Raw genomic sequence first — 288,358 nt, 5'->3', positions numbered from 1 at the left:
CCAAAAAGATCACGGGAACACATACACATTCACAAAAAATAAATCTATCTGGCTGTATTGCATACCATTTTATACCACTCGCTAATATAAAAATGAACAGCTTTAAATGTAATTAAACGCTATTGTCTGGGCGAGCCCCGGAGGCTACCTGAAGCTTTCCAAACTGACCTGTGACTTATTAGTTCGGCATCATCAGTTCCTGGAGTTGTGTGTGTCTAGCGGAGACCACCGCCAGCAGCTGGGACACTCTGTGAGGCGCAGGGAGCAATGACCATATGAGCACTTTAAATATAGAGTTTGTCATGTCTGCCATCGACCGGGGGATACCACCAGAAAGGTAGGCGAAACAATACAAACCTCTAACTGGTTAAAATTGCAACCTACGTCCTAACAGAGCCAAAGAATTTCCCCCAAAAAGAAAATGAAACAAATCGTCATCCAACTAGCGCGCCCGCTCGTTAGCGACCCCTTCCTCCCTTTTCCCCAACTGGATAGAAGGGAAGCCTCTCAGGGAAGCCCTTCAGGGGAGACCCACAGGGGAGCCAGCCGGTCCACCCCTCAGTTTGTAGAATGATGGCAACCGCCGACCGGAGGGTGTCAGGGAGCCTCCGTGGCTCGCCCAGAGAATGGGTTACATTCAACGCTGATAATCTGTGGGGAGCCCCGTTGGCTCCCTGAAGCTAATTACCCACAGATAAATTTAAAAGGAGACTTACCCGGGAGGCGGGTAAGTCTCTGAGTATACACCCTTGATACCCCAAGGTATCCCATCCTTGGGTTTTTCAGGGCCCGTAGGGTACGTTAACCCTCCGGGAAGCCCAGGCACTGGAGCCAGGTAAGCTGGTAACCCCCTGTTTTTGCATGCAAACCGACAACCGGAGGTCGCTGTGAAACCTCGGGGCAACAGAGGAGGATCGCCAACACAACCTAGGCTAGCCTAATGGGAAGCTAGGCAGACTATCACTGTCAAATGTAAGTGTACACGCCTAAAGAAAAGAAAAGAAAAAAAATTCCCTGAAGCAGAACACAAATCTGAGTCTCCAGAAAGACTTGTCGGCTGCCACTGTATGCAGGCTGCGCCGACTGCATATGAGTGCTCATGTAGTCATTGCTCCCTGCGCCTCTTGAGTAGACCAGGCTCTGGCGCTAGTCTCCGGTAAGCACACAAATCCAGGGACTGATGACGCCTCACTAATAAGGCACATGTCAGTTTGGATAACTTCAGGGAGCCGAAGGAACTTCCACAGAAAAAGAAAATTAAAGACACACCATTAATATACCTTATTCAGGAACTTTTCTTTCGGTTGCCTAAACTATTTAGGTTACTTTTTGATATTCTCACTTTTGTTTTGCCCTTTAGACTTCCAATAATATAAAAGGGACACACACCAGCTGATGTGGGTAAAGATGGCATAAATTACAGAAAGAGATTGAAAAATAGCTTAGTCTTTGTATAATGCAGATACAGGACACCTTTTATTATGTAAAGTTCCTTGACATGACCACTTAATTTATTCTTGTGGGCTACATAGGATTCCTATTTTACAGAACCTTTTAGTTTATTCCGTTTGCTTTACTTATTTTTTTTTTAATTCCATATATCAGTTCACTTCCTTTCACTACTCATTTAATTTTTGAATATTTATTTGTTTACTCCTTTCAAGTTTGCTTAAGTTTGATTCTCTGTTGGGCAATTGCTTTTAGTTTTGATTTACAGATGTAAAGAAAAAGTTCTTACCATTCACAAAATAATTAGCTACCCCAAAAAATTAACTTCTTCTGAATGAAATTCTGGAAGATGTGAAAATTTGCAGAGTGAAAATTCCGGTAAACGAAAATTATCAAATCGTATTAGAGGTTCGTAACCTGTGTTGCAAAAAGTTTATGATCGAAAATAGATATTTGACCGCAATGTACCAAGCTTTAAGGGCTGTAAGCTTTGAATACTATTTGATATAATAAATTAAACTCCTTCCATGATTTCAGTTATATTTTGTATTTAGAGACAAATTGGAAGCAGTTGTGTGCTAGAATGTTATGTTGTATTGCCAACAGGAGGAAATGTTTGGTTCAAGTGTATGCAAATCCCAGGAAGTTGTATAATTGTCTTATCAACATTTAACACACACACAACATTAATAAATGTTATTGCGTGATGTCAGGAGCAGAAGGAGCCGCCCTCACCTGGGGACGAGTTGGAGACGGCCATCAACACTGTTTTGGGCGCCACGACAGACATGAAACACCAGCTTCAGACAACGGCTCTTGTGCAGGTAGGTGTTTCCTCCTAGCTGTACCCTACCTCGGTCATCCCACATGCAACACCCATGGCTTATTCCCTCCCCCATCCCCTCACAAGGCATGCCTTGCGTGAGGCATTATAATCAGTTGGTATTGGGAATACGTAGACAAAAAAGAACATATCCTTGAGTAGCAGAACTTAAAATATTTTGATGGTGCTGAATTTGTTGAATTCTCTATTGAAGTCTTGACTGAATCGGAACATCTGTAGTTGACCGCAATAGTGTGCTCCAGAAATAGAATATTGGTGATCTGCGAAGGTATAACCAGGTCACTTGATGATGCAAGCGCTCCTACCTCTCCCACGGAGGTTAAAAAGGACCCTTCCCCCCCCCCCCTAGTGATTGGGGCACCATTCCTTTCCCCCCGTCCCATCCCAAATCCTTATCCTGACCCCTTCCCAGTGCTATATAGTCGTAATGGCTTGGCGCTTTCCCTTGATAATTCCGGTTTATGTGAAGGGAATAATTCTACAATTTATATGAAGGGAATACGCAGTTTATGGATATAACTGTAAAAGCTAAACCCATTTAATAAGGTTCTGAGTGTGTGTGTTTATCGATTGAATACTAATTAGGGGACGCAGTTTGGGGGGAGGGGTTACGGGCTCTCATCATAGCCCGTGCTACTTGGGACTTTTGTTCCCAGTAGCTGATTCTAATGCAACAACAAGGGACGCATTTTTTGTTCTTCCATGACTGAGTCCGGAGAAGTCTGTAATAAGTAGGGGCCAGATTCAGGAAAGCACTTACGAACCTGTACATCTTATCTCAATCTTTGGCGGCTTTGTTTACAATTATTAAACAGTTAATGAGCTCCGAAGCACCAGGAGGCTGTTTATAACAATAACAACAGTTGAATGGGAAGTTTTCATGCTTGTAAACTGTTTAATAAATGTAACCAAAGCCGTCAAAAGATTGAGGAAAGATGCACACGTTCGTAAGAGCTTGCGTAAGTGCTTTCGTGAATCTGGTCCCTGGTCTGCAGCTCAAGGAAGGAACAAGAACCAGCCACAAGAATGCGAAAGTATGTACCAGATAAATACGAGGAACACTTGACAGCTTCACGGAACCCTTCATCCATGTGGCAGTCAGGAAACTACATATTGTTCATCGCTTATGGAACATGATACAAAATTTTAAACTGTTTCTGCCTCTCTCTCTCACAAAGCTAAGACGCCTCTCCTCCTTATCACAGGCAGAGGAGCTTGTGCGCGGGGCGTGCGCTGAGAGCGAGCTTATCAGCGCCCTTAAGAACGCTGGCCTGGCTACTGATCAGGAGAGACTAGACGAATACGCCGACCGCTTCTTGGAACACATAGAGCACATTCAGGAGGTAAGGTGGAGGTCTGGAGAGTGTTAGTGTGTGTGTGTGTGTGTGTTAGTGTGTGTGTGTGTGTTAGTGTGTGTGTGTGTGTGTGTGTGTGTGTTAGTGTGTGTGTTAGTGTGTGTGTGTGTGTGTGTGTTAGTGTGTGTGTGTGTGTTAGTGTGTGTGTGTGTGTGTGTGTGTTTACTAGTTGTGTTTTTACGGGGGTTGAGCTTTGCTCTTTCGGCCCGCCTCTCAACTGTCAATCAACTGTTTACTAACTACTTTTTTTTTCCACACCACACACACACACACACACACACACACACACACACCCCAGGAAGCAGCTCGTGACAGCTGACTAACTCCCAGGTACCTATTTACTGCTAGGTAACGGGCATTCAGGGTGAAAGAAACTTTGCCCATTTGTTTCTGCCTCGTGCGGGAATCGAACCCGCGCCACAGAATTACGAATCCTGCGCGCTATCCACCAGGCTACGAGGCCCCCTGTGTGTGTGTGTGTGTACTCACCTAGTTGTGTTTGCGGGGGTTGAGCTCTGGCTCTTTGGTCCCGCCTCTCAACCGTCAATCAACAGGTGTACAGATTCCTGAGCCTATCGGGCTCTGTCATATCTACACTTGAAACTGTGTATGGAGTGAGCCTCCACCACATCACCCCCTAATGCATTCCATTTGTCAACCACTCTGACACTAAAAAAGTTCTTTCTAATATCTCTGTGGCTCATTTGGGCACTCAGTTTCCACCTGTGTCCCCTTGTGCGTGTTCCCCTTGTGTTAAATAGACTGTCTTTATCTACCCTATCAATCCCCTTCAGAATCTTGAATGTGGTGATCATGTCCCCCTAACTCTTCTGTGTGTGTGTGTGTGTGTGTGTGTGTGTGTGTGTGTTTAATTTAGTTTAGTTTCTACCACAGACATGGTCATTCCTTTATACAATGTTAACAAACAAATATATATATTTCCGTCTGTCTTGCATGGACAGTTAAAGATGTGTAGGTGTGAGTGAGAGAGATGTATGCATATATACTTACAAGGAAGGAAGGAAGGGAGGGAAGGGGGGGACAATGTTGTTGCATCTCTGGGCTATAAGAATCGACCAGTTTCTTCCTTCTTATTGATAATGCTACTATCCCCTGAGGTCGAAGCAGCATTCCAGCACCAGCATTTATCCCTACGCCTCCAGTTTGAATAAAGTAATAGTAGACTAGTCCATTTGATATGATGGGTCTCACTACTCCAAAACTGAGCTTTCGCTATGCGAGGCACCAAACTTACCTAGTTTAAATTGAGAGCAGTTAGTTTGTATCTAACAGAAATTAGGTTTCGTACGTTCCTGTTAAAGGAGGATGGTCCTGAATGGTATGGGGAGTAGATGATGATTGCCCTGAATGATGAGTCTGCCAAAGGATGCTTTTTCTGAACAAGCTGGATGATGGTTGTGTTGAGAATAAGTTGTATAAAAAATGCAAATGTAATAAACAGGCAGCAAGGATTGAGGGAAAGTATTCTTTAAGAAATAGAGGAGGCAGTGTTTTCTTGAAATTCTAAGTCACATGTAAACCACAATTCATATTTAGCTCACATAACGCTACTATATTCCTCGAAGGTCCATTATTCATCTGCAGCATGAGAAACTTTAAAATAAATCTACCCAAACTTACACACACACAAACACACTCTATTTTATTTTGACATACAGCAGCCTGTGGGTTAAGGATAACTTGTCGAGTTCAACATTTTAATGAGAACCATTATATATGTTTGATATCGGTTCCCTCTGCTACAGAAATATAACCTGAGCTTGCTTATGTTTCCAGCTGATAATAAGTGTGTTTTTATTTACATTTCTATTTTTTACAGGTGTGTAAATTGTTACGACACATAGCTACGACAGATTCCCTTCAAGTGGCTGCAAAATATGGAGAGATCAATCTTCGGATCTATGGCCCTCAGGTTGTAACTGCAGCTCAGACCCTATGCTTATATCCTACTTCAAAGATAGCCAAAGAAAATGTTGAGGGTAAGTAAGGATATTGTAGGTAGGTGAATCTTCCTTCCTTCAAGCATGAGCATTGACCATTGACCATAACTCAAGTGCTTACTTCCAAAGGCCCAGAGTGTGGTAAAGTCTGTCACTTGTCCACTCTGGAGATACCACCACCACCACCACCATCTCGGTGATGAATTATTAATTTGATTGTAAATTTGTTTTCCTGATTCAGCCAAACCTGTCCTCTTAAGACATGACAGATGTTCATGAATATTTTAAATTGCTCATGTCAAGCCAGAAGGCTTTGCCCTCTTTGCCTCTTGCGTTCATCCTGCATCATGCTTGAAGTGAATACCCTTAAAAAAAATTAAAAAAAAGTTGGGGGTTTCTCAATTATCTGCTTATATAGTTAGCTTTTTTCTAAAGTTATTATACCTTATTTTTCTCTCTGCTCTTGCCATGATTCAGTATTTGCCGACATGTGGCTAAATTTGGTGGGCGACGTCAAGAGCCTGACCAAGGACATTGGGGACCAGATCACAGCGGAAAACAAGCCAGCAGAGAAACAGGTGTACATGTCCCTACCGCGCCCTGGGGTATGTCCAGCTGCATGGCTCAGTTTCCCTTCGCGCCTCTAGCCACAGTTACTGAATGTAGAAACAATGCTTGTGTATCTGCTCTTAAATTACTGACATTTATGCAATGGAATTTTAATTCAGAGTTTTTTTTAATTTCTTACTTTGGCTTTATAATTTTTTTCCGGTTTGTGTTCTATTTGTTTTACATTCTAAAGCCTGTCCCTGAAATCCAGCATAATTTCTTCCATGTTATATATATATATATATATATATATATATATATATATATATATGTTATTTCTTACTGTTTATTTGAGGAAAGTGTTGTCTTTCTTTCTGTGTATAAATCTTGATTATTTAAGTTAGTAAATAGTTTCAACTTACGAGGGTGTAAAGATCGCTAAAGACAGCAATGTTTTGAAAGATTTTGCACTTGCCCACTAGCCTTTATTGTGAAAATAGTTCACATACACTTGTTTATACAAAATCATGCACGAATTACTGTTTAAACACACACACACACACACACACACACACACACACACACACACACACACACACAGGTAGAGACAGATATGTAGTCAGTTTGAGGACATTACTGGGCATAATGGATTTTCTAGTACTGAAGTACATGGATGTCTAGCGTCGGTACATCTCAGCTATTGAGACACGAACAGGGACTACAACAATCCTCGGGTCAGCCGACAGTTCCATAAATCAAAAAGGAAAAGAAAGTGAGCTTGAGAGAAATACAAAACATGATAGAAAAACATTTTAAATAACTGCAGAGAAGTGAGAAAATGATATACAGTACTAGAGAAGAAAAACAAAAAATATGATGATATAGCGCCCAAAGATAACCTAAATTGCTTCACAACAGTTTTCCTTGCATGCTTGACTGTTAAGACTGAGAGAGAGGGGTAGAGTACTGATAGAAAGCGACTAAGAAATGTATGAAATCTTTAATGAAATCTCTAGGGAGCCGGTCGGTCGAGCGGACAGCACGCTGGACTTGTGATCCTGTGGTCCCGGGTTCGATCCCGGGCGCCGGAGAGAAACAATGGGCAGAGTTTCTTTCACCCTATGCCCCTGTTACCTAGCAGTAAAATAGGTACCTGGGTGTTAGTCAGCTGTCACGGGCTGCTTCCTGGGGGTGGAGGCCTGGCCGAGGACCGGGCCGCAGGGACACTAAAGCCCCGAAATCATCTCAAGATAACCTCAAGATAGAAGGGTTTAAAGTCATTAAACTCTTAAGTCTAAGCTCTTTTAGAATACCGAAGAATTAACACCAATTGAATGACTGTAACATACTAATGATTGTATAGGATGTAAAAAAAGAGCCTAATTAGTGGCTAAATATAAAAAATGGAGTAAAGCCCCCGACAGTTTCCATGGGCATTTTCAGCCACCCAGAAAACAAATTAAAACTGATATATTCCCATCATAAGCGAAGAGGTATGGACCACTAAATTTGTAGAAGCCATTAAAACTTTGTGATGCAACATGTATAAAAAAAAACTTGGTTCAAAGGTGCTGATGCTTCAAGGCCAGATTCTATCCCCTACCCAGAACGAGGCAGAAAAAGAATGAATTATCAAATGCCAGTAACCACTTCCTCTCAATGAATGTGCATACACTAGAGAGGAAATCTAAAAGAGGAAATTGGAACAGATTGCTGCATTATTAAAATGGAGCAAACAAGAGTGGGAGTACATAGACTTGTATGGTAACCAGAACTAAGGGTTAAATCAGCATAATCGATAATGGAATATTTGAAACGTAGATAGGGCAAGGAAAATGGAAGGATAAGAAGCCATGAAGGAAAAGGCTCCAAGGCAAGAAAACAGTCCATAGTTAAAGGGACAATGTTGGTTAATTAAAGCCATGAGAATGACAATATGGGGCAACAAATTACCTATAATTAAGACGCATGAAAACAGAAAGAGGAGAACAAGGAACAAAAAACATACCCACCATGAGAAGTGCATCAGACAATACATTGAAAACTGCATCAAACAATCGTGTAACGAAGCTTACCAAGAGAAATAAAAACTTAGTTCCTCCTCATTCAACATTATGTGGAGAGTTGAAGTAAACGTTCAAAAATGCCTTTAAGGAGAGTCGTTACGGCAACTTTACATGGGATGGAACACTACTCCAGAGATTGAACCGAGTACAGTCGCAATACCAGAGCTTCGTTCAACAAAAGCTGTGGGGCCTTACAGGATCCCGTGGAAAAGAAAGCAATGATCCTAAATAATAGGGCAAGGAATAACGGAACAGAGATATAACACACACCAATACGGTCTAAAAAAAGGTAAGTACTGCCTGCCAGTCTTATTAGTGCCACATACGAATGAGATCAGAAAAGAAACTGGAAAAGATAGGAGGCCTACATGCTACATTGTCAGGAAACCTTCGATACAGTCCTATATAATAGGTCCTATACACGGCCAAAGAACCTTAATGCATATATATACATCATCAGCAGAGGGGCAAACTTTAATTATAGAAGTGTGAAATACAGCCCGAGAGAAACCTTGTAAAATCTAATAATTGTAAATACAATGGCTGCAGACCATAAGGTGCTGTGCTACTTAATCCCAAGTTAATGGGACTATTACACGATTTGCTTTTGATTCCAATACATAACTCTTCTCCACTCCAGGAACCATTTTCATGTGATTTTAATAAAAGTAAAGTTCACTTAACCGTTTCTCTCAATATATAATACACCTGAAGATCCCTGAATACACATGGGGATGTACACGAAGATCCCTGAATACACATGGGGATGTACACGAAGATCCCTGAATACACATGGGGTGTGTACACGAAGATCTCTGAATACACATGGGGATGTACACGAAGATCCCTGAATACACACGGGGATGTACACGAAGATCCCTGAATACACATGGGGGGTGAGTTGGGGGTTTTAGCACAAGACTCCCCCAGAGATGAAGTCTCTGGGGGCAACGAATGAGTAAAACGACTCCGTCTCCCACCTTACACATCGCTGTCTTTGTACTTAAAGACAAAATAACTTTTTGTAAATATATTTTCACGGCAAAATTTTACAGAAAAAAGACCGTTCAAATTGTAAATTGAGTGACTGAAGAAGAGCAAATTCCTCTTCAAATTCAGAAATGCAAAATAAGGTCATAAGGCGTCTCTTAATGTTACTAATGGAAGTGATGCTAGCTTTGCCATAACATAAAAAAATGCAGCTGTTTGGCTAAACAGAAATGTCCGAAGCCAAGCAACCCGCCTAACCTATCAAGATTGATGCATGTAGAAAAACGTCAGTATTGCGACGCATTAATTTTTACTAATACGTCGCTTTTTTGTATTCGTAAAAAATACGATGTATAGGTCTGATAACTGAACCTTTCAAGTCATAATTGGTCAAACAATAAGATTGACGATAAGTTACATTTTTTTTTTAATTAAAGCAATTGTCTCAAATTACAAAAAAATTTGTAATTATCAATCATTTCAAAACTTGAAATGATTGATATAAATACAGTTCATTCAGTATGCAGTACAGTATGTGGTTCACTACAGTAGGCAGTACACTACAGTATGTGGTTCACTACAGTATGCAGTACAGTACAGTATGTGGTTCACTACAGTATGTGGTTCACTACAGTATGCAGTACACTACAGTATGTGGTTCACTACAGTATGTGGTTCACTACAGTATGTGGTTCACTACAGTATGCAGTACACTACAGTGTTGAATTAGATTATATTTCGGTAACCCAAACTTCAAGATAGGATCTTCAACATCTCAGACCCGTTTGGGGGTAACATCCTGTCCTCTAGCTTAATGCGTCGTATTTTTAACGAAATCGCTCAATCCGATAAAAATGCGATGGGATAGTGAAATATAAACCACTGTAATATTAACGTTTCCTAAGCATCGGCCTCGGCATGTTAGGTCCGTTGCTTAGTTATTTAAGATTCTGGTGAGGCAAAACAGCTGCATTGTTTACGAAGCAGCTGCATCATATACGAAAAATATACAAGTATGCTACGCGTACTAGTGGCTGTACAAGAATGTAACAACACTTGTATATATCTCAAAAAAAAAAAAAAAAAAAAAAAAAAAACTTGCACTTTTTTTTTTTTTTTGAATGAGCTCACCAGGACAGCTCTGTTAGCATTTAAAACTCTTGTATTTTGTTGACTTTTTTTTATGCAGCATGTTAAAAAAAAGAAGATATATTCACCGAATATTATGCACTTAAATTTTCCGTTCTCCCAAAATAATTGCCAATTACTATTTAATAGCTTGTCAAGATTTAAGGTACATTAAGTTTCAATGTGCAGAACTAAACAAAGACACAGGGCTTGGAACCCCCACCTCTTCGTGTACTGAAGGTGAGAGTTACAGCAATTTTTGTAGTGCAATCTTAATTGTTTCAGTTGATTTTGTAAGCTGATAAAATAGTAAACGGTGTAAATTAGGGATTTGTTTCACAAACGTGCTATTTTTATTTTTTATTTTTTTTCTCTGTCCCTTGTCTGTTTTTCAAACATGTGATGTAGTGAAGTGAACAAAGTTTTTTACACTTCAATTTCCACAGTCAAAGATATCTTTAATGAAAATCGGGATGTTTACAAATTTAGATATGAAAATGTTGATTTTCAATCAACATTTGCCCTTGAGGAGAAACTATTTCCGTCGTGCTATAAACTGCTTTTTGGTAGCGGGCAAAAAGTACATTTTACATGGACTGAGAAAAAAATTAACAGCGGTGTCCAAATTTAACAGCAACATCAAAATGGTCCTCTTCTGTCCATCAAAAATATCTGAAGACATTGTAGCCACAGAGAAGCTCTTAGTGTACCTAATACTCGCACTTCCTGCCTTTATCAGTGATAAAAGTGACAGAGAATACTAATAAACTAAGGTAAGGTAAATTGACCAATCCACACACTAGAAAATGAAGGGACGGCGACGTTTCGGTCCGTCCTGGACCATTCTCGTGTAGATTGTGATGAGTGAAGGAGATGAAGGCAATCAATAGGCAAGAGAGAGGTGAAGAGCAAGGCAAAAGGTATGCAAAGTAAGGTGTAGTAGAGAGGATAGTAACAGGAAAAAGAACAAAGGTAACTGCAGGTCTATTGTCCCATACAAGGCAGCTCTTATTTATAACCAACCAATAAGAAGGGGATAGTAATGGAATATGAAGAGGATAGCAAGGGATCGTAAGAGAAAATAATTTCGGTCCAGGACGGACCGAAACGTCGTCGTCCCTTCATTTTCTAGTGTGTGGATTGGTCAACATACTTCAGCCACGTTATTGTGACTCATCGCCTGCAAGGTAAGGTAAATGCATTAATTTAACCGATTTAGGTATTGGCTACGACATGCTGGTCTTAATATAACGTGACTCGGCCTGCTTTTGAATCGAATACATAACTATTCTCCACTCCAGCAACCATTTTCATGTTATTTTAGTAAAAATTAATCCGTTTCTCTCTATATAATCACGAAGATCCCCGAATGCACACGGGGGTGAGTTGGCGGCTTAAACACAAAACTCCCCCGAGATGAAGTCTCTGGGCAGCGAATGAGTTAAACGGCCTCATTTCTCGGGGAGAGGGGGTCGTTTCGAAAGTGACTAGGTTCATAAATTTAGGATTTGGTAATAAAACGAAAATATGACATACTAGTGCAAGATGTATTTTCTTCAGAGTTTAGAGATTTGTTAATGTTGGAATACTGACTGCTACAATGCAAATAAACTTGGCTGTACTCTACAACCGGAGTTTTTTCATAGTTTTTCATTAATAAGATTAATAATGTCTCAATAATAAGACAAAAGATTTTCATCATATTAAATTTTCATTTAAAGTACACCATATAAGATGTATATTGCAGAATTACTATTATAATTGGTTTTGTGTTTTAAAAGAATAACTTGATTTTTTTCTGGAAGGAGCCTTTTCAGCTCCCCGGAGTTATCCAGGCTATAGTCTTAGATTTAGATTAAGGAAAGACTTAGGTAAATACTGGTTCGGTAACAGGGTTGTTGATTTGTGGAACCAATTACCGCGTAACGTGGTGGAGGTGGGGTCCCTCGATTGTTTCAAGCGCGGGTTGGACAAGTATATGAGTGGGATTGGGAGGTTATAGATAGGAGCTGCCTCGTATGGGCCAATAGGCCTTCTGCAGTTATCTTTGTTCTTATGTTCTTATAGACGTTTTAACCAGAATGGGGGTTTGTTTTGAGGCGCTTACCTTTCTGGGTGCCCGGCCCTGTCGATGGGTTGCATAGAATGCTCCAAACACAGGTGCACTAATATAGGCCATTGCTCCTCGTGCCTGTCTGAGGGGGCCAGGTTCTGGCTCGTGGTCCCTGGTAGGCCTAGAACTCCATTCACACTGATGCCAAAGTCTAATAATATACATATCAGCCTGGATAGCTCCGGAAAGCCGAAGGGGCTCCTCCCAGAAAATGGCGTTTCATTACATTCAACGCTGTTTTTTTAATATAATTTTTTACATACACATTCAGTTTGGATATAGCTGTATTCAATCTATGCAATTTATATATATATAATTCATAAATACTGTTATTAAAATCTTCCTGGTTCCACAAACGATTGTCTTAATGTGAGAATATTTGTTTCGTGTAGTTTTACTGATTTGGTATCGTAGTTTTATTCTTTCCATTCCAAAGTGTGTGTGGATGTGGGTGCTGGTGTATGTGGATGTTGGTGTGTTGGTGTGTGTGTTGGTGTGTGTGTGTTGGTGTGTGTGTTGGTGTGTGTGTGTGTGTTGGTGTGTGTGTGTGTGTTGGTGTGTGTGTTGGTGTGTGTGTTGGTGTGTGTGTTGGTGTGTGTGTTGGTGTGTGTGTTGGTGTGTGTGTTGGTGTGTGTGTTGGTGTGTGTGTTGGTGTGTGTGTTGGTGTGTGTGTGTTGGTGTGTGTGTGTTGGTGTGTGTGTGTTGGTGTGTGTGTGTGTGTGTGTGTGTGTGTGTGTGTGTGTGTGTGTGTGTGTGTGTGTTGGTGTGTGTGTGTGTGTGTGGGGGGGGGGTGTGGGTGTTGGTGAGTGTGTTGGTGCTCACTAACATCTGCTACACGTTTTGTGCTCCAGAAGAACTATAGGCTCCAAGCATACATAAAAGTCTAAGTACTGCACTAACACTACCATTAACAACAGGTTCAACAGGCTGAAACAGGTTATCTGACTTCCCCTCAGAAACACGGAACTACAAGTAAGCCGCCGAAACCCACCAAATTGGACCAAGAGGAGCAGGCTAAACTAGCCAAGTCGGGCTTGGATATGAAACTTATATCATCAGAAGTAAGTTGATGCCTTTAACTTACTTTTATACATAGAACAATATATAACTTTTAAACTGGAAGATAAATTTAAAAGTAAATTCGGAATTATTTATTTGGAATTCAAGTGCAGAATAATTTTGAAACTTTTTCAGCATTTGCTTATCAATCTTGAGCTGTGTATTATCTCGTGTTAGGTGGACCAAGAAACCGAGAAGTGGGAGGAGCGCATCACTCAAGATGAAGACAATGATATTGTAAAGCGTGCCAAAAATATGTCTTCAATGGCCTTCTCAATGTATCAGTTCACGCGAGGCGAGGGAGCCCTCAAGACTACACAGGACCTGTTCACACAGGGGGAATATTTTGCAGAAGAAGCCAACAGATTATACAAAGTTGTCAGACAGTTTTCTTATCAGGTAAGCAATTTATCTTTCATTATAGATCACGAGTTGTCTCCTCTTAAGTTTTTATTTCTGGTAAAATGCCAAGCATCCACACCAGGGGCCAGATTCACGAAGCAGTTACGCAAGCACTTACGAACCTGTACATCTTTCCTAAATCTTTGACGCCTTTGGTTACATTTATTAAACAGTTTACAAGCATGACAACTTGCCAATCAACTGTTGTTACTGTTATAAACAGCCTCCTGGTGCTTCGGAGCTCATTAACTGTTTAATAATTGTAAACAAAGCCGCCAAAGATTGAGAAAAGATGTACAGGTTCGTAAGTGCTTGCGTAACTGCTTCGTGAATCTGGCTCCAGGGAAGGGAGGGAACTATCAGGGGGAAAGTGCCAAGCCGTTACAAGTGTATATAGCACTGGGAAAGGATTAGGATTAGGATTTGGGATGGGACGAGGGGAAGGAATGGTGCCCAAACACTTGGACGGTCAGGGATTGAACGCCGACCTGCATGAGGCGAGACCATCACTCTACCGTCCAGCCCGAGTGGTTCCACACCAGGGAGATATTTGTTACTTTGCTTTCTTGTGCGCCTACAGTCTTGGGTGTCATTTTTAAATCTATTTTTTAAACAATATTTCAGAGCGGAAACTGCGTTTTTGTCAAAGAAAGATCTGGGTTAAATCGACCAGATTTAAGGCAGAACAGATTCTGCCTTAAATCAGAACAGAACAAGTCCTGTCCCGTCAGGACAGGACTTGGACCAACAGGACTTGCCTCTTCACTGTCCTGGGTTGTGTTGTCCGTGGTCAACCTTGAGGAGGGTTCCCAGCTCGTCCTCCTAATAGAGCGTAGTTTTTTGACTCTTTACCTCAGGCCAAAAATCGTCGTACTAGAAAATGATAGCGGTTCGTGAAATTGAAATACTGTTCCGTTTTCTGTTTTGGGTCCTTTGGTAGGTTTTTTGTTTTTGAGATATATACAAGAGTTGTTACATTCTTGTACAGCCACTAGTACGCGTAGCGTTTCGGGCAGGTCCCTGGAATACGATCCCCGCCGCGAAGAATCTTTTTTTACAACCAAGTACAGATTTTACTGTTGAGTTAAACATAGGCTACAGTTAAGGATTTGCGCCCTTTTGAATGAACATGCTGTTCATTCAAAATAGGAATTTTCTCAAATATAAATTACTATTATAACATTATGCATATATAGGCATAGGTTAGGTGTTTAGGTTCTGTTGACGATTATTTGTATTTGTAGTACGTGGGTGAAGCATTTACAGCGTTATGATTTGAACAGAATTCGTCAGCGAAGCCCTTGTTCCAGAAGTGTTCAAACATCATCAATTATGAGTCCTGTGCAAGATGCTTTTCAGTCATAAACAGGTGGTTTGGCGGGTGCATGGAATCACTTTTGGGTCTTTGTTTTGGAGGACGGGCTGGTCTTCTAATGGGGGTGACTGAGGCACTTTGCCGCCTCAATCTTCATCCCTGGTGTTAGGATCGAATTTTGCTCCCAAGTGGGTCTCTCTGAAGAAACCCACCATTGGGTCTAGTTCCTAGACCTGATGGTGCATATTCTGTGTGCCTTCTGTTGACTTTCTTTGTCTTGGATAGTATCGTCTTGCGAAGTCTGTGTGTTTATATACAGAGGTGTTCTTCGGGCTCTGGGTCACAACCCACTACCGGGTCGTGGTTCGCTACTATAGGACTAAGCCAGGCAACACGATAAAATCTCGCACTAGTGTTAAAAACTCGCCATAAATATATTAAAAATAATCATAAAAATCAAAGGCCTCATTTAAAGATGATATATTTTTTCAAGTAAATAAGATTGAATATCATGACTTGTTATCTTATTGCTGTGGAAACCTGTTATAATTTACTTTGTTATATTCATTTATGCAATCAGGACAGATTTTATGTGCCAATTAAATTTCTATGCAATGCCTGTGTCATGTAACATATTCTTCAAATTGAATGGATCTTACATAATGTATAATATTTACAGGTTCCGGCAGGGCCCCATAAAAAGGAGCTAATGGAGCACTTGGACCAAATTCCAACTTACGTTCAACAGTTACAATTTACAGTTAAAAACCCGACAGTCGGCAAGGCAGCCACCTTTACTAAAGTGGACAATGTTATACAGGAAACCAAAAATTTAATGAATGTCATATCAAAGGTGGTCACAACTTGTTTCGTCTGCGCTACAAAGGTGAGTGTGGGAACCCAGAACTTTATAACTTGATGAGCAAACACACACACACACACACACACACACACACACACACACACACACACACACACACACACACACACACACACACACACACACACACACACACACACATGGGGAGGAAGAGACCTCCAGCCTAGAGTTTCTATTGACCTATTCCCTACTAATATGTCCTTTTACAGCACTGCTCAGAGAAGCCACTGCGATATACAAATTTGTTTGTCCTCGCAGTGCAATATATAAGGTAATTCATTTTCCTAAGTGCATGAAGGTATGACCTGAAAAGCAGGATACAGGAAAGTAATTTTTACCTTATGCTCAAAATTCTCATCAGTAAAAATTCCTAACCTGCATGATATATAAAAAAAAAATTATCTGCACCTTTATCATGATTAGAAAACCTTTATATATATATACAGTTATCCAAATGATATTTCAATTTAGGAACAGCATACACAAGTGATGCATGTGGTGGTCGTTAGATATGCTGTGACAACATGCGAAGAATTTTTTCTAATAGATAGATGTCACACGTTAATGTTGTCTTCCAAATGCTAAAACCTGTGCTAATCTGAGGTAATGGTGTATACAGCATATATATATATTTATTTATGTATTTTTTTTTTGTATGAATGTAAAACGCTCTACAATTTACAGTCAAATCCAAGACCTACATTACTGAGGACCACCAGTAGAAATGGAAAAAAAGTGTTCGCAATTTTTGTCGATTTTTGTATGCTACGTCCTTTATCATACTGTTCAAATATGTCTATGTATTTTAAAGTATAATTTTGATCAATAAGTGTATATAAGGTGGTTAACAGTACAACAATTTTTTTTTTCTATTTTTTCCCCATGTGCTGGTTATTTTACCTTTTGGTTAAAATTTTCAATAGACATAATACTTTCTTTTGGTGGTACCTAGATTGTAGAGGCCAAGAGTAAGTGCTGACTTTATAGAATATTTTGCTTGGTGCATGAGGCCATGGAGTGATTGATGAGTGTCTCAGTGATCCATTTCTTGAGATATATACAAGAGTTGTTACATTCTTGTACAGCCACTAGTACGCGTAGCGTTTCGGGCAGGTCCCTGCAATACGATCCCCGCCGCGAAGAATCGTTTTTACAACCAAGTACTCATTTTACTGTTGAGTTAAACAGAGGCTACAGTTAAGGATTTGCGCCCAGTAAATCCTCCCCGGCCAGGATACGAACCCATGACAAAGCGCTCGCGGAACGCCAGGCGAGTGTCTTAATTAACACTACACCACGGAGACTGTAAATTAGACTGAATTATATGGCACTGTTGGTAATGGCAAAGGGTTTGCATCCTGGGTCCACAAGCCTTCTTTTTTACGGAACTTTCAAGCATATACATTCCTCGGGATCTATAGACGAATTAAAAGAACCTCTGGGCTTCTTGAAACAGAAGAAGACTTGCCCTTCTGCTTGCCCTTCTGCTTCTTGAAACAGAAGATGATTTGCCTTATATATGCAGTAGAATATGTACTCTTACCATGCAATTGAAGATGTTCTTTAATATGCAATAGAACAAGACTTGCTCATATCAGTAGCACATGCTTCTTGGTGCTGACAAAGGGTTCAAATATATGCAGATTTTTTTGTGTGGTTTTAGCGTTGTAAATAACAGTAGCAGTTAGAAAGTTGAACATTTATTGTAATTCTATTAAATATTTGCCTAATCTAAGCAGATGGCGAATTCTTCTTTAATATATTATTTTTTGGTTTTCAGTCCATAATTTTATATTTAATTAGGTATTGGTTTCATCATTTAGCTCATTTCAGAAAGTATAATTTGTATTATAAAACTAGAACAGAGTTATATAAAAAGCAACCCGCTCTCGCACACGACAGCACATATATGACTTACTGCTTATAGTCAATTTTTGGCTTATGAATAAGTACACATGTGGTATATTCCAAGTTATATTTTTTTTTCAAGGCACTAACTCTTCCTCTCGCTTCTGTGGCTGGGTTGACCCCTAAGCCCCTAGTGGTGACTACCTCGTTCCCTGGCGTGGCTCAGTCTTCCATTTTGACAACTGCTTTGTTTACCATCCCTGCCCTCCTTCTTGGAGGTTCCCAGCGCCATCACCATGAGCATTTGGTTGAATCTGTCGATTCCCAGGTCACTTTTACCTCTCGCTACCCGGGCTTTTCACATGTGTGATAAGTCCCACAGTTTCTAACGTGCTGACCCATCTCATGAGGCGCCTGTCCACCTAGCTCCTTTGTCCTGCATTGGTGAGAGAACAACGTTGGCATTGTGGTTCTCCCACACTATGCTGCAACTGGAGATAGACCCCCCAAGACTACCATGAGGATATTAAATGATATCCTCAAGACCCAGGACATTTCTATCCCCTAGATTGACTCCTTCACTCGTCCCCCTTGTGATCGTTGCTATCAATCTTCTTGTATTGTTAAGATCTCTTTTTTAATGGCAGGACCCCTTGTGCCTTCTATTATTCTTGCTGGTGCCAGATGTTCTGTTCAGGAGTACATCCCTTCTTCCCACCTCTGCAATATGTGTTGGAAATTTGAACTCTTCTCCATTGTCTGCTGAATTCCGGCAAGCTGACTTAGGATCACTTGTGTACTCGCACCTTTTTCTTGTATTGATCTTTCTCTGCTTCTCCTTCCCTCAATGACCTCCATAACAGTGACCATCGAAGGTCCTCAATGACCTCCATAAGTGACCATCGAAGGTCCTCGATGACCTCCGTAACAGTGACCATCGAAGGTCCTCGATGACCTCCGTAACAGTGACCATCGAAGGTCCTCGATGACCTCCGTAACAGTGACCATCGAAGGTCCTCGATGACCTCCATAACAGTGACCATCGAAGGTCCTCGATGACCTCCATAACAGTGACCATCGAAGGTCCTCAATGACCTCCATAAGTGACCATCGAAGGTCCTCGATGACCTCCATAACAGTGACCATCGAAGGTCCTCAATGACCTCCATAAGTGACCATCGAAGGTCCTCGATGACCTCCATAAGTGACCATCGAAGGTCCTCGATGACCTCCATAACAGTGACCATCGAAGGTCCTCGATGACCTCCGTAACAGTGACCATCGAAGGTCCTCGATGACCTCCATAAGTGACCATCGAAGGTCCTCGATGACCTCCATAACAGTGACCATCGAAGGTCCTCGATGACCTCCGTAACAGTGACCATCGAAGGTCCTCGATGACCTCCGTAAGTGACCATTTTTTCCTCCTAGTAAACCTTTCTTCTTTCTGCCCTCTTCTTTCTTTCACTCAGAGGCAGTTTAATCTTGCGGGGCTGGAATCTTTTTCACCCTTCACGCAACTCTTTCCAACCTATCCATCTGCCTGCCCAACCACTTGGGCTGGGTGATCTCGCTTCATTCAGGTCGGCGTTCAATCCCCCGACTGTCAAAGTGGTTGGGCACCATTCCTTCCCCCCGTCCCATCCCTAATATTTATCCTGCTCCCCACCCAGTGCTATATAGTCTTAATGGTTTGGCGTTTTCCCCTGATAATTCCCTCCTTGTAGAATGTTCCGGTTTTCTCGATGACCATGTTGTTGTTGTTGTTGTTTTAGATTTAGCTACTCGGAACGAAATGTCCATGTAGCACGGGCTATGGTGAACCCATAATTGAATTTGGTTATACACGATAACTTTGTTACTCTGATATTTGGGTCAGAGTTTTAAATGGTTTCCTCCTTTTTTCCCTTTTTCCTTTTCGTTTCTGTTTTAGTGCACTAGTTTTAGTCTTGTTTTAATAACATTATCTTGGTGGTGGATGTAGGTGCAGAATGTTCACTAGTGAGTCCCATTCTTCAACGGCTTTTCTAATCATTGTAGTGGCTGTGGAATGTGGATCTAATGTTGCTGCTGTCGTTGGATTAATGTTGAGTTTGATGCGCTTCAGTAGCTTCAGATTCCAGTAAGTAGTGCAATAGTGGCGCCTCTGCTTCTGTGCCACAGATAAGACACTCTTTAACTATTGGGTTTATTACCTCCCAGCAGCACTTGATAACCATCTGTCTTGTTTTCCTAATGTCCCTCGATAGAAACTCTGGTGAATCAGATATCTTTGATATCACTCGCCTTGTGCGCTTTTGTTCTCGCTTTGGCATCCTTAGTGATCCTTGGTGATTTGTTTATCCTTAGTGATGTTTAGTACCTTTTGAATACCCTGCAACTTAAGAACATAAAAACAAAGGCAACTGCAGAAGGCATATTGGCCCATACGAGGCAGCTCCTGTCTATAACCACCTCAATCACTAGGTCCTCAACTTTGATGGTGCTACAAATTTCATCTGGCTTGGTGTCTTCTTTCGATAATTACTTGCTTTCCCAATGTTCCCTCGGGGGTAGTTTAACCTTCGGTAGAATCCTTGCTGAATCCAATACTTTCGATATTGTTCGCCTTGTGTGCTTTTTGGTCCTTGTATCGGCATTCTTTTGCATATCCAGCGACACTGAGGGTGCTAACAGTCTCTCCCGGGCTTGATGACTTCTTTTTATAATGATGCACTTATAAGCTAAGCCATGTGCACATAACATCCAAAACAATGATACAATGCCGATGATGAGTCACAATAACGTGGATGAAATATGTTGACCAGACCACACACTAGAAAATGAAGGGACGACAACGTTTCGGTCCGTCCTAGACCATTCTCTATCGACTTGAGAATGTCGTCGTCCCTTCATTTTCTAGTGTGTGGTCTGGTCAACAATGATACAATATCAAACGTGACTGAAAAATCAATCCCTGTCTGCTAAGTATTATTGCTCCCCTCCACTGATAACAGGAAGTATGGTAGAATTATCGAGGATCTATTAAACGTCTCCAGGATGCAAACCACAATAATTAACGAAGTCTCATGTATCTATTTGCTTCTAGGTGAATAGAGGCATAAAGTGAAATGAAGCGTGCCCAAACGTCTTTGCTATACAGCGGGAATCGAACCCGGGACATTTCGGTTGTAATCCGACTACATTGTCTATTACGCTGGTCAGAATGAATGCTAGGAGATTGTGTGGTGAGGACGGTCAGCTGTGTGCGAGAGGTATTTCCGCCTAGTGATGGTGAAAGTATTCAAGATGGTCAACTGTTTACATGTCAGGGGTCGGTCACCTGCAATGTCCAGGAAAGGATCAGTAGGACATGTACGATCAGTAGTTAAACGATTCTTCGCGGCAGGGGATCGTATTCCAGGGACCTGCCCGAAACGCTACGCGTACTAGTGGCTGTACAAGAATGTAACAACTCTTGTATATATCTCAAAAAAAAAAAAAAAAAAAAAATACTTTGGACACGCTGGATCGTACCAAACGTTAAGGTGCGGTTGAGCGAGACGGTTCGGGATGATAAGGATGCAATTTAATAATTTGCAACACACACACACACACACATTTGCACACGTCACTATAGAAGTCAATATACAGTATGATTGTAATTAATACATTTTGTATGTCCTTTCCATATGCTAGTTCATCTACACTGTTCAGTATGAGTGCAGTTGGTATGTCTTGGTAACCTCAATTCAGTAATGAGTTACTCACTGAGTACATGTCTCTGTGGCCTGCAGAATTCACTTTTTTTGTCCCATATTCTTATGATTGCTTGAAATTCTATGTCAGTCAGCATGGATATAGATATTTATGACTGCTCATATTACCACTGCTCATTTTATTACACAAAATGTGTATGATACAACCTTTTATAGTTGCAAGCATTTTATGTTTTTGTCGAGGCTTATTGAGATAAAATGTGCAGAAAATGTTATAATAACGTAACCCAACACGATAAGACTCGCAGACTGATAGATTCTTCTCGTTTTTCAAATTCAATAAGGTTTATTGAGGTATAAATACACACAAAGGGATGAGATAGCTGAAGTTATTCTCACTCAGTGCAATACAATGTGTTATAATATATATTATATCTAATGGTATCTAATATTATATTATATATATATATAATATATATATATATATATATATATATATATATATATATATATATATATATATATATATATATATATATATATTATATATTATATTATATAATAGACACATTACAAATTCTCATTTTCTGTTCAATGCAAATGTATAGGTTGGGCTAGTTATTTAATTATAAAACTTGAATGAAAGACTTTAAGTCATAATAAATGTACAATAAGCCTTGAAATAGTCTCGGATTCTATATGATTTAGCTCATTATAAGTTAGAAAAATGCCTGACTCCAAGGAAAGTTTACCTAACATCCTTAGTTGTTCCAGAGCCCTAGCTATGACTGCTCGGCCACGCCTGAATTGCCAAATTCTATTTTCATATTTCTAATTTAATTTTGTTTGGTTGTCATGTTTGGTTGCGCCCCCCAAGTATGAGCTGCGTCTCCCTGAGCGACTGGAACTCCCAACATTGGATGAAGTTCGAGCATCGAGTCAGGGCAACACTATTGGCCAGGTACCTTCAACGCCACATCCTCCGGTGTTACCAATTTCGCCAATACATCCTACTCTAATGTCGACCCTACCGCCATCACATTCTTCAGTGATGAATGCCACTGTTACACACATGCATCACCCACCCTCTCTTTCATCACCTGAACACTTGACGCAGCTCTCAACTGCTGCACCATCCTTTCATCCCCAGCTGTCACCAATAACAGCACTCCACCAACAGATTAGCCCCTCCACACCATACCCATTTGTGTCACCATTGTCACCTCTATCGTCTTCTCTTTCTCCATCAGTCAGCCCAAACACTACTGACTGGATAAAATATTTATCTCTACCCTCTTCTCCATATACGTCCCCAACACTTCAGTACCTGAATCTCCATCACTCTGCTCTGCAGTCTCGACAATCCCCAGTACTGCAATCAATTCCTGTCAGTTATGCAGAGTCAAATAATCCTGTTTATAACCAGTGGGACTCCTCATATCCTGTTCCCAATTTAAAAAGTGTTAGTAGTAATTGTCAAGATTATTATCAGAGCAGTAATGCTCTCGGCAGACTTCATCTTGGTAAACATCATAATTCTGTAAGATTTCATAATCAGTATCCTATTCTAAATCAAAATGTATATGAATAGACAACAAAAAATACAGGACTGCTTAATTTAATTTCTATTATTGGGACAATTAAATATGAATCTACAATTGTAACACAAATTGGCAACCTATTTTTTGTTTAACCCATTCAAACACCAAATTCATTATACAGTACTAACAAATCATTCTTTAAGCATCAAGTGCTACATTTACCACAGAGACAATATCATAATATATTTCTACCTCATCGCACATTCAAAGCCAGTAGTTGTGATTTTTCCAGGCTTATTAGGATTAGCAATTTCCAGCAAGTGGTATTTGGCATATAAGCAGTACCCTCATAGTCATGTTGATATTGTCTGGATAGGGTATTGGATTCTAGGGACGTAGGTAGAAATGTTACAAGGGGGAAACTAGTTTTCCCATAATCATATTACAGTATAACATTAAAATATTAGTTTTGGATGATAATCCCCGGATAGAATAATGCTCTCTTTGTAACAAATAATTCACGATGGAGTCTGATACTAGGTAGCTTGTTTGCATTTGTTATGTGAGTCAGATTTATTTTTATACCTGTCTTGTCTTTATCACTTGAAGCACAACAATAATAACTTGATCACTTATAATGATGACAATTGTCCTTACACTTGTCCCACTTTAAAAGAAATAAAATATCAGAGCAATCTTTTCTGTTAGTTTTACTTTTTTGTTTGTTTCAATAAATTCCAAGCCCTCGTCCTGAAGAGTATACAATATTCTGATATACTCGGTTTATTAAATACAATGTTCCCCCTTCACTGAGCATGAGCGCAGTCTTCAACAGTACCCTTCGTAAGTGTTGATATTTCTGTGTGTTAACCTGGACCTATGATGTTGGTTTGCATTATACAATCAAAATATTATTTTCATTTGCTGTTAAAACTTTCAATAATTTCATTAGCTGGAACTTTTTTATTTATTTAATACAGCTTCTGTTTAACCAACTTTAATAACTTCATTAACTTGGGATTAATCTTTATTAATTTCCCTTTTTATATCTTCTTTCCTGTTAGTACAAGCAGAAAGTGAATGCCCCTCTTTTGTGCAACAGACAGAGGCATGGAGGACTCGCTGGTAAATGATTATATAGTTGTTTCGTCATTTACAACATCCAACATGTCATAAATATTTTTTTTTTTTGTAAAGTGCTTCAAAAAGAATTAGTTTCTTGGATGTCACTAAATGAGTTATCATTAGAGTAAAATGATTGTCCCTTTGTTTTTTGTTTTCAACGAATATGTATACATAAATAGATAGAAAAATGAAAATAAAACATTAAATAAGCAAACTAGCTAACAAATTCCCTTTGTTATATTTTCTAATATTATGAACTAAAAATAAAAAAAACCAGCATAATACGTCTTGGAATTGTTATGCTATTTTCCTTATGTTTTTTGCATGCCGCCTGCATTAAATTTATAAAAAAAAAGTACTGTATATGTTGGCATGTTCCACGTTTTAGAAATGCATGCTCCAGTGTTTTGTTACAGTCTGTGTGTGGTGATAGTGATGCAGTGAGCGTGTCTCCACGCTGGGGAAGATTACCGCTGCAACTAAAAAGTCTGCAGATCAACTAGAGACTCCAAGGGTGCTTTATTTTCCCCCTCAATGAAGTAATACATTAATATGTGTTGGCGTATAAGTATGATATTGTGATGCATAAATCATTTACACTATAGGAAGCCTGCCTTAATATTAACCCTTACAGGTATGCATATTTCTCCACTAAGTGATAACATTTAATGCAATTTACTTCATTAACTATAGTTGGTAATATTTTAATATATATACATGTTTTAAACAATATAAAATTTTGCTCCATATTTAGTTGTATGAAGTTGTAGTTTTGTAAATTTATATAAAATATCTGACCAATTATTATTCGTATTATTTTATATATAAAATCTGAAAGTATAGTTTTATTTAATTATACAGAATATTATTATAACGTATCATATTTTCTATGAATTTAGTATATGTAATACAAACCAGTTTAATATCTTATTTGATGCCCTGTAATGTCAAATAGATAAATTTAAAGATAAGAAATTTTGAAGAAACTCAAATGTCATAAATCCTGTCATATGTCATTGACATTATTTACCCTCTCCACAGTACAACTTGGATTTCCGAGGCCTAAGCCCAAGAGGAAGAGGAAACTCACCGTACCGAACAGATGGCGAAGATGTGTCTGGTTCAGGTAACAACTCCGCTACGGGTGGAGGAACAGGCTCGGAGGGCAACATGTGACAATTTGGGATGGCCCGACGAGGCAAAGGAGATGCACGCCGCACACGCGTCTCCTTCCTTCTCTTCTAACTTGTGTGAAGAGAAGAGCCTTGCATGGGCCATTGGAGAAGGTGGGCAGAGAGACATTTGATTGGTCCTTAGTGTGGCTCTGTTGATTAACGTTCGGGATCTTCCTTGGCATCTATCTGTTGTTATACAGGCTGTACTCACCTAGTGCTTGCAGGGGTCGAGCTTGCGGCTCTTTGATCCCATCAAAGGCTGTATTATGCTTCCACTGCAGCATTTTATTGTTTTCCCTTTGGTGCTAAACCAGTACAGTACTTATGATAGTCACATTAAGGAGCTTTTATAGCCATTCACTTTTACATAACACTTCGTTAGCACTAAGAAAATGCTTCATGAACACGGAGTGTCAAACATGTTTGATAAATAAAGACTAATAATGGCATTGATATTTAAAATAAAATCAAAGCCTTATTCATTCCTCAAAGGAACTTCACATTTATTGAAAAACAACAGGATAATGTTTTCTCTGCCCTCCGGCTCCGTGTAGGTAATTAGGTTTTACTGATGGATAAACCAAAATTAATGTTAGAATGTCAGTAGACTCAGGTTAATGGTTTTTGACACCAACAAAAAATAGGTTTCTCAATAAAAAAAAACAAAGAGCAAATAAGTGTGATCCATGCTTTTACAGGATCAAATTTTATTTCTTGCATGTACCAAGTACATTATAATTAACAAAAGCTCATAAAGGCATAGGATTCGATTAAAAAGTCACAAAAATGGCATAAATATATATATATGAAGACTGGTTTAATGAAAGGAATAACAGCTGGGATAATTCTCTCTCCTGGAACAATGGCAATAAGAACAAATAATGAAAGTTAACATGGCTCTTTGTTGCTCTGTTAGTTCAGAGTTTGAGTAATCAAAGGCATTCAAGGCTGAACTTTTTTATGCTGCTCTGTCAGCATATGGTGATGGGTACAGCACTGTACCATCGTCACCAGTGAAGTCTGTCCCTCGTGAAAACTTTAAATCTTGATTTTTATTTTTTCAAATTATACATATATGGAAAAATTAGTAAAGTGGATCAGTTATTCACTGGTGACCGGTCAGTATTTTGGAGATGAGCTCAACTGTGTAAACTCACAACAAGCTTGCTTAAGGCAAATTTTGTACATCATACTGTGTATAGTATACTCGATTGCTTTCAATTGTGCTGCGGGGAATGAGCTCCAGCTCCTGTGTACCTGTTTGTGGTGGCAGGAGCAAAGCTATGCTTGTGGTGTCCCATCATATTTATATATATAAATGATTTTAAACACTTGTTAAATTCCCAGTGGTTTTGGTCCACACATTACTACCTCCTCTCGGAGCCCATTCCACCACTTTGCCAGTATTTGTAAATAAGTGTAGTGCTTGCTGTCGTCTTTTTTATTATTATTATTATTTTCAGTATTTTGAAATTGTGGCGCTCACTAAAGTATTACTGATTTGTTAGTACAAGCATAAGAACCGTGTTCCTGGTACTTCATCTTTACCATACATTGCCTCCTCTCGAGTCTTTTGCAGTAATGCTCTTTTGTTCTACTAGTTTCCAACTTCAAAAACTCATTCCAGTCTATTTTCTCACATACTTTTCAAAGTTATTTGCAGTTATCACATCTAATTTTTTCTTATCTTCTGATTTAGGCAATTCCTAAACCTTTTTAGTCTTTCCTCAAGGCCTATATTCTTTGGTCTAGACTATTTTGTTTGCATGTTTTTTTGGACTTTTCTAGTTGAACAACATGTTTGCTAAGGAACACATACAATGCTACAGCTGCATATTCCAGCTAAGGTTTGACATATGTTGAGAATAATCCGTGTTAGAACTACCTCAATGTCTCTTTCTTTTTCTAGTTTCATTAAGATCTTATGACAACTAGTAAATCTTCATGGGGACTTATTTCCATTTCCTCCTCCTCCCATTGTGAATGTGTATGCATGAAAAAAAAACAGGAAACTGAGAAGACAAACAAAAGGTAAAAATCAAATGAACAGACAAGAGGATAGACAAATGCAGCAGAGGCAATCAATCATTTTGACAAAAATAAATTACAAAATAACTAAATGGAATTAATTTTTTTCTAGAATGTTTGAAAATTATTCCAGATGTAAGTCCTTTATTCGTCATAAAAATATTAAAATATTAATATAATTTATAAATAATAAGGAATTACCATCTCCTCCCCCCAAGAAAACTTTTCAGCCATAATGGTTAATTCAAGCGAGCTGTTGTGGGTTTATTGTCTGCATGAGAACAAAAACTGTTTTACACATGTACCTTAGCTTTGTAGATCATGAATTTAATTTTTACATATCATAGTTTGTCTTTCCTAGTTTAAATGCCTTTGGAAGAGGCTGAATTGGTAACATAGATGGATCATATTGTGATGTGGCAGTGTTAAGAAGTACAGCCTGACATTGACTGCCCCCCCCCCAAAGATTATATTTTTAAGCTGCATTAGTGTGCTTTATATAGATAAATAATCCTAATTTTTGTATATGATACATAAAAACTGACATTTTTCAGTAATCTTCAGTTCTTTTGCTTGCTTCTAACCTGAAGGCTTATTATGCCATCTTGATAAAGAAGACTTATTTGCTCAAAATATTAAATAAATTCAAGCATTGTTGGAAGGGTCCACTGTAAGTATTGAAAACTAAGGAAATCATAATTTTTCATGAAAACGTCAAAATATAATTTTTGTATTGTTCCATGTATGTGTTTACCGGCATATTATTATTGTTATTATTGTTATAATTATTCATAAAGAAAAATATTTGCTTTCCTTAGATACACCCTTCCAAAACGTGTTAGTAAATCCATAGTTGGTATACTGTTGTAGTAGGTGAGATTTTTCAGGGTAATACATGACTAGCTAAGTCACTATTTGTTGATATTCCTTAGGACTCTTGTACAAAATATATGTACATTAATTTTACTGTTGCTGCTGACTTATCATTCCAATAAAACAGGGTTACACTGTAAGATCTTGTTAATTTGTGCCTCTCGGTGAAGCATAATGGGGGTGGGGGGAGGGGAAGATGTTGATATTTTGATCTTTGTGATCTGGGACTTACTAGCTACAATTGTTCAAGTATTCAAGACACGATAAACCTTCAAGTTCCCTATGAATTCACTCACGTGGTTAAGTTATTGAATAAAAGATGGTGTGGATATATATGTGTGTGAATGAACTGTGGTAACATTTGTGAAATGGAGGCCAAATTAACAAGGTTCATATGTATTGTGTTGCAGATTGTTAAGTTCTCACTCTCCCACACTGAAGCATCATTCTGTGATAAAGAGTGATGAAACAACCTAGCCTAGGTAGTAATCACTTTTAATTAAAAGAAAATTACACAGTATGTAAGCTATGTCTTGAATTGAAGACAGTTTATATTCTTGAAAATTAAATGTCTTTCTGAAGATCAAATTTTAAACAATGTGCAAAATGTCTCTTATTAAATTTACAAACAAAAATACATATTAAATATTTTGCTCTTTAATAACAATTTTTTTTAAGCAAATATGATAGGAAGAGGAAGACATTGAGGGTAATTCATGAAGTTGTTTCTCCATATTTCTCTTATCTTTAGCCATTTATACGTTTGCAGAAATTAAATAAGTACCGAAGGATATGTCATGCATAAAATGTCTTGTATATTTACTGTACTGTGTTTGTTTAAATGTATACATGTATATGCATGTGTGTATACTTAGGCAGAATATTTAATTTTTGCCATATTTTATTGAAGACATGAGTATAATGAATATTAATAATCTCTCTTATTGAAGATTACATAACTTTGTTTAAATACGGTACTGAATTTACATTCCGTAACGCTCAAAAGTTAGGAATGAGTGATCCTAATCCCTTAAAGAAGACAAATATAGTCAACCAATTAATGACCGGCAAAAGGTTGCAAATTTCTTGGAGATAAACGTTTGTATTGCGATGATTACCATAAGCAGTATCAGGTAGATGGAGACAACTGAATTAACCAGAGAGTTGATCTTTAAAAACGCCAAACGCCAAAAAACTAAAAAACCTTCACAGCAACCAAAGGAAACTGCAGGTTTTTAATGTTAATGATTTTTAGGAGAACAATTCCACACATGCATGGAAAGCAGGATCGGCAACCTTCTAAAATTTGTACTCGACTAACTGGAAAAGACCAGATTGAAGACATTGGAGCACAATGGACAAATCCTTGAGGGACCAGAGGGATTTTGTTTCATTCCTATCCTGGCCTGCATTTACCTATCGGCCAGTGCTACAAATAGCCTCATTAGAGACAGAAATCTGGCTTCTGGCGGGTCCCCCTCTTCCCTATTTCATATATAAAGTTTTTAGTTGTCTATTTATAAACTATCGAATATCCCGCTCCCTGAAAATATGAAACTGGTCAAAGGAAGGTGAGAAACATTATTCATATTCAGTCTACTACCTTCAATATAATGTACTATTCATGTATATACAGTAGGCTTTTCATTGGATGGAACTTTTCTTCAATGTCTCTAAACAATAGACATTTGAAATATGTTCAGTGACTCCTCCAATAGATGAAATAAACAACATACGTGCTTATGGAGGAAGACTTAATGTAGTTACCCACACGTTTGAAGAGTGCCAAAACTAATTCATAAGTTATTGATTCAAAATGCATTAGGTTAAGGATCAGATTGTTAGACCAAGTTGCCAATGAACACGGTTTGTATTTGTTTTGAAGTTAACTTGCACAATTTAACTCTTGCATAGGATGAGCTTGTGCAGTGAACATTTAGTGTGACCATGTATGTGCTTCACCATAAAAAAAAGTGTGGTTTTCGTTTTTTTGTTTTACACTTTCAATTGTATTCTTGCATCATGACACTTCCCAAATGGGTATTTATTGTGTGATTTGTTGTTTTAAATGCATCGTTGTCTTAAACAAGTCATTTCAAACATTCTGCAACAACATTTCCAACCCTTCTTTATTCAGTATATTTATTATTAGGAAATGCTGAACGTATATAATGTTTATATTAGACTTTAATTGATGTTCAAGATGGGTGACGTAGACACGTGTCCGGAATGCATCTCTATTTTCCCCATAAGACTTATTTCATGTAGTGTAATGCCATGCAGCCCAGGGTTATACTAGAGTGCATCTCTCGCACTCTTAAGAGTGCCAACTGTATTACAGTATTTTTTGTCTAATTATTTTTTTGAAACATTGTACTGTAATGTCAAGAAATAAGATAATGAGAACTGTCAGAGCTCGGCTAAAGTGAATTTATTTTGTTTAGTTTTCTGAACATAACCATTTGAATAATTTAATATTTTCTTCTACTAGATCATCAAAATACAAGCAATTTTTTTTTTTTTTTTTTTTAGTAATAACTCACTCGAGTAGAACAAAGTCCCTCAAAAATTTGGATGCACTAGAAATTAGTCTTTTGTTGCGTGACAACAGATACTTTTCTGATTTAATCAGGTAGACTGGAGCCTCCTGATCCCCCTCATGACCTTTGCCTTTCTGCTCTCGAACTAGCACCTTACATGGCATCTTTTTTTATACCACAGACGACGCTAAATAGCGTCCCATGTTTTGTTGCCTTTATGTAAATATTATTCGCCAACACCACTTCCAGGACCTCAGAGGCGGAATCTGTTAAGTTGGATGATTTTTCCTCGACTTCATCTTCATGCAGCGAGACCCATGGCCTTACTGTTTACTTCAAGCGATGTGCCCAGTTGTTGCCTTGTCTCTGACAATACTTTCTCATTTCAGTTTTTCTTTTTTCTTTTCTGGCAGTGACTAATAAAAGACTGAAGACTCTTTGAGTTAGCTTTGTTGTGGCCATTGGTATAGTGTCCAATGCTGGTCCTCTAGATTTGCGTCACCTTAGCGGTGGATATTACGACTTGGTCTCTGGCCTGGGTCATAATGGTGCTAAACTCTCTTAACATTGAATCTACAAATGGAAATTCTGACAAGCTCTTCGAGCTCCCGACTGATGCCACAGATGTTTCGGTCAAAGGTGTAAGAGTTTCATATTATTTTAAACTTGGTTTATCCTCGTCTTTCCTTGTTGTAGGTTGTGCGCGACTCTGGTAGTGCTCATAGAATTTACACGCCATCTGCATGCACATTTTTAGGTCCGTGGGAGTTGGTCCCTTATTGGTTTGAGAGTTCCTTGTGAAAGGGGGGTGGTCTTTCACGGGTTCTCCAGGGTGCACCAGTGTATCTTTGGGGGTGTTCTAGTCCTCTTAGATGGGGGGGGGGGAGTCTTTGGAGTTTTCTCTATTTTCTTTGGTTTATGCCCAGGGAACCAATTGTATTTCCAAGAAGCCCAGAACTAACAGTCAAGCAAGCGGAGAAAACAACAGCCAATGGGCTTCAAAGCTCCAGAATCGAGAAATCAGGAAATACAATTGGTTCCCTGGGCATATTTCTCGATTCTTGAGCTTTGAAGCCCATTGGCTGTTGTTTTCTCCCCTGTTTTCTTCTGAAGTTGGCTTCAATTACACTGACTTTCTTTGCACAACCTCTGTAATCCTGTTTGAGTAAGTCTCCCTTGTATACATAGATATTTTCTCTTAATTTTTCAGGTGGGAAGATTCTATGAGTAACCAGGGAGGCCTTATTTTTTTAGTAAGCTATTGAGAATTATGAAACGCCACTTTCTAACTACTCTTCAGCTTCTCCCTTACACGACATTGAATTCCAAGCCTCTGTGCATATTTAGAAAGGGGGTGGGGGCTGTTGAGTTGTCTATTCCACCTTTTGTGGAGGTGGTGTCGCCATCTAGTAGTTGTCGGTACAATGAGTAGTTAGTAAATTGACGGTTAGCACAAGGAATATTTGCCGGTTCTTGGGATTCGTATTAACATTCATCGTAGGGGGTGCAGATTGTTGTTTTGCTCTTTGGCGTCACACCGAGCGGTAGTGGCCTGAGCTTTCTCTGCCCCCCACCCCTGTCTTCCTTGACCATAGTGGTGACAAGTGTGTTACAGCACTTGTCATAGTGAGGCTCGGGTCAACTAGAGTTTGACGTGTGTTCCGTCTCTGTGTGGGGCCCTGGTTCAGGCAGCGACTGACAACAGGCGAGTCATAAGTTATTTGTTAAAGACCCTAATTCATTGCAAAATATTGTACATAACATTTTGCCTGAAAGGCTTTATGAAGGCTTACAGATACACAGGTATAGTACTCACAAAGTGAAGAAGCGTAGATGGATGAGATGATAGAGGTGAAAGTAAGATGGTGAGATGTGTTAGAGGGTTATGGAAAATTCTTCATTCTATAATAATAATAATTACAAAGGATGTAATTAGTGATTTTATTTGTATTTTTTTGTAAACCCACTAGTCACACTCAGCGTTTCGGTATATCTTAAGGTTACTGTTTTTAGTTTATTCATTTTGGGGTAATGCTTAATATTATAATATATTAATGTCAACAAAACTTAAGAATTCTAGCAAATAGTGTAGTTTTCAAGCCTGATAAGGCAAAAGGGAATACATTAATTTACTTCAGATACTGTCTTCAGTGGTAAGGAATATATTGGTGCATTTACAGTATTTAATCCAAGCATTAACAGCAAAAACTGGCTTAATTGGGATAAAGAACTTTGTATAACATTTATGCTACTAGGTGCAGTAGATGTATAAGAGACTCCTTAATGTTAACCCCCCCCCCTCAAGGGTTCCTCCTTGGCGTGGCGAAGGGGCACACGTACGATGCCCTAGGGCTGGTGTGGGTTGCCTCAGCCCCCTATCCTTCCTGCCCCCCCCCCCCCCCCCACTGTAATCCTCACCTGGAGATGTCGTACGTACTAAGGGACCCCCACTTTGAGCTCCTGTTTGGGTCATCAGGCCCCCCCCCCCCCCCCCACACACACACACACACACACACACACACACACACACACACACACACACACACACACACACACACACACACACACACACACACACCTAGCTCGCTCGCTTGCGCTCTTTCACGGATACCGACCTCTGTACTTGGTCTCAGAATTGTATCACCAAAACAATGATACAATGCCGATGATGTCACAATAACGTGGCTGAAATATGTTCACCAGACCACACACTAGAAAATGAAGGGACGACGAAGTTTCGGTCCGTCCTGGACGGACCGAAACGTCGTCGTCCCTTCACCCTCTAGTGTGTGGTCTGGTCAAATTAGTGATAATAATCTTTAATTATTTCTATCATAAATTAAGATAGACTTGGCACTTATCTCAAGACAGGCATGGTAAATGGTTTATATATATTGTAAGTTCCTGATTTATCAGGGCATTATGAATGGTAAATTAGAATTCATTATTATTTGATTTACAAGATTTGCTCTGTAAAATAATTGTAAAAATATTATGGGGAAAATAGAATGCATTCTTGAGTCTTCTTGAAACGAATATCTGGTTTACCGACTGAAATTATTGGCTCTGATGTACACTAGTCTACCCAAACTTAGTTAACTCGTCTCGGTGCATCTTCCCGATGTATTTGCCGACCATTATGAGATCATTAAATATATTGTACACGATAAATGTGTACTGAAGCAGCATGGTCATGCTAGGCAGTGTTAAATGTAAATAAAAATGACTATCTTATTAAAATAATGATATGAAATGTTTTAAAAGCCATATACAAAAAACTAATCTAATTACAGACAAAGCAATACCCAAACACAACTGCAGTAATCTCAAAGGGAATATTTCTTCATTTTTACTGTTGATATTGCACCTGCTTCTTCTCGGCTCTTGCTTGGTCGCCTGAGACTGGCCTCCTTCCTACCACCGTAATATTCGGTGGGAAACGGCTCTGACTAGGCTGCATATCGGCCACGCGCACTCCTGGGCGTGGATGAATAAGAGCTCGGCTCCTTGTCCGAATTGCACTGCTGCGCTCATTGTCGTCATCCGCCTCGTAGACTGTTCTGATTTCCAGGGAGCTTTTGCTTCCCCGGTATCGGTTAATTTGGTGTCCCTCGGTGGAATCCGTGTTGACATCTGATGCATCAGATGTCGTTCGTCAGACAACTCGTCGTTTTGATTTGCCGCAACGGACAAAATAATGGCTACTAAAACGCGCGAACCTATCCTCACCGACCTAACTTTACCGACTCGCGCATATAAAATATGGTAGTTTGTGAGCCACTACTTTTCACTGTACCCCTTATTTTGTCTGCTGGGGATTATGGCGTCGAAAATACGATGCATTATTTGAGAAGACAGGTTGAAATTCTCCCGTATTTGCATCCTAAATGATATCTAGGAATCTTTGATTGTTCTGTGTCACAGACAGTGTTGAATAGTCTTCCAGGCGTGGTGCCGCCTTTTGGTAATTGAATATATAGGGAAGTGAATCTTGCAGTCCACCACGGTATCATTTAAGGTACCAGCACCACAGTGGGCTTTCCAAACATCCAAGCGGAGTCATACTGAGGAGAGCTGGAGAAAATGGTCAAGCAACCTAAAGTGAGCTACAAGAATGATCAAAATTCTGTATAGTAGATTCACAACATGGTCAACCTCAGACCCTCATCAGCATGCTTTTCCTGGTCTTCGTGATGGAAGGCAGGATTACAGTTTCTTGTCGTTGTGGTATCATAAACTTTGCCCTGATTGACTGCATGATTTACTCCCTAAATGAAATCAAATCATGCTTTAGGAGGCAGTTGTGCTCGTCTCAGAGAAATAAACACTTGAAATATTGTCCTCTCAGAGCCCTTATTTATTTATTTATTTTATTTTTAATCATTACACATAGTTTAAAATATCAGGGAATTATTTGTAATTAAAACCAATTGAAGATCGTAATAATTATGACCGGGTATACTCGAATATTATAAAGTAATATTTATTATGGCCTTAATAAATTTTAATTGAATTGTGCACAAATAGAATCTGATTTCTGTTATTGATTTATGTGGATTTGGGGGTAAAACCCGGAATATTATGAAACAGAAAATTGTAGTGTTACTTTTGCACACAAATTCTGGAGTTGCATAAAATATAATTATAAGCGAAGAACGTGCAGATTATGACAAATTTACCATAACTGAAATAGAAATGTACCATTACTGAAGAGAATTGTGCCATAACTGGAATAGAAATGTACCATCTGCTTAATAATGGAGTATCTTTGAGCAAAGGTTTTTGTAAAACAATCGGATTTTAGTCCAAGTGTAGCCTAGTCATTTACAGTTTTGCACTAAATTTTGAACTTTGTGATTTTATTTCCTTGGTGCTTTTAAGATGCTTTGGTAGTTAAGTTTGATTTTTTTTTCTACCCAGGCTTCTCTATTGTCTCCAGGCTTCACCTCTAGGTGACCGTGGTTTGCAAGTTCTTAACTTTGTAAAATTTATACATATCTATAATTTATTTATTATTTTTGTTTCTCAAAATATAAGTATTATTCAATAATTTTGTTTATGCAGATATTAAATTCTGTCCACTTATTTCCAAAAAGTCTCCCCTGTATATAATAAGGAAAACCCACGTATGAAACAAATTTATTGGCTTTCGGTAATGCACATAATGTAATATTTTGAGAGGCATCACATTTACAGCATTTGCTTGCTACATAGGCTAGGTGGTGGACAGTGATTCCATACACTGCAGTGACCTATGAAACTTCTTGCTTATTATCGAAGCAGCTTGAATAATTCACCATTGTGTGTTCATTCGTACCTCACGCCGTAACGTGCATTAGATTGAGGCATGTCACTGCAGTCGAACAAGAACTGTACAGTATGTATCATGTTCGCTCGGCTCCCATTTTCATCATTGTATGTCATTTCGATTTAACTTAATTTGTAGCAGATTTTGAGACAATGATTTATTGCAAAAGTTTGAATATAAAGGAACACGCTTTCTGCAAAAGCCACACAAAAAAATTTTACTTACGTGCAGAAAATGGGATACAGGGTATTTGATCATATGCAAAATGCCTAATGTTATGATTTTTGTTGGAAATTAAAGTATAATTATACATCAGTGGTTATGGCATATGTAACACAAGGTTATGGAAAGGTAAAGTTTTAAGCTGACAAGCAAGAAAGAAAAATTGTTTCACTAAATGCTCGAATATGGAGAAACCGTGAATGGAAAAATTAATTCCAGTGCTAATACTGCTTATTAGATTTAATGTCATTAGAAATGTTAGTTGACAAGTCTTTCAGTGTTGTTGTATAGACTTGTAATAACATGCAGCACATCAGCGTATATTTCCTGGTTATCTAGATGTGTGTCTAATTAGAATCAAAGAGGTGTTGGGTATCATACGTTTATCTGCTCACATTTCCATTCCTTACAACATATCTATTTTCTCAGTTAAAGAGCTCTGTTAACAGTGATTGTTAAATGATTTTAAATAATTAATGATACCTGATTTTACCCTCTCATCTTGCTAATTAAATAAACGTTCTACCTGAAAGTTATTCAAACATGACTTCTTTCATGTACGCAAAACAGCAATATCTAATTTGTTCGTGTTATTGTTAAATCGTATAGTTATATTTTTCTTAGTGATAAGGCATAATCCATTTTTAAAAAGTCTTGGGACGGAATTTTTGTGAATTCCTTGAGTCTAACAAATTTATCACGAGCAAAAATCTCAGACCAAGAGGTTTCAGGATGCTTGAGTATAAGATATTAAAGAATAATCTATGGATTCTTTACCAAGTGCAGCATAGTATTACATGGAAAATTTGTACCTCAATAGCGCTACCCTTCACTCATAATTAAACCAAACAAATATGAGAAGCATTAGGCCTTTTTTTGTTATTTTGTAGGTCTCGTGTGGTAATAAGGAATTGTAATCTCCAATATCTGTACTGGTAGTGTGCTTATGAGAGGGAGTAAGGCAGATAAATATGTATGCTGAACCATATCTTTAGCAAGTGAGATCAAATGGGAATACAAGTTATGTATGGTTCTGTATTTCTGAGTTGAAGGTTTTGTTAGAATTGTTTAAAAGTGTTGAATTGCGATTTTTCACATGTGGGAAGTTTGAAATAAGTTGCTGTGAACCTTTGCATGCCTGTAGAGACTGACATGAGGGAACTTCTCTAGACGTGTTGTATATTCTCCTGTTAATAGCGCCCTCTCCCATCATATAAGTTTGAAGACGTTTTCTGGTAAATGCTAACAATCTTGCTGGAGCAAAACTGCATTGCAATTGGAAATGCCAAATATTCATTATGGACAAGTAGGAAATATGTGACAAAGGATATACACGAGCTGTAATTTGTTTTCTTTACTATATATTCGTATATGTATACAATTTTTGTATATTTGTATTATGAATGATTGGAGATAATTAAATTGCTGTTAGAATTGAGTGATACACATTATATTGGGTAAAAATTCAAAGTAAATACATAGCAGTTTTGCAAAAACAAGACTGATTACATTTCATGGATGTAAAAAAAAAAAAATTGGATATGATAAATTAAGTAACACTTGCTTCAATTCCTTCTAACTTGTAATGAGAAACTGCACTTTCCTGGAGAATTTAAATGCAATACTTTTTCTTTATAGTAAATTAAAAATTTTGTATTTAAAGTTATACAGAAAAATAAAATCTTAGGTTATATAGGTGGGTATTTTAAGGTTTTTCTCTTATGCCTTATTGAAATATTGTCCCCTGTAATGCCCCATTCCTAAGCTCACCTGGTCATTGTCTCCAGCACCAGAATCTTAATTTTGGCAGTTAGCTTCAGATTTCATATAAAAGTGAGCGCTTTTGTTGTTTTTTTATTGGTAAAATGAAGATAAGTCATCTTCTTAAAGCCAAGTGCAAAAAACTGTGTCAATCTGCATTTCATTCAGTAATTGAACAGTGTAATTACATTTATATATCAAGCCATAAAGCTGGTTTTGCTCATGTATTTCTGGCTTTAAGGTAATTTTGCAGTGGTCCGCCAACCAAAGGTGTGTGTAAAATTATCATTAGGCATATTGCACTCAAGTATCACAGTTTATCTGGAATTTGAGAGAGACAGGGTTAATAAAGTCATGTGTTCGAAGCATGCAAAATCGGCCCCTTTGCATGTCCTAAAAAAAAAAAAAATCCGGAATTTTTATCGAAGGTGAATCTTGCCTAATAAGGAAGCATGTATGTTCCTATCCTTTATTATTATTATTATTATGTAAAGACCCAGCTGTCCACTGTGAATATGACTTTTTTGTAAAGAGGTGACCTACTTGTTGAACACAAATCAAACTCATCAAATATAGTATACTGCTCATCAAATATAGTATTCAAACAACCTTTTCGGTACATAATGTATAGACGTGTGTTTGACTCTAGTTCAAGTGCATTTTTGTTGTACGTGTGGTACATAATATGCCATTTTTAAGCATATCAAATATGACACTCTTAAAACACACACAATTTTGTTGTACTGTAAATATTTGTGAACAATTGAACATGTGTAACTACATGTATAACACTAACTAATATGTATTTATACAGAGATTACCATTATAGTATACATCACATCATACTGACACACCTGGACCAACACGCCACTCTCTCTCTCTCTCTCTCTCTCTCACACACACACACACACACACACACACCTGTACAGTCTCACACTCGCACACACCTGCACAGTCTCACACTCACACACGTGCTAGACCACCACATCACACTCACACAGAATTTCATCAAATCCTCTGTCGTCTCCATCACTGAATAATCCACGAGCATTTGAAGGCAACTTTGTTCCCCCCAACCCTGCCCTCCCCCCCCCCCCCCAAGCAGAGGTTGTAATCACACTGAGGCGGGATAATAATCAGGGGCCAAATTCACGAAGCAGTTACGCAAGCACTCACGAACGTGTACATCTTTCCTCTATGGCGGCTTTGTTTACAATTATTAAACGGGTAATGAGCTCCGAAGCACCAGGAGGCTGTTTATAACAATAACAACAGTTAATTTGGGAAGTTTTTCATTTTATGTAAACTGTTTAATAAATGTAACCAAAGCCGTCAAAGATCGAGGAAAGATGTAGACGGCGGTAAGTGCTTGCGTAACTGCTTCGTGAATCCGGGTCCTATGTAGCAATTGGCTGTACAGTACACAGTTATAAATGATTGGCAGCAAATACGTAGAATTAATAATTAGATGCACGCAAGTCCCTTTAATATGCATTGTTATAGCAGTTTCTTCACTTGCCGTTTTCCTATGCATGTAAATATGGGACACTCATTGAAACTTTAAAGCACTGTCATGCAAGTCGTAAATTATATAAGTACTCATTAAATGCACTCTATGGAGTAATAGGACACGCAAACAAGTACTATTTAGGCTAAAATGCGAAATCACACAAAATATGTGAAGTATTCGTATAGAAACACCAAACTATCAAATTTATACACACGTTAATGGTTTTATAAATCACACATGATTATACTTGCAGACGTTTGGTGTCTTTGTTTTTACACACACACACACACACACACACACACACACACACACACACACACACACACACACACACACACACACACACACACACAGCCCCAGAGCCCAGTACGCTCAGGAATCTGTACACCAGTTGATTGACGGTTGAGAGGCGGGACCGAAGAGCCAAAGCTGAACCCCCGCAAGCACAAATAGGCGAGTACAAATAGATGAGTACACTCCCCCCCCCCCCCCCCCCCCCACACACACACACGAACCTCGAGGCTGAGTGGATAGCGCTCTGGGGTCGTAGTCCGAAGGACCCGGTTCGATCCCCGGCAGAGGCAGAAACAATTGGGCAGAGGTTTTCATCCTGATGCGTCTCTTCGCCTAGCAGTAAATAGGTACCTGGGAGTTACAGTTGCTACGGGCTGCTTCCTGGGGAATGAGTGTGTAAAGAGAAATACATGTGGTAAACATAAGAGGAAAAATAAATGGGTTAGAAAGGCGGGGTCCAAGAGCTAATAGCTCGATTCTGCAAATACAAATAGTAAATACATACACACGTACATTTCAAAATGACTGTAATGCATACATCTTCCAACCTTCAGTTAGCTTAGTGATTACAAGAGTGTATATAAATGTACCTTTGTTATTGTGTAATTAAATCAAACTACTTTTAAATTTCGAACCAACAAGGAGGTCACAACTTTGACAGAATAACCCCGGCTAATGGACAGCGTTGCTGATGTTGCGCTCAATGACAGGTGCAGGAGAGGTAATTCATGCGTCATTATTGTGTATAAATATATTTGTTTACCTGCCCCTTGGATGTACATAGAGCTTGTTCACATTATAAACAGTATTTCATATGTTCAATAAAACGTGAGATTATAATAAAAGATGAAAGAATTGGCTGGATTTTTATTTTATACATTCTCAATTAAAATGAGTATTTTGCTTAATATATGGACCATCAAGTGTCTAATATGCACGGTGTCTAGTGTATTTAGTGGCCTAAACATGTAGGACGAGAGCACCTTGTGATAGTTTTAGATGTACTGGAATAGTAAGACTTGTCTGTTCAATAGACACGTTCAAGTTATTGTATTTTTTGAATCTGGGAAGTATTGGTCAGAAACAGTATTTGAGAACTATTTGAGTTATACATTATTTTCCAAGGTACCGTTTTCTATGAATTTCTTTAACTGCATTACAGTAGAGACAGGGGAAAGGAGGCCACTTTCTTTGAAACTTCCGGTTTAATCCCAGAGAGACGCCAATATGTTTGACGCATCACAATATACAGGATAAAGCACCCATTCGGGCGAGCATTGAAGTGGGTAAAGCTGAAGAGAAGTCGACGAGAGAGCTGAAGTTGTAGAGAAAGAGCCAGGGCTAAACCCAGCTACATTCCAGGGGATTATGATGCTAAACAACTCCGGTGGTGGTGAGGCGGAAGGAGGGTCGTGAAGGTCGGTTTGTGACGATTCTTTTGTCGGTGAAGATGAAGTCTTTATTTTTGTTCGATGTTCCAAACGGGCGTATTTAGGTCCCTACCCCCGAAAGAGGGGAATGTAGGTTTTCACCTCTCGGGCAGAGGTGTTCATGTTCCTAGTTATTAGTCTTGTTCTTCGTGTGGCCTACCGTGTTGATATCCCATCCCAAGATAGTCCTCACCCCACCCCTAGATCAACAACCACAATGTGCTTATGTAAATGACTCATTAAACACCGACGTTCCCCCTGGCAATATTTTTGGCCCGTTCCTCCCTCATTTATATCAACGACTAACCAAATGGCGCCCAACAAAACATAAGTAAAATTAGCCTAAATGCCGGAACACTTTCAATGCCCGACCTATGAAAGTGCAGCAGTAAGTAATTATCAGAAGGCACCAAACCGGGAAGGCTAGTGTGTAACGGTAAGTAAGTGCTCAGGAGTTAGCTTTTTGTGGGGTTGCATCCTGGGCGGGGTCAGTAATCCGACCTTTGGGGGAGGAGGGGTAGGGCGATATAAGCCTAACGTGAATGAATACTCTGGCTGCCTGTCTCCGGACAATTTTTTTTTATGATGCGTAGTCCAGAAAAATACAAACTTTTGCCCCTGAATTGCTATCAGATATCTTTCACACCACAAAACTAATTTTAGTTACACTTAAATGCAAGATACAGTAAGAATTAACGCAACAGTAAAATGTGTACTTGGATGAAAAAACGATTCTTCGCGGCAGGGGATCGTATTCCAGGGACCATAGGATTAAGGACCTGCCCGAAACGCTGTGCGTACTAGTGGCTTTACAAGAATGTAAATACTGTACTATCCAATTTATTCTCACAAACCCAATGTACCTTCTTGTATATATATAAATAAATAAATAAATAAATAAATAAATAAATAAATAAATAAATCCTGTAACTACACTTAGGTAATTACAAGGAAAAGCGCGGGAATTGTTGTTGTGGAGCGCGCTAGCTGCCGTTCCTCACCGTAATCCGCAGCCGGATTGTGACGTCATTCTGAGGCACATTGACCATACGATACACGACTAGTTATTTATTTATTTTGTATATATTTATTCATATACAAGAAGGTACATTTGGTTTATAAGAGTACATGGCATTGATGTTTCTACATTCTTGTAAAGCCACTAGCACGCATAGCGTTTCGGGCAGGTCTTTAATCTAACAGATAAGTTTAATAATTTTCTGTTAGATTAAGGACCTGCCCAAAACGCTGCCTGTACTAGATAGTAGGCATCCATCAGTCTCAGGAGACTATGGAGTTGCGCTCTGGTTGTCGGTCTGGAGTGGCCTCACCAGGGCGCAAAGCCAGGGTAGGTTGATTCGGGGTTAGGTTAGGTTAGGCTAGGCTAGGCTAACCTAACCTAACCTAACCTAACTTAACCTGACCTGACCTAAATTAACCTAGTGATTACATTCTTGTAAAGCCACTAGTACGCGCAGCGTTTCGGGCAGGTCCTTAATCTAACAGAAAATTATTAAACTTATGTTAGATTAAGGACCAGCCCGAAACGCTATGCGTGCTAGTGGCTTTACAAAAATGTAGAAACATTAATGCTATGTACTCTCATAAACCAAATGTACCTTCTTGTATATGAATAAATAAATACAAAATAAATAAATAACTAGTCGTGTATCGTATGGTCAATGTGCCTCAGAAGACGTCACAATCCGGCTGCGGATTACGGTGAGAAACGGCAGCTAGCGCGCTCCACAACAACAATTCCCGCGCTTTTCCTTGTGGCTGACTGGTGGAGCTGCCCTGGAGCAGTGTTGTCTAGGTAACTCCTGTAGTATTGGCAAAATGGGTACTACGACGGATGTGGTTATCGACCAGCGTATAAGGGACATACAAAGAGAATACCTGGAATTTCTAGAAGATGATGTAAGTTACATTGTGTCTTGGTATTAAGTGAACTAATGCTGATAAGGGCTTCTAGAAATTTAGACAAATACTTTTTATCACACATAGATCCACTTTGCACCCGCAAGATTTAGGTCTTTAGTATTTTTGGGTTTGGTAAATGTTATTCTTGTTTGATAAACTGTTCACTTGAGGGAGTTCAGCAAGTCCCAGCTGCGTCTGAGTACTAGTGACAGGAACAACCCAGCGGGTTTCCTTCTTATTAGGGGTGTTGTACATACTGCTTTGACGGTATGTTCACTCACAGGATGAGTAACGCTGCCAAATAAACTCGTCCTTGGCAAAAAGCTTAATTTTTAAATTTCATCATGCATAGACCTAAAATTTTCATTGTTGGTGTACCAATCAATACATAAATCTACACTTATCAGGAACTTGTGTACAAGTTTATGTATTGAAAAGTGTGGGTGGCTGACAACAATATTGTCAAATTGTACACAGGCTTGTTTTAAAATTTTTGTCATTAGTTGTATTAGGTAAAGTAAGCTTAAAACTTTGTTGGCTAACTTTTATGCATGAGGATGTGTAACCAGCGGAGTTGTCACTGCTATTTTGTATCTATCATAAAAGAATTAGATCCTTATCCAAATAATAGTTGTTTGTAAAGGACCTGACAGCTGAGTAATTACCTAATTTTTTTTAATTACCTAAGCATAGTTACAGGATGAGAGCTACGCTCGTGTACTAGCCTATTTGTGCTTGCGGGGGCTGAGCTTTAGCTCTTTGGTCCCCCCCCTAAAGGTTAAGTGGACAGCACTTCGGATTCGTAGTCCTGAGGTTCCTGGTTCGATCCCTGGTGGAGGCGGAAACAAATGGGCAGAGTTTCTTTCACCCTGATGCCTCTGTTCACCTAGCAGTAAATAGGTACCTGGAAGTTAGACATCTGCTACGGGCTGCTTCTTGGGGGTGTGTAACAAAAAGGAGGCCTGGTCGAGGACCAGGTCGTGGGGACGCTAAGCCCTGAAATCATCTCAAGATAACCTCAAGATTACCTCACTTAGACATTAATTCATTGAACAACTGAATCTATATCCAGTTTCTGCGGTGGATGAGAATTTTTTTTATAATTCCTTATACCTGATGCTTTTTTCACCTAACAGTAAGTAGGTACCTGGCATTAAACTGTTTTAAGTACTGTTGTCGAGGACAGGAACCCATACTTGGGCTTATCTAGATCCCCTTAGACAAATACTGGCCTTCCTGAGGATGCAACCCACAACATTTGCCAATTTCTGGGGTATCTATTTACTACTAGGTAAACAAAGGCATTAGATGAAAGGAAATTTACCGAACTGTTTGTCTTGGCTGGGTAATGAACCTAGGTCCCATGTTTGAGGGCTGAGGATATAGATAACTGTTGGGACCTAGGTGGCATCAGCTTTCTCTCAAGCCTGTCCCATCTGAAGGTAGAAATAGCCCAAGCTACTCTATCCTTTTGAGATGTTTTTTATTATCTCAATGAACTTACTTGAACTCAAGCCTGTGCTAAGCTGAAAGGTGGTAGGTTTGTGCTGTTTTTGTATCTCATGAGGTTCCAATACTTAGTCCTACTTTCACAGGCTGAAAGATGGGAAAATCCTTTCTTCCCTGTCAATGAAAAGGTACCTCTGGAGCCACCTGAGCCTTCACTTGGCATAGACCTGTAGTTACTTGAGGTTTACCACCCCCCAAAGAGAGGTGTAGTTATTTTTACCTTATCTGGTCATGTATGATCTGCATGAAGAAATAGGGTAGATTCTGATCTTTGATCTCCTTTGAGCCTTCTTGGAATAAAGGTATTTTTTCTGCATATTCTGTTCCCCACTTTGCACTGTGAGATTAACTACTTATGCATTTGGCTAAGAGTTGATGAACAACCACTTCAAAACCATTTCACTTTTATAACCACTCAAAAAGTTTCAACCCTCCTGTCTTCCTTACATCTAAGGCAGAGAGCAATTTGATCGGGTCAGCAAGGATCTTATGCTGGAATCATAAATAGAATTAGTTCCATTCTATTTATGGAACAGAAGATGTGCTTCTGAGTTAGATTTCATGTATGAAACATTTGTCTGCTTGCTGTTATAATAGGCCTGCAGGGTTATTGGTTTCTTTTATTTCTTTTACCTAGATGACAGCCTCATTTTTTAGGGCATGGCATCTTTTTGGTCATAACACATTAGATTCCCAGTTCTCTTCTCTCCTGTGAGTAAATTTTATATTTGTATTAATAAAAAATTACATGATTTTGATTTGGGACCCCTGCATTGGCATCAGTGCTGCCACGTGTTGTGGCATTGCTGGTTTGACTAAGCTGTCGATGAACTCTCTTGAAGCCTCATTTGGCATTCGCTTGCAATACCAAGGAAACATACAGTGTATGGAAGTACTGTTCCCCCCTGGTAGACATTCAAGGCTGCACTGATCTTTTTAAAAACAATATATAATCTGCAGGGAAATTTGAAAAGAACCACATATCACTGGTACCTCAATGTCATCTTGCCTGTCTCAATGAATTCTGTTTATGTACAGCAGATTCTTGTCTAGGGAGCAACAGATTGTCTACTCGGAAAGGAGCATTGCAATGGACGTGATACCTTATTAGTTTGTATTAAGCTTGAGGGCAATACTAGTTAATGTAACAACACTCCTTTTGCAGGAGGATACTGGAGTGTATACTCAGCTTGTGCGTGATATGGTGGCTGATGGGGACTGCCGTCTCATTGTTAACATCAACGATCTTCGTAAAAAGAATAATCAGCGTGCCACTGGGTAAGCCATTTGTATGTACAGTACAGTGCCATACTGAACTTAATTCTTGATCACCTCCCTGCTGGTCTTGGATATTATTATATTTCAAGATGTTTGTCTTTTTGCTTAAAAAATGTGCATTAATATGATTTTATGTAAACTAATACATAAGTTCAGTCAAAAGTAGTGTACAAGCATGCTCTGAGTATTAGATGTTAGTGACATTAAATGGAATATTAACTCACATCTTGGGTCTAACCTGTTTATTGGCTGAAGAACTTAAGTACTATGTGTGTGATTAACCCTTGGAGGGTGCAAATCGTGTGTGTGTGTGTGTGTGTGTGTATATATATATATATATATATATATATGTCGTACCTAGTAGCCAGAACGCACTTCTCAGCCTACTATGCAAGGCCCGATTTGCCTAATAAGCCAAGTTTTCATGAATTAATTGTTTTTCGACGACCTAACCTACCTAACCTAACCTAACCTAACTTTTTTGGCTACCTAACCTAACCTATAAAGATAGGTTAGGTTAGGTTAGGTAGGGTTGGTTAGGTTCGGTCATATATCTACGTTAATTTTAACTACAATAAAAAAAATTGACCTCATACATAATGAAATGGGTAGCTTTATCTTTTCATAAGAAAAAAATTGAGAAAATATATTAATTCAGGAAAACTTGGCTTATTAGGCAAATTTGGCCTTGCATAGTAGGCTGACAAGTGCGTTCTGGCTACTAGGTACGACATATATATATATATATATATATATATATATATATATATATATATATATATATATATATATATATATATATATATATATATATATATATATATATATATATATATATATATATATATATATATATATATATATATATATATATATATATATATATATATATATATATACAGTGTGTGTGTGTGTGTGTGTGTGTGTGTGTGTGTGTGTGTGTGTGTGTGTGTGTGTGTGTGTGTGTGTGTGTGTGTATATATATATATATATATATATATATATATATATATATATATATATATATATATATATATATATATATATATATATATATATATATATATATATTATAATGTGTGTGTGTGTGAATTATATTTGGAAATACAGTATAAGCATTTTATTTTCTATAAACTTCCAAATTGTTAGTTTAAATAAGTTGGATCAGTGCTTTGCCAAAGAATTGCAGTAATTCTTAACATAGATTATTTTCAGGCTTTTGAATTCTGCTTACGAAGAACTGCCAGCATTTCATCGTGCCCTAAAGGAGTTTGTAGCATCGGTTGACATTAACTATGCCAAGACACAAGAAGAACTCTTTGTTGGATTTGAAGGGAGCTTTGGCAGTAAACATGTTTCTCCTAGAACACTGAATGCAAGAAATCTTGGAAATTTAGTGTGTGTGGAAGGCATTGTTACAAAATGTAAGTTTTTTTTTTATAGAATAGGTATTGTCACTTTAGATTTGCATCATACAAAGTGATTGTAGTCAATCTTCAGTCTCGCTGCTAATTTGTTATTTTTGTATATTTTTGTATGTTTTTGTTATTTTTGTTATTTGTAATAACATTAGTATGTTATTTTTGTATATTTTGCAGCTTTACAAAATAATTTGCTTTGAGAACACTTTTCAATACTAGATGCTCTGCTGGGGAAATTTAGATACAGTATGTTGTTTAGAATCGCATTTTTTTCTTTATGCATATATTTTAACAATTTCTTTAAATTTGAGGTAATATCTCCACGATGTATGATTTGCTGAACACTTGGTCTGAGTTATTCAATAACTTTATTAACTTGGATTTTTGTTACCATTGCCATGCATGCTAGAAACTAATTATCCAATTTTTTTTTTTTTTAATTTGTTTGATCTGCAAGTATGTGACATGTGCCTATTTATATATGCATTTGCTAACCTTGTCATATTTAATTTTCCAGGTTCGTTGGTACGGCCAAAAGTTGTACGGTCTGTTCACTACTGCCCTACTACAAAAAAGACTTTAGAAAGACGCTATACAGATATGACGTCTTATGATCCATATCCATCCTCGGCTTTATATCCAACACAAGATGAAGATGGTTTGTTCAACTTTTTTGTTATTTATATTATTGTATAATGTACACCCTTCATTTTCTGGGGGGCAGCCCCTTCGGCTCCCCAGAGCTATCCAGGCTGATATATATTAGACTTTGTCATCAGTCACTGTGAATGGAGTTCTAGGTCTACCAGGGACTATGAACCCCCATGTGGGTGGAAGCATTCTATGTCTGCCATCAACCGGGTCAGGTACCCAGAAAGATAAGCACCCTAAAACAGACCTCTATTCTGGTTAAGAAATTGCTACTGAAAGCCGAACTAGTGGACCTAACTCCCCAAACAAAAACGGGTAAACAAGCACGACGTCACCACGTTGCCGTGCCGTTTGTCTGCGCAGCTCTCCCCTCCCTTTCAGGCCTAGTAGGCTGAGAAGTGCATTCTGGCTACTAGGTACGACATATATATATATATATTTATTTATTTATATTTTATATATTTTACATATTGATATATAAATAAAAGTTTTTTTCAGGCAATCTATTGGAGACTGAATATGGACTTTGTTGTTACAAGGATCATCAAACTATAACAATCCAGGAAATGCCGGAGAAAGCCCCCGCTGGCCAGTTACCACGTTCTGTTGATATTGTGTTGGACAATGACCTGGTAGACAAGTGTAAACCTGGAGATAGAATTCAGGTAAATGCACAAAGGTTTGTCTTGCCCAGTATAATAATAAATATTTTCAGAATTTTTGAGGCTCTAATTATAATAATTACTATGGTATGTTTTATTTTCTATAAAGCCACTAAACATTCACAGTTATATATGTGCTAACTATTATTAAACCTACCCTCCCCTTTGTTATTTTTGCTTGTTCTTTAGTGTATGTTCTCAAATTTAAGGGTTGAAATTGAAATGCTGTATTTGTATTAAAATTTCAGGTATATTAGAAGGGGGACTCGGTAAATTTGTTAAAATATAAATTTAAAGTCCCATTCTCTTCATATAAAATTTATGCCTTACTCCCTACTGGGAGCTCTTCATCTAAGAGTAGTCACAGCAGAACTTTCTCCAGGAAGCATTATGGCATGAATCTTTCACTTTCAAACTTTCTATCTCTTGCCCTATCCTGTAATATATTGTTCCATTCTCCCTTTTAATGGTTGTCTACCTATACCAAGTGATCCTTTTATTTCACCTTTATACAACCTTCTTGCTAATGATTCTCAGGCATCCTTGTAACAAGTCTATACCTCAAAAGTGTGTTTTGTTTCACCTGCTCCACATGCACACACTCCAGATACACCCGCTCTGCATGCACCCACTCCGCGTTTCATTCCCTCATCTTTTTCTCTCGTGCCACATCTCGCATACTTCATTGCTATACTTGTCCTACATACTGCTTTTTTCAATGTAATTTCCATTTATTGTACATTTGGGCATCCTTTCCCTTTCCTTACCAAGGTTCCACTTTTGTATAGTAGTGTACTATTCTTTCTTAACCTCATAGTAGTGTACTATTCTTTCTTAACCTCATAGTAGTGTACTATTCTTTCTTAACCTCATAGTAGTGTACTATTCTTTCTTAACCTCATAGTAGTGTACTATTCTTTCTTAACCTCATCCTAGCATTCTTACTGTCATTATAATTATCAGCTCTCCTCTGGTTCATTACTCAGTTATCATATACAGTATACATTCACCCTTTTTTGTGAAACACAACTTTCAAGTATTTCAAATATTATACCTCTTCTAATATATCTTTATTTTATCTTCTAATAATATCTTGCTACTCAATAAGAATATTCAAAATTCACTTTTTTCTGACAAATTTTAGAAGAATATCTCTTACAGTGACCTTCAACTTTTTTCTTGTGCTCACACTATTAAATTTGCTCTCACTTCCAATTCTTCCTCGCTTAGCAAAGATCACATTTGCATACACATGTCAATAATTACAATTTATTACCAGTACAGTCTACTCCTACTCTAGGTGCTCTTGCATTTACCTCAACTAACCAGTCCATGTATATAAAAAACCCAGTGATAATTCTTTACTGTTTATCAATAAATTTTGTCACTAATCTCCTTAATATCACAGGCTCTATTCTTATAAAAGATTTCATATTTCATGAAAGATTTTCATTAACCAATCCTTTTATTCAATCTTCTACAATTGAATATCTTTAAAACCTCCCTCAATACTTGCTCTTATTATGCTATTAGTAATATTGTACGGGAAAAAAAACGTGCTAAAGGGGGGGGGGGTGAGAGGGAGGGAGGGAGTGGAAGACAAGAAAGGGGTGGAAGGGTTGGCCCTGGGCTGGGTGCCCTCTTAGTTCTGTATATGCAGTTATTTCATCAACATTAAAAGCCTTATTACCTTTAACCTATTCATAACTTCTTTAATTCTCCTTCTATCTATCTTTCCTGTTTCACAAGTTATTTTGAACTTGCTAAGCTAATGTCTAAACATGTTTTTTTTTGCCTTTCCATTACCATTTTCAATTGTTGCTCTAAGTATTCACTCCATCTGATGTTGACATGCATATCTGTCAACAATTCACTACATATGCACATCTGTCACTATTTTACCACACATCTTTTACACTATTTATCCCTCCTCACTTCTCCACTTGACTATTTAACACTATCGCGCGCACCACGTGAGCACCACAGACTTTGACGTCATGGGGCTAATGGTACGGGCGAGCGTGCGGCAACGCCTAAATGTGTATACTCGTTTCAGTTTTCTCGCCTTAATTCTCGTGCCACGTCGTTCGTTTTGGTATCATTGTGTTCGCAATAAAATTCCCTGCAGATTTATATGCATATAATGTCCAGAAGACTGGTGAGACTCCCTAAAATTACCCGTGACCGAGTACCAATTTGCACACCACAACCTAATGTGTACAGTATACTCGTTCAGTTTGATAACATCAATTTTCATGTTATATCGCTCGTTTTGGTATCAAATTGTTCGCAATATAAAAGTGCACATTTTAAAACTAGTCTCATAATAATAGGACAATAAATAGAATTTTAACAAATATTTTAAAATTTAAAATTTAGACCCAAAAATGCATTTATAATCTTTCTAGTGTTCTGACATCAAGTTTTGTGTTACATCTTTCATTTTGGTATCAAATTGTGCACATTCTTATGGTGCTTATTTTGAAACTATCCTGAGGTCGATCGGATAAAAAATGAATTTTATACAAATATTTTTGTAGTGGACTCGAGTCCTGTCCACTGCTAGGACTCCAGAAAAAAAAAATGGACGTGATCGGTGTCCAAAGCGAGCGATACTGTTAAAATTTCTATAAAATAATTTTGTATTTTTGTTCTTACTCTTTCTTATATTCCTCATTCTTTCCCTTTTCTTCATCCATCCCTAACCAATATCTTACAAGATTTTTTTTGCAGTAATCTTTTTTCCATACATACATTTTTAAGTAAGGTCTGATGCAGTTTAAACTTTTCATGGAGTGGTCTATCAATGCTTGGTGGTAATGTATGGAATATAATATTTTAAAATGGAATATAATAATGTAAAATGCACATATGCCAACTTGTATGTTTTAATATTTCAATTTTCAGGTTGTAGGTATCTACCGTTGTCTTCCTAACAAGCAAGGCACCTTTACTAGTGGAACATTCCGCACTATCATGTTGGCAAATAATGTTATTTCTATGAATAAAGAAGTTTCGCCACACATCTCGACAGATGATGTCCATAAATGCAAGAAATTTTCAAAACAAAAGGTTAGTGCTAACGGTTGCAGGTATATTGTAGTATTCAACAAAACTATTTAGTGACTAACATTTTCTCCTCAATGCTCTTTAAAAAAAAAATGCAACTTGAACTGCATCCCTTTCTCTCACTCCTTTTTGTTTGTTTCAGAAGCCATTTAGTACATGTCTTTGTTGCACCCTTTCCAGTTTATTGATGTCTCTTGAGATATGGGATCCTTGCAACTCTTGCATCATCCATATATTTAACAATTATGTATGTACTCACAACTTGGTGATGAGTACATACATACATACATACACTATAGCAGTAATGTAGTTCTGATAAAATAATAATCATTTGCAGGGAACTGATGTATTTGAGTTGCTATCCAAATCTCTGGCACCCAGTATCCATGGCCATGATTACATTAAAAAAGCTCTCCTGTGTATGTTGCTTGGTGGTGTTGAGAAGATACTTCCTAATGGTACCAGACTGAGAGGGTGAGTATTAATGCACTATCTTTTATTTTATTTTGTGTGTGTTTGTTTCATATTAGTGATCAACAAGAACTACCATACAATTTATACATAGATTTTTTTTTTTATGTTTTAAGTCTGAATGGGAGCATAATACAGTTGGGTAGGTCTAATCTTCAATGGTTCCTACAGGGTCATGATGTATTATTTTACTGTGCCAGAGATGTTAGAGAATATATTGCTCAGCTCTTCCTAGAATGGTCATGTCACTTTGTAGCCTGTAAACTCAGTCCTTCTGAGCCCCTCTTTAGCTTCACTGGTGACCACTAGTGAGGGACCTCATTAATTACCCGTTAGCTATCCTGTCCACCTGCACCGAATACAACCCAGTGGCAGCACCATGCTTGCCTCTAGGATCCCTCAACCCTGCCACCTCTCATTCTTGAATGTTGTCTCTCAGACACTTGCACGCTGCATTTTCTGATAAGTAGCAATTGCTTTTCTCTGTAAACTGTTTCTGCTTTCTGGTAAGCCATATGCTGTTTGATTAATTAATGATACAATATTAGTACAGTATAGTGAAAAAACAGTGTCAGGAAACTTTATTAAAGGGAAATTATGGAAAAATCTGCACATATTTTAGTAGAGTAAATTATTATAAATTCTCTCCACTTTATTGGAAAGTGTTCAGACCAAACATTGTTGTTGAAGCTGCAACTCTGATGACATAATCTTATCCAAGTGCTAATAAGTATGTAAAAGCTTTAAAACTAACTCACAAAATACAATATTATACAAAAATTATTTAAGATAGCATAAATACCTTAATTTGATTTTAATATAAACTATGTGGTGGAAATTTTAGTTTAACCTTGGTGTTAAAGCTGTTTTTCAACATAATGCATTCTGATATTTAAACCTTCTGCTATTACAGCGCTATATTTATCATCTTTCTTTATCCTATGATCAAATATTAACCCCTTAACTGCGTTGCCTCCAAATATAACCCCCCCCCCCAACAGTGGTCTCTGTTGTGAAGACAGGTTAAGAAAATACTGTAGTCATAACATCTCCAGAGGAGAGACTAGAGGATATGATTGTTTTAAATTTGAGGTGAATAGAAGAAACGGACAAGACCATCCTTTAAAATTTGGGGAAAATTAGACAAGACGTGGGGTGGAAGGTGAAAACAATTTGGGTATAGAAATTTAGGAAAAAACACATACTGTGAAGGTGGTCAACAAGTGGAAGCAACCATTGCAGCCACCACACTTATGACTTCATCCACTATTACAACTATCATCACATCTGTTGTTAAACCTCTAAGTGTCACCACTGTAACCAATACTACCACAGCAACCACCATAAACACATGTAATCACCACCACTAAAGATAACCACTAGCCTCCCATGATCATTACATTCACTCTGCTCATGTCATTCTGTACTCATTACCCCTCTTTGAATTCATTATGCTCCTATAATCAGTATAGTCCTCCTGTAATCATAGCATCTTCTATACTCATTGCACCAGTCTATATTAAGCCATGTTGTGCCTGGGAGGCTTTTATTGATTGCCTTGATGCAATCAAAACATATCTTAATTTTTACATCATATTTACTGAATCCTTTAATTTTTATTAGTGACATCAATATCCTGCTGATCGGTGATCCATCTGTGGCTAAATCTCAGTTGTTGCGGTATGTACTTCATACTGCTCCACGTGCCATCACTACCACTGGCCGAGGGTCCTCTGGTGTTGGTCTTACAGCTGCAGTTACTACTGACAATGAGACTGGTGAAAGAAGGTATTGGTTGTTAAAATCATTGTAATGAGACTGCATTATTAATTGTACAATATATGTAATAATATTTTGTGGGTTTATGAAACTGAGACACTAGCCATTTTCTGTGGGGGACCCCGTCGGCTCCCTGAAGCTATCCAAATTATATTAGCTATATTAGTTTGGGGTCATCAGTCACAGGAGTCATTATGCCTACCAGAAACCATGAGCCAGAACCTGGTCCCCTCAGAGAGATGCAGGGAGCAATGGCCTATGAACACTTTAAATTTAATCTCTGTGATGCGCCGTGTTTATTGGGACATTCCCCCTGTGCGCCAAAAATAAAGTTTTTAAAGCTCCCCATTAGAAGACTTCGTTGCTTGAGGTTGTCTTCACCCTTGGGGTACGTTGGGGGTCTTATGCTTTCCGTCTTGCCCCGGGTGGGGAAATGTTTTGGCTGGGTGGGGCACGCTGTGGCTGGCGCAGCCTGCTTTACTGCAACTCGGTGACCGATGCTTCTCTTTGGTGGCTAGTTTGTTTGTTGTTTCTTCGGGGGCTTTTCATTTTCTTTAAAGGTATTTTTGCCTTTTATGGACAGAGGTGGTCTGCCTAGCTTCTTGTTAGGCTAGCTTTGGTGTTGTTGGTCCTCCTCCTCTGTTGGCCCCAAGGTTTAACTGCTGCTACTAGACAGGGAGCCTCAGTGCCTTAGCTTCCCATAGGGCTAATTTATCCTACATGTCCTGGAAAACTCTTGTGGGCTCGGTTGTACAATGGCTCCTCTGCTATGTGCTGCTTCCTGGGGGAGTGTAACAAAAAGGAGGCCTGGTCGAAGACCGGGCCACGGGGACGCTAAGCCCCAAAAAACATCTTAAGATAATAATAAGAAAATTCCAAACTAATATAGCACACATCAACTTGGATATTCAGGGAGTCAACAGGGCTTGCCCAGAAATTGGCGTTTCATTATATTCAACGCTGGTTTTTTTTCGTAGGGCGAAAGTGTTGGAAAAGTAGATTCATTGAAAGTGATTATGAACACTGTCTTGATGCTTTTGTTTTCTCTACAGGCTGGAGGCTGGGGCAATGGTTCTTGGTGACCGTGGAATTGTGTGCATTGATGAATTTGATAAAATGAGTGATATGGACCGAACAGCTATTCATGAAGTGATGGAACAAGGCAGAGTCACTATTTCAAAAGCTGGTATCCATGCTAGTCTCAATGCACGGTGCTCAGTTTTGGCTGCTGCTAACCCAGTATATGGTCGATACGATCAATATAAAACTCCAATGGAAAATATTGGTTTGCAGGACTCACTACTGTCACGTTTTGATTGTCTTTTTATCATGCTAGATATTGCAGATCCTGAAAGTGACAGAAAAATCTCTGATCATGTAGTGCGAATGCATCGTTACAGGTTAGTTGTGAATGTTTATAAGTTTATTGTAAGTAATGTTTTTTTTTTTTAATCAAATGCAGTATACCACTAAAGCACACTCATTAAATACTGTATTTTAGTGAGGCTTGTTAAAAATTCAAGCAACAAGTGATGATGCTTGAACAAAGCAATTTGGTTTTGAGTTGCAATGGAAAATTTACATTCAGAGAACTATACTTACCTAAATTAATTTGTTCTAGTGTTTTTATGGGGATTCGGTAATTGTGTGTGTGGTATTCCTAAATTATCACTTTTTTTTATAAGGTGAGCCTGTTGACAGGGAAAGTAACTCAATCTTCCTTTTCTAATGTATAATGTGACAATAAAGCAATAGTATGCAATGACTGTGGTGCTAGAAATATGTCGGTTATTCTTTATTAAACATAAAATAAATGTTAACCTCATATCTGCAAGAACTAGGAGAGTAAAGGCCAGTTTCAAAGGTTAGCGACTTTATCAGCTAGGTACTCCCTACTAGACGGCTACAAATGAACAGTATTTTGCTTTCTAATGTGTGTGTGTAGGACAGGTAGGCAGGCAGATCGAGATTCATGCAAGATAGGTTAGATGCAAGTGGACTGATTAAGCTGCCCAAACTCAAAACTGCAATTTTCAGAAAACTCGTCCCCCTGGAGGTGGGTTGGTAGCTTTCACATTTCTATCTTCTATGATTCCTGTCAGCAGTCCTTCCTAACTCCTCTTGTTTAAGCACGGATGTGAAAATGTATCATTTATACGTAAATTTGTTTGCAAAATATATCGTTCTTTGTTTTAAATATTAATTTTAACAAATATACAATACTGCCATTTGTAATTAACACAATTAATCATCATCCATACCTGTACACACTGCATCACCTCTCCCTTGAAAGTTGAAAGGTTTCACGTTTCATTACAAATCCTCATAACATAACCTAAATAATATTTCTCTAATAAACAGGCAGTAATAATACAGGTAAATTAAGAGTAATAATGTTAGAGAATACTTACCTTGCATGGAAAAACTAGTGATACAGTAGCCTTGCATTAATGTTGCTTAGACATTGCATATATTGCATACAATAAGTGGCAGCCATGATTCTGATGTACCTCTTTGTTGGCTAAATTTCCTAGGTTGATCAAAGAATCACTTGTAGATGGAGAGATGAAGAAGTGACTTTGCAGAAGGTAAAATAGTTCTGGTGGCCTAATTTTGTCAATTTAGCATACCAATTTATTCCCAATAAGATAGTTCTTAGGGTACATTTTCCCAGTCGCAATCAGTACATACAAAATCCCCCTCCGCCTCCCCCGACTCCCCCCCCCCCCCAAAAAAAAAATGGCTTTGTAAATTTAATATATGGTATCTATCCAATTTAAGGAAATCAGATTTAGCATTCTGCTGGATTTTTATAGTCAGTTTCGAGACCAGTAAAGGCAGATCGTGGTTACTGAATTACTGGATTTACCAAGCTTGTCACTAGGTAAACAGGCAGCCATTGTTGGTTTTGTTGTGATGCAACTTGGCCTTTGTTAGGCCAGTGTTTTTCACAGTTTTTGTAGAGTGGATGTAGAGAATGTACCAGTGCCAAATTTGGCATACATCTCATTTACGTCCTTGCCTGACAATGCGTTTTCATCCAAATTCATTAATTAACTTGCCAAGTTCCTTATAGTGTGGGAAAGTTAGCAATGTGGCAATGTAGTAGTGTTTTCTCAGGAGTGGCTGTGGGGAATGTAGCAGGAGTTCTCTGCAGATGTGTGGGAAGGAAGAGTGTTGTATGTGGGAGGGAGGGACTAGGGTTGGTGGGTGGGTGGGTGGAAGTGATGAGTGTTAGTGAGTGATTTAACTTCCTTAACCACCGTGCTGTGCCGAGTTTATTGTGGAATTCTCCCGGTGAGCATGAAATGGTGTTCCCAAATCAATTTTTTATTTTTTTCGTATAATGATAAATTCCCTTCCCTGAACATATCTCTGTAAAAATAAATACCAAATTCCACTTACTTTGGCTGTGGGGACGTGGACAAGGTGCGTTGTGACGTCATCAGGGCCTGGTAGCCCGTGCGTGAATCGCCCAGACACGGTCGCGCGGGCCATTCAAGCACCAGGTGTTGCCACAAATATATTTTCAATTATTTGTTTTATGTATTTCCAATGCGGTTTTATTTGTTTTTTTATCGTATATGATGCATATTTGTGTCCTTTACAATGTGTATAAAGTAGAACGTTCATAATGTTCCATGGAACATACATGTGTCAGTAATGTATCCACAATAAATGTTTATTGTTGCAATATTACCTGTTAAAAATTCGCTAAAATTACAATATGTTCAGTTTCACACACTATTTACACAGTAACACTGTATTACATACTCAGTACTTCGGAAGTGAGTAATAATCAACGAAGTAGTCCATGGTACATAGCGCAACTTCGCTCCCAGTGCACCAGGTACAGATAAATTTTCGCTTCCTGTTTCTTCATTGTGTGTGCTTGCGAATAACGCACTCACGTACACCCTTTGCTTTAGTACTTGTAGGTTGTATGTAGCCAAGCTTGTAAAGCATAAGGTAGTATTGAAAAGATTATAGGAAAAGATAAATTTGTAGGGTAGTCTTGAAAAGATCGCTTTGTATGGTCCCACACAGGAAGAGATTCAGCTAGCCTCAAAGAGTGTCCGTCGGTTAAAAAGAGATTCAGGTATTCTTGAAAATATCTATGGAAAACACAACCATGTTAGCCGCTAACACTGTTCATCAATGCTACTTGTATCAGATGCATCATCACTGAATGCAGAAAATGATTAATCTATGTATCATCTAACTAAATTGGAGATAGCATAGGATTGCAAGGCTGATGCTCAGAGCTACAACTGGATACGCTCGCTGTATCGTCCTCATAGGTGCTGTATCGCTTGCATCCGACGTTTGTGTTAGGTCATTATTGCGCCTAGCTTCACCAATATTATGACCCTTATCATCTTCCAACAATAAGGTTTGAATTTCACTGACAGCGTTATCTTTCAACACCGCGTCGGACAGGTGTTTGGGAGCCAGAGGCGCGTGCGCCACCCATGGTTGCTCATTCAGTACTTACCCAGCCAGCAGGGTATTCCCAGGCCCTAGGGCATTCTGGGAATTTTTTCCAAGATGGCTGCCTCTCACTGGAGGTCCTAAGAGTCCATTTCGTACACAACCAACCTCATACACATTTTGAATTGGTACCGAAAAAAAAAAAAAAGTTTTCTCGGTTGGCGCAGTTTCCCACCGACCGAGAATACTCGGTTGGCGCAGTTAAGTGGATAAGGAAAAGATATTTAAGGGGCCCTGAAAATTGCTTAATGTACGCTAGTAACATTTAACAACCTCGGATTTAGCAACCATTCAGAGTTAGGGAGTAGGGTATTGTCCATATAGGTCAACTTGAGTGGATGCTGTACATGTGTATTGCCAACAGCTAAGTAAACAACACATAAGTAAAAGTATTGTGTGGTGTAGGTTGTTTCCACAAAGCCATTTTGTTTTTCTAATAGGCTTTACCTTTAATATAGTGGCCATTCTGATCAATGCATTGCTTTGTGATTTGTTTAGAGTAGTATTGGGTATCAGTTTTGAAGATACATGGTTATTCACTTACATCCCAAGTTTTAAAGTACAGGGTAGTGTTGATTGCTTTTGACAGTTTGAGTCCCTGAGCCATATTTCTTGTTTCACAATTGTTTTGGATTATATTCTGGCATTATTGTACCTGAAGCATTCTGCCCATTATTAGGTGTAATGTGAAGGGAAGCCTTACCATTTTCACTAAATTTTCTTCTTCTTTGTTCCAAAATCTGTGCAATGACTGGTAAGTGCCTTCATATTTTGCCCTCAAGCTTTCAGAATTATTTATAGTGGTGCAAGGATGATGTCTATTGTTGTTGGGCCATGTAGTCCCCTTGTGGCAGACTTTTGAAGTTTAAAATCATTAAGGAAGAAAGGAAGAGCTTAAGTAATATCTTAAAAATATCCATAGCTACTAATAATTTCCTGTTGCTGAGAGACTACCAGTAATCTCATACAAATGATACTCTAGAAAGTTCCGTAATATATATAATGTTGATTTTGATGCTAAAAGCATGTCTCGTGTTTAGTGAATTTATCAGAGTTCTCTCATTTAGGGTTTGTTGTAGGTAACTTTAGAAGATGCTGAAATATTTTAAATTAACACAGATCTCAACATGAACAAGATGGCGAAGCTCTTCCCATGGGCATTGGAGTGGACATATTGTCAACGCACAATCCTGATATTGTCGAAGATGAGGAAACAGAGACTCCGATTTATGAGAAATATGATGCTCTTCTTCACGGCAGTCTCCGGTCAAAGAAGTGAGGATTGAAATGTGATAAATTTGCTTTGATACTGTAGAAATAATAAAATATTTTAGCTTGAAGGTGAAGCAAAAGCTGTTGTTGAATGTAACATTGTATAGTTAATTTTATTTTTTATTCTTTACACTTGCAGAGATAAAATTGTAAGCATCAAGTTCATGAGGAAATACATCCATATTGCTAAGAGTATTAAACCTACTCTTACTCGAGAAGCTTGTGAAGTTATTGCTGAAGAATATTCTAGGCTTCGATCCCAGGACACACAACATTCAGATATGGCACGAGTAGGTGATATTTTGTGTTTTTCATTGATCTGGACACATGAAAATAATCTTCTAGTAGGAGTGCTGCTTTTTAGACATGGACCTTGGTCAACATCACTTAATCTTCAACCATTACAGGCAACTTTTTATAAAACCCACTCTTATCTCAAATTAAATTTCCTAAATTAATAAAATACAAAAATAGGGTTTTGTATTAATATTAAGAGGTGCATTTTTAGCAGAATCATTTGATTGCTTCCTATAGTAAGATCCCTTTATGTCCATGGACAGGATCATTTTCAATCAGGAAGAATGATATTCCTATTCAGGTGCTGCAGAGTAACATTCCAACAGTGTAAATAGATTTCAGAATGACCAACAGAAGCCAACTTATGCAAATCTACTCCCTTCAGAACTCATTCTTGGTATCACAGGTGACTGCTGGGTAGACTACCTGGTTTCTTATTGAAAATCACCAGATAGCAGCTCAATACCTAGCTAGGCAGAAATATCTCTTCCTCCAGAGGTATCTGAGGTATGATGTAGAGTGAAGAATATGGCACCTGGCACAAGTAAACGAAGGGCAAGTGGTTATCTTGAGTTATCTTGAGTTGATTTCGGGGCTTTAGTGTCCCCGCGGCCCGGTCCTTGACCAGGCGTCCACCCCCAGGAAGCAGCCAGTGACAGCTGACTAACACCCAGGTACCTATTTACTGCTAGGTAACAGGGGCATTCAGGGTGAAAGAAACTTTGCCCATTTGTTTCTGCCTCATGCGGGAATCGAACCCGCGCCACAGAATTACGAGTCCTGCGCGCTATCCACCAGGCTACGAGGCCCCCTGGTTGCCATCTGAAAAGCTCATTGGAAGTAAACCCTGTCCAAAGCTAAATATTGAAGGCCTAAGAAGCAGACTTGGGAAATAATGTTATACCATGCATTAACCAAACTGAAAGACACATTGTCAGAGAGCTCTGCACATGATGAAATATGAAGGCAATGGGGCAATTTCTCATAAGACACCCAAGCATTAATTTGGGTTTTAACTCTGTAGAGAAACTCCTAAATGGAAAAAAGCATGTCCCACAAGCTGCCAGACAGCATTACTAAGGAGGCAGGAAACAACAGACCATGGGAATGACGAGAGAAAAGGTCTAGTAAGATTAGGGAATGACATGACATTAAGAGGGTTCATCAGAGTGGGACATGTCAGTAATGTTATCTATTGTGCTGTATATTTAGATGATTATACTTTAATATCATACAGATCATTGCACAGTTTTAGCACAAAAGTTAGCTGATGGTAACACAAATTGTCCATTTGTGTGGCAGTATGCAGATCTCAAGTCTCTTCTCCAAAATTAGTCTTCACCCAATGCTTTCAATGATCCAGCTATTGAAGTTATCATTTTAAACTATAGCAAAATTTGGATTGTTAATGAGGAAATTAGCATTTTATATCTTATTTCTACTTTCATTTTTCTCTCATTCTCGAAGGAAAAAATAGCTGCTAGGCAAAAGACATTCAAAATGAAGGTAAATTGAGTGTACCATGCTATATTTTTATATTCTCTTACAGACGCAACCTGTAACTGCTCGTGCCTTGGAGACACTTATTCGTTTGTCTACTGCCCATGCCAAAGCCAGACTCTCTCGTGTTGTAGGTGTGGAAGATGCAGAAGCAGCCATTGAGATGGTATCCTATGCTTACTTTAAAAAAGTATGCTATCATTATTGCTGCTGTTATTTGTTCATTAGTTTACTGTATTCCTGAAAAGTATTTAATGTGATGGAAAAATTGTATTTTGAATATCAAATCAGTCATAATGATTAATATATATAATGTGACTTGCATATTGGTAAAAATCAGGACAATTTTAATATAATTCTAATATAATCTTGTATTATTTCTGAAATTGGTTATTAATTCCAGGTGATGGAAAGGAAAAAGAAGAGCAGAGGTGATGATGAAAGTGCAACAGAAACTGAAGATGAAGGGGAGGAGGAAGGTGGTAGAAAGAGGAAGAGAAGGCCTACGGGTGACTCCGAGAAAAAATCAAAGAAACCAAAGAAGAAGCCTGGCGATGAAGGTTAGTTATGATCTTATCTTGAGGTTATCTTGATGATTTCGGGGCTTTTTTAATGTCCCCGCGGCCCGGTCCTCGACCAGGCCTCCACCCCCAGGAAGCAGCCCGTGACAGATGACTAACACCCAGGTACCTATTTTACTGCTAGGTAACAGGGGCATAGGGTGAAAGAAACTTTGCCCATTGTTTCTCGCCGGCGCCCGGGATCGACCCTGGGACCACAGGATCACAAGTCCAGCGTGCTGTCCGCTCGGCCGACCGGCTCTCTTAATGCCTTAATGCTCTCTCTGATGCCTTAAGCTGTTGTACATGTTAAAATTAAATTTAAATACGTTTCTCTTGGTTATTGCATTAATCTCCTCGAGCTCTTCAGTTCAGTTTTGTGCTCCCCAAGTACCTGCCCAGTTGAATCAGGCAGGATGGAGTAGGCGGGGTACTAAATATCAAGGTTATAATCACACAACCCTTGTTCACTTACTTATTGATATATGCAAGTTATGAGTTGGTACATTCAATTGCTCCAAAGAAAAGCATCTACTTCCATAAAGTTGGATTCATGAACAGTGGGTAGGATGACACTGACATGGCTAGCGCATCACAGACTACCACTTACCTGTCACTAGACTGGGAAAAACACTAATTCATGTAACTTGTTTGCATCTCTTGAAATCAGGTCTCTTGTTTAATAACCTTTGTTCATGCTATTTTTCTCCAAATGCTGAGAGTATATCTAAAAAAAAATTGAGTTAGCTTCCATAAATAAACAAACAAAAACATAAATTGAACTTAAAAAAAAATAGAGCCTCATGGCAATGGGCTCATGGCATCACTCGTCCCACAGTGCTAATTATTACAATAATCCTGCTATTATCACAACCCTGGTTATTTATATCACAGTCAGGGGTCATCTGTAATATTGTCATCGCTAAATAATAGCAATTATATATTTATTTTGACATTTTTCGGCGATGCTGTGGTCACAAGCTGAACAGCAATGCTGTTCGCTCATGCTGCATGCGCCAGCCTTGGTTGCTCCAACAGTACTGTGCCTCTCACACCTGAGAATATTGCTCACGATTTTTTTTTTTAAATGGCGTCTGTTTACAAGAAAGAAATATCTGCAAAAGTAGCATCTGCCCATTTTCATATCCTAGGCTCATTGCACCAGCCTGTGCATTTTTACACCAATATTCAAATCTTACGATGTGCCGAACTAAGAATACCTTTCTTGATTTCCCTTTTACATTGAATATATTTTTTTAATGTACAGTGTTATCAATTTAGTAAAGAAAAACAATCTTTCAGGATATGACCCATATGACATAGAGAGTGCAGAGGAGGATACTGAGCCTATGTCTCCATCATCTGCCTCAGTACGAAGTGCTGTCAGCAAAGCCTCCAAGCCCAGTGCAGAATCTTCATCTTCCTCTACACCTAAAAGAATCAGTGCGGGTAGACTGGAAAGTTTCAAAGCATCTTTATTAAAACTAATGAAAGAGGTAAAGTTTATTTATTTAATACAGTGCCTGTCCAATATTTTATTGCTTATATATCACATTTTTTGTATTGCAGTCTCCAAAACCACTACTTAACCCTTAGTCTTCCCTGCTTCCTATCCTCTCTTCCTTCTCTTATTCTCTGCTCATTCTCTTTCCCTTCTCTCTCTTCTCCTTTAACCTCCTCCCCCCTCCCCCAAGTCTCTGCATCTAACTCACTTTTTTTATATTTATTGCAAGAGTTCATATTAGTTACCTACATGATTGAACTGATGTAATTTTTAGGCCAGTTTTTTATTTTTTAGTTATTTTCTGGGGGGAGCCCCCTATGGCTCCCCCTGAGCTATCCAGGCTCAAAAATTACAAAATCTCATATGTCAGGCTGCGAGCAGCCGCGTCTAACAGCCTGGTTGATCAGTCCAGCAACCAGGAGGCCTGGTCGACGACCGAGCCGCGGGGACACTAAGCCCCGGAAGCACCTCAAGGTAACCTCAAGGTAAGGTAGGCTAATATGGATACCTAATTATTTTGCATCAGTCAATGTGGGTGGAGTTCTAGGCCTACCAGGGACCTAGAGCCAAAATCTGGCCCCCCTCAGAGGTACGAGACGCAATGGCCCATAGAAGTGCACATGTGATTTGGAGCATTCTGTATCTGACATCGACCAGGACAGGCACCCAGAAAGGTAAGCGCCACAAAACAAACAACAAATTGCAGGTAAAGGATGATATACAGAGGTTGAAAATGGGAAATAGATTCACGGAAAATGAAAAGGAAATGTGTGAAACATTAAACGAAAAGTTCCAAAGTGTGTTTGTACAAAATGAAATCTTCAGGGAACCAGATACAATAAGAATTCTAGAGAACAACATAGAGCACATAGAGGTGTCTAGAGACGAAGTGGAAAAAATGCTCAAGGAGCTAAATAAGAACAAGGCAGTTGGTCCAGATGGAGTTTCACCATGAGTTCTGAGAGAAAGTGCACCTGAGCTCAGCATTCCTCTTCAACTGATTTTTCAGGCATCCCTGTTTACAGGAGTTGTAGCTGATGTGTGGAAAAAGGCTAACATAGTTCCAATCTACAAAAGTGGAAGCAGGGAAGACCCCCTTAATTATAGACCGGTATCATTGACAAGTGTAATAGTCAAAATATTGGAAAAAATAATTAAAACTAAATGGGTAGAACACCTGGAGAGAAATTATATAATTTCAGACAGACAGTATGGTTTTCGATCTGGAAGATCCTGTGTATCGAATTTACTCAGTTTCTATGATCAAGCAACAGAGATATTACAGGAAAGAGAGGGTTGGGTTGACTGCATCTATCTGGACCTAAAAAAGGCTTTTGACAGTTCCACATAAGAGGTTGTTCTGGAAACTGGAAAATATTGGAGGGGTGACAGGTACGCTTCTAACATGGATGAAAAATTTTCTGACTGATAGAAAAATGAGGGCAGTGATCAGAGGCAATGTATTGGACTGGTGAAATGTCACAAGTGGAGTACCACAGGGTTCAGTTCTTGCACCAGTGATGTTTATTGTCTACATAAATGATCTACCAGTTGGTATACAGAATTATATGAACATGTTTGCTGATGATGCTAAGATAATAGGAAGGATAAGAAACTTAGATGATTGTCATGCCCTTCAAGATGACCTGGGCAAAATAAGTATATGGAGCACCACTTGGCAAATGGAATTTAATGTTAATAAATGCCATGTTATGGAATGTGGAATAGGAGAACATAGACCCCACACAACCTATATATTATGTGAGAAATCTTTAAAGAATTCTGATAAAGATAGATATCTAGGGGTGGTTCTAAATAGAAAACTATCACCTGAGGATCACATAAAGAATATTGTGCGAGGAGCCTATGCCACACTTTCTAACTCTAGAATTGCTTTTAAATACATGGATGGCGATATACTAAAGAAATTGTTCACGACTTTTGTTAGGCCAAAGCTAGAATATGCAGCGGTTGTGTGGTGCCCATATCTTAAGAAGCACATCAACAAACTGGAAAAGGTGCAAAGACATGCTACTAAGTGGCTCCCAGAACTGAAGGGCAAGAACTACGAAGAGAAGTTAGAGGCATTAAATATGCCAAAACTGAAAGATAGAAGAAAAAGAGGTGATATGATCACTACATACAAAATAGTAACAGGAATTGATAAAATCGATAGGGAAGATTTCCTGAGACCTGGAACTTTAAGAACAAAAGGTCATAGATATATACTAGCTAAACACAGATGCCAAAGAAATATAAGAAAATTCACTTTCGCAAACAGAGTGGTAGACGGTTGGAACAAGTTAGGTGAGAAGGTGGTGGAGGCCAAGACCGTTAGTAGTTTCAAAGCGTTATATGACAAAGAGTGCTGGGAAGACGGGACACCATGAGCGTAGCTCTCATCCTGTAACTACACTTAGTAATTACCTAACACCTCTCCTCCTCTCCTTCCCCCTCCTCACCGTATTCCATATGCCAACAAGAGTCTTCAATAAAGGTAAGCTATAACTTGTACATACTATTGTGCTGTCTGTATTATGTATGAAATGTATTTTGAAGTTAATATTTTTGGGGGTGTGGCACAAATTAATTCAATTTACATTATTTCTTATGGGAAAATCCGTTTCAGGTTAGGAATTTTTGTGTTTTGACCCGTTTCTGGGAACGGATTCAATTGTGTAAATTAAATTCATAAAAAATCATAAGGAAGCATTGTATATCAGGTGTGGGGAAAACATAATGTATGCTAGGTAAGGGGGCGAGATGATGATGAGCTTCCCTCATAACTGCCGACGTATCATTAGCAATTTTTTGTATGTTTGTGATAACTGCTGGTTTTCAATATTTTATTATTAGTAACAATTTGCTGTAATAATTTGGCTTGTTCTCAATATTTTATTAGGAATGATTTTTGTGCCTAGCAAATTTGCCCAATATGTTCGTCCGGCTCCCTAGCCAACGGTGCTTGGTCTTCCGTCCGTAATGCGGCCGCATTAGACGCAGGGCAATTTTTTTATACATTTAATAAGGGAAAAAGTGAGTCTTATATGCTGGCAAATATAGTATATAACTCAGAACAGCTTCACAACTTCTATTTATTGATCACTTAATTCCAGCATTTACTTTTATCTTTCAGGAGCGAGCTCAAACATTAGCTATGACAAGAGTTGTAGAGTTCATTAATGCTGAACATGTGTCCGAACCCTTTACGCAAGAAGATGTTGATGCTGCTATTGAAATGATGACTGATGCTAACCAGATAATGGTTTCAGACGGTCTGCTTTTCTTAGTTTAGACATACCAAATGTAATAAATACCTTTTGCTATGTAAAGATTGAGTGTCACCAAGAAATGGGATCTTCTCAGTAGTTTATAAGACTTAAATATATTTTGTACATTCACATTTGTTATTTTAATGTCTACGTTTTTTTTCCATTTTATATCTGTTAACAAACTTAAAATTTTAGTGTACCATGTTAGTATGATAAAAATAAATTGTGAATAAATAATTGGTGTTTATTTGGAATATATTTTTTTTACTGTGCTAGAATTAGATGGCAATAAAAAATCCTGAAAATAGTTCTTTGGAGAGGCAAAAAAAGTTAACATAAGGTAATTATAAGTCTTAAAGAAGATGGTGTTATACAAGACAATGGCAAGAATGATTAGGAATTGTGTGCGCTGGAAACATTTTGTTGAATACTCTGTGGTTAACAAGGTTTGTGTAAATTCGATAAACAAAATGTTGAAGGGTACATTACTTACAAACTACCCGATATCCAAGCATAACTTTCTCTCTACATCTAAGAAAGAAAATGTACATGAAAAAGATGTAGCTTATATTAGGAAATAAATACTTGAATAGAAGTGCAGAGAATTTTATTATCATGTGTACCTTAAATTAGGTTGTTTATCATACTATTCTAGCAACATATATTTGTGTATGTCACGCTCACTGGCAAGAATACCAGGCTGGGTATTCTTGCTGAAGCTGGAATGTTTGCTAATATTTAATTTGAAACTATTTTCTGGCAGTGATGCATCACTCAAATGAATCTATCCATTTTTGGGGTCTTCCATTACTAATGAACTTTGCTACATAAATAAATTTTGTGTTTGGTGCCACAATGTGTGTGTTTCTGAGGGGAGCCCCATTGGCTCTGCGGAACTATCCAAGCTGATGTGTAACTATTAGCTTTATGGCATCAAATTGCATGGAGTTCTTGCCTACTGGGAACCATGAGCCAGAACCTGCCCCCTTCAGAGGCACAAGGAGCAATGGCCTATAGAAACCTCCGTGTGGTTGGGAGCATTCATGTCTGCCATCAACCGAGTCTGGCACCCAGAAAGATGGGCACCTCAAAACAAACCCCTATTTTGGTGAAAATATTGCTTCTGAAAGCTGAACGAATGGACAAAACTCCACAAACGTGCATGTCCTCATCACGTTGCTGTGCCGCTGTTTATGCAACCCCCCACCTCCCTCCCGGGGAGAGGGAAGGGGGAGACCCAGACCTTCGCACTGGCAATCAAACCAGCAGTTCTTGGCTGATGTGATACTAGCAGGTCATGTGCCTCTGGCTCCTGTTTTGATACCAGTTATTGTTCCTTATGGCATGGTCTGTCTCTACAGGTGGTGTGAGCCAGGAGTAATATTCTGCGGTACTCGGGCTGCATGCGCTTATGGTTTCCTTCCTTAAGTGCCCTGTCAGTAGTGCTCTTGGGGCCACCTTCTGCACGTCACCTTAGGGCCTACCTCCACCGTCTTTTACTACTCAGTACTTGGCCACCCTTGAAGTCAGCTGGGGTTTTTGTTGCTCCTTGTTTGCCTCTGGGTAGGAGGTAGTTTTTATCACTGATAGGGGCACGGGGTACTGCACAGCTAGTTAACGCCTATTATAGTGACCGGCTCTGTTCCGCCTGGGTACGTTGTCCTCTTGTGGTAATTTTATTTTTGTTTTTCTGCCTGGTGGGGGAGGTCTGCCTTTGGTTGGCTGTTCTCTATCTATACTTAGGTGTCTTTATATAGATATATCTGTGTTCTTGGTGTGACGATAATCTCCTTCAAGAGATTGAGCCTGCTCTTCCCTCCACAAATACGTCGCAACAAATATATATAACTACTATGGAAGAAATGTCCAACAACGACAACAACACCAGCAAGGTTTGCCAGAGAGCAAAACGTATGCAGCCAGGGACACCTGCTCAGACTCAAACCGCCAAACTACCTGTCTTACTACCGGCTCCGCTGATTGGTCGCCGGCCGGGCTGCAACTGCACTCCCCCCCCCCCATACTACTTGATGTCTGGGGTCGCCACGACCTCAGACCTCAGAATATTCAGTGCTTCCACAGTTAACACTTCTCCCGGCTAGACGTAAGCGTGTACTGAGAGAGGTGGTAGCTTAAAGCCAATATTCCAGCACCTTCCTTTATTTTTGTATTGCACTTCTTGTTATTTTGTCTTAACGTAACTTTTCATTGTCATTTAATTATTCTTATTATTTTTGATTGATTGATTTTATTATAAGAATTTGTTTGTCCCTTTTATTTATGTTTTGATTTATTTAACGTAATTAAAATTTCATTGTTAAAGTTTACTTGTGTTTTGTGTGTCTTCTCCTTACCTTACCACAGACGAAGTTCCAGTTTTTTCTATTTTTTTTTATAACTATGTGACGAAGCCATACCCCTAGCCTTAAACAGCCGAACACCAACGCGTTACCGTCACAAGTTATATGGGGGCCTGTCCGGGAGCTTCACTCAGGTACTGGTGCCAAGTGGTAATTTATGGTAAGCGTATTTAACTTTGCTTTACTATTTTTCATATTCAATTTCATTTTTTATAAGGTGCGGTGTATTGTGCATTACGAGAGTAACATATGGTGAAGGTTAGACAACTTTGGATTACGTGGTGACTGTAGGCCGCAGTCATACTCTTAATTGGTCATCTCTCCCTCCGTGTTATTACTCGTGTTTACCATCTTTGTCCCTTGAATATTTCTCATTTTGACAGATCATCATATTGGTACCCTGGTACTGTGGTCTGCCCCGGGTCAAGAGTACCCAATCTTCTGCAATCTGACTGTAGGAGGACAAAGAGGGCCATAGTTCCTCTAGCTCGAACTTTAGTTGCTGAATTGGGACCTCAGCAGCAGTTCTCGTCACCAGTTGACACCTCGCACCCCTACACGTCAGTCAGAGATGATGATACATACAACGGTAGGGAATTAGCTTACTTTTTCAGAGCACAAAAGTTCGCTAATTCTGTAAGTATCATATTAAATTCAGTAGGAAAAACTTGCTTTATGTCCTATAGAGACTCGGCAAGGTATGCCTACATCCTTGGACTACCAATTTTACTTTTGAAGCATTTAACTGTTTCATTTGTTTTCGAAACTCTGTTTCATTTGTTAGTAGGATTTTCTTGCCCTTATCCTCTTACATGAGTACCGGGTACAAGATTTCCTGCGCCCTTGATTTAATTTAATAATTTAATATCTTTTACTTAACTTTAATTGTTAAAGATCTCACAGGATAGGTACCAGTTGCCACGTTGTCCTGTTTCTGACATTTCACTATTGAATATTCGTGTACCTTTATTTGCTAATTTCACCATGTTTTGTCTCCAAGCTTTCCGTACAAATCCAGCAGGTGAAATAGGGACTTTAAGTCGTGCCAAGAAGACTGAATTACAAACTCTTGCACATGAGTATCAACTAGAAGTTCCCTACCAAGCCAACAAAAATGACCTACACAACCTGTTGCTGGATTACTATTTAGAGCAAGGTAAGATAGACTCTGAAACTCATGAAACTTACTATATTGCAGAAAAAACTGATTTGGCAACGCTGAAACTCAAACTAGAGCTGGCCAAGATTGAACGTGAGCAGCAAAGAGAAGCAGCTGCCATACGTAGGGAAGAACAAGAACGAGAAATCACCCTCAGAGAACGTGAAACTGCTTTGAGGAGAGACGAACAAGAACGCGAAACTGCTTTGAGGAGAGACGAACAAGAACGCGAGGCTACTTTGAGGAGAGGAGAACAAGAACGAGAAATCACCCTCAGAGAACGCGAGGCCGCTTTGAGGAGAGAAGAACACGAACGTGAGGTCACATTACTCCGTGAACGTGAACGAGTACAGCTTGAAACACTCCAGGAGCGGGAACGCGTACAGCTTGAAACCAAACAACGCGAGTTGGAGATGCAACGCGAGCATGACAAGCAACAAGCGACTCTGGCTCTAGAGTGTCGTCAACGCGAAATCGCCTTGGAAACTTCACACTTCACTCAACGCCAGCAAGCTACTGCCAATCTTCCCGTCAGTTTTAATATATCACATGCAAGTAAGTTAATGCCATCCTTTGTAGAAGCAGAAGTTGATGTGTTTTTCACCACCTTTGAAACTCTTGCTAATCAACTCAGTTGGCCTGTCGACCAATGGGCCACACTTCTCAGAGTCCATCTTACAGGTAGAGCTGCAGTCACACTCAGTACTCTGGCGTCTGAGAATGACTACCCGACTCTGAAACAAGCAGTGTTGGACGCCTACCTACTTTCCACCGAAAGTTATAGAAGGAAATTCCGTGACCACCTGAAGGCAAGTACCACTACCTTCCTCGAGTTTGCTAACACGAAACGGAGGTATTTCATGAAATGGCTGGAAGCAGCACATGTCTCTACTTTTACAGAACTCGTCAACCTGATGCTTGTTGAAGAATTCTTGAGGCGTGTGCCGCCTCCTGTCCGCCTCTACTTAGCAGATAAAGAAGAAACCGACTACCTGAAGTGTGCTAAGTCGGCTGACACTTACAGCCTCATCCACCGGCTGACACCCGAACCATCCTCCAGTAAGAAGTCGTGGTACAGTTACGAGAAGGTGAGCCCCGATCAAGCTGGTTCACAACTGTACTGCAAGTATTGTAGACTCTATGGACATACCATAGACAAGTGTGGTAAGTCTCAATACAAGGGAATCACTGACCAACAAAAACCCAAACCAACTCCTCCTAAGTCCGGTAAGCCTGTGATGAATGTTGGTGTTAAGGTTAATGATCTTTCTCTTTTCAGTAACCACCTGTATACTGGAACTGTCTCTGCCAACGGTTCAAATCCGGAGGGACGTTTCAAATTGAAGATCTTGAGGGACACAGCGGCTCTTCAATCGATCATCTTGAAGTCGGCTGTGCCCAACATCACCTACACCAGAGAAACTGTCTTCATCACTGACCTCACTGCTACCACTCCATACCCTCTCGCCAGAGTCCACCTGGATTGTCCCTACGTGAACGGGGAAGTCCAAGTCGCCGTCAGGGAAAAGCCTTTTCCCATGCCTGGAGTGCAACTTCTCCTAGGCAACGACTTGGCAGAAGACCTGCAACCGACCAACCTGATCGTCATGGACAAACCCCAGGTGTGTAACTCTGTGCCAATAAACCCTATTCTAGAGTATGTTCCAGCAGAGGTTCAAGAGAGTGATGAAGTTTCTCCTCCGGTTCTCGTGACCACCCGTGCACAAGCCGCACGTCCACAGCCAGCTGACTCTACTGCTACCGCTGTCCCTCAAAACCCTCAGAAACTCCCCCCGCATCTGACCAAGTTGGAGTTCCGTAAGTTACAGAGGGAAGATCTTACTTTAACACCATTGTTTTTCCAGGCTGAGACTCAACCCGACAGTATTCCTGGGTTCTTCCTAGAGAACGACTTGCTCTACCGCAGATATAGACCCAGTAAACTGAAGGAGGAGGACGATTGGGCCAACATCGAACAACTTGTGATTCCCACCAGCCTGCGGCCCACTATTCTACACCTGGCCCACGGAGCACTCTCCCACTACGGCTTCAACAAGACTTACCATGGGATTCGTCAAGACTACTACTGGCCAGGTATGGTAAATAACGTCAAACAGTACGTAAAACAGTGTCATACATGTCAGATGGCAGGCAAACCGAACATCTCCATTCCCAGAGCGCCACTGATTCCCATACAGGTGCCTGCGGAACCTTTCCACAGACTCATAATAGACTGTGTTGGTCCTTTACCTCGGACCAGTTCGGGTAACTGGTCCTACCACCAGATTTCCCATAGCAGTTCCAGTGAAAAACATCACGGCTGCTACGGTTATAAAACATCTATTGAAGATCTTCACTCAATACGGATTTCCCAGGGAGATTCAAAGCGACTGTGGTACCAACTTCACCAGTGATCTCTTCAAAAGGACACTGGAGGAGTTCAACATCAAACAGGTATTGTCCAGCCCCTATCATCCTGCTTCACAGGGTTCTCTTGAACGTAGTCATCAGACCATCAAAGCACTCTTGAAAAAGTTTTGTAGTGAAACCTCGAAGGATTGGGATAAGCAGATTGACCTTATAATGTGTATTTTCAGAAGTCTCCCCAATGAGTCCCTAGGAGTATCTCCTTATGAGATGCTCTACGGCCGTAAGTGCCGTACTCCCCTTAAGGCTTTCAAAGACTCTCTCAGAGATGCCACCTTCAGTGAGCATCAGAATGTGCCCCAGTTTCTTCAAAACCTTCAACACATTCTAGAGAGAGTCCACAGCTTTGCCCATGATAATCTATTGAAAGCCCAGGTGAGAATGAAGACTCATTACGACCAGACCAGCAAAGTAAGAAAATTCAAGCCGGGAGACTTCGTCCTTGCCTATTTCCCTATCCCAGGTTCACCTTTACAAAACAGGTTTTCAGGACCCTACTGCGTCAAAGAGTGCAGGAATAATAACAACTACGTAATAGAGACTCCAGATAGGCGGCGGAAGACCCAGCTGTGCCACGTCAACCTCCTGAAGCAATATAATGGTACTCCTCCCACTGTCCTGACTAATTGTTCTACCTTCACAGAACCCTACATCCACAGTGAGACCTTCCCAGCTTCTCCTCCCGAAAGCACTGACAAGGAGTCAGCGCTTTCTAATTCCGAAATCCTTAATGATCTTCCCAAATGCTTTCAGGATAATAATCGTGCTCCTTTGCCATATTCTAATTCCACTCTCACCTCGTCAGATAAGCCCTTCATCCTCCATGTCGACGCCAGGGGTACCGACGTTGGTGGTGTCGTGATGCAGCAACGAGGCGAGAAGAATACACCTGTCAGCGACTACTGCTACAAGGAACTACGGAACAATTGGCAAGGAGCTACTCTTCCTCATCCTGAAGCTTCAGCACTTCACTCCACACCTGAAAAGTGCTCGGTCCACCATCAACACGGACCACACCACCCTACATCTCCTGCAGCACGCCCACTTCTCATCTCAACGTCTTCTACTATGGGCTTGCTACCTGCAGAAATTCAACCTGGAGACACGCTATACCAAGAGTCTGACAACATCTTAGCCCATGATCTCTCCAGAGTTTATGAAGTAGAAGCAACTCCATCCATTACTCCACCACATAACGACGTACTTCTTCCAGAACCGCAGGCTTCGGGGGAGAGTTGTGACGATAATCTCCTTCAAGAGATTGAGCCTGCTCTTCCCTCCACAAATACGTCGCAACAAATATATATAACTACTATGGAAGAAATGTCCAACAACGACAACAACACCAGCAAGGTTTGCCAGAGCAAAACGTATGCAGCCAGGGACACCTGCTCAGACTCAAACCGCCAAACTACCTGTCTTACCACCTGCTCCGCTGATTGGTCGCCGGCCGGGCTGCAACTGCACTCCCCCCCCCCCCCCCATACTACTTGATGTCTGGGGTCGCCACGACCTCAGACCTCAGAATATTCAGTGCTTCCACAGTTAACACTTCTCCCGGCTAGACGTAAGCGTGTACTGAGAGAGGTGGTAGCTTAAAGCCAATATTCCAGCACCTTCCTTTATTTTTGTATTGCACTTCTTGTTATTTTGTCTTAACGTAACTTTTCATTGTGTCATTTAATTATTCTTATTATTTTTGATTGATTGATTTTATTATAAGAATTTGTTTGTCCCTTTTATTTATGTTTTGATTTATTTAACGTAATTAAAATTTCATTGTTAAAGTTTACTTGTGTTTTGTGTGTCTTCTCCTTACCTTACCACAGACGAAGTTCCAGTTTTTTCTATTTTTTTTTATAACTATGTGACGAAGCCATACCCCTAGCCTTAAACAGCCGAACACCAACGCGTTACCGTCACACCAACGGCTGTTCTCTATCTATACTTAGGTGTCTTTATATAGATATATCTGTGTTCTTGGTGATACACCCTGTTAGGCCCCCATGAGTAGATACGTCCTGGCATTTCAGCTTTTAGAAGTTTGCATTATTTCCTTGATTGATTATCTTGTTACTTAGCTCTAAGCATATTTTTAATAAGTGTTCCGTTGTTTATTCCCATTATAATTTGACTTTAACTGTGCTGACTGTTCTACTCAACTATGTTATACCACTTGGCCTATACTTTTACATATAGCCAATAAGCATAATTTGTGTTCTGCAGATTTTGCCTTATCCTTGTTACTTGGCTTTAAACATTAACAAATGTTACTCTGGTTATGCACATTATAAATTTGCTTTAACTTACTTTACTTTACTTTAACTTTAGGTACTTACTGTACCTAATCAACTATGTTATACAAATTGTCATAGTTTACTTATAGCCATCAAACTTATTTTGTGTTACTGAAGAACTTTACCTCTTTATAATCTACTATTTAATAAATCTACTATTTAATAAATGTCCCCCCCCCCCAGGGAGCCGAGCGGACAGCACGCTGGACTTGTGATCCTGTGGTCCCGGGTTCAGTCCCGGGCGCCGGCGAGAAATAATGGGCAGAGTTTCTTTCACCCTATGCCCCTGTTACCTAGCAGTAAAATAGGTACCTGGGTGTTAGTCAGCTGTCACGGGCTGCTTCCTGGGGGGGGGGAGGCCTGGTCGAGGACCGGGCCGCGGAGACACTAAAAGCCCCGAAATCATCTCAAGATAACCCCCCCCCCCCATATTGGCTTGCGTCTTTTCTCCCCCGAACAGAAAACTCAATATTCCGAGCGTTGTTGATCGTGTTACTGAAATTAACTGTCAAATTGGTTTAAAAATGCTTAGGCTAACTCATCCTAACCCTTGCACAGAAGCCCTCCAGAATTTCTTTATTGAAGGTCAACATAGTTCCAGATGCATAACTAAAACTGGGAATGATTTCAAAATGCGTCAGGTTTATAATTTGTACCAAGAGAGACAGCAACGGCACTTTCCTGCACCGTGGGAGATTACACCCTTTCCAGTTTTAATCCCTCCCTTTCGTTCTGACAATGGATGATGGCTTATATTTTGAGTGGGGAGTCCGTATAAACTATATATAGTTTATACGGTCCGTATAAACAGTTTACAGCATATGTTTATATTCAGCATATGTTTATAGTTTACCGTATAAACAGCATAAGTTTATAGTTTAGTCCGTATAAACTATATATAGTTTATACGGACTATTAGTGGGGAGTCCGTATATATAATATCTGGAAAGGTTTGGAGTTCAAGTGACTTGTTGAAGAGCAGTGCAATGGCAGGAGCTAATAATCTGGCGGCCCTCACGGGGGGGTGGGTTGGGGCTCTGCTAGCAATCGGCTGCTAGGGGCTCAGAAGGCAGAATATTCAGCCCCTCCGACTCCCGGGATTCACCGGAGTCTCCTTGGTCCCACAGGGGAGGACCAGCAATGCCCACCATCGCAGGTCTTTGCTCCCAACACTAAAGGGGGGGGGGTGCCACTGATTCACCCTGGGAGCCCTTCAGTCAACCACGGGGAAACTGCTGTTAACAGTTCGGGCCTAGACCCGTGGAGAAGTGAAGAAAGACTCAGGCTTACCTTATAACAATAACTTTCCTGAGTCTTGCCTGCCAGACAAAAAGGTTGCAGGAACTCCTTTCCCGCCAGCCTTCCCTATCTTCTCACTTTCACGATCACTGCCTTCTGAAAAAAACTTACTGCTTTCGGCGTTTCGCGCGCCTACGCGGTAAGACCGAAAAAGTGTACACTCTTTTGACTGTCCTGACAATAATTGAAGGCGCACGTATTTAAATTTGGTATCACTGTGTTCACAATAAAATTGTCTATAAGAACATACCTATAAAATGCCGCCAAAGCATAAGGACTATCAACACCAAATAAAAAACTATTCAGATCACTTGCCGAGAGCGCCAAACAGCAACAAAATGTTTCCACTCTCTTAATGGTTGCGAAGCCTACAGTTGTTCTACATCGCTAATTGTGATATCATTGGAATCGCAATAAAATTCTCTACACGGACATATGCATATAAATATAGATTCAATGTCGTAGCCCACCCAAAACAGTGTGGGAAGTGGCCGAAGTGTTACCCGCGGCGGCATATCGGCGAAACTCGCTTTGAAAAGTGTATATTCAATTCACTGTCCTGACATTATTTTTCGATGTATGTATTTCATTTTTGTTCCAATGTGTTCGCAATAGAATGTTCTATAAGAACATAAGTATTAAAGGTCACATAAGGATGCGTTCGACCGGCAACATATATATAAACTACGTCGATTATACTCGTCGTGTCAATAATACAATTGTTTTACCACGATGATTCACTGCCATGCCGTTTTCTTTAATAAGCTGTTCGGCTATTAGAAAAAACGTAAATTTCATGGCAAACATTTGTAAACTATTCCCAAGTTGACCGGATAATAAATGGAATTTATACAAATATTTTTTCGCCGGACTACACGCGTAGTCTGTTATGCAGAAACGTAAGAAAATTTGGTGACGACCCACGAAATCATCAAATGCGGGAAAGTGTTTTAACAAGGTCGCCAGCTGGGTTAGTATATCTGCACCCCAGCGATGCAATTCAGTGGGTGTATTCTATACTATTTGTTGCCAGAGCGTTGCTACTCCCTCGATCTGCCACTGGACTGTCAGCCCAGGGTACTTTCCCATAAAAGTCTGTATGGCTTTACCTATCTCCAGCCACCACGTTGCTTGTTGCCACCATTCAGACTCTAATACTGGTCGGATGGCTTAGGGTACACTTTTATATAAGTCTGTGCTGCTTTACCACTCTCCAGGCGATAAGAACTTCTATAGAGAACGTGACGTTCCCTAGGTGGTACTATGATAACCCTCGTGTATGCTCATAGATAAATATAATAATAATGGAGGCACACTTAAACACAACGATAAAATGTGTGAATTTACTGACACAAACTACATGATCACACATACACTTATAAGCAATACAGGAAAATGAACATTGTTTTTTTTGAGATATATACAAGAGTTGTTACATTCTTGTACAGCCACTAGTACGCGTAGCGTTTCGGGCAAGTCCTTAATCCTATGGTCCCTGGAATACGATCCCCTGCCGCGAAGAATCGTTTTTTCATCCAAGTACACATTTTACTGTTGCGTTAAACAGAGGCTACAGTTAAGGAATTGCGCCCAGTAAATCCTCCCCGGCCAGGATACGAACCCATGACATAGCGCTCGCGGAACGCCAGGCGAGTGTCTTACCACTACACCACGGAGACTAACATAAGGATAATAAATCTGGAGATCGTCAGCAACTCTTCTTCCACGACCTCCAAAACCCTCCTTCAACTGGGCAGATTAGACAGGAGTCACACACTCTCTCACAGAAGGGCCTCTTCGCCACGTCGGCACCTCTTCTTCAACTGTCCTGCCGTCCACACACACTGTCCTCTCCAACAGTTCTGGACACAAGCTGCCCTGCAGCCTATCCTACTACTAAAATATTAATGCTATCCTGCAACATACAAATGCAAATATCGTGGCCTATCTAGCCTACTCGAACAAAAGGTAATGCGAGGGAAATTTGATCTACCTTACATTCCTGGCTCACGACGCCTGTCCCTCGATGGTGTGAGGTTCCCACGCTTCCTGAGTCGATCCTTGACGATCCAGGAACGTTCCACAAGTCCTCAGGTGTCGTGCAGCCTTCGCGTCATCGCCGATCTAATCCCAGAGATTCAGCTATCCCAATCCTGGTTCACCAGTGGGCACTTAACTAATCACTATATTCACACACTCGTCCCTTCCTCAACGCGTTGCTCCTTGTCCTAGGAACGGTGTCGTCCCTCCAAAACCCTCAGTGAATGTGACCTGGTCACAGCTAAGCCTGCCCGCCACACCTTTCCAGGCCCTCAGCGTCGAGCGGCGCCGCCTAGCGTCGTCGCCGACCAATTTTCCAAGTTTGGCACTCCTCCGCTCAATGAACTTGGCTTCTTTCTTGCTTCCCAGAAGCGCAGGGTCTCCAATAACGATGGTGAGTTTAATCCACTGAACAAGGCTTGTAGAGCCTCAAATCCTCGAGAGCTGTCTCCGTGGTGTAGTGGTAAGACACTCGCCTGGCGTTCCGGCCGCGAGCGCTATGTCATGGGTTCGTATCCTGGCCGGGGAGGATTTACTGGGCGCAATTCCTTAACTGTAGCCTCTGTTTAACACAACAGTAAAATGTGTACTTGGATGAAAATACGATTCTTCGCGGCAGGGAATCGTATTCCAGGGACCATAGGATTAAGGACTTGCCCGAAACGCTACGCGTACTAGTGGCTGTACAAGAATGTAACAACTCTTGTATATATCTCAAAAAAAAAAAAAAAAAAAAAAAAAAAAGAGCTGACCGAGGCGCGTCCTCTCACCTCGCAGTCAGGTCAACTCTGACGTTGGCGCCGCCCGGGGTACTCGGTGACGTCACGGCGGGCTCTGATTGGTCGCCCGTGACCCACGCCACCCAATCCGCCCACGGCTAACGTTTTCTACAAAACGGCGGACCTACAGGTAGGGGGTACTCTTTCATTTATATCTGGGCGCCACTTTCCTCTTTACCTACAAACTTATTATGTAAATTTCTCCCTTATCTGGCGGCCGGTCTGGTCGCCACATATACCAACAGACTCCCTGTATCTCAGAGATTCAGCAGGGAGAGCTAATATGATTCTTAAAGCAGGCAAACGAAAGAAATAGGAGAGGGCACTGTAACAAGGCTTTTTTGTAAATAAGAGTTGGTATCTCCTCAAGGGCACTAGACTTGGTTTTAAGGGAAAGGATTATGTCAGTAACATCAGTGGCATTAGTAGACATTAGGTACAGAGACTGTGGATAGTTACCTGTAAGATAGTCCTGAATATTAGTATTGGAAGATGGAATATCATTAGCAAGGGATGACCCAATGGAAGAGAAGAACCTATTGAACTCAAAAGCAGTGTCAGAGGCTAAAAGCAGACCATCATTATTTGACAGGAGTATTGGTTTGTTATTTAAAATCTTCTTTGATCCCAATATTTGTGAAATTGTGCTCCATGTTTTCTTAATGTTGCCCTTTGTGTGGGTAAATTTATCTTCGTAGTATTTAATCTTGGCTCTCCTAATTATTTTAGATAGCAATGGACGCTACATTATGTATCCCCCATGTTTTCACCTTTATTGTCTTATCACCTGACCCAGTGCAGGTATAAAATCAACCAAACCTGAAAATTCTTTTCACTTGAGAATGAACCATGGAGGTTCGAAACGTTGTGCAAATTGTATAAATAAGTGTAATACATTCTATAGTAATTCACTTCTTTTCTTCACCTTAAAATTACGAAAATGAGTTTTGGAGAACTCCTATTTCAGCTAAGCCCTGATGCTAAGAAAATAGTTAGAGGGATAGAAGCCCTAAATCAGAAAATAGTAAATACAGAATATGCGGTCATATTCAATGAGATATGTTTGAAATAAATAAAGAAAGAAAGAAAAATAAATAAATATAAAAAATAAAACAAAACAAAACTGGTCTTGGATTCGATTCGACTCGAGCTGTTGTGGTTGATGCTTCAAGAAGTTGTGGTTCCGAGGCTTCGAACACTCGGGTAGTGGAATGTTTTGGTCAACAAATATTGACAGCTGAAGAAGATGCAGGTGGAAGACGCGAGGTACCTGAAAAAGTAAGCATATCATTGATTCATATTAAATTATATATCTGTTAAGAATGTATGATACATAGATACACATATGTTATATTCAGTTTGCTAACTGTAGGTAGTAACTAAATATTGAAAGCATAATTTTTAGTTACTGCCGACCGTAATTCACATTTCTCCTTCAGTTCAGAGGCCAATTATTTTATTTTATTTTTATTTACAAGCTTTATTACAGTTTATAGTGGTGCTGTCCAATTGTCTGAGGGACGACGCATTATAGGTCAAGATCTAATGATTAAGTTCACCTAATATCCCCATACCAAAGAATGGTTGGTCATACTTTTTTTTTTCTTTTTGAGATATATACAAGAGTTGTTACATTCTTGTACAGCCACTAGTACACGTAGCGTTTCGGGCAGGTCCCTGGAATACGATCCCCGCCGCGAAGAATCGTTTTTTCATCCAAGTACACATTTTACTGTTGCATTAAACAGAGGCTACAGTTAAGGATTTGCGCCCAGTAAATCCTCCCCGGCTAGGATACGAACCCATGACATAGCGCTCGCGGAACGCCAGGCGAGTGTCTTACCACTACACCACGGAGACTGTTAAATTGTCTGAACCACATACTGTATTATTCCATGGAAGCCCTACCCACCGAAGCCGTAAATGCCAAAACTCTGTTGAATTTTAAAATCGAGGTAGAAAAAATCACCAGTATAAATGAGGGGACTGTTGACAAGCCACAGGCTTCCTGTCCTCATCGAGGTCAGTGTTAGTGGCTTTCAAATAAATTCCAGATCATTTCTTTTAAAGATCCAATGTAATGCAGGTGCAAGAGCAACAGCTTTCAGCTCAACAAGCCACAATGCAGGATATAACACGAGATGCTTTTTCCTGTAATAAACCCATGAAACTGCCTACCAGCCAAAGCTGTAAAGGCCAAGACAATACTCTAGTTTAAAATTCAGATGGGGAAAACCTTAGGAATAATGTTACAAGCTGCTGGCTTGTCACATTATTGTCACTGAGAATCGACAAACTGCTGGCTTGTCGATCCTCTGATAAGCTGCTGGCTTGTCGATCCTCTGATAAGCTGCTGGCTTTCTGTCCCTGCTGAGGCCACTAGAGATGGTAGCCAACAATGATCAGATAAATTACATTTGATGTGAATCTAGTCAACTAGCCTGTACAAATGAGGTAAGCATAGTGTGAGAATTTACCTCTTGCCTGAATTTAACTGAAGCCACCATCTCTTGTATCTTTGACATAGACAGGAAGCCAGCAGCTTGTCAGAGGTTCCTCATTATACCTAAAGATTTTTTCCATCAGAAATTTAAACTTGAGTATTGTCTTGGCATTTACGGCTTCAGCAGGTAGGTGATTCCATGAGTTTATTCATTTATTGGTGAAAAAGCATATTGTGTTATGTCCAACATTTTTGCTCGTTGAGCTGGAAGTAGTTGCTTCTTGTTACACATATGGACATTATTGGACAGTAGACTGTATCAGGATGTGCCATCATTTCCCATGTACAGTACAGTATTTGGAAAATTGTTGGAATAATGAAACCTTGCCTAACCCAAGGATCGTGTAGACATTGAATACACGTCTGTGGAGTGCTGCACAATTTGCATGCAAGAATCTAGATGCATTCTTTAAAAAGAACGTCATAACTCTGGCTATGTGCAGCAGCATAAAGCTCAATCCATAATGTATGATAGGCAAGAGATGGTTTAGTAATTCCTTTCATCAGGGACACGAAGCCTGTGTATATATATATACAGTACTTTAGGTTTGTATTGAGGTCCCTGAAAGATCAAGCTGCTGATCTTCCCTAGGATGCATCCTCACAACAGTTGCCTAACTCCCAGGTACCTAATTACTGCTATGTTAACAGAAGTATTAGATGAAGGAAACGTGCCAAACTATTTCTATCCCACCCGGGAAGTGAACTGGAATTCCCGATTGTGAGTCGAGAACAAAACCAACTATTACTCCAAGGATATTAAATTCATGGCTTTGTTTACCTATGAAATTCAAAAATACAAAAATAGTACTAAAGTTTAAATTAAGTCTGAAAGTACTAAGAAATAATGGGACAACCTCCCACAAGCCACTGGCTTCCTGTCACCATAAAGGCCATAAGAGAGGGTGACCTTCAGGTAAATTCAGGTTCATGGGTCTTTGTATTGTTTGCATACATGTTTGAAAGGTGTTATGCTATTTACATAAGGTCTATGGGATACTGGATACAGTAATTTTAGGTTAATATAACTTGAATTGTATGATTTAGAATAGTGATATTTTTTATCCTGTATCCCTGTACTGTAATACTGTGACTAATGATCATGCATACAATTTACAGTATTCACAGTGCTTAGGCTAGATAATGGTTATTCATATAATTTTCCAGTTATTCTTTAGAAAGTGATGAGCTCTGATAGGGATCACTCTTCAGTGGCTGCAAAACAATTACATAGTCTGTATGGACTAGTAGTACAGTTGGCTTTGTTACCAACTCACAATTGGGGATCCTGGGTTTGATTTTCAGGCAAGACTGAAATGGTTGGGCATGTTTCCTTTCACCTAATACCTTTGTTCACTGAGAAGTAAACAGTGATAATGATAATGTTTATTCAGGTAAAAGTACATACATTGAAATTGAATTACAAACAGAATTTTAGATTTCTAGATAGAGCTAGTACATACTATGCCTAAAGCCACTAATATGCACAGCATTTTGCAGCATGTGGTAAAAACATTTAGATTAAAATGTAAAACTAATTGAGATCAATAGCACAAATTGAATTGGAAAAAAGGAAAAAAAAAGAAGAAAAATTATAATTATTACATGATGGATGGAACAGCAGAAATTGAAACAGACAGCAGAAGTAATTTTATCTAAATAAAATAAACAGGACTACAGTTCAAGTTATTTCATGTTGGATATCAACAGTTATACAAGTTGGTCAATAATCAATATTGTTTGAAAATAGCAAGACATAGGTTGATATTTAGGGGGTAAGGTAGGATACATGGAGTTTATTAGGTAGTTCTTAGTTTTCTTCTTAAGCTGGTTCAGAGAGGGACAGTCTTTGACGTGATTGGGACGGTCATTCCAGATTTTGGGGTCCCTTGATTTGCCGAGCATTTCTAGTTTGGTTAAGTCGCACTCTTGGAATATCAAATAGGTATTTGTTTCTAGTGTGGTGCCCATAGGTTCTATTATAACCTTCTAGGAAGCGTTTAAGGTCAGGATTGGCATTACAGTAAAGAGTTTTAAATATATAGAGTACACTTGAGAGAATGTGCAGTTATCTTGAGGTTATCTTGAGATGATTTCGGGTCTTAGCGTTCCCGCGGCCCGGTCCCTGACCAGGCCTCCTTTTTGTTACACATCCCTAGGAAGCAGCCCATAGCAGCTGTCAAACTCCCAGGTACCTATTTACTGCTAGGTGAACAGGCACATCAGGGTGAAAGAAACTTTTTGCCCATTTGTCTCTGCCTCCACCTTGCAGTGACTTAATATCTAACATATTCAAAGATATAAGGGGGCCGAGTACTGTCTGGGGCCAGAGTTTTTTTATTGTTCTAATAGCAGATTTGTGTTGAGTAATTAGAGGACGTAGATGATTTTGGGTTACCTTGTGGTTACCTTGTGTTGGTTTCGGGGCTTAGCATTTTGGCTCGGTCATCGCTCAGGCCTCCTCATTGCTAGACTGGTCAACCAGGCTGTTGGATGCAGCTGCTCACACCCTGATGTATGAGTCACAGCCTGGTTGAGCAGGTATCCTTTGTTGATGGTCCTTGGTTTGCTTGTGAGGCCTCACTGGTTGATAACACCAGCAGTCACATGATGCAAGACAATACCTCCAATATTCTACACATTGCACAATGACTAGCTACAAAACTGCTGTTACTATCACACTCCTGTCACAAAATCCTGAATATATGAATCCATTTCCATAAGGAAATGAACCTTAGTGAAGGAACATAAGGTTAGTTCATGATTCGTAGATGCAGGAGACGGAGGCTGGGTGCTGTGTCTGTACCTCATGCTGTGAATATCATAACATAACATTGTGTTCACTGATATCTTAATGTTATACACAGTCTTTATCAGAATCATCTATGACACTATCAATGCAAAATAATTTCAGTTACCTATTTTATTCATCATTACTAAGTGATGCTGTGGCCCCTAGCTGCACAACGGTGCTGTGTGCAGCTCCTGCATGTGCCAGCCTTGGTCGCGCTCTCAGTACTAAGGCTCTCACAGCCAGCACGGATGCTGACAATTTATTTTCAAGATGACGCCTGTTTACAGGAGTCTTGAGGCACAGTCTTGAGTCTTGAATCCTGTGTACCCGTGAGAGTTTTAAATTGCTCCCTATACCTAAAAATGCCACATGGTACTCTGCGTACCCTCTATCCAGCGCCTCAAGGTGCTCTTCGCAGTACAGTGGTTATAGGTAAAATACCTACTTTACCTTATATATGGCACTGGATTTTTCGGGGTTCAGTGCCTTGGCGCCTACCCGAGCCCTCACTCAATGTGTTTACGGACGCGTCGTCTCTTGGCTGGGGCTTTGTGACCAGTGCTCACCAGGTTGGTGTGGGAGATTGTGGCGGCGTGGATGTTTCTTTGGAGGGTTCGGGTTGCTCGCGGATCGACGATCCGGCTCCATATGGACTGGTTCCTGGGGGTTCATTGCTTGAGCCGAGGGGGTTCAATGTGGTCCTTGGCTCTTTGGGGCTGGTTGCTTCAGGTGACTAGTCTGCTGAGTTGTCGAGGTTTGGTTCTCCTGGCTGTTTATGTTCGGGGACATCCAACGTCCTGGCAGATGACCTGTCATGTTTCATTCCCCTGTCTATGGAATGGACGGTTGATGCCGACTCATTCAGTTGGCTCTGCCGGACGTATGGGCTTCTGGAGGTGGACTACTTCGTGTTGGCGTGGTTGAGGCGCCTCCCGTTATACATGGTGCCCTTCCATGACTGCAAGGTGCCATCAGGGTCGTTACCTTGTGGCAGGACTGGTCGAGTTTGGGTTACCTGTACCTCTTCTCCCCAGTTCAGCTGTTGCTCCAGGTCCTAGCTTGCTTGGAGACTCAACAAGGGAGAGCAGTCCTCTTGGTTCCTTGGTGGCCGGCCCAGTCTTGGTTTCAGGCGCTGTTTGCTCGGTGTCCGAACCTGGGGAAGTCTTCCTGTGACTCCGCCTCTTTCAGAATATCAGACCAATCAGTTACGTGGCTGGTTCGATTGTCTCCTTGAGTCTTCATGTCTGGTCTCTCTGACTCGGGTCTATCACCACTTGAATGTGAACAGGTGGCTTCTTTGGTGGTGTCCCATCTGCGTGCTCCATCTTAGCGGCAGTATGAAGTTTCCTGGTGGTCCTTTCGGTTTTTCTTGTCCCTTCGTCGGTTTACTTCGGTCTCTGTTCAGGTTGTTTTGTCCTTCCTTTTGTGGTTGTTCCAGGACTGTCATCTTAGGTCGAATACTGTCGCCTTGTATCTTGTGGAGTTGGCAGAGGCGCTGCAGCTTGTGTTCAGCATTGATGTTACTTCTGAACCATTCCGCAAGCTGTCTCGGGCTTTGTTTCACCTCAGGCCTGCTCATGCGCCGCCTGAGCTGTCCTGGTCTTTAGATCGGGAGCTCTCTTTTCTTTCTTCTCCTCGGTTTGTGATGGCCCTTTCGGTTCAGGATTGTTTCTCCAAGGCTCTTTTCTTGTTGGCAGTGGCCTCTGGGGGGTCGGGTAGGGAAGCTTCGTGTTATCATCCGGTGCAAGGGTTTCTGCTATTTCGTTCCTGGTGATAGGTTTGTTCGTTTGCAGCCGTCTCCTTCTTTTCTGGCAACAAATGAGACTGCTGCTTTCTGGAAGGGTGCCTGGGTTGTTGATGCTTGGCTGGTTAGTGTGGGGGGGGGGGGGAAGGGGGGGGGCATCATGCGTTGTGTCCGGTCACAGTTTTCCGCTGATACCTGCGCGCTACTGCCTCTGTGGCTGGGGATGCACTTTGGGTTCACCTGGTTTCCCCTTCTTCCCTGTTCCAGGGTACGGGTCTCCCAGGTCCTCTGCAGGGTTATTCTGTCCAGCCAGCCTGCGGTCTATTCCCGTGCCCGTGACATTCATAAGTTTGCTGCGCTGGCTGCTGTCTTTGGTAACATGTCCTGGGCTGACATTCAGGCACGGGGTTTTTGAAGGTCGTACAGGGTCTTAGCTGCTTGCTACCTTGTCAATGTTCCTGGGCCTAGTCGGGCCAGTGTCATATTGGGTCGGTGGTTGCAGCCAGTTGTCTCAACTTCGCATTGAGGAGTGAGTGCTGACTGCCTCCCATTTAAGTCCCTCTTGTTTTTGTATTTGGGTAAGTAACTCCGGGGAGTCAAAGGGGCTCTTCCCAGAAAACCAGCATTGAATGTAATAAAATGCCATTTTCTGGGTGAAACCTGGAGGCTCCCTGGCAACCCTCCCTCCCTCCGGTCAGCGGTTCTTGACGTCCAGCCGCAGAAATGGGGTGTGAATAGCTGGCATAAGGGTCTGGGGCTCCCCCTTCCCCCTCCTGGGGAGGGTGGGGGGAGACTGCGCAGATAGCGACGTGGTGACATCAGTCTCGTTTGCTCATTTTCATTTGGGGAGTTCTGTCCATTAATTCGGCTTTCAGTAGCAATTTCTTAACCAGAATAGAGATTTGTTTTGGGGCGCTTACCTTTCTGGGTGCCTGACCCGGTTGATGGCAGACAGAGAATGCTCCCAACCACACGGGGGTTTCTATAGGCCATTGCTCCGTGCGCCTCTCTGAGGAACCCAAGTTCTGGCTCGTGGTCCCCAGTAGGCCTAGAACTCCATTCACATTAACTGATGTTAAAGTCTAATATATCCATATCAGCCTGGATAGTTCCGGGAAGCCTCCGGGTCTCGTCCAGAAAATGGCGTTTCATTACATTCAATGCTAGTTTTATTTCACTTACTTGAGGAAATACGTTTTGCCCGAAACGCTTTGCATAATAGTGGCTTCATCAGCATGTGTAACTCCTGTCCATATAATTGTACATTACTCTTATGTTCTTTGTACACACATTCTTGTGAATAAAGATTATGATTATTATTATGATTATTGGTAGGGACATACATTTCCAGAATATATTTCCATTATAAACTTCAGTTGTGGTATGATGACCAAACTGCACCAAACCACCTCAGTTGTTTCATCCATCCTTGTGTGCAAGACTTAAAACAAAAAGAAAAGGAAACAAATTTGTCAAACATAGAGAAGACTCTTGTCTATATAATCTGTACATTTGTTTTGGTAGATTTGAAACATGCCACCTAACTTTTATATTTATTTGTTTGAGCAGGAAGGTGAAAGTTGGTTCACTGGATGTACATCCAACAGAAAAGGCACTAGTAGTCAATTATGAACTGGAGGCCACTATACTTGGTCAGCTTGGCGATGCCATGCTTGGAGACAAAAAGGTAATATTGAATTCAATACAAATGTTGTTAAAACACTTTAGCATTCCATTGACACAAAAAAACATTTTTTTGTACTCTTGACAGTAAATGTTCTGATAATGCTAAAATACATCATCCATCTTCAAATACCCCAAAATCATTTTTATTCATACATATTTTTAATTTGGGGCTTATCAGGGGACCAATCAGAGTATCAGGGACCATCATGATTCATGATGACCAACTATTTATCACTCAAGATGATAATTACTCTTCTTGAGAGTACTGTATTTTTTCAATTTCCTAGTAAATTACCTGCTGGAAGAGTACGAGTTATATTTTTTTCTTTTTACAGTGATATAGACTGGTCATATGCATACATTTCCACATTTTTCATTTATATTTATGTTGAAATATATATGAGTAATGTTGAAATATTTATGAACATTCATATATTTGGTACTGTATTGTGATGCATAATCTATTACATATACAAATTTTTTTTTTGCATCTATTCTCTTAGCAAATTTATTTGCAAACATTTTAACACCTAATTTGTAATAATAACCCCAAAAGAAAATGTGAAAATGTAAAATGAGAACACACAATTTAAGAGCTCCCGAGTGGGACTCTGAGATGCCCGAGAACGTTAACAGGTGAGTACGCATTGTGATTGATATATATATATATATATATATATATATATATATATATCAAACTGAAAACTCACACCCCAGAAGTGACTCGAACCCATACTCCCACAACTGGTATGTACAGGGACGCCTTAATCCGCTTGACCATCACGACCGGACATAAGGAAGTGATAGCCGAGGCTATATGAACCACTTCCCCGCCGGCACTCGGATGGTAATCTTGGGCATAGCATTTTATCAAATCACCTCATTCTTTGGGGCACACGTGAGGAACACAAATGCAAACAAGCCTGAATGGTCCCCAGGACTATATACAACTGAAAACTCACACCCCAGAAGTGACTCGAACCCATACTCCCACAACTGGTATGTACAGGGACGCCTTAATCCGCTTGACCATCACGACCGGACATAAGGAAGTGATAGCCGAGGCTATATGAACCACTTCCCCACCTGCACTCGGATGGTAATCTTGGGCATAGCATTTTATCAAATCACCTCATTCTTTGGGGCACACGTGAGGAACACAAATGCAAACAAGCCTGAATGGTCCCCAGGACTATATACAACTGAAAACTCACACCCCAGAAGTGACTCGAACCCATACTCCCACAACTGGTATGTACAGGGACGCCTTAATCCGCTTGACCATCACGACCGGACATAAGGAAGTGATAGCCGAGGCTATATGAACCACTTCCCCGCCGGCACTCGGATGGTAATCTTGGGCATAGCATTTTATCAAATCACCTCATTCTTTGGGGCACACGTGAGGAACACAAATGCAAACAAGCCTGAATGGTCCCCAGGACTATATACAACTGAAAACTCACACCCCAGAAGTGACTCGAACCCATACTCCCACAACTGGTATGTACAGGGACGCCTTAATCCGCTTGACCATCACGACCGGACATAAGGAAGTGATAGCCGAGGCTATATGAACCACTTCCCCGCCGGCACTCGGATGGTAATCTTGGGCATAGCATTTTATCAAATCACCTCATTCTTTGGGGCACACGTGAGGAACACAAATGCAAACAAGCCTGAATGGTCCCCAGGACTATATACAACTGAAAACTCACACCCCAGAAGTGACTCGAACCCATACTCCCACAACTGGTATGTACAGGGACGCCTTAATCCGCTTGACCATCACGACCGGACATAAGGAAGTGATAGCCGAGGCTATATGAACCACTTCCCCGCCGGCACTCGGATGGTAATCTTGGGCATAGCATTTTATCAAATCACCTCATTCTTTGGGGCACACGTGAGGAACACAAATGCAAACAAGCCTGAATGGTCCCCAGGACTATATACAACTGAAAACTCACACCCCAGAAGTGACTCGAACCCATACTCCCACAACTGGTATGTACAGGGACGCCTTAATCCGCTTGACCATCACGACCGGACATAAGGAAGTGATAGCCGAGGCTATATGAACCACTTCCCCGCCGGCACTCGGATGGTAATCTTGGGCATAGCATTTTATCAAATCACCTCATTCTTTGGGGCACACGTGAGGAACACAAATGCAAACAAGCCTGAATGGTCCCCAGGACTATATACAACTGAAAACTCACACCCCAGAAGTGACTCGAACCCATACTCCCACAACTGGTATGTACAGGGACGCCTTAATCCGCTTGACCATCACGACCGGACATAAGGAAGTGATAGCCGAGGCTATATGAACCACTTCCCCGCCGGCACTCGGATGGTAATCTTGGGCATAGCATTTTATCAAATCACCTCATTCTTTGGGGCACACGTGAGGAACACAAATGCAAACAAGCCTGAATGGTCCCCAGGACTATATACAACTGAAAACTCGCACCCCAGAAGTGACTCGAACCCATACTCCCACAACTGGTATGTACAGGGACGCCTTAATCCGCTTGACCATCACGACCGGACATAAGGAAGTGATAGCCGAGGCTATATGAACCACTTCCCCGCCGGCACTCGGATGGTAATCTTGGGCATAGCATTTTATCAAATCACCTCATTCTTTGGGGCACACGTGAGGAACACAAATGCAAACAAGCCTGAATGGTCCCCAGGACTATATACAACTGAAAACTCACACCCCAGAAGTGACTCGAACCCATACTCCCACAACTGGTATGTACAGGGACGCCTTAATCCGCTTGACCATCACGACCGGACATAAGGAAGTGATAGCCGAGGCTATATGAACCACTTCCCCGCCGGCACTCGGATGGTAATCTTGGGCATAGCATTTTATCAAATCACCTCATTCTTTGGGGCACACGTGAGGAACACAAATGCAAACAAGCCTGAATGGTCCCCAGGACTATATACAACTGAAAACTCACACCCCAGAAGTGACTCGAACCCATACTCCCACAACTGGTATGTACAGGGACGCCTTAATCCGCTTGACCATCACGACCGGACATAAGGAAGTGATAGCCGAGGCTATATGAACCACTTCCCCGCCGGCACTCGGATGGTAATCTTGGGCATAGCATTTTATCAAATCACCTCATTCTTTGGGGCACACGTGAGGAACACAAATGCAAACAAGCCTGAATGGTCCCCAGGACTATATACAACTGAAAACTCACACCCCAGAAGTGACTCGAACCCATACTCCCACAACTGGTATGTACAGGGACGCCTTAATCCGCTTGACCATCACGACCGGACATAAGGAAGTGATAGCCGAGGCTATATGAACCACTTCCCCGCCGGCACTCGGATGGTAATCTTGGGCATAGCATTTTATCAAATCACCTCATTCTTTGGGGCACACGTGAGGAACACAAATGCAAACAAGCCTGAATGGTCCCCAGGACTATATACAACTGAAAACTCACACCCCAGAAGTGACTCGAACCCATACTCCCACAACTGGTATGTACAGGGACGCCTTAATCCGCTTGACCATCACGACCGGACATAAGGAAGTGATAGCCGAGGCTATATGAACCACTTCCCCGCCGGCACTCGGATGGTAATCTTGGGCATAGCATTTTATCAAATCACCTCATTCTTTGGGGCACACGTGAGGAACACAAATGCAAACAAGCCTGAATGGTCCCCAGGACTATATACAACTGAAAACTCACACCCCAGAAGTGACTCGAACCCATACTCCCACAACTGGTATGTACAGGGACGCCTTAATCCGCTTGACCATCACGACCGGACATAAGGAAGTGATAGCCGAGGCTATATGAACCACTTCCCCGCCGGCACTCGGATGGTAATCTTGGGCATAGCATTTTATCAAATCACCTCATTCTTTGGGGCACACGTGAGGAACACAAATGCAAACAAGCCTGAATGGTCCCCAGGACTATATACAACTGAAAACTCACACCCCAGAAGTGACTCGAACCCATACTCCCACAACTGGTATGTACAGGGACGCCTTAATCCGCTTGACCATCACGACCGGACATAAGGAAGTGATAGCCGAGGCTATATGAACCAATAGGTTCAGGTTCATATAGCCTCGGCTATCACTTCCTTATGTCCGGTCGTGATGGTCAAGCGGATTAAGGCGTCCCTGTACATACCAGTTGTGGGAGTATGGGTTCGAGTCACTTCTGGGGTGTGAGTTTTCAGTTGTATATAGTCCTGGGGACCATTCAGGCTTGTTTGCATTTGTGTTCCTCACGTGTGCCCCAAAGAATGAGGTGATTTGATAAAATGCTATGCCCAAGATTACCATCCGAGTGCCGGCGGGGAAGTGGTTCATATAGCCTCGGCTATCACTTCCTTATGTCCGGTCGTGATGGTCAAGCGGATTAAGGCGTCCCTGTACATACCAGTTGTGGGAGTATGGGTTCGAGTCACTTCTGGGGTGTGAGTTTTCAGTTGTATATAGTCCTGGGGACCATTCAGGCTTGTTTGCATTTGTGTTCCTCACGTGTGCCCCAAAGAATGAGGTGATTTGATAAAATGCTATGCCCAAGATTACCATCCGAGTGCCGGCGGGGAAGTGGTTCATATAGCCTCGGCTATCACTTCCTTATGTCCGGTCGTGATGGTCAAGCGGATTAAGGCGTCCCTGTACATACCAGTTGTGGGAGTATGGGTTCGAGTCACTTCTGGGGTGTGAGTTTTCAGTTGTATATAGTCCTGGGGACCATTCAGGCTTGTTTGCATTTGTGTTCCTCACGTGTGCCCCAAAGAATGAGGTGATTTGATAAAATGCTATGCCCAAGATTACCATCCGAGTGCCGGCGGGGAAGTGGTTCATATAGCCTCGGCTATCACTTCCTTATGTCCGGTCGTGATGGTCAAGCGGATTAAGGCGTCCCTGTACATACCAGTTGTGGGAGTATGGGTTCGAGTCACTTCTGGGGTGTGAGTTTTCAGTTGTATATAGTCCTGGGGACCATTCAGGCTTGTTTGCATTTGTGTTCCTCACGTGTGCCCCAAAGAATGAGGTGATTTGATAAAATGCTATGCCCAAGATTACCATCCGAGTGCCGGCGGGGAAGTGGTTCATATAGCCTCGGCTATCACTTCCTTATGTCCGGTCGTGATGGTCAAGCGGATTAAGGCGTCCCTGTACATACCAGTTGTGGGAGTATGGGTTCGAGTCACTTCTGGGGTGTGAGTTTTCAGTTGTATATAGTCCTGGGGACCATTCAGGCTTGTTTGCATTTGTGTTCCTCACGTGTGCCCCAAAGAATGAGGTGATTTGATAAAATGCTATGCCCAAGATTACCATCCGAGTGCCGGCGGGGAAGTGGTTCATATAGCCTCGGCTATCACTTCCTTATGTCCGGTCGTGATGGTCAAGCGGATTAAGGCGTCCCTGTACATACCAGTTGTGGGAGTATGGGTTCGAGTCACTTCTGGGGTGTGAGTTTTCAGTTGTATATAGTCCTGGGGACCATTCAGGCTTGTTTGCATTTGTGTTCCTCACGTGTGCCCCAAAGAATGAGGTGATTTGATAAAATGCTATGCCCAAGATTACCATCCGAGTGCCGGCGGGGAAGTGGTTCATATAGCCTCGGCTATCACTTCCTTATGTCCGGTCGTGATGGTCAAGCGGATTAAGGCGTCCCTGTACATACCAGTTGTGGGAGTATGGGTTCGAGTCACTTCTGGGGTGTGAGTTTTCAGTTGTATATAGTCCTGGGGACCATTCAGGCTTGTTTGCATATATATATATATATATATATATATATATATATATATATATATATATATATATATATATATATATATATATATATATATATAATATATATATATATATATATATATATATATATATATATATATATATATATATATATATATATATGTCGTACCTAATAGCCAGAACGCACTTCTCAGCCTACTATTCAAGGCCCGATTTGCCTAATAAGCCAAGTTTTCATGAATTAATGTTTTTTCGTCTACCTAACCTACCTAACCTAACCTAACCTAGCTTTTTTTGGCTACCTAACCTAACCTTACCTATAAATATAGGTTAGGTTAGGTTAGGTAGGGTTGGTTAGGTTCGGTCATATATCTACGTTAATTTTAACTCCAATAAAAAAAAATTGACCTCATACATAGAGAAAAGGGTTGCTTTATCATTTCATAAGAAAAAAATTATGGTAAATATATTAATTCAGGAAAACTTGGCTTATTAGGCAAATCGGGCCTTGAATAGTAGGCTGAGAAGTGAGTTCTGGCTACTAGGTACGACATATATATATATATATATATATATATATATTTATATTTTTATATTTATGTATGTATGTATGTCGTACCTAGTAGCCAGAACGCTCTTCTCAGCCTACTATGCAAGGCCCGATTTGCCTAATAAGCCAAGTTTTCATGAAATAATTGTTTTTCGACTACCTAACCTACCTAACCTAACCTAACTTTTTCGGCTACCTAACCGAACCTAACCTATAGAGATAGGTTAGGTCAGGTAGGGTTGGTTAGGTTCGGTCATATATCTACGTTAATTTTAACTCCAATAAAATAAAATTGACCTCATACATAATGAAATGGGTAGCTTTATCATTTCATAAGAAAAAAATTAGAGAAAATATATTAATTCAGGAAAACTTGGCTTATTAGGCAAATCGGGCCTTGCATAGCAGGCCGAGTACGACGTTCTGGCTACTAGGTACAACATATATATATATATATATATATATATATATATATATATATATATATATATATATATATATATATATATATATGTCGTACCTAGTAGCCAGAACGCACTTCTGAGCCTACTATGCACGGCCCGATTTGCCTAATTAGCCAAGTTTTCATGAATTAATATATTTTCTCTAATTTTTTTCTTATGAAATGATAAAGCTACCCATTTCATTATGTATGAGGTCAATTTTTTGTTATTGGAATTAATATTAACGTAGATATATGACCGAACCTAACCAACCCCACCTAACCTAACCTATCTCTATAGGTTAGGTTCGGTTAGGTAGCCGAAAAAGTTAGGTTAGGTAAGGTAGGTTAGGTAGTCGAAAAACAATTATTTCATGAAAACTTGGCTTATTAGGCAAATCGGGCCTTGCATAGTAGGCTGAGAAGAGCGTTCTGGCTACTAGGTACGACATATATATATATATATATATATATATATATATGTCGTACCTAGTAGCCAGAACTCACTTTTTGGCCTACTATTCAAGGCCCGATTTGCCTAATAAGCCAAGTTTTCATGAATTAATTGTTTTTCGACTACCTAACCTACCTAACCTAACCTAACCTAACTTTTTCGGCTACCTAACCAAACCTAACCTATAAAGATAGGTTAGGTTAGGTTAGGTAGGGTTGGTTAGGTTCGGTCATATATCTATGTTAATTTTAACTCCAATAAAAAAAATTGACCTCATACATAATGAAATGGGTAGCTTTATCATTTCATAAGAAAAAAATTAGAAAAAATATATTAATTCAGGAAAACTTGGCTTATTAGGCAAATCGGGCCTTGAATAGTAGGCCAAAAAGTGAGTTCTGGCTACTAGGTACGACATATATATATATATATATATATATATATATATATATATATATATATATATATATATATATATATATATATATATATGCGAACAAGCCTGAATGGTCCCCAGGACAATATGCAACTGAAAACTCACACCCCAGAAGTGACTCGAACCCATACTCCCAGAAGCAGCGCAACTGGTATGTACAAGACGCCTTAATCCACTTGACCATCACGACCGGACATAATGAGGTGATAGCCGAGGCTATTTGAACCACCCCACCGCCGGCACTCGGATAGTAATCTTGGGCATAGCATTTTACCAAATCACCTCATTCTTTGGGGCACACGTGAGGAACACAAATGCGAACAAGCCTGAATGGTCCCCAGGACAATATGCAACTGAAAACTCACACACACACACACACATTCAGGCTTGTTCGCATTTGTGTTCCTCACGTGTGCCCCAAAGAATGAGGTGATTTGGTAAAATGCTATGCCCAAGATTACTATCCGAGTGCCGGCGGTGGGGTGGTTCAAATAGCCTCGGCTATCACCTCATTATGTCCGGTCGTGATGGTCAAGTGGTTTAAGGCGTCTTGTACATACCAGTTGCGCTGCTTCTGGGAGTATGGGTTCGAGTCACTTCTGGGGTGTGAGTTTTCAGTTGCATATTGTCCTGGGGACCATTCAGGCTTGTTCGCATATATATATATATATATATATATATATATATATATATATATATATATATATATATATATATATATATATATATATATATATATATATATATATATATATATGTCGTACCTAGTAGCCAGAACGCTCTTCTCAGCCTACTATGCAAGGCCCGATTTGCCTAATAAGCCAAGTTTTCATGAAATAATTGTTTTTCGACTACCTAACCTACCTAACCTAACCTAACTTTTTCGGCTACCTAACCGAACCTAACCTATAGAGATAGGTTAGGTTAGATGGGGTTGGTTAGGTTCGGTCATATATCTACGTTAATATTAATTCCAATAACAAAAAATTGACCTCATACATAATGAAATGGGTACCGTTATCATTTCATGAGAAAAAAAATAGAGAAAATATATTAATTCAGGAAAACTTTTTTTATTAGGCAAATCGGGCCTTGCATAGTAGGCTGAGAAGTGCGTTCTGGCTACTAGGTACGACATTATATATATATATATATATATATATATATATATATATATATATATATATATATATATATATATATATATATATATATATATATATATATATATATATATGTCGTACCTAGTAGCCAGAACGCACTTCTCAGCCTACTATGCAAGGCCCGATTTGCCTAATAAAAAAAGTTTTCCTGAATTAATATATTTTCTCTATTTTTTTTCTCATGAAATGATAACGCTACCCATTTCATTATGTATGAGGTAAATTTTTTTTTATTGGAGTTAAAATTAACGTAGATATATGACCGAACCTAACCAACCCTACCTAACCTAACCTATCTTTATAGGTCAGGTTAGGTTAGGTTAGGTAGCCGAAAAAGTTAGGTTAGGTTAGGTAGGTTAGGTAGTTGAAAAACAATTAATTCATGAAAACTTGGCTTATTAGGCAAATCGGGCCTTGCATAGTAGACTGAGAAGTGCGTTCTGGCTACTAGGTACGACATATATATATAGACACACACACACACACACACACACACACACACACACACACACACACACACACACACACACACACACACACACATACTAAGTGGCTCCCAGAACTGAAGGACAAGAGCTATGAGGAGAGGTTAGAAGCATTAAATATGCCAAAACTAGAAGACAGAAGAAAAAGAGGTGATATGATCACTACGTACAAAATAGTAACAGGAATTGATAAAATCGACAGGGAAGACTTCCTGAGACCTGGAACTTCAAGAACAAGAGGCCATAGATTTAAACTAGCTAAACACAGATGCCGAAGAAATATAAGAAAATTCACCTTCGCAAATAGAGTGGTAGACGGTTGGAACAAGTTAAGTGAGAAGGTGGTGGAGGCCAAGACCGTCAGTAGTTTCAAAGCGTTATATGACAAAGAGTGCTGGGAAGACGGGACACCACGAGCGTAGCTCTCATCCTGTAACTACACTTAGGTAATTACACACAGAAAAGCTGAAAATGAACCTAATTGAGGCAAAACGTCTAAATGGGGATAGAAATGAAGAAGACAGAAATTCTTTATTTTTACAAAGTGACAGGGACTGGAAAGCTTGTGAAATGGTACATAAAAACAAAGCAACAAGATCAGTAGTGGTAGGGGAAGTAAAGAGCAAAGGAAAAGGGAACATGTTCCTGAAAATTGTATATACCAACATAGATGGAGTGAGGTCAAAAACTTTGGAGTTGCAAGATATAATCCAGCTTAGGGTCCCAGATATTGTTGCATTATCAGAGACGAAACTTGAAGGAAATATAATAAATGAAGTCATATTCCCAAGAGGCTACTCAGTTTGGAGACGTGACAGGAAAACTAGGAAGGGAGGAGGAGTGGCTGTACTGGTGAAAAAACACCTGAAGGTAAAAGAGTTAATATTTGAAAACCCTCGAGATATTGACATAATGGCATTGCAGGTCTGGAATCAGGATGATAAGCTGATAATTGTAAATACCTACAGCCCACCAGCAAGCAACACTTGGACAAAGGAAGAACTGGATGACAAACGAGAGGGCCTCATAATGGTCATGAGAGATATTATTGTACAAGCTGATAAAGATAAATCACGACTGTTGATACTGAGGGACTTCAACTTTAGAGCAATAGACTGGGAGGCCTATGAAGCAAGAACGGAGGACTTTTGGACATGCAGATTTGTGAACCTCATTCTGGAGACATTCTTGTATCAACACATAAAGCAAGCCACAAGAATGAGGGAAGGAGATGTACCGTCAGTACTCGATCTAGTATTCACCAGGAAAGAAGAAGAGATTTTTGACATCCAGTACCTTCCTCCCTTGGGAAAGAGTGATCACGTCCTGTTAGACATTAAATATGCTTTAAGATATCATCTAGAAGAAAATGGGGACATTGAAACAGTTGATAAACTCGATTTAAGGAGAGGCAACTATGGGGAACTTCAAAATTTTTTTAATGAGTGTAATTGGACAGAATTGTTGCTAGGTAGGGAAGTAAATGAAATGTATGCCAAATTTTTAAAACTATACGAGGAAGGCACACAAACATTCATACCAAAACAGAGATGCAGGACCAGAAAACAGGATTGGTTCGACAGAAATTGTGAGAGGGCAAGAGACCAAAAGACACAAAAATGGAATCAGTATAGGAAGAGGCCAAACCCCCAAACATACAAGCGATACAAAGATGCGAGAAACAACTATACAGCAGTAAGGAGAGAGGCAGAAAGAAATTTTGAAAAAGGGATAGCCGATAAATGTAAAACAGAACCGGGCCTATTCTTCAAATTCATAAACAACAAATTGCAGGTAAAGGATAATATCCAGAGGTTGAAAATGGGAAACAGATTCACGGAAAATGAAAAGGAAATGTGTGAAACATTAAATGAAAAGTTCCAAAGTGTGTTTGTACAAAATGAAATCTTCAGAGAACCAGACACAATAAGAATTCAAGAGAACAACATAGAGCGGATAGAGGTGTCTAGAAATGAAGTGGAAAATATGCTAAAGGAGCTCGGGAAGAACAAAGCAGCTGGCCCAGATGGCGTTTCACCATGGGTTCTGAGAGAATGTGCATCTGAGCTCAGCATTCCACTTCACCTGATCTTTCAGGCATCCCTGTGTACAGGAATCGTTAGCAGACGTGTGGAAACAGGCTAACATAATTCCAATCTACAAAAGTGGCAGCAGGGAAGACCCCCTCAATTATAGACCTGTATCATTGACAAGTGTAATAGTGAAAGTATTGGAAAAGCTAATCAAAACTAAATGGGTAGAACACCTGGAGAGAAATGATATAATATCAGACAGACAGTATGGTTTTCGATCTGGAAGATCCTGTGTATCGAATTTACTCAGTTTCTATGATCGAGCCACAGAGATATTACAGGAAAGAGATGGTTGGGTTGACTGCATCTATCTGGACCTAAAAAAGGCTTTCGACAGAGTTCCACATAAGAGGTTGTTCTGGAAACTGGAAAATATTGGAGGGGTGACAGGTAAGCTTCTATCATGGATGAAAAATTTTCTGACATAGAAAAATGAGGGCAGTAATCAGAGGCAATGTATCGGAATGGAGAAATGTCACAAGTGGAGTACCACAGGGTTCAGTTCTTGCACCAGTGATGTTTATTGTGTACATAAATGATCTACCAGTTGGTATACAGAATTATATGAACATGTTTGCTGATGATGCTAAGATAATAGGAATGATAAGAAATTTAGATGATTGTCATGCCCTTCAAGAAGACCTGGACAAAATAAGTATATGGAGCACCACCTGGCAAATGGAATTTAATGTTAATAAATGTCATGTTATGGAATGTGGAATAGGAGAACATAGACCCCATACAACCTATATATTATGTGAGAAATCTTTAAAGAATTCTGATAAAGAAAGAGATCTAGGGGTGGTTCTAGATAGAAAACTATCACCTGAGGACCACATAAAGAATATTGTGCAAGGAGCCTATGCGATGCTTTCTAACTTCAGAATTGCATTTAAATACATGGATGGCGATATACTAAAGAAATTGTTCATGACTTTTGTTAGGCCAAAGCTAGAATATGCAGCGGTTGTGTGGTGCCCATATCTTAAGAAGCACATCAACAAACTGGAAAAGGTGCAAAGACATGCTACGAAGTGGCTCCCAGAACTGAAGGGCAAGAGCTACGAGGAGAGGTTGGAAGCATTAAACATGCCAAAACTAGAAGACAGAAGAAAAAGAGGTGATATGATCACTACATACAAAATAGTAACAGGAATTGATAAAATCGACAGGGAAGATTTCCTGACACCTGGCACTTCAAGAACAAGAGGTCATAGATTTAAACTAGCTAAACACAGATGCCGAAGAAATATAAGAAAATTCACCTTCGCAAATAGAGTGGTAGACGGTTGGAACAAGTTAAGTGAGAAGGTGGTGGAGGCCAAGACCGTCAGTAGTTTCAAAGCGTTATATGACAGAGTGCTGGGAAGACGGGACACCACGAGCGTAGCTCTCATCCTGTAACTACACTTAGGTAATTACACACACCCACACCCCCCCCCACCCCCACCTACCCACCCACCACCTGGGTAGGTGGGCTTGGGTGGGCTAGGGAGGGTAGGGGGGTTATATATATATATATATATATATATATATATATATATATATATATATATATATATATATATATATATATATATATATATATATATTTATTATAATAATAATTATTAATAATAATAATAAAATAGCTGTCTTAATAGATTTATTGTTTAGTTTGTGAATTCTATCTTGCATTTTTGATTAATATGTACATGCATATTTCCAGGAATGCCAAAAAATAATTCGGTTAAAGAGCTTGGATAATAACACAGACATTGCAGCACTGTCAAGAGAAGTGGTGGATAAATGCAAACTTATTCATCCATCCAAATTAAATGAAGTGCAACATCTCATCAGCTACCTTCTCTCAAGGAAAGACACTGGAAAAGGTTTGATCACTTTTCTTTTGTAAAAGAAGATTAATTCAACAATTGGTTGCTTCTCAGCCAAAATTAATTTGACTTTTGAGAAATTGAGATAGTTGATTGTTGAGAGTGGAAAAAAAAAGTTAATAATGACTTAAGTGTGCAGTAAGATAAGAAGAGGGAACAGATGATAAAGAACTTAATGATAAAGAATTGTTAGTTAAGGATGTTACACTTGTGTCTATTGTCAAACACTGTGGTACAGATACACTTGGTTTGCAAACTTAAGTTATCTGAAAGTTCCAGTTTCACGATCGGGGTTGGGGTTTCACACTTCATGAACTCGGTTCAGGAAACAAGGAAGCGGTCCGCCAGGCCTCGCACTGGCTCAGGGTGGTGGGTGGGATGGGTGGGAGGTAGCCTAGTTTGCCCACTGACCGTGTCAGGGTCTATCACTCTAGTGCCTTCTACCCTGTGACGTCAGAGTCACAGCCTATTATTCCCATTGTTTTGATTTGTCATGAGGCTGTCGTGTTCATTCCGTGACTTTGTTGGATATATCTGCCCCATCAAGGAACATCCGTACACCATGTTGGCTCCAAATGCATGCATTGTGTCAGTGATGGCTGACTGGTGGGTGGATGGGCAGGCGGGCAGGGAGGGTGGGTGAGGGGGGAAAATGGGATGGCTGGTAGGCTGGGTTAGCAGGTGAGTGGGCGGAATGGGGTGGGTGGGTGGATGGATGGATTGGTGGCTGACTGACTGGCAGGCGGGCTGGCTGGCTAGATGGGCAGTTTTAGGTGGGTAGGTAGGTGGCTGGATTGGTGGCCAGCTGGAAGGTGGGTGGGGTGAGAATGTGCTTGGGCAGGGAGGATGGCAGGGTTGGCAGACTGGGTGGGTAAATTAATGGGTGGGTGGGCTAGGTGGGTTGCTGGACAGGCTTGAGGGCAGGCTGGGTTGGTGCGTGGGCTGGCTGGCTGGGTGGGTTCGGGAGGCGGTCTTATGGTTTTGGGTGGGTTTGGGTGGGTGGTCTTGGGTGAGTAGGTGGGCTTGGGTGGGCTAGAGAGGGTAGGCGGGTTTGGGTGGGCTCAGGAGGGTAGGCGGGTTTGGGTGGGCTCAGGAGGGTAGGCGGGTTTGGGTGGGTTCAGGCGGGTAGATGGGCTTGGGCAGGTAGGTGGGCTTGGGTGTGCTCGGGTGGGTTTGGGCAGGTAGGCAGGCTTGGGGTGGGCTTGGGGGGGTAGGCGGGCTTGAGTGGGTTCGGGCGGGTAGGCGGGCTTGGGTGGGTTCGAGCGGGCAGGCGGGCTTGGGTGGGTAATTGGGCATGGGTGGGTTTGGGAGGGTAGGCGGGCTTGGGTGGGTTAGAGCGGGTATGTGGGCTTGGGTGGGTTCTGGCGGGTAGGTGGGCTTGGGTGGGTTCGGGCGGATAAACAGGCAGGCAGACTATCACATACTGGCAGTGGTCACACCACATCCCCTCAGCCCCCCCCCCCATACCTGCTACATCCTAACCCCTCCCCCCTCCCCATCCCCACACCGGACTCTCCTGGATATATCCCCCACCCTCTCCAGGTGTGTGTAGACGTGTATTAATACGGTTCAGATTCTCGGCTACATTTATACCATATGGTCACCTTGGAGGCTGACTGCCCTGACTGACTGCCCTGGAATTCTGACTGAACTGGAAGTCCAAATTGGTTCCCTCCCAGCTTTGGACTTGGCTGGGCCTAGTTTGGGACTCTTGGTTGCTGTCAGGTGTTGAGTTGGCCCTGAGTGACTCATCAGTTGGTCGAGTGGTTGTGCAGTAGCTTGAATTTTGCCTGTGTGGTTTTCCTGTTAGGCAGAGTTTGACTCCGACAATTATACCTGTTTCTCCAGTTCTGCCCATTCTGCTGCTCCTGGGTCTGGTGGATTTGGGCCCAGCCCACTCTTTGGTGGCTTCTGTTGTGCTAGCTTTCTCTTCACGTTTTTCGGGGTTTGGTTCTATAGCACCATCTTCATAACTCAATATGTTCATGGGCTCCTTGGCTGTGTTCGGGCTTCGTGATCAGCACTCATCAGGTCACCTAAGGTCAGTGATTGGGGTCCATTCCTTTGGGTACACAGCATGATACTGAAGACTGCAGTTGTGTGGCATGCCATGCAGAGGATTTTATTTCCTCCATGTTCAGTGCTCCAGTTTCACTCCAACTGCTCCCCAGTGCCTGAACAGAGAGAGGTTGCTTTAGCCCATCTCCCTGTTGAGCTGGACACACTGAGTGACTCAGCTTCTGGATTCTCGGCTAGGTTTTTGCATGGTTCATGCGCAGGGTGTTTGAACGTTTTCATGGATGGTTTATAGTATCTCGCTCTCATCCCTTTCCCATGGAGTGGGTCGACAAATGTGTCCTTACTTTGGCTTTGCTAGACATGGGTAGAAAAATTATTCTCCTTCTGCTTGTGATGTTAGATTAACCCAGTGTTTTGTCTTGTGGTAATGGGGGTTAAGTCCTCCATTATAAGGGCTTGGGTTTCTGCTATAGCATTGATCACATTATGCAGATCGCTAACTTCCACTGTTGTTGCAGTGTCTGCCATGTACCATTCTCCCACTGTCAGTTTGTTACCATTTTGGGCTAGTATGTTGCTCCATACAGATACTGGGGATCTCATTGTGTTGAATTCCTCATTTCTTAGTACAAAGGGTAATTGTAAATAGGTCTTTCTTTAACAGATGGACAAGTTTCCCTGGATCACCCAACTCCAGGTCTTCCAAATGACATGACTGAACAGGCTAATTTAAATGAGTTGGATTCTTACATGGAGATGCTTTATGAAGACATGCCTGAGAAAGTAAGAGGAGCATCTCTCATTCTTCAGCTTGCCAGGAATCCTGATTACCTTGAAGAACTCTGTCAAAATGGTAGGTTAAGGGATAAAATGTAAGTAGAGTAGCTTAATTTTCATGGGAAAAGTTTTATTTAGGGATATTTTGTATAATTTGACTTTATTTTCATGATTGTGATAGTGTAAAGTTTGAACCTTTAAAGTATGGTGTCCTTTAACATGATCCCCCTGGGTAATGTTATATGTTGATTTTAATTATTACTTTCCAGTTTGTATTCAGATGATGGAAATATGGTTATACTGTAATACATCTATTAATTCATCTTTGTGGATTTAATGGAATTTAGCTAGAGCCATGAACAAAATTTTGCCATCTTTTTAACTGTTTACTGTGCAATATTATGTACTAGTAGCATGTGGTTATCATCAAATATAGTGTTTTCTGTTGGTGTTTGAAAATTTTTCTGGATGACATTACCAGACAGGATAGCAGCAAAGAGGAATGGGTTGCAAGACCCTTCCTCTAAGCTGTGCAGAACAGATTTATGTGCAATATAGAGGTACATATTACATTCTAGGCCAATATACTGTACAGTACTCACTGCTATTGTCAATTATGTGCAAATAAATAAAGTTATTCCACACATTTTAAAAACTAAAGTGAAACGATGATCACAAACTATTTAATTCAAGCATCATAGCCCTCTTCCCTATATGATGATAGCAAAATTGCATCACTACGACTTCACAGTCGTAGTGATGCAATTTGTCCCGTCGACTAGGCGGGACCAAAGAGTCAGAGCTCAACCCCCGCAAGCACAATTAGGTGAGTACACACGGTTTTCTCTCTAAATGTATAAAACCAAAATCTTAGATTGTTGTGTTTTGTACATTTTCCTTATTTTCTGTGGGGAGCCCTGTCGGCTCCTTGAGGCTATCCAAACTGACGTGTCATATTAGTTTGGTGCCATCAGTCACAGGAATTTTGATGCCTACCGGGAACCACAGGCCAGAACCTGGTCCCCCTTAGAGGCACAGGGAGCAATGGCCATATGAGCACTCTACATTTACAGTATGTCATGTCTGCCATCGACCGGAGAAAGCACCCAGAAAGATAGGTGATCAATACAAATCCTCTACTGGTGAAAATTGCAACCTACATCCGAACAAAGCCAAAGAACTTTCCCCAAAAAGAAAACAAACAAACAAGCAAATTGTCATCCAACTAGCACGCCTGCTCATCAGGCCCCCCCCCCCTCCCCTTCCCCGTTATGGGGAAGTGGGAGCCCGCTTAGGTGAGCTGGCATCTCGCCCCATCAGTTCATGATTGATGTGCCTGGTATCTATACGTCTCTTCTGGCTTTGCTTTCCTGTCTGGATTTTGCCTTTGTAGCTGTGCCAGCTGTGTGTGGAGTGTTGGCCAGGTATTCTCAGTATGCTGGGCTGCATGTGCCTAGGTCTACCTTTCCTTGGAGCTTGGTAAGTACTTCCCTTGCATTTTAGGGTTATCTTCCCTGGGGACATACGGGTCTCACTTCCGTTTGAGGGTTTTGTCGCTTGGCGTTGTTCTCGCCATTGGGGTACATCGGAGGTCTTGGGCTTCCCGGGTAGGGAGTGGGTTTTTTCTGGGAAGGGTGCACTGCAGCAAACAGCTTGCATACATGCGGCAGCCAATGATTCTCTCTGGTGGTCAGTTTGTTTGTGTGTCAGTTGCTTTGGATACTTTTTTTTTTTTTTCATGTTCGCTTGTGTTTGGTGGAGGAGGTCTATCTAGCTTCCAATTAGGCTCGCCTAGGTTGTGTTGGTGGTCCTCCTCTGTCGCCTCGATGTTTCATGGTCACTACTGGTTTGTTAGTTTATCTGCTAACACACAGGGTTTACCAGCTTGGCTAGTAAACCTAGTGCCTGGGCTTCCTGTTGGGTTAACATACCCTACGGGCCCTGGGAAACTCCATTGGGCTCGAGGGTACCATGGGTGCATCTTCCGAGCACTGTCTCCCCTTGTGCAATGCTAAAGGTTGTTCGTTGCCCCTGCCTCGTGGTGACGATCACCCGTCCTGCCTGCATCATGCTGCCTGTTGGGTCGGAGACACTTACGACCCTGAGTCTTGCGAGATTTGTTCCCTTATTTGTCACTCAGTTCACCAATTCCTTGTCTGAAGATGTTAGGGGTCAGGCAGTGGCCTCCACCACCTTCTCACCTAACTTGTTTCAACCATCTACCACTCTGTTTACAAAAGTGAATTTTCTTGTATTTCTCCGGCAGTTTTGTTTCATTAGTTTAAATCTATGACCTCTTGTTCTTGAAGTTCCTGGTCTCAGGAATATTCCCTATCAATTGTATCGATTCCTGTTACTATTTTGTACATAGTGATCATATCGCCTCTTTCTCGTCTGTCTTCTAGGTTTTGCATATTTAGTGCCTCTAATCTCTCCTCGTAGCTCTTGTCCTTCAGTTCTGGGAGCCACTTAGTGGCATGTCTTTGCACCTTTTCCAGTTTGTTGATGTGCTTCTTATATATTTATTTATTTATTTATTTATATACAAGAAGGTACATTGGGATTGTGAGGATACATAGGATAGTAATTACAATCTTGTAAAGCCACTAGTACATGCAGCATTTCGGGCAGGTTTCTTAAGATATGGGCACCATACAACCGCTGCATATTCCAGCTTTGGTCTAACAAAAGTCGCGAATTTGCTTGTTTGTTTTCTTTGGGGGGGGGGGGGGGAAAGTTCTTTGGCTCTGTTTGGACATTGGTTGTAATTTTTACCAGTTGGAGGTTTGTATTACCTGGTTGATACCTGGTTGATGGGGTTCTGGGAGTTCTTCTACTCCCCAAGCCCGGCCCGAGGCCAGGCTCGACTTGTGAGAGTTTGGTCCACCAGGCTGTTGCTTGGAGCGGCCCGCAGGCCCACATACCCACCACAGCCCGGTTGGTCCGGCACTCCTTGGAGGAATAAATCTAGTTTCCTCTTGAAAATGTCCACGGTTGTTCCGGCAATATTTCTTATGCTTGCTGGGAGGACGTTGAACAACCGCGGACCTCTGATGTTTATAGTGTTCTCTGATTGTGCCTATGGCACCTCTGCTCTTCATTGGTTCTATTCTACATTTTTATTGTTTTGTATTGTTTTGCCTCTCTTTCTGGGTGCCTTCCCTGGTTGATGGCAGACATGACATACTCTAAATTTAAGAGTGCTCATACAGCCATTACTCCCTGCCCCTCTCTGAGAGGACCAGGTTCTGGCTCTGGTTTCCGGTTGGAACAGAACTCCAGGGACTGATGACACTAAATTAATGTGGGACATGTCAGTTTGGATAGCTTCAGGGAGCCTCCAGGGCTCGCCCAGAAAATGGTGTTTCATTACATTCAATGCTGTTTTTTTTTCTTCTATCTTCTAGTTTTGGCATGTTTAACGTCTCTAGTCTCTACTCGTAATTCTTGTTTTTCAGTTCTAGAAGCCATTTTGTAGCATGCTGTTGCACCTTTTCCAGTTTGTTAATGTGCTTCTTGAGATATGGGCACCATACAGCTGCTGCATACTCCAATTTTGGTCTCACAAAAGTTATGAACAGTTTTAGTTTTTCTCCATCCATATAATTAAAAGCAAGTCTGAAGTTGGTGTGACCCTACCAGCATGTGTACAATACATTAAATTAAAATGTGCATTACATTCTAAGAATTTTCAATTTTTTTTTGTTGGTTTTTAAGAATTTTTTTAAACACAACCATTACAACTGAATATTTATAGTACTAGAATATAGTATAGAATATTTATAGTATAGTATAGTAGTAGTATAGTATAGTATAGATACTCTGTAGTAGTATAGCAACATTTTGCAGTGTGCCTTGTTAAGTTGATAAAGTATAGCTCTATTTGACTTTTTATAAAATAAAGCCTTGTTCAACTGATAGGTAAATATATAAATAATAATTATTTGTAGTTATGAGAATTTCCTGAGAAAATTTAGTAATACATATTTATCTTTCACCAACAGAGACAGTTTTGGGAGCATTAGCAAGAGTATTGCGTGAAGACTGGAAGAAGAGTCTTGATCTTAGCTATAACATTGTCTACACTTTCTTTTGCTTCTCAGTTTTTTCAAATTTCCACACTGTCATATCTCATTTTAAGGTTAGTGTGTCATAGCAGTTATATACAATTTATCTTGTGAATATAAATGATTATAAAATAGTTAACCAAGTCTGTATTTGTGTTCTTTTTGATGCCTGTTTTATCTTCCATGCCTACTTGTACCTCCACCTGCTTGTTAAACCATTTGCTGTCAGTGCAGATACAAACCTAATAAGATTTCAACTAAGATTCAACAGAGCAGAAGTTGTTGTTAAACACATGGGGGAATAATCTTACTGAAGTGAACATAAGAGTCATAAATACTCATACTCCACCTAAGTAAAACAGAAACAAGTAACACTTAGTGGGCCAGCCAGAGACTTAGGACCTGTGCAGGAATATCCCTGCAAAAAAAAAGAAAAAAATATGCTTGCTGCAATGCAATTTTATTCCTAATTCACCCAAATCTTCAGTACCAAAGTATGTATTAGTTATTACTTACCTTTACTGATCTCGTTGGCGCATGGAAGACGGTGAGGAGGGGGGGAGGAGGAGAGGTTTGGAAGGGGACTCCCCTTCCATTATAACATCAGGCAGTGATGACTTCTCTGGGGTACACTCTCTGGCATGTTTTGCCTGCATACCACTAGGACCTGCTTGTGGCTCACTGCTTGTTTTTCTTACTAAAAACCTGTTTAGTGACACTTGTTGTTTCCTACATTGTTACACTTGTCTGAAGTGAGACATCACATTGTCATTAAAAATGTTAACACAATGACCTACTACAGCTATCTCTGGGTGAATTAATAACAACTTTTCAACATCCTCAAGTATTTGTGTTCTTTGTTTCGTGATTGTTGATATGCCTTTTGCCACCTTAGGATTCATAATGTCCCTTTTTCTTAGCAATTACAGTGCATATCGTTGACATAGATTTGATGTACTGTCTAGCTAGCTCAACAACCTGTGTACCATTTTCATGTTTATGAATGATCTCTTGTTTTTCCTCTATGGTCATTCTCACGTGTGTTTTCTTGGCTTGAACCTTACCACTGGCTTTCTTGGCACCCATGGCGAGATATATAATAATAACTTTTATGTTCAAGAACCCCCAAATCTCTGGATCTCCTCGGTTTGTTGTGGCCCCTTCGGTTCAAGATTGTTTTGCGAAGGCTCTTTTTCCAGTTGGCATTGGCCTCTAGGGATTGGGTTGGGGAGCTTCATGTTCTCCTCTGACGCAGTGGTTTCTGCTTATTTAGTCCTGATGGTAGGTTTGTTCATTTGCAGCAGTCTCCTCCTTTTCTGGCGAAGAATGACACTACTGCTTTCCGGAGGGGTCCTTGGGTTGTTGATGCTTGGTTGGTTCAGCCGGGGGTGCATCATGTGTTGTGTCTGGTTGCGGCTGACAGCCCCTTTCAAAGCTGGAGAAATTGGTGACCTAGAGAGTGTGCAGAGATCCTTTACTGCTAGAATCCACTCGGTAAAACATCTAAACTACTGGGACTGACTAAAGAGCCTAAATCTGTATTCCCTTGAGCGCAGGCGGGAGAGATACATAATAATTTACATGTGGAAAATAGTAGAGTGGCTGGTCCCAAACCTGCACACAGAAATAACATCACATGAGACCAGGAGGCATGGCAGGATGTGCAGAATACCCCTGTTGAAAAGCAACAGGTACTCTGAGAGAGAACTTTCTCAACATCAGAGGCCCAAGACTGTTCAACACGCTTCCACTACACATAAGGGGCATAACTGGCCGACCCCTCACAGTGTTGAAGAGAGAACTGGAGAAACACCTCCAAAGGATACCTGATCAACCAAGCTGTGATTCGTACGTCAGGCTACGAGTAGCCTCGTCCAACAGCCTGGTTGACCAGTCAAGCAAACAGGAGGCCTGGTCAGCGACCCGGCCACAGGTATGCTAAGACCTGGAAGCACCTCAAGGTAACCTCAAGGTAGGCTCTTCGGCGTTACCTGCACGCCATGGCCTCGGTGGCCGGGGATGCACTTTGGGTTGACCCAGTTTTCCTTCTTCCCTATTCCAGGGCTCAGGTTTCCGAGGTGTCCGCAGGGTTATTCAGTCCAGCCAGTCTGCGGTCTATCCTCGTGCCCGTAACGTTCGTAAGTCTGCTCCTTTGGCTGCCGTCTTTGGTAATATGTCTGGGGCTGACATTCAGGCACGGGGTTTTTGGTGGTCGAACAGGGTCCTGGCTGCACGCTACCTTGTGAATGCTGCTGGGCCCAGTCGGGCCTGTGTTGCTTTAGGTCGGCGGATGCAGCCCGTTGTCTCAACTTCGAGTTCAGGAGTGGAGCACCAACCACCTTCCAGGTAGGTCCCCTTGTTTTCTTAAGTAGTCTTTATTGAAGTAGCTCCAGGGAGCCGTAGGGGCTGCCCCCAGAAAACCAGTGTTGAATGTAACGAAATGCCATTTTCTGGGTGAGTCCCGGAGGCTTCCCGGCGACCCTCCCGCCCTCTGGTCGGCAGTTTTTCATGATTTTTTATATCCAGCAGGGGCGGGTAGATTTTTATATCCAAACTGGGGCAGGGATCACCAGCTCTAGGGTCTGGGGCTCCCCCTTTCCCTCTCCCGGGGAGGGGGGAGCTGCACAGACATGCGGCGTGGCTCGTGTGATGTGATGCTTGTTTGCTCGCTTTTCTTTTGGGGAGTTCTGTCCACTCGTTTGTCGATTTTCTTTGTTAACCAGAATAGGGGTTTGTTTTGTGACTCTTACCTTTCTTGGTGCCTGTCCCGGTTGATGGCAGATATAGAATGCTCCAAATCACATGTGCATTTCTATGGGTCATTGCTCCCCGTGCCTCTGTGAGGGGGCCAGGTTCTGGCTCATAGTCCCCAGTAGGCTAGAACTCCACCCACATCGACTGATGTAAAATTGTTAGGGTATCCATATCAGCCATGGATAGCTCCGGGGAGCCTCCGGGACTCGCCCAGAAAATGGTGTTTTATTACATTCAACGCTGGGTTTTTTCAAGCATTTGCTTGTTGTATTGTGCTTTTGCTTCATAATGAGTTTTTGTTGTAGAGATAGTAAGCCTTTGGTCCTAGCTTCCAGTAATCAAGGCTGGATCTCGGAAGCCTGGTCCATCTTCCTAAGCCGTAGCTGTACTAGTGCTTATTTCTGGGAGCTGTTTAGGGCCAACAAAAAATGATTTTTTCATTTTAATAAACACTTCATATTTTATTATTTATAAGTTATAAATATATTGTTTGATATTTGCATTTCATTAGATTGGGTCATTGTGCATGGACATTATTGATGGAGAACTGCAGCGAACAGATCAATATCGTGAACAACTTACCAAGAGGAAGAAAGGTGGAGATCTGGCTATTGATCCAATCAAGCTTCAGCAAGACTATGAACGTAATCTCAAAAAGTACCAGACTGTTGTGGAGAAGCAAGATCAGGTGATTATTTTGTCTTCTTATTACATAGTAGAATTCTCTTAATTTCATGTTTAATAATTTGTTATATTTATTTACTTTTCAAATTACTTTGTGAACAGAAATAATGTTAACCATGCTATGTTCATAATCATATACAGTAATTCAGTTAAATAATGTATATTTGAGGAGTTTTATTTAGATGCTTACATAAAACAAAAGGATTGCATGGGTGATGATGAATTGAGAACTTAGGATAAAATTATATAAACATTAGTGTCTAAGAAATGGCAGGTTGTCTATTAGCCCATGGAAGGCAGTTTCTATTTAACCACAAACACACATGCATTTGTCTGTGTCTGTCCTTGACTTGAAACAATCCAGTGACTCCCACATCTATTACATTAATCAGGCTTAATATTTTTCAAGTCAACAACCCTACTTCCAAACCAGTATTTACCCAGATCTTTTCTAAATCTAAAATTATCAGCTTTAATCACAAAAATATAAAAATTGAAAAAGAGTGCAGATGTCTTGTTGGCCCATAAGTACACAAGAATAAAGGAAGCTGCAGAAGGCCCATTGGTCCATGTGAGCAGCTTCTATTTATATTTGCCCAAAGTTATTCATATACAGAGGACCACTTGGTTTGCGAACTTAAGTTATCCAAAAGTTCCAGTTTTACGATCAGGGTTTGGGTTTCACGCTTCCCGAACTAAGTTCGGGAATTGAGGAAGCGGTCTGCCGGGCCTCGTACTGGCCCGGGAGGTGGTGGATGGGAGATGGCCTAGTTTGCCCACTGATCATGTTGGGTGCCACTCTAGTGCCTTCTACCCTGTGATGTCACAGATTCACGGCCCATTGTTCTCATTGTTTTGATTTGTCACGAGACTGGAGTGTTCATTTCGTGACTTTTGTTGGATATAAAATCTATATTTGTTGTGACCACCCACACTCCCTCGGTGTTTGTGCCTCAGGGAGAGGAAGTGTGTGGTACGAAATGGCGGCAAGACACAATAGAAGTCTGTCTCAATTAATGGACCAAATTTTCTCCAAATTTCTGATGGAAAACTCTCAAAACACTGGTGTCTTCTCTGATTTCTCTACTGCTTAGGTGATTAGGGCAGGAGTTCCGATGTTGCACGATGTGACCAATAAACATGGATGCACGACACCATCTGTTGCACTCGGCTCTGGCGATCCCACGCTTACTTTACTCTATCAAGTATTCTTGCACAAACACAATACCAACGCCACAGAATCTGGATTCTGTGATTTTATCGGTGGACCTGCGTTGAAGGTACTGTATAGTTGAGATACAGTTGAGATGCCACTGCAGACAGTAATTTTGACTAGTTTGGCCGAACCATTCATAATACAGTACAACCTCGCTTCAACGTACTATATGGGATCAACCCCAGTTCGTTGGAGCGTTGGATTCGTTGCAAGAGGTGACCTTCAAGAGGCGTTTGTGTCAGTGTCTTTTTTTTTTTTCTTGTACACAATAAAAATGCATTATCATATTACATACTGTACCTATATATTACTTCTCTACTAAAAAATACTGTAATTCATAAATTTACCTTATTGTTGAAGTTATGTCCATCTTGAAGTTTCGTGAAGTTGTGAATGCCCTATAGTAAATACATACTGCAGTGCATTATGCCGTTAGCACTGTGTTGTTTAAAAGTAGTTCTGCTGTATGTTGAGTACTACAATACAGTTTATGAAAACTATTGTACACTTAAATTATTGCAACTTTAATTTTAACACTGTGTACACACTTAAATTTAACACTTGTTCTAACTGTTCACGCCGCACACAATGTTTTTAGATGTTTGCATCAGCTTTGCTGGTGCTTGCTGCTGCTGTGGGTTCAGCTGCTTCTGAACTGGTACTGGCTGCTGTTGTACCAGTGCTGAGTACAACTGTGCTCGTGCTGGGTATGGCTGTTGTGCCAGTGCTGGGTATGGCTGTTGTGCCAGTGCTGGGTACGGCTGTTGTACCAGTGCTGGGTACGGCTGTTCTCGAGCTGGGTACGGCTGTTCTCTTGCTGGGTTCGGCTGTTCTCTTGCTGGGTTCGGCTGTTCTCTTGCTGGGTTCGGCTGTTCTCTTGCTGGGTTCGGCTGTTCTCTTGCTGGGTTCGGCTGTTCTCATGCTTGGTACGGCTGTTCTCGTACTTGGAACAGCTGTTCTCATACTTGGTACGGCTGTTCTCGTGCTTAGTATGGCTGTTCTTGTGTTGGGTACGGCTGTTCTCGTGCTGGTTGATTTTCTACTACTAGTTCTTGCAAAATATTGCTTCATTTTTGGCATTAATAAGGCACTATTAGTAAGCCCCTGAGACATTTTGTTTTATAACCAAAGAGCTGTAGTAAAAAAATGGTCAATTCCACTATTATTCTTCCACCGGCAGATAAATACTGTACGTCAATCCCAGACAAAGCTAAGGGCACTGGGTGCATACTGTACAAACGCAGAATAAGTCTATACGTACACCCTTCAATAGGCTGGTGTTTAAGCCAGATCCATTAACATAAATTTCTCTTAAATATTCGATTTACATTAAATTATATATTTTTGGGTTATATATTTAGTTTAGCAACATTATTACGATAATAAGAGCTATAAAAAATACTTATTTTGGAACTGATTTATTAATTTTATTATTTCGAAGCCGTAGGTCACTGAACTGTGGCGATGAAATCGAACAAAACACCGCCTGGTGTTGTGTTCGATTTCCAGTAACATAAATTTCTCTCAGATATTCGATTTACGTCAAATTATATATTTTTGGGTTACATATTTAGTTTAGCAACATTATTACTGTAATAAGAGCTATAAAAAATACTTACTTTGGAACTGATTTATTAATTTTATGTTTTCGAAGCCATAGATCGCTGAACTGTGGCGACGAAATCGAACAAAACAAGCATGGTGTTGTGTGGACAGGGATTAGACCGGTCCACTCGTGCTGGAGTTGTGCCGCCAATAATGTGAATAATTTCTCAAATAGCAGATATCTCTCATATTACAGTATATTTTTGGTTTTATTTAGTTTAGTTTAATTAGGATAATAAAGAGTTATTAAAATACCAGTTTTAGAAATGATTTATTAATATGAAACGTTCAAAGTCATGGGTCACTGAACTATGACAACACAGACAAAAGTGAGTGAAACCTCACTGTAAAGTGAGGTTTACTGTACAGTATTCCCTTATCTGTCCACCCTCACTCATCTTGTTTCATCACAGAAAATGTATATAAGAAGATTTCAACACATTAGCTAGCTATTCACGCTTCAGCCTTTAAATTAATTTACAGATACGTGTGCCACAAATCGGTGAACGAAAATTATTGAAACTCAGTTGTTCACTTGTGTGGACGACTCTGGCTGGTGTTTGGTTAATATGCGTCACTTCTTGTGGACCATTCTGGCTGGTGTTTGGTTCATATGATTCACTTGTTGTGTGGTCCACTTGCGTGATCCAACTTGTCTTATGAAGGAATTATTAATTGTAATCTGTGATAGAATGAGACAGTTTTCCACCATTCTGTGAACTCGGTCCCAACATCGTAAGCTTGTGGTCCACTTGTGTGGTTCACTTGTGTGATCCAACTTGTGTGATCCAACTTGTCATATGAAGGAATTATTAATTGTAATCTGTGATGGTATGGTAAAGTTTTCCACCACTCTGTGAACTCTGTCCCAACATCGTAAGCTTGTGGACCACTTGTGCGGTCCACTTGTGTGATCGAACTTGTCATATGAAGGAATTAATAATTGTAATCTGTGATAGAATGTGAAAGTTTTCCACCAGTCTGTGAACTCTGTCTCGACGTCGTAAGCAAATCCGAACATCCCCCACTTCGGAGAACCATTGTTCGTCTAACCGGGTGAGTAAATCCGGCCTGAAAAGTGTGCGAACTAGCCGGAGATTCGTTGAATCGGGGTACGTTGAATCGAAGTTGTACTATACGTCCAGATGGAGCAGCAGCACAGCACAGAATGGTTTTTGGGGAGATGAGCGGGAAGAAGCCCACCTTCCCCTCTGTCTTAAAATATTCCAATTAGAGCACTCTGCATCGAGGCCCTAAGGCCCTCCACCAATCAGAGCCTCAGGCTGGGTGGTGCGATGCCCATGACGTCACTGAGTGAGGCCTGTCGCTAAGTGTGGTGCGAGTGACCATTACTACCCCCACCTCACTCTCTCTTTCTCTCCACTTGACTTGACTTGTTCCTTACCATGGAACTGCCACAAGTTCCTAACTATTTCCCCAGTCGCATTACAGCGGTCCCTGCAACACATTTGGAATGCTGATGGCCTAGGCTCTTCAACAAGTTTAAGCACAGGATGTCTCAAGTAATGGTTACTGAATCTAGACTAGGTGCACGCCGGTGCACAGCTAACTGGTACACTGCACCGCTCATGCACTCTACACTCTAGTAGAAGCTTAGCTAGTGAAATTGATACCCTGACACTTACAGAAATAATATTTCAGCTGCTCTGTAATTAGGTGGTATTTCATCAGGCTAGTAGTCTTTTTCAAGGATACACATTTCACTTAGCAGTGATTTATGCATACTTTGATGTTCAGAAGTTTGAGCCTTTCATGGATGTTGTCGTGAACATACTGTTCTGCAAATTGTTCGCAGGACTAGTAAGAAACTGTTGATAATTAATGGAGACAATTTTCTTGCTACTTGTTATGGTAATTCCTCCAAACTTTCCCAGTCTATTGCCTTTTGAGCTTCTAAAGTTCAATTGCCAGGTTTCTCGTTTAGTTCATGCAACACCCTTATACTCCGTTGAATCAGTTTGTCTGTATACACAATCGAAGTACAGGCATACCTCAGAATAAGAGTTTAATCCGTTCCTGGAGACGCCTCGCCTTCCGAAAACTCGCATTCCGAAGTGAATTTCCCCATAAGAAATAAAGGGAAATGAATTAATCCGTTCCTGACTACCCCAAAAACCCCACATCAAACTAAATTTTTATACCTAATTTACCTAATTTATCTAAATAAACCTACAAAACTGTGTTCCAGTTATTACTTACCTTGCTGTCGAGTGCTGTAGGCGTATGGAAGATGGTGAGGAGGGGGGAGGAGGAGAGGAGTTACTGTTTGGAAGGGGAGTCCCCTTCCATAATCACATCACATAACCCCATGCCTTGTAACACTATGGATACCACTTCTCTTTCTAAATTTTTCAAACCAGCCCCTGCTTGCCTTAAACTCTTTCTTATCTGCATCACTCGTTGCAGGGGTATTCTTTAGAAGGTCTTCGTGCAACACCCTGGCTTTCTCACAAATAATGGCCTCCGAAACACTATCACCCCTCAACTCCTTGTCGTGTATCCAAATTAATAACAACTTTTCCACTTCTTCAAGTATTTGTGGTCTTTGTGCCGTTAATGTTCTTACTCCTTTTGCCACTTTAGCACCCATAATCTTATTTTTCTTCTTAAGTATAGTGCATATTGTTGATGTGGCTTTGTTGTACTGCCTACAAAGTTCAACAACACGTGTACCGTTCTCATGCTTCCGAATGATCTCTTGTTTCTCCTCTATTGTCATCCTCACATGAGCTTTCTGGCCTTTATCCTTACCACTGGATTTCTTGGGACCCATGGTGAGATATATAATAACAAATTGTATAGACAAATCACCAAAAATCCAACAAAACACTGAAAATCCGTGAGAAGAATTGATGTGGGGGTAGTCACTGAGCGCGAGACAATGGTAAACTGAGGGGCGGCGGGGCGGAGGGGCGACGATCGCCGAACCACCACGCGCTAGTTCGGCCTGTACGCGTATCAACAAACTCGCGTCCCGAAGTAACCCTCGCCTTCTGAGACAAATTTTTGGAGTAAATACTCCTCGCCTTCCGAAAACCTCGCATACAGGGACAATCGCATTCCGAGGTACCACTGTAGTGCGTTTCTGTAGACACACTAACAGTAAACCAAGTTCATGCAATGTGTCTTACGTTAGAGCTAAATCCAATAGAAACTTCTGAAGTTTCTAATAGGGGATCCTAACAAGTTCTAATAGGTGATTAAGTCAGTGCCAGATTATTATATCAGGGTAATGTTCCTTGAGAATTGTTGCAATGCCAGATTTGACACCAAGCATGACACTTGCCCCATTACTAGCAAATGCTGCAAGGTTCTGTTTCAAATATAAGTCATCAAACCCATGATAATTGAGACAGCTCAATAGATGTCTAGCAATAGTTGCTGCTTTCTGATCAGGTAGTTCAATTAGATCTAAGAACATGAAATGGGGATTGCCTTCTCTATTACTTTCAGATTTGTACCAGTACAATTCAGCCTGCTTACTTTTTAAATACTGTATATAAAAATGTAAATATTATTGAATTTAAAAAACCAAAGAAATAGCATAACATTATTAACTTATTAGTGATGTAATACTAATATTTTCCTGCCACGATCAACCATCACACATGCCATCATCTTCCTTTCCCCTCATCCTCTCTCCCTTTTTCCCATTCCATCATCCACTTGCAGGATGATGGAGCACTGCAGCACTGGCTGTACACAGTGAAGTACACTGTACACTGGCTGTACTGTAATGGGCGCCGGTGGCTGTGTGGACAGCACGCTGGATATGTAATCCTGTGGCCCGAGTTCGATTCCCGGCGCCGGCGAGAAACAATGGGCAGAGTTTCTCTTACCCTGATACACCTGTTACCAAGCAGTAAATAGGTACCTGGGAATTAGACAGCTGTTATGGGCTGTTTCCTGGGGGGGTGTGTGTGTGTGTGAAAAAAAAATAGTTAGTAATAACAGTTGATAGACAGTTGAGAGGTGGGCCGGATAGACAGTTGAGAGGTGGGCCGAAAGAGCAGAGCTCAACCCCCACAAATACAACTAGGTGAATACAGGTTCCTGCATTGCTTTTGGTTTTATGGTGGCTGTGGGCTTTACTCTTGTCATATTTTTTATATTGTCTTCATACTTGTTTGCTGGTGCCTAATCCTCTTGCTCTGGCCATAACCTTAGGGGGAGGCTAATGGCCACTGCCCTTGCATTGCTGGTCTTTCCTACTTTGTTTCACCTGCTGCTGGTAGTTCATTCCAGCTCTTCATTCCTGTGCCATCTCTTCATGATCCAATGATGGCTGCTTCCTTGGGTTGTGGTGTGGATTTCCTTAGTATGCCAGTATTTTCTTCTCACTGAGATTTTGTAAATTGTTTCTCTATCTCCTGTAACTGGTAGTTTGTCCAATTGTTTCTTTCAGGAGTTCCAATCCAGTCCTGTGCAGCAGGGGCATTCACATTAAGCTGGTTGCTTCTCAGGGTGTTGGTGTGTTGGGCTTGGTTTAGTCTGCAGTGCTCTTCCATATGTTGGGTGCAATTACCACCACCAGCTTTGAATTTTCTTAACACCTTATTGAAATTGCTGGCTTACAACTCCAAGAGTATCAATTAATATTTTTATGCATATCGACCTCTCCGTGAAGCCTTGTTCACGTGGATCATAAATATTGTCTACCATACATAATATTTCTATAAATGTTATCTTCTCTAAAGCTTATTACACACATTCCCTATATTAGTTAAACTAAATAGGACAATTCTAAATTTTGTATTATTGTACTCTTGAATCTTTGAATGCTGTAAAGACATACATTACAGTACTGTCTATGTAAATAGTTGTAGATTATTTAATTTAACTTGTTATAATTTATTTTATTGACCAGGTGTTACGAGTGTGCACATACCTGCTATTAAATATTGCTGAAGATGTCCGTGTTGAGGAAAAAATGAGGAGGAAAAATATTGTTGGCCTTCTTGTTCGTATGCTTGAGCGCGAGTCAACGGATTTGCTTCTTTTAGTTGTCTCATTTCTCAAAAAGCTCTCTGTATATATGGAAAATAAGGATGATATGGTAAGCTATACATTGCCTCTGCTTTCTCTGTTGATTTTTTTCTATGTTTTTAGAAAACTAAAAAAAAAATTTACTTGGTAGCCATTATACTAAACAGTAAATTATACTATTAGTTATGTAAATTGCTTAACATTATTAGATTATTTCACTACTGTATATATTTTCTCATTTACTATGGCTTTAAGAAATGTGTTATTCAGGGACATGAAGCCTGTTAGGCTTATTGTTATTCCTCTAATTTAGACAGTGCTGATAAATGATTACAAAATATTTTTCTAGACATAAAATCATACTTGATGGAAACTAAATTATTGATCATTTCAAAGCAATAGCCTGTCGGAAGATTACGTAGTTCTTCTAACCACTGCTAATTTGTTCTGATTTTTCATTTAGATCTATTAAATGCAGTTGAATGATATGTATAAAGGAATTATATTCATATTTCTTCTGCATAAAGTTTTATTTTAATTAAAATTTGTAGTTTTTTCAGTTCTTAATATACAGTACATTATTTAAGTTTGATATCTCCAGGCTGATTTAAACATTGTGGAGAAAGTGAGTCGTTTAGTGGCCACAGAGAACAGTGACCTCCTGAATGTTACGGTGCGACTTCTGTTGAACTTATCATTTGATGTTGGTATGCGAGCCAAGATGATCAAAGTCGGACTTCTTCCCAAACTGGTGGCTCTTATATGTAAGTACTATAATGGTTATGATTCTTGGGGAAATTAATATTGTTCACCCTTGAATTGCAGGAGGAATATATTCCTGGGAAGCCTTGTGCTGTGAGGACTGTCATAAATAAATCTTAAGGTTACATATTTGGGTACACTGAGATACATTGTACCCAAATGCATCCCATTGCTACATTGCTACCAAAATGCTCTCATTTCCTCTCTAGTTTTAATAAAACCTTAACCTAAATATTATTAACCACTGTGCTGTGCGGCCTTAAAATATGACATTCCCATAGTGCCCCGAAAATAAATTCTTTTACAAAAAATTTTCTCCTCTAATATTGTATCGGGGGTTGGGGATTTTATAAAACTGGTTATTGAACCAAACTGATACTTGCTTACAGACGAACTAAGACCCCAACTACTCCCTGATAAAAATATGACCAACCACACTTCCGCTACCGTCAGTCGACCAGCAATGGACACTGGAGTGCTTGCAATTAGTTAGGAGATGCCTCGCCAGGACAAAGGCAAAAACCAGCTGTTAACATACATTTATTACATAAAACATGTACAAGAAAATATAAGAATAATAATATTACAGTGCAATGTCCTGGGCTGCTAGCAACCAATAACTCCAACATTCCCTTAGGTCTCCTTCCAATAACTGTATTAGGCTGCTGCTCAATCTTCAGATCACAACCTACTACCCCCTGACTGCTTGGGGCTGAAATACATTTCACAAAAAAATATATATATATCTCTAACCAAAAAAAAATCAATCTCTCACCTTACACTGCGCCTTTCATGTCAATATGCAATCAAGCACTCCCTCAAACATCAATGTGCCCATATGATTCCCTGTTCTATTCCTCAAGATCCACTACCAAGAACATCAATCTGAGTCCTCAGAATCAGGGTGGTTACTCCTGCTGTCCCTCCAATCTGCTGCACATGACATCCCCCTCGAATGTTAATAAAGCTTTTCCAGACGGCTTGACAAAAGAAACATGTATCTCTCCTACACTGCTTAAAGTTCCACTATATATATCATTGGAGATCTGCCCCTCAACTTGAAGTCCTGCTCCATCTTGCAGTTCAGCTCCCACTTGGAGTTCAGCTTATAATCTTTTTCAGATGCAAAGTTACTTCATTAACTTCTTCCATACAAACCTGTAATTTCATTACCAATGCCGTAATAAAAATATTTTCCTAATAACACGGAAATAATAAATATATATGTACATTAATATCGCCATCCAACATCACACACCGTGCCGGTCTCACTGAGATGGGTCCTTCCCCATCCGGGCGGATCCACACTGAACTCAAGCAGTGACGGCTGCTCGGTGCTCTGCCCCCCTTCAGTTGTCCACTGACCACAGGATAGCAAGGATGTGCTGCTCCCGCCTCCAGCATGTTCACTCATCTCTTAACTCCTTATCTCTGCTCACTGCCTTAACCCTTAAACTGCACATGGCGTATATATACAACAGGACCCGATGGCACCATAAGTTAAATTTTTCAAACTTGTTCTAACGCTTTTAAATTTTCTGGGGGGAGCCCCTACGGCTCCCCGGAGCTATCCATGGCTGATATGGATACCCTAACTATTTTGCATCAGTCGATGTGGGTGGAGTTCTAGGCCTACCAGGGACCACGAGTCAGAACCTGGCCCCCTCACAGAGGCACGGGGAGCAATGGCCCATAGAAATGCACATGTGATTTGGAACATTCTATATCTGCCATCAACCGGGACAGGAACCCAGAAAGGTAAGCGTCACAAAACAAACCCCCTATTCTGGTTAACAACGAAAATCGACAAATGAGTGGACAGAACTCCCCAAAAAAACGAACAAACAAGCATGACGTCACACGAGCCACGCCGCATGTCTGCGCAGCTCCCCCCTCCCTGGGAGGGGGATGGGGGAGCCCCAGACCCCCAAGCCGGCGATCCCCGCCCCAGTTCCTCGGCTGATGGGATAGTGCATGGTCGTGTGGCTCCAGCTCCGGTCTTGTCTCAGTGCTGTGACTTGTTTTCAGTGCTGCTCTTATGGTGGTCGTGTGAACTGGGAGTAGTATTCTCAGGTACTCGGGCTGCATGTGCTTAGGGTCACCTTTGCTGAGTGCCCTGTAAGTACTGCCCTTGGGGGTTGGGGTTGCCTTCCACAAGTCACCTTGGGTCTACCTCTGTTGGCTTTTCGCTGCTTGACGTTTGGCCGCCCCGAGTGTTTGGGGGTTTTCCCTCCCTTGTTTACCTTGGCATAAGTGGTAGTTATAGCACTGGTGGAGTGCAGGGCGCTGCGTAGCTAGTTTTCACCTATAACAGCGGCGAGCTCTGTTCCCTCTGGTTACGTTGTCCACTTGTGTGGTTTTTCTTTTATTTTTGTTTTTGCCTGGTAGGGGGTCTGCCTTGTGTCCCATCCCCATATATTAGGGTCGTTTGTGTGGTGGCACCCCCTGCTTCGCCCTCACGGGTGGACACGTCCCGTGGGTTCAGCTTTAGCAGTTTGCTTGGTAGTTTGGGATGCCGGTTAGCAGTGCCATGCCTGGGATAACCCTTAGCAGACCCAGTCTAGGGGCCCTGGGAAACCCCACGGGGGCTCTCGGGTCCGATAGTGGAGACCCTTGCGTCCCCTGTCGCTTTGTGCGAGTTGAGGGTTTCTCTGTCCCTTTGTCTCAGGGTGACTCTCCTTGTTTTTGCCTCCGTCACGCTGCCTGTTGGGTCGGTGACACATTCGACCCTGAGTCCTGCAAGCTTTGTTGCTTGTTCGTGACTCAATTCACCCAGTCTGCTGATGAATTTCCTTGGGTGCAGGCAGCTCGCTCATTGCAGGGTAGGCTGTTGCAATGTGCCTGGGTTGTCGCTTCCCTGGATGCCCCGAGGCTGCCCCGCTTTGTATAAGGACCCAGACTTGGGGGTTTTGGTCACTTTGGCCTTGGTTCCGTCCACGCCCCCTTCTTTTACCCCTTCGGTGGTTCATTTTGTTCCCCCTCCTGCTTCCAGCCCCTAAGCGTCTGAAGGCTTCGGGGTCGGGGCGGGGTTTAGAGGTCTCTGAGATTTGGGCAGTTTCGGGGGTTGCCCCGTCCGGGGTAGCTGCGGAGGCATTCAAGTCTGTTCTTCCGGCCGATGCTCCGGGGTCTGACCAGTGGGCCCCTTCTCTTCCAGCTCTCTTGGCTGCCCCGGCTTTTTCTTGTGAGGCCGAGGCTTTGGAGGTCAATTCGGCCCCGGGGCCTGGTGTAGAGCCGCCTGGGGTTGGAGAGGAGCGGCCTTGGGGGCCTTGGGCTCCATTGGACCCCGCCTGGATTTCTGTCCTTCTGAGCGAGGCTTACTGTTGCAAGGAGTGGGGTTTTTCTTTTCCCCCCTCTGCGTATGATTTGGACTTGGGTTCTGCTCCTCCCCGGGTTCGGTTCCGTGTCCCTGTGGTTTCTTCGATTCCATCTTCCGGAGGTTTTCGGCTACCCGCATCTCTAAGCCTGTGGTGCGGTTGGCCTTTGCGGCTTACCTCCTGAGTGACCCGGAGTTTGCCTCCGTAATGGTTCCTTCTTCGTTCGGGTTTGGATCGTCGTGTCCTTACCGGGTGCGTTGTGAGGTTCCGGGTTTGTCCTGGCTTGCAGACTGCTGCTTGTTTTCGCTGGATGCTTGGGACTCGTTCTGTCGAGGTCGCACGTTTGAGTGGCGCGAGGCATTGACGGTGGTCCGGGTATTCCTGGGGGCGGTTTTGCACATCTTAATGAGCGTCTTTTCACTCCTGCCCTTCTGCGGGATGTTGGTGCGGGGTGGCTCTTTGTGCGGGCTCCTTCCCTGTCGGCTGCACTTGTGGCGGAGGAATTGTGCGCTAGTGGCTTTTTGGTTTCGGTCCTACGTTTCTTTTCCCTCCTGGAGCTGTCTTCGGATTGGCTTGCGGAGGATGTAGAGGCGCTTGGGGACGTTCCTGGGTCTGGCACCTTGATTTCTGCTGCTCGGGCGTCGTCTGCCATGTTGCTCTTTGCGCCGGTCCTGCGGGAGGCGTTGCTCCAGTTTTGTTGTGGGGCGTCAGTGCTACCCCTTTCATTGTCTCCCCTTCGGGTTGTATCTGGCACCTCATGTGCTCACGTGCCTTACCCTAGTCGTGGTGGCCCGTTTGCGGCTGTTACGTGTTCGGGTGTTGGCTTACCTTGACGACTGGCTGGTTTGGGCTCCAGGTCGGTCCGCATGTCTGCTCACCAGGGATTGGTGTTTTCCCAGCTCGCCGGGTTCGGGTTCCTGGTGAACTGGTGGAAGTCCTGTTGGTTCCCTCCCAGGTTCGGTCCTGGCTGGGTCTTGTGTGGGACTCTCGGACCGCTTCATTGTCTCTTCCTCCGGAGTCTCTCCTTCCACTGCGGTCTTGCCTGTGTCTGTTTCTGGGGGGCTCCTAGTTCACCCAGCGGTTGCTCGAGGGTTTGTGCGGGAGCCTGAGCTTCGCGATGTTGTTCTACCCACTGGGTTGGGTTTGGCTTCATCGGCTGTTCTGGTTCCTTCGGGGACGTCCCTTCCACCTTTCTCGCGATCGCTGGGTTCGACCCCGGGGGCTTTGCGTCGGCTGCTGTGTCGCCGGCTTCATCTACAGGTTTCGGGGTTCAGTGCCTTGGCGCCTGCCTGAGCCCTCGCTCGTTGTGTTCCCGGATGCTTCATCGCTAGCCTCCGGCTTTGTGACCAGCGCTCACCAGGTCGGCCAGGGGCGGTGGAGTCCGTCCTTCCGTCAGGTCCACAGCACGGAGCGGGTGTCTGCGGCGGTATGGTTTGCGCTTCAGAGGGTTCAGGTCACCTGCGGATCGTCATTCCGGCTCTATTCGGACTGCTCCCTGGTGGTTCCTTACCTGAACCGAGGGGGTTCGATGCGGTCCTTGGCTCTTTGGGGTTGGTCGCTTCGGGTGACTCGTCTGCTGAGTTCTCGGGGTTTGGCAAAGCCTGGCAAGAAGTGACTCAAAGAACCCTGATCTCTGGCTGGAGAAAATTGTGGCCTGAATGTGTGATAGAACTAGACTTTGAGGGGTTTGAGCCTGTAAATGATGCGCCTATTGTTGAGGAAATTGTTACTCTGGGCCGGCAAATGGGCTTGGAATTGGATGGTGATGGTGTGGAGGAGTTGGTGGAAGAACACAACGAAGAACTGATAACCGAAGAACTCCAAGACCTTCAAAACGAACAGCAAGACGACCCAGCTGATGATGTTTCTCCAGTGGAGGAGGATGAGGCAGTAGCGAATGTCCCTTCTGCACAAATTAAGAAGGTGTGTCAAATGTGGGAAGAGATGCAGACTTTTATTGAAAAGACTCACCCAGAGAAAGCTGTAGTAGGTCGTTGCCCTAATCTTTTCAATGATAATGTGATGCCTTACTACAGAGACAGGTTGCGAAGAAGGGAAAAACAAGCTTCCATGGACAGATTTGTTGTGAGAAAATCGAGCAGTGAGCCACAACCAGGACCTAGTGGTACTCAGGCAAAACGTGCCAGGTAGTGCACACCAGAAAGGTCCTCACTGCCTGATGTGATAATGGAAGGGGGACTCCCCTTCCAAACAGTAACACCTCTCCTCCTCCCCCCTCCTCACCATCTTCCATACACCTACAGCATTCAACAACAAGGGTAAGTAATAACTTGAACATAGTTTTGTAGGTTTATTTAGATGAATTGGGTATAAAATTTGGTTTGAAGTGGGGTTTTTGGGGTAGTCAGGAACGGATTAATTTATTTCCTATTATTTCTTATGGGGAAATTAGCTTCAGAATACAAGTTTTCGGAATACGAGCTGTTTCCAGGAACAGATTAAACTCTTAAACCGAGGTACCACTGTATTATTATTATTATTATTATTATTATTATTAAAATTATCAGTGGTTTACATTTGAATATCATTACTTTGTCAACACATTTACATGGATTTTAGTATGTAACTTATTGGAGTAATCTTCACTGATGGATTTGATAGGCTGCTCATTGATCACATTATTTTTCCTAAGCTACAAAAGGTGATTTTGGAAGCTGGCTTTCCTTTTTATTTATGTAAACTTCAATCATCTATGACATGTTTATATTTAAATTCTTTTCTCAGCAGAGGAACGCCACCAACAAGCAGTTTTAGCAGTCCTGTACCACTTGAGTGTTGATGACAAATGCAAATCTATGTTTACATACACTGATTGTATTCCGGTGGTGAGTAAATTACATTTGATGAAAGTAATTTATTGTTGTTACTTTTTTAATGAATTTTAGTTTATAAAATTTGACACCATTGCCTAATGTTTCTGTGGGGGAGCCCCTTCAGCTCCCTGGAGCTATCGGCTAATGTGTGATATATTAGACCGGGGCATTAGCTATGGAGTTCGACCTACCAGGGGACCATGAGCCAGAACTTCGCCCCTTCAGAGAGGTTGCAGGGAGCAATGTCCCTGAAACTTGCCATCAACCGGGGTTAAGCACCCAGAAAGGTAGGCATAACAAAACAAACCCCACATGGTAAGAAAATGACAACTAATAACCGAAAAGAGAGGTAGAACTCCCTCCAATCCCAAGAAAAAAAAGCAAACATCACACTCCACTGCTGCGTCGCTCATTTGCGCAGCTCTTCAATCCCATGGGAGAGCCCTGGACCTCCCCGTGCCAGCTACTTAGTCATCCAGTTCGTTTGCTAATGTGATCCTGAGTGGACGCTTCTCTGGCCTTGGTTTCCAAAGTAGTGTTTGCCTTTGTGGCAACCTCTGCAGTGTTGTTGTGTGTGGTGGCCAGGTGTTCCTCATCAGTGCCGGGGCTGTATGCACTTACAGTCTTCCTTCCCTAGACACCTGAGAGTACTGCCTTTGCGTGTTAGGGTTCTCTTTTTCCTGGTGCATTCGGAAAACCATTTATGTTAGGGGTTCTTGCTGCTCTGTATTTACCCAGCCCCTTGGGGCCAGCTGGGGTTTTGTGGCCCTTGTTTGGCCTTGGTTAAGGAGTGGTATGCTGATTAGGGTGTCAAGGTGTTGTGCTGCCTGCTTACCTATGTGGTCCTGTCCACTGCTAGGGCTCTAAGAGAAAAAAAAATGGATGTGATCGGTGTCCAAAGCGAGCAATACTGTTAACTGGTTAGCAACACCTTGTCTGGGCTTCCCGTAGCAGTCAGCCTTCAGGCCCTGGGAAACCCTTTTGGGGCTTGGTGAATCACTGGATGTGTCTTCCGGGTTCCAGCCCGCCTTGTGCGGGTTTGCAGGTTGCTGTGTGCCCTTACCTCAAGGTCACAGTCACCTCTTTTGCCTCTTATCATGCTGCCTGTTGGATCAACAACACCTTTGACCCAGAGTCTTGTGGGTCATGTTCTCAGCTTGTTCTCTTGTACTGTTCTGATGACATTAATGTTAGGATACATGTAGCATCCGAATGCATGCTAGGGTTAGTTTGCTGCAACTCGCAAGGTTGGTTTCCCACCCGGATGCCCGCGGCTGCCTTGCTTTGGTTTTAGGGACCCGGACCTGGGGGCATTAATCACTTCGACTTTGGTTCAATCCGCGCTCCCTGGTCTTTTCCCTGCTGTTCCTCTTGCTCCTTCCCCTCACCCACCACCTCATTTACCCTGTTTCCAGCTCCCAAACATCTGAGGGTTTCGGGGTTGGAGCAGGGTTTTAGTTGGTTTTGAGACTCGGGCAGCTAAGGGGGCTGCCCCATTTAGGCTGGGGACAGGCATTTGAGCCTGTTCCTTCTACCGAGGTTTCTGGGGTCCCACCAGCAGGCCCCCCTTTCTTTCAGTCTTTCCCCTTCACATTGTCTTCATTTTCAGGGGTAGAGAGTATGGAGGACTGCTGTGCCCTGGGACCCGATGGGGCCTCTGTGTCCTGGGACGCGCTTTGGGTTGATCCGGTTTCTCTTTCTTCCCTGTTCGCAGGTGCGGTTTCCCAGGTCGTCCACAGAGTTCGTATGGCTAGCCAGCCTGTGATCTATCCCCGTGCCCATGACGTCCGGGCGTTCACTGCGCTTGCTGACGTCTTTGGCACCATGTTCTGGACTGACATTCGGACCCGGGGCTTTTGGCGGTCGTACAGGGTCTTGGCTGCTCGTTACCTCATGCACAAGCCTAGTCCTAGTTGGTCCTGTGTCGTTTTGGGTTGGCGGTTGCAGCCAGTTGTCTTAACTTCGAGTTGTGGAGTGAGCAACGACCGTCTCCCGGGTACGTCCCTATGTTCTTCCTCTGTTGATGGCAGACATAGAATGCTTCCAACCACACGGGGGGTTCTATAGGCCATTGCTCCCCATGTCTCTCTGTGGGAGCCGGGTTCTGGTTCGTAGTCCCCGGTAGGCCCACAGAACTCCATACACATGACTGATGCCAAAGTCTGATATTAGCATATCAGCCTAGTAAGCTCCAGGGGAGCTTCGGGGTCTCACCCAGAAAATGGCATTTCATTACATTCAACGTTAGTTTTTTGATGTCCTGCCTCAGAACTGAGAGATGGATGGCAGGTGTGGGAGTCTAGGGCTCCCCCTTTCCCCTCCTGGAAAAGGGGGAGCTGCACAGATGGCGGCGCGGCAATGTGTGACGTCATACTCGTTTGCTCGTTTCTGTTTGGGGAGTTCTATCCACTTGTCCTGCTTTTTGTAGCAATTTTCACCAGAATCAAAGTTTGTTTTGGAACACTTACCTTTCTGGGTGCCTAACCTGGTCGATGGCAGACATAGAATACTTCCAACCACACGAGGGTTTCTATAAGTCATTGCTCCTCGTGCCTCTGTGAAGGGAGGGGGCCAGGTTCTGGCTCGTGGTCCCCGGTAGACCCACTGAACTCCATACATATGACTGATGCTAAAGTCTGACATTAGCATATCAGCCTGAATAGCTCTGGGGAGCTTCTGGGGCTCACCCAGAAAATGGCGTTTCATTACATTCAACGCTAGTTTTTTGTTTCCTTTATATAAAGACTTGACTCTTTAATATAAATGTCTAATGTATTCTTTTCTCTTGTTTTAGGTAATGAAATTAGTATTAAACTCTCCAGGGTCACAAGTTCCTTTGGAGTTGATGGCTTTGGCAGTAAATCTGGCAGCTAATAAGCGCAATGCACAACTTATCTGTGAGGGAGCAGGATTGAAGTTGCTGCTGAAAAGGGCGCTGAAGTACAGGGATCCCCTACTCACCAAGATGATCAGAAACATTGCTCAGCACGAGGGACCAACTAGAGCTCTCTTCACAGTATGTATTTGTATGTTTTTAAGGTAATATTTGCTGGTGTCTAGTCATTTAAGAAAACTGTTGAAATTCATAGTGGGCTAAAATAGTCTTATTTTAGTTTAACCACTGTGCTGCACCACCCGACAAAACTCACAGCAGGCGAAGAGCGAGCCAAGAAAAGATGATTTTAAGATATTGTAACATTCAAAGCACGCACTCCTGATGTTGGATACGAAATGAACTCCTGGGACCTCCAGTGAGAGGCAACCACCTTGAAAAAATTCTCAGATTTCCCTAGAGCTGCTGTCTGGAACAGTTCTGAAATGGGCAACCATGGGTGGTGCACGTGCCTCTGGCTTTCTGGTTCGTCCCTGTTGGACGCGGTGTTAAAAGATCGCTCTTCGTCAGTGAAATTCAGACCTTATTGTTTGAAAAACATAAGGGTCATAATATTAATTTAAGCTAGGCACAATAAGGACCAAACACAATGGTCGGATACAAGTTATACAGCACCGATGAAAACAATACAGCAAGTGTTTCCAGTAGTAGCTGAGCCACAAACCACAATTTGATGGTTTTGATGTTAGTGTTGCATCTACTTTCCCATATACAGATGAAGATATGAGTGATACCAGGACAGAATTTTGTCACCGAGTTTTCCCTAGATCTTTCCAAGAATACCTGGATTTTTTTCAATCGTACCTTACCAAGCGATCTTTTCACGAATACCTGAATCTTTTCCAGAATGCCTGAATCTTTTCCAGAATAGCTGAATCTTTTCAATCCTACCTTACAAAGCGATCTTTTCAAGACTACCTTACAAAATGTTCTTTTCTTATAATCTTTTCAAGACTACCTTACACTTCACATACTTGGCTATATACCACATACAAGTACTAAAACCAAGGGTGTACATGAGTGTGTTATTTGCACACAAAACAAAGGAACAGGAAGTGAAACTGTGAGTACCTGGTGCATCGAGTGCGAAGTCGCGTTGTGTACCATGGACTGTTTCTTTGATTATCACTCACTTCTGACATACTGAGTGTGTAATACAGTTTGTGACTGTATAAATAGTGTGTGAAAGTGAATGTATTGTAAATATATTGAATATTGAACAGGTAATATTGCACCATTGAACATTTGTTGTGGACACATTACTGACACATGTATCACAGTTCTTTGGAAGAATATGTATGTTCTACTGTATACATATTGTAAAGGACACAAATGTGCATCATATATGATTAAAAAAAAAACGATTAGAATGTATTGAACAAATAAATTAAAATATATGTGGCTACTCGCGGGCCTTCAATGGCCCGTGCGACTGCCTCTGTGAGCTTCACGTACGGGTGCACAGTCCGTGATGATGTCACACACCACCTTCTCCACGTCTCCATATCCAAAGTAAGTGGAATTTGTTATTTGCTTTTACATGTACATGTTCAGGGAAGGGAATTTATCATTTTACGAAGAACAAAAAAAAAATTGCGAACACTTTGTTTTCGGCACAATAATGGAAATGAACAATTCGAACAATCCGAACAATTTGACATGGGAATGTCTCAATAAATGTAGCTCATCACAGTGGTTAATAGAGAACTTAAGGAATGAAGCAAGAGATGTTCTATAAAGTGGCATCAGAATGGACAATATGTGTAATACACTTGAGTATATTAACCACAAATTGTAGATGGTCAGAATTAATGTGCTGGCTGGGTGTAATTACCTAAGCACTCCCCTAGTTGTATTCGCCTAGTTGTGCTTGCTGGGGTTGAGCTTCGGCTCTTTGGTCCCCGCCTCTCAACTGTTAATCTACTGGTGTACAGATTCCCGAGCTTCTCGAGCTCTATCATATCTAATTACCTAAGTGTAGTTACAGTATAAGAGATATGCTTGTGGCATCCTATATTCCCAGTATTCTTTGTCATGTGATACAGTGGAACCTTGACTTACAACTGCCCCTACTTATGAATTTTTTGAGTTACGACCCCAATTTCATCAAGAAAGTGCGACTCGACTTACGACCTTTGCCTCGACTAGCAACTAGTCGATACATGTTAATACACGTATGGGTCGACCGAGTGTGTGGTTCTTGGTGGTGTGAGTGTCTCTGCCTCAGTTTACCAGAGCCCCTGCTTAACCCTTAAATTGTGCATCGCATCATATGATGCTTTGACCGACTTGCAGTAAATTGCGCATCGCATCATGTGATGCTTTGGAGTACTACGCAAGATTTAAACGGCCCACGGATACACAGGGGTTCACCACACCTTCATCAGAGCTCTTGTAAACAGACGCCATTTAAAAAAAAATCGTGGGCCAAACTCCTGGGTGTTAGGGGCCTCAGTATTGAGTGAGCTACCAAGCCTGATGCACGCAGTATGAGCTCACAGCACTGCTGTTCAGCTTGTGACCACAGCATCTCCTAAAAATGCCATAATATATTTGTTGACCAGACCACACACTAGAAATTGAAGGGACGACGACGTTTCGGTCCGTCCTGGACCATTCTCAAGTCGATTGTGACTTGAGATTGTGACACAATCGACTTGAGAATGGTCCAGGACGGACCGAAACGTCATCGTCCCTTCAATTTCTAGTGTGTGGTCTGGTCAACATACTTCAGCCACGTTATTGTGACTCATCGCCTGCCATAATATACTTGTTCATGCTATTATGTAGCAATGATGTTATTACAGAAGACCCCTGACTGTGATAAAACTGACCAGGGTTCTGATAATAGCAGGATTGTGGTGATATTTAGCGCTGTGCTCCATGGAGGGAGGAGTAATGCTGTGGGAGGGGAGGGTGGTGGCATTGTCTTCTGACTGTGTGTGGCCACCTTTTATTGACTGCACTCACCATACCAGCTTAGTGGTTCGCTATGGTGAACACAAATGTAGATACTTATATATAACGTGTGTATAGAGGGTATAAACAGCAAGAGTAGGAGGTTGGGAGCTGCCATTTTGGTGAGGGCGGTGGCGTCGTCTGCACGATTTATCATGTTGTTTACTGGTTACCACAATGGTCTTTGGGCACCATACCAGTTTACTTGTACAAGTATGGTGAATAAAACGGGTAGATATTTATATATAATGTGTGTATATAGCGTAATAACACCACAAACAGTATTGTTGGAGGAGACGTGTGACGTGTGACATCATACTAGTTTGCTTGTTTTCTGTTTGGGAGTTCTATCCACTAGTTCGGCTTTTGGTAGCAATTTTAACCAGAATAGGGGTTTGTTTTGGGACACTTAATTTCTGGATGCTTGACCCGTTCGATGGCAGACATAGAATGCTTCCAACCACACGGAAGTTTCTATAGGCTATTGCTCCCCTTGCCTCTTTGAGGGGGCCAGGTTCTGGCCGTGGTCCCTGGTAGACCCATAGAACTCCATACACATGACTGATGCCAAAGTCTGACATTAACATATCAGCCTAGTAAGCTCCGAGGAGCCTCCGGGTCTCGCCCAGAAAAGGCGTTTCATTACATTCAACGCTAGTTTTTTTAAGGTCACATAAATGCAGTCAACCCAACCATTTCTTTCTTGTAAGTTCTCTGTGGCTCTATCATAAAAAGTAAGTAGATTTGTCACACAGGATCTTTGTGTTCTAAAGTCAAACTGTCTGTAATATAATTTCTTTTTAGATATTCTACCCATTTGGTTTTAATTATACAGTATGTTCTAGTGATTTGACTATCTCACTTGTCAATGGTATAGGTCTATGATTGTGTGTGTAATTTAATATTTATTAATTTATTTATTTATTTTGTTTCAGGAAACAGTTGGAGAGCTGTGTGAAGTAGTAAGCAGTGGCAAAAGTGATGAGTTTGTTTTGGAGTGCGTTGGAGTGTTGGGCAATCTTTCTTTGCCAGACTTGGACTATAGTCAGCTACTTTCTAAATATAATCTTATTGACTGGATCAAGGAGAGCCTACAACCAGGTAGTATTTGAATTATTTAAAACTTTGATGTTGATCAGTAATTATCAACAGCATAACAAAATGGAAATAATATCTGTACAGTACTGTTTATATTATATGTATGAGATTCATTATCTAGCTTTTTGCTATATATCTAATTCAAACATGACTAGAATGTAATAAACTGTTGATATAGTGATGAAGTGTATGTGGTAGTGATAGCTAGGAAGAGGAAGGTGTGTAGTTGGGTGTGAGGGTAAGGGGTGTAGGTGGGTGTGAGGGTAAGGGGTGTAGGTGGGTGTGAGGGTAAGGGGTGTAGGTGGGTGTGAGGGTAAGGGGTGTAGGTGGGTGTGAGGGTAAGGGGTGTAGGTGGGTGTGAGGGTAAGGGGTGTAGGTGGGTGTGAGGGTAAGGGGTGTAGGTGGGTGTGAGGGTAAGGGGTGTAGGTGGGTGTGAGGGTAAGGGGTGTAGGTGGGTGTGAAGGTAAGGGGTGTAGGTATGTGTGGGTGGAGGTGGGGGTGTAGATATATAGGTTGTAGTGTATATCTAGATGTAGATATATATACTGTATAGTTAGTGATTAAATGTAGTGGAGAGAAGGCATCATTATGCTTATGGAGGATTCACCATTAATCTTGGTTTGACTCAAAGATTGCAGTCTTTGTCAGTTATTTGTACTGAGGGAGTATCAGTATCAGTAGGAAACATTGACTGTATAAAATACCAGGAAAAAAGGCCTAAAATAATACATTGAAGAGAGAAAAAATAATCTATTATTTCAATAGTCATCGAAATTATAACTTTTGTTCACTTTTTTCAGTTGACAGCAAAAATAATTTAATAATAGGGATATTACTTTTTTTTTTAGATATGCTTTATTAATGTAATATGGCATATTTTTCAGATGCAGTTGAGGATGATCTAGCCCTGGAAGTGGTTGTATTATTAGGAACAGTTGCTGGAGATCAAGCTGCAGCAGAACTGATTGTTGAATCTGGCATACTTCATTCATTGGTTAATCTTCTTAATGGTATGCAAGTATAATATTCATGTTGTATTTTATTTGGTATACTCTCTCTTATGCCTAGTGTATAAAATAGGTGAAATACTTATGTGATGAGTCTCACCTAACTTGTTGGAACAAGTTAGGTGAGAAGGTGGTGGAGGCCAAGACGTCAGTAGTTTCAAAGCGTTATATGACAAAGAGTGCTGGGAACACGGGACACCACGAGCGTAGCTCTCATCCTGTAACTACACTTAGGTAATTACACATGACGGGAAGCCTCTGGGTCTCGCCCAGAAAATGGCATTTCATTACATTCAACGCTGGTTTAATAAGACTTTTTTTTTTTTTTTTGCTCTTGTGGGTGTTGAAGGCCAAATAGCCTAGAGCATCTTAGGGGTTAGACTCTTGTTTACTGACTGTGAAAGCCTGATTGACTGTAAATGGCTGAATGATTGTAAATACCTGAATGACTGTAAATGCCTTATCCATCCATCCGATAAGTATAAGCAGAGGGATGCTTATTCTGCATAATAAAACAACAACACTGTCATCGGAGGCGTCCGAGAATTTGCGAGAACCAGCGGGAATGCTAGGAAGCACCATGTGGTTTTCTCCTTAACCGAGCAGAAACTCGTCAGTTGAGACAAATTTTCTGCGAGTGGCTCACTCGTTACCTGAATTGCTGGTAGATGGGAATGCTCGTCACCCCGAGGTTCCTCTGTATTAGTCTGGGAGTTTAGGCATATGGAGTTGTCATGAATACCAGAAACCACCAGCTAGAACCTGGTTTCCTCAGAAAGGTGAAAGGAGCAATGGCCTATGGAAACCCCCACTGTGTTTGAAGGATTCAATATCTTCCATTGACCAGGGTTAGACACCCTAAAACAGACCCCAACTGTAGAAAATTGCAACTATAGATGTAAACAATAGCTAAAAACTCCCCCTAAGAAAAACAAGAAACAAGAAAATCGTCATCAATCTGGCACGGCATTGCTCCAGTTACGATCCCACCTTCGGCTGTTCTTGAAGGGGTCCCGGGTCGCTTGGTGGTTGCTCAAACCGGCTGTGCAGGAATTGAACTTTGCAGGGCTGGTTTACCCACTGGGTCAGGTTTGGCTTTGGCATCTGTTCCGGTTCATTTGGGGCTGTCTCTTCTGTTGCTCTCGTGATCGCTGGGTTCATCCGCCGGGTGCCTTGCATCAGTTGCTGTGTCTCCAGCTTCTTCGGGTTTTCGGAGTACAGTGCCTTGGCACCTTCCAGAATCCTTGCTCGGTGTGTTCGCGGTTGCCTCGTATCTCGGCTGGGGTTTGTGCCCAGTGTTCTCCAAGCTGCCCAGGGGTGGTGGGCTCCGTCGTTCCGTCTGCCTCACATCGGCTTCCATCATGGTTCGCATCTGGGGTATCCGCTGTTCTGGCGGTTGACTTGTTCATTCCTCTCTCTGGTCAGTCATTCGGTCTGGATGGTTGACACTGTCTCCTTTCGTTGGCTTTGCCAGGCTTTCGGACCCCCGGGGTGGGCCTTCGGGTTGGGGTGATCGTGACATCTCCCTGTGTAGGTGGCGCCCTTCCCCAACTGCGAGGCTTTCATAGTCAATGCTTTTTGGTGGGCCCGGTCATGGTGGGGCTATTTGTACCTCATTTCCCCCGGTCCAGCTGTTGCTCCAGGTTCTAGCTCGACTGGAGTCCTATCAGGAAAGAGTTCTCCTTCTAGCCCTTTGGTGGCTGGCCCAGTCTTCGTTTCAGGCACTACTTCCTCGGTGTCCAAACCCGGGGAGTCTTCTGTGGCTCCACCTCTTCCAGCGGATTGGACTGGTATAGTACGATACTTTGCTGGTTCAGTCTGCTCTTCACGTCTGGTATTTCTCATGCGTGTGTTTCACCGTTTGGTTGGTGATCCGGTGGATTCTTTTATGGTGTCCCACCTACAGTCTTCTTCGTGGCAACAGTATGAAGTCTCTTGGCATTCGTTTCCCCATTTCCTTTTTCTTCATAGGTTGTCTTCGGCTTCTGATCGTGTAGTTTTGTCCTTCTTTCTTGGCTTTTTCAGGACTTTTTTTTTCCTCTTATTTTGTGCCGCTGGCAGAGCTGCCCCAGCTTGCGCTTAGGGGGAGGGGGGGAATGTCACTTCTGCTCTGTTCAGTAAGCTTTTTCAAGCGTTTTTTTTCACCTACGGCTCGCTCATACACTGCCTCTGCCATCCTGGTCCTGGTATTTGGTCTGGGTGCTCTCATTTTCTCTCTTCCCCTCGGTTTGTGGTGGCCCCTTTGGGTCATGTTTGCTTTCCGTTGACTTTGTTTTTGTTGGGTTTGGCCTCTAGGGGTTAGGTTGGTGGTCTTCATGGTCTCCCCCGACACGGAGGTTTTTGCTCTTTCGATTCTATTGGACATTTTCTTAATTTGCAGCCGTCTTCTTTTCTGGGGAAGATTGAGAAAGCGGACTTTGGAGAGGTCCAAGGGGTTTTTGTTGTTTGGCTGGTCAGGCCGGGGGTGCATCATGTTTTTGTAACGGGGGGTGGGGGAAATAGCTCTATCTTGTCCATTATTCCACCCCCCAGTTAACTAACGAGGCCGGGGGAAACAGCTCTCTCTAGTCCGTTATCCCGTCCTCAGTTAGCTAACTATTCTAGAGCACCTCCAGAGTTCCTAAGGCAACCTCTCTCGTTCAACACCTTGTAACCTAGGTATTTGACTACTTAGGCGCTAAGACTACAAGGCGCCGTAACTTGGTCAGTTACCCGAAACTCTAGAGAGAACTCTAGAATACAGAATCATTGCCACAAACGTATAAGAGAAAACGAAAGGAAAGAAATGAATAGTGAAGTAATTAGTGAGGGTTTGGGGTGAGAGGTAGGGAGGTGGGAGGAGCGAGGAGGGTCATTAGTTGAAAGTGAGAGTTCAGAGAGGGGTGGAGGGAGAGGTGTAGATAGGTATAAGTAGAAGAGTAACTAGTAGAAGTAGAAAGTAGATAGTAGAAGACGAAATGCTGCCACCATCCATTCATGATCATTACATACAAGACAAGGAATGGAACTTGTCTGTATCACAATATTCACCAAAGATGTTATCAAGAGATCATTATTAGTATGGTCCCATCTTTATCATGTACTCATTCTAAACCATGAAACCAGTAACCTCAGAGGCTTTCTCACCTCAACTCAAAATCTCTAGGGAACCAAATAAAGTCCATTTAAATAATAAATTCAACAATTATATTTTTCATGATAAGTATCATAACTTAAGCAATCCAATTAAAATGTTAAAGATTAATATTCAAAGTGAGTCATCCTCCAAGAATCTGAGAACACTACAACTGACTGCCCCTGATCACACAACACTTGTAAAACACGACCAAGTCACCTAAATGTTCACTCACCGAGGACTGAGTCTAAGTTGAATAGAGAGGGGGGGGGGGGAGTCTGCAATTTTCAAGCAGCGTCACCCTCCCGTCTGGTGACGGCCTATCTCGACGGCTGGCCTCTGCTCTGCTCCGCTCGTCTGCTGTTCTTTAATGCTAATCCTCTCGAATCGATAGTTCTCCGAGTATATATTGGGGAGCCTAGTAACTAACTCCGCCCACAAGTAGATAGCCTGAGGCACTCTACCAAGCCACTCCTTAAACGTCAGCATGTTTGAAAGCTACCAGGCTCCAATTAAGAGATTAGTAGAAGCAAGGTGAAATTCGCATGATCTGACCTCAGGTCACTTGAGGTCATTAATGCTTTGAGGTGTGAGATCTCAGGCCGACAGCCTGGCGCCTTTCCCAATTCCTGTCTCTGACTCATATTCTATATATATTTTACATAAACTAAACCAAACACTTTTACAGTGTTACATTTTGTGTCTGGTTGTGGCTTTACACCATTACCTGCTCACGTTGGGTTCTGTGTCCGGGGCCGCGCTTTGGGTTGGTCCGATGTCCCTCATTCCGGGGCTTGGGTCTCTAAGGTCATCGGCAGCATTTTCGAGTCTAGCCAGCCTGCAGTCAATTCTCATACCTATGGTGTCCGGATGTTTCTTGCTGCTGTGTTCGGGAACTTGTCTTGGGCTGCCAATTAGGGCACAGGGTTTTGGAGATCGTACAGAGTCCTGGTTGCCCGTTTTCTCGTGACCGTTCCTGGCCCTCAGCGATCTTATGTGGCCTTGGGCCCTCAATTACGGCCAGTGGTCCCATCTTCCTCATGAAACTTGAGGTGCTGCCACCTCCCGGGTTAATCACTCTTTTACTTTGGGTATTTAGCTCCAGAGAGCCGACGGGGCTTCCCTCAGAAAACCAGCATTGAATGTAATGAAACACCATTTTCTGAGTGAACCCCGTAGGCTCCATGCTACCCTCCCTCCCTCAGATCAGCGTTTTATTTCTTCTGTTTACTCAGTCTCCAAACTGGTGGGCAGACGGCCGGCTCAGTGGGACATGGCTCCCCCCCACCCCCACCCACCAAAATGAGGTGGGAGGCGCAAACGAGCGGTGCGTCAGGTTGATGTCGCTTTGTTTGTTTCCTTGTTTGAAATTTGTAGAATTTATATAGTTAAACGTGTGGAACATCACTATTCTAAAAAATAGAGGGCTCATATATAGTGACACGAATAATATTTTCTTAGATCAATCAATGTTTTTGCTGTTATTGTGCTATATACACATGTTATATACACTATGTAAATTTTTTTTGTGCCATAGTGAACTATAAAACCAGTGTTGAATGTAGTGAAACGCCATTTTCTGGGTGAGCATAGGCTTCCCTGGAGCTATAGGACCACACATCACGTCATATGATGTGTTGCGCAGTTTAACCACTGTGATGCGCCGAGTTTATTGTAACATTCCCCCCTGTGCGCATTAAATCAAATGTTCCCCAAAATTATTTTTTGTTTGTAAAATGATAAATTGCCTTCCGTGAACATGTCTATGTAAAAATTAACCCCAAATTCCACTTACTTTGGCTGTGGGGATGTGGAGACGATGTGCTGTGATGTCATCAATACTGGTCGCCCATGTGTGAAGCTCCTTGAGGTGGTCGCACCGGCCATTCAAACACCACGAGTTGCCACAAATATATTTTCAATTATTTGTTCTATGTATTTCCAGTGCAGTTTTATTTGTTTTTTATCGTATATAATGCATATTTGTGTCATTTACAATGTGTATACAGTAGAATGTTCATAATGTTCCATGGAACTGCGATACATGTGTCAGTAATGTGTCCGCAATAAATGTTTATTGTTGCAATATTTCTTTTAAAAATTCACTAAAATTACAATATGTACAGTTTCACACACTGTTTACACAGTAACACACTATATTACACACTCAGTACTTCGAAAGTGAGTAATAATCAACGGAGTAGTCCATGGTACACAGCACGACTTCGCGCTCGTTGCACCTGGTACAGATAGATTTTCGCTTCCTGTTTCTTCGTTCTGTGTGCTTGTAAATAATGCACTCACGTACACCCTTGGCTTCAGTACTTATAGGTGGTATGTAGCCAAGCTTGTAAAGTGTAAGGTAGTCCTGAAAAGATTAGAAGAAAAGATAAGTTTGTAAGGTATACTTGAAAAGATCGCTTTGTAAGGTCCCTCACTGGAAGAGATTCAGTCACCCTCGAAGTGTCAGTCAATCTGGAAGAGATTGTCATTCTCGAAGAGTATCAGTCATTCTCGAAGAGTGTCAGTCAATTTGGAAGAGATTCATCCATTCTGGAAGAGATTCAGCTATTCTTGAAAATATCTATGAAAAGCACCACCATTGAAGCCACTAACACTGTTCATCTATGCTGCTTGTATCAGATGCATCATCACTGAATGCAGAAAATGATTCATCAATGTATCATCTATATAAATTGGAGATGGCATAGGTGGGCAAGGGTGGCACTCAGAGCTACAACTAGATACGCTCGCTATATCGTCCTCATAGGTGCTGTACCACTTGCATCCAACCTTTGTGCTAGGTCCTTATTGCGCCTAGCTTCACCAATATCATGACCCTTAAATTCTTCAAACAATAAGGTCTGAATTTCACCGAGAGAGTGCGATCTTTCAACACCGCGTCAGACAGGTGTTTGTGAGCCAGAGGCATGTGTGCCACCCATGGTTGCTCACTCAGTACTAACCCAGCCAGCAGCCCTAGGACATTCTGGGAATTTTTTCCAAGATGGCTGACTCTCCCTGGAGGTCCTAAGAGTCCATTTCATACTCAACCTGCCGCACACACATTTATGAATGGGTACAAAATATTCAAAAGGTGTTTTTTCGGTTGGCCCAGTTCCAACTGACTGAATTTTCTCGGTTGGCGCAGCACAGTAGTTAAGGATTAAACATCATGTTATTTTCCGTTGCCCATTGTAAGATTTGATTAATATCAGATTTGGAGGTTTGCTTTGTGTTGTCTATTCTCATGAAAATTCTAGTATCATCTGGAAAGTATGATTCAGTACTATAGTTTGTATCCTTGTCTATGTCTGATATCAAGATGTATGGCTTCAGGGAGCCACCAGGGGTGAACCAGAAAGAGGCATTTCATTACATTCAACATTGGTTTATTGTTGGCTCTTGCCTCTGGCTGCTATGTGGGCAAAGCTTCATGCTCTTCTTTGGTGACATAAGTTTTGCTTCTTTGGTCCTATTAGGCGTTTTGTTTGCAGCCTTCTCCTTCTTTTCAGGCAAAGAACAAGTCAGCTTCCTTCTGGAGTGATCCTTTGACTGGTGATGCTTGGTTGGTTCACCTGCCTGTTCATTATTTGCTGTGTCCAGTGGTGACTCTTCTCTGCTACCTTCTCATCTCTCTTTTCTGTAATGCATTGTTTTATTTGAATCTCTTGCAGAGTTGTTTGGCATTTTCAATGCTTCATTTTCTGTGAATCTTGCAGTTGTAAAGTTCAAACTCAGCTGAACTTGTAAAGTTCAGCTGAGTTTCTGGATTCTTTTCCCTGTTGGGTGGTGGATTGTCACTAACTCCCTGCACCTTTGTGAGGAGGCCAGGTTCTGGCTCTGGTTTGCGGTAGGCCAAACAGAACTCCTGCGACAGATGTAGGCCATTAGAATGGAGCAATCTTGGCAAGATTGCTTTGGAAAGCCACCGGGGCTCTATCAAAAAGTATTTAATTACATTTATTGGTGGCTTTTTATTTTGTTATGTGCACCAGAAAATTGACCTAATTTAGGGTGCACAGTGAGAAGATTAATAGGTAAAATAATTCTCTCTTCTTTTCAGCAAAACAAGAAGATGATGAAGTTGTGCTGCAGATAGTTTATGTCTTCTACCAGTTAACTCGACACGAGGTAACACGACCTCAGGTCATATCTACAACTGAAGTTCCAGCCTATCTCATTGATCTGATGCATGATAAGAACACTGAGATTCGCAGAGTCTGTGATACAACACTCGATATTATAGCGGTCAGTAATATCCATTTAGTCTTCAAGCATTAATATTTTTGTCTTACAAACTGGTGTTGACACTGATCAAATAAACTATATTGAAATAAAATGCAGATATTGATGAATCAGTTATATACTGTTGCACAAAACAACCAACCAAAGTGTATCTTGGGTTATTCTGCTGTATAGTAGTGGGGATTTTCTTCTGTTTGCTTCTCTTGGGAGGTGACAGCTGGAGTAAAGATGTGCTAAGTCCAGGAAGTCACCAACACTCCTCCCTCATTTCTCACACACATGTGTTACTTGACCATGTTATTTATAGTTTTGCACAAATAAACATTGCATAAAATTTTTTGCATTGATTTAATTTCTGGGGGAAGCCCCTTCGGCTCCTTGGAGCTATCTGGGCTGATATGAATGTATTAGACCCTGGCATCAGTCTATGTGCAAGGAGTTTGAGGCTTACCGGGGACCATGAGCCAGAACCTGGTCCCCTCAGAGAGGCACAAGGAGCAATGGCCTTTTAGAAACTTCTGTGTGGTTGGAAGCATTCTATATCCGCCATCAGCCAGGTCAGGCACCCAGAAAGTTAAGCACCCCAAAACAAACTCCTATTCTGGTGAAAATATTGCTACTGAAAGCAGAACTAGTGGGCAGAACTCTCCAAATAAAAACGAGCATGCTGTCACCATGTAACAGCGCCATTGTCTGCACACCACCACCCCCCACCTCTCCCTGGGTGGGGGAAGGGGGAGCCCCAGACTCCCGAGTCTGCAATCCATTCTGCAGTTCTGTGGCTGATGTGGACTTGGCAAGATCGTGTACCTCTGACTCCAGCATATTCCAGTACTGTGCCTTGTGGTGTGGTGCTGTCTCTTCGGTGGTGTGCAAGCCAGGAGTAATTTCTCCAGTACTTGGGCTGTATGCGCCTAGATTCAGATGAGGAGTCTTCGCCTCGAGGTGTTGAAGTAAATAAAGGCCGCCTCACACCAGATGGTCCTGGTGTTGACACATTGGCAGCAGCAGAAGTACTTGCATCAGCATTTATGTCATGAGTATGTGCCAGGGTTATATTTGTGAGAGGCCACTCGTCAGCATCCCACTTCAATAGGGACCACATTGTCACCTCTTGAAACTGTAGCAGGGTTAGTTTCTTGCAATCATTGGTGTATTGCTTGTACAAAACAAATGAATTATGCAGAGCCATTTGCAGAAAATAGAAGGTGATCTTCTTTGTCCACTTGTAAGATTTTCGTGTGAGCTGGTAATATTTGATCATTTGGTCGAAGTGATCAACACCTTTCATGAAGCAATTATGCTTACAAATTGCTTTTGGTTTGCTCACTGTTACCTATTCTACTGAAGTTGTTCCATCACATTTCCGAATTCGTTTCGTTCGTTGAACTTGCTGGGTGTCTGCATTGTGGCAGTTTGTAATGATTGAGACCACTCCCTTATCTTTACAAAGTATTACAACTGTTATCTTTGTGGCGGAACATGGTGGTATCCAATGCAAGTTTACTCTTTGCTTTCAATTGCAGTTCCTTTGGTGCGCCACGTTGCAATCTTAGGGTGCCACATGTGTAAACACCAACTTCTCGTAACTTCTCTGTCAGGTTGACTTGAGTTATAGTAGTTATCCATGTAAAGATGATAACCCTTGTTCATTAGGGGCTGCATCAAGCCCATGACTGTCTCAACTGTCGTTTTTCCAATTCCACAATATATCTCAGTCATATATGTAGCCAGATGTTGATTCAGCAAGCATGTACAGTTTGACTCCATATTTGTCTGGTTTGTTGGGATAAAAGACCTTGAAAGACAGTCGGCCACGTCATGCCATCGTGCCTTCATCCAAACTCAAATCTTAATTTGGAATGTAGACTTCTGCAAATTTTGTTGTAAGATATTCCATCACTGTTTGAACTTTTACCAACCTGTCTTTATTGTTCACGGGAATGTCATTGTTATAATAGGCATGGAAAACTGTGAAATATGTATAAACTGTTTCGACGTCATAAAAGTATTGAAGAAACGTGCATGCCAGAGCCTGCTTGTTTGCCAGTACATCCTCATGGTTGGGAACTTTGAAATGCCCATCAACATGCACAGGCCCAAATATCTGGCTATTTCCTTTACCTTGACTGGCACCCATGTCCTCATGATGCTCGCAGGAGCGTGCTGTAATATTTGTGAGGCATACAAGTTCGTTTCCATGGTAAAAAATTCAATCAAGGCTCAAGTAAGAAATAATTGAATAAATTGTATTGGAGTGGTAGGTGTGGGAATGGTCAGGCCTGATGTTCCAGTAAAATCATCAACAAGTGGTGGGGTGTTGTTAGTACACCAGATATTGCCAGAATCTGGCTGTGAAATACGTCCCGGACGTGTGCGCTTTCGAGTAGGAGGCGGCGGCGGCGCACGTGACTCCTCCTCACTATCATCACTCTCCTCACTTGTAGAAACATCATAAGCTCCTGTTTCTGAATCTGCATTATCACTATTGAAATCACTGTAGGGTTCCTCCTCTTCAATATCAGACTCAATATCAGAAACTGCTTCAACTAACTCCAGAATCTTTGTTGGTGTGAGTCTTACCCGACTGTACTTCTTATAAATGATACTTTTCTTGTCCTTTTTTGATGAATCCTTCGCTCCTTTAGGCATAGATCTGCTTGGGCCTTGACCAGGATACATCGTGCAATGTATATAATAGGTTGAAAACACACGTGAATGGGTATAAATGCCGAAAACTACAAAAGTCTTGCACGCGAGGGGAGAGCGGTGTGGTCACTCGTGGTGTCAACAAGAGAGTAGGTCGCCCACGTGAGTGCCTAGGCCGAGGTGCCATGTGGCCTATTGAGGAGAACGGGGATTTAATGGCGCGCATTTTGATACTATCCCAAAGTCGATTGGATAAAAATTTAATTTTATACAAATATTTTATTGTTGGACGCAAATGATGTCACGAGATAGGACTCGGCAGAAAAATTGGTGATGCATTAAGAGTCACGAGATAGCAAAAGTGTTAATGTTCTAGGTATTCATTCATTATATTTCTTAGAATTACAAAGAGAGCAGCCATTTTCCCCATTTTCTTCTTTAGTTACATCCACACTGAAGATCCTCTTGGTCTGTTCCATTTTATTCACTTCCACATTGCCCTTTCATCAAATGTTTTCCTTGTCCATGTCTTTTTGTATCCTTGATGAGTGCCATTATTTTTCATATTAATTCTCCTTCATTTTATGTAATTTCTGGGGGGAGCCCCGTCGGCTCCCCGGAGCTATTCAGGCTGAATGGATATATATAACTTTCTGGCATCAGTCAAAGTGCTAGGAGTTCTTGCCTACCGGGGACCACGAGCCAGAACCTGGCCCCCTCAGAGAGGCACGAGGAGCAATGGCCTATAGAAACCGCCTTGTGGTTGGACAGAGCAACCGTCAAACTCGAAGGATGCGAGAGGGACTCCAGGGACACACCTATAGGACCACGGAGCCCCCGTGGGGTTTCCCAGGGCCCTTAGCCATTGGTACACGCTAAGGGAAGCCCAGGCAGGGTACCGTGAACCGGCGCCCAAGTCTACCAACAAACTACTAAAAGCTGAACCCCTGGGACGTGTCCACTCACGGGGGCCAAGCGGGGAGTACCACCAACAGAAGAAATCGAAAGAAAAACACCTAGACCAGGAATGGGGGACCATAAAGGCAGACCCCCCACCAGGCAAAAACAAAAACAAAAGAAAAACCCCGCAAGAGGACAACGTACCCAGGCGGAACAGAGCCAGCCGCTGTCACTGGTGAAAACTAGCTGTGAGGTACCCTGCGCCCCTACCAGTGACGAAAACTACCACCTACCCAGAGATAAACCAGGGCAACAAAACCCCAGCCGACTCCAAGGGTGGCCCAGTACCAAGCAGTAAAGGACACAGCGGAGGTAGAACCCAAGGTGACTTGTGGAAGGTGGCCCCAAGCCCCAAGGGCAGTACTTACAGGGCACCTAGGGAAGATAGCCCTAGGCACATGCAGCCCGAGTACCGTGGAATCTTACTCCTGGCTCACACCCCACCGGTAGAGACAGTCCACACCACAAGGCACAGAACTGAAACAAAAACCGGAGCCAGAGGCACTTGACCAACCAGTAATTCCATCAGCCAAGAACTGCCAGTTGGATCGCCGGTGTGGAGGGTCTGGGGCTCCCCCTTCCCCATCCCAGGGAGGGGGGGGGTTGCTCAGACAGTGGCGCGGCAACGTGATGACGTCATGCTAGTTTTATAATTTTGTTTGGAGAGTTCTGTCCACTCGTTCGGCTTTCGGCAGCAATATTTTCACCAGAATAGGGGTTTGTTTTGGGGCGCCTACCTTTCTGGGTGCCTATCCCGGTCGATGGCAGACATAGAATGCTCCCAACCACAAGGGGGTTTCTATAGGCCATTGCTCCTCGTGCCTCTCTGAGGAGGCTAGGTTCTGGCTCGTGGTCCCCGGTAGGCAAGAAGTCCTAGCACTTTGACTGATGCCAGAAAGTTATATATATCCATTCAGCCTGGATAGCTCCGGGGAGCCTCCGGGACTCGCCCAGAAAATGGTGTTTCATTACATTCAACGCTGGGTTTTTTCTACAGTACTACTGTATTTATACATGCTGAAGGTAACCATCATTCCTAACTATGTTCGTGTTTGTCAGTGGAAGCTAATTGGTTTATTCTAATGCTAGGTTGATTGTATCATTCTAATTTTAGCTGCATCAGCTTGTTTAAATATTTGTTGCTCTTTCAAAAGCATTTTAAATTTTTCAGAAGATTGTTCATTCACACTTTCAAGGATGGGTAGTTGGCATTGGGAGCATGACAGAGAGTAATAGTTCAGTAATTAATTACAATATTATTTGAATATAGGAAAATGATGAAGACTGGGCCATAAGAATTCAATGCCACAAATTCCGATGGTATAACAGCCAGTGGTTGGATATGGTAGAAGAAGCAGAGAATATTGACACCATGGGAGGTGAAGAAATGGCTGGAGGAGAAGGTCTTGGTCACTCGTACCTTCATCATTCTGATGTTTTGGATCATCAGGGACTCTATTCAGGTAAGTATATTCATATTAAATTAAAGTGTTTACTGAATAAATATACGTTTCTGTGGGGAGCCCTGTCAGCTCCCTGGAGCTGATATTAGTTAATATTAGTATAGGGCTAAAGTCATGTGGAGTTGTCGTGCCTATCAGAGAACATCACTAGCCAGGACATGGTCCCCTCAGAGAGGTGCAGGGAACAATGGCCTATGAAACTCCCTTGTATGAAAGTTTCTGTCTTCCATCGACTGGGGTTAGACACCCAGAAAGGTAGGAGCTCCAAAAATGACCCCAACTGGTAGGAAAATTGCAACCAGAGACCAAACAAAGGGATACGAAACTCTAGTTTCGTATCCCCGAAACAAACAAGAAAATTAGCAACACGTCTTTACACTATGCACCGCTCATTTGTGCCCCCCCCCCCCCCCACCTCCCGGAGGGGGAAAAGGGAAGGTCCCGGCACATTGAGCCGGCCGCTGGACCATTAGTTTGTCGACTGAAGCTAAACGGGGTGGACGTCGTGTCATGCACTCGGTTGCCTGACAGGTTTTTCACCCAGTCGGTGTTCCTGTTGTGCATTGGGCGGTGGCCAGGAGTTGGTACCAACGGCTGCATGTGTTTAGGGCTCCCTTCCCTAAGTGCCCTGTGCATACACTCATTGAGGTCTCAGAGTTCTCTTCTCTGGGTCCTTGGGGTTCCCATTCCCATAGAGGTAGCAGTGTAATTACCTAAGTGTAGTTACAGGATGAGAGCTACGCTCGTGGTGTCCCATCTTCCCAGCACTCTTTGTCATATAACGATCTGAAACTACAGTACTGACGGTCTTGGCCTCCACCACCTTCTCGCCTAACTTGTTCCAACCGTCTACCACTGTTTGCGAAAGTGAATTTCCTTATATTCCTTTGGCATCTGTGTTTAGCTAGTTTAAATCTATGACCTCTTGTTCTTAGGTCAAACACGTCAAGTTTAGGTCAAGTTCTTAGATCATGCACGTTGCATGCTAGATTTAGGTTACTACAACGTACTAGGTTGGTTGCCCGCTCAAATGCCCCCGGGGCTGCCCAGTTTTGGTTTTAGGGACCCAGACTTGGAGGCGTTGGTTGCTTCGACCTTGGTACAGTCCACACCCCTTCGTCTTTCCCTTGTTAATATGGATCACCCTCCTCCTTTTCCCCCCTGCTGTTGGCTTCCAAACATCTAAGGGTTTCAAAGTTGGGGCAGGGTTTAGCTGAAGATGTGACTTGAGCGGTTCTGGGGTTTGCCCCATTCGATGCGGAAACGGAGGCATTTGGGCCTGTTCCTCCTGCCAAGGCTTCTGGGTCTTTCCAGCAGGATCCTTTCTTTCCTGCAAGGATGGAGGGCAAAGAGGACAGCTCTGCCCCAGTCCCTAGTTTGTAAGATTCCGGGGCTGGGGGAAAAAACAGCTTGGGGCACGTTGGCCCCCTTTGTCTCGCCTAGGCTTTGGTTCCTTCAGGGCGGGGTCGTCTGTTGCAAGGTTTGGGATTTTCGTATCCCCGTTCCTTGTTCGGGGAACCAAGGGTTTGGTTCTTTCACAGCTTGCTGGTTCAGGTTCCTGGTGAATTGGAGGAAGTCCAATCTGATTCTGTCTCAGGGTCAGACTTGGCTGGGCCATGTTTGGGATTTCTGGAGAGCGTTCTTGTATCTCTTTCAGGGAGTGTTGCACTGGCTGCAGTTCTGCCATCGTCTGTTTCTGAGGCGGCCCCGGGTCACACAGTGGCTGCTTGAGCAGATATGCGGAAGTTTGAACTTTGCCGTGATCGTTTACCCGCTGGGACGGATTTGGCTGTGGCGTCTGTTCTTGTTCCTTTGGAGCCACCCCTTCCGCTGCTCATGCAATCTCCGGGTTCCTTTCCCAAGGGTCTTGCATCGGTTGCTGCATCTCTGACTTCCTCTTCAGGCTTATTGTGGTTCAGTGCCTTGGCTCCTCTCCGAGCTCTCACTCGATGTGTTCACGGATACTTCCTCTGGGCTGGGGCTTTGTGACCAGTGCTCACCAGTCCAGCCATGGGCGGTGGGCTCCTTCCTTTCGTTGGGCTCGCAGCACAGTGCAGAAGTTCGTGGCAATGTGGCTTGCGCTGCATTGGATTCGGTTCTCTGTCGAGGTTCTGCAATCTGCCTCCATTCGGACTGCGCTCCAGTGGTTCATTGCTTGAACCACAGGGGGGTCCCTGCAGTCCTTGGCTCTTTGGGGCTGGTCATTCAGGTGGCTCTTCTGATGAGTTCTCGAGATTTACCTTTCCATGCAGTTCATATCAGGGAAGTGTCCAACATCCTGGCAGACAGCCTGTTGCAGTTCATTCACCTGTCCATGGAATTGATGGTTGACGCCAACTCCTTCAATTGGCTCTGTCAGACGGAGGTCCATGGAGGTGGACCTCTTCACGTCGGAAGTTTTTCGCGTGTTTTGATGTCCAGCCTCAGAACCGAGAGATTAATTGCCGGCACAGGGGACTGGGGCTCCCCATTCCCCTTCCTGGGGAGGGAAGAGCTGCGCAGACAGCTGCGCGGCGACGTGTGACATCATACTCATTTCCTCGTTTCTGTTTGGGGAGTTCTATCCACTTGTTCGACTTTTTGTAGCAATTTTTACCAGAATAGGGGTTTGTTTTGGGACGCTTACATTTCTGGGTGCCTGACCCGGTCGATGGCAGATTTAGAATGCTTCCAACCACACAGGGGTTTCTATAGGCCATTGCTACCCTCGTGCCTCTGTGAGGGGGGCCCAGGTTCTGGCTCATGGTCCCTGGTAGGCCCACAGAACTCCATACACATGACATGCCAAAGTCTGACATTAGCATATCAACCTGGATAGTTCCCGGGAGACTCTGGGACTCGTGCAGAAAATAGCTTTTCATTACATTCGTCACTGGTTTTTTCACTCTGCTAAAATGCCAAGGGTTTAAATGCATTTCAGTTCTTATTTTTATGAGTTCATTAGTTGTAATATTCTGATCTTTCAGATGGCTTATCTTCGCCTGAAAGTGAAGAATACCCTGGCATAAATGGTCACAGTGAGGGCTCACGTCCATCCTCTAACTACACAAATCGGTAAGGTTATATATAAATTGTCATTGCATAGTTAATGATGAGTGCTAATTGTATCTCTGCATTAGTAACATTATGAGTTGTTAATATGACAAATGTTCTCAGATATGTTGACCATCTTCCTAATTTAAAATTTACATTTTAATTCTTGTAAATATAATATTTTTAAATGAAAGGCATGTAGTGTTTCATAATTTTAATGAGTTCTCTATCTTCAAAGTAAGATTGTTTTCCTTATAAGGGAAAATGTTACAATGTTTTTATCTAGTCTTACAAGAGAAAGAGAGAATAGCTTTATTGATTAAAGTATTAAAGAAACATGTAACTTAAAATTTGTTACCAGAAGTTTAGCCCTTCTATTGATTGACCTTTAAGTTGGTATGCCATGCAAGACCATTCATAAAGAACCATATATTAAGGAAATACATGGCATGAAAGCATTCAGCACAGTTGGCTCACAACTAAATATTTCTGTGTAAGACAAAATGGTTGGAAATGTTTCCTTACACCTGGTGTGTGTGTGTTCATCCAGCAGTAAATAGCTACCTGGTAATTACAAGACTTGTGGGTTGCATTCTGTGGATGGTCAGTCCACAGAATGGACTGACCTAATCAATGGCTTCCTAGATTGGCCTAGTCATTAGCCCTAGTCATTGGCTTCCTGTCCATAACAATGGGAAAATGTCTTATTAAACCAAATACCATAAAAAAAAAATATGGCACATCTTGGAGCTGGGTGCTTTGGATGATTTCCCTGGACCTCAAGGACGCTTATTAACACCTATATATATGGGGTTCAGGGATTAATTAGGTTTTGTAGTGGGGCCACAGGCTTATCGCTTTTGGGTTCTTCTGTTCGGGCTGAATATGGCACCTCGCGTTTTTATGCGCTTGACTTGGGCCGTGATGGCTTGTCTTCATGGATTGGGCCTACCTCGATGAGTGGCTGGTTTGGGCTTCCAGCTTGTCTGCTAGACAGGGATCTGGTTCTTTCCCAGCTAGCCGGGTTCAGATTCCCAGGGAATTGGCAGAAGTCCCAGTTGGTTCTGTCACAGTGTCAGATCTGGCTGGGCCTTGGTATTTTTGGTTAGTGTCACTTTCCCTGCCTCCTGTGGCCTTGCTCTGGCTGCAGTCCCGCCATCTGTTGATGCTGAGGGGGGGGACCCGGATTAGTCTGGGGTTGCTTGAGCAGCTGTGTGGGAACCTGAACTTCACGCTCCTGGCTTACCTGTTGGGCACAGGTTAGCTCAAGAGGCTATTCTGGTATCTTCGGGTCAGTCCCTTTTTACCAGTCTCGTGATTGCTGGGCCCATCCTCCGGTGTCATTATGCTGGTTGCTGCATCACCAGCTTTTTATTTTTTCAGGGTTTATTTCCTTGGTGTATTTTCCCCTCCCTCGCTCGATGTCTTCACGAACACTTCTGCTATTGGTTGGGGCTTTGTGACCAGTGCTCATCAGTTTGGCCTAGGTCGTTGGTGCCTACACCTTTGTTGGGCTCCCAACACCATTTTTTAAATGGCGTCTGTTTACTACATCCCTGAGGAAGCTGATGTGAACCCTGTGTAGCCGCGGGACTTTTAAATCTTGCAGTGTACTTTACAATGTATATGTATGATCTGCGTCATTCTGCCACTTGTACCAAAAAACAGGTATATACAATTTGCACAGTTAAGGGGGTAATTGTGTCCCACCTGCAGTCTTCTTCTTAGCGATAGTATGAGGTTTCTTTGGGGTCTTTTTGCCATTTTCTTTCCTTTCATCATTTTCCTTCCCTTTCTGACTGGGTTGTTTTGTCCTTTCTTTCTTGGTTTTCCCTCAGTTGGCATCTCATGCCTAATACTATCAATTCTTATCGTGCAGCATTGGCGGTGCCGTTTCTGCTCACATTTGGGGTTGACTTTTCTTCGGCTCCATCCCACAAGCTTTCTCGGGCTTTGTTTCACCTCTGACCTGCTTATGCGCTGCCCGGCCCTGTCTGGTCTTTGGACTGGGTTCTTTCTCTTCTCTTTTCTGCTCAGTTTTTGTTTTGGCCCTGATCCGGAATTGTTTTGGAAGGCTTTATTGTTGGTTTCTTTGGCATCCGGTTGTCGGGTAGGTGATCTTCATGCTCTGCTCCGGTGCTGGGGGTTTTGTTCATCTGAAATGATCTGGTGGTCATTTCACTCGGTTGCAGCTGGCTCCTTTGTTTTTTTGAGAAGTATTAGATGACGGGCTTTTGGAGGGTTCCTTTTGTTGTGCATGCTTGGGTTGTTTGGTCAGGGATGCATAATGCACTATTTACAATTGGGTCTTTGCGTCGCAACCTGCCAGCCACTGGTTGTTTCGATGGATTCGTCATGGGTTGTTCCAGTTTCCCTGGTTCCCTGTTCCAGGGCTTGAGTCTCAGATTGTCTGCGGTGTCATCAAGGCTAGCGCAGCCTGCGGTCTACCCTCATGCTCATGATGTTTGGAAGTATGGTATGCCGCTTTATCGACAGTTTCCGTGGAGAGCTCTGTCGGCTCCCTGGAGCTATCGGACTGACATTAGCTATATTAGTCTGGGGCTTCAGTCATATGGAGTTCTAATGCCTATCTGGACCCACGAGCTAGAACCTGGTTCCCTCAGAGAGTCTAAGGGTGCAATTACCTATGAAAATTCCACTCTTTGAGAGTACTGTAGAAGCTCGCTAATCTGGACTATATGGGCCCCCCCCCCCACCCCCGTCTGGATGGGCCCATCATCCAGATCAAAGGAAGTTTTACTGTTGTAGTCCATAGTGAACATTTTCAAAATATTTTGTACCACAACCAACATAATTTGAATTTCCTCACACTAATTATAGTGTGTGGAGCTCGTAGGGTTGTTAGCTGCCTGGCTGGTAGGTGTTCAGGGCAAGTGGGCAGGTAGACAGGTGGGTGGGTGGCAGGCAGGCAGATGGGCTTGATAGTTGGCAGGTGAGTGGGCAGACAGACTCAGGCAGGTGGGTGAAAAGGTGGCCGGGCAGGCAGGCAGGTGGTTGGGTGGGCGACCATGCATGCATGTGGCCCTTGGGGCCAGCTGGGGCTTGGGGCCCTTGTTTGGCCTTGGGTAGGAAGTGGTGTTGTGCTGGTTAGGGCGTAAAAATGTTGCGCGTTCTGCCACCTAAGTGGCGACCGGTTCCTGTTGCCTCTGGGGACTGTACTTTTGCAGGTTTTTTTTTTTTTTTTTTTTTTTTTTTATTTGCCTGGTGGAGGTTTTGAATCGTGGGTCTATAGTTCCAATGATATTGTTTTGGTGGCCCTCTGTTAGGCCCCCGTGCTTGTACACGTCCCAGGGGTTTCAGTGTTATCATCTACCCCTTGTTTTGTTTGGGTTTCTTAACCTGTTAGCAACACCTTGCCCGGGCTTCCCGTAGCTGTTACCCCTACAGGCCCTGGAAACCCCTGTCGGGGCTTGGTGGACCCATGAATGGTGTCCCGAGTTCCAGCCTGCCTTGTGCAGGTTTGAAGGTTGCTGTGTGTCCTTGTCTCAGGGTGACAGTCACCTGTTTTGCCTCTGTCATGCTGCCTGTTGGGTCAACGACACCTTTGACCCAGAGTCTTGCGAGTCGTGTTCTCTGCTTGTGCTCCAGTTTTACTCTGAGGATGTTCCTGTTAGGGGTACAGCCAGCATCAGCGTTGGTTTAGGTTACTGCAACGCGCTAGGTTGGTTTCCCACCCAGATGCCTGAGGCTGCCCCATTTTGGTTTTGGGGCAGCCTCAGGCAGCCTCCCCGGACCTGGGGGCGTTAGTTCGGCTTTGGCTCCTTTCGCGCTCCCTGGTCCTTCCCCTGTGGTTCATCCTGCACCTCCCCCCCCCTCCCTGTGTCCGGCTCCAAAACGTCTGAGGGTTTCAGCTTCGGCACATGGTTTAGTTGGTAATGAGGCTCAGGTTGCCTCGGGGGCTACTCCATTCGGGTCAGGGATGGAGGCATTTGAGCCGGCTCCTCCTGCCAAGGCTTCTGGGTCCCACCAGCAGACCCCCTTCTTGTCTGCCTTTCCCCTGGACTCTGCCTTTTCTTCAGGGGTAGAGGGTTTGGAGGATGGCTCAGCCCCAGGTCCCAATGTGGGGGATCCTGGGGCTGGGAAGGAGTCAACCTGGGGGCCTTGGGCCCCCTTTGACCCCGCTTGGGTGTATTTGCCTTCCTCGCGGGGCTTATTGTTGCAGGGGGAGGGGTTTTCTTACCCCCCTTTCCTGTACGAGTATGATTTGGGTTCGGCTCCTCCCCAGGCTCGGTTCCGGGCTCCTTAGGTTAGCTCGGCCTCGTCTTTCCAGAGGTTTTCTACTTCCCGTATCTCCACGAAGGTGGCTCGGGAGGCTCTTGCTGATTTGCTGGTCCCATGATTTGTGGGCCTCTTTGGTCGAGTCATCTGACCTGTGGTGGCATTGGGCGACCCGTCCTCCTTTGGGGGGGGTTCGGGGCTAACAGGGCAGGTTTCTTCTCCTGCGCTTTGTCAAGTTGTCTTGAAGTGGGTGTGCTTGGGCGTGGTCGAAACGACTCCGTCCCTCAGGTGGGTTTCTCGTCTGTTTCCAGTGTCGAAACAGGACTGTGCAGATCTGAGGTTCATTCTGGACTTGTCCCATCTGAACCCCTGGATTCCTTGCCCCTCCTTTCGGATGACTACTCTGTCTCAGGTACAGCTTCTGTTGGAGCCGGGTGCCTGGATGGTGTCCCTGGACCTCAAGGACGCTTATTGGCACGTTCCTATTCATCCGGGGTTCAGGGACTGGTTAGGTTTTGTGATGGGGCATCACGCTAAACCCTTTCGCTGCCTACCTTTTGGCTTGAATCTGGCACCTCGCGTTTTCACGCGTCTGACCCGGGTTGTGGTGACCCGTCTGCATCTTCTAGGGATTCAGGTTTTGGCCTACCTCGATGACTGGCTGGTGTGGGTTCCCAGTCGGTCAGCTTGTCTGCTCGCCAGGGATATGGTTCTTTCCCAGCTCGCCAGGTTTGGGTTCCTGGAGAACTGGAGGAAGTCCCATCTGGTTCCGTCCCAGGTTCGGACCTGGCTGGGTCCTCCGGGGGCCTTGTATCGGTTGCTGCGTCACCAGCTTCCTCTTCGGGGTTTCTCGGGGTTCGGTGCCTTGGCACCTTCCCGAGCCTTCCCTCGATGTGTTCATGGATGCGTCGTCTCTCGGCTGGGGCTATGTGACCAGTGCTCACTAGGCCGGCCAGGGACGGTGGGGTCCGTCCTTCCATCAGGCTCACAGCATGGTTCGGGAGTTTGCTGCAGTCTGGTTCGCGCTACGAAGGGGTCAGGTCGCTCGGGAATTGACCATTTGCCTCCACTCGGACTGTTCTCCAGTGGTTCATTGCCTGAACTGCGGGGGTTCTCTTCAGTCCTTGGCTCTTTGGAGTTGGTCCCTTCGAGTGGTTCGTCTGCTGGATTCTCGGGGTTTGACTCTCCGTGCTGTTCATGTCCGGGGAGTGTCCAACGTCCAGGCGGACGACCTGTCTCGCTTCATTTCCCTGTCCACAGAATGGACGGTCGACAACGACTCATTTCATTGGATCTGCCAGACGTACGGTCTTCCAGACGTGGACCTCTTCACGTCGGCGTGGTCTCGGTGTGTCCCAATCTATGTGACGGCCTTCCCCGACTGCAAGGCGTTCGCGATGGATGCCTTTCGGCAGGACTGGTCGACGTGGGGTTACCTGTACCTCTTCCCCCCGGTTCAGCTGTTGCTTCAGGTTCTGGTTCGGTTGGAGACCTTTCCAGGGAAAGTAGTCCTTGTGGCCCCTTGGGGGTCGGCCCAGCCTTGGTTTCCGGTGCTATTGGCTCAGTGTCTCAACCCGGGACATTTCCCGTGGCTCCGCCTATTTCAGCAGGTCGGCCCTGTCTGGTACGGGGCTGGTTCGACCTTCTCCTCTGCTCTTCACGTCTGGTCTTTTTGACGCGGGTGTATCACCATTTCTATGGTGATCAAGTAACTTCATCGATGGTGTCCCGCCTGAGAGCTTCGTCTCGGCGACGGTATGAAGTTTCCTGGCGTTCTGTTCGCCATTTTCTTGCTCTTCGTAGGTTGTCTTATCTTTCGGATCGGGTTGTCTTGTCCTTTCTTTCTTGGCTTTTTCAGGATCGTCATTTGATGCCTAATACTGTCACCTCGTATCGTGCGGCACTGGCGGAGCCGCTCAAGCTAGCGTTTGGGGTGGACGTCACATCCGCCCCGTTCTGTAAGCTTTCTCGTGCTATGTTTCACCTCCGGCCTGGTCATGTGCCGCCTGAGCCGTCCTGGTCCTTGGACAGGGTGCTCTCTTATCTTTCCTATCCTCGGTTTGTGGTGGCCCCTTCGGTTCTAGATTGTTTTTCCAAGGCTTTGTTTTTGTTGGCATTGGCCTCTGGGGGCCGGGTAGGGGAGCTTCATGCTCTCCTCCGGCGCAGGGGTTTCTGCTCTTTTGGTCCTGGGGGTAGGTTTTTATGTTTGCAGCCTTCTCCTTCTTTTCTGGCGAAGAATGAGACAGCTGCTTTCCGGAGGGGTCCATGGGTCATTGATGCTTGGTTGGTTCGGCCATGGGTGCATCATGTGATGTGTCCGGTTGCGGCTCTTCGCTGTTACCTGCGCACTTCAACTGGAGTGGCTGGGGATGAGCTTTGGATTGTTTGGATTGATCTGGTTTCCCTCGTTCCCTGTTCCAGGGCTCGGGTCTCCCAGGTTGTCCGCAGGGTTATTAAGTCTAGCCAGCCTGCTGTCTATCCTTGCGCCCATGACGTTCTGAAATTTGCAGCTTTGGCTGCCGTGTATGGTAACATGTCTTGGGCTCATATTCGGGCGTGTGGATTTTGGAAGTCGAACAGGGTCCTGGCTGCCCGTTATTTGGTGAACGTACCTGCTCCTCGGCGTTCTTGTGTTGCTTTGGGTCGCAGGTTGCAGCCAGTTGTCTCGACTTCACATTAAGGAGTTTGTGGCCGCCGCCTCCCGGGGAAATCCCAATTTCCTTCTCTTTGGGTATGTAGCTCCAAAGAGCCGTAGGGGCTCCCCACAGAAAACCAGCGTTGAATGTAATGAAACGCCATTTTCTGGGTTAGCCCCGGAGGCTCCCTGGCTACCCTCCCTCCCATCCGGTCGGCGGGTTTTTTTCGCGTTGGTTGAAGCCTAGTTTCTGAACTGAAGGCAGCCGGCACGGTGAGGTCCGGGCCCCCCCCCCCTCCCCCTCTTGGGGAGGCCAGGGGTGGCCCCCCTCCCCCTCTTGGGGAGGGGAGGGCTGCCCGGACGACCGGCACGGCAGTAAATTGTGATAATTGCTTGTTTCCTTGGGATTGTAGGGAGTTTCTACCTCTCTGTTCGGTTGATTGTTTTAGTTTCTTACCATGTGGGGTTTGTTTTGTTACACCTACCTTTCTGGGTACCTAACCCCGGTCAATGGCAGATAAGGAAAACCCCCAACCACAGTGGGGTTTTCCAGGGCCATTGCTCCCTGAAACCTCTCTGCAGGGGCTGGTTCTGGCGCTGGTCCCTGGTAGGTCTGAACTCCATAGCTAATGTCCCGGTCTCATGTAACATACTTTAGCCCGATAAGCTCCAGGGAGCCTCCGGGGCTCACCCAGAAAATGGCGTTTCATTACATTCAATGCTGGTTTTTTTTTTAAGAAACATGGAGGAGCTTACCTGCCGAACACCGAACAGACCTTTTTGACAATTGTTCTGTTTTTCAAAATTCTTCTTTTTTCCTTCTTTAATTTCTTTTTTATAAGAAACGTGGAGCAGCCTACCTGACAAACACCGAAGGAACTTTTTGCTATACAAAAAATAAAAAAAAAAATTGAACAAATTTGAAGAAAGAAAAATGTCATAAAGGTTTGTTAAGTGTATGTAAGGTAGGCTGCTCCATTATTTAAAACATCAAATATCATATTGATGTTTTTCAGTGGATTATTTGTATTTACATTATTTTCAATGGGGAACTTTGTTTTGGATGACGTCGATTGCGCCGGAACGGATTAAATTTGTTATTCGAGGTACCACTGTATATTACTGACATAATATTCTTGCTGCACTTTTAATTACATAGATAGTGAAATACTGAAGAAGCTGTTCATGACTTTTGTGAGACAAAAATTGGAATATGTAGCAGTTGTATGCTGTCCATATCTCAAGAAACACATCATTAAACTGGAAAAGATGCAAAGATATGCTACAAAATGACTTGTGAAACTGAAGCCATTTCCAAAACAGAAAATAATTATACAAAGAGGCCTAACCCACAATACCAGCAATACAAACAAGCACAAAATCTCACATCATTGAGAAGGAAGGCAGAAAGAAACTTTGAAAAGGGATTGTGACAAATGTAAAACAGAACCCAGCCTATTCTATAAATTCATAAGAATCAAGTTGCATGTAAAGGATAAATCCAGAGATGAAAAATGGAAAACAGATTCACAGAGGCTGAAACATAAATATGTGATACACTAAATGAACAGTTCTAAAGTGTCATACAAAGTGAGGTTGTCTGAGAACCTTACACAATATGGACTTCAATGCAAAACCAAGAGTGCCTCAATGTGTGTAAAGATGTGGAAAACTGGTAGAAGAAAAGTAAAGTAGTCAGGGCTAGTTGGTTTCACTTTGGGTTTTGGAGGAATGTGCAATAGAGATAGCATTCCACTACAAATTTTTCAAGCATCCTTACAGACAGGAACTCTAGCGGACATTTGGAAAAGGCAATTAAAAAATGGCAAATGCAATTCAGTGTGGATAATTGCCATGTAATGGAATGCTGAAGAAGTTAAAATAAGCCACATTCAACAGACACATTATGTGTAAACACTCAAAGGAACTCTGATAAAGAATGGGATCGACAGGTGGAGGGATAGTAAACTGTCACCAGAAGACCACGTTTAAGAATGTACTGTAGCATGAAGGAGCTGTAAACTATGTTTAATAATATTTTCACAGGCAGACAAAAAAGGAGTGAGTATTTTATATATATTCCTTGTTTCCCATACAGTGTGTATTTTAAGCACATTTTACGGTATAGAACTATTTTCCATGTTCTTTTCTTGATTGTTGGATTTTTAGTAGCATGTGACAGGAATTTTGTATCACTGAATGTAATAAATGTAATAGATACAGGTTATAGATGATGATTTCTTTTGTGTATACTGTAGTGAGATGAGTTTTGGTGAGAGAGCGAGGCGATGCCGTAATAGCGCCATAAGTGTTGACTCCGTTTCTGTGAGTAGTTTGAGTAGACCAGCACAGCACAGTAATAATGTCTTGTGTGTTCAGCACAGAGCACATAAACACATCTATATTGTATTTTTAGTTGAACTTCATATGTTCTCATCAATTAAATAAATACTGTAGTAATTTATAAAAAAAAAATTATAGGCGAATAGGCTGTTTGAGGAAGTATTATAATTTAAATGTATATTAAGTTCAATGGAGTTCTCTTTCCAGCAAATTAAAATTAGCTCTAACAGAACTTAGGTTTCGTAAACAGGATTACAGATACATGAAGCATATTGTTTGAGATGTACCCGGATAAAGATATGCTTCTTTGAAATATAAAAGAAATAGATTTACAATGTACAGTATTAAATTATTTATATTTTTAATATAAGAATAATTGGTTTGCCCATGAAATTCAATAGAATTTATAAGATGTTAAGTAAGTAATTGATAGTTTTACTTTTATATAAAATACTGTATATTATTTAACATTCCCCTTTAGTAACTAATGCTTATGTGCTCCCACAACACACACAATGAAAAAAATTATCATTAACGTGGAATCTCTCCTTGGAAATAATACCATCCATGTCTCACACTGCTCGAATGTACAGTACTGTACTGGAGCTTATATTTTATGCACATAGGTTAATTCAATTAATCAGATTTGGAATACGATAGTTTGTAATTTGATATCTTCCATAATATATTGTAGACTGAACCTATTAGTGATCTGAAGATTCAATTTTTTTTCATTTGTATTTTGTCTCTAGAAATTATTTTTCTTATGAATTTTACTTTGTAGAGTTTTTCAATGCAACTCATCCACTTTTTCTATTTACTGTACTTGATACCTTGTTCCTTCTGGGAACTCATTGCTTATATTATTCATTTTATAATTTTCAATTTTGAAGGCTCAAAGAGGCTGTGGTAATATGTGTTCCTATACATTACACACGTTACTATGAGTATCACACATGGAATGCAGTTACCATTTGCTTGCACCAAAAAAAGGATGATTAAGCAGAAAGACACAAATAAGGACAAGAGCAGAAATGCTAAGGCAGCAGTTAATGGTAGAACATTGTAGCATCAGCAAACGGTGTCTTGGTTTGCGTGTTACCCGCGAGGAGTGCTGCTAATGATGACAGGGGAACTGCTCTAATATATACCGGTAATATATAAAATATGGTCTAGTATCCTGTGTTAACCCCTCAACTGCTTGGCTTCCAAATATGACACCCCGACAGGGCGCAGGAAATAAATTCTCTGGAAAAAATTCTTTTTTGTTTTGAAAGTGTCAAAAACCCTTCCCTGAGTATGGGTATAGTAACAGAAGGTCGAAATTGTATGTACTTTGCCTGCTATGGGGTCCGTAAGTTCGCACATGACGTCATCATTCCCAGGTCGCCCGGGGCAGGATGCGCGAATTGCCGTGAATATATTTTTGTTCATTTTTTGCGCACAGTTCCAAATACATTTTATTTGTTTTTTCATGCCAGTTTGGATAGCTTCAGGTAGCCTGTCGGCCGAGCGGACAGTACGCGGGAGTTGTGATCCTGTGGTCCTGGGTTCGATCCCAGGCGCTGGCGAGAAACAATGGGCAGAGTTTCTTTCACCCTATGCCCCTGTTACCTAGCAGTAAAATAGGTACATGGGTGTTAGTCAGCTGTCACGGGCTGCTTCCTAGGGGTGGCGGCCTGGTCGAGGACCGGGCCGCGGGGACACTAAAAGCCCTGAAATCATCTCAAGATAACCTCAAGATATAGCCTCCAGGGCTCGGTCAGAAAATGGCGTCTCATTACATTCAAAGCTGGTTTTTAGTTGGTTTCCTTTAGTATAGCTTTTGTTTTCTCTCTCTCTTCTCCAGTTACTGTATCATATGTGTTTGTTTCCTAGAGTAATTTTCATTATTTTGTTATATTCTTGCTTGTTGGTGCAAGCAAGTGATGACTGATTCATCTTTCAGTGGAATATTTTGACAAATTTCAGGTATTCAATAAAATGTCCCTCCCCCCAACATCTGAAATGTTTTTAAATGAGTTCATATAAGGCCACCTCGAGGAAGAGGAATTCCCAATAGCAACAAGGCCTCAACAGTATATTTAGACAGCAGGACATCATTCAGTAGCACTGCATCATGTACTGGCACCTTGCACATATCAAGTACAGTATTTTTGCTTTAACACTGTGCCAAAGTATGTCAACAAATATTTAAATTGCAGTACTATGAAACTTTCACAGATGGGACTTTTTTTTTTAATTATAGATCTTAGAGAAGGGCAAGTGTTATCTATTATGTTCTGTACTTTTTCATGTAACTAAATAAGAAATTATTTTTGATAAAAAAATTACCTTTTGTTCAGGTTGTCACTGCATGAAAACCTGAGTGAAAATACAAGTGACATTACATCCTCTTCGGTAGTTAGGTATGATCAAGGATTCTTACGAGCTCAATATTTTGAGCAAGAGATAGAAGACCTTGCAAGGTAACACATTGGTGTGCCCAAGCTTGATTACCAGCTTTATTACATTACTTTTTAAATCTGATTAACCAGTTTTTCCTTAGTTTTATTGTGTTCACAAAATGTTTCAGAAAAGACCATGAAGTGTTACTTATTTATAACTTCAGTAACACTGAAATATTTTACACATCAATGCAGACCTTACACATTTGTTACATAACAAGTTTTGTGCAAGGGAAGTTTTTTCTAATAATATATATTTTGTTATTTTTTACCTTAAAAATGCATGCATTTATTTTGTTTTGTATTAATATTTTGTGTGAATATTCATATACAGTACAGTATGTGTATGTGTGTGAGATAGATGAATTAATATAAATATATATACATACAATACACACAGTTTATTATTTTACTTCATATTATACATAAGGTGCGATCAAAGCTTCCGGACTTGTTATATTTTACAAAATATTAAAGGTTGTAAAAGTGAAGCACCATATCTGACAACTTAGCCTTTGTGACACTTATGGACCCTACAACAGCGTAAGACAGTTGTGATGATTTGGGATGTTTACCCCCCTTCCCCCAAGGTTGTGGTACAACTTGTTGGTTACAACAGCCAGGGTCATTCATACCCTTAATCCTAAAGTGTGGTTATCATCATTTGTTGATCTCTCTAGTAATGTGGGTATCATCATATTTTTTTTATTATTATTGCCTAGTTTTATACAAATATAATATGGTTATAATGTATCTATATTGATGTAATGAGTTAACTTTGACCCATGAAAATTTGTTGTTGTAATTTTCAGTTGTTTACAATGTAGTGAGTTTATCACGTATCGGTATTATCATCAGATCATAATTTAGTCTTTTCTGCCAGTGTTTGGATCTGTTTTTGGATGACATTCCTAGACTAAATAGCAGGAAAGGAGTGGGATTTGCAAGACACTTCCTCTGAGCTATGCCTAGTACAGATTTATGTGCAATTTTGTTTGTGTTCCGTGCAATTTTCATTACTTTACACTCATTTGGATTGAATTCCAACAGCCCAGTTCTGAAGTCTGTCAAGGTTCTGTGGACAGAGCCCAGTATGTGAGAGAATGGTCTCCCAGGATTTTCCCACAGCTGACTTACGCGGCATATTGCAGTGCAAGGTGCACCAAGGTGCTCAATGCCCTATATGCCTTATCACTGGATGGAAATCTGGCATGTTTTCTGGGGAAACCCCGTCAGCTCCCCGGAGCTATCCAGGCTGATGTGCTAATGTCAGACTTTGGCATCAGTCATGTGTAAGGAGTTCTGTGGACCTACCGGGGACCACGAGCCAGAATCTGGCCCTCTCGTAGAGTCACAAGGAGCAATGGCCTATAGAAACCCTCATGTGGTTGGAAGCATTCTGTCTGCCATCGACCGGGTCAGGCACCCAGAAAGGTAAGCATCCCAAAACAAACCCCGATTCTGGTGAAAATTGCTACAAAAAGCCGAACAAGTGGATAGAACTCCCCAAACAAAAACGAGTATGACGTCACACATCGCCGTGCCACTGTCTGTGCAGCTCCCCCCTCCCTGGGAGGGGGAAGGGGAAGCCCCAGACCCCCGCGCTGGCAATCCACACCTCAGTTCTGAGTCTGATGCTATAGGCATCGGTTGTGTGCTCTGGCTCCAGTGATTGATTCAGCACTGTGCCTTGTGTGTGATGGCTGTCTTCTAGGTGGTGTGCGAGCCAGGAGATATTCTTCAGTACTCGGGCTACATGCGCCTAGGACTCTCTTCCATAGGTGCCCAGTAAGTACTGCCCTTGGGGCCACCTTCCACAAGTTTCTTGGGTCCTGCCTTTGCTTGGCCATTTACTATTCGGTTTTTGGCTGCCCTTTGAGTGCTTGGGTGTTTTGTCTCCCTTGTTTACCTTAGGGTAAGAGGCAGTTTGCACTGGTATGGAGTGCAGGGTACTGCACAGCTTGTTTTCACCATTCATAATGGCCTGCTCTGTTCCACCTGGGTACGTTGTCCTCTTGCGGGGATTTCCTTTTCTTTTTGTTGCATATAAAAAAGAAATGCAACGTGATGACGTCATGCTCGTTTGCTAATTTTTGTTTGGGAAGTTCTGTCTACTTGTTCAGTCTTCGGTCACAATAGTTTTACCAGAATAGGGGTTTGTTTTGGGGTGCCTACTTTTCTGGGTGCCTATCTTGGTCGATGGCAGACATAGACTGCTCCCAACAATAAGGGGGTCTCTATAGGCCATTGCTCCTCATGCCTCTCTAGAGGGGGCCAGGTTCTGGCTTGTGGTCCAGGGTAGGCAAGAACTCCATGCATTGACTGATGCCAGAAAGTTATACATATCCATTCAGCCTGGATAGCTCCGGGGAGCCTCCGGGACTCGCCCAGAAAATGGCGTTTCATTACATTCAACACTTTTTTTTTTTTTTTTTTTTCCATTTAAGATTGGGGTTGCCCGGTTGTCCAACAGGTTGAACAGAATCCCTTAGGGCCTAGGGAGTATATATTCTACATGTATCTGTTCCTTGAAAAGCTTAAAAGAAGCAGCGTTCATCCCATTTCTTTCCTGCTTTTCTGTATGGTAATGTTATCCTGAAATATTGAAACACCAAATTGTGAATTGATGATACTGTAGTCTCATTGTTTTTGTTGCAAGATAACCTCTTCGATAGTAAGCAATTCAAAATTACTGACTTTTCTTTCAATGGACTAGGTTAACTCCATTACATCCATATAGATGTACTATATTATAACCATGTGTACATCATTTGTATAAAAAGCTAGTGATGATAAATAAAATCATAAAATAATATATGCATTACCCCAGCATGAATACTTGAGAATAACTGCATTTTAAGGGTTTAAGTAACTTACTATGAAAACTACAAAAATGATTAGATGTTACTGTTGGTACTTGCAGTCTGTAGTAATACATATATAATCACCAATTAATGTGATAACCTGAAAAATAGATTTGAATATTACTCCAAGTAAAAGTCAAAAGTTAAAAACACCATACATTCAGAATTGGAAGTTTATTTTACTGTGTTTGACTTTTACAACCTTTTGTTCATGCATTATATAATACAGTACGTTCAGTTTGAGATTTTTTTAATCACGCCTTACTTGTCCTTTCATCCATTACAGAACAGAGGAATGGATGAACATTTGACTTGGAAAATGCTTGATTCCACAAGATAGGAAAAGGCCAAGTAAAATGTCAGCTACCAAATGAACAGATGAAAATAATTAATAAATTTGCCAGCATCAAATGAGCAGGCAGTGTTAGTACAGGAAGCTGTGGAAGTGTGTGGGAGGCCTGACTGTACTAAGCTGTGTTTGTGAGGGGTGAAGCTCTCTAACTTCTGGACCAAGTGTGATGTCTACCCATCCTCATATTTTCCCTTACCTGAACTTGGATTGTTGTTCTGGAATAAAATCCTAAGTTTTTGCAACCTATTCTTAAACAAGTACATGGGCTCTAATTCCCTGTCTTAGTATAGTCTCCATCACTTTGCTGGATATGTGTTATCAGTGATGCTGGTCTCATAGTTTTGGTCTTAATTTTTGCACCTTTCTTCAGTTTAAATAAACCTAGTAAAGGCAAAGTAATAGTATTGTGCTAAAAAATTATTTTTTAAGTTGATGGAAATTGTTATTTTGAATGTTTGGAAACATTAACTGAGGAGTAAAGTCACTAGGCCAAAACCTTGCTGTTTTGAAAACTAGAATTACTATTTACACTGTTTACATGTTACAGGGACTGTGCACTTGACCACAATCACAAAACTCTAAAGTCTACCTGAACATGAACATTTTCACCAAAAGACATGTTCATTACATTACATTTATATTTATAATGAACTTCATCATCTAGTCCTTGCACCTTTTCCTTGATTAATCTAGATATATTTGCTGTGTTCAACAATTTCATCAATTTCAGTTGTAGTTCTTGAATGCCTCCAATATTAAGTCCTGAAAAATATAATCTACACATCCATTCCTTCATTAAGTTTAGTAAACCTCTTATATAACTTAGCAAATTGGAATTGGAGGACCATACCAACCTGAACCCAAGTTCCTCTCATAATTTTCCTTTAATGTTTTAATGTTTCTTCCATTTCTTGTCCTTTTAAGTATTTTAAGAATTATGTTTATTAGTCATTTGTTCATTTGTCATTAATCATTTATTCTACAAATGAGTAGACTTTTCTCTATTTTACTTTTTAAATGTTTACAAAATATATGGCATTGACCAGTTTTCTCCATCTGAATGAGACCTGGAATGTAATAAAGATTTGGATAACAGTTCTACTGCACATTTCCTCAGGAGCCAAAAAGATATTATATCTGGTCCTGCAACTTTGATTCACTTTCTCTCTAGCTCCATTTCCTTTATTTACATCCCACATTTTCTATCTCCAAAATAGTATTTTTACTTCTATCCTTTTGTTTGTTTTACATATAGTAAAACAAAGAATAGCAGTGCCTCTATAAACTTGAAAAATTGTTAGGCCTGTCTTATTTAATGCAATCTATTTTCAAATTTCCTTTCTTCCTACCTCCTTTTCTTGGTGTTGTGCCTGGGCTGTTTAAACCTTCATTAGATAAAGGCTTAGAATGTTAACCATACAGAATCTTTCAAATGAACTGAATGTTGTGCTGAATTTGTGCATGCTTATTACCACTCGCACTATATAAGATACCACTTATTCTGAAACTTGCCCCCTGTAAGAATCTCTGTGTGTTGCCATGAGCTGCTGAAAAGTATGTGTGCTTACAAGTATGTATATTGTGTGTGTGTGTATGCACATGTCAGGTCATTTATCTGTTTGACCTATAGTGGAGTAAAGCTCCCTTTTCTGCAGAGAGCCCATAGGCTCCCCATAGCTGTACCGGGCTGATGTGTATATATTAGACCATGGCAACAGTCAATCGATGGAGTTCTAACCCTACTGGGGATCAGCATCTGAATCTGGCCCCCTCAGAGAGGCATGAGGAACAATGGCCTATAGACACCCCCCCCCCCACACACAACCCCCACACACACCCCCATGTAGTTGGAAGCAGTCTATATCTGCCATCCACCAGGTCAGACACCCAGAAAGGGAGGAATCCCAAAACAAACTACAATTGGTGAAAAATTGCTAACCAGAAGCCGAATGAGCAAACAGAACTCCCCAGTCAGAAAACATGCATGACGTCACCACATCCGCCACGCTGTGGTCTGCATAAACCCCCCCCCCCCCAGCACCATCTACCCAACCTCAGTTCTAAAACTGTTGTATTAGGTGGCAGTCGATTGACTCTGGCTCCAATCCTTGAGCAGTGCTGTGCCTTGTGGTGATGTGCTGCCATGTGGTGGTGTGCTAGCCAGGTTCCAGAAGTACTGGAACTGCATGCACCTAGGGTTCCCTTCCCTAGGTGCCCTATAAGTACTACCCTTGCAGTTTGAGGTTACCTTTTACAAACTATTTGGGGGCTACCTCTGCAGGGTTCTTTTGTTGCTTGATGAGTTCCTGCCCTTGGGGTCAGCTGGGGTTTTTCCTACCCCTGTTTGGCCTTGGGTAGGAGGTATCATTGTCACTGACAAGGTATTGTGCAGCTGTCTTATTATATGCATAGCGGCCGGTTCTGTTCCTCCTGGAGACGTTGTACTTTTGCGGGGTGTTTTTCTTTTGTTTTTGTTTTGCCTGGTGTGGTTGTAAGACCACTTGTATTTTTTGGTGGCCCTCCACTAGATCCCTGTGATTGCACATGTTGCAGGGGTTCAGCTTTTAGTTTGTTTGCTTGGTAGTTCTGGGAAAACTGGTTAGCAGTACCTTGCCGGGGCTTCCCTTAGCAGTCAGCCTAAGGGCCCTGGAAACCCCCATTGGGGGCTCATTAGTCCTATGGAGGAGACCTTTAAGTTCCACCTCTCTTCATGCGAGTTTGAAGTCGCCATGCTGCCTGTTGGGTCGATGACACCTTTCATCTGGAGTCTTGCGAGTGGTGTTCCTTGCATGTACTCCAGTTCACCCAGTCCACTGTTACTGATATTCGGGTACAGGCAGCTTCCATGTTGTGCGCAAGGTTTAGGTTGCTGCAACGCGCTCGGTTGGTTACCTTTCCAGATGCCCTGCGGTTGCCCTGTTTGGGTTATAGGGACCCGGACTTGTGGGTCTTATTCACCTCGACTTTGGTTTCTTCCACACCCCCCTTGTCCTTCCCCTGCTATGGCTCGTCCTGCTCCCCCCCCCCCCCTTTCCCTGCTCCTGACTCCCAAAAGTCTGAGGGGTTTCGAAGTTCGGGCAGGGTTTTCTTGGTGGTGAGACTCGGGTAGCTTCGGGGAATGCCACTTTCGGATCGGCAGTGGAGGCATTCAAGCTTGTACCTCCTGCTGGGGCTTTTGGGTCGTGCCAGAGGGCCCTCTGTATCCCTGTTTTTCCAGTGGAATCTGCCTTGTATCCAGAGGCAGAGGATTTAGAGGACGTTCTTTGCTTGTCGCCTCGCATGCTGACAGGCGGTGCTCGTCCACTCTTTGGAATCTGCTTGGGCCCCTGGCTCTTAGATTTCTGTCCCCATTTTGTCCATTGCTGTTTTCAGAGTCAACGGTGGTGCATCTTCTGCAGGCACTTCGTCTAGTTGCCGGGCTATGTCGGACTTGTTGGTTCTCCGAGGAGACCGTGGGGGTCCTGCCCAGAAGGGTTGTGCCAAGGCTCGAAGTTCCTTCGGTCGTCATAAGCCAGTTGTGCCAGATTCGGGGCTGGTCCCTCCTGTGGAGCCGTCGGCGCAGTGCTCACTCTGAGTGTCAGTCGGGGTCTCGTAAGGGTCATTGGCCCTTTTACCTGTTTGCCTCCTTTGATGGGGCAATGTGGGGGAAGCTCACTGTGTTTGCTTTCGCCTGGTCCCAAGATTCATGGGCTTTTGGGGTCATTTCCTCAGGCCTGCGGTGACATTGAGTGGTTCCTCATCCTTCGGGGGGTTCAGGGCTAGTGGGGCAGGCCTCTTTTCCTGCGCTCTGTCAAGTCATCCTGGAGTGGGTATGCTTGGGTGTGGTCAAAACGATGGCATCCATCAGGTAGGTTTTCTGGCTATTTGCAGTTCCAAAACGAGAGTGTGCGGACCTGAGGTTCATTCTGGACTTGTTCCGTCTGAACCCCTAGGTCTTTTGCCCCTCCTTTTGGAGGACTACCCTGTCCAAAGTCCGTCTTCTGTTGGAGCTGGGCACTTGGATGGTGTCACTGGGCCTCTGGGATGCATATTGGCACATCTTGATTCATCCAGGGTTCAGGGACAGGCTCAATTTTGTCGTGGGGAGGCGAGCTTACCATATTCGTTGCCTTCCATTCACCTTGGATCTGGCACCTCACATTTTCACACACACCTTACCCAGGTCGTGTGTGAAAGTGAAAGAACCCAAGTGCCCGATTGCATCTGTTAGGGATTCGGGTTCTGGCTTACCTCGAGAGCTGGCTGGTTTGGGCTTCCAGCCGGGTCGGCATGTCTGCTGACCATGGATTTGGTTCTTTCCCAGCTTGCCAGGTTCGGGTTCTTGGAAAACTGGAGGAAGTCCCCATTTGGTTCCCTCTCAGGTTTGGACTTGGCTGGACCTTGTGTTGGATTCTCGGACCGCTTCCTTGTTTATCCCTTCAGCAACGTTGCTGCAGCTGCGGTCCTGCCTTCGGCTGTTTATGGAGGGCATCCGGGTCACTCGTTGGTTGTTCGAACAGATTTGGTGCGGGAAGTCTGGGATACCCCCTTTCCCCCTCCCTGGGAGGGGTGGAGCTGCGCAGACAGTGGAGCAGCGGCTGTGGTGAAGTCTTGCTTGTTTTCTGATTAGGGAGTTCTCTTTGCTTGTTTGGCTTTTGGTTAGCAATTTTTCACCAGCTGTAGTTTGTTTTGGGATTCCTACCTTTCTGAAGGCCTGACGTGGTAGATGGCAATTATAGACTACTTCTAACTACAAGAGGGTGTCTATAGGCCATTGCTCCTCATGCCTCTCTGAGGGGGTGTCAGGTTCTGGCCCTGGTCCCCGGTGGGCTTAGAACTCCATCAATTGACTGTTGCCATGGTTTAATATATACACATCAACCCGGTATAGCTCCGGGAGCCTCCAAGTCTCACCCAGAAAATGGCGTTTCATTACATTCAACGCTGGTTTTAGCCATCGGTGGTCAAGTGCAAAAACACCTGATATTTTTGTGCTCTGTCATAACTACATTTGAAGCTGTGCATGTAATTGGCCTTTAACTTTCACACCCCCATTTTGATCACTGCCAGAAATGTTGTGCATAATTATTGGCCTTATAAAAAAGTAGTAATGATGTACTATATGTCTATATAATGTAATATAAACATTGTATATTTTTCTTTATAAATAAATTCATTATTATTATTATTATTATTAATTTTATTATTATTATTATTATTATAAAAGGAATACCTTCCTCTGTCTCTCTTATTCATTTGTGCCCCTAGTATTTCAGCCATATCAAATGACTGTTCACGAAGCCTTCAGTGAGGGTGCTGGGCAATGCGATCAACAGAATTGCGGAACATAAACTAACACATCCAATTACTAGCTTGACCTAATAGTGTTTAACCTGACTGATAATCATGATCATATGCAATGCAATTTCAGTAATATGCAATATGCAATTTCAGGGTGTCTGTGGCAGCATAGGCACAAAACAAAATAAAATTATGTAGATATTAAGTTGGACTCCACGACAACAAATTGGTTTCAGCCTGTGAGTTAGGAGTTAATACTCACTTTGCAAGTGAAAGGACTTGGGGTTCCAAGTCTAGGCAGTGTAAACTTTTAGGCTTCATTTCTTTGCTGTATTTGTCTCAGTACACCAAGTAGGGACCAGGATGTAAACTAAATTGGCAGATCATGTTCTGGTGAAGATATATAGAATCAAGTTTTACAGTAAGGTGTGGTAGGAAGAGCTCATAGCTGGCAAACAAAACGGTTAGAAACACCAGATAAACAAAATTGTATAAATGAGTTGTCTGTACTGTAATATGTTATATGATTATTTTATACAAATAAATGCCTGTATTCATTATTAATACTAAAACAAAATACATGATAAATATTTTATTTTTATTAAATTGTGTAATTATAAATAATTTCATTATAACAGCCTATCACTTCATAAAAGATTTCCCTTTAATTACATTAATTTTCTAACTGTTAAGATTATATATTTTAATTATTAAACATTTGAAGCTTGTGCAAAATATTATTTATATATGAACAAGTTGACCAAGAAATAATTTTGCAGTTAGGCTTGGTGTTTGAGATTGTTAAACTGCTTTAAGTGCTTGATTTATATTTTTCATATATTCAAATATATAAAAAATATTATGCATTTCTTGCAGCAGTATTAATAAGTAGTTGCATTAGTATTTCAGTAAACATAATACTGCATAGTATTAGGCTTACAAAGAAACCAAATGCTTATTTCATGCACAATACTAAATTTAATTGTGTTAATTAATTTTTTTTCTGTTAACAGATTTAGTGCTGACTTGGAGCAGTTTGCAGATGAATTATTAAAAAAAGCTGGTGTGTAAAATGTCAGAAAGTGCTGACTTTTTAAAAGTAAATAAGAGAGTGAAAATCTAGTCATATTTTATAATTAAAAGTGTAATGGCCAAAGCTTCTATGTATATTGAATTTGTTGCATGAACCCTTTTCTGTGGGGAGCCCCAATGGCTCCCTGAAGCTATCTGAACTGATAGGTGCTATATTAGTTTCACTCAAAGAGGTGCAGGGAGTAATGGCCTATGAGCACCTTACATTTAGAGTATGTCATACTTGCCATCGACCGGGGAAGGCACCCAGAAAGATAGGTGAAACAAAACAGACCACAATCTTGTGAAAATTGCAACCTACGTCCGAACATAGCAAAAGAACTCCCCCAGAAAGAAAACAAACAAGCAGCACTTCACCCAACAAGCACTCCTGCTCGTTAGCATTATTCCTTTCCCCCCCCAGAGGGAGGGGGAAAACCACAGCCCACCACTCCAGTTCTTGAACTGATCTATTGGCGGTCAGCTCAGTCACCTCTGGCCTCAATTTCCTGTTCTGGATTTTGCCTTGTGTGGCTGCACCAGCAGTATGTGTGGTATGATGGCCAGGTGCCTTAGTGTACAGAAGCAGCATGTGCCAAGGGTTATCTTTACTAGGTGTTCTGTGAGTACTGCCCTTGCATTTCAGAGTTATTTTCCCTGAGGCGTTCGGGAATCACTCCCGTTTCAAGACTTCGTTGCTTGATGTTGTCTTCGCCCTTGGGGTACTTTGAGGGTCTTGGGCTTTCTATCTTGTCCTGGGTGGGAAGTGTTATTGTGTGAGCTGGGCACACTGCGGCCGGCACAGCTTGCACATGCAGCCGACAATTCTCTGGCTGCCAGTTTGTTTGTTGTGTCTTCGGGGGTTTTGTTTTTCTTTTCTAGGGTTTTGACTTTAACAGTGGAGGTCTGCCTAGCTTTTTATTAGGCAATCCTAGGATGTGTTAGTGGTCCTCCTCTGTTGCCTCTGAGGTTTCACGGCTGCTACTGGTGGTCAGTTTGCCTGCTGACAGACAGGGTTCTACCGGCTTAGCTGGCCCCAGTGCCTGGGCTTTCCATGGGGTTTACTCACCCTACAGGCCCTGGAAAACCCCAGTGGGCTCAGGGGTACCATAGATGTGTCTTCCGAGTCCTCTCTTGCCTCGTGAGAAGTTGAAGGTTGTTTGTCGTCCCTGCCTCAGGGAGGTGATCATACGTACTGCCTCTTTCATGCTGCCTGTTGGGTCGGTAACACCTACGACCCGGAGTCTTGTGCTTCCCCACTTGTGCTTCAATTTACCCATTCCTTGTCTGTCTCAGGCAGCTGCTATGTTGCATGCTTGATTTACATTGTTGTAATGGGCTAGGTTGGTTGCCCGGTTGGAGGTCCTGGAGCTGCCCCACTTGGGTTTTAGGGACTCGGATTTGGGGGTGTTGGTCGTTTTGACCTTAGTTCTATCCGCGCCCCTCCGTTTCCTTCCCAGGTTTGGTGGTTCGCCCTGCTCCTCTTTTCCCTTGCTTCCAGCTCCGAAACGTCTGAGGGTTTTGGAGTCGGGGTGAGGTTTAGCTTGGGATGAGGCTCGGGTGGCTTCGGGGGTTGCCCTTTCCGATTCGGGTGCAGAGGAGGTTGAGCCCGAATTTCCCGCCAAGCTTCTGGGTCAACCCAGCAGACTCTCTTCTTTGGGAGTGTGGTTGTGGAAGCTTGACTGGTTAGGCCAGGAATACATCATGTGTTGTCCAGTTGTAGCTTTACATCGCTACCTGCGGGCCACTGGTTCAGTCACAGTGGACGCGCCCAGGGTGGATTCGGTATCCCTGGTTCCCTGTTTCAGGGCTCATGTGTCTCAGGTTTTCTGCGATGTAATTAAGTCTAGCCAGTCTGCGGTTTACACTCGTGCCCATAATATGAGGAAGTATACTGCTCTTGCTGCTGTCTTTGGTGATATGTATTGGGCTGACATTCAAGCACGGGAGTTTTGGTGGTCAAACTACGTCCTGGCCTTCAGGTATCTCATGGATGTCCCGGGCCCTCTCTTGCCTTGTTGCGTTGGGGAGACTGTCGCAGCTGTCAGTCTTCTTCGACTCGAGACCTGCGGTGCTGCCGCCTCCCGGGTAAGTCCCTGTTTTTACTTATCTGTGGGTAGTTAGCTTCAGGGAGCCAAATGTAATGAAACGCGATTTTCTGGGTGAATCCCAGAGATTCCCTGACACCCTCCTTCCCTCCAGTCGGCAGTCTTCATCGTTCGGGAACTGGAGTGGTGGGCTGCCGGCTCCCCCCCCCCCCCTTTAGGGGGAGAGCACTAATGAGTGGGAGTGCTATTTTGATTGTGTTGCTTGTTTGTTTTCTTTCTCGGGGAGTTCGTTTGCTATGTTCAGAGATTGGTCGCAATTTTCACCAGATTGTGTTATGTTTTGTTTCACCTATCTCTCTGGGTGCCCTCCCCAGTCGATGGCAATTATGATGTACTTTAAATGTAAAGTGCTCATAGGTCATTGCTCCCTGTGCCTCTCTGAGGGGACCAGGTTCTGGCTCGTGGTTTTTGGTAGGCATAAGGATTACTGTGACTGATGACCCCAAACTAATATAGTACATATCAGTTTGAATAGCCTCAGGAAGCCTCCAGTGCTCGCCCAGAAAATAGCATTTAATTACATTCAATGCTAGTTTTATATCTTAGAATAACGAGGGGTTTGCAGAAGATTTTATGTAAGGCTACCTCCTTGAGATAATATTGTCTTGGGAATATAAATATTCAAAATAATATATAGAAGATATTAAGTATTTAATATGTTTCACAGTTGCTAAATACCAATTGGACTAGAATTAACAATTTTGTGAATGTCATTACATGATGGATAAGAAATGTACAGTATTTCAAGGCAGTTTTAGTGACCATTCAGTCCAGTAACCTCTACTTAAGAGGGTATCAGTGGACACTGAAACTGGTTCATGATTAACATGTCTAACTTTGGCTTTTGTAGATTTAACATCAATTTGTGTAGATAATAAGCTTTTCAATATTGTATTATTTAAACCATGTGATTAAATTATATACATACACAATATATAGGAAAAATACATTACTAATAAATTTTTCTTGATCTATAAAGGCTTGTTTTTCTTGATTAAAAGTGCTTATGAAATGAAGGTTTATATAATATGTAGCTGTAATAAGATGTATACAAAATAAGGTTGTGTGCCATCTGCTACCCCTTTGTGTCAAAAGGCAATGAATACATTTCTCTTATCTGATGGCTGTCTTTTTACTTCATGTAAATTTTCTATGCTAAGTTAATCAGAACTAATGTTAATCAAAGTTTGTCAGGAAGAAATTCATTGGATGTTTCTTAAAGTGAAAAGTCAGGAAATATTTTTATTCTCAGATTCTATACAGTATCTGGAGAATGTATCTGTGTATTATTGACTTGAAACTTTCAACACTTCCATACAATGGATTAACGACACAAGGAATGTCCCACTATTTGCATAATATAATCTCCTAGTGGCAGATTTTGGAACCAATTTAACAAGATTACAGATAGAGCAGATATTGGAAGTCCAAAAGCCAAATTTACACAGTAAAATAACCACACACTTTAGCGTGGTAGGTAGGAAATGCAAACTAGAGCCAATGAAAAGTGTAGGTGCCATGGGCACAATCAGAAAACGTTGAACATCAGAGGTCCATGGCTATTTAACCACTTAACTGTGCCAACCGAGTATACTCGGTGTATAAAAATATCCTGTATATCCAGGAAGTGTATAAAACACAAGGTATTTAGGCATTATGCACCAAAACAACTTGTGTTCCTGAGAATCTCTCATTGCACAGTTAACATTAAAGTACCAAAACCTAAACTGTGTAGCTGCAAACCTGCTCTGATGGTGATGGTATAGTATATTTTTTGGAACTATGCAGTATATTATGTAAATTTTCTTTATAACCCCAATAAATTTAAAAACAGATTTTGTTGATAATTGTATTGAAATGAATAATGTTTCAGAAGTGGTTCAAAAGTGTCAAAGGAATTATTTAGTTTTGTAGAACTTACCATATTTATTTTCAGCATTTTGACCTAAAGTTGACAGTATGTAAAATTATGTGTACAGCAGTGGGGAGACGGTGCCTCATTGATGGGAAGATGAGGAGACGGCCTCTAAGCAGACAGGTCGCCACCACCCAAGGGCTGGTCACTGTGAGGGCGGGCTGCAGCGACAACACGAGCCATGGGGTCGACCCTCATGAATGTAGAAAAACAGAACTATTAACAGAATATCAAATAAACGGATTTAAACTATTTCACACAGATAGATATATTAGACAAAGATGGGGGGGAGTAGCCATATATGTTGGGGAAAATCTGAAATGTAGTCTCAAAGAGGAAATCAAAACTGAGCCATACACACAGAAACTATTTGAATAGAATAAACGAAAAAAACAAAAATCTTATAATTGGAGTAATTGGCCACCAAACTTAGAATGGAAGCAAAGCATCTATGGGATGAAATATCTAGAGCATCTAGGTCAAACAGTATTTGTCATGGGTGACTTAATTTTAGTGGAATTAACTGGATTAACAGAACAGGGAATAATGAAGCAGATTTTCTAGAATTAATTGACAAATGCTCTCTTAATCACTGGACTGCGCCAATCGAGAAAACTCGGTCAGGGGGAAACTATGCCAACCGAGAAAACTCTCTGATTTTTTCGTACCCATTCAAAATGTGTGCACGGTCGGTTGTGTACGAAATGGACTCTTAGGATCTCCAGTGAGAGGCAGCCCTCTCTAATAGGGCTGGCTAATAGCAGCTTTGTGTTGAGTAATTAGAGGACGTAAATGATTTTGGGTAGTAGAACCCCAAGCATAAATACCATAGTTGAGATAAGGATAGATGAGAGAGTAATAGAGCATCACCAAGGCAGGGCGAGGTACATAATATCTGATCTTAGAAAGAATGCCAACAGTTTTTGAAACTTTTTCTGCGGGGAGCCCTGTCGGCTCCCCAGAGCTTTACCAGGCTCATATGCGAATGTCAAACTTTGGCATCAATCATGTGTATGGAGTTCTAGGGCCTACCGGGGACCATGGCCAGAACCTGGCCCCCCTCAGAGAGGCAAGGGGAGCAATGAAAGAAAACCCCGTGTGGTTGGAAGCATTATAGAAACCCTCGTGTGGTTGGAAGCATTCTATGTGTGCCATCAACCGGGTCAAGCATCCAGAAAGGTAAGCATTTCAAAACAAACCCCTATTCTGGTTAAAATTGCTACCAAAAGCCGAACTAGTGGATAGAACTCTCCAACAGAAAACAAGCAAACTAGTATGACGTCATACATCACCGCGCCGCTGTCTGTGCAGCTCTCCCATTCCCGGGAGACCCAGACTTCTCACGCCTGCTATCCACCTATCAGTTCTTCGGCTGATGGTATAGGCACCGGTTGTGTGCTCCGGCTCCATTAGTTGTTTTAGCACTGCACCTAGAGTGTGGTGTCTTCTAGGTGGTGCGTGAGCCAGGAGTGTGTCTCCAGTGCCCATGCTCCAAAATTCCACTGATGTTACTGACATAATCCTTTCCCTTAAAATCAAGTCTAGTGCCCTTGAGGGGATACCAACTCAGATTTACAAAAAAGCCTCCAGATTTTTAACTCCTGCCATTGCATTGGCTTTTCAACAAGTCACTTCAACAACAATTCACAACAAGTTTCAACAAGTCTGTGTAAGGGGGTCTACCACTGCAAACCATCTTAAGCCCATCATCACCCAGCAAAAATCTGCTATCAGAATAATAATAACACTGCTTTCAGACAACACTCAGCTCCCTTGTTTAAATCCCTTAACTTTCTAAATATTAACTCCCTCCAAACATTCTCTTGTGTCAACTACATTTACAAAACCCTGTTCTTAAATGTAAACCATGCTCAGAAACTCTTCCTGGACAGATGTAATAGGACCCATTATCACCACACCAGAAATAAATATCTCTTTGATATCCCCAGGGTCAAACTTAATCTGTGTAAACACTATGCAAATTAAGGGACCTAGTCTATGGAACTCACTCCCTAGTGAATTGAAAAGCTGTCAAACTTTTGCCTCATTTAAAAACAAAAACAAAAAGTACCTAATTTCATCTTTGTAGTTTCCTACACTGAGCTTTAAATTTGCTCTGTACCTAGTGTTACCAAATCTCCCAATCTTTATGTACTTAATCCAAACAACTTTATCATTGTGTTCATTGCTGTCTTCTTTTATGTGCTAGCCATATGCTGTATTGTGCCTACTAATTTTTGTTAAACTACCATTCAAGCTGTCATTGCAATCATTCTGAGCTACCTATGTGCTTTAATATACCTACAATTTTTCTCTCATCTTTTATTTTTTCATGCTATGTAACTGTTATCATTTTTATAAATTTTGCAAGTATTTACCTACTTATAAGTTTCTTAGATTAAGGACCTGCCCGAAACGCTGCGCATACTAGTGGCTTTACAATAATGTAATTACTATGCTATGTATCCTCACAATCCCAATGTACCTTCTTGTATATATATAAATAAAAACTAAACACTACCTAATAAATTCCCTGTAACCTACCTCACTCCTCTATTGTCAACCCATGTCTGTTATTTTCTTTTTTTTTAATCAACACTGTTTGTCAACCTATTGTATTTGTGCTGCTTTTTCAGTCATGTTCCCCCTTTTTTTTTATCTTTATTTGTATTTGTTCTCAACACTTTTTATTCTTTATGCTCAATTAGTATTAAGTTCTAGATATTAATGTTTTTCTTGCCCGAAACGCATTGCGTAATAGTGGCTTTAGGCATTGTATGTACTAGCTCTATCTATATATCAATCCATTAATGTAACATCACTTGTATGCATATACCTTACCTGAATAAACATATTTATTTATTTATTTATAAATAAAAAAAAAATAAAAAATAAACTTGAACTCCAAACCTTTTCAGATATTCTAAAAAAAGCAAGAGTAACCCCTGTCCACAAATGTGGTGATCCCACTGATATTAATAACTTCAGACCTGTATCAATTCTGCCAAACTTGTCAAAAATATTTGAAAAACTAATCTATAAGCAGCTTTAGTCTTATCTAGCCAAACTCAATAGACTTAGCTCTTGTCAATATGGCTTCAGACCCCCCCCAAAAAAGCACTAATGATGCACTTATTAGTATGATTAACTTGATACATACAGCTCTTGATAAAAATGAGTTCGCTGTTGGTTTATTTGTAGACCTGCGTAAGGTTTTTGACACTGTTGACCACCAAAACCTTCTTCTTAAATTACAACATTATGGAGTCAAAGGTCACTCCCTGCAGTACATTAAGTCTTACCTTACTGACAGGCTCCAATATGTTTCTGTGAATAATTCAATTTCTCGCACCCTACCCATCAACATTGGTGTTCCCCAGGGTAGTATACTTGGCCCTCTCCTCTATCTCATCTACATTAATGACCTTCCAAATGCCTCCCAACATCTCAAACTAATTCTATTTGCTGACGACACGACCTTCATTTACTCCGGTACTGACCCCCTTGCTCTAAATGTCACAGTGAATACTGAGCTAAATAAAGTCCATCACTGGCTAACTGCCAACAAACTCACCCTCAATATTGACAAAACTTTCTATATTTTGTTTGGCAATAAATCCTCAAATCAAATAAATCTCAGGATTAACAATACCCAAATTTGTAACAAAGTAGATGGCAAATTCCTTGGCATTCTCATTGACCTCAACCTGAATTTCCAGGGACACATTCTAAATATATCAAAAAAAGATTAAAAAACTGCTGGTATTCTTTCTAAGATCAGATATTATATACCTCGCCCTGCCCTGGTGACACTCTATTACTCTCATCTATCCTTATCTCAACTATGGTATTTGTGCTTGGAGTTCTACTACCCAAAATCATTATGTCCTCTAATTACTCAAAACAAAGCTGCTATTAGGACAATATCTAACTCTGGCCCCAGACATCACTCGGTACCCTTACTCAAATTTCTGAATATGTTAGATATTAAGTCACTGCACATCCTCTGACGTGTATTTTATATATATAAAACGCTGAACTGTAATGTCAATCCTGACCTTAAAAGCTTCATAGAAGGTTGTAACAGAACCCATGAGCACTACACCAGAAACAAATACCTATTTGATATTCCAAGAGTACGACTTAATCAAACAATAAATGCTTTGCAAATCAAGGGACCCAGAATGTGGAATGACCTTTCCAATCATATTACACTGTACCTCTCCCAACCAGCTTAAGCAGTTGTCCTGACAATGGGCAATGGCGGTCCGTCTAATTACCACAAGCTACCACAAGCTACACAAGCTTCACAAAGCTTCCTGGCAATACGTTAGTAATGAATAAATATGATATATTTACTCATTATAATGTTGGTGCTGAATGTACAACATGAAAAAACATAATTTTAATCTGAAAAAGTATATTTTTATAAAGAAATTAGACAAAAATAAAGAGCTGGTGACGCCAAATCAAGTCGACGATTCAAGCGTCGGTTAGGTTAGGTTAGGTCAGCCTAATCTAACATATCATATTTATTCATTACTAACGTATTGCCAGGAAGCTTTGTGAGTGTGGGTGATTAGATATGTATGTGTATGTATATATATATATATATATATATATGTCGTACCTAGTAGCCAGAACGCACTTCTGAGCCTACTATGCAAGGCCCGATTTGCCTAATAAGCCAAGTTTTCCTGAATGAATATATTTTCTCTAATTTTTTTCTTATGAAATGATAAAGCTACCCATTTCATTATGTATGAGGTCAATTTTTTGTTATTGGAATTAATATTAACGTAGATATATGACCGAACCTAACCAACCCTACCTAACCTAACCTAACCTATCTCTATAGGTTAGGTTCGGTTAGGTAGCCAAAAAAGTTAGGTTAGGTTAGGTTAGGTAGGTTAGGTAGTCGAAAAACAATTATTTCGTGAAAACTTGGCATATTAGGCAAATCGGGCCATGCATAGTAGGCTGAGAAGTGCGTTCTGGCTACTAGGTACGACATATATATATATATATATATATATATATATATATATATATATATATATATATATATATATATATATATATATATATATATATATATATATATATATATATATATACATATACATCCCTTTGTGTGTATTTTACCTCAATAAACTTATTTCAATTTCAATTTCAATTTCAATTTCTCAACAGTTGATAAATAAAAGTAATTGCCGAGCTCCAGTTATCTAATACTTAACATAAATGGTATAAAACCTTATCATAAGCCAAGGGATTTGTAGATCAGTGTTTAAAGGGAATTCGGAAGTAATAATAACACAGCTGATGCCATCTGTCGGCAGAAGAGAACACTATCAACTGGCTGGTCAACAGTGGCCATAAGATACAGCTTACGCCATCTGTTGACATCAAATTACACTTATAACAAATTACCCTGGAAAAACAACTAACGCCATCTAGTTTTTTTCCAACGCACTATAAATAGCCAAACAGCAACCCATAAGGCGGGTTGTTGTGCTCGGGTAGGAGGTTCCAAGCTCCGCCCACAAGAGGTATCAGGTGCATAATAAATGGCATATCATTGGTAGATCTTCTTTGTTGACATTCACACCACAGCCAATCACAGGAAGGGATCAGCTAAAGGCTCCATCCACTTAATAAATCATCTTTATTCAGCACACCATCCTTGCTTATGGAATTCTGCTTTAACTTTAATTTACCCAAAAAAGTGGTGTTAGTTATTTAAAGTGCTAATAAAGTGATAAATAAATATTGCAGGATATAACAAGTGCTATATAAAAATGGGCTGGCTACCTAACGTGAGATGTTATTATTGGGGGTTGCCTTGTCACAAATAATGATACGCTGCTCTGCCCTCTTATTCGAGTAAATTATTCAGTTAAATGGAGATTTCTGTCAGGTGCAAAACAGAAATTGTTGTTCCTTTTCACAACAACTTTGTTGTTGTGCACAAGGGCCTATTTCTTAGTTTAAATTTGATTCATAAAAGAGTGTTGGCATTCCCTGCAACAGCCAATCACAGGAAGGGATCAGCTAAAGGCTCCATCCACTTAATAAATTATTTATTTATTTATTTTTATTTATTTATTTATGCATATACAAGAATGTACATAAGGAATGTGAGGATACAATTATGGTAATTACAGTCTTGTAAAGCCACTAGCACGCGCAGCGTTTCGGGCAGGAACGCTGCCCGAATATAGCATTATTAGCATTATAAGCATTATAGCATTATAAGCATTATAGCATTATCTTTATTCAGCACACCATCCTTGCTTATGCCATTCTGCTTCAACTTTAATCTACCTAAAAAGTGAAATGTTAAGTATTTAAAAGTATTAATATAGTGATAATTAAATACTGCAGGATGTAACGAGTGTTACAGAAACATGGGCTGGCTACCTAACTTGTGACGTCATCAGTGGGAGTTGCCTCACACAAATAATATCGGCGATACAATGCCTCCGCCAGGAAATGTATATGTTTATCTCTCAGAATGTTTGGTAATATGTTTATTGTTTGTGATGTGTGTCTATGTATGTATTAACACGATGTACTGAACGGGGTGAGAATAGCTTGAGCTACCTCATCCCTTTGTGTGTATTTTACCTCAATAAACTTATTTCAATTTCAATTTCAATTTCAATATACATCCCGCCCACGAGATGGGTATGGGGTGCATAATAAAGAAAGAAATTGAATTGCCCGAAACTCTGTGGGTACTAGTGGCATTACAAGAATGTAAAAATCAACATCATTATTTTGTACGCCCAATGTACCTTCTTGTATATAAATAAATAAATAAATAAATAAATAAATAAAATAATAGTTATCATTAAAGAACGTTTCTGGTTAAGTATTATGAAAACGTTGCGGATTATAAACATACTAGCAATGGCAGATCTTATTCGAGCTGGGGGAATCTGCACTTCATTGTGTTTTTGGTCCTTGTCAAAAAGGCCCAGGAAGCAGTTAATCCCGATATTTCGTTGTTTAACACATATACACCAATCATCACACAGCTTACTGCAAATCAATTATTGTAACACCAGAGCATCACAACTGAACGTGTCTGAGGTTTCCCAGGCAACTTCCCTCTCAAAATATGGCAAACAGGTTCGTATGAAATTGTAAGTACTGTATTTATTAGGTATGTAAATACTGCCTAATACTGTAAATCAGTATTTTATTTAGCTTAAACAGTACAGTTTATAGCAACACACAGTAAATTATATATTAAACAAAGAAAATGAATGCCATTATCCTTGGCTGACGAGCAATAATATCCGAGGGTGACATCACATACCATACAGTATGTGTTAAAATCAAACTTATTATCTTGTTTTTGTTAGGTAAAGGTAGATAAAGATAGGAAATGGCAAGAAAGTTTTGTTAGGCTTGTTTAAAGAGCCGAGATAATGTAGAATGATGAAGGATTTTATTTATTTGTATTTACAGGTATTTACTTATTTATATACAATGTTAATATATGCTACTTTCACTAGTGTCACAAAATTATTTTTTTTAAGGGGAAATTTTTTTAAAGATTTTTTCTCCTTTGTTTATTATCCGATTTTGTTGTAACCTTTACATCGTGGAGAATGCATATGATTCCATAACTATGTGAAGATAGAATGAAATTGGTCAACAAATAAATCAACCACAACTCACAAAACTTGGGACTTTTAATTTTTTTTTGGCCTGATTTTTTCTCTGATTTCAAACTCTATCTTCTTTAACTCTTTAGGTTGTTTGATGATCAGGGGACCATATTGGGGCTTTTTCACGTATATAAAGTATACCCGAAATATATCCTCTAAATCATTATAATTATTATAATTATTCCTATATTTTGGGGGGTATTTTTTTCTTGATTTCATTTCAACACATATTGACCTACAACTTTCACATATTTGAGTACGAATGTCAAACAATGTTTATTGAAACATACAGTTAAATTAACAAATTAAAACTACCTTTATTCATTGTTGATAACTTCAACTTCAGTTATCTCTGAAACTAGAGTTTCAACTTTGAGTGGCCTCTAAAATTCCAGTTTCTGTGGAGAGCCCCTTCAGCTCCCCGGAGCTATACCAGGCTGATGTGTGTATATATTAGACCGTGGCAACAGTCAATTGAAGAGATTATTATTAATTTAATTATTATTAATTATTAATTATTGGGATCATCTCAAAGCTCTCCAAATGTACTCACTAGAAAGGAGAAGAGAGAGATATCAAATAATATACACATGGAAAATACTGGAAGGCCAGGCCCCTAATCTACACAGTAAAATAACAACGTACTAGAGTGAACAATATGGAAGAAAATGCAGAATGGAACCAGTGAAGAGCAGAGGTGCCATAGGCACAATCAAAGAACACTGTATAAACATCAGAGGTCCGTGGCTGTTTAACGTCCTCCCAGCGACTATAAGAAATATTGCCGGAACAACCGTGGACATCTTAAAGAGAAAACAAGACTTTTCTAAAAAACATTCCCTACCAACTGGGCTGTGGTGGGTATGTGGGCCTGCGGGCCGCTCCAAGCAACAGCCTGGTGGACCAAACTCTCACAAGTCAAGCCTAGCCTCGGGCCGGGCTTGGGGAGTAGAAGAAGTAGAAAAATCAATTGTGAGGGATAATATTAAAGTACAGTGTATGATAAAAAAAAATTAATGTTTCAAGTTCTATTGTGCTTGTGGAAATTGAATAAATGTAACTTTAACATCATTTTATTTTACTAAAACCTTAGGAAAGGTTAATTTTATCTGTGTATGTGACAAATCATTTTATTATCCAAACTTTCTATTGTACTGTACAATACTAACATTTCTAGGTCTCAAGGCATTTTGGTACTGTTATTTATTGTATTGAATATGCCTGCTATAAAAATATATATATAAATTGCAACATTATTTTTTAAACAGGTGGTACTAGGAATTGAGACAAGCTGTGATGATACAGGTGCTGCAGTCATAAATGACTCAGGAGAAGTGCTTGGGGAGGCATTACTCAGTCAACAAAGTATACATTTGAGGTAAGTTGCTAATGTTCCTGTTATATGTTAACACAACATTTTGATTTAAAAATTGAACTATTCCATGCAGAAATGTGTTGCTTGGGGTAAACAGTATATGTATATAAAATTTCTGGTTGAATCAGACATGTCATTTCTATTTTGACTGCTCTTTTATGCAGTCTTAAAAGGGATCGTGTTAGATGCAAATTTTAAGATTGGAATTGTTGTACATTTAAACAAATAATCAATTTTATAATTTTGACACGGATTTACATTTAGTGTATCTGACATTCCTCTTGCTCGTGTCTCTTTCACAATGTTCTTTGTGTGTCCCTGTGGCAACAACTTACTATCCACAACCACCCTAGGTTTTGTTCTTTATTAGAGTTCTGTAATTCCTTTCCACATAATTTGTAAGTTGTGTGTGGTCTATTTTCTCCGATTCCACATTCCCTAATGTGGCATTTATTCACATTTAATTACATTTGCCATTTAATGCTCCAAGCATTTATTTTATCTATATAAATTTGAAGGGCATTACAATTGTCTGCATCTCCTATCTTCCCCGGTATCTTACTAACGGTGTTACTGTGCTAGTAACACTCCTTCAGTCAGGTACATTGTCTTTCATTACTGCCCTCATCTGTCTGTCAGTTAGAAAATTGGTCATCCATATCAGACGTCTCCCCTCTAGTTAGGATGGGGTCAGATTCTGGCCTTGGTCGTCTAAACAGGATTCCTGTGACTGATGTGACCATGTGGTGGAGAGTCATTTCAGCGAGATAGAGCTATCAGGGAGCTATCGGGGTTCTATCTGAATTGTTAATTTATTCCTGTCCTTTAAATAATACAGATATGATTTATTTGTTATTTTATTTAAAACAATATATGACCAAGATGGGTTTAATCTATTTATGCAAACAGTGTTGTCTATTATTGTTAAGTCTGATTATATATACATATTGTTTCAAAACCCACCATTTTTCTCCACAGATTTGTATACATTAATGCAGAGAGGAGTAATGCTGCATTTCTTTAATCTGAAGATAAGACAGTGCTTATAAGATTAGGTGACATTATAGATACAATTCTCTCTTTCTGGTGGTAATACAGTAAGTTTATATATTTTTCTAGACATGGAGGCATTATTCCACCTTTGGCACAAAGAATGCATAGGCAAAATATTGAAAAAGTTGTCAGTGAAGCTTTGGATAAGGCCGGATTAGCAGTGGGAGACTTGGATGCAATTGCTACTACTGTTAAGCCAGGTATTAGTTGTTTTTGCTTTTTGAAATGATGAATGTTTTTCAATTGTGATTCTTGATATTTATTATTTGGTATTCCATTTAAATACAGGTAATTTTTAATATGCAAAGTATAATTATGCTCTAAATGCTGTACATATTTCTCAGAATTTACAATGAATTTGATGGAATTATATAATACTTCTTTATTGTTAAGAAGGAGCTAAAATAATTTGAAAATATGTAATATTTTATAATGTAATATTGTAATAATGATCAAACTGAACATTCCAACCTGATCTAATATTCTTCATAAAATATAGTCTATCAAGATAGCTTAGGTTTAGTGTAATTAGCTTAGGCTGAATCTTGTTTCTTACAGTCATGCTGTATTACTTAATTATTACAAAGTTTCAATACTGTACTATATAAAACATTTATTTATAGGTTTGGCCCTGTCCCTGTCTGTAGGCACTAATTATGGAAAACATCTTGCTTTATATGCTGGGAAACCTTTCATTCCCATACATCACATGGAAGCTCATGCTCTTACTATTCGTATGGTCCACAAGGTAGGGTTTTAAGTACAGTGCTTTTATTTTCACAAGATTTTGTTGTCTTGTTTTTTCTGTAATTTTGTGATGTGTGTGATATTTCTGTGGAGAGCCCCTTCGGCTCCCCAGAGCTATACCAGGCAGATATTAGACCGTGGCAACAGTCAATCGATGGAGTTCTAGGCCCTACGGGCTGATAGGCCTTATTGCTCCTCAGAGAGACATGAGGAGCAATGGTCTATAGACACACCCGTGTAATTGGCAGCAGTCTATGTCTGCCATCTACCAGATAAGGCACCCAGAAAGGTAGGAATTCTGAAACAAACTACAGCTGGTTAAAAACTGCAAACCGAAAGGCCGAACTAGCAAGCAGACCTCCCAATCGAAAACAAGCAAACAAACATGACATCACCACAGCCACCTCGCTGCTGTCTGTGCAACTCCCCCCTTCCCAGGAGGGGAAAGGGAGGGGATGAAGTTCCAGACCTCCCGTGCCAGCTACTCAACCCCAGTTCAAAGGGCTGTTGTGTTTGGTGGTGGTTGATCGACTCTGGCTCCAACCTTTTGAGCAGTGCTGTGCATAGTAGTGTTGTTCTTCTGTGTGGTGGTGTGAAAGCCAGGAGTAACACAAAGAGTACTGGGGCTGCATGCACCTAAGGCCACCTTTCCTAGGTGCTCTGTAAGTACTGTAACCACTCAATTATCCGGGATTCAAACATCCGGAAAACGGCCTTATATGGCCAAAATCGTGACCAGATAAAGTTATCATAATATCTGGCCAAAATGGCCATGGTTTAGCCGGATAAAAAATCGGAGCCGGTTAACTTGCTGCCAATGTTACACTATCCAGACAGTCAGCCGGATAATCATTGAATTGTCCGCATATGAAAGCCATGGGGTGAGCCGTACCGTATTAATCCCGTCTGGCTGTGGCTGGCTGGCTCGAGGCGCATGGTGGAGGAGGGGGTAGGGTGGGTGGGTGGTGTCGGGAGGGTGGAAGAGACCACCTGGGTACAGGAATTACTATTAATTTTAGAACAATTCATCATAGCCAAAAATAAAAGAAATACTAGTAATTACTATATGTAATAACAAATATACACGTTTCCTAAAAACAATGTGCACAGGCTGAGGTTTCCTTAAAAAATATTGTGAGTTTTTTCCTCCTGGCGGCCTACGTAACATACTATAGCTGCCCCAAGTGGACCCGTCCAACACTGGTCAACCCATGTGTTCCCGTCCCTCATGTTATACCATAGTGTCACTCCATTAGTGAAATTTTTTTTTAAATAAGTTTTTTATTTTTATAGTAACTTTGAACATTTTTGGCCAAGACTATGTCTGGTAGCAGCATCAATCGTTCTGGAGGTGTTAAGAGGAAGAAGGTTGTCCTAACAATGAAAGACAAGTTACGTGTTATACACCTCAACCAGTGAGGCATCACAGGCAAGCCAAATGCCTTCAACAAGTGAGGCGTCACAGGCAAGCCAAATGCCTTCAACAAGTGAGGCATCACAGGCAAGCCAAGTGCCTTCAACAAGTGAGGCACAAGCAAGCGCCTTCAACAAGTGAGGCACAAGCAAGCGCCTTCAACAAGTGAGGCATCGCAGGCAAGCCAAATGCCTTCAACAAGTGAGGCACAAGCAAAAACAAGCATGACGTCACCACGGCGGCTGTGGTGATGTCATGCTTGTTTGCTTGTTTTCAATTGTGGGGTTCTGCTTGCTAGTTCAGCTTTCAGTTTACAATTTTTAACTAGCTGTAGTTTGTTTTGGAATTCCTACCTTTCTGGGTGCCTGACCTGGTAGATGGCAGACATAGACTGCTCCCAATTACACAGGGGTGTCGTTAGGCCATTGCTCCTCATGTTTCTCTGGGGGCCCAAGTTCTGGCTCTGGTCCCCGGCAGGCCTAGAAGTCCATCAATTGACTGTTGCCACGGTCTAATATATACACATCAGCCTGGTATAGCTCCGGAAAGCCTCCAGGTCCCACCCAGAAAATGGTGTTTCATTACATTCAACGCTGGTTTTTTACATACTGACTTGAAACTTTAAGCTCTTATGTATGATGATGCAAATGTTTCTATTGTTAAGCTATTCTAGTGTCAGATTTTATAAACATTTAACTATAACTGAACCAAACTTTTTACACACCTACCTAATGCCAGTAAACTTGGTTGCAAATGATATCTTAGGATGTTTTGCTTTTGTCAGTTATTCTCTGCTCTGAATTGACTCATTCTGGTATTCTATAAAGCAAGATCTGTTGTGTCCTCTGGACACAATGATAAGTCCAGCAAGAATGATTGAAAGCAGTTTATTCATAAAGCTTAGAGCACAACAGTCTTCCGGTCCTTGATAACACAGGTGACCACTAAGAAAGTAAACTGGTTAATTACCGGCTCACTTATTTGGATACCTCCACCAACTGCCATCAGGCTGCAACAATAATCACAACACATTCCCACCTCCTTGCATCTCATACTTCCTTACTGTGTTACATGTTATTCAGCAGCAGGAGACCATACTTTCAAATAAGTTTTTGTCTGTTTTCACAATTAGGGTCTTTGAATCCTACACACATTGCATCCTATGCAAAATAAGTGCATGGAGCACCATTTGGCAAATGGAATTTAATGTGAATAAATGTCATGTTTTGGAATGTGGAATAGGAGAACATAGACCCCACACAAACTATAAATTCTGAGAAATCTTTAAAGAATTCTGATAAAGAAAGAGATCTAGGGGCGGTTCGAGATAGAAATCTATCACTAAGGATTACAAACTAAGGTTTGTAATCCTTAGTGATAAGGCCCACACCATGACACACCCTGTGTCATGGGTGTGGGCCTCCTCCTTCGCCTCTACCCTGCTCTCCTGCGTGTCCGGTTCTGGCTTCTTCACCTGGCGGTGCTCCCAGGATCTTTTGGGCATTGTTGAGTCGTGTCACGTTCGTGCCTCCGTTCGACAGGTGAGTTTCTGCTGTCTGGCGTCTTTTGGCCAGGCGCTGGATGTGAAGATGTTTACATACCTGTCTTTATTTAGGTATATTTATGTACGAATGAGACCATTAGCACACCGATGACTGTCCCTTTTCAACCCTTCCAGTCCCACTCTTGTGCATGTCCAACCCATGCTAGAGTCATTCAGGGGACCCACCTCTTTCGTGTTATGAGGTGTGTGGGTTGTGGTGCTGGTTATGTACTCACCTGGTAGGGCTCTCCTGGTTGTGCTTGCGGGGTTTTGAGCTCTGGCTCTTGGGTCCCGCCTATATGGAAGAACTTGCGGGATAGTATCAGCGGAGTGCAGTGGTGCCATAGGCACAATTGGGGAACATTGTATAACCATCAGAGGTCTGTGGTTGGTCCTACCTGCGAGCATCTGCCGTATTGCCAGTACTTCCGTGGACTTCCAAGGAACACTAGCCTGTTTTCGGATAGAGGTTCCGGCCCATCCTGGCTGTGGTGGGTATGTGGGCCTGCGGGCCGCTCCAAGCAACAGCCTGGTAGGCCAACCTCTCACATGTCAAGCCTAGCCTCGGGCCGGGCTTGGGGAGTAAATGAACTCCTTGAACCCCATCCAGCAGGTATCGGGCTGGTATCTCTGCCGTCGGTCGCCGGGTGTGCAAGTTCCTGGGCCTGCTGGGTTCTGTCGTGTCTCCGTTGGCCCTCTCTGGGGTCTGCCTGCACTGTTCTCTGCCTTTGCAGAGGCAAGTTGCTACGTACATGTTGCGTGTTGCGGTGGTGCATGTTGCTGCTGCACGTGTGCGTTGGTAACGTGTTTCGCGGTGGCATGTCCTAGTTCCTGTGTCCGGTCGTGGTGTGGCACTTTGCTGCTGTTTTGTGCCTCGGGTTTGCGTCTGAGGGTTTGTTTGTTATTTTTCGCGATCTTCGGGTCCCTAGCTTGGCCCTTCCATGTGCATGGGGTTCTGTCCCTGCCTGATTGTCCACCCCTGGTTGTTTCCTGGGGTTTGAACTTTGGCTCTTTCATCCTGCTTTTCCCCAGTCACTTCCCTGGCATCTCCTTTGGTCGGTTTTGCCTGCTCTTGCTGCTATAGGGAAGGGGGGTCGGTTTCTACCGCTTCCCTTCCTTGTGCATTCCCTTTGTTTCCTCCTCTACCGCAGGGGTGTTCTTCGTGCGTTCTTTGGCTTCTTGGGCGTTATTTCCACCTGTGTCCTATGGTGCACTTCTGTGTCTTGGTCTGTTTTCATTGCTCGTACCCCTTGGTTCGGGTACTGTTCTGGTGGCAACCCTTACGCCTTCTTCGGCTTTCCTGGCTTGCCCTGCCGGTTGGTTTTTCAGGGTCTTGCGATGTCTCGCGTCGGACCCATCGTTTCTGATCTCCTGGCGGGCTTGCTTGCATTGGGGAGCTTTCTGCTCGGCAGACGTTCCATTTCCTTTGTGCCTCCTGGGCTTTGGTGGTTACGCCTGAGATCTTCCTGCGGCTCCACCTTTGCCTGGGTTCGGAGGGGCCTTGTCGGGGCTGCTTACGTTCTGCCTCGCGTGTCTCACCTTCGGTTGGTGGTCTGGTGGCTTCGTAGTAGGTGTCCCACCTGCGTACTTCTTCTTGGCGGCAGTATGGGGTATTTTGGCGGTCCTTCCTTTTCCTCCTGTCCCTTCTTAGGTGGCTGCAGTTGTTAGCGTCGGCTTGGTTTTTCTGGTGGGGGTTGGGGGCCGTCGTCTTGCCACGTACTGTTGCCTCGTTTCGTGCAGTGCTGGCGGAGCTGCTTCGGCTTGCTTTCGGTCTTGGTGTTGCTTCTGCACTGTTGGTTAGCTGTCTCGTGCATTGTTTCACCTCCAGCCTGTTCGTGCGCCGCTTGCACCGTCCTGGTCTCTGGTCAGCGTGCTCTGTCTTCTCCTCGGTTGGTGGTGCCCCTTCAGTTCCGGTTTATTTTTTCGTTGGCTCTTTTTCCTGTTGGCATTTACCTCTGGGGGGTCGGGTTGCAGGGCTTCTTGCTCCTCCGCTGGGGTTTTCCTGTTCCTTCGGTTTTGGCGTTTTGGTTGTTCGGTGGCAGCAGTCTCCATCTTTTCTGGTACGGGTTGGGGCTGCTGCATTCCGGAGGGGTCCTTGAGTTGTTGGTGCTTGGTTGGTCGGGCCAGCGGGGTGTCGTGTTTTGTGTTCAGTGGTGGCACTCCGTTGTTCTTTGTGTGCCACGGTCTTTATATCCAGGGCGTGCTTTGAGTTGATCTGGTTCCGTTCTTCCCTGTTCGCAGGTGACGGTGTCCCGGGTTGTCAGCCGTGTTCTTGCGGTTAGCCTGCCTGTGTTCTATCCCCATGCCCGTGGCGTTCGTGGCTTCGCAGCTCTTGCTGCCGTCTACGCGGCGTGAATGCTGTCATTCGGGCACTGATCTTTGGTGTTCGTACAGGGGCCTTGCTGCTCGTTGTCTCATGTTGTTCCCAGGCCCTTTTTCAGGCTGTGCCGCCTTGGGTTGGCATTGGCTGCTGGTTGTCTTGCTTCCGTTGAGGGGTGCGTGGTGTCTGCCTCCCAGTTCCTTCCCTTTGACCTTCATCTGTGGGTAGTTAGCTCCGGGGAGCCGACGGGGCTCCCCCCAGAAAACCAGCGTTGAATGTAATGAAACGCCATATTCTGGGTGAGACCCGGAGGCTCCCTGGCAACCCTCCCTCCTTCCGGTCGGCGGTTTTTCGCGTGTTTTGACATCCAGCCTCAGAACTGATGGGTGGATAGCCGGCGTGAAAGGTCTGGGGCTCCCCCTTCCCCCTCCTGGGGAGGGGGGAGCTGCGCAGACAGCGGCACGGTGAAGTGTGACGTCATACTAGTTTGCTTGTTTTCTGTTAGGGAGTTCTATCCACTAGTTCGGCTTTTGGTAGCAATTTTAACCAGAATAGGGGTTTGTTTTGGAATACTTACCTTTCTGGATGCTTGACCCGGTCGATGGCAGACATAGAATGCTTCCAACCACACAGGGGTTTATATAGGCCATTGCTCCCCTTGCCTCTCTGAGGGAGCCAGGTTCTGGCTGTGGTCCCTGGTAGGCCCTAGAACTCCATACACATGACTGATGCCAAAGTCTGACATTCGCATATCAGCCTGGTAAAGCTCCGGGGAGCCTCCGGGTCTCACCCAGAAAATGGCGTTTCATTACATTCAATGCTGGTTTTTTTGCAATCCCTATATAGTACTCAACAGTAATATGTGTTTATCTTTTACAGGTTGAATTTCCTTTCTTGGTACTGTTGCTATCTGGAGGTCATTGCTTGATAGTGATTGCCCACTCTCTTGACCATTGGTCAATTATTGGTCAAACCGTTGATGATGCTCCAGGTGAAGCTTTAGATAAGGTACCAAACTTAGATTTACTTTTTAGAAGAACCATCCTTGCAAACACACAATGTAACAGTCCCCATTGTTATCTTATTACAAAGTTGTTACATCTTGTTGTTATGTTTTTATGATGTGTTAGAAATTTGTTACAAAGTGTTAGAAGGTGTTAGAACTTGTTTGAATTTTGTAGCAAAGTCATAGTTTCGTCGTGTGTTTGGCAAGATATATGTTGTATAATAAACTTCTGGACTCTATTTTAATCCACAGCAATGTTATCATTCTGAATATTTTTTAGTTATGATTATTGTGTATTGTGTATTATCCATTCTGCTGCACATTCCATCAGGTGATGGGGTGGCTAATTATGTTCAGACTTCACTTCAGGTGAAGTGTTTGGATCGTCCTAAAATTTAAAAACTCCTGCGAGTACATAGGGCTCGCATAAGCTTCCTGAGGCCCCCAGTAAACAGAGGCCATTTTGAAAACAAATCATGGAGTCCATTCCTGAGTGTGAAGGCCTTAGTACTGAGTGAATAACCAAGGCTGGGACATGCAGCATGAGTTAACAGGACTGCTGCTCAGCTTGTGTCCACAGCATCACTTAAAAATTTTGAAATATATAAGTAACTGCTATTATTTTGCAATGATAGTATATTATAGAACATCCTGATTGTAATAAAAACTATGTACAATGTTTGGATATCAGTGAACACATTGCTGTAGATGATATTCACAACATGATGCAGACAACCACAACACACTGCCATTGTTTGGTACATCTGTGCATCATGAAGGACCTCAGTCTCCTTTAGAAAATAAACTTCATGCAAAATTTTTCATAATCTGGATTTACTGATCAAGATACTGATAATAATAGCAACATTGTGCCTGGAATAGCGATAGGCATTTTATATTGGAGGCATTATGTTGAGTCAGGTGGCATCGAGTCAGATGGTGTCACGTCAGCTTACTAGTGTGCTGACCCTATGCTGTGTGTCGACCCATCAGACCAGCTTAATGGTGCATTATGGGACACCATAATGCACCACCACTATCTTCTTCAAAAATGAAGAAGATAGAAGATAGTTATATATATATATATATATATATATATATATATATATATATATATGTATATATATATATATATATATATATATATATATATATATATATATATATATATATATATATATATATATATATATATAATATATATATAGTTTTCTCATGAAAACTTGGCTTATTAGGCAAATCGGGCCTTGCATAGTAGGCTGAGAAGTGCGTTCTGGCTACTAGGTACGACATATATATATATATATATATATATATATATATATATATATATATATATATATATATATATATATATATAATATATATATATATATATATATATATATATATATATATATATATATATATATATATATATATATATATATATAATATATATATATATATATATATATATATATATATATATATAATATATATATATATATATATATATATATATATATATATATATATATATATATATATATATATATATATATATATATATATATATATATATATATATATATATATATATATATATATATATATATATATATATATATATATATATATATATATATATATATATATATATATATATATATATATATATATATATATATATATATATATATATATATATATATATATATATATATATATATGTCGTACCTAATAGCCAGAACGCACTTCTCAGCCTACTATTCAAGGCCCGATTTGCCTAATAAGCCAAGTTTTCATGAATTAATGTTTTTCCGTCTACCTAACCTACCTAACCTAACCTAACCTAGCTTTTTTTGGCTACCTAACCTAACCTTACCTATAAATATAGGTTAGGTTAGGTTAGGTAGGGTTGGTTAGGTTCGGTCATATATCTACGTTAATTTTAACTCCAATAAAAAAAAATTGACCTCATACATAGAGAAAAGGGTTGCTTTATCATTTCATAAGAAAAAAACTATAGTAAATATATTAATTCAGGAAAACTTGGCTTATTAGGCAAATCGGGCCTTGAATAGTAGGCTGAGAAGAGAGTTCTGGCTACTAGGTACGACATATATATATATATATATATATATATATATATATATATATATATATATATATATATATATATATATATATATATATATATATATATATATATATATATATATATATATATATATATATATATATATATATATATATATATATATATATATATATATATATATATATATATATATATATATATATATATATATATATATATATATATATATATATATATATATATATATATATATATATATATATATATATATATATATATATATATATATATATATTGATATTGTATGTGCAGTGTAATAACAGCAAAAAGCATTGTTTTCTTGTTCTAAGAACATAACAATCATGTCACTAATATGCTCACCATATTTTTTAGTATAGTGATGTTCCACATATTTTATTATATAAATTTATCAAATTACACACTATTGTTATCAGAATGCTGATAATAAATTGTCATCCACACTTCCGTGGAAATAAACATTTCATTCACCTGAACTCTAGGGAACTCTAACCACGGACCCCAGGTGAATTAAATGTTTATGTCCACGGAAATGTGGATGACAATTTATATAGCATGGGCGTGGATCACTAATTCTTCTGAACTTCAGTAGTAGTCAGGGAAAGTAGAAAATTACAGTTTGGCGGCAGTAGTTGCTTCTGGAATCTTTCCTCATCAAGACTACTCAATTGCTCGGTCGATAGAGCTGTGGCCTCACACACGTGGGGTCTGTGGTTCAAGTCTCCTAGAGTCCAGGGGAATGAATTGCTGATAATAATAGCAACACTGTGTCTAGAATTAGTGATGCGTGTAGTATATCATGACGTATTTTGTGTCTGCTGGCGTAATCTGCCAGCATGTGTACGTGTATGTGGTATTATGTTGTCCTTGGATTTCAATATTGCACCCACCAGAACAGCTTAGTTGTTCATAATCATGCATGAAGATGTTCATGGTTATATATAAAGTGTGTATACAGTATAATAACTCCAAAAATAGAATGCCTTTTTGTTCTTTAGCAAGTAATATAGTATGTATCCTAGTGACATGAGTATATCTGTGCTTACCTGTGATCTACATGTTCTGTGATACAAATAATATTATTGATAGCCCATTGTATCTTTGTGCTTGGAAAACCATGGTATAACATTAGAAATATGGAGAAAATACTATATATTGTGACGATGTCCCACCCCTATATCTTTTACTGTCCTGGCATCAAGAGTTATATCTCTGCAACCTGAACGTTCTCTGATGTTCAGGGAACATTGTGATATATATGAGGGCATGGAACGTTATCGTGTTGACAGTGCATTTGCCGTTTTAGTTTGGTTACCCAAGTGGCTTATGTTCTTTTGAGTTACAAGATGGTGCCGAGGCGCTCAGCTTCCCGCCAAAGAAGCGTGACGCCTGCCAGCTGTTGATTGTCCAGGTAGGGTCACGTGACATCATGGACCAATGGGGAGGAGCCCTCGGGTGGTGTGACGTCACGAGGCGGAGAGCTCCGGGCGGTGGGCGCCCTGGCAGACTCAGTACATCACGACCCATCATAGTGTGTGGCCGCGCTCGAATGAGCTCCCAATTTGGAGGCTAGGAAACCCCAACCAATGGACCCAAGCAGCTGCATTGATATTGCAGACGACAACGTGGGACATTACCTTACTCCTAGGGAGTACAGGAAAGCAAGGCTTGGCTGACGTTACAGCGCCAAGAGCCCCATTACTGATAGTCTGTGGCAGAGACAAATGTTGGGCTGAGACGTCTGGGACGCCTAGTGGGCCAAACAGTAACTCCTATTATTTTGTCTAACCTCTCTGGTTGGTTTCCATAGTTTGAGTAGATCTCTCCTTCTTCCCCTCACCTTAGAGAGAGTTAGATTTTAGTCATGACTCAGGTAGGCCCGTGTGGAGCTCTTGAGACCTGGTGTGATTCGTAAAGTGTAGTTTTACAAGCACATATGCACTAGGAAGATGTTTGATTACATTAAATGTTTTATTTTTAGGGTGCAAGAAGGTTGAAGCTTCGGAATATACCTGAATGTTCCTCAATGTCTGGTGGACATGCAATAGAATACCTTGCTTCCAGTGGCAACCCACGTGCCTATGAATTTCCAACACCAATGGGAAAGTACAGAGACTGTTCCTTCAGCTTTTCAGGACTCAAGCACTCCTTAGTAAAAGTTATATCAAAACTAGAAGAAGAATATGGTAAGAAAGTGTTATGTTGTGTAATCACTAATTGCTAAGACTTTTTCAATAGAGTAATTATAAATATTGTATGCAGGATTTTGTTATCACTTTTATACAACCAAAAAATTGATGCAAATGATATGCATTGCATTATATGTAGTTAGCTGCAAGGATAAATAGGCCATGTCTTTTGAATATCCACAACACCTAAACAAGGATTGGAATAGCAAATATTTGGTTAGGTATCCCATGCTTTTCTAGTAAATCTGTCTATAAAGTTAGATAATAACAGCATACATACTTTGGCCAGAACTTGGCCAAACATACATCCGGGTTCTGGACCCGATGAACAACATCCTTTGGCAGTTTAGATTATGCAGATTTTACATTATCATTTCTGTGGGGAGCCCCTACGGCTCCCTGGAGCTTATCGGGCTAATGTATGTTATATTAGACCGGGACATTAGCTAAGAAGTTCAGACCTACCAGGGACCAGCGCCAGAACCTGGCCCCTTCAGAGAGGTTTCAGGGAACAATGGCCCTGGAAAACCCCTTTGGGGTTGGGGTTTTCCTTATCTGCCATCGACCGGGGTTAGGCACCCAGAAAGGTAGGCATAACAAAACAAACCCCACATGGTAAAAAACTAAAACAAAAAACCGAACAGAGAGGTAGAAACTCCCTACAATCACAAGGAAACAAGCAAACATCACACTTTACTGCCGCGCCGATCGTCCGCGCAGCCCTCCCCGCCCCGAGAGGGGGAGGGGAGAGCCCCGGACGCCAAGCTTCAGTTCAGAAGCTAAGCTTCAACCAATGCAAAAAAAATGCCGAACGGTGGGAGGGAGGGTTGCCAGGGAGCCTCCGGGGCTCGCCCAGAAAATGGCGTTTCATTACATTCAACGCTGGTTTTCTGTAGGGAGCCCCTACGGCTCCCTGGAGCTTCATACCCGATGACTGTGATTTAGCTTTTCTTTCCTCACCTTAGTTTAAGGTTTCCCAATTGGCTTATGATGTTTTTCTTTGGCAGTTTAATTGTTGGCTCTTGCGTCTGGAAGGCAAGAGCCAACAATTAAAGTTGAGCAGCCTTAGGCTCTTTTCAGAAGGCTAGGGTTTTGTTCTTTTGACCCCTGTTAGGTGGTTTGTTCATTTGCTACTGTCACTTCTTCTGGGAAAGAATGAGTTGGTAGGCTTGCAGAGGGGGGTCCTTTGGTGACTGATGCTTCGTTGATTTGGCCCCCAACCAAATCAACGAAGCATCAGTCATCCCATATCGGCTCTTGGTCACTACCTGTGTGTTGTTGGTTCTGTCTCAGTGGATGCCTTTTTGGTTGATCCCATGTCCTTTGTTCCTCTTTGAGGGCTTGCATTTATCTTTGTCATCATGTTTAGCCAGCTTGTGGTCTACCCTTAGGCCCATGATGTTCGTAAATATGCTGCTTTGGCTGCTGGCTTCTCTAATGTCTTGAGCTTATATTCGGGCTCTAAGGGTTTTGGTGTTCTAACAGGGTGCTTGTGGCTCAGTATTTGGTTAATGTTGCTGGGTCCAGACAGTTGTGTGTAATTTTGGGCAGTGTTGCCTGGCCTACTTTCTTTTCTTCAACCCCCTAAGTTCCTGCCACTCTGTGCTTTCCTGCTAAGTCCCTTTCTTGTTCTCTGTGATTAGTTAGCTTCAATGAGTCACAAGGGGCTCCCTCCAGGAATCTAGCAGTGAATGAAATGAAATGCCAATTTCTGGAGGAGTCCCAGTGGCTCCCTGCAACCCTCCTGCCCTCCAAGTTCATTGATTCATTGTGGATTTGTTCAATGGGTCCAGAACTAATTTGGGGAGCCGGCTGGGAGTCAAGGCCCCTGCTGCCTGGTGGTGTTGATCAGTAAAGATAAGTTTTGAGCTTCTTTGAGTGGATCCATTATGCTGTGTGACTTGTTTGCAGAGTTGTTTGACAGTTTTCAAGGCTTCGTTTTCTGTGAAGCTGTGCTGATTTTCTGGAGTTTTTTTCTGATGAGGTGGCATATTGTCACCTACTCCCTTCACCTCTTATGAGGGGCCCAGGTTCTGTTCTGGTCCAAAGTAGGCCAAACACAACTTTCTGTGACTGATGTGACCTTTTAGTAAGAAGCACTCTCAGGAAGATTGCTTCAGGGAGCCACCGGGATTCCTCCAGAAATTGTCATTCCATTACATTCATTGCAAGGTTTTTCTTCATTATCAGCACACTGTGCTCTCTATAAACAAATAAAATGCAACTCTAACAATGAGACTGGTTTTTAATTTCGTTTGGCTAATCTGATTTCCTGGGTAGCTGCATTTAATGCTCTTTCATATATCTCATAATCCATGATGTTCATTGTGGATTTATACCACGATGAACAATGATGCAAAGACCAAATGAGGTAGATTTCCAGAGGTTCTGTTTAGTTATTAATGCTTTTTCTGTGGAAAGCCCCTTCGACTCCCTTCGGCATATAAGGTCTTCGCAGTAGACGATTTTAGGCAGGACTGGTCGAGGTGGCGTTATCTGTACTGTACTTCTGACTCCCGGTTCAGCTGTTGCTTCAAGTTCTGGCTCAGCACAAGTTTTATTGGGGGAGGGTTCTCCTTCTGGCCCCATGGTGGCCAGCCCAGCCTTGGTTTCAGGTGCTGCTTGCTAGGTGTCTGAACCCGGTGCATTTTCCGCAACTCCCCTACTTTCGGCAAATCAGGCCAATGAGGTACCTTGCTGGTTCACTCTACTCTTCCATGCTTCGCATCTTGAGTTTCTGACGCGGGTGTAGTCATTTGGGCACAGGGGTTTTGAAGATCGAACAGGGTCCTGACTGCGCAATATCTTGTTAATGTCCAAGGTGATCAGCGGTCTTGTGTCGCCTTGGGTCGGCGGTTGCAGCCAGTTGTCTCGTCTTCGTTATGAGTTGTGTGGTGCAGCTGCCTCCTGGGTAAGTTCCTCTTGTTTTCGCTTTGGGTAGTTAGCTCCAGGGAGCCAACGGGGCATCCCCACAGAAAACCAGCACTGAATGTAATGAAACAGCTTTTACTGGGTAGAGCCCCAGAGGCTCCCTGGCACCGGAGGCTTTGTTCAGTGTCAGCTTGCAATATTTCTATCTGGAGGGTTCTGTTTTGAAGCGCCTACCTTTCTGGGTGCTCATCCCTGGTTGATGGCAGACATGAATACTTTCATACATGTGAGTTCATAGGTCATTACTCCCTTCGCCTCTCTGAGGGGACCATGTTCTTGCTAGTAGTCCCCGGTAGGCATAACATTTCCATATGACTGAAGCCCAGTACTAATATTAGCTAATATCAGTACAATAGCTCCAGGAAGCCTCTGGGACTCCACCCAGAAAATGGCGTTTCTTTACATTCAACGCTGATTTTTTTTCAAGTTTGGGTTATCAGTGCTTCTTTTACACACCAGATTCTTATCCTAATGTTTTATAGCCTTCATATATCCAAAGGCCTGGTAGCATTATAAGTGTCTCTCTGGTACCAGGGAAAAATGCACTGCGAAGCTACTGAACCCACGTAGAGAATGATGTTTTATGTTAAACACTTGATTATTAGCTTGATTAATATTATTAATTAAATTATTTTGTTATTTTATACACAGAAGTTGAAGGTGGACGCATCATTCCTCCTATTAAAGATGTGTGTGCATCATTCCAGTATGCTATAACCAAGCATCTGGTCAGACAGACTCAAAAAGCTATGGTGTACATTGATGTTCGAAACCTACTTCCTGAGGCAAACAAAATTCTGGTATGGTATTACAGATATCATGAGTGAGGATATACTAATGCATAACTGATTTAAAAAAATTTATATTATCATTCTTGCTGGAATGTTTGTATAATAACCTAAATGTAGTTACAGGATGAAAGCTATGCTCGTGGCATCCCGTCTTACTGGTACTCTGTTATATGACACATTGAAACTACTAACGGTTTTGGCAGCCATCACCTTCTCGAGGAACTTAATTTGTTCCACCCTTTTTGCAAAAGTGAATTTTCTAATGTTTTTTCTGGGGGGAGCCCCTTATTGCTCTCTGAAGCTTCTACACTGATGCAGTGCCATACTACTAGATACCTTCTGTTGCAGAGTTGTTATTGACCTAATGTCAGGGTGACAGGGAGACTGCTGACATGGATGAAAATTTTTCCAGCATGTTCCAGTTTCCAGAACAGCCTAGTGTGGAATTATCAAAAACCTTTCTTAGGTCCAGATAGACACAGTCAACCCAGCCACCTTTTCTGTATTATCTCTGAGGCTCTATCATAAAACTTAAGTACTGTAGATTTGTTACACAGGATCTTCCTATTTTAAAACCATACTGTTTGTTCGTTATTCTGTCAATACTCTCTAGATGCTCAACCCATTTGGCTTTAACTATTGTTTCTAGTGTTTTGACTACCATGCTTGTTAATATTACAGGTCTATAATTTAAAGGTTCCTCTCGACTACCATTTTTATAGATTGGTGCTATTTTGCCTTTTTTCCATAATCTGCCAAGATTCCCCTGCACAAGGAAGTCTGGAGTATTAATTGGAGTGAAATGCTCAGCTCGGTTGCACATTCTCGCAGCACCCAAGGTGAAAAACTATAAGGTTCAACCACCTTATTTCTTCCTAGCCCCTTGAGTCATTTTTTTCACTTTGTCTTGAGATACCTATATGTATTCTATGGCATGCTCTGGAATTGCTATTGGGTCTGGCTCTCGGAAATCCTCATTTTGTACAAACACACTTTAGAACTGTTCATTTAGCATTTCACATTTCTTTTTCATTCTCAGTTGTCCTGTTCCCCGTTTGCAATCACAATACATACTATTGAATAATATTACTGCAAAAAACTAAGAACAAATCAATTAGAAACATTGAAATAATTAGGTAATAATATCTTTGTGGCAACTCCCACCTGTCAGCTCTGGTGACGTTGATCGGCTCTGACAACCGCTCTGTCAACGCCCACATTTTGCCAGACTTCCTCTGCCTATTGCACCCAAAATATGTCTCCTACGATTATTTTTTTTATTTTTCCCGTGCTCAGGGAACACAAATTAACATTTTTAGAAGATAAAATAATTTTTTAGAATGTTTTTTTCTTACGCACAGGGGTGCAAATCTCCTCTGGACCCCTTAGCAGCTTAAGGGTTAAGGCAGCGCGGCACCGTGGTTAAACAGTATACGGTTCTATCAAAATCTAATAGATTTCACAAGCATTTACATAATATACTTGCCTAAATATTTAAGTAATAGTGAATTAAGCTAATCTAAACTAATTGAGTAAAATGTATTTTATAGCATTTTGTCATTAATTGATGCTTTGTTAATTAAGTTTATATGTTAAAATTTAAAAATAAAATAGAATCCATTTAATTTAAAGTTTAATTTAAACATAAATCAACAAATCTCACTATTGTATAAAGCTGAATTACTTCATAATTCAGTAATTATACTGAATTATTGGTTATTGGTTATTCTGTGCCTTTTCATCTTAGGTTGTGTCAGGTGGCGTTGCCTGCAATCAGTACATACGTAATGCATTGCAAAAATTATGTGAAGTAACTGGATACCAGCTTCTCTGTCCTCCACCAAAACTGTGCACTGATAATGGAATAATGATTGCATGGAATGGCATGGAGCGGTGGAAAACCAAAACTGGTATTCTCTATAATAAAGAAGACATTGAAGGAGTTCAATTTCAATCAAGGTAGGAGGTTGATACTTGATTGCATCTTTCTTTTTCTTTCCTTTTTTCCTTTTTTTATATACCTTGTAGGCAGGTTTATTCCATGTTATATAATATTAGATCAATTAACAAGAAACTTTAACAACTTGGTGCAGAAATACCAGAACTAAATGCTCAAGTCCAATCACTATTCAATCATAGGGCTTTGTGAAACTAGGATGGCAGACATTGAACATTTATACACTCTTACTTCCTTCACAATATATTATAATAACTGCAGTAGCCAAGAGAATGTAGTCTGCATCTATACAAAGGATTACAGTGGAACCTCGAATGACGAATTTAATCCGTTCCGGTGCCATGATCGTCATGTGAAACAGACGTCATACAAAACGAATGTCCCCATTGACAATAATGGAAATCAAATTAATCCGTTCCACCACCGAAAAACATCAATATGATATTCGATGTTTTAAATAATGGAGCAGCCTACCTTACATACACTGAACAAACCCTTATGACATTTTTCTTTCTTCAAATTTGTTCAATATTTTTTTCATTTGTCATATAGCAAAAGGTTCGTTTGGTGTTCGGCAGGTAGGCTGCTTCATATTTTGTAAATAAAAAAAGTGAAAGTAAGAAAAAAATATAAAAAATTGAAAAACAGAATAAATGTCAAAAAGGTTCGTTTGGTGGTCGGCAGATAGGCTGCTCCATGTTTCTTAAACAAAAAAAACGGTTGAAACAATTTGAAAAACAGACAAATGCCATAAAAGTTCGTTCAGTGTTTGTCAGGTAGGTTGCTCTATTATAGCAATCTTTCTTTGTTTCAAATGTGTTCCATTTGTTTTATATTTTTCCTTGACGTCTCAATAATGGGGCACCACATGCCGCCCCCTCACAGCTCAGTTCAGAGGCTGAGCATCAAAAAACAAAACCGCCAACTGGAGGGAGGGAGGGAGGGTGGGTGCCAGGGAGCCTCCGGGCCTCACCCAGAAAGTAGTGTTTCATTATATTCAATGCTGGTTTTCTGTGGAGAGCCTTTCGGGTCCCTGGAGCTACACAACCACAGATAAGTAAAAAGAAGGGCTTACCTGGAAGGCGGCCGCACCGCAAGGATCAACTCTAGGATGAGACAACTGGCTGCAACCTACAACCCAAAGCCATACACGAATGACTGGGACCAGGAACATTTACCAAATAACAGGCGGCTAGGACTCTGTTCAACCTCCAAAACCTCTGTGCCCAAATGTCAGCCCAGCACAAGTTGCCAGACAAGACAGACAAAGCAGCATACTTACAAACGTCATGGGCATGAGGATAGACTGCAGGCTGGCAAGACTTAACCATTGTGGTGCTCAATACATACATAGACGATGGGAGTAACTGTCATGGAATGGTGCACATCATACATAAGCAATTGAGGGTCCCCGCACACAAAAATGCACCTCTTTCTATGTTCACCAGAGGATATTGCTTCCCATCATGTGTTTTAAAAATGGTTGTCCTGGTTGTGATAACATACCTTTATCAGTTATTACAGCTAATATTGACAGACTCGACTATATACTGTACTACCATTTCTGTGCAGTATTTCAAAGTCACAAGACAATTTCCTTGACACAAGAGTGCATAAATCAAATTAATGTAATGAAATGTCTTCTTCTAGTTAGGCACTCAGTAAGTTCACATGCTATAGCACTGGGGCTGCCAAGCCTTAGGAAATCACACCAATCTTCTGAGATCCACTCGAGCCTGACGTGAGCCAGGACCCGAATCTGTCTCTCTCATGAGGCGAGGGGAGTGTGGGAATCAGGGTTCAATTCAAAACTAACAAAACACCCACCAGAGAGTAAAAATGCATAAAAAAAAAGCAGCTACCTCAAGGAAACTAATAACCTTGTGGAAAACAAAGCAAACCATCATTACTTCAGGGTAAATACCCCAGTCATGATGCACCCAACCATCACCAGATGGCAACCCAGATCATCCAGGGTGCCCACCATCCAACTACATCATTCACGAGCTGCCTTAGTAATTTACAGTAAAAAGTATTACCTGGAGAGAGCGAGAGATCTTGTATGTCAGGCTACAGCAAAAACTGCTGACCAATAGAGCTGCTGAATGACTCAACATTAAATCAAGTAAATTTTTGCTCAGTGTATATGATAAAGAGGCAAAATGTGGTTATTAAGGTAGATTATATAATTCCTTTTGATAAAAATTCATTAATTTCAACATTGATTTTATATTTTCAGGTGCCAAATAGGAGAAGATTTAACAGATGATGTTCGAAATCTAGGAATTCCTGCACAAAAGTGGGTTAAATTTTAACATAAATAAAATATTATACATTGTATGATACTCTAAATTAAAGTTTCGAAGTTATTGATGAAATGTTTCAACTTTGTAAGTTAATAAGTTTCTTTTCTTGTACAGAAAGATGTGAAATAAATAATGAATGACATGGTACATGAGAGAATCATGTTTTCATTTATCATGTAGGATAATATTTGTCATCATTATTATTTTTACCCCATTTTTTTTTTAATGGGGTGAGGATGCAACTGACCAGAGGAAAAATAAAAATGCAATGTGGGAAATTAAGCTTAAAGATACTAAAGGCCAGTATTGAAAATAATGGAACACCTCTTTCCAGTTGGGCCTTGGTGACTCCCTGAAGCTAGCTAACTCGCTAAGGTAGCTCCCCACTACTGAGTCACATCAGCCTTAGAACTCCTGTATGGCTTACCAGGAACCAAAGCAAACACCTGGCCCCCTTCTCAGAAGCGCAATGAACAGTGGGATTGTTTCAATCACCCTTACCAAGAAAACATTCAGAAAGTAAACGAAGCAATACAGACAACTGCAAGATTCACAGAAGAAAAAAAAAAAAAGAGCTGAAACAGCCAAATGACTCTGCAGACAATTCACTCAAATGTTAGGTTGAACTCTTCTAGTTACAGTTGGTAACACCACCAGGAGCTCTCATATTACACATCATAATAACCTCAGTCCATAGTTGAAAGATAGCAGTCTTATGCACCTGGAAGGGTGAAAGGGAAAAAGGAGCAACAGACCATACCAGAAAAAGGTATTTAATTACATTAAATGCTGGTTTCCTGGAGGAGCTGAATGGTGACTCTCTGAAGCTAGCTAATAACAGAGTAGAAGGAAAACATGGGACTTACCTGGGAGGAGAAGAGTGAAAATGACACTCACAAATATGAAATGCTAGGACAGGAAACCTAACCCAGGGCAACCCAGGCCTAACATGGTCCAGGGACATTGACTAGGTAATGAGCTGACAGGACTCTGTTGCACCGCTAAAACCCCCAACCCTAGGTATCAGTCCATGACATGTTAGAAAAAATGGTGGACAAAGCTGCAAACTTTTGAACATCATGTGCCCAAGAGTAGACTGCATGCTGACTAGGCTTTATGACACTGCACAACTAGGAATAAACAAGTCTTGGAACAGGGAACCAAGGAAACTAGATCAACAAACACATAGATCAGTGGAAAAAGTTGAACCAGCATAGTACGTCACCATGCTGATCCACACATAGAGGCAGAGCTGTGGAAAAATATACAGGCAGGCAGAAGAAACAGAAATTAAAGGTGAGCTGGCCATCAAGGAGATAGAAGGATCAACTTGCCTGAGTCTCAAACTGTCTCAAACCTGGACAATACCTGGAGCAACAGCAGAACCTGGAAGAAGAGATAGAGGAACCCCCACCACTGTCAGTCCAGCTAGAAGGCACACACCATGAGAGCCTCATGATCGGAGAGCAGAGTCACATAAATGGGAAGCAGCTGGTTCACCACCAACACAGAAGTCCACCTTGGGACAACAGAACATCTTGTTAGAGCCAGTGGAAGGACATCTCATCAACAGTCCATTCTGTGAAAATAGGACAGAAGCAAGATGGAACATTAATGAGAATGTTAGGCAAAACCTCACATGTGAGCCTGTTATGACCCCCACATTCATCAAGTATGTCTGGTATATGATGTGATCATACCTTAGTATAAATAGGGCAGGGTAGCCATGCCTAATGTGTATTAAATATATGATTATATGTATATTTTCTTAAATTCTATGCATCACTGTATATAACCTTTTCTGTGGGGAGCCCCTAAGGCTCCCTGGAGCTTATAGGGATAATGTATGTTATATTAGACTGAGACATTAGCTATGGCGTTCAGACCTACCAGGGACCATGAGCCAGAACCTGGTCCCTTCAGAGAGGTTTCAGGGAGCAATGGCCCTGGAAAACCCCCCTGTGGTTGGGAGTTTTCCTTATCTACCAGCGACCGGGGTTAGGCACTGAGAAAGGTAGGCATAACAAAACAAACTCCACATGGTAAGAAACTAACAAGAAAACTGAACAGAGGTAGAACTCCAACAATCCCAGGGAAACAAGCAAACGTAACACACTACTGCCGCGCCGCTCGTCTGCGCAGCTCTTCCCTCCCTGAGAGGGGGGTGGCTCCCCTGACCTCACCACGCTGGCTGCATAGCACTACCAGTTCGTAAGCAAATGTCAACCGGGACATTAGGTTGACAGAGCCAGCTTCAGGGACCCGGACCCAATATTCAGCCCCCTCCAGAAAAGACACATCCATTCACTGCATCATCCACATAAAACAGCGTCATGTTGAGTGAGCACCATCATACTAGCCACACATCCACAGTACATAAGTAGTTATTAAAAGTAGGCACCAAGCTGGGAAAGCTATATAGCACCATCAAATGTGTGGGATATTCATAGGGCGCTAAATATCACTAAGGATGCCAATACAAGAACAAAAGTGTATAAGACGAACAATCTCAAGGATTCACCAAGAATTCTATATAGGGACAAGTGTCCGCGAGGGATGGTCGGAAAGCAAGATACATACACTTCCTGGAAGTCCAGACATTCAACAAGGATATGCACGACCCTAAGAGGGACAATGCAGTTTGGACAATAAGGAGCAGGGCAACACTCCATTAAGTGCCTGTGAGTTAAAAGGGTGTGGCCAATACGTAACCTCGCCACAGCCATTTCCCACCACCGATTATGGTGGTAGGAGAAAGACCATGGGGACACACTACTCTTAAGAGCACGCAGTTTATTACCAGTAAGAGAAGACCAATGACCCTGCCAACGGACATGGATTGAGGAATGAATAACTGGGTAGAAGTCAGAATAAGGAACACCTTTATGGAAGATGGGACAAGTGCGGAAATCCTCCTTAGTGGCAGTATCTGCACGCTCATTTAAGGACACGTCAATATGGCTGGGAACCCAGCAAAACTCCACTGTCTTAAATCTGCTGAAGATCAGATATGGCCAATGTTAAATTTCAACTACTACAGGATGGACTAGATTAAAAGACTCCAGAGCCATGAGGACATTGCAAGAGTCAACTACAACCACAACAAAGGAGCAGCGAGAAAGCAGTTGATGAAGAGATACAAAATAACATAAAGTTCTGCCGTGAAGATGCTAGTCTCTGGAGGCAGGCTACACATATAGGTGTGGTCAGGAAAAACAACAGAGTACCCAACACCGTCGCCAGACTTAGCCCATCGGTGAAGACAGAAATGGAAATGGAGTGTGAAGAAAAGTGTTCAAGGAAAAGGCATTTCAGGACTGTAGAAGGGTGGAAAACCTGTAGTCACATGAGTTAAGATTTTACAAAACTTCCACGGGGTCATAGATGGAACGACACGAGAAATATTGGTAACACAAACTGAAAGAGAATCTTGTAGGCAAGACAACCGTACGGAAAGAGGTAGGTGGTGAATGGAATAGGACCCACAGAGGGGTAAAAGTCAAAGCACAACATAAGCGAGAGGGAGGGGTGTTGTAAGGACCACGAAAGGTATCGAAGACAGTAGTGATCACTGCGATCCTGTAGATAGGATGCCAGTTTCAACATACAGGCTTAGGGTAGGAGTCAAACAAAAGACACCAGAGCTGAGGTGTAACCCAACATGATGCAGAGCATCTAGACGGCAATGAGTAGAAGAAACATGCCGAGTAACCAGGGCAACCATAATTGAATTTAGTCAGTACGAGAGAGGAATGGAAAAAGAGGAGCGTGCACCTATCTGCTCCCCAAAAAGTATGGGACAAGATTTTAAGCAAGTTCGAATCTTAGAGCATTCAACTCGAAGGTAAGAGAAATGAGGTGACCAAGACAAACGAGTGTCAAAGATTAACCCCAAAAGCTTAACAGAATCTTTGTACAAAATGGGATTACAGGGGGCAAAGAAAGACCTGCTTCCGAGTAAAAGTGATAGCACAAGTTTTAGTTGTAGAGAACTTGAAGCCATGATTGGTGACCCAAGACTACTGGCATCAATCGTAAGTTGAAGCCATCATTGAAGGAAAGGAGAGTCATCACCTCAACAGCAAAGGGTAAGATTGTCAACATAGAGTGCTGAGAAGATGCCAGAGGGAAGGGAGGAAAGAAAACTATTGAGGGGCAACCATGAAAAGAGTAGTGCTCAGAACACTATTTTTGAGGTTACCTTGAGGTGTTTTCAGGGCTTAGCATCCCCGCGGCCCAGTTGTCGACCAAGCCTCCTGGTTGCTGGTCTGGTCGACCAGGCCTCCTGGTTGCTGGACTGGTCAATCAGGCTGTTGGGTGCGGCTGCTCGCAGCCTGATGTATGAGTCACAGCCTGGTTGATCAGGTATCCTTTGGAGATTCTTGTCAAGTTCTCTCTTAAGGAGATGGCATATGAAATGAAGTAGCAAATACAAACAGGCAGCAGTGTCTGACTGAACATGACACATGCCTTTGTATTACATTTTCTTTCCTTAATCTGTATATTCACCTAGTACTTTTAATAACATCTCAGATTTTCCATTTCCACAACTCCAACTTTTTTGAGTTGCCATTCTTGTATCACGCCAGCATCTCACATCTATAAGTGTGGTTATCTTGAGATGATTTTGGGGCTTAGCGTCCCCACGGCCCAGTCCTCGACCAGGCCTCCTTTTTGTTATACACTCCCCAGGAAGCAGGCCGTAGCAGCTGTCTAACTCCCAGGTACCTATTTACTGCTAGGTAACAGGGGCATCAGGGTGAAAGAAACATTTTGCCCATTTCTCTCTGCCTCCACTGGGGATCAAACCCAGAACCTCAGCACTACAAATCTGAAGCACTGTCCACTCAGCTGTCAGGCGCCGAGGTGTGGGTTAGAACTACCACTGCAGGCATCCCTCTAGTCACATCTCTTACTATTTGATTCTTCCTAACAAAGAGTTTTATTGAGCCAGACACTTTTCTTCCCAAACGTACTCTACTTTCAACCTCTTTTTGTCAGTTATGGAGTCAAGTATTTAAATTTTATTCTCTCTCTCTCTGCCACAGCTACTATAATTTTGTCCATATTAACTTTAGGTGTTAACTAAAAGTAAATGTAAGCAAAATTGATTTAGAAGGAACACATTTGCATATGAAATGCACTACTGCTTGCTCTGTATCATATGCATGACAATGAAATAATACAAATTATCATTCTTTGAGTAAGACATTGTAGAAAGAATTGTACATTATACAATGACTTATTTTAAAACCAGGGATCCTGTAGCACAATAGTCTATGTTCTAGGTTCACAATTGATCCAGGGTTCAATTTTGAGTGGGACAAAGAAGGTTGGACATATTTCCTTTCACCTGATGGGCTGTTCACCTAGCTGTAAATAGATACCCAGGAGTTAGGCAACTGTAGTGGGTTGCATCCTGGGGAACTTAATCAGTAATTGGACGAGGGGGGTCTGGATAAACCTAACAGATTTCCTATCCCTGGCTGCATAAGAAACGATTAGATGAACCAAGTAAAAAGCAGTGTTTCCATTGTTACCAATAATACAAACCTGATGGGCTGGTATTCAAATTGCTAAAATAATTTGTATGTTGAGTTTAATAAGTGCTCATATCTTTGAAAAGAAATAAAGTTAACGAAAGAAAGTGTATATATAGCTAGGAGCAAACACTTTTTGTCTGAAGATAATAAAGAAGGTTAGTTATGGAGAAATAGATTGGCCTCTTATAAAGTGGATTAGAGGCCAGCACAAGCATCAAGTTATCTCTGAGGACCATTCATCAAGTATAAGGATGTGGAAACTCGATGAAAACTCCCAGGCACCTGCAACACTGGAGAGTTACCTACACCTAAAGATTTATATGACACAGCTTAAACACTTGAAGACTCTACTTCAGGAATTGGTAATATCTATTAATTGGTTTCATCTATTAATAGGCTATCCATCCATTAATAGGCTATCCATCCATAATAGGCTACCAGGCCCCCTGAGACTTAATTAAGCAGACATTTTAGTGAATGGGGCCCAGAATGTGGAATGACCTTCCCAACCATGTTAAAGACTGTACCTCTCTCAACCAGTTTAAGATAAAAACAAAGCTATACCTAATAAATTCCCTGTAACCTACCTTACCCTTCTATTGTCAACCAATGTCTGTTTTTTTTTAAAGAGCGCTGTTTGTCAACATAATTGTATTTGTGCTGCTTTTTCAGCTATGTTTTCATTTCTTGTTTTCATTCTACTCATTATGCTCAATTAGTATTAAGCTTGTCATTTAAGTTTATCATGCCCGAAACGCTTTGCGTAATAGTGGCTTTAGGCATTGTATGTACTAGCTCTACCTATAAGTCAACCAATCTTTGTAAAAATTTATTGTATGTATGTACCTTACCTAAATAAACATTTTATTTTATTTTTATTTTATTTTATTTTCATTATAGCACTATGTTTCTGATTAATATTTCTTGTTTTTTAACACAATCACTTTAAAAAAGATTAATTTATTAATTCATAGAGATTTATTGTTTCATCTGCACTAATACTGTATTCCTATATTCTTGACAATCATTATTCTGTGGTAAGTATCCCAAGAATCACTGTAGTTTATCACAGAAGATATAAAAATATCACCAAAGGGTCTCTGAAAGAGTGTTTGATGTTCATACAGATGAGATTATAGTGAAGTTCGTACATCAAAGCTGATTATATACAGCACTATACTGTATTGTGAAGAATATACATATTTTAAATTAATACTGCTATACTGTGTAATCCATTGACCAGACCACATACTAGAAGGTGAAGGGACGATGACGTTTCGGTCCGTCCTGGACCACAATCGACTTGAGAATGGTCCTGGACGGACAGAAACGTCGTCGTCCCTTCAGCTTCTAGTGTGTGATCTGGTCAACTTACTTTAGCCACGTTATTGTGACTCATCGCCTGCCTGTGTAATCCATATTTAGAAAATACAGTGGTACCTCGCATAATGATCGCCCCAAAAGACGAACATTTTGGGTAACGAACGGCCCGATCGGCGTCAAATCGTCCCGTATGACGAACGCTGGTTTGAGTAACGTCAACACCACACGGTGGGGTCGCGCTGCTTCTTAGACGCCTCCGACGATGCACATAAATTATGTTGTTCTTGTTTAAAGATGCTAATGATGCTGGGATATACATAACATAAGAACATAAGAACATAAGAACAAAGGCAACTGCAGAAGGCCTGTTGGCCCATACGAGGCAGCTCCTATTCTATAACCACCCAAACCCACTCATATACTTGTCCAACCCGTGCTTGAAACAATCGAGGGACCCCACCTCCACAATGTTACGCGGCAATTGGTTCCACAAATCAACAACCCTGTTACTGAACCAGTATTTACCCAAGTCTTTCCTAAATCTAAACTTATCCAATTTATACCCATTGTTTCGTGTTCTGTCCTGTGTTGATACTTTTAATACCCTATTAATATCCCCCCGGTTATGTCCATTCATCCACTTGTAAACCTCTATCATGTCACCCCTAACTCTTCGCCTTTCCAGTGAATGCAACTTAAGCTTTGTTAATCTTTCTTCATATGAAAGATTTCTAATTTGGGGAATTAACTTAGTCATCCTACGCTGGACACGTTCAAGTGAATTTATATCCATTCTATAATATGGCGACCAAAACTGAACTGCATAATCTAAATGGGGCCTAACTAGAGCAAGATATAGCTGAAGAACCACACCAGGTGTCTTGTTACTAACGCTGCGATTAATAAATCCAAGTGTCCGATTTGCCTTATTACGAACATTTATGCATTGATCCTTTTGTTTTAAATTCTTACTAATCATAACTCCCAGATCCCTTTCGCAATCCGACTTCGCAATCACAACACCATCTAGCTCGTATCTTGTAACTCTATCATCCTTACCTAACCTCAGAACTTTACATTTATCAGCATTAAACTGCATCTGCCAATCCTTTGACCATTTCAAAACCCTATCTAGATCAACTTGAAGTGATAGTGAGTCCTCCTCCGAATTAATTTCCCTACCGATTTTCGTATCATCGGCAAATTTGCAAATGTTGCTACTCAAACCTGAATCTAAATCATTTATATATATTATAAACAACAGAGGTCCCAGGACAGAGCCTTGAGGCACTCCACTTACAACATATTTCCACTCTGACTTGATTCCATTTATACTAACTCTCTGTTTCCTTTGGTATAGCCATGCCCTAATCCAGCTTAATATAGCACCCCCAATACCATGAGACTCTATCTTTTTAATCAGTCTTTCATGTGGCACTGTATCAAAAGCTTTGCTAAAGTCAAGGTATACAACATCGCAATCCTTACCACTATCAACTGCCTCAACAATGCTAGAATAAAAAGATAACAAATTTGTTAAACATGAACGGCCATTTATAAAACCATGTTGCGACTCAATTATTAATTTATGTTTTTCAAGATGAAGACGAATTTTATTTGCTATTATGGATTCGAGTAACTTTCCCACAATAGACGTTAGGCTAATTGGTCGATAGTTAGACGCAAGTGATCTATCTCCTTTCTTAAAAACTGGTATCACATTAGCAACTTTCCAAAACTCTGGCACTCTGCCTGACTCTATTGATTTATTAAATATGGTTGACAGTGGGTCACAAAGCTCCTCTTTGCATTCTTTAAGCACCCTGGCAAACACTTCATCCGGCCCTGGGGCTTTGTTTGGTTTGAGTTTTACTATTTGTTTAAGAACATCCTCCCTGGTAACTGTTAAACTCGTCAACCTGTCCTCGTCCCCACCCACATAGACTTGTTCGGCTGAAGGCATATTGTTAAGTTCCTCTTTAGTAAATCAGGGTGATTTACTAAAATAAATATAAATAATATAAAAGGGTGACTGCTGAGATGTTGCAAAGCATTGACGTTTTTGTAGGAAAAAAGAAATGAAATGTCTGATATGCAACAAATGTCAAAAAGGTTCGTTCGGCAGGTAGGCTGCTCCATTATAACAATCTTTCTTTGTTTCAAATGTGTTCCATTTGTTTTGTATTTGTCATTTACGTCTCAATAATGGAGAAGCAACCTTACATACACTGAATAAACCATTATGACATTTTCCTTTCTTCAAATGTGTTCAATATTTATTTTTCATTTGTCTTATAGCAAAAGGTTCGTTCGGGGGTCGGCAGGTAGGCTGCTCCATGTTTCTTACATACAAAAAACGTAAATAATAAAAAAAATGAAGAATTTTGAAAACCGGTACAAATGTCAAAAAGGTTCGTTCGGTTGTCTACAGGTCAGCTGCTCCATGTTTCTTAAATAAAAAAAAAACAAAAATAAAAGAACTTGAAACAATTTGAAAAATGGACAAATGCCATAAAGGTTCGTTCAGTGTTTGTCGGGTAGACTGCTCCATTATTGAGACGTAAGTGACAAATACAAAACAAATGGAACACATTTGAAACAAAGAAAGATTGTCATAATGGAGCAGCCTACCCAACAAACACTGAACGAACCTTTTGCTATAATGAGTATGAAAGACAAGGGCTGCTGGGTTAGTACTGCGTGAGCAACCATTGTAGCACACGTGCCTCTGGCTCTCAAACACCTGTCCCACACGGTGTTGAAAGACTGCGCTCAGTCGGTGAAATTCAGGCCCTATTGTTTGAAGAACATAAGGGTCATAACATTGGTGAAGCTAGGCGCAATAAGGGCTTAACACAACGGTCGGATGCCAGTGATACAGCACCTATGAGAATGATACAGCGAGCGTATCCAGGTGTAGCTCTGAGCCCCACCCTTGCCATCTCGAATTTATATAGATGATACATAGATGAATCGTTTTCTGCGTTCAGTGACGATGCATCTGATACAAGTAGCATAGATGAAGTGTTAGCGGCTTCCATGGTGGTGGTGTTCATTGATATTTTCAAGAATACCTGAATCTCTTCCTGACTGATGGACACTCTTTGAGGCTAGCTGAATCTCTTCCTGACTGATGGACACTCTTTGAGGCTAGCTGAATCTCTTCCTGACTGATGGACACTCTTTGAGGCTAGCTGAATCTCTTCCTGACTGATGGACACTCTTTGAGGCTAGCTGAATCTCTTCCTGTGTGGGACCTTACAAAGCGATCTTTTCAAGACTACCTTACAAATTGAGCTTTTCCTAAAATCGTTTCAATACTACCTTATGCTTTACAAGCTTGGCTACATACCACCTACAAGTACTAAAGCGAAGGGTGCACGCGAGTGCGTTATTTGCAAGCACACATAACGATGAAACAGGAAACGAAAATCGTAGCTGTAGCTGGTGCAAGGAGAGCAAAGTCGCACTGTGTACCATGGATTACTTCGTTGACTATTACGCACCTCCAAAGTACTGAGTGTGTAATACAGTGTGTTACTGTGTAAATAGTGTGTGAAACTGTACATATTGTAAGTTTAGTGAATTTTTACCATGTAATATTGTGACAATAAACATTTATTGCAGACACATTACTGACACATGTATCACAGTTCCATGGAAAATTATGAACATTCTACTGTATACATATTGTAAAGGTCACAAATATGCATCATATACGATAAAAGAAACAAATAAAACCGCATTGGAAATGCATAGAAAAAATATTTGAAAATATATTTGTGGCAACACGCGGTGCTTGAATGGCCTGCGCGACCGTGTCTGGGAGCTTCACACACGGGCGACAGGCCCTGAAGACGTCACAGCGCACCTTGTCCACGCCCTCACAGCCAAAGTAAGTGGAATTTGGTAATTATGTTTACATAGACATGTTCAGGGACGGTAATTTATCCTTTTGCAAAGAAAAATTATATTTTGGGGAACATTTGATGTCATGCACTCTGGGGGAATTTCACAATAAACACAGTGCCATTATTCGAACCCCAGTTGGAAACAGACCCAACTATAGGATGGGTTAACCCAAGTATCGCGCTTCCAAAAGGGTCGCCCAAGTTGGAAAAGACGAACGCTGAAAGAATATTGTTGAAAACATCTTGATAACTGATTAAACCAAAATTATTTATTAGTCAGAAGAAAGACAGAAACGCGATCTATATGTAAAACCTCTACCAGACAAATATTTTAAGTAAAACCGAAGATATTTGTAGTTGTATAAAAGTGGCAGTTTTCATCGCTCGTCAAACTCGAAAACCGCAGCATTCATCTCAGAACCATGCCTATTTCACGCAGATTCCTTAATAAACGTAAGAGTTTTATATGTCACAAGAAAGACAGATATATAAGCTTCGTTCTAAATACCTTACCATGGGCATATTTAAATTTAAAGCGAAGATACGTGTACTTTTATAATAGCCGAGCTCCGACTCCAGACACCGATCGACGGAGCAACTCTCTCTCAGAACAATGCTTATTTCACGTAAATTTGTAAATAATCGTAAATTTTTTATATGCCTCAAGAAAGATAGGAATATAAGGCTCATTTTAAACACTTCATCATAGACATAATTAAAGTTCTAATGAAGATTCATGTATTTTAATAATCGCCGAGCTCCGACCCCCGCATAGACTGAGCGACAGAGCAACTCTCTCAGAAGAATGTTTATTTTACGTAAATTCGTTAATAAACACAAATGTTTTACACGTCTTAAGAAAGATAGAAATATAAGCTTTATTTTAAATACATTACATTAGACATATTTAAAGCTCAAGTGAAGATATATATGTTTTTATAGTGGCGTTCAGTAGCTTTTCGGTCATGGAGTGCAGACGCCTACGCACTTGCCAATATGTTGTGTAATTAACAAAGATACGCTAATAAAGCCTAAAATATTACATGCCTCCAGAAAGACAGAGCTATAATCGTTATTGTGAGTGCATCAAAGGAAATATATCATGTTGGAGACCAATGATATAGCAATTTTAATTTAAGTTTCGAGTCCCGCCCGGTCGAGAGAGATGGGGCGACTCTCGCCCCATCTATTGGAGATTCTGTCCACTAAAGACCCAAAGCTACTCAAACCTTCCTAGCATTACGTAAGCAATGAAGTAATATGGTATATTTACTTACTATAATGTGGATGCTGGATGCAGAAAATGAGAAAACATAATTTTACTCTGAAAAAATATCATTTCATAACAAAATAAGATGTAAATATGTAATACTGCCCGAAACGCTTTGCGTAATAGTGGCTTTAGGCATTGTATGTACTAGCTCTATCTATAAAGCCAACAAACTTTGTAAAATCTCTTTATGTATGTACCTTTACCTAAATAAAAATTATTATTATTATAATATTTTTGTATATATCAAAGGAAGTCGATGGTCCAAGCAACAATATCGTGGTGCGACTTATCCAAGATATATTGCTCTCTGGAAAGTGTTTGCTGGCATATCAACCTTCTGTACACTGATCCAGTCGTCGAACTTCTCTGCTCAAATTATCGCAAATTTAATTTATGATGTTAACAAGTAGAATGCGTATTTTTAATCAAATCTAACGATATTAACAAGTAGAATGCGTATTTTTAATCAAATCTAACATAACTAGCCAGAAAACGTTAAAGATTATTTAAAAATACATGGTTGGAAGTTAAATCAACTCCATAGAACAATATTTTTGTTATAGATACTAATCGTTATTTGTTGGTATGCGTTCGCTACTTAAACTATCATGTACTGTATTTATGTAAAATCTCCCTGTTTCTTCAGACATGGAACACGGAACCTTACACGCTTTCTGACTTACTGTTTAATAGAGATTCACAAATAAGCTTATGATTGTATACGTTATCAAAAAGGCAGTGACAAAGTCAATTTTGCATTTTAATCACAGAGATTAGATCTTAGTGAGATAGGAAAGATATTCATATTTTAAAGAAGGATTTTTGAACCATCGCTCTCCCTATCGATAGAAACTAACTTTTTTTTTGTTATTATTAACAAGCTTAGGTATACACAGTAATGTGCTGCTACCCTATTCTATATGAAAGATTACACAGTGTATATCAAAAACTAGCTATAAGTTCATTAAATATTCCCATCTCACAGGATGGTTAGTTATACATGGAATCAGGGGATAAAATACCAGCCTCAATAAAAAAAAATCAACTGTGACTAACAAGAACACCACTTACGGGCTATTCATGCCCGTGCTACCTTTTGGGTGGCTTAATCCTCATCAATCAATCACAGGAAACAAGGGATACATCTCCCGTCACGCAGGGTCCAGTCGCACCTCCACAGATCTCCAGTATCATCTATTGATACTGTTAATGGTTCAAGAGGACTACCACTTACGGGCCTACCTCAAGGTAACAATCAGGTGAGAACATAAAATATAAGGCTGATCTATTAGCCTCCGTTAGCAAAATCCGGGTACAGCATAAGAATATCTTCCAATATTCCTAAGTGTATGAAGTAATTACAGAGTTCAAAGTACCTTATACCATTTGGTCTGAAGTCACTTATAACAGGGCAATCACAGATATAGTGTTGGTGAGTATGTCCCAGCTCTTGTTCACATAGTTTACAATTGGAATATTCACCATTGGGGGCTATTCATTACCTGCAGCCACCTGCGATACATATCGATATCCTAGCCTAATTCTGGCAATTACAATGTCACACTGTCATTGTGACACTAGTGGAAGTTTTATGCTGTCCGTTCATATAATTCTCGATTCTAAACATGTTTACTTAGTTTAGTTCATTAATTATGCACCCCATATATCATCTTGTGGGCGGTAGTGGAAAAGGTTACAGAGGCACATAAACATGTCATAGCTCTTTATACTCTTGCTTTCTGGCTTTTGTGTGTCAGTGACTGCTCTTCTGTCTTCCCTAATTTCCTAAAATATTGCAGCTTTGACAGAAGAGATTGGAATGCCCATATCCCACTCAACTTCAGGCTTATCACATTCAGTTTTAGCTCCCTTGTTTGTGTCATCATGCTGGACAACACCTATATGAGAAGATATCCATACAAATGAGACTTTGAAACTCTTACTGTTTGCAATAATAATGTTGTTTATAATGGAAGTTACAACTACAACCTTTTGAAGATCAATGCTAATTTTATCTAGATAATGTAATAAACGAAAGTTTTCTATGTCAACAGAAAGGCAGAAATATATGCTACACTTTAAATACTTGTCATAAATATAACTGAAGTGAAAGCGAAGATATATGCATTTGATACTGTACAGTTTCTTGATGGCTTGCTCTAAGAGTGTGAAGCCCTTCACACCAGCCTATAAATTGTGTAATTTATTTCCATATATGCTAATTAACATTAAAATCTATATGTCAGAAGGAAGGAAGATGTAGACGTTAATGTGACAACATTTCAAGAAATATCTCTCTCTTTAATAGGCAGCTATCCAAACTCTCTTCTCCTTTCACCAATCAGCCCGGCAGATGTTGTGTCCATCATACATTCTCTAAAAACCAAGGCAGGGAACACCAGTGAAATTCCGTCCATTGTGTACAAGAGAGCCTCCCATGCCCTTGCCCCACCCATAGCACTGCTGTTCAACAAATCTATAGAGTATCACACCTTCCCTGATATCCTCAAAAAAGCAAGAGTAACGCCAGTCCATAAAGGAGGCAATCCGGCGGACATAAACAATTATAGACCAATATCAAATCTACCCATTCTATCAAAAATATTTGAAAAAATTATTTACAAACAGCTCTATTCCTACCTCGTAAAATTCGACATACTCAGCCCCTGCCAGTTTGGCTTCCGGTCCCAAAAGAGCACCAACGATGCAATCATTAGTCTCCTTGACATTATCTACTCAGCCCTTGACAAAAATGAGTTTCCGCTTGGACTCTTCATTGACCTAAGAAAAGCCTTTGATACTGTTAATCACAACTACCTCTTACTTAAACTCCAGCATTATGGAATCCGAGGCCTTGCCCTTGACTACATCCGATCCTATCTTAGTGACAGACACCAATATGTAACCATCAATGATACAACTTCTTCCACTCTACCAATTACCGTTGGAGTGCCACAGGGCAGCATCTTAGGACCTCTTCTATTTCTTATATATATAAACGATCTGCCTAATGTCTCTAATATTCTCAAACCTATATTGTTTGCTGACGATACTACCTTATCTACTCAAACCTCAACCCACATATACTAAATAATGTTGTGAATAATGAATTAAAAAAAGTCCACTTATGGATGTCAACGAACAAACTAACATTGAACATCGAAAAGACTTACTACATCTTATTTGGAAGCAAATCATCAAATGCAATTCAGCTACAGATAGACAACATTAACATCAGTAATAAAAATGATGGCAAGTTTCTTGGCCTATTCCTAGACAAGAGACTCAACTTCAGCACCCACATTCAACACAACTAAGAAAGTCTCTAAGACAGTTGGTATACTCTCCAAAATCAGATATTATGTTCCTAACTCTGCTCTCCTCTCACTATATTATGCACTAATCTACCCCTATCTTAATTATGGTATCTGTGCATGGGGGTCTACCACTGCAAACCACCTTAAGCCCATCATCACACAGCAAAAATCTGCTATCAGAATAATAACTAACTCTGCTTTCAGACAACACTCAGCTCCCTTGTTTAAATCCCTAAACTTGCTAAATATTAACTCCCTCCACACATTCTCTTGTGTCAACTACATTTACAAAACCCTGTTCTTAAATGCAAACCATGCTCTGAAACTCTCCCTGGACAGATGTAATAGGACCCATTATCACCACACCAGAAATAAATATCTCTTTGATATCCCCAGGGTCAAACTTAATCTGTGTAAACACTCTATGCAAATTAAGGGACCTAGTGTATGGAACTCACTCCCTAGTGAATTGAAAAACTGTAAAACTTTTGCCTTATTTAAAAGCAAAACCAAAAAGTACCTAACTTCATCTTCTTAGTTTCCTACACTGAGCTTTAAATTTGCTCTGTACCTAGTGTTACCCAATCTCCTAATTTTTATGTAATATCAAACAACCTTATCATTGTGTTCATTGCTGTCTTCTTTTATGTGCTAGCCATATGCTGTATTGTGACTACCAATTTTTGTCAACTACCATTCAAGCTGTCATTGCAATCAATCTTATATTGTTTCTGCTGTATTGTGCCTACCAATTTTTGTCAACTACCATTCAAGCTGTCATTGCAATCAATCTTAGCTACCTATGTGCTTTAATATACTGTACCTACAATTTTCTCTCATCTTCTTTTTTTCATTTCATGTAACTTATCATTTTTTTGTCTATAAATTTTGCAAGTATTTACCTCCTTAAAATTTTCTTAGATTAAGGACCTGCCCGAAACGCTGCGCGTGCTAGTGGCTTTACAAGACTGTAATTACCACATTTGTATCCTCACATTCCTTATGTACATTCTTGTATATGCATAAATAAATAAATAAAGTGCATCACACTGGTTACATGGGGGGACACTCGTTTTGTATGACGTCCGTTTCACATGACGAACATGGAACGGATTAAATTCGTTATGCGAGGTACCACTGTATTTGTTTATGGTGAAAAAACAAATGATTTTTGTTTATTTATTAACCACATTGTATTTCAAACTAATCAATGTGGAATAGATGTGTTAACCCAGGGGGCTCTCACATCTAAATGCACATCTAGTTGACACTTAAAACTACACTTAAAAACTTAGACTACAAAGGATTTTGCTCAAAGACCTGGCCACCACACCCACCATGAGAATAATGAATTAAATGTTTTCAGCATTCTGTGGGTGAAGATCTTTTCTTGATTACAATTGCATATGTTTTACATTAATGGTACTAATTTTAATTTTAGCATAAAATTTTTATAATAACAAAATGTATAGAGTATTTAATCTTCCTCCTTTCCTGTATGAAGTACCATAGGTTAAATTATATTTAGCATTGCTTCTTGCCCCACTCATTCATGTTTTTGTTTCTTGGGGGAGCCCTCCCCCTTGTGGCTCCCTGAAGCTACAATGCTGATATAATGCCAAACTAATAGGTGCCATCAGTTGCAGAGTTCTTTTAGATTTACCGGGACTATGAGCCAGAACCTGGCCCCCCCCCCTCTAAAGAAGTGCAGAGAGCAGTAGCACTAGGATAAAAAAAATTAATTTTAATCATGTCCGCTATCACCAAGGAAGCACCTAGAAAATTAGCGAAACAAAATAGACTACTGCTGGTTAGAAGGAAGATCAATACCTCAAAATTGCTTCAAGAACTCCCACAACAATGTAAAAATTCATGAAAATATATCCAGCTTATTCACCCCACCCTCGCACCTCATTTGGGGGAAGAGGGAGGCAGACTGGGTAAGCCAGCTGCTCCACCCTCAGTCCTTGCTGACAGCAGTTAAGTGTCCTGGCTGTCCACTCTGGCTCTAGTTTCCTGCTTGAGCTAAGTAGTGGATTTTTACCTTTGTGGCTGTTCAAAAACACGTTTGTGCAGTGTGAACCAGGAGGATAAGGCATTTGGAGCTGCATGTGCACAGGATTTTCTTACCTGTGTGCTTCCTAGTGCCTTCGCTGAAGAGCATGATTCATACTCTTGGATTCCAGTGTTGTGATTCCAGTGCCTGGGCTTCCTGTAGGGCTTCCTGTAGAGCCATTCCCTACAGACCCTGGATATTCCCTGTGTGTCCATTGGATTCCCCCGCCAAACTCACTCTTGCCTTATGTGAGTTTGAATAGAGTTGAGTATCGTTGATGCCACGTGGCGATGCTCATTCCTTCTTCCTCCGCCATACTGCCTGCTGGGTCAGTGTCACCTTCGACCCTGAATTGTATGGGACTCGTTGTCTGCATTTTACTCGCCTTACAAACCCTCCTGATGACATTTGAGGTTTTCAGGCAGGGATCGCTGAGCACTGGAGGTTTTCTGTATTGCAGCAGCCTAGGTTGTGTGTCTGGTTGGATGCTCAGGAGCTGCCCTGGTTGGTGTTTAAGGACTCAGATTTGGACATTTGAAGGACTTCTGCTTCAGTGGACTCTAGGGTTGATCTGGTTTCTCAGGTTTCTTCTTCCAGGGTTCCTGTTTCTTAGCTCATCTGCAGTGTTATAAAGTTGAGCCAGCCTGTGGTCTACCCTCATTCCCTTATGTTCATAAATTTGCCACTCTCTCGCTGTGTTTGCCAATATGTCTTGGACCAATATTCAGGCATTGGGGTTTTGGCGGTCGAACAGGGTCCTGGCAGCCAGGTATGTTGTGAATGTTCCTGGTCCTCATCGACCTTGTGTGGCCTTGGGTTGTGTGTCGGCCTGTGGTTTCCTCTTTATTATGATATCTGTGGCACTCCCTCCTCGCTTTTAAGTCCCCTTCTTTTCCTTCTCTGTGGATAGGTAGCTTCAGGAGCCATAAGGGGTCTCCCCCCCTTCTCCCAGAAAACCAGTCTTGAGGAGGGGAGGGAGGTGGGCAAATGACCTAGCAATAGTTTCATGAATTTTCAATTTTTACGTTCTTGGGTGGGGGTGAGGGGGGGGGGGGAGTTCTCTTAGCAATTTTGAGGTGTCGATCTTCTAACCAGCAATGGTCTGTCTGTTTTGTTTCACTGACTTTCTGGGTGCATCCCTGGTGGTAGTGAACATGAATCAAATTCACAAACAATTTTATCATGGTACAACTGCTCTGTACCTCTTAAGAGGGGAGCCAGATTCTGATTCATGGTCCCTGGCAGGTCTATAAGAACTCCGCGACTGATGGAACCTAGTAGTTTGACACTTTACCAGCATTCAGGAAGCAACTAGGGATCACCAAGAAATTGGTGTTTCATTACATTCTATGTTTTTTTTTATGTGAATTAAAGTGAATATTTTCTCTTGTTATTTCATCATTATTCCTATTTGCCATTCTCTAAGCTGATTCACTAGGCATACACTTAACTGATTCATCAGGTGAGGTGCCTTTATTTACTCTCCCATAATGCATTTGCAATGTGCACAATTCATAATCAATTATCTCATCAACATGTCCTGTAAAATCATACACTTTAATCACCAAATTCTTCACATTTGTCCATGGTCTGTACCATTTGCCTCAATATAAAGTCTTCTATCACCTCTACAGTGACTTCTTCACCTCACATATTGATCTTTAATCGTCATTCTTAGTGTAATCTTAAGTACTTATAAAAAACATGCTAAATTAATTTGGAATGTTTCCAAGTAAATATTTATTCTTACATATTAGTGTCAGTGCAGCCATGTACTTTTATAATGATACCATTTACTTGTGATTACAGTACTTTGTACATGTAATATAAAATGACAGGAATATATTTGAGCATAATAGATGATTCTGTTATTAAAAATACATTATATATGTTTTCCAACATTCACAATGGTCATTACATTTACAGTAATACATATTACTTTAGTTTAAAAAATTTCTTAAAGATGCTGCTGCAATATTTAAAGAATTATTAATGAATAGATGAACATAAATACTAGTATTTAATGTAATGAATAAGCAATAACACCCATAATCCACAATAGAGTGCATAGCATATATTGACATATACTGTACACTCAATTGACATGCTTATTCACACTCAACATGCTTAAACCACAGAAATAAATTTTAGCAAATTCATTATAAGACATTCTTACTATTAACCACTGTACTGCGCCTTAAGGCACCCAATTGGGGGGTCCGTAAAGCGCCATATGGCACATTTAGGTATAGAAGTAATTCAAAACTCCTGCGGGTACACGGGATGCACATTCTGTTCTAAACAGACGCCATCTTAAAAAAAAAATCGGCATCCATGCTGGCTGAAGAGCGACCAAGGCTGGCGTATCTAGGAGCAGCGCACAGCACCGCTGTACAGCTAGGGACCAGAGCATCACTTAGTAATGATGAATAAAATAGGTAGCTAAAAACATTTTGCATTGATAGTGTCATAAATGATCCTGTGACAAAGACTGTGTACAACGTTGAGATATCAGTGAACACAATGCTAGTTATGATATTCACAGCATGAGGTACAAACACAGCACCTAGCAATTGTTTCCTGTATCTATGCATCATGAAATGACCTTATGTTCCTTCATAATATAACCATGTTGAAATAAATTCATATTCAGGATATTGTAATAGGACTGTGATAATAACAACAGTTTTGTTGCTAGTCATAGCGAGATGTGTAGAATATTGGAGGCATTGTCTTGCATCATCTGCTTGTGGCTCCATGCTGTGTTTTGATTTCATCACCATACTCAACAGAACTGCTTATTAGTATGTTATGGTGCATATAAATGTTGATACTGATATATAACATGTGTATATAGCGTAATAACATCAAGAACACTGTTTGATTGATCTAAGAATATAATATACTGTACTACAATCCCCCATATTTTTGAGAATACCGATGTTCCACACATTTAACTACATATCCACATATTACATGTTATTGAATATTATTATTGCAAAAAAAATCTAGATATAAAAACTATTCACAGACACTGAAATAATTATGTAAAAATGTATTTGGGGCAGCTCCTGCCACACTCAGCTGTCGGCCGCTAGGCTGACCTTGGATTGTTGTTTTGTGTACATAAACTCTCAACACATGATCTTTGTGGTTTATTATGGTGCACAAAAATGTAGATAGTTATATACAATGTGTGTATATAGTGTAATAACAGCAAAACACTGGTTTTTTATCTTTAGATTATAATATACATGTTACCATATATGAGCTCCATAATTTTGAGCATAGCAATGTTCCACACATTGAACTATATAAATTCCACAAATTTTTGAATACTTTACACACTTTTGAATAATATTACAGCAAAAAAACAGAAAAGAAATGAATGAGAGACATTGAAATACAGTAATTATGGAAAATTACATTCTCGGCAACTGCTGCCCCACAGGGTGGCGGAGTTGAGTGTCCCCGAGCGCCTCATCACTCAGTGACCATAAATTGCTCAACTTCTCAGCTCTATCATGCCTAAAGTATGTCACATACAATATATATTATATTAGTTTCCTGTGATCAGAAACTAAATTTTAAAAATATATAAGAAAATAATTTTTTGAAAATAATTTATTTTCAGCGCAACACAGACGGGCGTGTCATATTATAATGTAGCGCAGTGCAGTGGTTAATACACAAACACCACCTAAATACCAATAACCACAAATCTTGTTGATTAACAATTACATTTTCCATATAAATCTTGACTTGTACTGCTGTATCTTGTAGTGTGATAGAGAACATTATTCTATAAATGAATTCAAATCATCAGAAAATCTGTAAGAATTTTTGTAGCAGCTTTTGTTATAATCCTGCCACAGTGTTGTTGTTCTCTCTTCACTGCCATGTCTCTTGTCTCTATTTGTTACAACTCTCTCCTCTCTTCACTGAAACTACTCTTCTTCTCTCTCCATTGTTACAATTCTCTTCTCTCATATTACTGCTCTCTCCATTGTCATGACCCTTCTGCTTTCTTCTCTACATCTACTCTTTCTTCCCCTTTCTCTTTGTCTGCTCTTTCTGAGGACCTGTGTATAAAGAATTAATCATGTTCAAAACATTAACATCGTGCAAATATCTGTGATTATTAAAACTTGGTGATAAAATTATACAGTAAATGATGAATAAAAGACAGAAGATACCTAAATGAATATTTAACACCAATGTTCATACAATAAAAGTTGTTGAACATAACTGATCTTGTGATGATGTAACAGATGATACAGTAACTGATAATGATTTGAGGGATATATAATTTAAAATTTGTGAAAAGTTAGGAGAAATATTAACAAATTAGGGCCTTAATAGAGGTGTTGGGAGTACATTGAGTATAATAAGTTCAGACTTGTGTATCAGCAGATTATTGTAAGGAAAGGGAAGGAAGAAAAGGTAATAATAGTGTATCCTTGCTTAAATAATCTACATGGGAGGCTAATTTGTTCCATAAGGGATTTTGTTCCATTTGTCAGACTCCAGGCAACATATTCCCCTCAGGAAGAAAATCAGTGGTCTTACAACCACTATAATGCATATAAATGTTTGTGACTTACCTTACCAGGATTGTCCTGGTAAGGACAAACGATTGATTGACCTTACCAATCCCAGGAAAGGGATTGTAGTGAAATATCTTCATAATAACCCTGAAGCACATTTAGGCAAGTACAAATCCATCATAACACACTTTTTCTTCACATTTATATTAATAAAACAAATCACAGAAAATAGTTATTATATATAACATTCTAACATGCATATGATAGAGCAATCATTGGCAAACAATTCCATATCAAAGTCATAATTATGTGACAATTACAGACGAGTCACAATAACGTCGCTGAAGACATGATGACCAAACCCCACACATCAGAAAATAGAGAAATGATGATGTTTTGGTCCATCCTGGACCATTGTCAAGTCATGTGAATTTTTATCACACAATAAAGGTCCAGAACGAACCGAAACATCATCATTTCTTTATTTTCTGATGTGTGGTTTAGTCAATACAAGGTATATGACAATTATTGATGGGAACAAACATTATGTAATGTCCATGATTTATACAAACTCAACCAGTTTCAATGTAAATGTTCACAAAAACTGTACATTCTTCATTTTGACTAAGGCATATGACAGAGCAATAATTTGCAAACAATTTGGTATCAGAATTACATATATACAATCATTATAGAAACCAAACTAGAAAAATGATAATATTTTCTCTGTAAACTGGTGAGGGCGAAGGGAGGGAGGGACTACAACCCTCCCTCACTCCCCAAGCTTACTAATCAGCTGACTGCTGTTTTGTCATTACAAAGGAAATCAGCTTACACTACACACACATTTGTCATCAATTTACACTACAATTTAAATATATACCAACTTTTTACTACAATGTTCAGAATTATGATTGCTCAAGTAAGACATTTTATTAATACAAAAAAACAGCAGTGAATGTGATGAAATGACTCTTTCTGGTAAAGCTCTGATGAGATAGCTTCAGGGAGCCACTAAGGGGCTCCTCCAGAAAAATATACTGCATAAAAATGCTTCGAAGCAACAATTGAAAGATGTTATTGTCACTTTTTGCATTATTTGTACTGTAAGTTATCTTTTCAAGGGGAGTCATCTGGTGGATACCTGTAGCCATCTCACTGATATTGCTCCATACTACAAGTCATATCAGCCATAGGAGATGTGTTTGGCCTACAAAGGACTAGAACCAGAACCTGGCTCCCTCACGAGGTACAGAGAGCAAATTATATTCTGCCATTTCTCCAGAAAAATATCCAGAAAGCCAGTGAAGCTTTACAGACAACTGCTGGATTCACAAAACCTAAAGTCTCGAAACTGATGAATAACTCCCTTGTAAGGGCACGAGCTTCTAAGCCAGCCCATACTCATAAAAAAAGGCCAAAAATTATTCCATGCACACATCAAGCCCCCCATTACCCAAGACAAATTAATCGAGGCTTACAATAATGAGCCAACCGAAGGCAAAAACCTTTTTCATTTCCACTGCATACCCCTGCAGTAAGCCTAGCAAGGGCCTAAATGACCCAGGCACCACCAACAATGACACAGTTTAGAGTAATGAAGAGATCAGAGGGAAATGCACTTGTGACATGATTAGAGAACTACAAGAGGGTCAGAAAGTTTTGATGAAACAGTTTATGGACTTTCAACAATCATTAACTAACAAATGAGTAGGCATGATTGCTGAGGTAAACCAGGTGATCCCGGGAGGTAATCCCTCACTCGGGGAAAATATTCTGAATGCAGGCAGAGTTGAAGAAAGTGGAGGTGAAGATCTGTCAGGAGCAGCAGAAGCCTTGGATAGAAAAAACATAGAAACAACCTCATCATAAGGAACCTAGCAAAAGTAGAGGATAAGATTGACCAGGAAATCATTGAGGAAATGATAGTGAAACTGGTAGGAAGTGAGGAAGATCTTAATCTGTCCGACGAGGAGAGATTATAAGCCCAAAGCGAGTGTAGTACGCATAACCATGGTAAGCTTTGAACACAGAGGGAAGATACTAACCTGTGTGCATAGCCTAAAAGATCTTGACAGGTATAACCATGTCTATATCTCCCCAGACCACATAGTTGAACACTAATTAGCTCCTACAATAATGCCAGAAGCCTGGTGAATAAATCTGATGGATTGTGTGCATATTCTGAGGCCAAGACTCCAAACATCATTGGCATAAGTGAAACATGGGGATGAGAGGACATTACTGAAGGGGAATTCCTCCTCCTAGGGTATCATCCAATGTTCAGAAAGGACAGAACAACATAAGCAGGTGGTGTACTGCTTTATGTGAAAGAGGACCTGAATGCAACCACCAACGAGGAACTGAACATCATGGAATCCTATAAACATATTGGAAATAAAAATAATCCGTTCCACCACGGAAAAACATCAATATGATATTCAATTTATTAAATAATGGAGCATCCTACCTGACATACACTGAACAAACTGTTATGACATTTGTCCATTTTTCAAATTTGTAAAATTGTTTTTCATTTTTTTATAGCAAAAGGTTTGTTCAGTGCTTGTCAGGTAGGCTGCTCCATGTTTCTTACCAAAAAAAAAAAAAAAAAAATTTTTGATTGACAATTGAGAGGCGGGATTAAAGAGCCAAAGCTCAACCCCCGCAAGCACAACTAGATGAGGACAACTATGTGAGTACAGAGAATCCAATGTATATGGAAAGGCTAAGCCAGGCACTGCAAGACGGCCAAGAAATGAGTGACCACGACCACAGAAAACGGGGCCATGACCCACCGTGTAACAAATAACACAAGACGAACAAGGAAGGCCTCAGGAAGAAGCACGCAAGGGTCCAACAAGACGCCACAACCAATCCCCAACACGCATCCTCAGTATCAAAACTGCAGCAAAATGTCACCTCATAACACCCCGATACAGTGTAACATATACCTCAAAACATTTATCACCACCATTGTACCTCGTAACATAGTGGAGGTGGGGTCCATTCATGGACTCAAGCATGGGTTGGACATGTATATGAGTGGGACTGGGTGGGTATAAATAGGAGCTGCCTCATATGGGCCAATAGGCCCTTTGCAGTCACCTTTGTTCTTCTGTTCTTATGTTTGCATCCAAAAACCACGAACCAGCGCCTGGCCGAAAAAGATGCCAGACCGCATAAACACACCTGCAGAGCATAGGCACGAATGTGTCACGACACATCGTAGCCGAGAAGAGTCCGGGGGCAATGCCAGTGGAATAATATCAGAGCCGCACATGCAGGAGAAGAGTAGGGTAGAGGCCTCCCCCATAGAGGATCCTCACCATCTGTGGGTTTGGGGTCTGGGCAAGTGCTTCGATGATCTTGAGACTCTTGCGGTCTCGGGGAATTCCCCTTCCGGATTAGTGACAGACATTTGAAGAAAAAATCAATCAAAGACATTGAAATAATTAGGTAATAATATCTTTGTGACAACTTCTGCCTGACAGCTGGGGCGAAGCAGACCGCCTCCGATGCTTGCTCTGTCAATGCCTCTTTTTTGCTATTCTTCCCCACCTTATTGCGGCCAAAATATGCCACTTACAACTTTTTTATTATTTTTTCCGTGAGCAGGGAACACAAATGAACACTTTTATAAAACAAAATTTATTTATTTTTTGTTGTGTCTTTGGGTGTTGAAAGCTAAATAGCCCAGAGCAGCTTAGGGGTTAAATTCCAATGTTTTACAAATATTAATGCAGTCATGTTTTTGTTATCATTGGAAAGAACAAATAAAGTTCTGTAATCTGTACAGACAAAATTTCTAATTTCTGTATATTACAGTAACTAATAATTAAAAAAATCATGAATCTGGAATTTTATTTTTACAAAACTAGACATACAAAAACTCTGTCGCTACTGCTCCTGCTTGGCCGAAAGAGAGGTTGATGTATGTGGTTGCCAGGGTGGATACGAAAGTGTAGTCCCACGTCAACTGTCTACCACCCTTCTGTTGGCTCCCTCAAGCCTGAAGCTAGCTTACTGATTAAGTGCCATACTACTTGGAGTCATCAGTTGCAGAGTTCTTGTTGCGTACTGGAGCATCTTGCCATCGACCAGGGAAGTACCCAGAAAGGTAGGCGAATCAAAACAGACTACTGCATGTTGAAAATTGAGACCAAAGCCCTCAAAATATGAAAAGAACTCCCCCTATAAGAAAACAAACAAAAGTTCGTCTATCCAGCCCCCCCCCCCCCCCACCTCCCTAGTTAGCTCCACCTCTCCTCTCGTTGAGGGGAAGGGGGAGCCAGTCTAGCCGAGCCGGGCCACCACTGGTCAGTTCTTGATTGATCTTTGTGCCCGGTGGTCAATGGTGTGCTCTGGCCATGGTTTTCTGTTTTGGTGGGATTTTGCTTTTTCAAGGTGTTCCTACATGAGAAAGTACGTTGGCCAGGAGTTTAAGACTACAATTATTTATTATGAGAATGTAATATAGGCTTCCAGTATGTTGTAAATCAGAGTAAAAATTAAAGATCTTTATTTGCCACCTAGACTCAGGAAGATGAAAAATCAGCCAATTTGAAATAAAAGCTAACTTCTAATATGATCTATTTTGAGCTGAAGCATTTAACAAGTTTAATTAGCACTTACCCCACACATTGTTGTGAAGCTTCTGACCCAAGTAAACAAAAAGCAGATTTGGCAGAAGAAGGGCAGCTAAGAAAAGTGTTCTTCCAGTAAAGTCCAGCACTTCAAACACTGGATACACCCAGATGCCACCAGCATATGCAATATAACAAATCCTGCCAAAAAAATAAAATGTTGATCCCAGCACACTAGTATGAAAATAATATGTATAAATATTTTAAAGTGGATTAATACATTATTATTTCTAACCTAGATACTATCTTTAAAGCACATTTAATTAATTACATATCTTTCATCACGTTGGAAAAACCAGCGTTGAATGTAATGAAACGCCATTTTCTGGGTGAGCCCCCACGGCTCCCTGGAGCTTATCAGGCTAATGTATGTTATATTAGGGGGGACCAGTGCCAGAACCTGGCAGCAGAATCCTCTGCACCGGAAGAGCCGGAAGCTCCCCAACCCGACCTGCAGAGGCCCTTGCCAACAAAATATGCCCTATGAAAACCAAACTTGAACCGAAGGAGCTACCACAAACTGAGGAAAAGAAAGCACCCTGATCAAGGACCAGGACGGCTCAGGCGACGCATGAACAGGCCGGAGGTGAAACAAAACATGAGAAAGCGTACAGAATGGGGCAGATGTGACGTCCACCCCGAACGCAAGCCGGAGCGGCTCCGCCAGCGCCGCACAAAATGAGGCGACAGTAAGAAACATCAAATAACTGTAGTCCTGAAAACCCAAGAAAGGACAAGACAACCTATGAAGAGCAAGAAAAAGGTGCATAGAAACACCAAGAACGTCATAGTGTCGCCAAGACGAAGCTCGCAGGTGGGACACCATCAACGAAACCACCTGATCACCATAGAGATGGTGATACCCGCGTCAAAATACCAGAAGCGAAGAGCCGAGGAGAAGGCCGAACCAGTCACATACAGGACCAGTCCAACCTGCCGAAAGAGGCGGAGCCGTGGGAAAACGCCCCGGGTTCGGACACCTGTCAAGCAGTGTCTGGAAATAAAGCTGGGCTGACCACCAAAGGACCATGAGGACTATTCTCCTTGGGAATGGACTCCAACCGAGTCGGAACCTGAAGCAACAGCTGGACCGGGAAAAAAGGAACAGGTACCCCCACCTCGACCAGTCCTGCCGAAAGGCATCCACCGTGAACGCCTCGCAGGTGGGTAAGGGTGCCCCATAGAATGGGCGACGCCTAGACCATGCCGACACGAAGATGTCCATGGCCAGGAGTCCATATGTTCGGCAGAGCCAACGAAATGAGTCGGGGACGACTGGCCAATCCGCAAACAGAGGAATGAACCGAGACAGGCTGTCCGCCAGGACATAGAACACACTTTGGACATGAACCTCACAGTTAGTCAAACCCCGAGAATCCAGCAAACAGGCTACACGAAGGGACCAACCCCAAAGGTCAAGCACCTAAGAGAAACCCTGTGGTTCCGGCAAAGAACCGCCAGAGAACAGCCCGAATGGAGCTGGATGGTAAAGCACCCCCCTGACCCCCCCTGGGGGGGGGGGGTCAGGTGTCCAGGTCAGGGACACCTACGACCTGGGGTCTGGTGGGTCTTGTTCCCCACTTGTGCTCCTATTACTCGTCCATTCTTTAGTGAGATTTGGGATCAGGTGGCGGCCGTGTTGCATGATCAGTCCTCCTTATTGCAATGGGCCAGGCTGGTTGCCCAGTTGGAGGCCCCAGAGTTTCCCCACTTGGGTTTTTGGGACTCGGTTTGTGGGTGTTTGTTGTTTAGGCCTTGGTTCAGTCTGTCTCTCTTCTATCTTCCCAGTGGGCATGGTTTGCCCTGCTCCTGCTTCCGGCTCCCAAATCCTCCCAAAGTGCATTTAAATTTCTAAAGAACAATTTAATTTTTAAAAATTCAATTGCTGTAACTCGTAGGGCTATCAAATAAGTGACATACAGGTTCTCTGCCAAGGTAAACATAAAGATTTTGAATTTGAATTTCTTCATTTACTGTATTAGGATATTAGTCTATACTTTTTGCTATAAGAAGCATAATTAATGTACTTAAAAAGAGAATGATACATACCAAGAAAGGTAGAGAAAATAAGCAGCAAGTATTGGCACATAAAGTCTCCATCCCTTCTGGTAAAAGTGGTATACTATGTACAGCTCCAGGATGGTTCCAACCACTGGCAAAGTATGCATTATGTGGTTCAACCAAGATGGAAACCATGCATCAAGTGAAGCTGGGAAGATCAGCTCACGGTCAAATGCATACAAAGCCCAGAAGATGAATGACACAAACTGTCAAAGAGAATGATAATAAAATGATTCAGTATCCACTCAATTTAGCGACCTATATATGGGGCTGTACCCAGGTTGTTAAATCCGAAGGTCTGCTAAATCTGGAAGTTTTAAAATGTCAGTAACTGTTTAGTCATATTTGGGAGAGCAACAGGATGGATGATGAGTGGGCTGGCTGGATGGTTAACTGGCTGGCAGGTGGACTTGGGTGGGTTTGGGAAGGTGGGTGAGTTCGGGCGGGCTTGGGTGGGTACGAGTGGGTTTTTGGGCGGGTGGGCAGGCTTGGGTGGGTACGAGTGGATTTTTGGGCGGGTGGGCAGGTTTGAGTGGATTTGGCTGTGTGGGCGATCTTGGGTTGGTTTGAGCAGGTAAGCAGGCTTAGATGGGTTCGGGCGGGTGGGCAGGCTTAGATGGGTTCGGGTGGGTGGGTATTCCTGGGTGATTTCAGGCAAGTAGGCAGGCTTGAGTGGGTTCGGGCAGGCTTGGGTGAGTTTGGGCGGGTAGGCAGGCAGGCTTAGGTGGGTTCAGGCAGTTGGATGGTCTTTTTTTTGGTGGTCTTGGTTGGGTTTAGGCAGGTGGGTGGGAGTTCCTTGGGTGGGTTTCGTTCTTGGGTGGGTGGGCATTCTTGGGTGGGTTCTGGTTGGGTGGGTGGGCATTCTTGGGTGGGTGGGTTTGGGCGAGTGGGCGGGCTTGGGTGGCAGGCGGACTATCATAGACTGGCTGTGGTCGCACCACATGCCCACAGCACCCCCAAACCGGATACAGCCTACCCCATCCTCACCATCACCATGCAATACCCTTCCAGATATATCCCCCCCCCCCTCCAGACATGTGTAGACGGTCAGTACGGTATTAATACGGTTCAGATTTTCGACTATCTTCCTACCAGATGGTGGCCTCGGAGGTAGACTGCCCTGACTGACTAACAGCCCTGACTGACTAACAGCACTGACTGACTGACTGCACTGCCTGACTGGCTGACTGACTGTCTACCCTGACTGAGTCCACTGACGGACTGCACTGACTGACTGATTTGACTGACTTGACTGACTGACTGACCCAACCTCACTGACTGACTGACTGCACTGGCTGTCTGACTGACTGCATTGACCTGAATGACTCACTCATTCACTCACTGCCCACCCTGACTGACTGACTTGCACGGCAAGCGTACAGGCATATTGGAGACTGGGAGGACTAGTATCATCAACCCAAACTGAGCTGTTTGCCATACAACAGGCATTCGCATATGTGACTGCACAAAACACTTAAAATGCAATCATACACACAGACTCAAAAGCTGGACTTCAAATATTAGGACAAAAACAGTGGAAAGTTAACATGGAAATAATTATCACCATTTTGTATTTTAGATCAGTCGCTAAAGGCAAAGGACTCAACATAACACTAAACTGGATCCCATCCCATGTTGGAATCCCATTAAATGAGAAAGCCGATGAAATTGCTAAATTGGCAACTCGTCACCCAGTGATACATAAAACAATTCAACCCAGCCTAAAGAACATAAAAAAACATCATCACCAAAAAACTCTCACCTCAACACAGCCTACCTACACCAGAGAATAGCTGAAGGTTCGCCCTCTGCAATATGGTATCTTCAGGCAACCAAATTAGAAAGGTTCAATATCCCAAAAGGAATCCACAGGGAAATAGTAGTTAGGTTATATAGACTATGTCTAGGTTACAGATGCTACTGGGAGATTGGTGAACCTCGACAGAGAGAGTGCATCTTCTGCCAAACTGTCACAGAAAAGCCATTACTTCACTATCTTCTGTAATGTGAAGCAACAAATGACCTTAGAAGAGCTTTAAGAGTCCTTGATTCTTGCAGTAACAACCCTGAAGTCATCAACACAGCCACTCTCCTGGTCGAAAAAGGTGTCCAGCAGCTGGACACCCTCATAAAGACTGTCAAGCAGTATCCTCCCCCGCGATAGCAGCTTGACGATTAAATGCAACCTCAGAATACTGAAAAGAATTACTGAACAAAAAATTGTACCACTTACTGGCTATTCATGCCCGTGCCACCTCTTGGGTGGCTTAATCTTGATCAATCAAGCAATCAACTGACTGACTGACTGACAGACCGACCAACCTTGCCCACCAGTGAGAAGACACTGGTGGGCTACTCATCGGTGCTGTATCACTTGTATCTGACCCTTGTGTTAGGTCCTTATTGTGTCTAGCTTCATCAATATCATGACCCTTATGTTCTTCAAACAATAAGGTCTGAATTTCATCGACAGAGAGTGATCTTTCAACACCACATCCGACAGAGGTTTGGGAACCAGAGGCACGTGCACCACCCATGGTTGCTCACTCAGAACTGACCCAGCCAGCAGCCCTAGGGGCATTCTGGAAATTTTTTCCACGATGGCTGCCTCTCGCTGGAGATCCCAGGAGTTCATTTCATACCCAACCTACCACACATGTTTTGAATGGTACGAACTCTTAAATTCGTGTTTTCTCGGCCTGAGCTTTTTCCGAAACGAATATTGTTGGCCAGTGCAGTCCAGTGGTTAAACATGCCAAACTAGAAGATAAAAGATAAAGGGGCAATATGATTACAGTGGCACCTCGACATACGATTGCCCCTACTTATGATAATTTCGAGTTACAATGTAAATTTCATCAAAAAATCCGACTCGACATCTGATGGTGTCGTCGACTTCCTATATTTGTTGGTACACGTTCGGATCGACCGAGCACGTGGTTCCCGGTTACGCGGCCGACCTCCCACAGTTTACTACAGCTGCTCGCCTAGTGACAATCGCGCCTATAAGAAATTCTGCTTTTGTGGTGATTTTTTGCATTTTGAACATTAAAGTAATTATTATATATCACACCATGGGTCCCAGGAAAATCAGTGGTAAGGCTCAACATATGAAAACACATGTAAGGTTGACCATAGAGCAGAAACAAGAGTACAGAATGTCTCTTCCTCAACAATTAAGAAAATGTGTGCAGTATGGGAAGAATTGCAAACCTTTGCTGAAACGACTCACCCAAATCAAGCTGCAGTAGGTCATTGCCTTAACCTATTCAATGACACTGTGATGCATCATTACAGACCAATGTTAAAACGAAGGGAAAAACAAATGTCTCTTGACAAATTTGTAGTGAGACAAACAAGCACTGAACCACAACCAGGTCCCAGTGGTATTCAGGCAAAACGTAGGAGAGAGAGTACCACCAGAGATAACATCACTGCCTGATGTGATAATGGAAGGGGACTCCCCTTCCAAACAGTAACAACTCTCCTCCTCCCCCCTCATCACCATCTTCCATACGCCATCAAGAGCCCTCCATAAAGGTAAGAGAAACTTTGGTTCTGTATTGTAGTTAGAAAAAACATTGTATTCAGTATAAAATGTATTTGTCTGTTAATATTTTGGAGGGTGGGGAACGGATTAATTCAATTCCCTTTATTTCTTATGGGAAAAATCGCTCCGACTTACGATCCGTCTCTGGGAACGGATTAGCATCGTAAGTAAGGTCCCATTGTACTACATTCAAAATAGTAACAGGAATCGATAAAATTGATAGCGAAGAATTCCCGAGACCTGGAACTTCAAAAACAAGAGGTCATAGATTTAAACTAAGCAAAGCTGCTGAAGAAATATAAGAAAATTCACTTTCACGCACAGAGTGGTAGTTAGCTGGAACAAGTTAGGTGAGATGGTGGTGGAGACCAAAACTGTTAATAGTTTCAAAGGGTTATATAACAAAGAGTGCTGGGGACAAAAGACAGGACACCATGAGCGTAGCTCTCATTCTGTAACTACACTACACATAACTACTCTACTACCTCTTCCACCACCTTTTCCACCACATCTACTGAACCACCTCTTCCATCACACCTACTGCACCACCTCTTCCACCACACCTCTTCCACCACCACCTTCACATACATAAAATAAGCAATTAAAATATTAAATTTAATTTCTCTATTTTCTTGTAAGTACAGTATATAATAGAAACATTCATATGCGAATATAAATAAAGTACTATGCTTTATTTAGTAACAATTTACAAAATATTGTAGTTTATTTTATACAAAATTTACATACTGAACTATGTGTCAAGAATTTTTATATTGTCTCTATTGTAAAATCTTTCTCTTGATTGGCTATGATCAAAAATATTAGTTTTTAGTTAAAACATTAAGTGAAAATCAGAATAGTAACTTTTGGTACAATGAAATACATAATATGATATCTTACCACACCCATGGGGAACACCAAACACGTAAATAGCCAGTCACGTAACTTCTGCAGGGAACTCTGTCGGCTTAGGATCACTGTATTTGACCCAATGATGTCGTTTAGCACACAAAGTCCAAAGAACCCACATTGTAAGAGCTGAAATTGTTTATAATTAGAATGTAAGTACTTGTGTGTATAACTACTTGATGTTTATTCTCTTTAGTTTTCATTACAATATAAATATGTCAGGGAACTAGCACATTAATTATACCATATGCTTGTAATGAATATGCAACTAATATTAATGCTACAACCTCCCTCCCTCCCTCTCCCTCCCTCTCTCTCTCAATCTCTCCCTCTCCCTCTCTCTCTCTCTACATATATATATATACATATATATATACATATATACATATATATATATACATATATATACATATATACATATATATACATATATACATTATATATACAGGTATATATATATTATATATATATATATATTAATTATATATATATATATATATATATATATATATATATATATATATATATATATATATATATATTATATATATATATATAATAAAAGTAACACATATACTGTACATTCATACACACCCTGTATACACACACTTAACTTTATGTTTATGTTGCCTTAACTTTATGTTTAACTAATTACTGTACAAGAAATTAATATACCAAGCCATGCATGAGCACATTATTCTGCAATACTTCTACAGTGCTTGCAACTTAATATGTACCTTGTGTTATCTATGGGCATTAGAATAATCCATATGTGACCTTTTTTAAGATTTGTTACAATTTACAGTACTGTAACATTCCCCCCACTTCACCTCAAGTGAAAAAGTGCACAATAATCATTGGGTTAAAGCAATTGCATCTTCCATATTTCCATCTAGAATATTTGTTCACTAAAGTCTTAACCATTTCTGACTAAAAACCAACTTTTCAGCACATTTGATTTCCAAACAATGCCAATCTGTTCATCTCTTGGTTAACAACTCATCTGATATATTTTTACATTCATCTTTCAGACCAACTGATAATTGGTCTCGCTAAATCTTTAAAAATTAAAATTAAAATTTTACTTCAGGTATATATTCTGAAGTATTGTTTATTGCATTTATCTTCCTTTTGCATTTTCTATTTTCACATTTTCACCTTTCATTTATGATTGATTGTAGAGAAATCTAAAATTACAGTACTCATTTACCAGCTACAGTATTAAATAAATGTTATTAATTAATTTTTGTCTAGAACAGGAACCTATGTACAGCACTGTATATCTATTCAGTATACTTTAGGCTTGTATCGAAGTCCTCCACGGTCGAACTACTGAGCCTCCCAGGATGCAATCCCACAACATTTGCCTAACTCTCAGTGCCTATTTACTGCTAGGTAAACAGAGGCATTGTATAAAAGGAAATGTGCCAAACCATTTCTATCCCATTGAGGAATCAAACCCAGGATCCCTGATAGTGAGTCTATAATGAAGCAAACTGTACTACAAGACCCTGACAGGGCAAATCAATATTAACACAGATACACTATGTCAGTTACTGTTGATTGTCACAATATTTTAAATTTAACATTATGAAGACAATTGCAACCAAAACCTTTTTAATTAGAACATTTTAAGTGCCTACATATATGAGTGCAAGATGAGTGTAATAAAACATTAAAGGCCTAAGACCAGGTGCTGGAAACAAATACCATCATTATTCACCTCTACTGTAAGACAAACAACAAAATCTATATAAGCAGGCAAATGTAGGTTGAAAAATAATAATTAAACAGAAATACTCTGGACCCAAGTAAGTTGCTGACAGATGAGAAGATAATGAATGTTATTGTTGCTAATTAAAGATAATTACAAATATACAATTTTAGTATCAGTATTACTACCTATATATTATCTACTGCATTACCATTAGTAAACAGTTTAAATTCTGAAATGTACTTTAATTTTATGTTATTATCATACTATTAGTAATGATAGTAATATTATACACATTACATATAGTTTTGCCATCATGCAGTACCTGTACTTTTTTACAATCACTCCTTATTCCTATTTATTTAGTTATTATGCTTTCACAAGTTTGTTTTAACATTGCTGCTGTCCGCATAATGTACCAATATCACCACAATCATATTGTTATTAACTATTGCATGTTAAATAACACTGTTCTTGTAATTTGACCTATAGTTTGCTTACCAACTCTTTACATTATATAAATATAGTTAATAAAATGATCTCATTACTGTACTACTTAAAGTTGTTTACTTGATTACGTTTTGAGTTCACTACTTTATTGCCTCAATAATATCACTCACTACTACTACCCCCATGATTTTACAACCCGTTCTCGCAAATTCGTAAAGTCAATATTGACTTATTAACTACGTGCATAGGTGATATACTAAACATAATAGATACCCTTAAAAAGATTCATAGAAAACACCGACCTAACCTAACCTTGTTAGTATCTTAAGATAAGCATCTTATTGCTTCGTAATTACAATTATTACTTAACCTATACCTATTATAGGTTAGGTAATAATTGTAATTACGAAGCAATAAGATGCTTATCTTAACATACTAAGTAGGTTAGGTAAGGTCGGTGTTTTCTATGAATCTTTTTAAGGGTATCTATTATGTTAAGTATGTCACCTATGCACATATTTAATAAGTCAATATTGACTTATTAAATTTGCGAGAACGGGTTGGATTTTAATACAGTATATGCCGGCGTATAAGCCAACCCCCAAAATTTAGAGGTGTAATTCAGATTTAGGCCTATATTCAGCAGATAAGACGAACCCTCAAAATAAGGCGACACCACTTCCCCTGCCCCACTGTATGGAAGGAATAAACTACAGCATATCATAAATATACTGTAGCTTAACGAATATTTACTGTTTAAGGCAGGTGGTGTTAGTGGTTTTCAGGAGAGGCAGGTGGTGTTAGTGGTTGTCAACGGAGGCAAATAGTGTCAGTGGTTGTCAGGGAAGTCAGGTGGTCAGTGCTTGTTAGGTGGTGTCAGTGGTTGTCACTGGAGGCAGGTGGTGTCACAAATAAAACATTGACATATATACTCTTGTTGTAAAAAAGAAATACATGTGAAGAAAGTGGTTGTCAGGGAAGTCAAGTGGTCAGTGCTTGTCGGGTAGTGTCAGGGAAGGCAGGTAGTGTCAGTGGTTGTCACTGGAGGCAGGTAATCGCATATCTCCTGTGCCAGGTGAGTACGACGGGCTCCATGCTGCTTGGAACTTTTTTCTGAGTAGCTGAATCTAAAAAACAAACAAGAACCTAGGCAGCAGTAGGATGTACCGTATTAAAAAATCCTCCATGGAGTATTCAAAAAAATCGCGGAATTTAGAGATAACACCATCAATAGTGTCCAAGAAATGTGTAAGTACTTCATTCATAATGATGTGCTGCCTGAGATCCTTGCAAAGTACCCAAAATTTGCTTACTGTAAGTAATGCATGCACATGACTAAAGCTGCCGCCCAGTTGGGTGGGTGTGCAGCAAGACTAGTAACTGTGTGACTCACCATAAATGTAAAGTGCCTTGTATAGTGACTGTTGTGAGCCTCTTGTAATGTTACTTGTGACACTTGTGTCACTTGTGACTCCCGTGTCCGGTCCGTCTAATTACCACAAGCTACATAAGCTTCACAAAGCTTCCTGGAAATACGTTAGTAATGAATAAATATGATATGTTAGGTTAGGCTGACCTAACCTAACCTAAACTAACCTAACCTAAACTAACCTAACCTAAACTAACCTAACCTAACCTAACCTAATCTAACCTAATCTAACCTAACCTAATCTAACCTAACTTAACCAAACCAAACCTAACCAAACCTAACCGACGCTTGGATCGTCGACTTGATTTGGCGTCACCAGCTCTTTATTTTCGTCTAATTTCTTTATAAAAAGATACTTTTTTAGATTAAAATAATGTTTTTTCGTGTTGTACATTCAGTACTGTACCAACATTATACAGTAATGAGTAAATATATCATATTTATTCATTACTAACGTATTGCCAGGAAGCTTTGTGAAGCTTGTGTAGCTTGTGGTAGCTTGTGGTAATTAGACGGACCGCCTCCCTTCCCTTCCCAAGAGAACCATGTGTGAACTACCAACCGGGTGGCAGACGGCCAGTTTCCGTCACGAATCTCAATACACTTCTCACCTTTGCTTTCCACAGGGGAAGATGACATAATAACAGAGTCCAGTAACTTTTGCTGGTCTTGTTCGTCCTGGGAGATAGATTGTTGGGTGGTTACAGTACTGATGCATGCATTCATTTTGTCTAGCGCTTCCTCTTGTTTTTTGATGGAATCGTTGGTTTTCAAACGCGTATTTTCCTCATGGAGATGGTTTATTTCATACTGAAGTTTTTGGCTTGCTTGACAGGTTTAACATCCTCGCAGAGAAGAGTTATTTGTTGTTGCAGGTTCACGCGGTTAGTTTGTTCCTCTCATTGAAGGCCCTAAATGATCGTAATTTGGACCTCGAAGACTAGACACAGCTTCTTGAACCACTGATTCTAATGCCAGTTAAAGAATTCCGGTGAGGGACTAGCAGCACGGTTTAAGTGCATGAAGTGGGATGTTAGCGAGGAATTTGCAGATGTTTGTGAGGACACATTTCCCCTGGCTCCGTGATAGAGTAGAGAGGAGAGCAGCGCCGCCTCTGACCCCAGAGGACAAGAAACGATGGCTGTTGGTGTTGTTCTGGATGGGTGCCATGCTTGGAGATTTGGGGTTCTTTTTCCTATGCAAACTTGCTTTTGGGAATTATGGTTGGTTGTGTATGGCTATGAAGAATATATTGTTGAAGAAACTTGCATCTGGCAGCACGGAGGCGGGCAGCAGGCACTGGTACTCCCAGCAGGAAAAGTTTGTTTTGAATTTTGTTTGCGATGAAATGAGGTGACTGATTTGGTAACTGTCAATGTGTTATGACATGCTTGGACTCCGTGTACTTAGCTGCCTGTAGGTGGTGTTCTATATTATCTGGGGGTAGTTGTGGGCCGTAATACAGCTTAGAATGGAGAGCGCAAGCGAGCACGGGTCGACGCATTCACCACACCATCATCTGTTCTATATATTCACAAGAGTATATTATTTTGTTTAATTTTGACAACAATGCTGTTCTGGGGAAAGGATCATACAAACAATTACCCAGTGGAAGAGTTAATACAATACTGAAAACATTAGCACTTATCTGAAATTTAAGCTATTTTAATCAGTCATTGTACAGAACATAAAATGCTGACAATATTAAACAGAATCTCAGAGTAGACTATTGAAGGTAACAATTTCTTTTAAAAGCTTTATTGAATGACAAAGCACTTCAGGCCAAATATCATCTTCTACAGTGCCAACTCTTATATTGGTGTAATTGTAAATGTAAAAATGATATGCATATAAATTTCAAAGGCTTGTATTCTAATTGCATAGAGACATTCTATGATGCACGTGCTCTTATATAATATACGCACATAAATTTCATATAACATGTGAGTACTGTACCTGGGTCATGCATCAGAAAGCTATACAGTATGTTGTACAACATTTAAAGGCATTATAAAATAATTAATAACTTAAAATATAATGTACTAACAACTGTTCAAAATCTGTCTGAAAGATATAACACTATGTGCACAACTAATGTAATAAGGGTCCATGTAACAAATCTGCAAAAGATGCTAATAATCAAGAGAAAATCAATGGGCAGCAAAGATTCCCAAACAAATATACACAGAAAACTTTACAGAATACCTGTCACATATTCATATACAAGTTTTATAATTAACAAGGAATTTACAAAATAATATACAATAATATATCACAAAGCATCCACAAACACTAACTGAAGTACAGTACAGGAATTAACATCCTAGATACAGGACTACTGAGAAACATGACATCCTTACCAAGTTAAGATGTGTCAAATATTTGTATCTTCCACCAATGTTATTTCTATAGCGTTCACTTTTGGTGCCTGCAGGAGGTTCATTATGATATTCATCATAATACAGCCCATACATAAAAAAGATGAATATAACTGCGTGGCTTAACTTGACACCTGTATTCATCTTTGTTACTGCAACTAGTTATATGGTTTTATCACTGTAAAGTAAAATGAGTATTACAATATTGTTATAATATAAATTCAGTGCCACATGAAATACAAATACAGTATCTATTGGGCAAGTTACCCCTAACTGCTCACAGTGTGACCTTTATATGATTAGTATACAGGTCACACCAAAACATAAAAAGATAACCGTTATCAAGAAATGAGATAAATGCTATTTCGAGGAGGGCCCCCTTGATAGCTCCACAAGCAACCCACGTGGCTAGCTGACATACTTAACCACTGTGTGCAAATAAGCAGTGATTGATTGATACAGTCTCTGTTCCTGTTGTTCTGTGGCCATGGTGGCTTCCTCTATGGCACTGTCCCTAGCCTCGTGGCCTTCAGGGTACTTGCCTTTCAGCTGGCCTAGACTCAGTTTCCTGTGTTTTTCCTCCAGTTCAACTGCTGCTCTTATTGATTTACTGGCTGCTAGTTTTTTCTGGTGGTTCAGCCATGGTTCCTGTTTTTCTGGACCATTTCCAAGCATGGGTCCACTGGACCCATGCTTCTGCAGTTTTTATTGCAGCATCAGTGTGGAGGTCTTGGCATTTGTTTTGCAGTTCTTTGTTTCTCTTCAGGCCATGGTTTTTTGTGAGGCCATTTTTTATTTGCTGTGGGTTTCCTCCTTTGCTGGATCTGTTGAGATGTCTGGCTTCTGGTGGATCCATTGTTCCAATTGTTAACTTGAAAGTTAAGTCTCAGAGTTTGATGTTTCCAACACTTCTTCACCTCATTGCAGCCAAAGTAAATGATTAGATTTTTCCCAACCATCAGAAATAAATGTTTTATAACCTAGAAAGGAATAAGATTTTTCTAGAGGCAGCCCTGGTGACTCCCTGAAGCTATCTTGAAGAGATTGGTACATACTAAAGGGTTGAATGAGTTGCATTAGTTCTGTATGACCTATAGGGTACCAGAGTCAGAACCTGGCTTCCCCTCAAAGTCATCAACAATTTCTTTAATATTTTGCCATCCATGTATCTAAAAGCGATTGTAAAGTTGAAAAGCGTAGCACAGGTTCATTGTACAATGGTCGTTATGTGGTCCTCAGGTGACAGTTTTCTATCCATGACCATCCCCTAGATCTCTTTCTTTATCAATGTTCTTCAAACCCCTTTCACGTACTCCAATATAAGACTCCTGAACCCCTTGCACTTCAGGAGTCCATACATCTGGCAGAGCCAACGAAACGAATCGCCGATGACTGGCCAATCCGCGAACAGAGGAATGAACCGAGACAGGCCGTCTGTCAGGACGTAGGACACACCCCCGGACATGAACCTCACGGTTGGCCAAACCCCGAGAATCCAGCAAACGAGCCACTAGAAGGGACCAACCCCAAAGGTCAAACACCTAAGAGAAACCCTGTGGTTCCGGCAAAGAACCGCCAGAGAACAGTCCGAATGGAGCTGAATAGTAGAGCACCGAGTGACCCGAACTCTCCGAAGCGCAAACCAGACAGCCACGAACTCCCGAACCGTGCTGTGAGCCCGACGGACGGACAGATCCCACCATCCCCGGCCGACTTGGTGAGAACTGGTCACAAAGCCCCAGCCGAGAGATGACCCGTCCATGAAAACATCGAGCGAAGGCTCGGGGAGGTGCCAAGGCACGGAACCCCAAAAACCCCAAAGAGGAAGCTGGTGACGCAGCACCAACACAAGATCCCCGGAGGAACGAACCCAATGATTGCAAGAGAGGTGGAAGGGGAGTCTCCGAAGGAACCAAACAGATGCCTAAGCCAAACCCGACCCTGTGGGCAGACCAGCATGTCGAAGTTCAGACTTCCACACAACTGCTCGAGCAACCGCCGAGCAGCCCGGGACCCCCTCATGAAGAGCCCAAGGTGGGACCACAGCCGCAGCAACACTTCTGGAGGGAAAGACAAGGAGCGGCCCAAGAGCCCTAAACAAGACCTAGCCAGGTCCGAACCCAAAACGGAAACAGATGGAACGGCCTCCAGATCACCAGGAAACAAAACCCGGCAATCTGGAAAAAACCACACTCCTGGCAAGCAGACAAGCGGACCGACTGGGAGCCCACACCAGCCAGTCGTCGAGCTAGGCCAGACACCGAATCCCAAGCAGACTCAGACAGTGCACCAAGATCCGGTATAGATGCGTAAATACACCCAGTGCCAATTACAAAATAGGAAAGGCAACAAAAGCGAGATATGATACTGATACGAGAGATGACTAAGCTCTGGGGTGATTTTTGTTGCCCGGTTTTGCATCTTCTCCAGAACAGCTTTGTCTTTCTGGAGAAGAGGTCTCCATGCCTGGATGCAATAATCCAGGTGGAGGGTGCACCAGACTTATACAACTGAACAACTAGAGTACTTTTTTTTCCTTAATGGTAAAGGTAAGCTTGATTATTCCCAAGGTTTGGTTCACATTTTTTACTACCACTCCCACTTGTTGCGCAATTTTAGTGAATGATGGATTCTGACTCCAAGGTCCTTTTCTTCGTATATCTGTTGTAAGGTAGTACGGCAACTGTCAATTTGGTAGTTGTGACATGGATTGTTGTGCCCCACATGTAAGTAAGGTCTTGCATTTATCGAAACTTAAAAATCATTTGGCAGTCATCTGATCATTTGTGGAGTTCATGTAGAATTTCATGTTACAATTTCTCTTTGTAAGGTCTCAATACCACTTTCACTTCCAACTTTACCATAGATCTTAGTGTCATCTGCAAATTTGATGCTGTGGTTTGTAATATTCTATCTATGTTATTGATGTACTCCAGTATATGACAAAAAGAGTTAGCCCCAAAATGGACTCCTGTGGCACCCCATTTAGCACATTTCCCCAGTCAGATTCATTCCCATTTAGCATGACCCTTTGTTTTCTATGTTTTAACCATTGTTTTATCCATACCAGTATTCTCCCATTTATTCCATGTGCCTGTAATTTCCTTGCCAGTCTTTCATGTGGTACCTTGTCAAAAGCTTTAGCAAAGTCCGTGTAAGCTACATCTACCGGAAGTCCTTTGTCTGAAGAGCCGGTTACCATTTACAGACATGTGAGCAGGTTAATAAGGCAGGATCTACTTTTAACAAACCCATGTTGCATTGTTTTTACAAGATTGTTCTCTGTGAGATGTTGTATGATTCCTTCCTTTAGGATTCTCTCCATGAGCTTGCAGATATGTTATGTCCTTGTGATGGTGATTATACCTTTAAATAATGCTCAAATTATGCTGCAATGTACCTGTTGATAACCCTTAAATTTTACTTTAATGTACCTACTAATCTTTGTCAAATTTTCTTACAATGTACAGTACCAGAAAAAAAAAATTAATTTTGCTAGTAATTACCTACTTAAAATTATATATTAGATTAAGTATCTGCCCGTACGCTATGTGTGCTAGCGGCTTTAGAAGAATGTAAAAACATCAATGCTATGTACTCTCAAAAACTCAATGTACCTTCTTGTATATAAATAAATAAATAAAACCTTTAAACATATCTTCAATTTTGCTAGATATTACCTACTTAAACTTATCTGTTAGATTAAGGACCTGCCCAAAATGCTGCGTGCGCTAGTGGCTTTACAGGAATGTAAAACATCAATGCTATGTACTCTCATAAACCCAATGTACCTTCTTGTAAATAAATAAATAAATAAATGTCAAGCTGATCGGACAGTAGTTTTCTGCCGATCTCTCTCTGCTTTTTTTGAAAATAGGGGTAACATTTGCATATTTCTAATCTAGAGAAACTATCCCTTAGTCCAGGGATTTTCTGAAAAGGAGTTTCAGTAGCATGCCAGTTCCTTTATGACTTTGGATTGAAATCCATCCACACCTGGGGATTTTGAGTCTTTTAATTTATTTATTTATTTATTTATTTATTTATTTATTTATTTATATACAGTACTAGTATATGCAAGAAGGTACAGTGGGTTTGTGAGGATACATAGCATGGTGTTAACATTTCTTGTAAAGCCACTAGTACGCGCAGGTAAGGGTAAGTAGGTAAATGCTAGCAAAATTTATAAAGTGATAACAGGTACATTGCAAGAAAAAAAATAAAGATATGAGAGATTAGTAGGTATATTAAAGGACATCAGTAGCTCTGATTGATTGCACTGACAGCTTGATTGGTAATTTAATAAAGATTAATAGTCACAATACAGCATATTGATAGCACATGTAAGAAGACAGCAATGATCACAATGGTAAAGTTGTTTGGATTAGGTACATAAAGATTAGGGGGATTGGGTAGCACTAGACACAGTGCAATTTTAAAGCACAAGGTAGGACACTGAAGATGAAATTAGGTACTTTTTGGTTTTGTTTTTAAATGAGGCAAAATTTGGACAGCTTTTCAATACATTGGGAGTGAGTTCCATAGACTAGGTCCCTTTATTTGCATAGTGTGTTTACAAGATTAAGTTTGACCCTGGGGATATCAGAGATATTTATTTATGGTGTGGTGATAATGGGTCCTATTACATCTGTTCAGGGAAAGTATCAGAGCAGAGTTTGCATTTAAAAACAGGGTTTTGTAAATGTAATTGACACAAGAGAATGTGTGGAGTGACTTTGTTTAGCATGTTAAGGGATTTAAACAAGGGGCTGAGTGTTGTCTGAAAGCAGAGTTTGTTATTATTCTAATAGCAGATTTTTGCTGGGTGATGATGGACTTGAGGTGGTTTGCAGTGGTTGAACCCCATGCACAAATACCATAATTAAGATATGGAAAGATTAGTGCATAATATAGTGAGAGGAGAGCAGAGTTAGGTACATAATATCTGATTTTGGAGAGTATACCAACTGTTTTAGAGACTTTCTTAGTTATGTGTTGTATGTGGGTGCTGAAGTTGAGTCTATTGTCTAGGAATATATGCCAAGGAACTTTCCATGATTTTTATTACTGATGTTAACAATGTCTATCTGAAGCTGAATTGCATTTGTTGATTTGCTACCAAATAAGATATAGTAGGTCTTTTCTATGTTTAGTGTTAGTTTATTGGTAGACATCCATAAGTGGACTTTTTTTTAATTCATTTGTAGCGAGTAATGCTTAAACTTGCTCCAATATCTCATTACCTTAATGACAAACCTAATTAGAACTAATTATGACTACTCAAATCCTTTCCCTAATTACAGGTAACATATCATTATTTAATGTGTGTGGGTTGGGGTCTGAGTAGATGAGGGTAGTATCATCAGCAAACAATATAGGTTTAAGAATATTAGAGACATTAGGCAGATCATTGATGTATATAAGATATAGGAGAGGTCCCAAGATGCTGCCCTGTGGCACTCCAACGGTTATTGGAAGAGTGGGAGAGGTTATATCATGGAAGGCTACATATTGGTGTCTATCACTAAGATAGGATTGGATATAGTCAAGGGCAAGGCCGCGGATTCCATAATGATGGAGTTTAAGGAAGAGGTAGTTGTGATTAACAATATCAAAGGCCTTTCTCAGGTCAATGAAGAGTCCAATCGGAAACTCATTTTTGTCAAGGGCTGAGTAGATTATATCAAGGAGACTAATAATTGCATTGTTGGTACTCTTTTTGGGAGCGGAAGCCAAACTGATAGGGACTGAGTATGTCAAATTTTACGAGATAGGAGTAGAGCTGATGGTAGATAATTTTTTAAATATTTTTTTTTATAGTATGGGTAGGTTTGATATTGGTCTATAATTGTTTGTCTGCTGGGTTGCCTCCTTTATGAACTGGTGTTACTCTTGTTTTTTTAAGGATATTGGGGAAGGTATGACACTCTAAAGATTTGTTGAACAGCAGAGCTATGGGTGGCGCAAGGGCATGAGAGGCACTCTTGTATACAATGGATGGTATTTCACTGATGTTCCCAGCATTGACATTAACTTGTCAACGTTTTTCCTAATTGTGTTATGGCATATGTATGGATATGTCAGATATCCATCACTGAACAGTGTTTTCTCACAATGCCAGTGTTTTGAGAAGGGAAGCATGACAGGAAGTGATGCTTAAAGAGATATATATACTATATATATATATATATATAATATATATATATATATAATATATATATATATATATATATATATATATATATGTATATATATATATGTATATATATATATGTCGTACCTAGTAGCCAGAACTCACTTCTCAGCCTACTATTCAAGGCCCGATTTGCCTAATAAGCCAAGTTTTCCTGAATTAATATATTTACTATAATTTTTTTCTTATGAAATGATAAAGCAACCCTTTTCTCTATGTATGAGGTCAATTTTTTTTATTGGAGTTAGAATTAACGTAGATATATGACCGAACCTAACCAACCCTACCTAACCTAACCTATCTTTATAGGTTAGGTTAGGTTAGGTAGCCGAAAAAGTTAGGTTATTTTAGGTTAGGTAGGTTAGGTAGTCGAAAAGCAATTAATTCATGAAAACTTGGCTTATTAGGCAAATCGGGCCTTGCATAGTAGGCTCAGAAGTGAGTTCTGGCTACTAGGTACGACATATATATATATATATATATATATATATATATATATATATATATATATATATATATATATATATATATATATATATATATATATATATATATATGTGTGTGTGTGTCGTACCTAGTAGCCAGAACGCACTTCTCAGCCTACTATACAAGGCCGGATTTGCCTAATAAGCCAAGTTTTCATGAATTATTTGTTTTTCGACTACCTAACCTACCTAACCTTACCTAACCTAACTTTTTCGGCTACCTAACTTAACCTAACCTATTAAGATAGGTTAGGTTAGGTTAGGTAGGGTTGGTTAGGTTCGGTCATATATCTACGTTAATTTTAACTCCAATAAAAAAAAATTGACCTCATATAGAATGAAATGGGTAGCTTTATCATTTCATAAGAAAAAAATTAGAGAAAATATATTACTTCAAGAAAACTTGGCTTATTAGGCAAATCGGGCCATGCATAGTAGGCTGAGAAGTGCGTTCTGGCTACTAGGTACGACACACACATATATATATATATATATATATATATATATAATGTGTGTGTCGTACCTAGTAGCCAGAACGCACTTCTCAGCCTACTATACAAGGCCGGATTTGCCTAATAAGCCAAGTTTTCATGAATTATTTGTTTTTCGACTACCTAACCTTACCTAACCTAACTTTTTCGGCTACCTAACTTAACCTAACCTATTAAGATAGGTTAGGTTAGGTTAGGTAGGGTTGGTTAGGTTCGGTCATATATCTACGTTAATTTTAACTCCAATAAAAAAAAATTGACCTCATATAGAATGAAATGGGTAGCTTTATCATTTCATAAGAAAAAAATTAGAGAAAATATATTACTTCAAGAAAACTTGGCTTATTAGGCAAATCGGGCCATGCATAGTAGGCTGAGAAGTGCGTTCTGGCTACTAGGTACGACATATATATGTATATACCTCAAGACTCCGCTCCAATATAGAAGCATCAAGAAATATGGACCAATAGGCTTTCTACAAACACTTCTATTCAATATCCATTGTTTCGTGTTCTGTCTTGTGTTGATGAAATTAATACCCTATTAATACCACATTTTGTTCTGTCTTGTGTTAATGCCACATCACCCCTTCCACCTCACTCAAATGTATATATATATATATATATATATATATATATATATATATATATATATATATATATATATATATATATATATATATATATATATATATAATATATATATTATATATATATCACACACACACCCATTTTAAACTAGCTAAACACAGATGCCGAAGAAATATAAGAAAATTCACTTTCGCACAGAGTGGTAGATGGTTGGAACAAGTTAGGTGAGAAGGTGGTGGAGGCCGAGGAGGACAGCCGGTCGGCCGAACGGAGGGAGCCGGTCGGCCGAGCGGACAGCACACTGGACTTGTGATCCTGTGGTCCCGGGTTCGATCCCGGGCGCCGGCGAGAAACAATGGGCAGAGTTTCTTTCACCCTATGCCCCTGTTACCTAGCAGTAAAATAGGTACCTGGGTGTTAGTCAGCTGTCACGGGCTGCTTCCTGGGGGTGGAGGCCTGGTCGAGGACCGGGCCGCGGGGACACTAAAGCCCCAAAATCATCTCAAGATAACCTCAAGATAGGCCAAGACCGTCAGTAGTTTCAGTGTTATATGACAAAGAGTGCTGGGAAGAAGGGATACGACAAGCGTAGCTCTCATCCTGTAACTACACTTAGGTAATCACAGCTGTTTACTCCAGTTTCGGTCTGATGTACAGTGCCTTGTAATTAACAGTGTATATACAGTATAATAAAAAATATGATTTACAAAAATGACGAAGTGTAATACAGGTATTTAACATGTTAACTTTGTACCCATTAAAGATTGTGAGCTCAAATAAATGACTACTTTATATTTTAAATATTAATTAAACATTACCTAGTGCATGAAGTGTTTACAATTACTGTATAAAGATGTTGTAGGCAGGTCATACAGTACTATTGTAACCTATAGTAACAGACTCTATAACCTCTACTGTGCTATCTGTATTATCCTTTTGTACTGCCACACACAGGATAAAGCATGAGGTGAAAAATTATATTACAGTATAGTATACATTCAGGAACTGGAATTCAAATCTATTTTATTTTCAGGATGTAACCCCACAACAAACTGACTAACTACTGAGTACCAACTTACTGTTAGGTGAATAGAGGCATTAAGTGAAAGGAAATGTGCTCAACCATTTCTGTCCAGCCCGGGATTCAGACCCGGAATTCTCGATTGTGTGTCGAGAACGAACCCAACTGTACTACCAGGACCCTAAATGGTACCTTGCGATGATTTCAGGGCTCAACATCCCCGCGGCCCGGTCCTCGACCAGGCCTTCTGATTACTGGACTGGTCAACCAGGTAACATATTTCAATTATTTTATTTATTTATATATACAAGAAGGCACATTGGGTTCATGAAAGTATATAGCATTGATGTTTTCACATTCTTGTAAAGCCACTAACACACATAGTGTTTTGAGCAGTGCCTTAATCTAAAAGATAATTTTAAGTAGGTAATTTGTAGCTAAATTTGAAGAATATTAATAGGTACATTGTAGCAAAATTTGAGGGTTATAAACAGGTACATTGGAGCATAATTTGAGGACTATTAATTGGTACATTGTAGAAAAATTTGTGTTCAACATAACTATGATATAACTTGATAGCAGTGATTACGATGGTGAAGTTACATGTTTTAGAAACATACAGTATATTGGAGGAGTAGGTAACACAAGATACAGTGCGAGTTTAAGGCACTAGGTAGGAAGCTATGAGGATGAAAATAGGTACTTTTTTTGGTTTTACTTTTGAATAAGGAATAGGTTGGGCAGCTTTTTAACTTATTAGGGAGTGAGTTCCATAGACTAGGTCTCTTATTAGCAAAGTGTTTGAACAGATTTAGTTTGACTGGGGATATCAAGAGCATACATTTCTTACAAATGGTAGCATACAAATAATGGGTTCCGAAACTGAGTGCCAGTATTGCATACATTAGATAAGTTATTGTGGTGATGGAATGAGGGTGGTAGTGGTAACAGATATTGTAGGTGGTGATGGACTGAGGGTGGTAGTGGTGACAGATATTGTAGGTGGTGATGAATTGAGGGTGGTAATGGTAACGGATAATGGAGGTGGTGATGGATTGAGGGTGGTAATAATGACGGATAATGTAGGAGATGATTGATTGAGGGTGGTATTAATGATGGATAATGTAGGTGGTGATGGATTAAGGGTGGTGTAGCGAGTAGATTATCCCAATAATATACTCGCTCCAAATGCATTGTTAATATTCCTGTCAACCTTTGGAGATGAATGAGGTGAGGCGTTGCCCGGGCATATAAGCAGCAGAATAGCAAACATTAACCAGAGTCTACTTTCAAGTGTGGTCTAGAGCAGACACTTGCGAGATACTGTACCGACGCTCAGTGCGCTCAACTCACACCAAAGTATCACCTGTGTACTTCTGTATATTCGACCAAATATATATATAGTATCTTAGTGTCTGTGTTTATTGTCACCATACTTGACGTAACAATAGAACCGTTACATTGGTGACCCCAGAGAGTTTTGACGATACCCAGCCACGATGGACTCTCACTGCACCTCCACTGCTGCTGCTTGCTGTGGACCGCAGCCACCTGTCGTGGAACGTTGCCAACACCCTTGCCACAGCTATGATTTTCATCGCGATCATCTCTGCATTTTCATCTACTACGGCTTGCTGCTCCACGATCACTACTCACTCATCTGGCAGCTTCATCAGTAACTACATAATGTGGGATCTACAGCCTGTCCTGCCGACTCTCCGTCGCTGCCAGGGCACTGCTTGTTCTACAGGGGCACCCACGAAAGCTGCTCTTTCGTCAGATTCATCTACACGTTCACTGCATTCTGATACTCTGCCGACTCAAGCACTTTGCGCAGTACAGGACTTACAGCTTGCGTTTCCGACTCTTCGTCGCCTCCAGGACAATTCAGCTCTAGCAGTGATTCCCTCGTTGTCCTAACTACGTGCCTACATTACCTCCTATTGTCCTGGTGCCCGAGCCCATCCGCCCTGGATCTAAATGCTCCACCAACAACCCAAGACGCTACAGCTTCGACACAGAGCAGACAGCAGACTACGACCGCATCGAGCCGCCACGCTCTCGCTCCCTGAGTTCAGACACTCACAATTCTCAATCGAGCCACCACGCTCTCGCTCCCTGAGTTCAGACACTCACAATTCTCAATCGAGCCACCACGCTCTCCCACATAGAGCTCCACGACTCCGGCCTCACTCAGCTCTCTGCTCTGCTCCAGGCTTCGTCTCAACGTCAGCGACACTGCTAAATCCAGAGACACATCCGCCGACTACGCAGTTCACTTTTCGACCAGTTACCAGCAGCACCGCCACCTACGACAACGGACGATCCTGTACGACCTCCCACCCTACAACCCCAGTTACCAGCCGCACCACAACCTGATCCTACGATGACGGACGATCCTGTGCGACCTCCCACCCTACGACCCCAGTTAGATGACATCAGTGAAGAGGAGGAAGTTAACTTTGATGGTTATGTAACGCGAGCAGGGCGTACAATTCACCGACCAGCTAAGTTCCTTGATCAAGTATTTTTCCTTTCATCCCCTGGGAGGGGGAATTCTGTAGCGAGTAGATTATCCCAATAATATACTCGCTCCAAATGCATTGTTAATATTCCTGTCAACCTTTGGAGATGAATGAGGTGAGGCGTTGCCCGGGCAACACGGTGAGGTGTTGCCCGGGCATATAAGCAGCAGAATAGCAAACATTAACCAGAGTCTACTTTCAAGTGTGGTCTAGAGCAGACACTTGCGAGATACTGTACCGACGCTCAGTGCGCTCAACTCACACCAAAGTATCACCTGTGTACTTCTGTATATTCGACCAAATATATATATAGTATCTTAGTGTCTGTGTTTATTGTCACCATACTTGACGTAACAATAGAACCGTTACAGTGGTAATGGTGACGGATAATGTCGGTGGTGATGGATTAAGGGTGGTAATGGTGACGAATAAAGTAGGTGGTGATGAACTGAGGGTGGTAATGGTGACGGATAATGTAGGTGGTGATGGATTAAGGGTGGTAATGGTGACGGATAAAGTAGGTGGTGATGAACTGAGGGTGGTAATGGTGACGGATAATGTAGGTGGTGATGGATTAAGGGTGGTAATGGTGACGGATAAAGTAGGTGGTGATGAACTGAGGGTGGTAATGGTGACGGATAATGTAGGTGGTGATGGATTAAGGGTGGTAATGGTGACGGATAAAGTAGGTGGTGATGAACTGAGGGTGGTAATGGTGACGGATAATGTAGGTGGTGATGGATTCTGGGTGGTAATGGTGACAGATACTGTAGGTGAAGCTGTACAGGACTGTAGCGAGTTAATCTTATACTCGCTCCATTATCTCATTATCTTAATAGCATAACTAATTACAGAAGCTACAATCCTTTCCCCAATTACAGGTAATACTCTTCTCACCTTGTTGGAGGAAGCTGAGGTGTAATCACCATATAAGCAACGATTTGATGAATAGAAGACAGTTCAATTTCCACAGTCAACAGTGTAGCACTCGGCGTGTACAGTCCTAATCAACCCAAGACGCTACAGCTTCGACACAGAGCAGACAGCAGACTACGACTGCATCGAGCCACCAAGCTCTCGCTCCCCGAGTTCAGACACTCACAATTCTCAATCGAGCCGCCACGCTCTCCCACATAGAGCTCCACGACTCCGGCCTCACTCAGCTCTCTGCTCTGCTCCAGGCTTCGTCTCAACATCTACGACACTGCTGTATCCAGGACTACTAAATAAATATGAAACTCACTAAACACTGTGTATCTAATCAACCCAACAACGTAACATAAACGTGCGTTACACGACCTTTATCAACATAAAAGCCAACGAAGCCATGTACATCATCTCCAAACTAAAACAAATCAACATTATAACGAAATCAAATTACCTTGACCTAGTAACTAGAACGTCTTGGATTGATCATTGATCAGGGGAAAGGAGAAAAGCAACATAAAATGAAGACTATTAAACTACTAGAGCACTTCTTACAAAGAACTAGCGTGGAATGTTAGGGCCAAATTGGATTAGTGAAGTGGGCAAAGCGGACTAATTTACCTACCCCACTATATATATGCCGGGCGACTATCTCTGGGGTACATCCATCAATCTCAGTCCATTATGTTAGGTGGAGGCTTCACCTCCTTATCTACAGCCAATCACGGCTCTGGGACGCTCCCTCCCTCTGTTATTTAATAAGTCAAGCAGCATTTCACACGTCGCCCTCATGTGTTATTCCCCCTATAATGAAAATATTAACAAACTTCCCTATCGCACGAATTTTCTTATAGTTATTTAAGTGTTAGAGGAATGAGAGCAATAATGACTGTAGAATGTCAGTTGGAAGCGGTGTTGTGGTTGTGGCCGCGGGCGACCGCCGCCGGTACGCTGCCGAATTAAATCTATATCTGGAATTCCACCTGTATTACAGTTTCAAATGACTCTAATATAAATATATATATTATGTTAACTTTTCAGATATAAATGTACATTTATATTTACAATCGATTGTGTTCAATATGAGATATATATTTAGTAGATTCATATAATATAGGCCTATGTATATGAGATGTGCTTTACTCGTGGTACAGTAGATGTATATGGAAAATATCATAAAATTGATAAACTAGTATTGATGCCTATAAATTACACATGGCAGATGATGCTTCATATACCACGATAAATAAAACATTTTCTAAAACAATTAATATGCAGGTGTATGCAATGGTGGAATGCGATGACGTCAAATTATTGTACCTACATCTAAAAAACATTGTAATGCAATGCTTGGTGCAGAAAATCTTCCAAAGCTGCTAAGAATAGTGCTATCAAACATAGGAAGTACATACAAGAAAGGTTAACTGTAAGATAGTATAGGTAGGAGAGAGGTTAGAGTGTGAGTAAGAAGGGATTACAGTGACCGTGGCACGCCGGCCCACACATACACACTACTTACTGCGTCAATAAAGGTCAGGTACTTGAATCTTCCGCCCATCGCCCAAAATACAGATTCGTATTCTGAACCTCTAGGTGGTTTAACGTCATAGTACAGTCCACACACGTAGCCTAAGAAAACGCCTGAGTGAAATAGATTTAGCCAAAGCTCCATGACTGCTGACTTTCTCACTGCACAAGTGTCTGCGTCAGAGAAAATGAGGGTGGGAGGTGGGACTGTGTTAAGTCTGCCTCGGCCACCCACGCTCGCTCAACCCCATGGTAATGGCTCCAATGTTTTTGAGATGGTGACAAGTTTGTGTAACTGTTCACCACGCATACTAGTGGACACCTGCTGACCCCGTGGTTTGGTCATTAAGCAAGATCTCAATTTCATATTAATAAATAAAAAAATACTTATAATTGCCGTTACGGCCCACTGTGTATGCGTACATACTTCCTACTATATAACATATATTTCAAGTAGAACATACACAATAGCTGTGTAATAATACCTTTAGAAATTTCATGAAAATTTAATGAATCTGAATTATAAAAGGACAATATTACACATTACTTAAAATAATGCATCCTTATTAAATTTATATTTATATAACGCAACTTATAACCTAATATTATTCCTCCATTACATTTAGTGTGAAAATGTATAATGAACAGTAATAGCAGAAATAATCATAATTTTATGAATTATTTATTAATCTAAATTCACATACACTAACCTAGAACGTTTTATTGTACGTCTGGCAGTGATAAGCTTGGCAGTATGAGGTTGATAATTATTGTATCGCAAAGAAACTGATTAACATATCTTTATTATTATTTTGAACGTTAACAGTTTATGTTTAATCTTCATAATTGTAATATATAAACAGACAGACAATCATTAGCCTAAATATAATAATCTAGATAGGAAACAAAAATATATTGTTACGGAAAGGTATGGCAATGTTAGAAAACTATTCTGCTTGGGAATCTTATAAGTTGATCAATTCAATTTCTTTCTTTATTATGCACCCCATACCCATCCAGTGGGCGGTGGTGTAAAGGATTACAGAGGTACATAATCGGTTCAGGAACTGAACCTCTAGTTCGTTTAGCTAAGCAAATAACAATCTTTTGACGATAGTTACATAATTATTAATGTTATATATACATGTACACATACTCATGCATACATGTACATATACATACGTATACATATATACATACACATACATATTTAATCACCCATACAAATACACACATGAATAATCTTTTGTGTCACAAGTGATTCAACAAGAGGCTCACAAGTCACTATACAAGGCACTTTACATCTATGGTGAGTCACACAGTTACTAGTCTTGCTCCACACCCACCCAACTGGGCGGCAACTTTACAGTCATGTGCATGCATTACCTACAGTAAGCAAATTTTGGATACTTCGCAAGGATCTCGGACAGCACATCTTTATGAATGAAGTACTTACACATTTCTTGGACACTATTGATGGTGTTATCTCTAAATTCCGCGATTTTTTTCACATTCCATTATATAATGACGCAAAGTATGCGAATAGTTCTGCTGACAGAGTTTACATTTAGTCAAATCCACATCAGCAGATGTTACAAACTCCCAGAGGTACTTATAGCCGAGCCTTAGCCTAGCAGTGGTGACATCTAGAAGTCTGCTAACCTTATTGGATGACCCATAGACGTGCGGTACCTCCTGCATAATACTGCATAACATAATAATGCAGACTTCTAGATGTTACTATTGCTCGGCTTAGACTTGGTTACAAGTATCTCTGGGAATTCTCATTATCTGCTGATGCAGTGTTACCAGATTGGGCTACTTTTGAGAGCCCCGCGCTCCCAATTTTTTTTATTTCGCTACTTGCTACTTTTTGGGCTAATTTAAAAGCAAGATGTGCTAATTTGGGCTATTAATGTTAAGAATGTACGATTGCGAGTTACATGAAAGTAACTAAGCTATACATAATTGTAATTAATAATAATTGTAAATATTAATTAATACTAAATAATATTATTTAATAAATTAGTCCCAATTCAATTCAATGCAGAGTTTTCTTCCAAGCACAGAAACTTGTAAATATAAATACAAGATAATAGATAGATCGATAATAAATAGACAACTTTCAAATATTGCACCAAGTAATGGCGAGAGGAAAAAAACTAGACAGTATACATTACATTTGAAATTAATAATGGACGAATGGTAATAAATTGGTGTATGTTTGTATGTATATCAGACAAAGTCCATTTAATGGCAGAATTTAGCCATTTTGTGTAAAAACTTTTATATCTCATATTATTAATTATAACAGTAATCGAAAAAGTCATAGTTTGTATATACAAGAGATGAAATAGAGAGCCATGAGCTAGAGCAATGTGCTGAGTTCATAAGGAGGTCGAGCTTCCGGAAATACCTTCCTGTGATTGGCTGTTGCGGGGAATACCAACACTCTTTTTATGAATAAAATTTAAACTAAGAAATAGGTCCTTTTGCTCAATAACCTTGTTGTTGTGCAAAAGAACAACAATTTCTGTTTTATACAAGACAGAAATTTCCATCTAACTGAATAATGTAGACCAAAAAGAGGGCGGAGGCATTGTATCGTCGATATTATTTGTGTGAGACAACCCCCACTGATGACGTCACAAGTCAGGTAGCCAGCCCATGTTTCTGTAACACTCGTTACATCCTGCAGTATTTAATTATCACTATATTAATACTTTTAAATACTTAACATTTCATTTTTTAGGTAGATTAAAGTTGAAGCAGAATGTCATAAGCAAGGATGGTGTGCTGAATAAACATGATTTATTAAGTGGATGGAGCCTTTAGCTGATCCCTTCCTGTGATTGGCTGTTGTGTGAATGTCAACAAAGAGTTTCTACCAATGATATGCCATTTATTATGCACCCCATACCATCTGTGGGCGGAGCTAGGAACCTCCTACCCGAGCACAACAACCCACCTTATGGGTTGCTGTTTGGTTATTTATAGTGCGTTGGGAAAAAAAGAGATGGCGCTAGTTGTATTTTGTGGGGTAATTTGTTATAATTGTAATTTGATGTCAACAGATGGCGTAAGCTGTATCTTATGGCCACTGTTGACCAGCCAATTGATAGTGTTCTCTTCTGCCGACAGATGGTATCAGCTGTATCATTATTACTTCCGAATTCCCTTTAAGCACTGATCTACAAACCCCTTGGCTTATTTATGATAAGGTTTTATACCATTTATGATAAGTATCAGATAACTGGAGTTCCGCAATTACTTTTATTTATCAACTGTTCAGGATATCACCATATAACGTCTGGTTAGGACGTACTGCTCTCGATTGATGAAGATTAAGCCACCCAAGAGGTGGCACGAGCATGAATAGCCCGTAAATACTGCTCTCGTAATATTATTCAGGGGGGTGGGGGAACTATCAAGTGAAAGCGCCAAGCCATTACGACTATATAGCACTCGAAAAGGATCAGGATACGGATAATGCCGAAAAAACATTAAAGTCCACTTCAAGTTCAAGTATGTTTATTGAGACAATAAAAAAGACATCTCCAAGGGATAGAGCAGCTATGGCTATTTCTACCCCCTCTACTTTAAGTCCCTCAAGGGGCGCACAAAGTCAATGAGTACAAATACACGTATACAAAATGTACAAATACATTTTTACTGGAAAATAATATCAGTAATAATAATCATAGCAATAGTAATATATTGTTTTTAACAAAAATATTAATCGGGAATTGTATTAATTTGACATTTTATATTTGAAGTATTGCATAATATTAATGCTCATAGCTGCCATCTGTGCAGCTGCTGCCAGCTGCCCTCCCCCCGGGCCCCCAGCATCATGTGAGGCAGGAATTTTTTTTTTTTTGCGGAGGAAGGGGAGGAAGAGGTGGGGGGGGGGGGGAAGGGGTACGAGGGAGGAGAAAGACAGCCGTCTGGCTCCTACCTCAAAGCTGAGCTGTGTGGCGGTGTTGGTCTCACGTGTCACTGGGTATCGAACGGGACTGCTCCCACGCCGTCGCCTCCAGCCCATCCATCCTCCGTCTCCATGTGGAGTGCCACACATGTTCCACTGTGTGTATTATACAGCGTGGTATGGCCTTAACTTTCCCCACACAGTATTTCACCGTAATCTGCAATTTCTTGATCATATAGTGAATAACTTATCCTAATATTGTTTGACGGTAGTTTTATGCAGGAGTTAATGGAGGAGGCCTTGCGTGGAGGCCTTCCTGCAGGAGGCGGTGTCTGCGGCCTGCCTGCTGGCCTGCCGGAGCTACCAAGCTAGCACTGCAGTATTCTTCCACCACACAAAACATTTTGCAGTTGAGCTGCCAACATTTCAGTGCCACAAGTTAAAGTAGGAAAATTAACCTGGTTTAATGTTTTCCTTAACTACAACACGAGAAGTTAAATAAAACCGAAACGCTATGCGTGTTAGTGGCTTTACAAGAATGTAAAAACATTAATGTCATGTACTCCCATATACCCAGCGTACCGTCTTGTATATAAATAAATAAATAAAGTTAAGAGTAGCAAACTCAAGAGGTTGGCTAATGTTTCCAGTAGCTGAGCTGAAAGTCAAGTGGTAGGTGTTGTGAGTTGAGGGGGGGGGGGGGAGGTGAGAGAAGTAGTGAGTGTTGTGAGTCAATTGGGTTGTGACTCATGTGCTGGGTTGTGAGTCAAGTGGTGAGGGGGGAATAGTGAGGTGGCTCAGCTTGCCATCAATAAAGTTGTGAGTGGTGACAGGCTGTGTGGCTGAGGGAACTGTGTATAGTCTGGTCGTAACTACCTGACTCAGATCACAATGTTACTCTGCATCACACAAGCCCCATTTATGGGAGAGATACTCATGCCACACCCCAGTCTTGATGAAGTACAGTTGGGTTAGTACTCGATTCACAGTCGTAAATTTCGGGTTCGAATCCTAGGCGAAAGATAAATGGTTCACCTAATGCCACTGTTTACCTAGCATTAAATAGGTACCTAGGAGTTAATCAGCTTGTAGGATTGGATCCTGCGGTGGGTGAGTAGCTCCAACTTGGAGGGGGGGGGGGGGGAACCCACACAAGCCCCAAGTGTGTGTCAATATTCCTGTCTTTGACAACGGTAATAATTATTATTATTAATTATTATTAGTAGTAAATCCATTATGCGTGCTAGTGGCTTTACAAGAATGTAAGAACTCTTGTATATATAATTAAAAATAATAAGTTGGACATCCATTAGGTTGTCCGCTCCAACTTGGAGGGGGGGGGGGAACCCACACAAGCCCCAAGTGTGTGTCAATATTCCTGTCTTTGACAACGGTAATAATTATTATTATTAATTATTATTAGTAGTAAATCCATTATGCGTGCTAGTGGCTTTACAAGAATGTAAGAACTCTTGTATATATAATTAAAAATAATAAGTTGGACATCCATGGGCTCGTTAAGTGTTTCGACAATCGTCGTAAAATCGTTAAATAAATATAACTATATTATTCTTAGTTTGGTTATTTTATTATTAAGTTATTTATTTTTAAAAACCATAGTAAAGGAGACTGACACCACAGGGAGCAAGGGAGATTGTTATGACAAACAATTACACCTAGTTATGATTAAACAAATTCAACTGGGAAAGTGAGAGGAGGAGGAAGAATATTTTCAGATCACAAATTCATAGTTTATGTTACATAACACTAAACTTGGTACATTCCAACAGGTGGAATTCACCCTCAAGGTAATTAATGTGGTCGTGAAGTGGATCACTGAATAGGTAATTTGCATAGTTACAGAACACAAGAATTCTCCACCAGTACATAATACACAGCAAATTCCCTAGTAATTCTATGTAGGGCCTTTCTGAAAATAACAGTAAAGGTCGAAGATGGCTCAATCAATGCCAGTGACCTGCTTGACAGCCTAGTAATGCCAGTGACCAGCTTAACAACCTAGTAATGTCAGTGACCTGCTTAACAACCTAATAATGCCAGTGACCTGCTTGACAATCTAGTAATGCCAGTGACCTGCTTGACAGCCTAGTAATGCCAGTAACCTGCTTGACAGCCTAGTAATGCCAGTAACCTGCTTGACAGCCTAGTAATGCCAGTAACCTGCTTGACAGCTTAGTAATGCCAGTGACCTGCTTGACAGCCTAGTAATGCCAGTAACCTGCTTGACAGCCTAGTAATGCCAGTGTCCTGCTTAGTATTGACTGCTACACTAACACTTCATTGCATATATGTGATAACCTGAATATGACACCTTGTATAACCTGGATTCCCCTAATCTACCTGCTCTCATTGATACAATAATGTTCTTAAACTTTCTTCAAAATTAAACAAAAATGTTCTAATGTTCTTCAAAACCTTAATCTTATATCTAAATAGCGCAGTTGTTTCCTGTACTTCAGAGGAGACGAGTCTCAACGTCTTGAACACAGAGAGCTTTGACTGTAGCTGCGGGCGATGGTGTATTCACCTAGTTGTGCTTGCGGGAGTTGAGCTCTGGCTCATTCGTCCCGCCTCTCAACTGTCAATCAACTAGTATACAGATTCCTGAGCCTACTAGGCTCTATCATATCTACATTTGAAACTGTGTAGTCAGCCTCCACCACATCACTTCCTAGTGCATTCCATCTGTTAACTCTCACACTGAAAAAGCTCTTTCTAATAACTCTGAGGCTCATTTGGGTACTCAGCTTCCACCTGTGTCCCCATGTGCGCGTACCACCCTTGTTAAACTATTTATCTGTATCTACCCTGTCGATTCTTCTTAGAATTTTGTAGGTAGTGATCATGTCTCCCCGAGTTCTCCTATCTTCCAGCGACGTTAAGCTCATTTCATGCAGCCTTTCCTCGTAACTCATGCCTCTTATTTATGTGACCAGCTGCTGTCTCATTGTCAATGTGATTTCGCAGCTGCTGGAACTTGCTACAGATGAACAAGTAGTGGGTGACGGCTGTCTCTATTTACTTGTCCACAATATTAGCATTTTACTTCTGACCTGTCATCTTAAAAATAACGTCGCTTTTGGCCGTTTGCCCGTATGGCCGAATTTGGACGTAATTTGAAAATAAAAAAAACATGAAAATAAATTTAGATTTTTTTTTCAACAACAGTAAGTTAAGGGTCCTCTGATAGGTTAGGTGGGCAGGAAATTCTCATATAGTTTCAAAACGTTATGAAAAACGTTAATTGAAAGTGATCTATTCTAACCTTACAGAGTCGGCCGGACGACTCAAACAGAAAATGGAACAGTACGTCACTTTTGGAGTCGATTTCATTTCAAATTACGTCCAAATTTGGCCATAGCGCCGCGCATACCAGCCAAAAATGACGTTATTTTTAAGAGGACGGTTTGCATATACAGCACTTGATGGGTGAACATAGTATTAACCTTCCTTAAATGAGCTACGCTTGTGTGAAGTGTTTTAGTGTGGGTGAGGGGGGGGGGCATGTGTGTCATACTGCCACATGTGGCAGGTGTGTCATACTCCATATGTGGCAGGTGTGCCATACTCCACATGTAGCAGGTGTGTCATTATAATTGTGTTCACAGCTAAGCTAATTACTTCTTCATGCGCCTTGTTAACCACAGGTCCCAATTTTTTGTTATAAACATAATCATCTTTGTTGCTACCTATACATTAAGATGATAGAGTGAGTGGGATAGAATGAGTCATGCGAGAGGTGGCTAGGATAAGGCTGGGAGAGGTGGCTAGGATAAGGCTGGGGAAGGTGGCTAGGATAAGGCTGGGGTAGGTGTCTAGGATAAGGCTGGGGGTAGGTGGCTAGGATAAGACTGGGGGAGGTGCTGGGGGCTGAGGAGGGCCCGGCCAGCAGGCCCGCTGCGCCGGGAGATGCAGCGGCGGCCCCGCCCCCGTCTGGCAGTGAGGGTGGTGGCGGCGCTGCTGGTGGTGGCCGAGCAGCCAGCCTCTGCCCTCACAGCTGGTGTATGGGGCGGCGGTGGTAGTGTGTGGTGGTGGTGGTGGTGGTTGGAGGGGGTGGTGGTGGTGATCCCCGCTTCCTGCAGCAGCGCCTCGACCCCGTGTCACCGGCGAGACACGTCAGGTAACCTTGTTTTGTGTTTATAATATTTATGTGTGTCATACGCTACCTGTGGTGTTTACTATGCTGGAATTATAACAGCCAGCTGACTGGTGTACCCGTCTGGCATTGTGTGACAGCTGGCTGGTGTACCCGTCTGGCGCTGTGTGACAGGTGGCTGGTGTACCCGTCTGGCGCTGTGTGACAGCTGGCTGGTGTACCCGTCTGGCGCTGTGTGACAGGTGGCTGGTGTACCCGTCTGGCACTGTGTGACAGGTGGCTGGTGTACCCGTCTGGCACTGTGTGGCTGGTGTACCCGTCTGGCGCTGTGTGACAGCTGGCTGGTGTACCCGTCTGGCACTGTGTGGCTGGTGTACCCGTCTGGCGCTGTGTGACAGGTGGCTGGTGTACCCGTCTGGCATTGTGTGACAGCTGGCTGGTGTACCCGTCTGGCGCTGTGTGACAGATGGCTGGTGTACCCGTCTGGCGCTGTGTGACAGGTGGCTGGTGTACCCATCTGGCGCTGTGTGACAGGTGGCTGGTGTACCCGTCTGGCGCTGTGTGACAGCTGGCTGGTGTACCCATCTGGCGCTGTGTGACAGCTGGCTGGTGTACCCGTCTGGCACTGTGTGACAGGTGGCTGGTGTACCCGTCTGGCGCTGTGTGACAGGTGGCTGGTGTACCCGTCTGGCGCTGTGTGACAGGTGGCTGGTGTACCCGTCTGGCACTGTGTGACAGGTGTACCCGTCTGGCGCTGTGTGACAGGTGGCTGGTGTACCCGTCTGGCGCTGTGTGACAGGTGGCTGGTGTACCCGTCTGGCGCTGTGTGACAGGTGTACCCGTCTGGCGCTGTGTGACAGGTGGCTGGTGTATCCGTCTGGCGCTGTGTGACAGGTGGCTGGTGTACCCGTCTGGCGCTGTGTGACAGGTGTACCCGTCTGGCACTGTGTGACAGATGTACCCGTCTGGCGCTGTGTGACAGGTGTACCCGTCTGGCGCTGTGTGACAGGTGTACCCGTCTGGCGCTGTGTGACAGGTGGCTGGTGTACCCGTCTGGCACTGTGTGACAGGTGGCTGGTGTACCCATCTGGCGCTGTGTGACAGGTGGCTGGTGTACCCGTCTGGCGCTGTGTGACAGGTGGCTGGTGTACCCGTCTGGCGCTGTGTGACAGGTGGCTGGTGTACCCGTCTGGCACTGTGTGACAGGTGGCTGGTGTACCCGTCTGGCGCTGTGTGACAGATGGCTGGTGTACCCGTCTGGCACTGTGTGACAGGTGGCTGGTGTACCCGTCTGGCGCTGTATGACAGGTGGCTGGTGTACCCGTCTGGCGCTGTGTGACAGCTGGCTGGTGTACCCGTCTGGCGCTGTGTGGCTGGTGTACCCGTCTGGCGCTGTGTGACAGGTGGCTGGTGTACCCATCTGGCGCTGTGTGACAGGTGGCTGGTGTACCCGTCTGGCGCTGTGTGACAGGTGTACCCGTCTGGCGCTGTGTGACAGGTGTACCCGTCTGGCGCTGTGTGACAGGTGGCTGGTGTACCCATCTGGCGCTGTGTGACAGGTGGCTGGTGTACCCGTCTGGCGCTGTGTGACAGGTGGCTGGTGTACCCGTCTGGCACTGTGTGACAGGTGGCTGGTGTACCCGTCTGGCGCTGTGTGACAGCTGGCTGGTGTACCCGTCTGGCACTGTGTGACAGGTGGCTGGTGTACCCGTCTGGCACTGTGTGACAGGTGTACCCGTCTGGCGCTGTGTGACAGCTGGCTGGTGTACCCGTCTGGCACTGTGTGACAGGTGGCTGGTGTACCCATCTGGCGCTGTGTGACAGGTGGCTGGTGTACCCGTCTGGCACTGTGTGACAGGTGGCTGGTGTACCCGTCTGGCGCTGTGTGACAGCTGGCTGGTGTACCCATCTGGCACTGTGTGACAGGTGGCTGGTGTACCCGTCTGGCGCTGTGTGACAGCTGGCTGGTGTACCCGTCTGTGTACCGATTTTGGGTATTTAATTTCTTCCCAATTTCAAATATTTTCGTTATTTCTTCATAAAAAAATTCCGGGCATCAAACTCTCATGGCTCTGAGAAACATTCCAGAAAATACCGCCCGCTTAACCTGGACATGATGATTGGAGTAAAAATGAACATACGAGCACACATTGGTAGGTTTCCTATACACATTGAATTTGAAACTCCTAGCGATTCTATGAATCATGATGTCTAAAAAAGCCAGAACATCATTCTCTTCATTATCAATTGTGAATTTAATGGACGGAACCAGCGAATTAAGCTGAATCTGAATGAGAAAATCAGTTTGGTCATGGTTAACCGGTTACAGGCACAAAATATCGTCAACATACCTAAAAACACAACAAATTCGAGGGCAAAATCCTAGTAAGTTATTCGTTTCAAAACACTCCATGTACAAATTGCTCAAACCCGGGGAGAAGAGATTACCCATCGCCATGACAAATGTGTGTTTATAAAATGAATCATTAAAATTGAAATAGTTATCTTTAATGCACAATTTTATCAGTTCAACAATCGTGTTTGTAGGTAAAGTTAAATTATATTTAGGGAGTAGATCCCGTAAGAACGCCAACAGGAACTCTAGTGAACAGAGCCGTCACATCAAAACTCACAAGTTTAAAATAAAAATTTAGTTTCAAACCAGACAACCTGTTGAACCAAGTCCAAGTTGTTTGTTATGTGTGAGTTGAAAATGGAATTTACTACCGGGGACAAGACTTGGACAAGCCATTTGGAAAGTCTATATGCCACAGATCCAACAGAACTAATAAAAGGTCTTGCAGGATTATTAGGTTTGTGTGTTTTAATAAGAACATGTAGATATGATAGGGAAGGGGAACGACTTAAAATACTTAAATTCACAATTGAGAATAAAGAGAATAGTGTTCTGCCTTTTTCATACATCATGATTCTTGGAATCGGTAGGAGTTTCGAATTCAATGTATATTGAATTTTAGTTATTTTTTCAAACTCCCTACTCACGTTGCTCCATTCGGAGCAGTGGGTAAGGGCTCTACGAATATAATTGTTGAGAACACTGGCTTTGTATCTTTGGAACACTCACTCCTACCGTTTAGGCATATTCCTATGTTTGTAGGCTTAGTATATATGCTGGTGCTTAGATTCAATTCTAGTTCCTGAACTATGGGGTTCAGGAACTGAACCCCATAGTTCGTTTAACTAAGCAAGTGACAATCTTTTGAAGCTAGTTACACAATTGTTAATGTTATATATACATGTACATGTATAGACAATCATTTACATAAATACATATACGCACATCGATAATCTTCTGTATCACAAGTGATTCAACAAGAGGCTCACAAGTCACTATACAAGGCACTTTACATCTATGGTGAGTCACACAGTTACTAGTCTTGCTCCACACCCACCCAAATGGGCGGCAACTTTACAGTCATGTGCATGCATTACCTACAGTAAGCAAATTTTGGATACTTCGCTAAGATTCCTGGCAGTATATCATCATGAATGAAGTACTTGCACATTTCTTGGACACCACTGATGGTGTTATCCCTGAATTCTGCGATTTTTCGCATTCCATAATATGATGATGTAAAGTATGCGAATAGTTCTGCTGACAGAGTTTACATTTTGTCAAATCTACATCAGTAGATGTTACAAACTCCCAGAGGTACTTGTAGCCAAGCCTAAGCCTAGCAGTGGTAACATCTAGAAGTCTGCTAACCTTATTGGATGACCCATAGACTTGCAGTACTTCCTGCATAATAAAATGATGATAGATGGAGTAACTGGTGTGAATTTAACTTTGCCTCAAGTCTACGAGATTTTGTTGATGTTCCCGGAAAGTTACTGCCCACAGACTGCTCAAAGGCAGTCCAAGATGGTAATCACTAACCTCTTTATGAGCAAAAGTCTTGGCCAACTCATCAGTTGTATCATGCATTCAGAGACCAATATGGGAAGGAATCCACAGGAGACAAACTCTGACGCCATCATTGATTATTTTACCATATTAGAATCTAGCTTCAGAGACAAGCACGTCACAGTTGAGGAGTTGGGGAAGTTGAGGGCAGTCAATGATGACAAGGAGTCACTTACAATTAGCGTGGTACAGGTGTGTTGCTGATACAGGAGTGTTGCTGGTACAGGTGTACTGCTGGTACAGGTGTGTTGCTGGTACAGGTGTGCTGCTGGTACACGTGTGTTGCTGGTACAGGTGTGCTGCTGGTACACGTGTGCTGCTGGTACAGGTGTGTTGCTGGTTGTTACGAACCCGGATCCAGCGTCCGAGCATGGAGCAGTGACAACCACGCCATCTGTGGGTCAGCTCCCGAAACCCCCGCCAAACGACGACGACACCTGGTGAGGATGCCGTGTATCAGCTACGAGGACCAGTTTCCGGTCCCGTTCAGCACTCTACACCGCCGCCACTGACCTCTGGTGAGGTGGTGCTCCGACGATAGCGCCATCTATGGACTGGATACGTCAGGTGTTTGTGCCCGAGCCCGTAAGTGAGGTGTTTTAGTGTCCCAGTTATTGATGACGTGTCTGCTTACAGAGCCGACCTGGGACTACTGTGATGGGAGTCGAGTCAGTCTACCCGAGGCAGCCAGTCTCCATACCTTGAACCTTGCTGCAGCTGTTGTGAAGTCGTCCCCCCGGAAGAACACTGTGGTGTGTTAGCCTGCCAGTGGAGTGGCAGTAAAAGGATTTACCCGGGACCGACTGTTGGAGACGATCATCCATTGGGGTACTGAAGACAGGAGAGTGATTTGTGGTGTCACACGAGGCTCCTGTCTAGGGCGTTCCCCTTTTATCGTTCGTGGAGTGGCCGTACCAGCCTTGTGGGCTCAGAACCTACCAGCAGACCAGCTGGACGTGTGGTTGACGGCCTCCACGGCGGTGCCCCCAGTAGACCTGTGTTTTGGCTGACCTGTGGCCAGGGTAGGCTCAGCATTCTCAGAAGGATTCGTTGTGAGGCCACGAAGAAGCACCAAGGACTCAGCACCGAGAGTTATGGCACCAGCGTCTTCAGCAGAAGACATCGATTGAGGATTAATCCCCTTATAAAGTGTTAATACCCCTCCCCCTTGTGCACTCTTTTATTTTATATATTTAATCGGTGATGGTAATAATTACAATATTAAGTTCTTAACTTTCTTTCCCTACTCCCTTTAAGTTACTTGCGTCACGGATCACATCCCTTGAAAGCCTCTACTGGCTTGGGGTCGGATATATATCTTCCTCTAACAACATCAGAGTAAGAACCCCGTTGCGTCCCGAGAGGGCCGTAACACTGGTTCAGGTGTGCTGCTGGCAACTGCTCAACATTCCGGGTACGCTGCTTGTTTCAATACACGAATGTTACATATGTGAGCTGCAAGACATTGGTGTGGCATTTAAAGCTGAGTGCTGGGCTTGTGGAAGGATTATATGGATCAGAACTGACAGGTGTTGGGTGGACGAATTGTGGTGGAGGGTGGGGCGGTGGGCGGGGGATAAGAGGGGGAAAGGCTGCACGCGCTGCAGATCATAGTGTCGGTCATGTCTGCTGAATGACGTCTGGAACTGGCAGACGTGTGTGTACTCGCCTATTTGTGCTTGCGGGGGTTGAGTTTTGGCTCTTTGGTCCCGCCTCTCAACCGTCAGTCAACTGGTGTACAAATTCCTGAGCCTACTGGGCTCTGTCATATCTACATTTGAAACTGTGTATGGAGTCAGCCTCCACCACATCACTGCCTAATGCATTCCACCTGTTAACTACTCTGACACTGAAAAAGTTCCTTCTAACGTCCCTGTGGCTCATGTGGGTACTCAGTTTCCACCTGTGTCCCCTTGTTCGCGTACCACCAGGGTTGAATAGTTTATCCTTGTTTACCCGGTCGATTTCCCTGAGGATTTTGTAGGTTGTGATCATGTCTCCTCTTACTCTTCTGTCTTCCAGTGTCATAAGGTGTATTTCCCGCAGCCATTCCTCGTAACTCATGCCTCTTAGTTCTGGGACTAGTCTAGTGGCATATCTTTGTACTTTTTCCAGCATCGTCTTGTGCTTGACAAGGTACGGGCTCCATGCTGGGGCCGCATACTCCAGGATTGGTCTTACATATGTTTTATACAAGATTCTGAACGATTCCTTACGCAGGTTCCTGAAGGCTGTTCTGATGTTAGCCAGCCTCGTGTATGCTGCAGACGTAATTATTTTTATGTGGGCTTCAGGAGACAGGTTTGGTGTGATATCAACTCCTAGATCTTTCTGTCCGTTTCATTAAGTACTTCATCTCCTATTCTGTTTCTGGCCTGTTTCCATCGCCTAGTTTCATAACTTTGCATTTACTCGGATTGAACTTTAGCAGCCATTTGTTGGACCATTCATTCAGTCTAGGTCATCTTGTAGCCTCCTACTATCATCTGTTTCAATCCTCCTCATAATTTTTGCATCATCAGCAAACATTGAGAGAAACGAGTCTATACCCACTGGGAGATCATTTACATATATCAGAAACAGTATAGGTCCAAGGACTGACCCCTGTGTGTGTGAGGTCCAAGGGCTGTGTGTGTGTGTGTGTGTGTGTGTGTACTAGGGTCACACACTTCTCTGGTACAAAACACACCAACGCCATTCTCATATCCGAACAATCTCAACTTTTTCTACACGTTTGAAACAGGTTGTAATGAGGGTACTGTCGAAAGCCAAATCCTCCCTCTCTAAAAGTGACCGGTTAACCTGGCCTCTTACTCTTTACAGTATTACCTGGTGAGTGAGGCAATGGACAGGTTGGTTGCTTATACTCATCGTTCACAAGTCTGCGCTGCATCTTCCTGCTCCTGTATATGGAACAGGAAAATAAAGGAAAGTAACTTTCCTGTATAAGCAACATTATACATGTGGACAGACTTGTTCTCAACAGTCATGAGAGTACAGGCTGAAGGGTGTGAACCTGTGGTTCTCGTACCTCGGTCTCTGACCAGGCCGCTGACCAGCCTACGTGGCAGGCACGTGCCTGCCACGTAGGCTCCAGCACGTGCCTGCCACGTAGACTCCAGCACGTGCCTGCCACGTAGACTCCACCTTGTGCCTGCCACGTAGACTCCACCTTGTGCCTGCCACGTAGACTCCAGCACGTGCTTTCTGTACAAATCTCCACTACCAATTTTATGACCAGAAATTTATATCCCGCTTGATTTCTTTACAAATGTATGAATGAATGGTAATGAGAAAGTCTAAACATGGGAGGACTAGTTCTTAATTGGTGAGTGTGATACTCTTGGGAGGGATTCTATCCGTTGGTTGAATTGTAATGTCATTGTTTAATTCAGTGACGGAGAATGCAAAGAGTGCAGCAGCAAGCATTTTACCAGATAGAGAAAATTTATTCTTCCAGCAGCGTGCATTCATAGTGCCGCTGGAGAGCTGTCATTATCGCCTTTGTTAGAAGACTGTCTGCTTGACATTAAGGTAGCGTGTGGTGCTGGCAGGTTAGGTAGTGGAGGGCGGTGATGGCTCCAGTGTCACTGTGGCGCCCCACACATTCCTTCATTACAAAATATTCCTTCATTACCACATATTAATTCATTACCACATATTCCTTCAATACCACATTACTACGTACACAAGAAAGAAGAGATGTGGAAGATGTAGTGATCATGTCGGGGAGACATGATCACCACATACAAAATTCTCAGAGGAATTGACAGGGGTAACTTTGAGGTCACCTTCAGATGATTTCGGGGCTTAGCGACCCCGCGGCCCGGTCGTCGACCAAGCCTCCTCTTTGCTGGACTGGTCAACCAGACTGTTGGACGCAGCTGCTCGCACATCTGCTGGTGGTGCACACCTCTCCTGGCGGTGCACACCTGGTCGCTGGCCGCTCAGCACTGGCGGTGCTGACCGAGTACTAACTGCTCTTCTTCAGTATTTACAGAACAACACTACACAAGCAGGTCATTGTATGTTACCTTTGCATGCAGTTTAGCAGCTGTTTCCCCTATAATGTGACAGTTCCCCACCCCCCAGGGAGCCGGTCGGCCGAGCAGACAGTACACTGGACTTGTGATCCTGTGGTCCCGGGTTCGATCCCAGGCGCCGGCGAGAAACAATGGGCAAAGTTTCTTTCACCCTATGCCCCTGTTACCTAGCAGTAAAATAGGTACCTGGGTGTTAGTCAGCTGTCACGGGCTGCTTCCTGGGGGTTGAGGCCTGGTCGAAGACTGGGCCGCGGGGACACTAAAGCCCCGAAATCATCTCAAGAAGAAGATAACCATGTGATAGTTCCCCCCCCACCATGTGGCAGCCCCCCCCCCCCACCACCATGTGGCAGCCCCCCCCCACCACCATGTGGCAGCCCCCCCCCCACCACCATGTGGCAGCCCCCCCCCCCACCACCATGTGGCAGCCCCCCCCCACCACCATGTGGCAGCCCCCCCCACCACCATGTGGCAGCCCCCCCCCCCCACCACCATGTGGCAGCCCCCCCCCCCCCCACCACCATGTGGCAGCCCCCCCCCCCCACCACCATGTGGCAGCCCCCCCCCCCACCACCATGTGGCAGCCCCCCCCACCACCATGTGGCAGCCCCCCCCACCACCATGTGGCAGCCCCCCGACAGCCACCCCACACTGCACCTGCTGTTTGTTATGTATATCCGCGCGCCATCTACATACAGCTTATCCCATTGTATATCTAAACAAAAAATTTGGCATCTTGATGTTTCCTCTGTATATCTATGTACTTCGACCCGATTCCTGATGTTCGGATATCTTTTGTATAGCTTTTTATTTGTGGATATGTTATTGACGCTTATGTCTGTATATTAGTAATTTAGTAAATACCAAGCAACTAACACAAGCTCGAATGATGTGACCTGGTTGATACCTGGTTGATGGGGTTCTGGGAGTTCTTCTACTCCCCAAGCCCGGCCCGAGGCCAGGCTTGACTTGTGAGTTTGGTCCACTAGGCTGTTGCTTGGAGCGGCCCGCAGGCAACAACTCTTGAAAAATATATTATCATTCATTACATGTGGCATATGAAGTATGAAAGTAACGAAATATAAGTAGCTCAACCAAATCATAAATTGGTAAAATTTTGTCTTGATAATCTTGCAGGATAGGGAGCCGGAACTTGTCACAAGTCCCTTCCTGATAATCCTGCCCCGCACACTCTGAATAAACTGTAATAATTAATATAGGTCAGTTTTGTGTTTGGTGAAGAACTACCAGTCACAAAGATGCTGACCGAGAGTAAAGGTGACGGAGTAGATCATACATCTTGCTTAATGATGACTTTAACCACAACACAACTACATGGTAAGTAGGAGTTGGCCGCCATGTTGTTCACACCCACTACACCACCTGACCCTTCACGTCCTCCAGTCCTGCCCTTCTCCCTTGTCTCCACCCCATGTTCCAGTCCTGCCCTCCCCCTTGTCTCCACCCCATGTTCCAGTCCTGCCCTCCCCATTGTCTCCACCCCATGTTCCAGTCCTGCCCTCCCCCTTGTCTCCACCCCATGTTCCAGTCCTGCCTTCCCCCTTGTCTCCACCCCATGTTCCAGTCCTGCCCTCCCCCTTGTCTCCATCCCATATTCCAGCCCTGCCCTTCTCCCCCCTCACCTTCATCTCACCCCCCCCCCCCATCCTCACAACTGTTGTGTTATCCAGTAATCTGTTATGTACAGTAAATCCAGAAGTCACTTCTCAGACTAACACTACTCACGAGAACTAGTATTAGTCCCTGAGGTACTTGTATATGCCATTCTGACTTCTCGCTCCTCATTGTGACTGACTCAGGTAATTTCTTACCAAGTCAGTGCCCTTCCCTTGGTGCCCAGCCTAGATAAGGATTCGGGATAGGACGGAGGAAGAGAATGCTCTCTTCCGCCGTCCTATTCCGAATCCTTATCCTCATATACCTTTCAAGCGCTTTTCCCTGATAATTACCTTACCTTACGTTTCAATTACTCTTGTATACTTCCCAAGTTTGTGTTGTAATTTATTGTGCGGTTTTGTGTCAAGGCATCAACGGTTTTGTTTTTGGCATCAACTTGACTAATCTAGTTGATGTTTATTTCAATCAGGTTCAAGTAAGTTTATTAAGGTAATTAAATGCATCCCAAAAGGATATAATAGCTTAAGCTATTTCTACCGTCATCTACCAGATGTGAGTCCCTCATGGGCTCACATCCAGTAGACATATGTATTTAAAATGTATATTATTATCTACCTTAATTCAATAGTCATCACATAGTATACATTACAAAATATGTGACAAAAATCTTAGTATTACACTCTTAGGGCAAAGTGTCTGATCCTCTCAAGAATTCTCTCCATCATACCAAGTCAAGAAGTCTCTAAAAATATAATAATAATGTACATTCACTGCTCTATTTCTCATCCCGTTAACCTTCCAACACATTAGCCTAGCACCATATTTTTTCCATGACAACTTTTCAATCTCCTAACTTTACTGTTTGCTGCAAATTTACTGAGAATCAAACACCCACTAGACACAGACTCTCAACAATGTAACCCAGCTCCTTTGTCCTCACTAGTGCGACTACTAACATCAAAGGTTGTTTTATTCTTAACTATGCCCTACACTTCTAATTTTCTAAACCTAATTTCCTTAGATTTTGCTACGGCATTTTCCATCACAGAAGGTTAAGCACTTTCCTCACTAATGGATAGTTCATTTTGCAGAGACTCTACGTCAGTGATATTCCATTATCTTCCTTGCTTTCTTCCACCTCCGTTTGCCTTCCCACTTCACTCCGTCTACCTGCCATAGCTAACTTTTCTAGTGCTTCAATCCTCTTCTCTAACTTTTTGAGATATTCCAAAATCTGTGTACCAACCTCAGAGTTCACCACATTGTTCTGCTTCCCTTCACCACGAGGATACACTTTTTCGGCGGCATTTCCTACTGTCACTAGGCTAACCTTAATCGTCGCAGTTCCTTCCTCCCAAACGTTGGTCACAATTCAATTTCAATTTCTTTCTTTATTATGCACCCCATACCCATCCCGTGGGCGGTGGTGGAAAGGATTACAGAGGCACCGTAGAAGAAGGGTTACAGAGGCACCGGACGTAGAAGGGTTATGAGCTGTGGAAAAGAAGTTCCTGTAAAATAGTCTAATAGGGGGGTACACAACACAACACTTGTACCCCCTATTAGACTATTTTACAGGAACTTTTCCACAGCTCATAAAACGGAGGAAAGGGTCCTGAAAGATATTGTTGATAGGAACGTTATTCATACAAACAAAAATCAGAAGATAAAATTGACGATTTACTATAAAACCAAAAAAACGGCCAGCCTACTCATGAAAAACTCTCCAGACACAAAACAGAACGCCTTAAGGCGTAAAGTTAAACAGATGTAGTTTCTCGTGGATGGTAGTAAAGGAAGCAGGAGACCACGTTCTTGGTAATGCGTGAAGCAGATAAATTTAAAGGTTATTAGCATCTGTAGTGAGAGGTGGGGAGCGTGTGGCCTGGGAGCGTGGCGGCCAGGGTTGCCACATTGGGCTACAAGTAGCGAATTGGGCTACTTTTGAAAGCTCCACGCTCCCAAATTTTTAATTTCGTTACTTGCTACTTTTTTGGCTACTTTAAAAGCAAGTTGGGCTAGTAATGTTAACAAACTGAATGATTATTATTTATACTTTTATAATGTAATGTGTACAAATCACAGCCGCGTCAAACAGCCTGACTGACTAGACCACTTACCACAGGAGGCCTGGTCAGAGACCGGCCCTCTGGGGACGTTGATCCTAGGAACCTTTGACAGAAAAAGTAACCGCAAGGCAAAGTAATCCTCCCCAGGGGCCATAGATTTCCCAACCTTAATTGTCGTTAATACTTCATCCCGAAAGTTACATCTGGTTCCACAGATCTTCATTAAGGAGAGAACGTTATCTAGAAATGTACAGATTGATAAATGATTGTAAACATCCTTTACAGTCAATACCTTTGTCAGGAGACGATGGTTGGCAAGGAGCGGTAGTGTAAAGTGGCTGTTAGATCAGTGGGAATCTTTAACAACTCATTACCAAATCGCTTCTTGCTCTTGTGATAAATATGTTACACGGCAACTTTTTCAATGTACTCTGATCCCTCAATTAGCTATATTTCACATTTCTCAGACCAATCCTAAATCTTTTTGAAAGTATGAACTGACTTTATCAAAAAGACGAAGCAGATCAGTGTAGCCTTCACACTGTCTTAGAAAACTTCACTCTTGGAATACTCGGAAGAATCGTGCATCCTCATCATGCAAAGCTTCATGTTAATTTGGACTACAATTACATATGTGCCTCTGGAGAAAGTGGACTTTGGTTACGAATTTTCAACACTTCAGGCAACTAACAGACAAAACAGTTTTATAACCCAGGAAAAGTTTCGAAATATTCAAGAAAGATGCCATAATATTTAAGTGAAGGCTTGCAAAGAGCTTCTTTCTCGTATTCCAAGTAATGCTGAAACTTTCAAAATCGTGTAGTGTACTCTATATATATTAAAATATATTACTTTGAAACCTGTATCTGTCACTAAACAAAAAATTGGGCTATTCTTATTGCAAATTCGCTACTTTTAGACCCTCAGCTCGCTACTTTCAGCAATTTGGATCTGGCAACCCTGAGCGTGGCGGCAGAACCCACATGCACAGACGGTACCAGTCTGGCGTGGGCCGTCCTGTTAGACGGGAGGGTGATGCAGCCCGTCTCTGCTGCTTTCAGTTGAAAGGGAAATTTGCTACATCTGGAGTGCTATTGTCTTTAAGTGTTACGTGGAAGTGTTCGTTGTTACAGTGTAGTCGAAGTGTTATACAACTTGGTGAGTGTTGGTGCTACTTAAGAGTAAGGAGTGGATATGTGAGGCAGTGGCGTCAGTTGGCCTGGCTGGGTCCCTTCACTGGTGTGGTGCCGGCTTGATCACCGACCAACACTTATGATCACTGTGTTCCCTGCTACACTCCTCACACGCTGCTTCCTATACATCTGTAACATCTTCACCGCTCTTCAGCAAGGCAAGTCCACAATACTGCTATTTCCAGCATGCGCTTAGACTCCTACATCTGGCTTTGTTCTGTTTCAAGGGTGGAAGTTCCTCTTTAGTCTACACAAGTCAAGAACACCGTGGCGGATCAAAAGTTGTGTATTGCGAGGAATAGTATGATATTCATTGACTTTATTGTCCAATGTTTTACAAAATCTGTACCGTATATGACAATTGCAGGAGATAAATCACCCTGTAGCCCTAAACGGGGTCTCGGAAATACAGTCGGGTTCCTTGCACATCCAGAATTCCGGGTTCGAATCCCGGGCATTAGGTGAAAGGCACATTTCCTTTCACCTAATCCATCTGTTCACCTAGCAGTGAGTAGTTACTCAGGAGTTATTCAGCTTGTTGTGGGGTTGCATCCTGGGCAGGGTCAGTAATTCGACTTGGGGGGGGGGGGGGATGTCGATAAAAGCCTAACGCGTATAAATACTCCCTGGCTTCCTGTCCCACGACACAATGAATTATAATTATAAACAACCCTCCAAAGGTAGTGTCTGCAGATTAGCGATGTTCGATTTTGATTCAATGTTGATTTTGATAACTTACACCTCACAAGTGGAGTTGTTCATTGATAACGCATTATTTTCTTTGAAAAGTAAAAATCACAAACGCAAAACAAGTCCCCCTTTGTCTTCACCGTTGGAGAAAAACTCGGCTTACATAGGCAAATGAAGTTACTACTACTAGGCTAGTCCGTCAAATTCTTAAGTTTTCAACTAAACATATACATGCTGGGAAACGCTGCTATTAAACTATACAACACTTGTACTAGCGCTCATGTCATACATATAAACAAAAACCCAGAATATAAAGAATTATTGAAACCATTGGCACCTTGTGCACGTCTTAAATACACAGTTCACAGTGGAGCAAGATGTCGGAGGGTACACAGTTGTGTTTACATTTGCACAGATTCAAATTGGCGGGGTCCACTGCAGCGCGTTTTCTTACAAAACAAAAAATAACAGCAAGATATTCAATGGCTTGCCGACTTCAACGGGAATCGAACATTAACTAATAGAACACCAGCCTAATACCACCAGCGAATACCTTGTTATTTTTACTTATAAATAGGAGAGAGATATAAGTCGCATCATACACAAGACCGTTTGCCAAAGGATTTTGAAACTTACCCAGCATAACTGAACCTAACACAGCTAACCTAAGTAAATACCTCCTAACTTAATGATACATATTGTTTCAACAATAAAAAAATGGGCTTTGCCGAACCGACTTGTGCAGGAGTTGACTGTACCCCGTATGGAAGAGGTTTGACCGGGATGTAACCGTGCAAATCGGCCTTGGAGACAAGCCAGTTTAATGCAGTACGCACGCTAATTGCGCCTCGTTATATAAAATATACACACTCCAATAGCCTATGTGGTAAATTTGCATTAAGTAATATTACATTAGGGTAGACATGTATACAACCCATCCTCCTGTTTAGATAGTACGTTTTGTAACTATGTGCACCATAGTTCAAATATTGATGTACTCGGCAATTAGAGAGTAGAATTTGGTATTATTCACTTTATAGTCCGAAAAAAATGAAAAACAAACTTAAATAGTCCAAGACCCAGTATAGAACACACATGTACTATATTAGGCAGCAGATAGCGTGTATTAGGCCTACGAAGGTTAGGTTAGTTTAATTTAATAAAATAAAATAAAATAAAATGTTTATTTAGGTAAGGTACATAATAAATTTTTACAAAGATTGGTTGACTTATAGGTAGAGCTTACATACAATGCCTAAAGCCACTATTACGCAAAGCGTTTCGGGCGTTTCGGGGTAATTTGTCTTTGCAACATAAATAGAAAATCTTTTCCGGTTTGTCCAAATTCAATAGTACCGTATTCTACCTTCAAATTGCATTGTACATCCATATATGTGCTATGGTCATCATCGTTACTATAAGTACAGTAGTACTACCAAAGCAGGAGGCTGGGCTGTATATACAACATGTTTACTGCATTATATACAATATATATTCCGCATTGTTTACATTATGTACTCCACGTTATAAAGGCATACATTATATACAGTACTCAATAATTGTACAAATATTATACTCAGCATATTATGTTTAATATATGCTTAACATATTTTATATTCTCATTAGATTCATATGTATACTCAGGACAATATTCAATATGTACACATGCATGTACTCTTGACATTGTGAAATATGCACTCGAAACACTGAAAAATTCTCTAGAGGCTGTACAATATGTACTGTATTTAGTTTTATCAATATGTACTCAGTACGCATTTGGCACACTTATATCAATTCAGTATTATATGTAATGTCTAATACTTAGCCCAATTCAACAGTGTACATTCCGCTGTGTACATTTTATACCTCGTGTACACTCCTGTGTACGTTATAACGTGTACTGTAATCGGTAGATTATATAGCTACAATGTATATCTTGCTTCAGTATTTTGAAGAATTTGATGAGATCATCCCTCACGTGGCAGGTTTGTAGTGTTGTTCGTCCTGAGAGACTCGACCTTTCCTGGTATGAAGGTTAGCTTAGTTGTGGAATGATTTTTGTCGCTCTACCTTGAACTTTTTCGAAAGTAGTGTGTCCTTGTTTAAGGTGGTAGCTCTGTGCATGGTACAGTAGTCCAGAGATTTCTTACTTTATTCCTTAAAACCTGTGGTAGCCTAAACCTTTATAATCAGTCTTTCATGGAGTACAGTATCTAAGACTGCAAAATTTAATATAAATAATGTCAAAATATTTTTCGCTGTCGACTGCTTCAAAAGAACAAGTACGTTACAAATGAGCAGGCATTACTCAAGTCATGCGGCGAGTTCTTCGTCAATCTGTGCTTTTAAGATGTTTATGAATAGTATTTGCAATTATCTATTCAAGTAATTTACCCCACAATAGACGGTAGCAAGATGCAAATTGTATCACAAATGCATTTTAAGGGATGTTATCTTCATCTTTAACAGTCTCGTATGTTGCATCCCTTGTTTATGTGACAACGTTTTGGTGTCTATTTCAGAGGGACGAAAGGAGACCATGTTGTATATTTGACAGTTATTTAATTATTAGACAGATTAGTTATGATATCTTAGTTTTCGTTAATGTCTTTATTTATTTGCTATTGCGTGCTTGAAACAAGTCCTGAGGAGTGTGAAGGCAGACAAAAAGGAGTGTCTTAACCTTGAGTCCCAAGGAATGTTTGTGCTTGCTTCGTCAATACTGATGCTCATCCTCGGGTTTTTTTAATCATTGGCTAGTACGTTCTCGACTCATAATAGGGAATCCCGGGCGGGACAGAAATATTTGGGCACGTTTCCTATCACCTAATGCCTCTGATCTAGCAGTAAATAGGTACCCCAGGAGTTAGACAGCTGCTTGTTGGGTTGCATGCTGGGCGAGGGTCAGTAGTTCCATCTTGTGGTGGTGGGGTGGGGGAGGCTCGATAAAAGCCTAATGTATATATTTACAAAGACTGTTTGTCCCCGAAAAAAATAATTATTATTATTGTTACCTGCCTTTATTCATCCTTTCGTTTGTGATTTAAAGTTCAGAGGTTATAATTTTTAAATGTATTAGTTCAGTGTAGACAGTAAGTCCCCAGAACGGGGCTGAAAATTAATCACCAAATTCACACATCTTGGAATAAAAGAAGTGACGACATTTCTGTCTGTCCTGGACCATTGTCAAAGTATGCTTTAGGGCACCACCAATTGTAAGATTGAATAAATTTAAGGGGCGCCTGACAGCTGAGTGGACAGCGCTTCGGATTCGTAGTCCTGAGGTTCCGGGTTCGATCCCCGGTGGAGACGGAGACAAATGGGCAAAATGTTTTTCACCCTGATGCCCCTGTTACCTAGCAGTAAATAGGTACCTGGGAGTTAGATAGCTGCTACGGGTTGCTACCTGGGGGTGTGTAACAAAAAGGAGGCCTGGTCGAAGACCGGGCGCGGGGACGCTAAGCCCCGAAATCATCTCAAGATAACCTCAAGAAGTTCAAGTAAGTTTATTGAGGCAATAAAATACATCTCAAAGGGATAGAGTAGTTTTGGCTATTTCTACCCCCCCTCCCTACCTTATTAACAAGCTCAGGGATATTATTCTGTGAGTTCTAAGTTTATCTGTACACATAATTTTACGGAAGTGTTCTAATTCGGAGCCAGTATTGCAAGTGAACTGTGAATTAATTGTAACAGTTGGTGTAGGTATATAAACGTTCTTTCAAAACCTCATTTAATACAGGATAAACCGTTTACTATCATTGAGTCCCGAGACCTCTGGAGCGTGCCGTAACCTTTACATCCAGGTCCTGCCATGACTGGGAATGTTCTGAGGTGCCGCTGAGAAGCAGGGATGGGGTGTGGATCACGTGTTCTTCCCAAGTCACCGTCGTAAGTGCGGATGTGACTAAGTATGTTAATACAGTAATTTGGTTTTAAATCCTAGTCTATCTACATGCCGTCTCACTAAAGTGATGTTCTTAACGTATCTCTAAGCTATAATATACTACAACGTTCAATATATAAACGTTACTATAAAAATATATATTAGCTTTGTTTAGAATTAGAAAGATATGGTTGAAGTACCTTTTGCTCAATGTGTAACAATTATCTTCGTAGCCTTTGCTCCTGGCTGCTAACATGGGTTTATATCCTTAACTCACACCTCATTTAGCCAAACAATGTCAGATATATCTGTAAAAGAATTGTTAAAGAATCCTCGTCTCATATTTTAGTGTCCTGCTCTGATACATTAATATTTTAGAAGAAGGATGGACCTTTATATGTAAACTGAAAATAACATTTTTACAGAATTTTAGCATGCTTCATATGAAACATTAAATTTTAATGTTATATAGGCCTTTGTTGTGCTGGTCAGACGGAAATTAGTTATAAGACGTTCAGAATCCAATGAACATAGTCTGTAGCGGTGATACCAAGTGTCATTGTCTTTACCCGAGAGTAAAATTGTTAGCTTTAGAAAATAAAATTATAACTTACGCTACTTATTGTTAGCTTGACAAAGCAGATATTAGTTAATTCAATCACCAAAGAGATCAGAAAGTAATGATGATTAATATAGGCCTAAAACTTAAGCTAGCAGTGTATGACTACTTTGTTCAATAGTGTTGTCTAGCACTGGTAAGAAAAAGAGCTAAAACCATTGAAGATTGCAATGACTTGAACGCATAAGCTGCTAATATTGCCGGAACAAATGTGGACTTGGAAGAACAAATTAGATAAAGTTCTTGCAAAAAGTACCGGACCAACCGGGCTGTAGTGAATATGTAGGCCTACGAGATTGGCCGCGGGTCGGGCTCCAGGAGTAGAAGAACTCCCGAGGTAAGATCACCTGGTAAGATATCAGGATCCAAGGAATAGTTCAAGAATTCAACTAATAATATAAACCACACATTTCGTGAAAGATCACAACTGAAGAAAGAATAAAGCAAGCCTACATTTGCATCGCATCAACCTTGAGTACCAATGTACATGGTAAATAGGCTTACAGGTCCCAGAAGAAAAAAGTAAATGTCAACATTGTGGAGAATGTCTGGCGGAGTACTTGAACGCTGCAGTTACATATAATAATGTCAGATTGTCCATGAGATTTAACATCACACAAGTAAAACACAACAAATATAACTTTACTGATACCAATATACGAATCATAAATACTTATCCATCGCCTGAGAAACGCTCATTGGGTCTTTAGTTCACTTTTCAAGAGCGGGTGGAGGATGTTCTGTTAAGAAGATCTCGATGGGTGGGAATAGGAAGGCAAGAAGTGATTTTATGCTTTTCTGTTATTTATTGCAATTAGTTCAGGCAGTTGCAGCCTCAGTGTGGCCAAAATATGTGTGCTTCATATTTGACTGAATTGTTAATAAATTAATCCTAATATCTGAACTGTAGTTCATTCAGAGAGGGCTGAAAACAGACTAATATCTTTTTTTATTGAGCCATTTTGTCGCTGGTGTTTAAAGGGTGTGGTGGGAACCCGGTGGTTGTTTGGGGGAGAGGGGGATAAACTGTTAACCTTTGTGGCCGCCTCTTGCTCCTGGCTGATGACGCGGTCCCTACAGCTCCAAGGCCGTCCTCTTGTTGGTGCGTGGCGATCACTGTTGGGCTCGGCACCATGTCCTGCTGGCAAGGGATAGGTAAACCGAGGGAGAGGTATACCCCATTTATCTGTGTATATACACTGGGTATACTGGTGCATCACTAAGCTAAGTGTGGCCTTATTAGACACCCTTTCATTAGGCCTTAAGACCAACCCCAAACAAATAACATGGCCTGGACCAGGTCAGCGAGTCACTGGGGCCGTGGCAAAACTGATGTTTATGTTGCGACGGTCGAAGCTTACCAAGAAAAAAAACTTGTGCCATATATATTTTTTGTTTCAGGTGAAACAAATTCTCGATTCAGCTTTTACTGTACTTACATTAAAGAAACTTGTATAAATTAGTTGTATTTATGTATAATATCTATTTTTTTACTATTTAACTTGTGCGAGAAGTATATTACATCGGTGTTGTTACTGTAATCTCCATCACTCTATGAACACGATTTTTTTTTTAAATCTTATCACACCTGGAGTATTGCTGGAGCGGGCACAGGGACCCACCTGAGCCAGGTTTGACTTGTAATAACTTAGTCCGGTAGAATAATAATATAACTGTGGATATGTCAGCCTCTTGGCTGACATATCCACCGCAACCCAGTTGGTCTCTTAACTGAATTACAAATGCACAATTGAAACGGCATTGTGTGTGCACGCGCGCTTGTGTGCGTGCCTTGTGCGTTTGTATTGTCATTTGCTCAGATGACATTGCTGAGCGAATTTTCATGGTCAGAAAAAATCTGAATGCCAGGCCATCGATGAATGATCAATTTAAATAACTTTATATAATGGAATGTACTTGGCTAAGAATATAACGCTGCAAAAGGCCTAGGCTATCGACGCATGTCAGCCAGATCAAGTTTGCCATCCGCCGTTTTCATTCATATATCTTGTAAAACAGTATATGAAGACGGTGAGTCACAATAACGTGGCTGAAGGTATGAAGACTAAACAACCCACCAGAAGACGAGGAGACGACGACGTCTCGGTCCGTCCTGTACCATGATCAAGTTGATTGTGATGGGAGAGAGGTGGTTGGTGTTGTTTTTAGATTTAGCTACTCTGAACGAAATGTCCACGTAGCACGGGCTATAGTGAGTCCGTACGAACAGGAAATAGAGTAGACACCAGCAGCATTTTAAGCAGAAGTGTGATCCACATCAGTACGAATAGTGTTAGTTTGTCGAAAAGCTAGCTTTGTCAAGAATACGAAGTGTATTAGTGAGATACTTGAGTTCAGATATGAAGGGAAGGCATAGCAGTGGTACTGGTGTTGGAAACGGGTAACTAATCTAATAGATTAGGTAACACCTAACTAACAATCAAACTAACACTCTTCGTAGTAATCTGGTTCACACTGCTCCTCCTGCTTCTAATGCTCCTGGTGTCTACTCTATTTCCTGTTCGTCTTGTCCCCTCCAATACTTTGGGGAAACTGACCGTACACTAAATGACAAACTTAAGGAACACAAAAGTGTTAAATCTGTAGACGCAAACAATGCTCTTTTCTATGTTAAGGGGATTAATCATTCTATTGATTGGTCTTCTAAAATAATTTTCCCTGCCTCTACACAGACGTCTTGTTAAATCAGCTCTGATACACAACACACCCAACATGACCCTTAGTCCTGGCTTTGTTACTGTTGACTCTTCCCTTTCACATTACGTACTCACATGCTCTAACCTTTCTAACCCATCCCTAAGCCTACCCATCCCTTTTCTCTAACTTTTTCTTTCTCTTATTCTTACGTTCCTATTTTTATATCCATTATTGCCACCTTACACCCCTTTATTACAAGGGGTGTAAGGTGGCAATCACCTTACTGGCAATGGCAAACACTTATTTTGTTACACTTTATTACACTAAAATATTTTGTATTACTGTATATTGTTTTAGTCTATATTTTATACAACTATTAACGTGTGAGAAACCAAGAAATCTGTTCCTTAACAAGTAAATATGCAAAATCATCGGTCTTGAAACTTATTTACCCTTTTCTGTTTATTTTTCTTTTGAGTAAAAGATCGTCCGAATAAGCCGTTGTTTACAGAATGCAGTCAGCGTGTTAAGCGCTGCCTGTGTGTGCAGTCAGCGTGTTAAGCGCTGCCTGTGTGTGCAGTCAGCGTGTTAAGCGCTGCCTGTGTGTGCAGTCAGCGTGTTAAGCGCTGCCTGTGTGTGCAGTCAGCGTGTTAAGCGCTGCCTGTGTGTGCAGTCAGCGTGTTAAGCGCTGCCTGTGTGTGCAGTCAGCGTGTTAAGCGCTGCCTGTGTGTGCAGTCAGCGTGTTAAGCGCTGCCTGTGTGTGCAGTCAGCGTGTTAAGCGCTGCCTGTGTGTGCAGTCAGCGTGTTAAGCGCTGCCTGTGTGTGCAGTCAGCGTGTTAAGCGCTGCCTGTGTGTGCAGTCAGCGTGTTAAGCGCTGCCTGTGTGTGCAGTCAGCGTGTTAAGCGCTGCCTGTGTGTGCAGTCAGCGTGTTAAGCGCTGCCTGTGTGTGCAGTCAGCGTGTTAAGCGCTGCCTGTGTGTGCAGTCAGCGTGTTAAGCGCTGCCTGTGTGTGCAGTCAGCGTGTTAAGCGCTGCCTGTGTGTGCAGTCAGCGTGTTAAGCGCTGCCTGTGTGTGCAGTCAGCGCACTTGTGATTGGATGATAAAATAAGTTTTTATATAATTCTTATATTGTTTTAGTGGCAGTGTTAGCCTATTTAAGTCGGTAAACTTTGTTTAATAAATAAATTCAGTTGTTTTGCGGCATATGAGTTAGCCGGTCGGAAGGGCTATCGACATGAACGAGGTATTTTTAAACTCTACTTGACGTAACAAATTATATATACGAGTCTTGCTTCATGTAAAAATATCTGCGTATGTGCGTGCGCTCAATTGTGTTCCTCTATCACATACGTAAGTAGAATGACTTAACAGCCTAATGCTGTCAGCTTTATATTCACATGAGCCTGTTGGAGCCAGCCCTCACAAGTCAAACATAGCCCCGGGCCGGGCTTGGGGAGCAGAACTCCCAGAGCCCCATCCAGGTTCAATCTAGGTACTTCCCTTGAACTATCCATTCTTGTGCAGCGTCTTATATAACGGGTGCAGGGTTATGTGGTCTATAATGTTGTGCCCTTTTGCTGCAACAGTATATAATAGTACAGCCCTAAATATGTTGCCCGGTGCATTTAATGCTCCTTCAGCACAAACCTGTTTTGTTTAGCGGACTCTTGACAGAACTTCTCTTTTTGGCATCATCGGGTTACCAGGAGAAGGACGTGTCCTGATGGTCGGGAGGGATGGTAAGGGTGCGGCAGCTCTCTAAGTGACGGAGGAATGGCAGGTAATATCTACTTAACCGTCGTGATAGTGGGGAGAAAGGATGGCGCTAACCTTAACCGTATGAAGGGGATAGGGCGAATGGCCGGTAGTACCCTTTAAATCTGTATGGAGGAGGATGTACCTTCTTAATGCTCGTGAAGGAGGATGACACAGTACCTTCTTAATGTTCGTGAAGGAGGATGGCAGGCAGTACCTTCTTAATGCTCGTTAAGGAGGATGGCAGGCAGTACCTTCTTAATGCTCGTTAAGGAGGATGGCAGACATTCCTTATGAAAGACAACGTAAGGCAGTACCCTCTTAGCCCTCGAAGGAGGGTG

The 288,358-nt window shown here is 41.5% G+C and overlaps 5 protein-coding genes and 1 long non-coding RNA gene across 25 annotated transcripts in view; 5 read left to right on the top strand and 1 right to left on the bottom strand.

Annotated features, from left to right (window-relative positions):
• The window catches only part of alpha-Catr (alpha-catenin related), a 318,532-nt gene extending 289,496 nt beyond the window's left edge, over positions 1 to 29,036 (top strand). For 4 of the 9 annotated variants that reach the window (XM_045759530.2, XM_045759529.2, XM_069316273.1 and 1 more), the window contains 8 exons: positions 2,163 to 2,273; positions 3,499 to 3,636; positions 5,489 to 5,648; positions 6,087 to 6,214; positions 13,373 to 13,516; positions 13,692 to 13,913; positions 15,911 to 16,117; positions 22,535 to 23,898. In XM_045759530.2, the coding sequence (XP_045615486.1) occupies positions 2,163 to 2,273; positions 3,499 to 3,636; positions 5,489 to 5,648; positions 6,087 to 6,214; positions 13,373 to 13,516; positions 13,692 to 13,913; positions 15,911 to 16,117; positions 22,535 to 23,248 (1,824 nt within the window). In that variant the 3' untranslated portion in view covers positions 23,249 to 23,898. Of the gene's footprint in view, positions 1 to 2,162; positions 2,274 to 3,498; positions 3,637 to 5,488; positions 5,649 to 6,086; positions 6,215 to 13,372; positions 13,517 to 13,691; positions 13,914 to 15,910; positions 16,118 to 22,534; positions 23,899 to 24,262; positions 24,324 to 24,739; positions 24,958 to 25,364 lie in introns of those variants that run through there. The other 5 variants (XM_045759536.2, XM_069316275.1, XM_045759535.2 and 2 more) reach the window with 5 other exon arrangements.
• Positions 29,037 to 43,204: 14,168 nt separating this feature from the next.
• On the top strand, positions 43,205 to 67,718 carry Mcm3 (minichromosome maintenance 3). Its single transcript, XM_045759537.2, has 15 exons — positions 43,205 to 43,384; positions 46,062 to 46,174; positions 47,390 to 47,598; positions 48,113 to 48,253; positions 48,745 to 48,911; positions 51,816 to 51,980; positions 52,315 to 52,451; positions 54,072 to 54,236; positions 55,280 to 55,627; positions 59,838 to 59,993; positions 60,130 to 60,280; positions 61,837 to 61,977; positions 62,191 to 62,347; positions 63,650 to 63,843; positions 66,988 to 67,718. Exons 1-15 carry the CDS (start codon positions 43,304 to 43,306, stop codon positions 67,144 to 67,146), a joined length of 2,484 nt encoding a protein of 827 aa, XP_045615493.1. The 5' UTR covers positions 43,205 to 43,303; the 3' UTR covers positions 67,147 to 67,718.
• Positions 67,719 to 80,629: 12,911 nt separating this feature from the next.
• On the top strand, positions 80,630 to 174,402 carry Kap3 (kinesin associated protein 3). Of its 7 annotated transcripts, none has more exons than XM_045759539.2 (17): positions 80,630 to 80,762; positions 88,095 to 88,212; positions 101,313 to 101,475; positions 104,162 to 104,350; positions 108,279 to 108,415; positions 111,607 to 111,783; positions 119,489 to 119,677; positions 120,209 to 120,371; positions 126,429 to 126,529; positions 129,312 to 129,533; positions 133,304 to 133,469; positions 134,351 to 134,476; positions 141,655 to 141,839; positions 146,716 to 146,908; positions 149,875 to 149,962; positions 161,504 to 161,626; positions 171,115 to 174,402. In XM_045759539.2, the coding sequence occupies exons 1-17, from the start codon at positions 80,731 to 80,733 to the stop codon at positions 171,170 to 171,172; spliced, it is 2,430 nt and encodes an 809-aa protein (XP_045615495.1). In that variant the 5' UTR covers positions 80,630 to 80,730; the 3' UTR covers positions 171,173 to 174,402. The 7 variants fall into 7 exon arrangements, with proteins under 7 accessions (XP_045615495.1, XP_069172370.1, XP_045615494.1 ...); XM_069316269.1 differs by having other exon boundaries at positions 104,147 to 104,350; positions 161,504 to 161,566; XM_045759538.2 differs by having other exon boundaries at positions 104,147 to 104,350.
• Positions 174,403 to 182,082: 7,680 nt separating this feature from the next.
• On the top strand, positions 182,083 to 204,773 carry Tcs4 (Threonyl-carbamoyl synthesis 4). 2 transcript variants are annotated; one of them, XM_045759544.2, is made up of 9 exons: positions 182,084 to 182,332; positions 184,146 to 184,255; positions 185,372 to 185,505; positions 185,929 to 186,053; positions 192,209 to 192,337; positions 196,439 to 196,643; positions 200,229 to 200,377; positions 202,116 to 202,327; positions 204,565 to 204,773. In XM_045759544.2, exons 1-9 carry the CDS (start codon positions 182,111 to 182,113, stop codon positions 204,638 to 204,640), a joined length of 1,362 nt encoding a protein of 453 aa, XP_045615500.1. In that variant the 5' UTR covers positions 182,084 to 182,110; the 3' UTR covers positions 204,641 to 204,773. The 2 variants fall into 2 exon arrangements, with proteins under 2 accessions (XP_069172368.1, XP_045615500.1); XM_069316267.1 differs by lacking the exon at positions 192,209 to 192,337 and having other exon boundaries at positions 182,083 to 182,332.
• Positions 204,774 to 214,936: 10,163 nt separating this feature from the next.
• On the top strand, positions 214,937 to 256,290 carry LOC138358426 (uncharacterized). The gene is made up of 4 exons (XR_011225358.1): positions 214,937 to 215,392; positions 217,811 to 217,940; positions 252,531 to 252,789; positions 255,925 to 256,290. It is a non-coding gene; the product is annotated as an uncharacterized lncRNA (long non-coding RNA).
• Positions 221,164 to 257,670, bottom strand: LOC123768764 (androgen-induced gene 1 protein). Of its 5 annotated transcripts, none has more exons than XM_045759547.2 (6): positions 257,490 to 257,667; positions 243,721 to 243,916; positions 237,759 to 237,896; positions 233,297 to 233,514; positions 231,237 to 231,388; positions 221,164 to 226,136 (listed from the first exon to the last, which is right to left on the bottom strand). In XM_045759547.2, the coding sequence occupies exons 2-6, from the start codon at positions 243,880 to 243,882 to the stop codon at positions 226,093 to 226,095; spliced, it is 714 nt and encodes a 237-aa protein (XP_045615503.1). In that variant the 5' UTR covers positions 243,883 to 243,916; positions 257,490 to 257,667; the 3' UTR covers positions 221,164 to 226,092. The 5 variants fall into 5 exon arrangements, with proteins under 5 accessions (XP_045615503.1, XP_045615501.1, XP_045615502.1 ...); XM_045759545.2 differs by lacking the exon at positions 257,490 to 257,667 and adding an exon at positions 256,596 to 256,818; XM_045759546.2 differs by lacking the exon at positions 257,490 to 257,667 and adding an exon at positions 256,425 to 256,536.
• Between the last annotated feature and the right edge of the window lie 30,688 nt (positions 257,671 to 288,358).

The sequence above is a fragment of the Procambarus clarkii genome, chromosome 83 (genome assembly GCF_040958095.1).
Source record: "Procambarus clarkii isolate CNS0578487 chromosome 83, FALCON_Pclarkii_2.0, whole genome shotgun sequence".
NCBI classification, from domain to species: domain Eukaryota; kingdom Metazoa; phylum Arthropoda; class Malacostraca; order Decapoda; family Cambaridae; genus Procambarus; species Procambarus clarkii.
The sequence above is the reverse complement of the archived record's forward strand: the minus strand, read 5'-3'. Positions and strand labels throughout refer to the sequence as shown.

Excerpts from the sequence above, each read along its gene's own strand:
- Mcm3 (XM_045759537.2), top strand. The coding sequence starts at position 43,304 with ATGGGTACTACGACGGATGTGGTTATCGACCAGCGTATAAGGGACATA. Across the intron at positions 51,981-52,314 it reads AGAAATTTTCAAAACAAAAG|GGAACTGATGTATTTGAGTT; the intron begins GTTAGTGCTAAC and ends AATCATTTGCAG. Across the intron at positions 63,844-66,987 it reads TATTAAAACTAATGAAAGAG|GAGCGAGCTCAAACATTAGC; the intron begins GTAAAGTTTATT and ends TTTATCTTTCAG.
- Kap3 (XM_045759538.2), top strand. The coding sequence starts at position 80,731 with ATGCAGGTGGAAGACGCGAGGTACCTGAAAAA. Across the intron at positions 133,470-134,350 it reads CAAGGAGAGCCTACAACCAG|ATGCAGTTGAGGATGATCTA; the intron begins GTAGTATTTGAA and ends CATATTTTTCAG. Across the intron at positions 149,963-161,503 it reads TCCTCTAACTACACAAATCG|GTTGTCACTGCATGAAAACC; the intron begins GTAAGGTTATAT and ends CCTTTTGTTCAG.
- Tcs4 (XM_045759544.2), top strand. The coding sequence starts at position 182,111 with ATGGCAGATCTTATTCGAGCTGGGGGAATCTGCACTTCATTGTGTTTT. Across the intron at positions 200,378-202,115 it reads CTGAGGCAAACAAAATTCTG|GTTGTGTCAGGTGGCGTTGC; the intron begins GTATGGTATTAC and ends TTTTCATCTTAG. Across the intron at positions 202,328-204,564 it reads GGAGTTCAATTTCAATCAAG|GTGCCAAATAGGAGAAGATT; the intron begins GTAGGAGGTTGA and ends TTATATTTTCAG.
- LOC123768764 (XM_045759547.2), bottom strand. The coding sequence starts at position 243,882 with ATGAATACAGGTGTCAAGTTAAGCCACGCAGTTATATTCATCTTTTTT. Across the intron at positions 237,897-243,720 it reads ATTTGACACATCTTAACTTG|CTCTTACAATGTGGGTTCTT; the intron begins GTAAGGATGTCA and ends AAACAATTTCAG. Across the intron at positions 226,137-231,236 it reads GCTTCACAACAATGTGTGGG|GTCCTCAGAAAGAGCAGACA; the intron begins GTAAGTGCTAAT and ends CTTTATACACAG.